The 246,435-nt window shown below is 42.8% G+C and overlaps 3 protein-coding genes across 3 annotated transcripts; all 3 read left to right on the top strand.

The window, feature by feature from the left end:
• Positions 1-22,989: 22,989 nt before the first annotated feature.
• LOC129148585 (protein mono-ADP-ribosyltransferase PARP14-like) lies at positions 22,990-108,332 on the top strand. Its single transcript, XM_054713919.1, has 17 exons — positions 22,990-23,232; positions 29,050-29,183; positions 35,041-35,074; positions 38,672-38,908; positions 41,444-41,680; positions 52,926-55,177; positions 57,324-57,560; positions 58,287-58,508; positions 70,184-70,262; positions 84,520-84,669; positions 85,007-85,069; positions 85,398-85,565; positions 89,451-89,654; positions 97,315-97,914; positions 99,188-99,321; positions 106,891-107,065; positions 108,043-108,332. Exons 1-17 carry the CDS (start codon positions 23,046-23,048, stop codon positions 108,330-108,332), a joined length of 5,403 nt encoding a protein of 1,800 aa, XP_054569894.1. The 5' UTR covers positions 22,990-23,045.
• A 12,078-nt stretch (positions 108,333-120,410) lies between these two features.
• On the top strand, positions 120,411-183,690 carry LOC114229658 (protein mono-ADP-ribosyltransferase PARP14-like). Its single transcript, XM_054713917.1, has 17 exons — positions 120,411-120,605; positions 127,403-127,536; positions 128,269-128,302; positions 131,935-132,171; positions 134,552-134,788; positions 149,413-151,664; positions 153,841-154,077; positions 154,790-155,011; positions 160,438-160,516; positions 163,187-163,336; positions 163,679-163,741; positions 164,066-164,233; positions 168,058-168,261; positions 172,081-172,680; positions 173,946-174,079; positions 179,676-179,850; positions 180,726-183,690. The coding sequence occupies exons 1-17, from the start codon at positions 120,419-120,421 to the stop codon at positions 181,013-181,015; spliced, it is 5,403 nt and encodes a 1,800-aa protein (XP_054569892.1). The 5' UTR covers positions 120,411-120,418; the 3' UTR covers positions 181,016-183,690.
• Positions 183,691-189,020: 5,330 nt separating this feature from the next.
• LOC114229872 (protein mono-ADP-ribosyltransferase PARP14-like) lies at positions 189,021-230,838 on the top strand. Its single transcript, XM_054709676.1, has 12 exons — positions 189,021-189,132; positions 197,324-197,473; positions 197,819-197,881; positions 198,210-198,377; positions 202,107-202,310; positions 205,632-205,781; positions 206,704-206,766; positions 207,091-207,258; positions 211,730-211,933; positions 224,378-224,511; positions 229,653-229,827; positions 230,549-230,838. Exons 1-12 carry the CDS (start codon positions 189,021-189,023, stop codon positions 230,836-230,838), a joined length of 1,881 nt encoding a protein of 626 aa, XP_054565651.1.
• Positions 230,839-246,435: the final 15,597 nt, after the last annotated feature.

The following is a 246,435-nucleotide window of genomic DNA, read 5'->3' as shown; positions in this document are numbered from 1 at the left end:
CCTACAGATAGCTCAACCTTAAGCTAGAAAGTAAGAAGAAAGCCAAGAACCAACCTGCTTTGCCCTCAAAAGGCTCAGGAACTGACAACATGCGTGCTTCTGGGGCTAACAGTGAAGCAGGGAGGAAGGGCAGGTGCTAAAAGGATAGGAAGAAAACCATTTAAGAACATTTAAACCCCTAGGTACTCTCCCCACCCTCCTTGCTCAGGACAACCCCTCCTACCCCAGTGGAAATCTGGAGGCTATTTTCTGTAGAAGGTAAAATAGAGGGTCTCTAAGCAGGATACCAGGCACAGGTGAGATTTTGGGTGCTGTAGCAAAAAGAGGAGAGTCAGTGGCCAAATGTATACTAAAATCTAAATCCTGAGATGATCCTTCCCAAAGCCCCCTTTCCCATTTCACTCCCCAAACAGTAGCAGCCAGGCTTTTACTCTACAAACAAGAGATTAGAAATTGCGACTAGGGACCTGTCCAGATCAAGAGGAAACTTTACTTAAAGATACTGACAATACAGACCACTGAGGTTCCCCAATACAGGCCACTGAAGCACCTACAGTGAAAAAGTAAATAAGCCCCAATCACTAGCTCAGAGCTTCCAAATGCTGTTTAGACTTCTGAGAACAGACAACCAAAGTTTATCAGACATTCAAAGAAAGCCTCTAACTCAGAACAAAGTTAAAGAAAAACTACTATTGGAAAGAAATTTCTTTAAGAAAGGAACATTTAAGAAGAAAACAAGGGGAATTGAAGTTAAAAAGTATAATAGCAGAAATGGAGAAAAGAAGGTAAAATTGAGGAAATTTCAGAAAGTACAGTAAAAACTAAAATGAAAGGTAGAAAACAAAGATAAAATTAGAAGACCAGTTCAAAGGGCCCAATGCTTAATTGATAGTAATTCCAGAAACAAAGAGATCAGGAAGCAGAGAACTTATCAATGAAATAATTCAAGAAAACTTCTCCAAACTAAAGGACATGAGTTTCCAGATGAATGCCTTAGTGCTCAGTACGAGAGGAGAAGAAGAAGAAGAAGAAGAAGAAGAAGAAGAAGAAGAAGAAGAAGAAGAAGAAGAAGAAGAAGAAGAAGGAGTTGGAGGAGGAGGAGGAGGAGGAGGAGGAGGAGGAGGAGGAGGAGGAGGAGGAGGAGAAGAAAGAGCAATCCCAGGGTATACCATGGGGAAATTTCAGAAACATGGAGAACAAAATTTTAGAGGGAAGAAAATAAAAAAAAGGATGAAGAATCAGAATGATTTCAGATTTCTCAACATCAACACTGGAAGCTAAAAAAAAAATGGAGCAAATGTTTTCAAATTTCCAATAGAAAGGAATTTCTAACTTTCAATATTGGCAAGAGCCTTCTGATCATTGTAGACTGCAATTCAGGAGAAAATACAAGTCTGTCCAAATGAAAGAAATTCTTCCATATTTACATGTGTTTGGATATGTTTAGAATAGCTCTGGAAAGATACATAAGAAGCAATAATACAAAAATTATAAGTGCACATATCCTTGACCTAGCAATCCCACTGCTAGGAATTTGTCATACAGATAAAAGTGAGGAATGATCTATGTGCAAGGCTATTTGTTGCAGCATCATAGTATTTTTTGCATTATTTTCCCTGTGAACAAGGCAACTAGCTAGCTAGATGCAGTGGAAGGAGACTCTTTGCTGCATACTTTCATGCCTTTGAATTTCACAAGTGTTATTACCTGTTTAAAAACAAACACTATCCCTTAATCTTTTAAAGCTTCTGTATAATAATTTTGAAAACTAATCAATACAGTAAGAAAGACCTTGGAAGATGATATTTGCAATGCATATAACCAGTAAAGAACTAGTATCCAGAAAATATAAATGAACTTCCATGAATCAACAGAAAATGCAAGAATCCCCATAAAAAATATGGACAAGACCATGAAAAGGCAATTCACAGAAAAGGAAACTGGCATGTTTAATAAACAGAGTTTTTAAAATACTCAGCATCATTAAAACATTAATGATGTATTATTTTGTTGTATCGCAAATCAGCGAGCTGGACAAGATGCCTAATGAGCCAATTAGTTAGGAGTCATCTTTATTGTGCGCAGGTTCAGAGCAGATTACCTCTGTCAAATTCTGAACAAACACAGGAGGGAGTATTTCCTTTTTATATCTTTCTAGTTCTTTGTGTAAGACAGCTTGTAACCTTGAGTACATATCGTATCTAATCAAACACCTGTCATATCTATATAGACAACTTGTAACTTTGAGTACATATTATATCTATATAGACACCTGTAACCTGGATGAACAAACACTTGGCAGAATATGTGAATTAATGTCAGTATCAGTGTATCAGCCCCTTTAGATGGCTAGCTTGCAAGGTCAGACAGTTAAGTTTATCTTTTCTATTATTCAAGCTAAAAAACAGTTATATTTTATAGAATAAGAGACTATTTAAAAATAACAGAGTAGTTCAAACAGCAGTTTTAAACAGCAGTTTTCCCAAGGAGGGACCACCATGCTTCATCTTCACATCTATCAGCTTGAGAAAATGTGATGTCTGACAATATTAAGTACTGAAGATGTAGAAGTTTAAATTAGAGCAATTATTTTGAGGAGTAAGTCAGGGTCTGCAAGTGTACTATTGAAAAGGCATAATTAAAAACCCATCAAATAAAAAGAGGAAAGATGTAAGAAATTATAAACTTAAAAACTGTAAATAAATGAGTTCCCAAATAAAATTAAAAAAAAAAGCGAGTCTCAAGCTGTATTCGACCTGTAATTTTGCCCTTGGGATAACGTCTGTTTCCCCTCTGTGGAAGGGCAGAGGCTGTTCAGGGGATTTGACCCTCCCCAAACTCTGCCAGAGCCATCCCCAAGAGTGGGCTCTGTCTGCATGGAAGATGGCTCAGGTACTTCCTTGACTGAGAAGGTGGGGATGAGAGAATTACTTTGGTTTATTCCCCACCCTCTGTGGTGTGAACACATGCATGCCACCCCCCAACAATGCTCCATAGGCTCTTCCCTTGAGGCAATACAGTCTCTTCATCCTGACCTTCACCAGATAAAGCCTGTAAAATACAGAGCCCTCCTCCTCTCATGCTACTTCATTCTCCCCTCTCCCCCCCTAGCTTTTTTAACATCTACTCCTTCCAACTTTGAGCCTTTGCTCTTTTCCCATAGTATGGCCCTTTCCTTGGCAATTAGCAAGGCCCATGTTTGCCTTTGCAAAATCTTCACAACCTATGACATTAGTTGGAAGTCATAGCCATTCCTCCCCTAGCCATTTTAGACTAGTGGGAGGAAGGCGTTGGAAGCTGAATGCCTAGGAATCAAGGAAAGGAAGAGGACATGAAGATATTTTTGCCCTGAAGGAGGCAGTTTACTTCCCCTCCCTCCTCTTATCTTCCTTCCTTTATTACTAGTTATTATTGTTAGTCTTTTACTGTGCCTAATTTATAAATTAAACTTTATCATAGGTATGTACGTATGTATAGGGGAAAACATAGTATATATAGGGTTTGGGACTATCTGTCTTTTTAGACATTCACTGGGGGTCTTGGAATGTATCCGCCTACAGATGTGAGTGTGTGTCTGTCGGGGGAGGCCTACAATATTTGCCTTCCCACAATTTACCACCTATATGACTCAAGGTTCTTTTCCTTTATCTTGTCACTTCTCTAAAAATTAATTGTTCCTTTGCTAAGAAGCTATATATATATATACACTTATATATATATACACACTTACATTCTGAGCAAAACTTTGAGTTACTTATCTCTGGGTACTCCCATATGTGACATACATTATGTATAGGTTAATAAACTTCTGCTTGTTTTTCTTTTGTTAATCTGTCTTTTGTCAGTCCAATTTGTAGGGCCCCTGGTGAAAGCCTAAAATGGGTAGAGAAGGAGATTTTTCCTCTTTTACAGGAATATGTCAAACAGAAATAAGATTTTAGAAGTGTTAGCTAACATTACAGCAGTAAGCATATTGCAATATATAAATGTATCAAATGAACCCATTATACACCTTAACTTATACATTACATGTGAATTATAACTCAATTTTTAAAAAGTTTTTTTAATTAAATATAAGAAGGTAAAATCAACATGTTTAAGGTGAAATGAACCTGTTTCTGAGTACGATGGATTAGCTAGTAACTGATCCATGCTCACACCTCAAGCAACCAGGAAATAGAAGCAAAATAGAGAAATCATCTCTGTAAGGCAGAGGAGAGCTGCTGAATCAGCAAGAACTGCAGAGGCTTAGCCTCCACAGAGGAAGAAACTTGGGGAGGGAGATCTGGCTTCTGTAGCCACTTTACCGGGGACATTTGCTGATTTTGGGCATGGGCCAGAGGCTTATCATTCCAGACCTTGGAAGACCACTGCTGGGAGACCGATGATGGAGATATTGGAGGGGATTCGGGAGGTCTATGAGGTTCTGGGGCTGCAAGAGGCTGGAGTTTCAAAATAGAAACAGAAAGCCTCTGAAAGAAGAACAGATTCTTCAGAAATCTTGTGAAACACAGATTAGAATTACTGGATTTACCAGCAGCATTTCTGCTGCAGAAATCTTGTGAAACACAGATTAGAATTACTGGATTTACCAGCAGCATTTCTGCTGAAAATTCTGAAGAGACAGGAGTAAAATCGAGGTAGCCTGAGTCTTACCAGGGCTGCACTCAGCCTCAACTCAGCATGGTTCATTATTGGATTCAGGTGACCAGCCTCAATGAAAAAGAAGATGCTTTATAAAATTAAAATGTGATGTAATTTCAAATATAAATTAATGTAATTTTTACTTTATATGGGAATGGAAATGAACAAAAACATCAAATAGTATTCCTGATTCAAAAGGGGTCCTGAGAAGAATTTGTTCTAGCAGTCATTAAAATGTACTGGTAACCAATTTGAGACCCTTGGCATACAAGACTATCAATAATGGGAATATTAAAAAAAACCTACACTTTTCATCATATTCTCCAAAAGATTTCAGGTGAATTAAATATTAAATACTTAAAAATCAAAAGAAATGCACTCCCATATATGTGAATAGACTATCACAAGGGGAAATCACTTTTCCACTCTTGATGGAATAGAAATAAAAAAGATGGACAGATTCATTACTTAGATAGTTTTACCTCTGATGCAATGAATACCAATAAAGCTGAGATTTAAAAATTTAGAAGGATGGAGAAAGTGTTTGCATATAAACACAAAAATTCAATAACTTAAAAGTATAAATAATTAAAAGAGTTCATACAAGAAGAAACATGATTTTAAATCATGACTTTTTGAACTTTTGTTCAAACTTGTCAGTAAAATAACTGCAAATTAAACCTACTTGGAAGTTTCATTCTGTACCAAAAAAAGAATTAGAAAAAGTTTAAAAAAGTGATAAAATCACCAGGCTGCAAGGGTCCAGAAAGCACACATGCTCATACATTCATGATAGCAATGTAAAGGGAGCCAGCCTTTCTGCAGGGAAAAATTGTACTTTATTGAAAAAATCATAGCTATGCCTAATCCCTGACCAAGTAATAAAACTTATCCTGAGGAAATAATGTTTAATAAAAAAGCATACATATACAATATTTATTTTATGCCAGTAAAACACTGGAAGAAGGCTAAGATCCCAACATTACAGAAATATAGAAGCTAAGTGTGGTATACCAATATGTTTAGTGCACTCTAATGATACACTAAACATCATTAAAGTAAAGATGATAGAGGAAATAGAAAAAATTTAGTTAAATCACATTTCAGGAAAGGAAGAATACCAAATTGTGTGTACACACCCATAATAACTATAAAAGGACCATGAATATGTATGGGCAGAGATATAGAGAATGTTTCTAGTTGGACTAAGAACAACAAGACTTGTAGTGAGTTATTTTGTAAAGGTGTTAAAATTATGTTTTTAGAGAATTTAATATTCTATAATGAGAGCAGGATTTTCTTTGCAGGGCATAAGACTGGATCTATTCTATCCTATATAATGAAGAAGTAATATGCAAATTGACCATCACACCCTCACAAGATGGCTGCCTATGAGCAGGTCAGCAGGGGGGTTAGTAAGGGATGACCAAACAACTGAACAAGCAGGCTGCGTTGGGCGACTAGGCTGGGTGGGGATTGGGCCTAAACTGGCAGTTGGACATCCCCCGAGGGGTCCTGGATTGGAGAGGGTGCAGGCTGGGCTGAGGAGACCCACCGCCTATGCATGAATTTCCTGCACCGGGTCTCTAGTATAATAATAAAAGGCTAATATGCAAATTGTCCCTCAGGAGTTCGACCAGGAGACTGGGAGTTTGATGACTCACTATGACATCCACTGACCACTATGGGGCAGTGCGGAACATGGCGGGCAACCAGCAGTGGTGGCAGGGCACTGAGGGAGCAAGGGAAGGAGGAGGCGGGGAGGCCGGGAGGTGGGGAAACTGATCAGCCCTGATCGCCAGCCAGGCCTAGGGACCCTACATGTGCATGAATTTTGTGCACCAGGTCTCTAGTAAAAATATAGTTTTTGCTGCCTTCTTAACTGGACAGATGGAAAGATAATGTCATTTCCATTTAGTTATATGAACCTTATTGAATGCTCATTTTCATAAAAAGAGAAAAAGTTAGAGGTAAACAATGGTCAGAGTGAGTCACTCCACTACAGGAGAATGTTCTGTAGGGGAGGAAAAACAATTTTCCTTCTACCCTTCTAAGTTCTTGGCTGAGACCCCCTATAATAAAAGACAGATTAACAAAAGAAAAACAGAATTGTATTAACATGTATGCCTGGGATGGACTCAGGGAGAATGAATAACCCCTGGAGGTGGCTTAGAATTCAGACTTAAATACCATCTTAATAGCTGAAGGGACAGAAGTGGGGGGATGCAGGTCTCTTAGGGGAGAGTAAATTATTTTGGGGAAAGAAGAATGGGCCTTAGAAGAATAAGATGAGACACATGAAAGTTTGCAATTTGTCTGGGTGTTGTGTTGACTTCTAGTCTCCTCTCCTGTGAAGAGTCAATCTTCCCTGGTTCATGAAACTCCTGGGGAGGGGATTTGTGATAACTGAGTTCCTTTTGGGGGCTCTGCCTTTAGATAGATAGGGGTAATTCAGAGAAAGACTCTTCCTACATTTGCTGCTCTATAAGTCCCTTCAGCTTAAAATAATCAATATGCCAAAGCAGCATATTTGGGAGTAGCATGTCTTGAACTCCTATAGTCACATTGGGGGGTGGCATATTCTATTACCCTTTAGTTCAACTGAGAGTGTTAGCAAGCATAAAGAAATTATTAGGTCACTAGAGGCCCGGTGCACGAAATTTGTGCATGGGGGGGGGTGTCCCTCAGCCCAGCCTGCACCCTCTCCAATCTTGGACCCCTCGAGGGATGTCCGACTGCCCATTTAGGCCCGATCCTACAGGATCGGGCCTAAATGGGCAGTTGGACATTCCTCTCACAATCCAGGACTGCTGGATCCCAACTGCTCGCCTGCCTGCCTTCCTGATTGCCCCTAACCACTTCTGCCTGTCAGCCTGATCACCCCCTAACCACTCCCCTGCCAGCCTGATTGATGCCTAACTGCCCTCCCCTGCCAGGCCTGATCACTCCTAACTGCCCTCCCCTGCAGGCCTGGTCACCCCTAACTGCCCTCCCCTGCCAGCCTGGTCACCCCTAACTGCCCTCTCCTGCAGGCCTGGTCACCCCTAACTGCCCTCCCCTGCTGGCCTGATCACCCACAACTGCCCTCCTCTGCCAGCCTGGTCCCTCCCAACTGCCCTCCCCTGCTGGCCATCTTGTGACAGCCATCTTGTGTCCACATGAGGGCAGCCATCTTTGACCACATGGGGGCAGCCATCTTGTGTGTTGGAGTGATGGTCAATTTGCATATTACTCTTTTATTAGATAGGATAGTCACCTGCCAGAAAGTAATTTGAGAAGTGGGACTATAGTGGGTAGAATTGTGTCCACCAAAAACATGTTGAAGTGGCAATCCCCATACCTGTGTATGCAACTTTTGGAAACAGGGTCTTTGCAGATGTAATTAAGCTAAAATGAACTCATACTGAGTTTTATTAAAACACAGTCATGCTCATTTGTTTATAGATTTTCTAAGGCTGCATAATGGTGAAAATAATTAAAAAATTAATTTGTTCAGGTGTTAAAAAGGGAAGAGATCTTCCCTCCACTCTTCATTTTCATTTTAGAAAACTTGCAATGAATGGTTCATTCATTTTCTGTCGCTTTGAGGTGCATGTAAATGTTTCTGAAAGCTATGAAAAGCTTCTTGTCAGTTTTACAACCCAGGAACGTTTTTTTTTCAAGGACTATCTCTTCGAAGTGCCATCCTCAGGGGAGATGGCACCCCATCTCCCAGTTTCCGTGGGAGGGCAGGGGCCTAACTTCCACTGGCACCTGGCTCCAAGTTGTAACTAGTACCTGTCCCAGAGACAGGAGACACTTCTTTTGAATAAAGCAATTAGCTAACACAGATGGACACCCCAATTACCAGGTGAATTTAGGATAAACAATGTGTGACAAATGGTGTTGTCAAGTCCTCTTACTTGAGGACTAGTTATCATTTGCCTTGAGAACATGTGTGTAATGGATTGTATCTGCCTGGCTATATACAAAGTTGAGATTTCTTTCTGTCTTTGCAATCCCTTTAGTGGCTTGCCTGTGATGAGTATCACACTCAGGCTTAATGCTTAATCAATAATAAAACTATTATTTTCTCTTCTTTATGAAGAGGTTTTTCTGGGCTGGCAGAAGATTTGTTTTTTAACTGTATTTCTCCAGCAGTTGTTTCTGGTCTATGAAGGCAGAAATTGAGTAATTGTAACAGAGACCATATAAATGGTCTAAAATATTTATTATCTGGCTCTTTATAGAAAAAGGCTGCTGCTGACTCCTGGTCTAGGTGTGTGCACAAGACACCTGGAAAAGCTAAGTTATTCGGTATAACAAAGTCGGAGGAATTTGGGGTAGGGTTCTGGGAACATGGGGAAGGTAAAGAGGAGGAGGTGGATCTTAGGGCAAGGGGGTGCAAACCCAGATGTCTAGAGGGGCTGGAAGTTAAAGTAAATGCGTGCTGTGGGCCAGATGGAAATTTTAGTGAATAGAAGCCAGGAGTCAGCTGGTCCTGGCTCCACTTGATCGCTGATATGTGAGGAAGTAAACCAGCCAAATATTGGCAAACCATCTGATTTTTCCCCCAAGAGAAGCTGGAAATCTCACACTGTTAAAATGTGAGCATCTAATTCAAATTTGAAAAGCAGGTCTCAAGACAGGCTTCAGTTGGTGATCACCAAGTTTAACTTCTGATCTAGAGAGCGGGGAGGAACTCTCCATGTTAAAATGGGATGAGCAGGATGTTTAGAGAGTGCCCTGGAGGAAAGGGTTCCGGTAGGAAATGGCTGATAAATTCCTAGAAATATTTATGTGTGACCTGAGAGTTGATTCCAACACTGAGATGTAATTAGTGAACCTTCAGTGAATATGTTAGTGATGATTTGAAGGGAAAAAAAAAAGGGGGTGTGTGTCTCTAGCATCAAAGCAGGGTGGAAACGGGAGCCAAGAAGCCGATTTCAATGTGGACTTTCCTGGAAAAATATAGTCCCCTTAAAAGATATATTGGAGAGGGCTCTGGACCTTCCTACAGTGCACGGGATGGGAATGTGATTTAAATTATATTAAATCTTCTGCCATCCCCTGCTGCTTGACTTGTCCCAGTCTGGGCACCAGATGCATGTGAGTAAAATAGTCCTTGAGATGACTCCAGTCTCAGCCACATCGGACCACAAACACTTGAGGGAGATTGCCTAGGTGAGCCCAGTCAAACCCCCAAATCTTGAAAGATAATACGGTAATGAGTGATTGTTGTTGTCTTATGCCACTAAATTTTGGGGAGGGTGGTTAAGAAGTAAAAGATAAGCTGGAATAATGTATTCAGCTCCTACTGTGTCAAGAATTTTTTTTAAAAAGTTAGGTACATTGCCTGATATAAAAAGAGAGTATAGTGAAATTTCTTTATGTCCATGCCTTTATTTCATTGACAGATTTTGGGATTTAGGGGAGAAGTTGATATGTAGGGTGGATATTTTATTTCTTTTAATTTGGACATATGACTGATTTATGGAAACAGGAAAAAAAAATTACCTCTTCCACAGATCAAAGGCTTCTAGAATGTAAGGGCTTGAGATATCCACCTTATTGTATGTAGAATAACTCACAAGTTTGTGCTTTGTGACTGGCGATAGATATAATATCCAAATACCCTGAATTTGAGACTGCAGGAGGAAGGACACGGCTCATTTCTTCAGAAGGTGCTCTGGCCCGGCTGTGATCACACATGGATTGAGCAGATGGCACCAGTTCTCAATCACTGATGCTGTAAAATGTCATCCCCAGTTACCTCAGGGGCTGGCTTCCCCAGGGATCAGATGCTGACCTGAAATGTGATGTGCAGGATGTTTAGGGAGCGTCCTTGAGCAGCTGAGTCAACAAGTCCTTCCTTAACAGGGACTCTGTGTGGTGCATCACTGCAGCCAACAGAAGTTGCCAAGTATTTCAAAAGAGATGAGAACTGGCTGAGTATGGATCGTCCATTTTGCTTCGAAGTATGACTTTGGAGAACAAATCTCAGGATTCCAACCAGGGCAATGAGTTTCAAGTGGAACTCACTGAGCTGTGAGAAAAGGAGACTCAGGAAGCTATCGCTTCCCTGGAGTTTTAGGGATGATTTTAGGAACCCCTGGGTTCTGAAATTTCTGGCTATGTGGCCAAATTCTGGGCAAAGTTTTTGTCAACTCAAATCTATGAATCTATTTTAGTTTCTGGTGTTTGGATTTGACCACATCTTTCACTGCTCACTGGACTTGAGAAAAAAAATTTTTTTGAAGTAAAATTAGTAAGGACACAAGATTTAATAAAAACATATGTGGATGTTGTATTGTTAAAAGCCACTTTTCTTGTACCCTATGATAACATCCCCAAAGCAGAAAAGAAAAAGGATTTCTCCCTAAGTGTCTCTATTTATGGAAGAAGAAAGTAACAGTGTCACATGGGCATCCCTAAACAATCCCACTGGAAGGGAATGAGATGACTAAAACTGGCTTAGCCCAACCATTACTCAAATGTGGTCCTCAGAGGGTATCTGTTTAACTAAGTACTTTGCTGCTCAGTATCTAAACAAAGTTAAGTTCTATCAAGGAAGGAGAGACTGCTTTTGAGTAAGTAACCAACCTACTCAAAGTGTCGGTCACATTTAGCAAGGATTAACCAACTCAAAGTGGTCATAGCAAAATTAATACAAGACAAAATGGACTTTAAGACAATGAGAATGAATAAAGGAGAAAAAGTGTTACTCATTAATGACAAAAAGGAACAATTTACTTGGATGATATAAAAATTATGAATCAATACAGTTTTAAATTAAGCAAAAGCACAAGAAGATAAATTAAGTAAAAAGTGGTGAAATTATAGTAGTCCCCTCTTACCCAGTTTTACTTTCCATGGTAAATTTCCATTATCAGTGGTCAACCACAGTTAGAAAATATTAAATTTCCCCAACCATCAAAATCATCTGCTCTTGACATCCAACCATCAACATCGTCATGTGTGGGATCCCTTGTCACGTCCCGCGTGTTTCAGGGTTCCTGTTCAGGTCCAGTTTCTGCGAGAAGGCCACAATCAAAATGAAAAGAAGCTAGAAAAGAATCAATTTGGGTCAATGGAGGGCCAGGCGGGAGCCCACCTCTAGTGGGAGGACTACTCACTGCTCTGGCCTTTGCCATCCCTTTTATTGGGGTTCTGAGATACACCCATATCCTTCAGGCAGGAAATTCCAATAATAGACAATCAGCAAAAATTTACATATGTTTAACAGGTGAGAGTTGATTTAACTACCAATGTCTCAACTAACCAATGAGTGACTAGCTCTGACCATTCAGAGTGATTAAGGTTGACCAAAGCATTCTGGTTTCCCTTTTCACATTTAAGTTCCAATGTCTCAATGTTCGGTTTCCTGCAGTCATGGCTCAATGACCCAGGATCACCAGAAGCAGATGATCCTCCTTCTGATGTATTGTCAGAAGGTCAACGGTAGTAGTCTAATACTACATCATTCACCTCACTTCATCTCATCACATAGGCATTTTATCATCTCACATCATCACAAGAAGAATAGTGAATATATAGTACAATAATATATTTGGAAAGAGACCACAATCACATAACTTTTGTTATACTATCCTATATAATAAAAGGGTAATGTGAAAATCGACCGAACAGCGGTATGACCGGTTGCTATGATGCGCACTGACCACCAGGGGGAAGATGCTCAACATAGGAGCTGCCCTCTGGTGGTCAGTGTGCTCCCACAGGGGGAGCACAGTTCAGCCATAGCTGGGCTGAGGGCTGGTGAGCACAGCCGCGGTGGTGGGAGCTTCTCCTGCCTCTGTGGCAGCACTAAGGATGTCTGACTGAGGGCTTAGGCACGCTCCCCACGGGAAGTGGTTCTAAGCCCTCAGTCAGACATCCTTAGCTGTCAGTCAGACAGCTCCTGAGGGCTCCTGGACAGCGAATGTCATACACTGGCCCTCTAGTAGTATTATAATTATTCTATTTTATTATTAACTAGTGTTAATCTCTTAGTGTGACTAACTTACAAAGTAAGCTTTATCATAGGTATGTACATATAGGGAAAACATAGTATATATAGGATCCTTTACAATCTGCAGTTTTAGGCATCCACTGCGGGGAGGCAGGGTCTTGGAATGTATCCTGTGAAAATAATGGGGGACTATTGTACAAAGATAAATTAACAAATCACACACCATATATAAGACTCCACACCCTCACTACCACAGCTTTGTTATTTGGACCACATAAATGGTTAACTTGGCCTGAGGGTAGAACTGGACTCAAATGTAGGAGACAGAAATATTCCCTGCCCTGAGGAAGAGGAAACTATAGGTAGGAGAGATGAGGCAAGGGCAAGGCCAGTGAGGGACACTGCTGTGAACTCTCAACAGCTCTAACAGCTGGACAATGGGTTTATTTGCCTGAAGAAGAGATCTGGGCAGAGCATCACTACGTAATACAGCATCCTGCTGAGCTCTGGAGCAAGATCGCCTGTGTTTATATCTCAGCCTGATCAGTCGCTAGCTGTGTAGCCTTGGGGAAAGATTTTTAACCTTTTTGTGCTTCCGTTTCTTCATAGTAAAATGGAGTTAATATTAATTTTCTTATAAATTTGTTGTGAGCATTAATTATTATACTTTATCATTTTTGTACTACATTTGTCCATGTTTTATGATTTTCAAAGACATTTATTTCTTCTAGGACAGATTTTTCAAAAGTCATGAATACATTAATGAATGTCTTGGTAACTAATTGGCTGTAGGAATGAAGGGAAGCAATCAATTTTAAAACCTACTGGACTACAAGAATATTAGTACAACAATTATACTAAGGTGGTGTGGGGCTGGAGAGAGGCGGGTAGTGTACTCTACCAGACTGCTCTATCTGCTAATACTACCTCTGTTGGGAGAAAGGTAGAGTTTTGTGCTGGAGCTGGCTCATATCACCACTTTAGGATGCGGTTATTACTATAAGCAGACCCATAATGACTCCAATTCACAAAGGAAAACTGTTATTAAGTTTGCTACTGGTAGGGTGGTCACTATAGCAGGCTTGACAATTGATTTCTTCCTCTGAGGGGTGCCATTCATAAAACATTTACATAATGGCTTAGCGGGGCGGGGGGGGGGGAGGGGATGACTTAGTAATGTTACATTTTCTGTACCTTTCCCAGGAGCAGTTAGTGATAGTAGATGTATTTGGGCTTTTGCTTCCCTCTCCTTTGGTGTCCATGCTAACAAGGAACCCTTCTTTAATTCTACACACAAAGAAGCAGCAGTTGGATTCTGTGTCATACAAAAGGGAAGCTGGATGGTGACACCCATGTAATTATATTTCACCCAGATACTTCCTTGTCCCACCTGTGGTACCCCTGGGTGACCAAGGTGCTTGGTATTATTGGTGACTATAGGCAGAGGATCAGTCCAAATGAGGGGTCTCACCCATGGAGGGTCAGGAACATAAGTACAATATACTTCCCCATTTGTCCCTGGTAGTATTACAGCACAACTGATGGCTGCTAGCATGGCAGGGAAAAAATTCTCAGGTGTTCTTGGGATTTTTTGTCTCCTCACAAATTTGCTCAGCTTTCTGGACTGTCTTCTTCACCATCCCCCAGGCCATCTCTGGACTGTTTCTCGTCTGTCTCATTCTCCTTCCATTCCTTATCTTCAGTGTGTTGCGTGGAGCTACTACTTTTTGGGGCTGGAGTAGTTGTCTGTCTGCAACCACAGGTACAGGGTGAGGCTCCAGCTGCAAAGTCCTCACTAATCTGGTCAGTTTCTCCCTCAGATCCATTTTGAAGTTTAATATTTCTTGCAGGAATCCACATGGGCTTGGAGGAGTTTTCTGGAAATACATAAGCATATCCTCGACAAAATGTTAAAGGGTTGAGACCCTTCCATAAACCAGACTCGGGATCTTTCCATTTAATCAAACCATTTTCCTTTGGTTTATTTTGACACCAGTGTACTTCCATAGGTGTCTTGCCATCAGCATTACAAGTGAAAAAATTTAAAGTAATTAAGGCTTGGTGTAGTCTACCTACAGGAGATTTCTCCAGCATCACTATACCCCCTTTTTGTTTTTCAAGTTGGGATTTTAGCCGCTGATGTTGGTGTTCTATAATTGCCTGTCCTTGGGAATTGTATGGTATTCCCGTAATGCGTTGAATTTTCCATTTTGTACAAAATTGCTGGAAATGACAGCTTGTGTATGCAGGTCCATTATCAGTTTTAATAGTTTTTGGAATTCCCATGACAGCAAAAGCAGCTAGGCAATGATTAATGACCTATTTTGTTGTTTCTCCTGTAGATGCAGTGGCCCATAGGACCTTTGAAAAGGTATCTACAGAGACATGCAATGCCCCCAAGGCGTCCAAACGGAGTATAGTATATTACATCCATTTGCCAGATATGGTCCCTTATCAATCTTTGAGGGTTAATTCCTGTATTAGGTCCTTGAGGCAGATGTAACATGCAAGTGGGACATTCCTTGATAATCTGTTTTGCCTGCTATCTAGTGATTGAGAATTTAATTGTTTAGACAACATTTTGGCAGGCTGATGCAAAAGTTGATGAGAGTCTGTGGCCTGTTTTAATAAAGCAACCAATTGATCGGCATATGCATTTTTTTTTTTGTTAAAGGACCAGGCAGGGGGGTATGAGCCCTGATATGAGTAATATAAAAGGGATATTATCTTTGCTGTACAATTTGCTATACCTGTTTAAGTAATATAAATAGACTTTGTTCACTGAGCCATTTTAATTGAGCAGTCTCAATTCTATTTACCAGGCCAGCAGCATGGGCAGAATCAGAAATAATATTAAAAGGCTCTTAGAAATCCTGCAATGCAGCCTTGATAACTTCTAATTCATTTCTTTGCACAGAAGTGTAACTGATCTGAATTCATTGCATGATAAGCAGCTTTACCATTAGATGAACCATCAGTAATGCTCCAGGAATAGGATCCTGCCTAGTACTTTTTGTATAATAACAGGGGTGTAATATAAAAATTGTAGTAACTTGTTTTTTAGTAGCTGACAACTGAGTTCCCCTGAATATCCACTTAGTCCAATCTGCCAATTTAAATCAGTCTGAAATAACATTGAATTCGTGCATGGGTGGGGTCTGGCCAGGGCGAGGGGACATGGGTGGTTGGCTGGCCTGCCTGCTGGTCGAACTCCTGGTCGAGGGGACAATTTGCATATTAGCCTTTTATTATATAGGATATACACTGAGTGGCCAGGTTATTATGCGTTCAGAGATCATAATAATCTGGCCACTCAGTTCATGCCCGTTTCCTCCAGGTTGTCTAGTTTGTTGGAATAGAGTTGTTCATAGTATTTTTTTTTTTACAATCCTTTATGTTTCTGTGGGGTCTATTGTTATTTTACCTCTTTCATTTATGATTTTGTTTATTTGGGTCCTCTCTCTTTGCTTATTGGTGAGCCTGGCTAGAGGTTCATCAATCTTGTTTATCCTTTCAAAGAACCAGCTCTTGGTTTTATTGATCTTTTGTATCATTTTTTTGGGTCTCTATGTCATTTATTTCTGCTCTGATCTTTATTATCTCCTTCCTTCTGCTCACTGTGGGCTTTTCTTGTTGCTCTTTTTCTAATTCTTTAAGTTGTAGAGCTAGATAATTTATTACCATTTTTTTCTTATTTTTTGAGGTAGGCCTATAGAACTATAAACTTCTCTCTCAGGACTGATTTCACTGTGTCCTATAGATTTTGGATTGTTATGTTTTCATTGTCATTCATTTCCAGGATGTTTTTAATTTCTTCTTTGATCTCTTTGGTAACACAATCATTGTTTAATAGCATGCTATTCAGCTTCCAAGTGTTTGAATTTTTTTGATTGTTTTTATTGTAGTTTATTTCTAACATTATGCCATTGTGGTCTGAGAAGATGCTTGATATGATTTCAATCTTCTTGAATTTGGAGAGACTTTGTTTGTGACCCAATATGTGGTCTATCTTTGAAAATGTCCCATGTGCACTTGAGAAGAACGTATATTCCATGGCTTTGGGGTCAAATGTTCTGAAAATGTAAATTAAATCCATCTGATCTAGTAAGTCATTTAGGATTGCTATTTCTTTGCTGATTTTTTGCTTAGAGGATTTATCCAGGGATGTCAGTGGGGTATTAAAGTCCCCTAATATGATTGTATTGTTGTTGATCTCTCTCTTGATATCTTCCAGGAGTTTTTTTTATGTATTTGGGTGCTCCTGCATTGGGTGCATATATGTTTACCAGGGTTATATCTTCTTGTTGAATTGCTCCCTTTAGTATTATGAAGTGGCCTTCCATATCTCTTGTTATGGCCTTCACTTTGAGGTCTATTTTGTCAGATATAAGTATTGTTATCCCAGCTTTTTTTTTTTTTTTCATTTCCATTTGCATGGAAGATATTTTTCCATCCTTTCACATTCAGTCTGTGTGAGTTTCTTGTTATGAGGTGGGTCTCTTGTAGACAGCATATATACGGGTCATGTTTTCTTATCCATTCAGCCACTTGATGTCTTTTCTTTTTTTAAAAATATATTTTATTGACTTTTTACAGAGAGGAAGGGAGAGGGAAAGAGAGTTAGAAACATCGATGAGAGAGAAACATCGATCAGCTGCCTCTTGCACTCCTCCTACTGGGGATGTGCCCGCAACCAAGGTACATGCCCTTGACCAGAATTGAACCTGGGACCTTTCAGCCTGCAGGCTGACACTCTGTCCACTGAGTCAAACCGGTTAGGGCTCCAATGCTTCTCATTGGAGCATTTAGTTCGTTTATGTTTAAAGTTATTATTGATAGGTATTTGTTTGTATCCATTTTTATTTTTTGTGCCTGTGTTCTTTCTTCTCTTTTTATTTCTTCTTTTTTTTTTTTTTTTTTACACCAGCCCCTTTAGAATTTCTTGCATTGCTGGCTTGGTGGTGATAAACCCCCTTAGCCTTTTTTTTTTTTTTTTTCTGTGAAGCTCCTTATTTCCACTTCAATTTTGAATGATAGCCTTGCTGAATAGAATATTCTTGGATTCAGTCCCTTGCTTTGCATAACTTTGTAAACTTTCTTCAATTCCTTTCTGGCCTGATGTGTTTCTATTGAGAAATGATTTGATAATCTAATGGGAGATCCCTTGTATGTAACTTTCTGTCTCTCTCTTGCAGCCTGTAAGATTCTCTCTTTGTCCTGAATGTTCGCCATCATAATTATGATGTGTCTTGGTGTAGGTCTTTTCGGGTTCATTTTGTTTGGGATTCTCTGTGCTTGTGTGACTTTTTCTTCCCCAAATCAGGGAAGTTTTCTGACATTATTTCTTCAAATAGGTTTTCTAACCCTTGTTCCTCTTCCTTTCATTCTGACACCCCTATTATTTGTATGTTCCTTCATTTTTTGTTGTCCCAAAGCTCCCTTAGGCTCTCCTCCTGTCTTTTAGTATTTTTCCCCAATTGCAGTTCAGTTTGAGTGTGTTTTGCTTCCCTGTCTTCTAATTTGCTAATTTGCTCCTCCAGTGGAGAAAATATTCTTGCAGCATTTGAAAAATATTATCCAATTCAGCAAAGCAGGAGCCTATGTCACTGAGAAATAAGAGAAGTTCTGACATATATCTTCGTTTTCTCATTTTCATTTCACTTATTAATGTGAATAAAAGTATCGACCAAGTTTTATGTCAGAACTACACTCATTAATTGCAGCCATAGACTATTTGAAATTTACAATAAAGAGTATTGTATATTTTATTATTATTTGTAAATTATGTGCTATACAATGTTTATATTAAAAAAATTTTATAATGAACAAAGACATATATGCAAACTGTTTTGTTTTATTTCCCCAGAGAGCTGGTTGTTCAATATTTTACAGTACATCACAGGTAATCAAGCATGGCATAGTGTAAAAAAATACTGTTTTTCTTTTTAAGTATATCCTAGATTGTACTCTTTCTGAGAGTTAATGCTTGTCTTGAGATAAATGCATGTGTGTCTAATTCAATGGTTACCTACTATATGACCAGGAAGAACCTTTACTCTTCATCTCACGCAAACTTGGAAAGATCTGGTCTATTCTGGACTCTTCTGTAGAGGCCTTCCTTCACTTCCCACCCAATGGGAGTATTAGTAAACTTAAATGACTTCTTCTTGGGAACACGTACATGAGGAATTACTGTCCTGGCAGAGTGAAAGGTATTGGAGACCGTGGAGGTTTGAAGAAGATGAATTTCCTTTACGAAACATGAGCACAGGAAGCAAAGCCAGGAATGGGTGTGTCCATCATAGCTCTCAGCCACACAGAAGTGACTATTTCCCCACAAGGCGTCCCACCCCAAACCACAAGTAAAATCAGAATCCTCTTCTCCCCAGTTTGGGGTCTGGAACTGGGCAAACAGCTTATCGTTTCCCTCACATCATTGTTTTCAGGAAATAAAATCTCTGAGGACTGAACTTGGAGTGGTAACAGAGAGGATGGCTTGCTTCACTTCTTGTAAAGTCACATCCTATTCAGAGGATCTAGGCCAGGACTTTCAGGGACAAGGATTAGAGGTGCTCACAACTCGCTGGTTCAGAACAGATGGGAAAACCACCCTTTCCCAGTGTCCATTGCAATGGGTGAAATGGGGAGAGTTTGTAAAGAACTCTATTGAGAAGTTGAAAGGAGCCTAATGCTAGAAGTGTGCATAGAAGGTTGTAGAGAACCTGAAAAAGGAAATTTAGATGAAGCAGAGAAAGAGAAGTTCAGCTAAAAAATGCAGCTATGTTTTTTATATTAAGATCAACCTCTGATGTGGCTCAGGGGTTGAGTGTTGACCTTTGAACCAAGAGGTCATGGTTTGATTCCTGGATAGGGCACAGGCCTGGGTTTCAGGCTCAATACTCAGTGCGAGGCATGCAGAAGGCAGCTGATCAATTATTCTCTCTCATCACTGATGTTTCTATCTCCCTCTCCCTCTTCCTTCCTCTAGGACAGTGGTTCTCAATCTTTCTAATGCTGCAACCCTTTAATACAGTTCCTCATGTTGTAGTGACCCCAAACCATAAAATTATTTTCGTTGCTACTTCATAACTGTAATTTTGCTACTGTTATGAATCGTAATGTAAATATCTGTGTTTTCCGATGGTCTTAGGCTCTATAGCAGTGGTTCTCAACCTGTGAGTCGAACCAGGGTCGCCTAACACCATCGGAAAACACAGATATTTACATTACGATTCATAACAGTAGCAAAATTATAGTTATGAAGTAGCAACGAAAATAATTTTATGGGGTCGCCTAACACCATCGGAAAACACAGATATTTACATTACGATTCATAACAGTAGCAAAATTATAGTTATGAAGTAGCAACGAAAATAATTTTATGGTTTGGGGTCACCACAACATGAGGAACTGTATTAAAGGGTCGCAGCATTAGAAAGGTTGAGAACCACTGCTCTAGGAAATAAAAAATATATTATTTTTTTAAAAAAAGATCAGCTGTGGCTATGAGGTGAAAGGAGAACCTAGGTCAGCCATGTGAACACGGCCACTCCTATGTTGGAGCGCCACCGTCCCCAGGCCTGGAGAGGACCCTTGCTTCCCTGGAAGGAAATGATTTTCAGGAGGTAGACATCCGTTGGAGACAGAGAATTGAGAGAGGATAAGCACTGTGGGAAGGGGCGGGTGAATAGGTCCAAAACAACTTAGGAGAGAAGATAAAGTACTTCAGGGGCTGATGACAGTCAACAACTTCCTTCTTGTAGAACTTCCTTTCCTTGGCTTTCAAGACCTGCCCTCCTGGTCCTCTGTTAGCTTTTGCCCAATCCACCCAGGGACGATGAGTGGAACTTGAGTGGCGAGGCACACTGCTGATAATGAAGTAATTCCTTGAAAGAAAAACAGAAATGGCTGGCTAAAACTTCTACTGTGCAGGGTGGGACAAAATTAGTAGCTTTACAGTTGCTTATATGGAAAAATAATACAATAATTAACAAATAATAATACAAGAATAACCTATGTGTTTCACATATAACTATAAACCTACTTTTGCCTCACCCATAAATAAAGGGTTTCATTTCACTCTAATTTATTTCTTGAAAATGATGATGTGAGGAAAAAGAGAAACTCTTTGCCCAGTTCCGAACCCCCAAACTCTGGAAAAAAAAGGACGTTGATTTTACTTGTGGATTGCGGTTGGATGCCTTGTGGGGAAATAGTCACAGCTGTGTGGCTGAGAGCTATGACTTGCCCTTCTGTGCCCTCCCCATTCCCTTCCCCCCGCCCCGCCTCCCCCCCTCGACTGTGGACCAAGCTGGTTTGAACTGGATGATGAGCACCACCTGCAGGTAGAAAACTGGAGAAAAAACCTGAATACAGTTCAGCATTCTTATGGATCAGAACAAAAGCCCAGTGAACTCTCTTAGGCCCATCTCTGAAATTTAGTTTCTTTTTCATTAGGGGACAATATGTCAGGTCCAGTCCTGAAGGGGGAAGCAGCCCTAATTTGGGCAGAATCTGAGAGACCTCACTACCTCCTTCACAGAGGAAATAGAATTCACGAGGGAAGGACGTCCATACCTCCATCAACAGTCATTCAGAATTCCCACTTCTCTACTCCATCTCCACCTGTTCCTGGTGCGTGGGAAAAGTGTCCCCTCCTCAGGTTACTACTGCCTCCAGGATTCCACCCCACCTTCTCCCACAACCTGATCTTCATCCTTCCCTTCACTTCTTTCTACCAATATTTAAACATGCCTAAGACTCTTCTATTTTAAAAGCATTTTAAAAGCCAGAACAAAGACTTAACAACTGCCTGATCTTATAACCCCTTAACAAACTGCTGCCTAATTCTTTTTTCCTTCAGTCACACTTCTGGAAGAGCTGACTTTGCTTGTCTCCACTTCTTTCCCTTCCTTTCCTCCATCCAGGGTCATCTCCGTCTCCTGCCCCGACTAGGAGACAGTGCTTGCAAGGTCCTCAGCAGTCCAAGAGACACTTCTCCGACCTGATGCACTGGTAGTGTTTGAATGATAATCGCTCCCTCTCACTGGAAACACTTTTATTATGGGCCAAGGATACACACATTCCTAGCCTCCCTTCGACCTTTCTGGCCTCCCCTGGGTGTTCCTACCTGGTAGATGTCAGTATGATCTAGCCCAGCGATTTTCAACCATTTTCATCTCATGGCACACATAGTCCAATCACTAAAATTCTGTGGCACACCAAAAAAACATATTTTTTGGCAATCTGACAAAAAAATAGGTATAATTTTGATGCATTCACACCAGATGGCTATTGTTGTGTTGGCTGTTGTCATATTTTTACTTGACAATCTAAGAGAAGAGAGGTCAATGTCCCTGACTAAATACTCAGGTATTGCATGTTTTAAAAATTCTGTGGCATACCAGTGATAATCAGCCAGTAGCTCACGCCATCTGTCATCCCACATCCTTCATCCAGTCCCGCAGCTGTGCCTTCAGTATGGATTTGGAATCCTACCTTTTCTCAGAAGGTCCTCCTCTGCCAGCACCCTGGTCTCAGCCACTCCCATCTCTCACCTGGGACAATACAGTAGCTGCTTGGGGGTCTCCCTGCCTCTTCTCTAGCTGCTACACAACAGCCAGTGATTCTGTGCACGTACAACACAATGGCATGCCCTCTTCTCAAACTTCCAAGGTTATCCCCCATCATCCTTAGGCCTCAGGTTACATCTCACCTCCCCATAAGCCCTCCCCAGCCCCTCCTAATTTGTTCCATTCCGTGAACACCTATGTATTCCTTCAAAGAGCACTCATTCCGCTGTGTCCTAACTCCTCTGTCCCACAGCTCCCTGAGCTCAGAGAGGGCAGGAACTGTGTCCATCTGTTGAATCTATCCCCAGTGCATGGCACCTTGTAAATATTAGGTAAAAAACCTGTGGGTGTACTGTCCTCCCCTTTTGCCCCCAATTTGTAGACATACAATATTAGTAGATCGGGGAACAAAGTGCAAAGGAAGGAAAACGAGGTAAAATTCAGACAGTTAATTGAATGGTGAAAGAAGTTCCCAAATGGACCCCAAATATTCTAAAGATCCCCAGTTTGAAGAGCCATTTTATTTCCTTGTCAAATGTCCTTCCTGTTGAGGCAAAAATAAAACTGCAGGAAATCTGGTGACACAAAGCTGCTGATTTCACCTGTGGCTTATGTGTGTGGCAAATGAGCCCTGAGTTTAGGGACCCGTGTACACCCAAATACCTGGATGGCCTTGCCCTGGGCCCCAGAGGAAAGTGAAATTTTTGAGGGGGGGGGGGCCTCATCAAATCTGGGGTTGCTGTTTACTGCCAAAGGCAGTAACCTTAGAGCAGGGAGGAGTCCCCTTCCCTTCCCCCCCGAAAGGAAAGCGAAAGAGGCAAAGTTAACTGCTGTGAGCTGGGGTAGCACTAGCAGTCTCGCCCTAAACAGGGCTGAGGATGGCTGCACCCGGCTACTTCCCGCTGCTGGTCGAGGGGTCCTGGGGTCCCGATCCCCCGAAGAGCTTGACCACCAAGTTGCAGTTGTACTTCCAGAGCCCGAAGAGATCGGGAGGCGGGGAGTGTGAGGTCCGACAGGAACCCGGCAGCCCGGCCCGCTTCCTGGTGCTCTTCCACCCGCTTGACGGTGAGCGGGACCCGGGCCGGGGTGAGGGGAGACCATGGGGCTCTCCCTGCGGGGACAGGAGGACTGGGGCGCGCAGCGGACCGGCTCCAGCAGCAGCAGTTGGGGGTGGGCGGGTTGCCCTGCGCTTCCTGGAACTCAGCGGTGCGGCCTCTGGGAGGTGGCAGGTGGGGCAGAACCGCGCCAGGTAGAAGGAAAGGCGCTGAGAGCCCGGGCACTCGCCTCCTTTGACAAGGCTACTCGGTGCGTTAATGGGTTAACACACAGTGTGCTACTGGCAGCGTTGCATCTCTTGCGCTTTGGGTCTTCTGCCTATTAAGGCAGCAGTTCTAGAACTCCCCAGGTTGATGGGAACACGATTTTAAGGGAAGAGAAAGTTTCCAAAGATAGAAAGTCCAAATAAACGTTAGGGAGATACATTTGGTTGAAAATAGGTACGTTGATTTCTTTTTTTTTTTTCTTCCCCATTTTAAACGTCCTTTAATTCTTAAATATTCTGAAGACTATAGGATACATTTCGCAGACCTGAAGAATCTTTTCATTCAGTTCTCTCACGTTTCTGAGAAGAGGTACAGGCCTGGGCACTTCCCTAAGGTCACTCCGTTCCTCATCAGCAGAACTGGGCCTGGAACCCAGGCTCTTGATTTCTAACATCAAGTGCTATGGCTCCCTTTCTGTCTCCCTCAGCCCTGGGCGATTTCATTTCAAATGTGAGCTCCTCTCCGACGCTGAAATCTAGTCCTGTCTTCAGAAATTAGTCAAGGGCTAATTTTATTTTTATTTATTTATTTTTTTAAATTTCTTTATTGATTAAGGTGTCACATATTTGTCCTCATCCCCCCATTCCCATCCCACACCCCTCCCCACGGATGCCCCAACCCCCTGTTGAACTTAACCATTGGATAGGCTCATATGCATGCACACAAGTCCTTTGGTTGAACTCTCCCCGCTCCCCCCCAACCTCCCCTATCCGCCCTCTGAGGCCCGCTAGTCCGATCGATGCCTCCTTGTTTCTGGTTCTGTTCTTGTTCATCAGTTCTTATAAGTATATCTCTAGGGACACATGATCTCGCTCATCTAGGGGAAATGATGAACAACATAGACTGAGGTACGTTGATTTCTGTTGGGAGAGACCATGGAAATCAGACCTTTGAAGAGATTCCTGCAGCTATTCTGAGTGAGGACAAGTGAGTCCTTAAACAATGAAAGTCAGTGGGGATGGGAGGGACATATTTGTGTGCTGTTCTGGATTTGGTGACTGATCCTGTGGGAATGGGCAGTGCGCCATTGTGCTCCATTTGAGAGGGAGGGAGAGGGAGAGCCCCTCTTCTTCCTGTTAATTTTTAGGGGGAGGAAAGGAGCTAAGCAATGGGAGGAGTCATGAGATTTCCCCATGGGTCAGGGAGCTTCCCAGTGGTTCTGGGGTCACCTGGGGAGGGGCAGAGGCCTGCTGAAAATCACATTGCCCGGGTGAAATAGAGGGGGTTATTGGAGGGAGATGGCAGCTTGCTCCTGATCACTACCTGTCTTTGTTGGAAGTTTGCTGGTACCTGTCCCTCCGTTTCAGACTGGTCCTCAGACTGGGTTGAAGGAGGTTGAGAGATTTGAGCTTTTGAGGGGGAAGTTCCATCCTCACAGGGAGTTGAGCAGCTGAGTTCTCTCCTCCCGCTTGCTTTTGCTGTTGCAGAAAGGGGAGGCCCTGGCTGGTGGCTTCAGTGGTTAGAGCATAGGCCAGTGCACCAAAGGGTTGCAGGTTCAATCCCCTGTGGATGTGTCTCTCTCACATTGAACTTCCTTCCTTCCTTCCTCCCTCCCTCCCCTCTCTCTCTCTCTCTCTCTCTCCCTCTCTCATTCCTTACCACTCTCTCTAAAAATCAATGGGAAAAATATTTCCTGGTGAGGATTAACAACAACAACAACAAAAGAAAAAAGGAAGGGTGAGGACAAATACCAAACATCTGTTTGCTTAAGACAACTACCAGCCGAAACTGGTTTGGCTCAGTGGATAGAGCGTCGGCCTGCGGACTCAAGGGTCCCAGGTTCGATTCTGGTCAAGGGCATGTGCCTTGGTTGCGGGCACATCCCCAGTAGGGGGTGTGCAAGAGGCAGCTGATTGATGTTTCTCTCTCATCGATGTTTCTAACTCTCTATCCCTCTCTCTTCCTCTCTGTAAAAAATCAATTATATATATATATATATATATATATATATATATATATATGACAACTACCAAAGACCTGGGAGGCAGGTGACCAGACACTCCCAGAGCTCACACCTTTTCCATTGGAATCTCACAGGAGAGGATGTGGACAACCCCTAGTCCCGCTTTCCTTCCCTGGATTTGAGAAGCATTTGGGCCAGAGGAGAGGCAAGGAGGCTTACAAGGCCATGAGAGCAACTGGAAAGCTTTAAGCAAGGATCCTGAAAGGAAAGAGGAGACCCAGCGAGGAAAGGGGTGCACAGATTGTGTGAAAGAAGTGAGGCGGGCAGGGGGCAGGAGACAGACCTGCTTGGCTCAGAGCTTTATGGAAACAAGGTACACAGTTTTCCAAGGATTAATTTCACCAAGGAATGCACAGAAGGGCAGCTGTAGGATGTCAATCATTTCCTCAAGAGATGTTACCACTTTGATTCCAACTGTTAGCATCACCATAGTTCTGGCCCTTAGCATCTCATTAACCCTCAGCAGGTTAAACAGACACAGCCCCGCTCTGTCCTAGAGACTCAGGAGCCCTGAGTGTGGGTGGATGAGAGGGCATCAGCACTTTGAACCGGCACCCTCGGTGACTCTGATGCACTAAAGTTTGAGAATGCTGGTTGTTGATGACCCTGGATGAACAAAATGGGAGCCCATTATAGGAAATACACACAGCATAAAAATACAACCAGTACAAAATATAATTCTGTGATGATAACATCATTCTGTCCTAGCTCTCAAAGTAGAACCAATTTCAGTCTCTTGTCAGGCTTCTTCCTTCACCTGTTCAGCCCACGACCCCTTACCTCCATCCCCAGGCCGCCCCAATGACCCCTTTGTGTTATCCCCAGCACAGACATCTCATAATCTGTGCAGCTGATGAACTTTTATGGTCAAAGTTCTTGGGAAGTGGAAAGTCCCAGTCAGTTTCAGTTTCCTATCAGAAGGCACTTTCTCAGCAGCAAGTTGCCAGGAAATTGCTAACAATGAATGACCTGCTCTGGCAGTCCTAGGGCAGGAGAGCTTGTCTTTACAGGGAGACCCATCCCCTCCACACCAGGAAGTGGCCTCAGCAGGTGCAGGCTCGTCCTGTAACACGACTTTAGTCATATAATTCACATAATCAGGCTGAGCCCACCAGCAGTTCTCTGTGGAAATTACGGTAGAGCACACCCGAACTATTGAGAAGCTGCATCTTACTTTTATATTCATTGAATTTCTGAAAAGATGAGTGTAAATTGACTTGGAAGATTTTTGGATGTGTACATTTATTTATCACCCTCTCTGGTCTAATTTGGCTCCTGATTATTGTCAGTCTCTTTGGGGTGAGGAAACCCATTAATAAAAGCAAATGTGGATGGTTTGAGATTGGTGCAGAAAGGACATGGGTCAGGGTGGCCGGACATCAGAGATTCAGCCTTATTCCTCCCAGATTCACCTTTTCCTTGTTGGGGAGCACTTACTGATCTTGCTGCCATCTGCCCTCTTGAAGTAGTGGTGCCCATGCATAGTGCACACAAACAGGAAGGCGCATTTATTTATTTTTAAATTATTTTTAATTGATTTCAGAGAGGAAGGGAGGGAGAGAGAGAGAGAAATATTAATAATGAGGGAGAATCATTGTTTGGCTGCCTCTTGCATGCCTCCTATGTGGGATAGAGTCTGAAACCCAGTCATGTGCCCTGACCGGGAATCGAACTGTGACCTCTTGGTTCATAGGTCGAAGCTCAACCACTGAGCGCACCAGCTGAGCCAGGGTGGCATTTTTATTTTATTATTTAATTTAATTTAATTAGTTTAGTTTATTCTCACCCAAGGATATTTTTTCCATTGATTGGAAGGTATAAGGGAAAAAGGGAGAGAGAAAAAGAAACACTGATGTGAGAGAGACACATCAATTGGTTTCCTCCTGCACTCGCCCTGATTGGGGCTAGGGGATGGAACCTGCAACCCAAGTACTTGCCCTTGACCGGAATCAAACCCCTGGCCCTTCCAAGGGAGGGTCGATATTCTTACCATTGAGCAACACCGGCCAGGGCCAGGCTGGCACATTTAAACGCATGGCCCTAGCCAGTCCCGGGTTCGACTGATTCCCGTGAAGGGCACATGCCTGGGTTGTGGGCTCCATACCCAGTAGGGAGTGTGCAGCCGGCAGCCGATCAATGATTCTCTCTCATCATTGATGTTTCTATCTCTCTCTCCCTCTCCCTTCTTCTCTGATATCAATAAAAAAATAAACAAATAAATGCCCGGATAGCACTCTATCAAAGTCTAGGGAATAATAAAAGGAAGATATCAAAGAGGTCCATGGACAACCTGACTTATAAAACTTAGCTTCCTCTCTGGCACCGGGTTCTTATCCAGCCCTTACTCAAGCTTAGGGCAGCCCCTTAGGAGTCTCGGTGAAGACCTCTTTCCTCCCATAAAGAGTGAAATTTGAGTCTTATATTATTTCTGGGGGACTGTTTCATTCTATTGGCATCCTACCCTTCCATGGGTGGTTGAGGTGGGAAAGCTATTTAAGCCCCTCTTTTTGAAAGATTCCTACCTGTATCCTTGGCCTCATCAGGCCAACCGTATCAGAATGCAACATGGTAACCCAACATGCATGGCAGGGCTGCACTGTGAACAGTAGGGAACTCTCAAAGGTTCCCCTTCACCCTGACATTTTTGTACCATCTGACTATGTCGACCACATCTCCTCTTCTAAACTCACTCCCTTTTCTCCACAGTCGGAGATACACTAACTTTGCCTTTCTTTCTCTGCCTGCCTCTTCTTATAACTTACATTTGCATAACTCTTGTGTGTGTTACAAAATTCATTCACAGACCACTGGTTTGAGTGACAAAACAGATTTAAGAGAAGTTCAGATAGTTTCTCAATGTCACTCATCTAGAGTTGGAATTCTAATCCCGGTTTTTTGAATGCTCATGTTCACTGTTCAGTTTTTTTTCCACTACAGCCCAGCTGCCTGATGTGCTATTTTTAAAAAAATCTCTCCATCCATTTTTTCCTTTTCCTATTAAATGTGAGGCTTTTATCTTCACAAGTTAAAGAATTGATTGAAAAACTTTTAAACTATGCTCCTAGCCATTCTGCTCTTGGTTACCTGAGTCACCTTCCTAAAACATGGCTTTTATTATGCCAGTCCCAGCAACCAACCTTCACTGCTCACCATGACAAATGCTTTAATTATTTCATTTACTGTACAATAAATATTGCTCCTTTTCTGAGTGCCCACTGAGCATCAGGTACTATACTAAATTCTTTATGTTTCTTCAATTTAATCCACGTAACACCCATATAATACAATCTTTATTAATTGCTTATTATACAAGAAGACTGAGGCTTTGGGAATACTTAGCTTTTAAAAAAAGTTTAAATATAGAATTCAAATCCATGACTGCTTGCTAAACTTTTCCTTTTTTTTTTTTTTTTTTTTTTAACCACATAAGGTCTCTCTTGGAGAAATGACTCAGTAATTGATTGATAATGACAAATGCTTTGGAAATATGGAATAATTTGTGAATAAAGATTGCTTGATGGTTCTCCTCTTTCTTTCTTTCTTTCTTTCTTTCTTTCTTTCTTTCTTTCTTTCTTTCTTTCTTTTTTTATATTTCAGTTCGGCAGAGTGTTCTGGAGAGAGAGAACCACGAGTTAGCATGGCCAGGAAAAGGAACATTGAAGTTAACTGTCAAGTTGCCTCCAGCCCCAAATGAAGTCCATGATGCCTCTAAGGAGAAAATTCCAGCAAATGTAAGTAAAGGAGCGAGTAGCCAGGAGGTAGGCTGTTCTCCCAGGGTGTGTGGGATGGGAAGCACAATGAGGAACACCTAGTGGAACAAAAAATACAAATCAAACTGCTGTGAGAAATGCAACTTACAGATGTGGTGGGATAGGTATGGGATAATGAAGGAGGAGACACTTTTTCTTTGATGTTAGACACTTTTGGAAAAGTCAAGATTTGGGGGTTATAATAAGGGAGGTTTGAGATGTAAAATTTTGGGTTGCTCTTAACCTGGAATGTACTGTATTTGTTTTACTTTTACATTGTTTTGAGGAAATAACGATCCATACTGAAAGTACTAAGTATTTCCTAAAATGGTATAGTAATAGTATTTAGCTTGTTGGTTTGTAAGATTGTTGTGAGGGTTGGATGAGACAACCTGTGTAAAGCAAATAGTACAGTGTTCATAGGAAAGACTCAATAAATGTTAAATGGGGAGAAGATGTAGATCTTGCCCCATGCCTCAGACACTTGGTATTCAGTGGAGTTTCTGTTATTTGTGACTAATTTTTGTCAGTGATTTTTGTTTTGAGTATCTGTGCCAGTACACATGGGGGTCACTCAAAAGCATTATCACTGGAGTTTTCACTATTGTGTCTGTTGATCCTATATCTCTAGGTTGGTCTCAGGCACATTTTCTTTTTTTTTTTTTTTTTAATATTTTTTATTTAGGTATTATATGTGTACATATCTTACATTACCCCCCCCACCCCACACCCACACATGCCCTCCCCCCCCAGAGTTTTGCGTCCATTGTTTATGCTTATATGCATGCATACAAGTCCTTCGTTTGATTTCATAACTCCCCCACCTCTCCCTAACTTTCCCCCTGTAATTTGAAAGTCTGTTTGATGCTTTACTGTCTCTGTATCTATCTTTTTGTTCATCACTTTATACTGATCTTTACTATCCCTAAATGAGTGGGATCATGTGGTATTTTTCTTTCATTGACTGGCTTATTTCACTTAGCATAATGTTCTCCAATTCCATCCAGGTTGCTGCAAATGATGAGAATTCCTTCTTTTTTATGGCAGCATAGTATTCCATTGTGTAGATGTACCACAGTTTTCTGATCCACTCATCTGCTGACGGGCACCTAGGCTGTTTCCAAATCTTAGCTATGGTGAATTGTGCTGCTATGAACATAGGGGTGCATATATCCTTTCTGATTGGTGTTTCTAGTTTCTTTGGATATATTCCCAGGAGTGGGATTACTGGGTCAAATGGGAGTTCCATTTTCAGTTTTTTGAGGAAGCTCCATACTGTTCTCCACAGTGGCTGCACCAGTCTGCATTCCCACCAGCAGTGCACGAGGGTTCCTTTTTCTCCGCATCCTCGCCAACACTTGTTGTTTGTTGATTTGTTGATGATAGCCATTCTGACAGGTGTGAGATGGTACCGCATTGTTGTTTTGATTTGCATCTCTCGGATAATTAGTGACGTTGAGCATGTTTTCATGTGTCTCTTGGCCTTCCTTCTGTCTTCTTTTGAAAAGCATCTATTTAGGTCTGTTGCCCATTTCTTTATTGGATCATTTATCTTCCTTTTATTAAGTTGTATAAGCTGCATGTAGATGTTGGAGATCAAACCTTTATCAGTGATGCCATTTGCAAATATGTTCTCCCATGCAGTAGGCCTTCTTGTTGTTTTGTTAATGGTTTCTTTTGCTGTGAAAAAGCTTTTTATTTTGATGTAGTCCCATTTGTTAATTTTCTCTTTAGCTTCCATTGCCCTAGGGGCAGTGTCAGTGAAGAATTTCTTTTGGCATATGTCTGAGATTTTGCTACCTGTGGATTGCTCTAGTATTTTTATGGTTTCCCGTCTTATGTTTAAGTCCTGTATCCATTTTGAGTTGATTTTTGTGTATGGCGTAAGTTGGTGATCAAGCTTCATTTTTTTGCATGTATCTGTCCAATTTTCCCAACACCATTTATTGAAGAGACTGTCTTGACTCCATTGTATGTTCATGCCTCCTTTGTCAAATATTAATTGAGCATAGTGGTTTGGGTCAATATCTGGATTCTCTATTCTGTTCCACTGATCTATATGTCTGTTCTTGTGCCAGTACCAGGCTGTTTTGAGAACAGTGGCTTTGTAATACAGCTTGAAATCTGGTATTGAGATCCCTCCTACTTTATTCTTCTTTCGCAGGATTGCTGTGGCTATTCGGGGTCTTTTTTTATTCCAGATGAATTTTTGGAGAGTTCTTTCAAGGTCGGTGAAATATGCCATTGGTATTTTAATGTGGAGTGCATTGAATCTATAGATTGCTTTGGGTAGTATGGACATTTTAATGATGTTGATTCTACCAATCCATGAACATGGTATGTTCTTCCATCTGTTTACGTCTTCCTCTATCTCTTTTTTCAGTGACCTGTAGTTTTCCGTGTATAGGTCTTTTACCTCCTTAGTTAAGTTTATTCCTAGGTATCTTAATTTTTTTGGTGCGATGGTAAATGGAATTGCCTTTTTAGTCTCTCTGTCTGTAAGTTCACTATTGGAGTATAGAAAGGCCATAGATTTCTTGGCGTTAATTTTGTATCCTGCTACATTGCCAAATTCATTTATTAAGTCTATTAGTTTTTTGACGGAGTCTTTCGGATTTTTTATGTACAATATCATGTCGTCTGCAAATAAAGACAGCTTTACTTGTTCTTTTCCAATTTGGATGCCTTTTATTTCTTCTTCTTGTCTAATTGCAATGGCTAATACTTCCAGTACTATGTCAAACAGGAGTGGTGAGAGTGGGCATCCCTGTCTTGTTCCTGTTCTTAGGGGAAATGTTTTTAGTTTTTGTCCATTGAGTATGATGTTTGCTGTGGGTTTATCATATATAGCTTTTATTATGTTGAGGTATGAGCCTTCTATTCCCACCTTGTTGAGAGTTTTTATCAAGAAAGGGTGTTGGATTTTGTCAAATGCTTTTTCTGCATCAATTGATATGACTATGTGATTTTTATCTCTCAATTTGTTTATGTGATGTATCACGTTTATTGATTTGCGGATATTATACCATCCTTGCATTCCTGGGATAAATCCTACTTGGTCATGGTGTATGATCTTTCTGATGTACTGCTGGAGCCGATTTGCTAGAATTTTGTTGAGGATTTTGGCATCTATGTTCATGAGGGATATTGGCCTGTAATTCTCTTTCATTGTGTTGTCTTTATCTGGTTTTGGTATTAGGGTGATGCTGGCTTCATAGAAGGAGCTTGGAAGTGTTCCTTCCTCTTGAATTTTTTGAAATAGTCTGAGGAGGATAGGTTTTAGTTCTTCCTTGAATGTTTGGTAAAACTCTCCTGTGAAGCCATCAGGCCCCGGGCTTTTGTTTGCCGGAAGCTTCTTGATGACTGCTTCAATTTCGTCCATAGTTATTGGCCTATTGAGCTCTTTAGATTCTTCTTGATTGATTTTAGGAAGGTTATATTTTTCTAGGAATATGTCCATTTCCTCCAGGTTGTCCAGTTTGTTGGAATAGAGTTGTTCGTAGTATTTTGTAACAATCCTTTGTATCTCAGCGGGGTCTGTTGTTATTTCACCTCTTTCATTTCTGATTTTGTTTATTTGGGTCCTCTCTCTTTGCTTCTTGGTGAGCCTGGCTAGAGGTCCATCAATCTTGTTTATCCTTTCAAAGAACCAGCTCTTGGTTTTGTTGATCTTTCGTATTGTTTCTTTGGTCTCTATGTCATTTATCTCCGCTCTGATCTTTGTTATTTCCTTCCTTCTGGTTACAGTGGGCTTTTCTTGCTGCTCTTTTTCTAGCTCTTTGAGTTGTAGGGTTAAGTAATTTATTACCATTGATTCTTGTTTTTTGCAATAGGCTTGTAGAGCTATGAACTTCCCTCTCAAGACTGCTTTCGCTGTATCCCAAAGATTTTGGATTGTTGTGTTTTCATTGTCATTTGTTGCCATGATGTTTTTTATTTCTTCCTTGATCTCTCTGGTGACCCAGTCATGGTTTAATAGCATGCTGTTTAGTCTCCAAGTGTTTGATTTCTTTGGATTGTATTTATTGTAGTTGATTTCCAGTTTAATGCCACTGTGATCTGAGAAGACGCTTGATATAATTTCTATCTTCTTGAATTTGAAGAGACTTTGCCTGTGACCCAGCATATGGTCTATCTTTGAAAATGACCCATGTGCACTTGAGAAGAATGTATATTCTGTGGCTTTGGGGTGAAATGTTCTAAAGATGTCAATTAATTCCATCTGGTCTAGTGATTCATTTAGGATTGCTGTTTCTTTGCTGATTTTTTGTTTAGAGGATTTGTCCAGTGGTGATAGTGGGGTATTAAAGTCTCCTACTATGATTGTGTTGCTATTAATCTCTCCCTTGAAATCTTCCAGGAGTTTTTTTATGTATTTGGGTGCTCCTATATTGGGAGCATATATGTTTACCAGAATTATTTCTTCTTGTTGGATTTCTCCCTTTAGTATTATGAAGTGGCCTTCTTTATCTCTTGTTATGGCATTTACTTTGAGGTCTATTTTGTCAGATATAAGTATTGCTACCCCAGCTTTTTTTTCATTTCCATTTGCCTGAAAGATATTTTTCCATCCCTTCACTTTCAATCTGTGTGAGTCTCTTGTTCTGAGGTGGGTCTCTTGTAGACAGCATATATATGGGTCGTGTTTTTTTATCCATTCAGCTACTCGATATCTTTTGATTGGAGCATTTAGTCCATTTACATTTAAAGATATTACTGAAAGGTATTTGTTTGTGGTCATATCTATTTTTGTGTCTATATTCCTTCTTACCTGTTTATTTCTTCTTTTTACAGTATTCCCTTTAGCAATTCTTGCATTGCTGGTTTGGTGGTAATAAACTCCTTAAGCCTTTTTTTATCTGCAAAGCTCCTGATTTCCCCTTCAATTTTGATTGATAGTCTTGCTGGATATAGTATTCTTGGATTCAGTCCTTTGCTTTGCAACACTTTGTATACCTCCGTCCATTCACTTCTAGCTTGTTGTGTTTCTGTTGAGTAATCATTTGACAATCTGATGGGTGTTCCTTTGTAGGTAACTCTCTGTCTCTCTCTTGCCGCCTTTAAGATTCTCTCTTTATCATTTATATTTGCCATTGAAATTATGACATGTCTTGGTGTGTGTCTTTTGGGGTTGATCCTGCTTGGGACTCTCTGTACTTGCGTAACTTTTATCTTTCCCATATCCGGGAAGTTTTCTGTCATTATTTCTTCAAATAGATTTTCTAATCCCTGCTGCTCTTCTTGTCCTTCTGGCAGCCCTATTATACGCATGTTACTTCGTTTCATGTTGTCCCGAAGCTCCCTTAGGCTTTCCTCCTGCTTTTTAATTTTTTTCTCCAATTGCTGTTGAGATTGAGCTTGTTTCTGTACCTGATCTTCTAACTCACTAATTCGGTCCTCTGCTTCTTGTAGTCTACTGTTGAAACTTTCCATGGTGTTTTTGATTGTAGCTATATCACTTTTCATTTCTTCCTGATTCTTGCATAAGTTGTTGATTTTCTCATCCATCCGATGTATAAATTCCACGACCATTACTCTAAACTCCTTTTCGGTCATGTTGCAAGCTTCAGTTTCACTGATTTCCTTTCTTGGCGACTCCACATTTTCTTTCCTCTGTGAGTTATTTCGTTTCCCCATTCTGGCTATCACCAGAAAGCTCAAGCTTCCGTTTGCGTGGACCTGGGCCGTGTGCTGTGGGGACTTCACTCCACCCGAGTTTCACTGAAGTGCTCTGACACTAGGACGTGTGGCTGCCTTTGGTTGGTGGGAACCAGACTTGCCCAGGGTCAATTTGCATTATTGGAAATTTATTAATGCTACTTTATTGTTTGAATTTCAGGATTCCAAGACAAAAGAACATGCCAAAGAACCAGGTAAGGTCTCAATTGAGATAACTGGCAGTTTTGCTTTGATTAAAGATGGCACTTGTAGACATCATCCTTATCTTCTTTACTTCACCAGGCAGGTTTTCCTCAGCTTGGCGATGGCTTGGGATGCATCCTCTTTATACAGTACTCGCAGCCACTTGAGCTCTAAGGCTCAGGTCAGGAGGATGGAAACAGGTCTCTCTGTGGGGACTGGGAGACAACTTGCAATTGAGGGGAGGGCCAAGAGATGCCTGGGGGAAGGTGATGAACTGACCTTTAGAACCCCTTGTGCCCAAGCAGCTATTGAGAAGAAAGTACATGATGTATCAGTGGGTGCTGTGTGTGGCTAAGTCAGTTTCTGAGCACTGGGTGTGGAAAGTGCTGTCCTCAGGAGCCACTACAGGAAGGTGCGGGTCTTCCGTGGATAAAAGCTTCTGATGGTGCAGGATGGGGGTGCACGATGGGGTGCAACCCTCCAGACCAGCAGCAGCTCTTTTCCTCCCATCTCCTGTAAGATAGAACCCGACACCTAGTGGCTGTTGTGGAGTCTGTTGCTTAACTAGTGTCTGGGTGTTGCTTAACTTAACACTTACTAAAGAAGCCACTACTTTTTCTGGGCTAATCATGGTGTTATAAAGGGGAGAAAATAGTGAAATGTGTTCAAATGGCTGAGCAAGAGAGAGAAACTGATACATATCCAGATCTTAGGGAAAAGAAAATTCCCTAAGAATGTGTAAATATTTTCTTTTAAAGTAGAAATTGTCTTGAGAACATGTTTAGATTTTTGCAAATTTCTCCTTTAGAAGATGGCACTAGGATGAGAGCTTGGGGCCATTGTCAGGGCTCTAGAATTTCATTGGAATGGTGAGCAAAATGAAGATGGAGGGTGGTTACTTAGTAGGTCCCATATCTAAGGAATGAGGAGAGCAGAGGACACAGCACTTTGAAGGCACTAGGCATGCCTGAAACCCATAGCTTCAAGTTAAAGATTGACAGGCAGTGACAGAGCAGGGAAAGGCACACACCAGCATCAGGGGATATGAGCACTAAGCCAGTGTTCTGTTTCATGCCAAGCTGAGCTGGGTTGGGCCTCAAAGGTGGAAACCAGCAAGTGGAAGAACTAGGAGAAGAGAGACGAACAAGGGCAGAGAAATGCTGGTCACATGTGTTCAGCAAATTCTGTTTATTCCAAGTCTGTATTTCAAGCCTGGACCCTCTTCTAAATCCCAGAGCTGTGTCTGACCTTTCTGTTGGAAAATAGGTTAGCACCGACGTGTCTGAAGCCATGTGTGTCATCTGCCTCCAAACCAGTGCCCTCTTCTGTCTGTTTTGTTTCTCTTCAAGTACATAACCAGTTTGCCCATCACCTACTAGAAATTTGTCTTTTCTTTAAGCTTTCACAAATGTTGGTCTCATTCATTCCTCCCTTTCCACAGACTGCCATTATTACTTTACAAATCCAGCATGGCAGGAATACCCTGCTTGGTCTCTCTGTACCTGATGTCTCTCTTCTCCTTAAATCTGACCAGTCCTGTGTATTGCTGGATATCTGGTCATCTTTTTCACAGAAACCTTCCCTGGCTCACCTTACCACCAACTGCAAGATAAAGTCCAGACTACATTCTGGATGAAGCTGACTTTTCTGGCCTTATTTCTTACATCTCTGTGCATGAGAGCTCCTTGAGCTTTATTGGTCAGATCACCATTTCCTAAATAGTTTGGCACAACATGATACTCTGCCTGTATTCTGTTGCTCACAGTACTCTCTACCCCACTTTTCTCTGCCTAAATTCAATAGACCCTTCAAGATCTACTCAGATTCCTCCTCTTCTTTAAAGCCTTTCTAAGCCAGCCAATCCCTTTATCTCTTTTTCCTGGAATCCTGACTTAATTGTTGGTGCTCTTTATAAAGCAATGTCTCTCTTGTGATGAAGCTTCTAATAGTGGGGTGATAAAACTATATTGCTTAACAAGGCTCTCATCATACACTCTGCCCAATACTCTCATTTTTTATTTTTATTTAAAAAATATTTTATTGATTTTTTACAGAGAGGAAGGGAGTGGGATAGAGAGTTAGAAACATCAATGGAGAGAAACATCGATCAGCTGCCTCCTGCACACCTCCTACTGGGGATGTGCCCGCAACCAAGGTACATGCCCTAGACCAGAATTGAACCTGGGACCCTTCAGTCCGCAGGCCATCGCTCTATCCACTGAGCCAAACCGGCTAGGTCAATACTCTCATTTTTTAATTAAGAGATGTGCCCAAGGTCACATGGCTAAAGAGTGGTGGAGTCAGGGGTTGAACTCATAGAGCCTTACCCCCAGCCAGTACTCATTCTGGTTTGTCATACCTGTTTCATTGCATGCTAGTTCATGTTGCTATTGAATCCTCAAGCTATTTCTTATTTGGCACGAGTGTTTGTGTGTGTGTGTGTGTGTTTCTTGGGGTGATCTAACTGCTGTAACAACTCCCCAGATTATGGTGCAGTGTAGTTGGCAGCTAAGGTGGTGGGTGGAGTCTAGACTGCTTTATGCAATCATTTGGGAATACAGGCCTCCTTGATACATGGCCTCCCATGTCATTGCAAGAGAGAATGGAGATCCATATGAAGGAGACACATATTGGTCATGCTTGGAAGTGGAATTCACCCCTTCTTCCCATATTCCATTAGCCACACCAACCCTACTATAGGAATTTAACTGTAGGAAGTCTGGGCAATATTTCCCAGAAAGAAAAGAAAATGGATTTGATAAACACATGACATTTTACTCTGCCATAATGAACATTTACAAATATCAGTTTCTCTTCTCATTTTTCTTGAATACCTCCATTAGAAAAATAAGTTCCTTATCTAATGCTTTTTGTATGTACCCCTCTCCACATATCCAGTACCTTCAACATAACAAGGGCTCCAACTGAATAGTTGTGCAGAGAATGTCTAAAGATCCTATTATACCCATCATGCTTCACTGCACTGGATTAAGCATAAAGTGAGACTGACTTTATGTGTATGTATAACTCACTTATCGTCAGCATCGGGGAGGAACAAGCTGGCTGGAGTGATTGCTATTCACTGAGTTTGATGTACACATGTAGCCCTCTAAGCCATTTTAATTTCTCTGTGTATCTCCTAGTCATTCAGCGCAAGCATCTTTTTTCTCTTCAGTGATGGGAAGTACTGCTTTTCAGAGCATAAAGTGTTAGATCGTGCTCATGTTCAGCATCATCAGATATTCTTGCTTTCCTCCAGTGGTCCAAGCACTAAATCTCCAATTCAAAAAAACACTTATTGAGCCTCAAGTATATACCCTGTGCTAGCAATACCAGGATGCATAAACATGTTCCTTGCCTTTGAGAAACTGAGTTCAATAATTATATTATGGTGCTGTGATATAAGTATTTGTCAGCAGGAAAAGGTGTAATGAAATTGAACATCATCATCATAATTCATTTAAGTTAAAAGCCTTCTAAGATCTGTTTTTATTTGAGTTAGCTAAGAGTTTGGGAAGGAAAGAAGGCAGTGTCTTATGATAATCTACTTGGCTAAATCATGATACATAAATATAACATCTTGACCTCTTTTGTATCCCTAAAATTAGATGCATCAGAAGATACACAAATCTCTCTTAACAGAAGATCAGAAAAAATGAAAGATATCCCAGAGCAATGTGAAAATATTCCCTCTTTGGTTGCATTTGAAAATCTCAAAGCAAATGTGACTGACATGATGCTAACCTTGTTGGTGGAGAACATAAGTGGCCTGTCCAGTGATGATTTTCAAGTGGAAGTAATACGAGATTTTGATGTTGGCATAGTTACCTTTCGAAAATACATAGGTAAGATGAAGTGACCCTTCTTTTCAGTCTTCTTTGCACAGCACGTTTGGGATTTGGGACATCCAACTAATGGAATGTCTCAGAAAGTTTGACTATTTCTAGTAGCTGGTTATAGAGGCTTTTAAGTTAATATAGATCCTTTTTTATTTGAAAGAGAAGCAATTTGTTGTGAATCCAAATTATGGCATGTTTAATAAATTAAACTTATTGTATGAGTTTTGTGTGTGTGTTTGTGTGTGTGTGTGTGTGTGTGTGTGTGTGTGTGTGTGTGTGAGTGAGAGAGAGAGAGAGAGAGAGAGAGAGAGAGAGAGGACACAAACAAATGAAAATCTAAATGAAGTCCAAGGATCTTAAAGTGATTCTGAACCCAGGAGTCAGTGTTTTCACATGTTACCTCATTGAGAGAAGTAAATATTGATCTGTGTTAACAAACTGGACTTGAAGTAATAATTATAATACTAGCAAATATGAAAATGCTGTTACTGTAAGTCAGGGAATATGCTAAGCTCTTTACATTAATTCATTGATTTGTTCCTTTCAACAACTTTTTGAGATGATTATTATTATTTCTCATTTTACACCTGTGAAGACAGAGGTGCAGTGATGTTAATAAATGAAGAACTGGATTTGAACCCTGGCAGCATACCTCTATCCAGCCTGTACTGTTATCCCCTTTACCATATATCTTCTCAGTGTTTTCATGGTCATCCACATATGCAGGGAGAGTAGTGCATGTGATGCAGAAAATGAGTGCTCTTTGAGATCTGAGGGAGGAGTCTGTGAGATGGAAGAGCCACCTCCAGACAAATGGGGACATTTTCCAGTTCCAAACCCTCACTGTTCCATAGCTGTGGCAGTGGAATGGTTCATAAAGCACACAGGTCATGCCCTGGCCAGGTGGTTCCATTGGTTGGAATGTTAATCCCGTGCACCAAAAGGTTCTGGGTTCGATGTTGACGTTTTTCTCTCTCATTGATGTTTCTCTCACTCTCTCCCTTCCTTTCTCTCTCAAATCAACAAAAACATATCTCAGTTGAGGATAAAAAAAGAAAGAGCAAGGCCATGAAGTAAAAATTCCAGCTTCAACGTTTAAGTAATTATCTGAGGTTGGCCAAGTTACTATCCTCTGTGTGCTTTGCTTTCTTCACCTATAAGGTGGGAATAATAATATCTACCTTATTCAATTTCTGTGAGAATTAAAGAAATAATGTTTGAAAAGCTCTTAACATAGTTCCTGATAAGAACATGATAAGGACTCAATAAGGGAGCTATTCTGATTTCAAATTTATGATTATTTGTCATAAAGGTAGAACTAAATGGACTTGCTTTTGTTTATTGAGGAAAAATTTTGCATGCCTACTATGTGCACATATCTAGGTGCAGTAGTAGTAATTCGAGATTTTGATGTTGCCGAGATGAATAATTCCTGGTCCCTGCTTCTGAGGAACTCCTATGGGGCAGGGTAGAATCCAGTACATAAATGAACAGTGAAGATCAAGAGGAGAAGCTGCCTCCCTTGGCTGTGAACAGCAGGCTGTGGGGAATGGGAGGAAAGGGGACCCAAACAAGGCAGCGTAGCTTTGCCCTGCCTACGTCCTTCTATGAAGCTTAGACTCCAGCAGTACCAGGCTGTCAGGTCCCAAATATACTATGTTCCGTGCCATTGCTGTTCTCTCTGCCTGAAATGCTTCCTCCCTTATCTATCTGGCAAACTCTTCTTCATCCTTCAAAACTCAGATTGGTGACTACTTACTCTGGGAATCCTTGTCTGAGTGCCAATGTTAGTCTTCCGGCCTCATGTGATGATACCACAATAGACCACTTGCTTGCTTTCAAGACTTCCTCCCTCCTGGAAGGTGAATGTTCAAAAACTTGTTATATTCTTCATTCTCTCTCCCTAGCTCCTAGCACAGTGCCTGATACAATGTGGGCCCAGCATCAATATTTATTTATTTGAAAAAGATAATTGGGTCCAGTCCTGAAGGAGGAATAGGATCAAGATAAAAAAAATTGGAGGAGGGCATTTCAAGCACAGGATACCATATAAACAAAGGCAAAGGAGAATGGTTTTACAAAACAATGACTAGTTTTTGTGGCAGTATGAAAATAAAATGAATGGCCTCAAATAACCAGAGGGGATATTTAGAAATTAGTTTGGAGTCAAATAGCAAAAGACATATTCTATCTAGCTCAGGAGTGTGAACTCATGCCTGCAGGTAATGGGGAGCCATTGAAAGACTTGAGAAAAAGGTGAAGTGAGGAGATTTGAATAGTAGAGAGTACTCAGGTGGTTATATCAAGGAGGGTTGGAGCAGGCTGTGAGCGGAGGTAGGGACACAACTCTGTGGTAAGACATTCACAGATGCATCATTGTTCAGAGACTGGGAATTTTAGGCAAGTAAATTCACATTTAGGAATTAAAATATTGCACCTAAAAATTGAGTGCTTAGCCCCCTTCTTTATATCTATTAATTCAGACATTTTTTGGTATAATATAAAGATATAATTTTCTGATTGATTAATTTTGATTTGCAGATGCCATGAAATTTGTTGAAGATTGTGCCATGCACCATTCAGTGACACGACTTCAGCTCTCTCCAAGACTTCTGGAACCGACAAAAAGAATCAGGGTTGAAAACCTGCCTCCTGGTGTTGACTCCTATAATTTGAAATGTTTATTTGAAAATCCTCAAAATGGAGGGGGAAGAGTTGTCAGTATTGAATGTTTTCCTGAAGAGAGTTCAGCTCTGATAGAATTTTTTGACAGAAAAGGTAATATCTATTAACCTGATTTTGTATACCTTACCTGGCATAATTTCAATATATCAGATCTTATTATTATAGTTATCAGTTGAATTCTGATTATTTTATTTTTATTCATATATTTCCTTGGTAATCCAATTAGGAATCCTGTTCATCTGGGATATGACACTTTATCTGTCCAGTGATTCAAACATTAAAGAAGTAATGTCACATTGTTGAAAGATATAAAGTTCCTCTTAAAAGTCTCTACCTCTGATAACTGAAAAATAATATAATTCTTAGAATCCTGGAAATACTGTGTTAAAAGAAGAGGTTATCTGCTTTTTAGCTGTACACGTGGCAGAAATTCTCAAGTTAATTTCAACAAGTTTAGGTAAAGAAATACTCAGAAACGCATATGCTCCTAGAAAGTATCACTACTTCCCCTTTCCTCTGTCAGGATCATCATTCAGAAGTTAATAGGGGCGATTTCACATGATCGGTGGGTGCAGCATTTCATATAATACTGGTTTGGTGGTGATGAACTCCTTTAGCTTTTTCTTCTCTGTGAAGCTCTTTATTGACCTTCAATTCTGAATGATAGCTTTGCTGGGTAGAGTAATCTTGGTTGTAGGTTCTTGCTATTCATCACTTTGAATATTTCTCACCACTCCCATCTGGTCTGCATAGTTTCTGTTGAAAAATCAGCTGATAATCGTATGGGTGCTCCCTTGTAGGTAATTAACTGTTTTTCTCTTGCTGCTTTTAAGATTCTCTCTTTGTCTTTTGCCCTTGGCATTTTAATTATGATGTGTTTTGGTGTGGTCCTGTTTGGATTCCTTTCGTTTGGGGTTCTGTGCGCTTCCTGGACTTGTAAGTCTATTTCTTTCACCAAGTGGGGGAAGTTTTCTGTCATTATTTCTTTAAATGGGTTTTCAGTATCTTGTTCTCTCTCTTCTTCTGGCACCCCCATAATTCGGATGTTGGTACGCTTGAAGTTGTCCCAGAGGCTTCTTACACTATCTTCAACTTTTTGGATTCTTTTTTCTTTTTGTTTTTCCGGTTGAGTGTTCTTTTTGCTTCTTTGTATTTCAAATCTTTGACTTGGTTCTTGCGTTCCTCTAGTCTGTTGTTGGGTCTCTGTATAATATTTTTTATTTCAGTCAGTGTATGCTTACTTTCTAGTTGGTCCTTTTTCATATCCTCGAGGGTCTCATTAAATATATCAGCCCTTTCTAGGAAATTCTTGAAAAACCTCATAACCATGGTTTTGAACTCTATATCCAGTTGTTTGTTTTCCTCCATTTCTTTCATTTGTGATCTGTTTCCTTATCTCCTCATTTTGGCTGCTTCCCTGAGTTGGTAGGGTGGCTTTGTGTGCTTGGTGTTCTATATGGTCCAATGGGTCGGCCTCCCAGTTTCCTGAAGTGGACACTCTTGGTGTACCCCTTTGTGGACTGTATGTACAGCCTTGTTGTAGTTAAGTCTTGATTGTTGTTGGTATCACTGGGAGGAATTGACCTCCAGGCCAATTTGCTGTGAGGACCCGCTGTGTCTATAATGGAAGAATTTCTGTGCTGGAGACACACTTATGGGGCAGAACTTGTTTCAGTGGGGCTTTGGTGCTCACTGAGTCTGCCCCCTGAGTGTGTCCCTTATGAGAGTAGTTGAGATCTGTTGTCGTCTCACACAGACCACTAGATATACTAGTTCTGGATCTCCAATGGGGGGTGCAGGTCAGCTACTGTCTAGGCCACCCGGCAGGAGCTACAGCAAGAACTACAGTTTTCTCCTCTTTGCTTGGGGTTTGGAGATTTTGGAGCTGTCTGACCGGAGCTGCAGTTTGTTTGGTTAAGCTGCGACAGGGCAGGCCATTTATATGCAAAAGCTGCTGTGTGGAGCTTGGGTGGGTTTGTAAATTTTGTGGGGTGGAGTCACAGGGTGTCACTAGGCTATGGCGTGGCAAACAGGAAAGGCTGCCAGTCAGCCTTCTCTGCGTTTCTGTGTTTCCAAGTCCCCGCATCCTGTGCCCCAGAGCAGTAAACAATGATTGCTGGGCACATTTCTGCAAGAAAGTCACCCTCACTTTCTGACCCGATGGCCAACAGTCCAGCTTCTTTCCATAGGAGTTTGGGTCCCCAGCGTCTCCCCAGAAACTGGATTTCAGAGTAATCAGGAGCTTTTCTCCTTTCGGGTTGGAAAAAAGGAGCACATCCAATCGCCCGCCACCAGGACTATTTGTGCACCTCCATACCTCAGCTTTTCAGCGCTTGTGCACATCTCAATGCTCTTTTCTCTTTCCTTCTAGTTGTAGAACTTCCACTCAGCCAGCTTTCCCATGGTTCTGGGTGATAGACGTTTTGTCTTTTAGTTGTAGTTTTGAAATTGTTGTGCGAGGCAGCAGTTTAGGTGTTTACCTATGCTGCCATCTTGGTTTCTCCTCCATGGTGTATGATCTTGCTGGATCCAATTTACTAGAATTTTGTTGAGGATTTTGGCATCTATGTTCATGAGGGATATTGGCCTGTAATTGTCTTTTTTGTAGTGTCTTTGCTAGTTTTGGGATTAGGGTAATGCTGGCTTCTTAGAAAGAGCTTGGAAGTGTTCCTTCCTCTTGATTTTTTTGGAATAGTGTGAGGAGGATAGGTTTTAGCTCTTCTTTGAATGTTTGATAAAACTGCCCTGTGAAGCCATCCATTCCAGGGCTTTAGTTTGCTGGAGGTTTTTTGATTACTATTTCAATTTCATCAGTAGTTATCGGCCTATTCAGGTTTTTTTATTCTTTCTGATTGAGTTTTGGAAACTTGCAATTTTCTAGAAATATGTCTATTTCATCGAGGTTGTCCAGTTTGTTGGAGTAGAGTTGTTTGTAGTATTTTTTTTTTTAACAATCCTTTATATGTCTTTTGGGTTGTTACTTCACCTCTTTCATTTCTGATTTTGTTTATTTGTGTCTTCTCTCTTTGTTTCTTGGTGAGCCTGGCCAGAGGTTCACCAATCTTGTTTATCCTTTCCAAGAACCAGCTCTTGGTTTCATTAATCTATTTTATTTTTTAGTCTTTGTTTATTTGTGCTCCGATCTTTATTATTTCCTTCCTTCTGTTTACTCTGGGCCTTTATTGTTGCTCTCTTTCTATCATTGCTTTCTTTCTAATTCTTTAAGTGACAGGGTCAGATAATTTATTACCATTCTTTCTTGTTTTTTGAAGTAGGCCTGTAGAGCTATGAACATCCCTCTCAGGACTGCTTTCACTGGGTCACATAGATTTTGGATTGTTGTTTTTTTCATTGTCATTTGTTTCTCGGATGCTTTTTATTTCTTCTTTGATCTCTTTGGTGATCCAGTCATTGTTTAATAGCATGCTATTTAGCCTCCAAATGTTTGATTTTTTGCATTGTTTTTATTGTAATTGATTTCTAATTTTATGCCATTATGATCTGAGAAGATGCTTGATATGATTTCTATTTTCTTGAATTTGAAGAGCCTTTTCCTGTGTCCTAATATGTGGTCTATCTTTGAAAATGTCCCATGTGCACTTGAGAAGAATGTATATTCTGTAGCATTGGGGTGAAATGTTCTGAAGATGTCAATTAAGTCCATCTGATCTAGTGAGTCATTTAGGATTTCTGTTTCTTTGCTGATTTTTTGTTTAGAGGATTTATCCAGTGATGTCAATGGGATATTAAAGTCCCCTACTGTGATTGTATTGTTGTTGATCTCTCCCTTGATATTTTCCAGAAGTTTTTTTTATGTATTCGTGTGCTCCTGTATTGGATGCATATATGTTTACCAGAGTTATGTATGTCCTCTTGTTGAATTGCTCCCATTAGTATTATGAAGTGGCTCTCCTTATCTCTTGTTATGGCCTTCACCTTGAGGTCTATTTTGTCAGATATAAGTATTGCTACACCAGCTTTTTTCTCTTCATTTGCCTGAACAAATTTTTTTCCATCCATTCACTATCAGTCTGTGTGAGTCCTTGGTTCTGAGGTGGGTCTCTTGTAAACAGAAAATATATGGGTCATGTTTTCTTATTCATTCAGCTACCCTATGTCTTTTGATTGGAGCATTTAATCCATATACATTTAAGTTTGTTATTGATAGGTAATTGTTAGTTGCCATTTTTATTTTTTATGCCTGTATACCTTCTTCCCTTTCTACTTCTTCTTTTTATAGCAGTCCCTTTAGCATTCCTTGCATTGCTGGCTTGGTGGTAATAAAGTCCCTTAGCCCTTTTTAGTCTGTGAAGCTCCTGATTTCACCTTCAATTTTTATTGATAGCCTTGTTGGATATAGTATTCTTGAATTCAGTCCCTTGCTTTGCATCACTTTGTATATTTCATTCCATTCCTTTCTGGACTGATGTGTTTCTGTTGACAAATAAGTTGATATTCTAATGGGAGATCCCTTGTAGGTAACTTTCTGTCTCTCTCTGGCAGCCTTTAGGATTCTTACTTTGTTGTTGATGTTTGCCCATTTAATTATGATGTGTCTTGGTGTCAGTCTTTTGGGTTCATTTTGTTTGGAACTTTATGTGCTTCTTGGACTTGTGTGGCTTTTTTTCTTCCCAACATCAGGGTGTTTTCTGTCATTATTTCTTCAAACAGCTCTTCTATTCCTTCCTATTCTGGTACCCCTATTATGCGGATGTTGTTTCGTTTCTTGTCGTCTGAAAGCTCCCTTAGGCTCTCCTCCTGCTTTTTAAGTTTTCTTTCCAGTTGCTGCTGTGTCTGTGTGATTTTTTTTTTCTACCTCATCTTCTAACTTGCTGATGAGGTCCTCAACTTCTTCTAGTCTACTGTTGAAGCCTTCCATTGTGTTCTTTATTGCAGCTATGTCATTCTTCATTTCCTCTTGATTCCTTTTCATGTTGGTGACATTCTCATTCAGCTCCTTATAATTTTCATTGAATTGTGTGTATTTGTCATCCAGATGTTTTAAGCATCCTTATAACCATTACTCTGAATTCTTTCTCTGACAAGTTACTTGTCTCCACTTCATTTAATTCCTTCTCTGGTGATTCCTCTTTTTCTTTCCTTTGGAGATTGTTTTGTTGTCTCCCCATTTGTTGCTGTAACGTTTTAATTGTTTCTATGTCTTAGATCTAACAGCTTTGCTATGCAGGTTCTTTTGGGAGTGGTGCTTATGTAGTTGATGATTTTGGGCACCCAGTGATGCAGACTCTCAGATCCCCTGGGCTTGGTAATCTAGTGGAGCCCCCTACTTGAGCTATTTGGGTTCTTCTGATGTACTTGGGTCTTGAATGTTAGTTTCTGATTTGTGGATGAAGTCTCGTCATGGATTATCTGGCAATGTGACTCACTCCCAGCTTCATTGTGCAAGCTGTTGTGGATGTGATTGTGGTTCCAGCTCTTGTGAAAAGGGTTGCCTGAGGTCTCACTGGTATATGTTCACTGTGAATTCCTGGAGTCCACAGACTGGGAGGAAGAGGTCTCAGGGCCTGAGGCTCAGGTACTGTGACTTTGGCCGGTGTTGTGTGACTCTTACTGGGGTAGCATCACTCTGCAACTCACTACGAGGGTCCCAGAACCCATGATGGTGGGGGGCAGCTGTCCTGTACTCTGTGGTAGAGGCAGTGGGACTCTGGCCAAGGTGATTTCCCTCTGCCAGTAACGAGGGAGTCCAGGAGCCAGCAGCTGGGGATGTGGGAATCTCATAGTCTGTGGCTGGAACAGTGTGGTGAGTCCTCAGTAACTCACCAAAGTGTCCAGAAGCAGGCAACCAAGAGGAGGAAGTCATGGATCCTGCTGAGGGAACTATGTGCCCTTGATTTGAGAGGCATGTTCCCAATGGCAGCTCACAGAGGGGCCCTGCATGCTGGAGCAGCATGACTGCAGTGTCTAGAGGTCGGCAGCCAGGGAGAGGGAGGTGCCAGTTTCTGATGCAGGGGCCCTGTGCCCTTAGTTGGATATGCGCGCACCCAGCGGAGGTTCCCAGAGGCACTCTGGAACTGCCTACTTGAGTGGCAGTCTGGGGGACCCGCACATTGGAGCAGGGTGACCATGGTGTCTATAGGCTGGCAGTAAGGGAGCGGGAAGTCTGGGTTTTTGCTGAGGGAACCATGCACCTTTGGAGGTGGATGTCGTAGGGTCTACAGGTCTGTGGGCGGGGCAGCAAGACTTTGGCTGGTGTGGCCGCAGGGTCCCAGGCAGTGTCCAAGGCCAGTCTGGGTGTAGGTGATGTTGAGTTCCTAGAGGAGGCCGCTCTCCCCTTCAAGATGGCATGAGCTCCGTGCCTGAGTCCGGCAGCATGGGGAATGCCTGCAGCAATGCCAGGGGCTCCCTGTCCAAGAGAGCCTGGTCTGCTAGCTCCTGATCCTCCGGCAGTATCTGACTGTTCCTCACTCACTCACACACACAACACACATGTCCACAACCCCTCATTCACTCACAACCTCTTCCTCACCTTGGATCTGCAAGCTCCCTTCTTCCCAAGTCTGTTGCAGTTTATTTCATACCTGAGTTACACCTGTGAACAGTAGGATCCTCTCAAAGGTTCCATTTAATTTGACATCTTTGAACCATCTGACTATGTTGGTCACGCCTACTCCCTAACCTCGCTCATTCCCTGTTTTCCAGGTCTGAGATACCCTGACTTTCCCTTTCTCACTCTGGACATTTTCAGAGCTCTCAGAGTGCTACAAAGTGGATTTATAGACATTGCTTTACAGGCATGGCTATTATTATAATCCTTATTTTACAAATGAAGAAACTGAGGTACAGAAAGGTCAAATCACGTGACCAAGGCTACACACCTAGTACGTGGCAGAGGAAGGATTTGAACCTTGGCAGTCTGAGCCTATATTCAATGCTTTTAAGTTCTCCACTTTTCCTCAGTTTCCTGTTCACCTATAACATGAATTTTTCTTGTGGGATATTTGACCATTTATGGTGGGTTACCAATAATGAGGCAAACTGTAGATAAAGATGGATTAAGAACAGATTGTTTTATATGTAGATTATTTGAGATGAATGTTAGGCACTTCACTCTGAAATTATTTGGTTCAATTTCTCAAAATTTGATTCACAAAATCGTAAGGAAGAGAACACTTATTAAATAACTATTACACTTGAGATTTTTTTGCTCTTTTCTGCCATGGTATCTCACTGAATTCCCATAATAACCTGCATGGTTAGATATAATTACTTTTTCTTTACAGAAGAGGAAATGGGATGGAAAATTTAAGATATCTTTGATGTTCTTGGGTCAAATAGACCCAAGTTCAGATCTGGCTTTGATGCTTACTAGCTTTGTGATCTATTTTCTCATGAGTAAAACAGAGTTCCTGCTATTACTTATCTCACAGGAACATTATGAGGATTAAATGAAATTATATCTGCAAAGTACTTGGCACATGGTGGGTGCTCAGTCAGTGTTTGTGGTCACTGGTACTGCCCAGGCTTGTAGCGTGTACGGGGCCACATGGGGAAGTTGAGGCTATATGTCTGGATCTCTGAAGGCCATGTTCTTTTTATTATGTCTGGCTCAAGGCCTAGGATCCAATCATCACAATTGAAGGTTGTTTGTTTTTTTTGAATTTTTTAGAAAAGATTTATTTTTCAGATTATTACAGATGTTCCTCTTTTTTCCCCCCATAGCTCCCCTCCACCCAGTTCCCACCCTACTTCAGCCCCACCCCCACCCCACTGACATCGTCCATAGGTTTAAGCTCTTTGTCCAATCTCTTCCCGTACCCCACACATCCCCTTCCCCCCTAGAATTGTCAGTCTGCTTTCTTTCCATGCCCCTGATTCTATTGCATTCACCAGTTGTTTCTGTTCATCAGGTTTTTTATTCATTTGATTTTTAGATTCCCTTGTTGATAGATATGTATTTGTTGTCACTTTGTTGTTCATAATTTTTTATCTTTACCTTTTTCTTCTTCTTCCTCTTCTTAGAGAATACCCTTCAGCATTTCATATAATACTGGTTTGGTGGTGATGAACTCCTTTAGGTTTTTCTTGTCTGTGAAGCTCTTTATCTGACCTTCAAATCTAAATGATAGCTTTGCTGGGTAGAGTAATCTTGGTTGTAGGTTCTTGCTATTCATCACTTTGTATATTTCTTGCCATTTCCTTCTGGCATGCATAGTTTCTGTTGGGAAATCAGCTGACAATCATATGCGTACTCCCTTGTAGGTAACTAACTGTTTTTCTCTTGCTGCTTTTAAGATTCTCTCTTTGTCTTTTGCCTTTGGCATTTTAATTATGATGTGTTTTGGTGTGGTCCTCTTTGGATTCCTCTTGTTTGGGTTTCTCAGAACTTCCCGGACTTGTAAGTCTATTTCTTTCATCAGGTAGGGGAAGTTTTTTGTCATTATTTCTTCAAATAGATTTTTAATACCTTGCTCTCTCTCTTTTTCTGTCACCCCCATAAGTCAGATGTTGGTAAGTTTGAAGTTGTCCCAGAGGCTCCTTACACTATCTTCATATTTTTGGATTCTTTTTTTCTTTTTTCTTTTCCAGTTGGATGCTTTTTGCTTCTTCGTATTTCAAATATTTGACTTGATTCTTGGGATCCTCTAGTCTGCTGTTGGATCTCTGTAATTATTCTTTATTTCAGTCAGTGTATGCTTAATTTCTGATTGGTCCTTTTCCATATCCTTGAAGGTCTCACTAAATTTCTCGGAGGTTTCTAGAAGATTCTTGAGTAACCTTATAACCATGATTTTGAACTCTATCCAGTATTTTGCTTTCTTCCATTTGTGACTTGTTTCTTTGTCTCCACATTTTGGCTGCTTCCCTGTGTTTGTTTCTATGTACTGGGTAGTTGCTAAGTATCCTTGAGTTGCTAGAGTGGATTGTGTGGTAGGTGTCCTATAGGGCCCAGTGGCTCAGCCTCCCCAGTCACCTGAGGTGGACACTCTTGTGGGCTGTGTGTACAGTCTTCTTATAGTTAACCCTTGATTGCTTTGGTATCAATGGGAGGAATTGACCTTCAGGCCAATTGGCTGTGATGACCAGCTGTATCTACACTGGAAGATCTGTTGTGCAGGAGACACCCTTATGGGGCAGGACTTGCTTCACTGGGACTTTGGTGCTCACTGAGTCTGCCCCTTGAGTGTGTCTCTTATTGATGTGAAGAGTTGTTATCTAGTATGGTCTCACACTGACCACTGGGTACACTGGCTCTTGGATCTCCAAGAAGGTGCAAGGTCAGCCACTCTCTGGGACCACCCAGCAGGAGCTACAGAGACATCTGTAGATTCCTCCTCTTTGTATGGGATTTGGAATTTCCCAGGAGAGGCCCAGCTGTGAAGCAAGGCCGGATGCTGCTGCTGGGCCTTGGGCCTCCTTTTGGAAGCTCTGGGGCTCTGACCCAGCTGCAGTTTGACAGGTTTTAGGCAGAGAAAGTACAGGCCATTCATGTGCAGGAGCCAATGCGCACCGCTTGGGTGGACTTGTAAATTGGGTGGGGCAGGGTCTCCGGGAATTACCAGGATGAAGCAAACAGCAATGGCTACCAGTCAACCCTGTACCAGAGAGGTCCCTGGGTCTCCACGTCCCACACCCCCGTGCAGGAACAGTGATTGCTACCTCTGAGAGAAAGAGCACCTCTGAGAGAAAGCCGCACTTGCATTCCTGTCCGGATGCCAGACAGTCCAGTTTCTTCCCGTATGTGTCTGGGTCCCCGAGAGTCTTACCTGGAACTGGAGTTCAGAGCAAGCGGGAGCTTGTATCTCCTTCCTGATTAAAAGAGCAGCACATCCAGGTGCCAGTACTTTCTGCACCTCCGCACTTCTTACCAGTCTCAATGCGCTTTCTTTACCTCTCTAGTTGTGGAACTTTCAGTCAGCCAGCTTTCCCGCGGATCTGGGTGGTAGTTATTCTACCTTTTAGTTGTAATTTTCATGTGGTTGTGAGAGGCAGCAAGTATAAGTGTTTACCTATGCCGCCAACTTGGTTCTTCCCCCAATTGAAGTTATTTTTAACATCTTACCACAAGGATGCTATTTTAATCCAAGTTGTTACTGAAATTCATTCTAATTCCCTTTCTTCTTAAACTCCTTGTACCTGTCTAATAACTACCACAAAATGAGTTTTGGGAAAAAGAGACATGCCCATATACCATCCTAGCGACTGTCCCAGTAAATGTGGCAAGAGACTGATTGTAGCAGGGATGGGGGAGGTGCAGGACTTGCCGAATCAGTCTCTGGACTGGGCTCTGATGACTTTGAAAATGACCTTGGTTTGGAACCCCTGGTAGAAGGGCAAGAGACTGGGCTTTGGGGCCAGACAGACACTAGTTTGAATCTTAGCTCAGGTATTTACAGGCTACATGACCCTATTTGAGTTATCTAATTTTTACTAGCCTGAGCTGTTTTTTGTTTTGTTTGTTTGTTTGTTTATTTTTAAGATTTTTATTTTATTTTTATATATTTTTATTGATTTCAGAGAGGAAGGGAGAGAGAGAGAGAGAGAGAGAGAGAGAGAGAGAGAGAGAGAGAGAGAGAGAGAAATCAAGGATGAGAAAGAATCATTGATGGACTGCCTCCTGCACATCCCACACTAAGGATCGAGCCCACAATCCAGGCATGTGCCCTTGACCAGAATCAAACCCGGGACCCTTCAGTCCACAGGCCGATGCTCTATCCACTGAGCAAAACTGGCTAGGGCTAGCCTTAGTTTTATCATTTGCAAATAGTGATGACAATAATAGTGTCTCTATCGCAAAGGGTTGTCATGAGGATAAAAGTAATTAAATATATGTGAAGCACTTAGAATAGTGTCTGACACTTAGTAAGCTATGAAAATTATTATTATGCTCCTCCCGTTAGAAGTAATAATGGAATCTGAGTCATCTATGAAGCCTAACATTGTGAGAGGCACAAGAAACAGCACATAGCATGATTCTTAGACAAGGTTGGCTTTAAGCACCAGAATATTCTTCACATTGGGGCAAACAGTACCCCCATGTTGGTGACCAAAGTCATATCTATTTGTTGACCTAGTGGTGATATATCAGAAAAACAGAAAATAGAATTTACATAACAGAGTTTCACCAGACAGTGATCTTGGCCAGAGAGTAATTACTCCATTACATAAGGGATACCTGTGCAGCGTTAATACATATGAATTTATGTTTGAGCACTTTGAGAGTTGAGATGCCCTTTTAATACCATGTTGTAACATCAAAGTTCTACAAACACTAGGATTCCTCCCCAACCCCCCACAATTGGAAAGTTTTGTTTGTTTGTTTTCATTTGAAACATATTACCTTGGGATAACATTATTTTATTTCTTTCCTTTTAAGTGTTAGACACCATCATGACCAAGAAGCTTGACCTCAATAATATGCCGCTCTCCGTGTTCCCATACTATACCTCTTTGGGCACAGCTTTGTATGGAAAGGAGAAGCCTCCGATCAAGCTTCCAGCACCATTTAAAGAATCTTTGGATCTTTCTTTATGGAAGTTCTTACACAAAAGGAGTCATCTGATTGAGGAGATAAATGAAGAAGTGAGACGTTCTCACTGTGAGCTAACATGGTCCCCACTCAATGGTGAAGTTACCATCAGACCTGCAGCCACCTTAGTCAATCAAGGAAGAAAAAGAATCAAGAACTGGAAGAAAGACGCTTCCACAGCCTTCTTCGGCATCAGGTCTAGATTTAAAGTCACCCCATTTAAAGTGGATGCAGTAGTGTGGGACATCATGAAAAATGACTTAGGAGATGAAAGAGTTTTGATTGAGTTTGATACAGATATGGGGATTGTAACCTTAGTGGGGAAATCAGAGGATGTAGAAAACACTGAGCCACAAATCAAGGAATTAATAGAAAACGCCACTCAAAAAATTAAAAGAGAAGAGCAAAGTCTGAAGGAGAAAGTGGCCATTTCTCCAAGAAAGTATTCTCTCTTGTGCCACAGCGGTGTACAGGAGCGTCTCCGCAGGGAGTACCCAGAGATGGAGATTTTTTATGACGAAGCCACCCAACACATGTGCTTTAAAGGACTCGCTATAGATGTGTATAAAGCAAAGTGTGAAGTCCAAGAAAAGATGTACACCATGGTTCAGAAAAGCATTCAGCTTCCCCCTGAGGTTTCCCAGTTTTTGCAACAGGTCGACTGTTCAGAACTCTCCAAGTCTCTTTTGATAGCACAGAAAATTCTTGCAGTTTATGAGCTAGAGGGCACAACTGTTTTCTTAACCGGCTGTTCTTCTGAAGTCCTAGTAGAAGCTGAAAAGCAAATGGTCAGTGCCCTAAGTTATAAGCGCATAGACATTGAGGACAGGGAAGTTGTTAACAGCAGGAGATGGAAAGCCATCACTAACAATTTGCCTAAGAAACATAATTCCTCCTCAAAGACTGTAACGATCAATGAGTTAACTTCAGGAACCACAGCTGAGGTCATTATTGCAGGCTGCGTGAGAGAAGTAAATGAAATCTACAACATCCTTTTAGACTTTGTGGAAAAAAACATGAAAATAGAGAGATTCCTTGAAGTAAAGCCTCCCTTAGTTATTAATTATTTAAAGGCAGAGAAGAAGCTATTCTTGCAAAAGATAAAGGTGAACAAGCTAAATGTTCAGGTAGATTTCAATTCTAGGAACAAACCAAAAGGCATTTTACTAACTGGCTCAAAGGCCGAAGTCCTGGAGGGAATGAACATCCTCAAGCAAGCCAGGGATTCAGTTTGTGTTAAAAGCATCAGTATTGATAAGCCAGGAGCCAGCCAGTCCTTCCAGGAGAAATCATGGTATTACAAACGTGAGGTACGGTCATTTGGTTGTTTTGTGGAACTACTGCAGAATGAAGAACAGAACGAGGGAGGTGGCAGTGATGGGCAGAAATGCTCCTGTTGGACAGAATTGGCCCCTGGAGTCTCCCTGATTGTACAGCAAGGCGACTTGACACGGTTTCCTGTTGAAGTGGTGGTGAATGCCGCAAATGAGAACCTCCGTCTCAGTGGGGGCCTGGCTGCTGCTCTTTCAAAGGCAGCTGGCCCTGAGCTCCAAGCAGACTGTGACCGGATAGTGAAGAAAAAGGGTAAGATCCCAACTGGCCATGCCACCATCTCGAAACCAGGGAAGCTCCCATACCACCAGGTGATCCACGCAGTAGGACCCAAGTGGGACAGCAATGATGTTTCAGGGTGTGTGTTACAGTTAAAGTATGCTGTGAAAGAAAGTCTCCATTTGGCTGATAAATTCCAGTTCCAATCCATAGCCATCCCTGCCATTGGTTCTGGAGACGGTGGCTTTCCCTTATCCCAGTGTGTGGAGACCATTGTTTTGGCCATCAAGGAAACCTTCCAGTATAACTCGGCTGGATGCACCTTGAAAGAGGTTTACCTTGTGGATTTAGCTGAGAAGACTGTTGAGGCCTTTGCTGAAACTGTGAAAACTGTGTTTAAAAACAACAAGCTTGATACTGCTTCCCTGCCCAGTGTACCAGCAGGAGTCCAGCCGGGCCCGAGAAACGATGATGGAAACAGACAAATGCTGCTGTGCCCAGGCGGTCTGAGGATCCTGTTGGTGAAAGGAGATGTGCAGAATGCTATGGTGAGTGTCCCTTTTTACAGAACACCCACTAGGTGCTGCAACTTCAGGGAGTCTGTTGCCAAAGGAAGATTAGGACCAAGGGAGAATTAGGGGGAGAACCCCATGCTCTCCATGCTGACCTGGAATCAAGTTTCCTTAGAAAATTGGGCCACTTCACCACAGCATTTACTGATAGAGAGTGGCCAGTTATGTGTGGGACCTGGAAGTGTATTCAGATCACCAGGTTCCCAGTAAATGTGAAAATCCACAATAATAGCTTACAATTACAAGGCTCTCTGTATTTATTCATGGCCTTCGTTCCTGTCATATTTTGGCAAATCTGAGGTTAATTTCCTATCAAATTTACTGATAGCAGATATAGAAAGTTAGAGTGTAGAGTGGGGACAGAAGAAAGGAATCTTGTCAATGGAGCTGAACCAGGTTGAGCCTGGAGGCCTGAGTCTGAGGGCCAATCAGCACCCAGCACCAGTAAGAAACTGTGGGAAGGAAAGTCCAAACTGCACCTGGAAGTGGTGTGAGTATTCTGTGGGGACAGTTATTGTAGGTCTGCCAGGGTGGGATGTGTTTTTTAAAAACGTTTTTAACAACCTTTTCAACACAGGCTCTAAGTAATGGGAATAGCCCTTGAAGCCCCTGCTGTGCCTGATGTTCCTTCCTTACTTTGAGGATTGTGGGCAGGCCTGGGGAGAGATTCCTAGGGAAGGCCATTTGCCTATCTTCTTCAGAGAAATACCTACTCAGATCCTTTGTCCTCTTTCAAATTGGGTTATCTTTTTTAAAAATATATTTTTATTGATTTCAGACAGTTTGGGAGAGGGAGAGAGAGAGAGAAACATCAATGATGAAAAAGAATCCTTTATCGGCTGCCTCTGCACACTCTCTACTGGGGAGGGAGCCTGCAACCTGGGCATGTGCCCTGGACTGGAATCGAAACTGGGACTCTTGAGTTTACAGGCTTACATTCTGTCCACTGAGCCAAATCAGCTAGGGAAATTGGGTTCTCTTTTTATTACTGAATTTTAAGAGTTCTTTATGTATTTGGATACAGGTCCTTTACCACATTATGATTTGCAAATATTTTTTTTCCCATTCTGTGGGTCATCTTCCTTATATAATAAGCTTAAATGCTAATTACAAGAATAATTGCTAACAATGATTACTTAGTATGTGCCAGTCAGGATGCTACGTGCTTGGCTTGCATTTTCTCATTCAATGCCATGAGGTAGATTCCAGGGTTAGTATTCTTCTCAAAGAGATGAAGGAATGAGACATAGACGGGCTAAGTAATTGGCCCCACTCTCACAGCTAACAAACTGTAGAGGCATGATGGGATTTTGTTCAGGCACTATTTCAAAAATATTATAAAATGATTTTATTTCTCACTAAAAAAACAAATACATAAATAAGAAACTCTTTTGAACGCAAGTCAGTGATTGTAATGAGTTCCATTCCTTTTCCATCTTGAACACTAAGTAGTAAGATATTTCTTCCATTCCTTTTTCTCCCATAGAGGTTTGGCTTCCAATGCCACAGTACCTGCCGTGTGTTGCTCGTCCGTGACCCATGCAGGACAGCTTTGAAAAGGACTTAGTCACATGCCTTCTCCTCTCTTCTCTTGGTGTCCTACTCTAGCTGATTAATCTGCTCACATGTCCTGCTGGAAACGCTTCCATAGCTTCTCACTGTCTGTCGGGAAGTCCAGGTGGCCTGGCACTTGAGGTCCTCTGCAGTCTACCCCCACGGTAACATTGCCACCATGGCTTGCACCATTTTGCTGCAGAACCACTCTATCAGCTCAACAGCTCACACCCTCCATGCATGCGTTCCCCCTTCTGAATGATTTCCCCGTCTCTCCCTGCCTGCTCCAACTATTCCCAAAGGGCCCCCATCACGCAGCGGGTCCTCACTGGCCACCGATGGCACTTCCTCTGGCTCCTTCAGTGACCCCACTTTTTGACAGCTCTCTTTTGTCCTGGAGTGTAATTTAAATAAGTATCTAATAACACATTGTCTTGGGTGGTATTTGTCTCTGAAAACAGTCATCTTTAGTTGTCCCCATTGTGCCAAGTCCAATGGCTCAAATACAGTAATCCTTGATGAATGCTTTTTGTTAGAATTTGAAACAAATTGTTGGTTTTGTCTTTAGGCTGATGTTGTCATCAACTCCATTCCTCGGGATCTGAACCTTAATAGTGGGCCCCTTTCTCAGGCCCTCTTGGCAAAAGCTGGGCCAAATCTCCAGAAGGAATTGAACACATCTGGACAAGGGATAGCTGTTGATGTGGGCACAGTTCTTCAAACCACTGGTTGTAATCTGCAATGCTACCAAGTGCTTCACGTGGTGGCTCCGAGCTGGAAAAATGGCGACACATCTTCACAGAAGGTGGGTCTGGTTTCAAATTCTCTGGGAAATTGGGGACCCCTTTGTTCTCTTTTCAGTAATTGCACCCTGTCTGTTTCTCTTCTGCAATAATATCACATTCTTGGCAGGTTCCATCACTATGGCCCTTTCTTTTAGTGTAGCTGACTGGTCCTAAAGAGTAGTTAGTGAAGCCAGGGAAGAGTTATTGAAGGTAGCACATCCTTTTTTTTTTTTTTCCTTTTTAATTTATTTCAGAGAGGAAGGGAGAGGGAGAGATAGAAACATCAATGAGAGAGAATCATTGATTGGCTGTCTCCTGCATGACCTCCTACTGGGGATTGAGCCTGCAACCCAGGCATGTGCCTTGACCAGGAATGAACCATGACCTCCTGGTTCATAGGATGATGCTCAACCACTGAGCCACACTGGCCAGGTGAAGATAGCACATCTTTAGTGAGGAAGGCAAGGTGAGGGCATGAAGAATGGAAGAGCATGAAGGATTAGAACAGTAGTTGCTTTGCTTCTTTCCTTCATTGCTGAGTGCATGTGAATCTTTTTGAAGGGTTTCTTACATTCTCTTTTCCTTTTCCTGTATTTTTCTTTCCCCTTCTGATTGCCCTTAGTCTGCCTTTTGTTGAAAGCAAAAAGGAGTAGACAGAGATCACAGTCAAAGTTGCTAAATTCTTTTTTTGGTCCTAACTCCCATTTCTAGGCAAAAATGTATAGGATGTGCTTTGTACTTTTCAGATCATGCAAGACATAATCAGAAAATGTTTGGAAATCACTGAGAACTTGTCCTTAAACTCAATTGCGTTTCCAGCCATAGGAACAGGCAATTTGGGGTTTCCTAAGACTGTTTTTGCTGAGTTGATCATTTCGGAAGTGTTCAAATTTAGTAGCAACAATCAACCAACAGCTTTACAGGAGGTTTGCTTTCTGCTGCACCCGAGCGATCACGGGAATATTCAGGTACAGCTTCACTCTTTTCTGGTTATTTTGTCAACTGAGCCCTAATGGTATCCAATGTCTTCTTGGTCGAACAGGTTGTTTCTTTCATGTATTTCCCATGCAGGAAAGTAAAAGAGCACTGTAGACTAGTTGTAGCATGGCAATTTTCAAGCAAAGTTATGGATATAGAAAAAAATTTAGCTTCTTATTTAGGAAAATCTCAAACATGTACAAACATAAATAAAATCCTACCTAATAAAAGAGTGATATGCAAATTAACCATCACTCCGCTATATACATAAGCCATGTCCACCAGCCATGCCCACCAGCCAATCAGAGAGAGTATGCAAATAAATCCAACCAAGATGGCTACAGCCACAGAGAGCAGGAGGGAGGCTTGGGTTTCCCAGGCAACAGATGAAGCCAAGCTTTCCACCTGCCCTTCCCGGCCTAAGCCTCCACTCAAGGCTACAAAGTTTCAATTATAGAAGGTAAACAAATCCAAACAGAAATGGCAGCAGCCACGGAGCTGGAAATTGCAGGAGGCTAGGGTTGCCCCCCGCTTTCCACACACCCTGGCCGGCTCAGGCCTCCACTTAAGGCTACAAAGTTTCAATTTTAGAAGATATACACAAACCCCAACAGAAATGGCTGCCAGCTATGGAGCGAGCAGTAGGCTTGGCTCCACTCCAGGCTACAAAGTTTCAATTGTAGAAGGTAAATAAATTCCAGATACCAGGGCCTCTGCTTGGGTTGCCAGGGGGCATGGCTGACCTGAAAACCACCACAAGCCCCTCGCTCAGGCCGCCCCACGCCCCAAGGGAACCCACACCCTGATCCGGGACACCCTTCAGGGCAAACCAGCTGGCCCCCACCCTAGCACCAGGTCTCTATCCTATCTAATAAAAGAGTAATATGCAGATTGACCATCACTCCAACATATAATATAGATGCCACCATGTGGTCAAAGATCCTGCCCCCATGTGGACACAAGATGGCCACCACAAGATGACCAGCAGGGGAGGGAAGTTGGGAGGCACCAGGCCTGCAAGGGAGAGCAGTTGGAGGCGATCAAGCTTGTAGGGGAGGTCAGTTAGTTGTGACCAGGCCCGCCGAGGAGGAAAGTAGGGGGCAAACAGGCAGGCAGGGGAGCAGTTAGACATCAATCAGGCTGGCATTGAAGTGGTTAGGGGGTGTTAAGGCTGGCAGGCAGAAGCGGTTAGGGGCAATCAGGAAGGCAGGCAGGCAAGCAGTTGGGAGCCAGCAGTCCTGGATTGTGAGAGGGATCCCAGATTGGAGAGGGTGTAGGCTGGGCTGAGGGACACACACACCCCTGCCCCCGTGCACGAATTTTGTGCACCGGGCCTCTAGTAGTATGATAAACTCTCTTATAACCATCATTCATCTTCACAATTATCAATCTATGGCTAATATGTTTCATCTCTATCTCCATTTATTGCCCTTCTTCCCATATTATTTTTAAAATTATTTATTTATTTTTAATCATCACTCAAGAATATTTTTATTAATTTTTGTTTTTAGAGAGAGAGGAAGGGAGGAAGAGAGAGAGGAAGAGAGAGAGACATAGAAGAAAGAGAGAAAGAGAGAGAGCTATTGATGTGAGAAACATCGCACACACACCTACTGGGAATTGAACCTGAAGCCTAGGTATGTGCCCAACCCAAACCTTCTGGTGTATGGACGACACTCCAACCAACTAAGCCACTTTGCCAGGACCCCATATTATTTTGAAGCAAATCCAGATGTACATTTTACCCATAAACAAGTCAGTATTTATTTGAGACATTGGAATTTAAAAAGTAGCAACACCATGGCCCTGGCTTGTGTGGCTCAGTTGGTTCAGCATTGTCCCTTGCACCGAGAGGTTGCAGGTTCGATTCCCAGTCAGTGCACATGCCTGGGTTGCAGGGTCGATCTCTGTTAGGGGGCTTGTAGGAGACAGTCAATCAATGTTTCTGTCTCATCGCTGTTTCACTTATCTCTCTCAAGTCAATTTTATCTAATAAAGGGGAATATGCTAATTGACCCTAATGCCGTCACAAAGATGGTGGCACCCACAGCCAATAAGAAGGGAATATGCTAATTGACTTCCCCACCCTCAAAGATGGCGATGCCCACAGCCAATAAGGAGGGAATATGCTAATTGACTGCCATGCACTCAAAGATAGCTGCACCTACAGCCACAAGATGGTGTCACCCAGTCCCCTCATCCCCGCTGGGGTGGCTGCCTCTGGAGTTCCCAGTACCCTCAGTCCCCCAGCCACCCAGGGCCAGCCTGAGGTGCAGGCAAGCCTCGGATCGTGGTGGCCCAGCCAACCCAGGGCCACCCAAGGCACAGGTAACCAGGGCCAGGCCAAGGCTTGCGCTGCCGGCAGTGGTAGTAGCAGAGGTGTGATGGGGTGTTGCCTTCCCCTGATTGCCTGGTCGCCTCCTGCCCCTGAGAGCTCCTGAACTGTGAGAGGGGGCAGGCCGGGCTGAGGGAGCCCCCCCTCCAGTGCATGAATTTTCATGCACCGGGCCTCTAGTAAAAACATAATTTTTTAAACAAAGAAGGGTTTCCCTTCACTTAAAAAAAGGTAACAACACTATTTCACACATAAAATAAATTGAAAATCATTCCTTTATTTCATCAATTATCAAGTCAATGTTCAAATTTCCAACTGTCACATAAATGTTTTGTTTTTACAGCTTGTTTATATCAGAATCCAAATAAGGCCTATATCTTGCAATGGAGTTGACATGGCCCTTAACCTTCTTTTAATCTATAGTATTTCCTTCCATATGAACACAGAAATTTTTATCCTATCTAATAAAAGAGTAATATGCAAATTGACCATTACTCCAATACACAAGATGGCTGCCCCCATGTGGTCAAAGATGGCCGCCACAAGATGGCCTGCAGGGGAGGGCAGTTGTGGGCAGTTAGGGGTGACCAGGCCGGCAGAGGAGGGAAGTTGGGGGAGAACAGGCCAGCAAGGGAGGGCAGTTGGGGGGGACCAGGCCTACAGGGAAGGGCAGTTGGGGTGGGGGGCCAGGTCTGCAGGGGAGGGCAGTTAGGAGTGACCAGGCCAGCAGGGGAGGGCAGTTAGGGATGACCAGGCTAGCAAGGGAGGGCATTGGGGGCAACCAGGCATGCAGGGGAGGACAGTTAGGGGTGACCAGGCCATCAGGGGAGGGCAGTTAGGGGCAATTGGGCCAGCCGGGGAGCAGTTAGGTGTTGATCAGGCTGGCAGGGGAATGGTTAGGGGTGATCAGGCTGGCAGGCAGGAGTAATTAGGCAGGGGCAGGCGAGCGGTTGGGAGCCAGCAGTCCTGGATTGTGAGAGGGATGTCCAACTGCCCGTTTAGGCCTGATCCCAGGATCGGGCCTAAATGGGCAGTCAGACATCCATCAAGGAGTCCCAGATTGGAGCGGGTACAGGCTGGGCTGAGGGACAATACCCCCCCGCCCTGGTGCATGAATTTCATGCACCAGGCCTCTAGTCTATAACAATAAAAGCATAATATTCTAATTAAACCGGACAGCCGAACAACCTTCCGGATGTCATTCTGGACATCCTTTTGGATGAAGCCGTGGTGGCAGGGGCCAAGGCAGAGGCAGTTAGGGGCAATCAGTCAGGCAGGCGATCAGTGTGGGGTATCTAGCAGGCAGGCAGAGTGGTTAGGGGCAATCAGGCAGGCAGGCAAGCAGTTAGGGGTGATCAGGCAGGCACATGAATGGTTAGGGGTGATCAGGAAGGTAGGCAGGTGAGCTGTTAGGATCAGTCTTCCTGGATTGCAAGAGGGATGTCTGACTGCTAGTTTAGGCCTGATCCTGCTGGCAGTCGAACATCCCCTGAGGGGTCCCGGATTGTGAGAGGGTGCAGGCCAGCCTAGGAGCCCCGTACCCATGCACTAATTTTGTGCAATGGGCCTATAGTACAGTTGTAGTCCTATAAACAGGAGATTGTCAGGATGAAATACAACTGAAGGATATGGTAAGAATAAACTCAGCACATCCCCCCTGGAATAGGAGATTTGGTACCAGAAGTCATAGAGAGTCCATCGACCAGCTCACATTTGCTGAACATCAGCTATAGGTGAGCCACTGGACTCTACATTATAGGAGAACAAGAGGCATTTAATAAGAGGCCATTATCCCTGCCTCCAAGTCCTTAGAATCCAGTAGAGTAAATGACATTAAATGTTTGAAAAGTTCCATGGTAGTGCAATAAATAAATGAACAGATCAAGGCTAGCAACCCAGGAGATGTCCATGAATAGCTGGATCATTTGAATTTTTAGGTCATTCTTAATTTTTTCATGGATCTAAATACTACCTTTAAGTTCTTCCAAAGCAAACAATTCTAATCTAAATTCTATTCAAACAACAAAACCACCTGAGCAAAATAATATGGCCCATTTAGTTGGTCTGAATAACTATAAAAATTTCTAGTCAATAAATGCTTTTTGAACAACCCCCCTATGACCTGCATTATACAAGGTGATGGACATCATGGGATGGGTATGTAGCACATACTTCCCCTCCTGTCCATCATAATTACTCTGGGAGCTAAGATTTATACACATAAAATGAACTAAATTAGAGAGAAAGGGCTGAGCGTTTTTCAGTGGGTGAATAGGGGAGCGAGTCCTATGACATGGACCTGAGCCTTCAAATTTCATTATTGCTGTGCATCCCCAGACCCTGTTTCCTTTCTTAAAGGCTCCAGTTCCTATGCAGGGATTCAGTGGAAGGATTAGTCTCTACAGACACCTTTACTGCCACTGGAAATAGTATTGATTCTCTAACATGCTGTGACACTTTGTTGCTTAAGACTTTTAAAGACAGTTAAACTTTGGTCATATTTGCACACAAAAACGACAACAAACTTATTGAGATGATCAGAGGTAACAGAGTTTGCAAAACAGCAACTCATGGTCTGAAAGTGGCCTCTAGATGTGCTTTATTTGGTCTAGTTTTAAACATTTTTTAATCAGTTGCTATTATTTTAAAGTCAAACATTTCACACAATACTCCAGATGTCCACTGTGACCTAAAATTTCAAACATTCTGACACATTGGGTATGGGTTTCTTTCTGAACAGTTTGCTGTGGCTGAATGGAAGGTGCTGTATAGTCCTCCAGAGTCACATCACTCCACCTTCACACTTGTAGCTTACCTGCCTGGGCCCTGGAGGTCTGTGAGTCTGACACCCTCAGTCTATAGTCTATTCCAGTTATTATCCCTTTATTGTATCAGCCTTTTAGCCAAGATGTTACTTGGTACTTTTTGTTTTTTACCAACAAAATTCTCTCTTGCTAGTTTACAAAATAGTGATGATTTTGGAGTGTCAATACCAGGCAAAGAAATGGAATTCACAGGTTCACTAAACCTAAAATACAGCCTCTTGCTCCAAAATGCACTACTCCACTAGTCATTCCTCTTCTGGTATCCTACCTAATAAAAGAGTAATATGCTAATTGACCATACCTCCACTACACCCACAGCCAATCAGCGGTGCTATGCAAATTAACCCAGTATAGATGGTGTGTAAATTTGCATACACAGGCAGGGGTTGGGGGCAGCACCCAATGCTGCCAGCCAGATCCAAGCCAAGATGGAGGACCTGGCAAGCAGCATGGGTTAGCACCCTATGTCACCGCCTGGATCCAAGCCGCGATCATGCCGCCTGTCAGGTCCAAGCCACAATGGGGAACTGGGCAAGCAGCGTGTGGCAGTGCCCTACACTGCTGGTTGGATCTAAGCCGAGATCACAGACCCGGGCAGGTAGCGTGGGGCAGTGCTTGATGCTGCCGGCTGGATCTAAGCCAAGATGGAGGACCGGGCAAGCAGCGTGAAGCTGCGCCCTAGGCCACAGGGTGGATCCCAGCCTCGATCGTGCACCCAGGTCGGCGGCGTGGGGACCTGGGCAGCCCTTCCAAGGCCCGCCTGTGGGGTGGAGCAGAGTGAGAAAGCTGGTGGCTTAGAGGGCATTGCTCCCTCTGGAACCCCAGCTTTGGCATCCCAGCTGTGGAAACTGACAACCGGTAGGAGGAAGTCCCACCCCCACAGAATCAACCAGAATCAGCCGTTGGTCACACAGCTCAAAGGCCTGACAGTTAAGACTCTCATTCACCTGTATCTCAGACCGAGGCAGTAGAGAGGTGGGACTATGTCCAAAGAAAAACTTGATACAACGTAGCTCTGCAGTGGAAAGATGCCGACATTATCGACAGAAAATGTCTGAAGAGCAACATGCATCTGATCTTGAAAGAAGGAGATGACTGCGACAGAATGTATCTGAAGAGCAGCTATTGGAAAAATGTTGCTCTGAAGCTGAAAAACACCGGCTTCATCGACAGAAAATGTCTAAAGACCAACGTGCCTTTGAAGTTGAAAGAAGGCAGTGGCGAAGACAGAATATGTCTAGAGAACAGTCATCAACAAGTACTAGCAATACTGGTAGGAACTGCCTTCTCAGCAAAAAGGGAGTACATGAGGATGCAATTCTTGAACATAGTTGTGGTGGAATGACTGTTAGATGTGAATTTTGCCTATTACTACATTTCTCTGATGAAAAACCATCCGATGGGAAATTTACTCGATGTTGTAGCAAAGGGAAAGTCTGTCCAAATGATATACATTTTCCAGATTACCCGGTATATTTAAAAAAATTAATGACAAACAAAGATTCTGACAATAAAAATTTCATGGAAAATATTTGATCCATAAATAGTTCTTTTGCTTTTGCTTCCATGGGTGCAAATATTGCATCACCATCAGGGTATAGGCCATACTGTTTTAGAATACACAGACAAATTTATCACCGTACTGGAACTTTACATCCTTCAGATGGTGTTTCTTGGAAATTTGCTCAACTCTATATTTTGAATACAGCCAAAGCTACAAGTAAAAGATTAGCAATGCCAGAAAACCAGGGCTGCTCAGAAAGACTCATGATCAACATCAACAACCTCAAGCATGAAATAAATGAATTAACAAAATCATATAAGATGCTACATGAGGTAGAAAAGGAAGCCCAATCTGAAGCAGCAGCAAAAGGTATAGCTCCCATGGAAGTAACTATGGCAATTAAATACGATCGTAACAGTGACCCAGGTACATATAATTTTCCCCATGTAACTGAGGTTGCTGTCATATTCAGAAATGAAGATGGAGAACCTCCTTTTGAAAGGGACTTGCTCATTCATTGTAAACCAGATCCCAATAATCCAAGTGCCACTAAAATGAAACAAATCAGTATCCTGTTTCCTACATTAGCTGCAATGACATATCCTATTCTTTTTCCAAGTGGTGAAAAAGGCTGGGGAACAGATATTGCATTAAGACTCAGAGACAACAGTGCACTCAACAATAATACTAGACAAAATGTAAGGACACAAATGCAGTATTATGGATTTTATTTCTCTGTGAGAGACTCGTTCAATCCTATTTTAAATGCAGGAAAGTTAACTCAACAGTTTATTGTGGATTCATATTCAAAAATGGAGGCCAATCAGATAAATTTCATTAAAGCAAACCAATCTAAGTTGAGAGTTGAAAAATATAGTGGTTTGATGGGTTATCTCAAATCTATATCTGAAAATGACAATGTGCTGATTGGTAAAATGATAATACTTCCATCATCTTTTGGAAGCAGCGATATCAGGATGCTATGGCAATTGTGACGAAGTATGGCAAGCCCGACTTATTTATAACTATGACATGCAAACCCAAATGAGCAGATATTACAAACAATTTACAACGCTGGCAAAAAGTTGAAAACAGACCTGACTTGGTAGCCAGAGTTTTTAATATTAAGCTGAACGCTCTTTTAAATAATGTATATAAATTCCATTTATTTGGCAAAGTAATAGCTAAGATTCATGTCATTGAATTTCAGAAACGAGGACTGCCTTACGCTCACATATTGTTGATATTAGATAGTGAGTCCAAATTACGTTCAGAAGATGACATTGACCTTATAGTTAAGGCAGAAATTCCAGATGAGGACCAGTGTCCTTGACTTTTTCAAATTGTAAAATCAAATATGGTACATGGACCATGTGGAATACAAAATCCAAATAGTCCCTGTATGGAAAATGGAAAATGTTCAAAGGGATACCAGAAAGAATTTCAAAATGTGACCATTGGAAATATTGATGGATATCCCATATACAAATGAAGATCTGGTAGTACCATTTCTATTGGAAATAAAATTGTCGATAATACTTGGATTGTCCCTTATAACCTGTATTTGTGTCTCAAATATAACTGTCATATAAATGTTGAAATCTTTTCATCAATTAGAAGTGTCAAATATCTATTTAAATACATCTATAAAGGGCATGATTGTGCAAATATTCAAATTTCTGAAAAAAATATTATCAATCATGACGAAGTACAGGACTTCATTGACTCCAGGTATGTGAGCGCTCCTGAGGCTGTTTGGAGACTTTTTGGAATGGAAATGCATGTCCAATCTCATGCAATCATAAGATTAGCTATTCATTTGCCAAATGACCAAAATTTGTATTTTCATGCCAATGATTTTGCTGAAGTTTTAGATAGGGCTAAAAGACATAACTCAACTTTAATGGCTTGGTTCTTATTGAATAGAGAAGACTCTGATGCACATAGTTATTATTATTGGGAGATTCCACGGCATTATATGTTTAATAATTCTTTGTGGGAATAAAGTATTAGGTAGACTGTTCACTGTGATCTTTAGAGAACCAGAATGATATTACCTTAGACTTTTGCTTCTGCATGTAAAAGGTGCGATAAGTTTTGAGGATCTGCGAACTGTAGGAGGTGTAACTTATGATACATTTCATGAAGCTGCTAAACACCGAGGATTATTACTTGACGACACTATCTGGAAAGATACGATTGACGATGCAATCATCCTTAATATGCCCAAACAACTACGACAACTTTTTGCATACATATGTGTGTTTGGATGTCCTTCTGCTGCAGACAAATTATGGGATGAGAATAAATCTCATTTTATTGAAGATTTCTGTTGGAAATTGCACCAAAGAGAAGGTGCCTATGTGAACTGTGAAATGCATGCCCTTAACGAAATTCAGGAGGTATTCACATTGCATGGAATGAAACGTTCACATTTCAAACTTCCGGACTATCCTTTATTAATGAATGCAAATACATGTGATGAATCGTACAAGCGACAACATGCAGAGGTTTTGATAAATTCTCTGAATGAACAGTTGGCAGCCTTTCAGACTATAACTTCAGCCATCAAAGATCAAACTGTACACCCCAAATGCTTTTTCTTGGATGGTCCAGGTGGTAGTGGAAAAACGTATCTGTATAAAGTTTTAATACATTATATTAGAGGTCGTGGTGGTACTGTTTTACCCACAGCATCTACAGGAATTGCTGCAAATTTACTTCTTGGTGGAAGAACCTTTTATTTCCAATATAAATTACCAATTCCATTAAATGAAACTTCAATTTCTAGACTCGATATAAAGAGCGAAGTTGTTAAAACCATTAAAAAGGCCCGACTTCTTATTATTGATGAATGCACCATGATATCCAGTCATGCTGTAAACACCATAGACAGATTACTAAGAGAAATTGTGAATTTGAATGTTGCATTTGGTGGAAAAGTTCTTCTTGGAGGGGATTTTCGACAATGTCTCAGTATTGTGCCACATGTTATGCGATCGGCCATAGTACAAACGAGTTTAAAGTACTGTGATGTTTGGGGATGATTCAGAAAGTTGTCTCTTAAAACAAATATGAGATCAGAGGATTCTGCTTATAGCGAATGGTTAGTAAAACTAGGAGACGGCAAACTTGATAGCAGTTTTCATTTAGGAATGGATATTATTGAAATTCCCCATGAAATGATTTGTAATGTATCTATTATTGAAGCCACCTTTGGAAATAGTATATCTATAGATAATATTAAAAATATATCTAAACGTGCGATGCTTTGTCCAAAAAATGAGCATGTTCAAAAATTAAATGAAGAAATTTTGGATATACTTGATGGAGACTTTCACACCTATTTGAGTGATGATTCCATTGACTCAATAGATGATGCTGAAAAGGAATATTTTCCCATTGAATTTCTTAATAGTATTACTCATTCAGGAATGCCATGTCATAAATTAAAATTGAAAGTGGGTGCAATCATCATGCTATTGAGAAATCTTAATAGTAAATGGGGTCTTTGAAATGGTACCAGATTTATTATCAAAAGATTACAAGCTAACGTTATCGAGGCTGAAGTATTAACAGGATCTGCAGAGGGAGAGGTTGTTCTGTTCCAAGAATTGATTTGTCCCCATCTGACACTGGTCTCCCATTTAAATTAATTTGACGACAGTTTCCCGTGATGCCAGCATTTGCAATGTCTATAAATAAATCACAAGGACAAACTCTGGACAGAGTAGGAATATTCCTACCTGAACCCGTTTTCGCACATGGTTAGTTATATGTTGCTTTCTCTCGAGTTCGAAGAGCATGTGACAAGTTCGAAGAGCATGTGACATTAAAGTTAAAGTTGTGAAGCACTCTGAAAGTGTTTTCACTCTTAATGTGGTATACAGGGAGATAGTAGAATAAGTTTAATCACTTTATCAGTCATTATTTGCATCAATGTTGTTTTTATATCATGAGTTTGTTATTGTTATATCATTTAGTTATTGATAATTTATTAAATAAAATTATGTATTATTTTCATATACATTGTACTCATTTCCTTTTATCTCTCACACTTTTATTATAGAGAAAGGGCAAATAGCAATATTAAAATATTTCCTCTAATTCCCTTTAAATGTGCACCAATTTCGTGCACTGGGCCACTAGTAATCTATAATAATAAAAGCATAATATGCTAATTAGACTGGATGTCCTGCCGGACATCCTTCCATATGTCCTTCCAGATGACCTTTCGGATGAAGTCGGGGATGCGAGGGAAGCCCGGGTCCTGGGTGCCAGAGGGAAGCTGTTGCTGGCAGCTGGGGGAAGGAAGGCCTACTCTTGCATGAATTTCATGCATCAGGTTTCTAGTTAAGAAATTAAAAACTGAAGTATCTGGGTTCTTGTGATTGTCTTTCTCTTAACACTGTATTTTTAACAACTGGCAACTTACTTGCTCTTATTGAATATGAAAGAAATACTAATTCATTGTAGAAACTTTGAACAGTGCAAATGCATAAATTATTTTAGTTATATTTTATTCTAGTCTTCTGTACATATGTACTTGGCAAAGTGGTGTCATAATAATATAATTAAAGTTAATCTTCTTTCATTTAATAATGTAAAATGAGTACTTCCCTATTCCAGTAACTACTCTTTGAAAATGTAATTCCTACTGGCTGCTAAATATTTTAACACAGGGATAAACTGAAATGTATTTAACCATTTCTCTACTGGTTTTAAACTCTTTTATTTTCTTCTTGATTTTAATAAATAGCACTGTAATGAATATTTTTGTATTTATATCTTTGTTCCCATCTTTGATAATTTTCATGGGATACATTTGTAGAAATAATATATGTATTTTCATAACTTTAAAAATATATAATGATAATAACAATACTTTGAGAATTGTTCTCTCATCAATATTTGTGCATGCATGATCAAAAGCTGTGATGAATCAAATTGTTCATCTGCTAAGGATTGTAGTAATCAAAACTGGTGTGTGTTTTTTTCCAGGCATTTTCAGATGAATTTCAGAGAAGAGCTAATGGAAATTCCATCACTAACAAAATTCCCAAGGCTCAGAATACACAAGGTTCAGTAAAGATATCTTTTCATTTTTCCTATAATTCTTTTATTCTTTTTTTGTTTTTCTTTTTTGGGGTTCAGAAAAAAATTTAATTAAGAAATTATTTCTAGTTGCTAAATGACTACTTAATGATAAGTAAAAGATGGCAGTGATGATTTTTATGAAAAAAAATCTATTTGTGAGAAAGGAGACATTAAATCATATTCCATATACCCGGGCATTCAAGACACTGGCCATGATTGACAATCTTGAGCAGAAGATTAAGCAATCCAAGGTAGATGATCTGTACAGAGGGCTTTAAGTAGTGATGAGGCTACTATTTTCTAAGGATGGTGTGACCTGTGTTTTTGGAAATAGACACATTTAAAGACACAATACCAACCAAATGCTTCTTCTCTGTCAAATTTGCTGTTACATGTTTGGCTTTATCCTATTTGGAGTTTTCTGAGGCTTCTTGAATCTCAATATGTATGTTTTCCATCAAATTTGGGAATTTTTCAGTCATTTATTCAAATAGTTTTCCTGCACTTGTCTCTCTTTCATCTCCTGTGGGGCTTCAATAACATGAATGTTAAACCTTTTGATAGTGTCCTGCCAGCCCTTGAGAATGTGTTCTTTTTTTTTCCTTTTAATCTTTTTTTCTCTGTTTTTTTGATGGGATAATTTTTATTGATCTACCTCCAAGTTCACAGACTCATTTCTCTGTTTACTCTTGAGCCTATCCAATGAATCTTTAAAATTTCAGATATTGTATTTTTAAGTGCTAGAATGTTCATTCGATTCTTTTTTTAAAAATTTCTTTATTAATTAAGGTATCACATATTTGTCTTCATCCTCCCATTCCCATCCCACACCCCTCCCCACACATGCCCCCACCCCCCTGTTGTCTTTAACCGCTGGTTAGGCTCATATGCTTGCACACAAGTCCTTTGGTTGATCTCTCCCCTTTACCCCCACCCTCCTCTACCCTCCCTCTGAGGCCCGACAGTCTGATCCATGCCTCCTTGTTTCTGGGTCTGTTCTTGTTCATCAGTCTATGTTGTTCATTATTTCCCCTAGATGAGTGAGATCATGTGCTATTAGAAATACACTTATAAGAACCGAAAATTAGACAAGCAATAATGGTTATGGTGACAGGCAAATGAATCAGTCTGTAGTGAGTTTCTTTCTGGGCCAACAGTTCTTTTGAGACCCAATTTCAATATCCAACAGTTCCTTATGTGTACATGTCAGCACTGACATTACAGTTCTGGATGGTGGACAAATGGTGGTAATGCAGGTCCGACTCTCTCTTGTTTGGTCCTGGGCAACCTGCAGTGATGCACAGCTGCTAACTGCTAGTATGGGAAGGCCACGTCAGCGTCTTCCATCTCTGGACTGCTTCTCTTCTGTCTTCATGGCTGGAGTAGTCCTGTTGATTCATTTGCCTGTCACCATAACCATTATTGGGATGGGAATAGTCTCGGAGTTGTTTTCTGAAAATATACAAACACTAGAGGCCCGGTGCACGAAATTCGTGCACGGAGGGGGCTTGTCCCTCAGCCCAGCCTGTACCCTCTCCAATCTTGGACCCCTCAAAGGATGTCTGACTCCCTGGGATCAGGCCTAAACGGGCAGTCGGACATCCCTCTCATAATCCAGGACTGCTGGCTCCCAACTGCTTGCCTGCCTGCCTTCCTGATTGCCCCTAACTGCTTCTGCCTGCCAGCCTGATCACCCCCTAATCACTCCCATGCCAGCCTGTTTGCCCCCAACTTCCCTCCTCTGCTGGCCTGGTCACCCCTAACTGCCCTCTCCTGCAGGGTTGATCACCTCCAACTGCCCTTTCTTGCAGGCCTGATCCCTCTCAACTGCCCTCCCTTGCAAGCCTGGTCCCTCTCAACTGCCCTCCCTTGCAGGCAGGGTGCCTCCCAACTGCCCTCTCCTGCTGGCCATCTTGTGGAGGCCATCTTGTGTCCACATGGGGGCAGGATCTTTGACCACATGGGGGCAGTTATATTGTGTGTTGCAGTGATGATCAATCTGCATAGTTCTCTTTTATTAGATAGGATAGAGGCGTGGTACAGGGGTGGGGGCCAGCTGGTTTGCCCTGAAGGGTGTCCCTGATCAGGGTGGGGTTCCCTTGGGGCGTGGGGCGGCCTGAGCGAGGGGCCTGTGGTGGTTTGCAGGTGGGCCACGCCCCCTGGGATGCAAGCGGAGACCCTGGTATCTGGAATTTATTTTCCTTCTACAACTGAAACTTTGTAGCCTGGAGCAGAGCCAAGCCTGGGGCTCCCTCTGAGGCCCGAATCCATTTGTGTTGGGGTTATAATTGAAACTTTGTTGCCTTAAGCGGGTGGGCCCGGCCAGGGTGTGCGGAAAGCTTTGCTGGCGGCAACCCTGGCCTGCTCTCTCAAGCTCCATTCTGCTGCTATTTGTTTGAATTTGTTTACCTTCTATAATTGAAACTTTGTAGCTTGAGTGGAGGCTTAGGCCTGCAATGGCTGGCAGAAAGCTTGGCTTCCTCTGTTACCTAGGGAACCTTGCTCTCTGTGGCTGTAGCCATCTTGGTTTGGGTTAATTTGCATACTCGCTCTGATTGGATGGTGGGCGTGGCTTGTGGGTGTGGCTTCTGGGTGTGTCGTAGGTATGGTCAATTTGCATATTTGTCTATTATTAGATTAGATATTCTCGACCAAAAGTTAATAAAGGAATATTTTCTATAAATTTTACTTAGGATCCTATATCATTTTTTGCCCAAATGATTTTCCTCTGGCTTGTTTTGACACCTTGTGTGTTTTTCATGGGTGTCTTGCTTTTAGCCTTACAATTAATTTTCTAAAGTATTAATTTTCTAGATGCAATTTACTTACAGGATATTTTTCCTTACATGATATTCTTCTACTATCCCCTCCTTTTTTGATTTAAATGTTAGGAGGCTTTTGAAAATTTTATAATGTAGTCTTGATGGCTTTTAAATTTTAATTTTTTGCACTATAATATTACTGTTTTAGGTTCATTACATGGTGCACAATTTTATCATGAGATGAACTACCAATAAAAATTTTAGTTAACACTTTAGGAACACCTTTTTGTCCAGTACAACTAATTTTTCTATAATATTCGCTTGTTTCAACTAGCCAATTTAAATTTGCCTGAAAACTTGACTACTATTTTACTGTCAAATTTATTACTCTAACAACAATCTTATTTTACCCTGTAAATATTAGTGGAAGGGATTATTTGCCTTCTTGAGTAGGTCCTGAGCATTCCTGGTGGTAGGCTGGATTTAGATATCGTAAACCCACTTCCCCACACCATGGGTACAAGACAACTCAAACAATTCTTGTTGGAGTGAGAGGGCAGCTGCTGTCGGCCAAGTCTCTGTCGGTCACCTGGGTCCTGATCTGAGCTGGGCATGGGAAGCACGAAGCAGCCACGGGGGCAGGAGACCTCCCTCAGAAGGGGCTAGGGTTCAGGCCCCTGCAATGTTGGGGGGGGGTGAGGGTCTGTGACCCACCTCGGTTGATCCCCAAATTCTCTCCTGATGGCCCCTCTGCGACTGTGCCTGTCTTAGGTTGTTCCTTCCTTGAGGAATCTTACCCGTCTCTGGCTAACCAGCCATCCTCCAGGGCCAAGCAGGGTGACATGAGGTTCAGTTTTGTCTCCTTGGTAGCCTATGCCCCCGTGGCCTCCATGCCCAGCACCTGCCTTGGGATCCCCTCGCCTGCTGGCGGGGCCCCAGCACTGATCACATATCTTGTAGAACCCGGGTTTCTTCTCCAGGGAGGGCTCAGTTCGCCCCACTGGGTGAGAGACAGATCCATGGCACCAGTCATCACGAGACTTCAACCTCGACATGAACAGAGAGCTCATGCAACAGCTGTGAGCAATTGAATTGTGAGAAGAGGGTCTCTCTTGGCCTAAAGGGTAAGAGGGACCAATATAGAATGCTCAGGTGCCTTCCCAGGAGGCCCTCTACACAATGAAAAGGATTAAATCCTTACATGTCCTTTTTAAATTGCTGCCAGACATTCAAAGAATTAGTTTGTAAGTTTGCTTGGGATAATTGTATATTATGCTGTTGTAATTCTAAAGTATCAAGAGATGTGTTAAGTTTGTCTCCAAGCACCAAACAGATGATTTTTTTTTTTATCCTCAAGGGTGCGAGGAACTATTATAAGTACTGGGGGTGATCCAAATCTGGGAAAAATTTTAATGACAGTGTAGAATAATATCATGTAAGGATATTCTTTGTTTTAGTCCATGGCAATTCCCTTTCAAACTGGGTGTTCATTTCTTTTTATATAGACAAGGTCTTAGTTACATTTTCTGCACCTCTACCGGGGGCAAGTAGTTATAGTAGTGACACCCTTTCTTTGGTGTCCACACAAGCCAGAAACCTCTCTTTAATTGTACACACAAAGGGGCATTATTTTGATTTCGTGTCATACAAAAGGGAAGCTGGGTGTAGACCCCTGTGTATTTATACTTTCTTGCCCCACCCATGGACCTCCTGGATGACCAAGGTGTTTGGTATTATTGGTAACTACATTAGTCAGGGGATCAGCCCATGTAAGGGGTCTTACCCATGAAGGGTCAGGAGCATAAGACCAAAATACTTACCCTCTTGTTCCAGGTAAAATTACCGTACATCTGTTGATTGCTAGCGTGGCTAGAAAGGCGTTCTCAGGCATTCTTGCGTTTCTGGTTACCTCACAATTTCTTCCCTGAGATTTGACGTTCTGATTGATGCTTCTCTGTTTCTGGATCTATTTTCCCCCCATCAGTTTATGTTGTTCATTATGTTCCACAAATGAGTGAGATCATGTGATATTCATCTTTCTCTGCCTGGCTTATTTCACTAAGCATAATGTTCTCCATCTCCATCCATATTGTTGCAAATGGTAAGAGCTCCTTCTTTTTTACCGCAGCGTAGTATTCCATTGTGTAGATGTACCACAGTTTTTTAATCCACTCATCTGCTGATGGGCACTTAGGCTGTTTCAAAATCTTAGCTATGGTGAATTGTGCTGCTATGAACATAGGGGTGCATATATCCTTTCTGATTGATGTTTCCAGCTTCTTGGGATATATTCCTAGAAGTGGGATCACTGGGTCAAATGGGAATTCTATTTTTAGTTTTTTAAGGAAACTCCATACTGTTCTCCACAGTGGCTGCACCAGTCTGCATTCCCACCAGCAGTGCACGAGGATTCCTTTTTCTCCACATCCTCGCCAGCACTTGTCATTTGTTGATTTGTTGATAATGGCCATTCTGACAGGTGTGAGATGGTACCGCATTGTTGTTTTGATTTGCATCTCTCTAATGATTAGTGATTTAGAGCAGGTTTTCATATGTCTCTTGGCCTTCCTTCTGTCTTCTTTTGAAAAGTGTCTATTTAGATCAGTTGCCCATTTTTTGATTAGGTTGTTTATCTTCTTTTTGTTAAGCTGCTTGAGTTCCCTGTAAATACTGGAGATTAAACCCTTATCGTTGACATCATTGGCAAATATGTTCTCCCATGTAGTGGGCTTTCTTGTTGTTTTATCGATGGTTTCCATTGCTGTGCAAAAGCTTTTTATTTTGATGTAGTCCCAGTTGTTTATTTTCTCTTTATCTTCCATTGCCCTAGGAGCAGTATCAGCGAAGAAGTTCTTTTGGCATATGTCAGAGATTTTTCTGCCTGTAGATTCCTCTAGTATTTTTATGGTTTCCTGTCTTATGTTTAAGTCCTTGATCCATTTTGAGGTTTTTTTTTGTGTATGGTGTAAGTTGGTGGTCTAGTTTCATTTTTTTGCATGTATCTGTCCAATTTTCCCAACACCATTTATTGAAGAGACTGTCTTGACTCCATTGTATGTTCATGCCTCCTGTGTCAAATATTAATTGAGCATAGTGATTTGGACCAATTTCTGGGTTCTCTATTCTATTCCATTGATCTATATGTCTGTTCTTGTGCCAATACCAGGCAGTTTTGAGAACAGTGGCTTTGTAATATAGCTTGAAATCTGGTATTGAGATCCCTCCTACTTTGTTCTTCTTTCTCAGGATTGCTGTAGCTATTCGGGGTCTTTTTTTATTCCAGATGAATTTTTGGAAAGTTCGTTCTAGGTCTGTGAAGTATGCCATTGGTATTTTAATGGGAAGTGCATTGAAATTATAGATTGCTTTGGGTAGTATGGACATTTTGATGATGTTGATTCTACCAATCCATGAACATGGTATGTTCTTCCATCTGTTTATGTCTTCCTCTATCTCTTTTTTCAGTATTGTGTAGTTTTCCGCGTATAGGTCTTTTACCTCCTTAGTTAAGTTTATTCCTAGGTATCTTAATTTTTTTGGTGTGATGGTAAATGGGATTGCTTTTTTAGTCTCTCTTTCTGTAAGTTCATTATTGGTGTATAGAAATGCCATAGATTTCTTAGAATTTATTTTGTATCCTGCTACTCTGCTGAATTCATTTATTAAGTCTAATAATTTTTTGATGGATTCTTTAGGGTTTTCTATGTACAGTATCATGTCATCTGCAAATAAGGACATTTTTACTTCTTCTTTTCCAATTTGGATGCCTTTTATTTCTTCTTCTTGTCTGATTGCAATGGCTAGTATTTCCAACACTATGTTGAACAGGAGTGGTGAGAGTGGGCATCCCTGTCTTGTTCCTGTTCGTAGGGGAAATGGTTTTAGTTTTTGCCCATTGAGTATGATGTTGGCTGTGGGTTTGTCATATATGGCTTTTATTATGTTGAGGTATGATCCTTCTATTCCCAGCTTGCTGAGAGTTTTTATCAAGAAAGGGTATCGGATTTTGTCAAATGTTTTTTTTGCATCAATTGATATGACTATATGGTTTTTATCTCTTAATTTGTTTATGTGATGTATCACGTTTATTGATTTGCGAATATTGTACCATCCTTGCATCCCAGGGATAAATCCTACTTGGTCGTGGTGTATGATCTTTCTGATGTACTGCTAGATTCGATTTGCTAGAATTTTGGTGAGGATTTTGGTATCTATGTTCATGAGGGATATTGGCCTGTAATTCTCTTTCATTGTGTTATCTTTATCTGGTTTTGGTATCAGGGTGATGCTGGCTTCATAGAAGGAGCTTGGAAGTGTTCCTTTTTCTTGAATTTTCTGGAATAGTCTGAGGAGGATAGGTTTTAGCTCTTCCTTGAATGTTTGGTAAAACTCCCCTGTGAAGCCGTCTGGCCCCTGGCTTTTGTTTGCTGGAAGCTTTTTGATGACTGCTTCAATTTCTTCCATAGTTATCAACCTATTGAGATTTTTAGTCTCTTCCTGAGTAAGTTTTGGAAGGTTGTGTTTTTCTAGGAATGTGTCCATTTCCTCCAGGTTGTCTAGTTTGTTGGAATAGAGTTGTTCATAGTATTTTTTGACAATCCTTTGTATTTCTGTGGGGTCTGTTGTTATTTCACCTCTTTCATTTCTGATTTTATTTATTTGGGTCCTCTCTCTTTGCTTCTTGGTGAGCCTGGCTAGAGGTTCATCAATCTTGTTTATCCTTTCAAAGAACCAGCTCTTGGTTTTGTTGATCTTGTGTATTATTTTTTTGGTCTCTATGTCATTCATTTCTGCTCTGATCTTTATTTCCTTTCTTCTCCTCACTGTGGGCTTTTCTTGTTGCTCCTTTCTAATTCTTTGAGTTGTTGAGTTAGATGATCTATTACCATTTTTTCTTGTTTTTTGAGATAGGCCTGTAGAGCTATACACTTCCCTCTCAGGACTGCTTTCATTGTGTCCCATAGGATTTGCAATGTTGTGTTTTTATTGTCATTAGTGTCCAGGATGTTTTTAATTTCTTCTTTGATCTCATTGATAACCCAATCATTGTTTAGTAGCATGCTATTCAGTTTCCAAGTGTTTGAATTCTTTGGAATGTTTTTATTGTAGTTTATTTCTAATAGTATGCCATTGTGGTCTGAGAAAATGCTTGATATGATTTCAATCTTTTTGAAATTGGGGAGACTTTGCTTCTTACCCAATATGTGATCTATTTTTGAGAATGTCCCATGTGCACTTGAGAAGAACGCATATTCCATGGCTTTGGGGTGAAATACTCTGAAGATGTCAATTAGGTCCATCTGATCTAGTGTGTCATTTAAAATTGCTGTTTCTTTGCTGATTTTTTTTGTCCAGAGGATTTATCCATTGATGTCAGTGGTGTATTAAAGTCCCCTACTATGATTGTATTGATGTCGATCTCTTTCTTGATATCTTCCAGGAGATTTTTTATGTATTTGGGTGCTTCTGCATTGGGTGCATATATGTTTACCAGAGTTATATCTTCTTGTTGAATTGCTCCCTTTAGTATTATGTAGTGGCCTTCCTTATCTCTTATTATGGCCTTTACTTTGATGTCTATTTTATCTGATATAAGTATCGCAACCCCAGCTTTTTTCTCATTTCCATTTGCCTGAAAAATGTTTTTCCATCCCTTCACTCTCAGTCTGTGTGAATCCTTTGCTCTAAGGTGGGTCTCTTGTAGACAGCAAATATATGGGTCATGTTTTCTTATCCATTCAGCTACCCTATGTCTTTTGATTGGTGCATTTAATCCATTTACGTTTAATGTTATTATTGATAAGTACCTGTTTGTTGTCATATTTTTTCTTAGTGTTTGTTTTTCTTCTTGCCTTTCTCTTTCTTCTTTTTACAGCAGTCCCTTTAGCATTTCTTGCATTGCTGGCTTGGTAGTGATGAACTCTCATAGCCCTTTTTTATCTGTGAAGCTTCTGATTCCACCTTCAATTTTGAATGGTAGCCTTGCTGGGTATAGTATTCTTGGATTCAGTCCCTTGTTTTGCATCACTTTGTATATTTCATTCCATTCCCTTCTGGCCTGGTGTGTTTCTGTTGAGAAATCAGTTGATATTCTAATAGGAGATCCCTTGTATGTTACTTTCTGTCTCTCTCTTGCAGCCTTTAAGATTCTTGCTTTGTCATTGGTGTTCGTCAATTTAATTATGATGTGTCTTGGTGTCGATCTTTTGGGGTTAAATTTGTTTGGGACTCTGTGTACTTCTTGGACTTGGATAGTTTTTTTCTTGCCAATATCAGGGAAGTTTTCTGTCATTATTTCTTCAAACAGGTTTTCTATTCCTTGCTTCTCTTCCTCTCCTTCTTTTATCCCTATTATTCGAATGTTGTTTCGTTTTGTGTAGTCACATAGCTCCCTTAGGCTCTCCTCTTGCTTTTTAAGTCTTCTTTCCAGTTGCTGCTGTGTTTGTGTGTTTTTTCCTACCTTGTCTTCTAATTCGCTGATGCGGTCCTCAGCCTCTTCTACTCTACTCTTTAGGCCTTCTGTTGTGTTGTTTATTGCAGCTATGTTGTTCTTCATCTCCTCTTGGTTTCTTTTCATGTTGGTGACATTTTCATTCAGCTCCTTATAGTTCTCATTGAGTTGTGTGTATTTGTCATCCATCCACTTAAACATCCTTATAACGAATACTCTGAATTCTTTCTCTGTTAGGCTGCTAGCCTCAAGTTCATTTAACTCCCTTTCTGGTGATTCTTATTTTTCTTGCCTTTGGGGATTTCCTTTTTGTCTCCCCATGTTTTCCTGTAATGTTTTAATTGTAGATCCAGTTGCTTTGCTGCCCAGGTTCTTTTGGGGATGGTGCTACTGGATTAATCTCAGTTTTCCTGGGTTTGTTAATCTAGTGTAGCTCCTACTCGAGCTATTTGGGTTCTCTTGATGTAGGCCTGCGAGCTTGAGAGGCACAACTGCGGCGTCTAGATGTCAGCAGCTGTGGGTGGGAGTGTCTCAATTTTTGCTGTCTTGCACCCTTAATTGTAATCACACATGCCCAGCAGGGACTCACAGTGGCCCCCAGGTACCATCTGTTGGGGTGTTGGGGCTCAGGGGATCTGGTCTTTGAAAGGCGTGGCTGTGGTGCCCTGAGATCTGCAGTCGTGGGGTGAGCAGACCCAGCTTTTTCTGTTGCACCTGTGGTGGATAGGTTCTTACTCCCAGTGGTGTTTTACAGGAGCACCCTCGGTACTTTTGCCAGTGAGGCACACTGAAGGGCTCTGAAGGGCCCTGGCAGTGTAGCCGGGTAATTGGGGTGCCTGTGGGCTGGTATCCACGGTAAGTGAATTCAAAGCTTCTACTGCTGGAGGGGCTTGTGCCCCCTGCTTGTTCAAGATCACACCCAAGGAAAGCTCACAGTGGCTCCCACTAGCGCCCTGTGGTTGGTTGGGCTCAGTGTGTTAGTATCTGTGGAGGCGCGCTCTCTGGTCCCAGAGCTCTGATGCACTCCAAGGGGTCCTGGCACTACGGTTGAGTAGCTGGGGTTAATGTGGGCAACCCTCCAGGAAGAGGGAATTCAGAATTTCCACTAAGGGGCCACACGCCCCCGTCTGTGCAGAATCACACCCTTGGGTGCAAACCCTGAGCAAAGTGACCTGGGGCTGAGAATGTGCAAGTGCGTGCGCAGCTGTGGTTAATGTCGGCAACCCTCCAGGAAGAAGGAAGAAGGAATTTCCACTGAGGGGCCGCGGGCACCCATCTGCACAGAATCTCACCCTCGGGTGCAAACCCAGAGTGGAGTGTCCTGGGAATGAGAGCGCACTAGTGCGTACACAGCTGGGGCAGCTGGGGTTAATGTGGGCAACCCTCCGGGTTGGGGGAGTTTGGAATTTCCACTGAGCGCACCCCCATCTGCTCCAAATCACAACCTCGGGTGCAAACCTGAAGTAAAGTGACCTGGGGCTGAGAACGCAAGTGCGTGCGCAGCTGGGGTTAATGTCGGCAACCCTCCAGGATGAAGGAAGAAGGAATTTCCACTGCGGGGCCGGGGGCCCATCTTCACAGAATCTCACCCTTGGGTGCAAACCCGGAGTGAAGTGTCCTGGGGATGAGACCACACTAGTGTGTGTTCGTGTGCGTGCGGGCAGGAATCAGGGGTTCTGCTGTTGGGGAGGGGGAGTTGCACTTACAGCTGTGGAAAGCTGTGTCTTTGGAGGTGGAGGTCCCAGGTTCCGCAAGTCTGCAGCTGGGGTAGCAGGATATTGGCTGGAGTGGGTGCTGGGTCGCGGGGCAGTCCCAAGGCCTGTCTTGTTGGTGGTGTTGATGAGTTTCTACGTAAGGCCATTCTCCAAGATGGCGTGGGCTCCCTCTGTGCTAGGGTCCCACCATCCCGGAAGTGCCCGCAGCGGTAGTAGTCTCTCTTTGTCAAGGAGAGGCTTTCTTCATTTGATTCTTAATGTATAATTTATATTTCTCTGCAGAGACTCCTATTTTTCCACTCATTTCAAATCATTTCCATTCATGCAAATATATTTACTTTGACCTCAGGGAGCAAACTTATAGTAGATCCTTTAAAGTTTTTAATAAGTCCAATATCTGGATCATCTTGACATAAGCATCTATACCCTTGAGAACTGCTCACATTTTCTTGGTTCTTTGTATGACAAGCAGTTTTGGATAATAGGCTGGTTATTTTCATTTTTATGTTGTGACACTTGGGTCTTGTTAAAAATCTCCTGGAAAATGGTAATTGTTTTAGCAGGCAATCAGGCAGTTAAGTTCATCCTAACAGTTCTGTGTCACCTTCTATGGGCAGCATTCCCATGTCACTTCAGTTCTCAGGGCCTTTGCTGTGCTGCTGGGGACGGCTCCCCCATGTGCAGCTCCGGGGTGGGCTTAGGATTTATTCCCATTTATCACAGGACAGTGGTCCACCTTCTCCAGCTATCCCCTCAGCAGAACTCCCCTCACACTCTTGGCTCGCAGGAGCCCATTTTCTAGGCCTCTCCCCAGAGACAGTGTTCTCTTGGCTTTTAAGTTGCCTATTCTGTTGCCACATAACTTTGAGTGATCAGGGTTGTCCTTGGGCAAAGTGGGGAGAGAGAAGAGAGAGAGAAATAACAGGGATTTCCCACACCCAGCCATGTACACTTTTCAGACCACAAGGGCCCTTTTCCCTGGATGTTCTGGACAGAAATACAGAACGTCTCTAAGAGCTTTAACTCCCTGTGGTGCCACTATGGAGTTCTGCAACTGGGGTCACCTTGTGGGTAGGGCCTGGATTTAAAAAAATAAATATGGAAAATAAGGAAGATCCCTGCCATACTCTTCAGCTCACAGGGCCCCCTTTTCTCAATCCTCTGGCCCCACGCAGGGATCCTCTGAGAGTTTTCCTACCTGTGCTCCTTGTGCAGTTCCAAAGCTGGGAGAGACAAGAGGAAAATTTCAAAATTCCCCTCTTTACAGGTTGCCTCTTCAGGTTTTGTCTCCCCTCCCCAGTCTGCCTGCTGTTCTTACTTTTCAGTCCTCAGTCAGTAGATATTGTATTTGCCCCTTGTTTTAATTGTACTCAGTTGGAGAGATAGGCTCTAGTGGGCTGACTTCACCTTGGCCAGCACCAGAAGCCCACGTTTGATATGTTTTATTTACATATATTTTTATAATTTATATATATTATTTATTTTTATTTTTATTTATATATCCTATCTAATAAAAGAGTAATATGCAAATTAACCATCATCCACTACATCCATAAGCCACACCCATGAGCCAATCAGGAGCAAATATGCAAATAAACTCAACCAAGATGGCTACGGCCACAGAGAGCAGGAAGGTGGCTTGGGTTTCCCCAGCAATGGAGGAAGCCAAGCTTTCCGCCTGCCCTTGGTGGCCTAGGCCTCCACTGAAGGCTCCAAAGTTTTAATGATAGAAGATACATAAATCCAAACAGAAATGTCGGCAGCCATGAGCTGGAAAGAGCAGGAGGCTAGGGTTGCCCCCAGCAATGGAGGAAGCCAAGCTTTCCATACACCCTGGCCAGCCCAGGCCTCTGCTGAAGGCTACAAAATTTCAATTATAGAAGATACATAAATCCCAACAGAAATGGCTGCTGCCACAGAGCAAGCAGAAGGCTTGACTCTGCTCCAGGCTACAGTTTCAATTGTAGAAGATAAATAAACCCCAGATACCAGGGCCTCTGCTTGGGTCGCCATGGGGCATGGCTGGCCTGCAAACCACCACAGGCCCCTCACTCAGGCCACTCCACGCCCCAAGAAAACCCCCACCCTGATTCGGGACATCCTTCAGGGCAAACCAGCCGGTCCCCACCCATGCACCAGGCCTCTATCCTATCTAATAAAAGAGTAATATGCACTCCAACACACAATATGGCTGCCAACACACAATATGGCTGCCCCCATGTGGTCAAAGAACCTGCCCCCATGTGGACACAAGATGGCCACCACAAGATGGCCAGCAGGGGAGGGCAGTTGGAAGGGACCAGGCCTGCAAGGGAGGGCAGTTGGGGGAGATCAAGCCTGCAGGGGAAGGTAGTTAGGGGTGACAAAGACTGCAGAGGAGGAAAGTTGGGGGTGACCAGGCCTGCAGGGAAGGGCAGTTGGGAGGGACACAGGCCTGTAGGGGAGAGCAGTTGAGGGGGGACCAGGCTTGCAGGTGAGGGAAGATAGGGGCAATCGGGCCAGCCAGGGAGGACTTAGGCATTAATCCCCACTGGGTTTGGGCCTAAACGGGTGGTTGGACATCCCTCAAGGGGTCCCAGATTGGAGAGTGTGCAGGATGGGCTGAGGGACACCCCCTCACCCCGTGCACGAATTTCGTGACCAGACCTCTAGTATTTATATAAGCAACTGTCCAACCATCCTATCGGTAGCTATGATTGCGAAATGACCACCAGGGGGCAGGCGCTCAATGCAGGAACTGCTGAGCTGCAGTGACTTGGCAGCAGTGGTTCTCAGGTGACACACCCTGCCCAGAGCCAGAGACAGGGAGCCTGATTCTGGGGTGTGTCACCGGAGAACCACCCTCTCACAATATGGGACCCCTCAGGGGATTGTGGGAGAGCTGATTTTGGCCCAATCCCCACAGGCCAGGCAGAGGGACCCACCTACCAAAGGGACCCCTGCTCACTCTGCAAATGCCCTTCAAGTCACAGTGCTGCCCCAGGTGCGGCTGTACTGGGAGGGACCTGGGGAGGTTGGGCCCAGGGTATATCCGGCCCATCTCACCCAGTCTCGCCCCGCCGGCCTCATTCTAATTAGTTTTCTTTCAACGTGCACGAATCTGTGCACCAGGGCACTAGTGTTTTATAATGCTTTTTCAGAAACAGACCGTCCTTGGGGCTAAAGATCAGAACCATGTCAGAGGCCAGAGATACAGGGTTTGGTATGCAGAGGGAGGAAGTATGGGAGGGACACATGTGAGGAGCATGAGACTTAAGTCATTCTTGCTATTGTTAACTTCATTATTAACTCCATTTTTTTTTTTCTTTTCAGGTTTGTATGGGACTGTTACCAGCCCTGCTTCTGGAGTGCATGAAATGAAAATTGGCCCCATCACCTTCCAGGTGGCCACTGGAGATATTACTAAGGAAGAGGCAGATGTGATTGTAAATTCAACAACAAAGACATTTGATCGCAAAGCAGGTACTTGTAGGATTTTTGCTACAGTAATAGTCACAGTAGATCCCATGAAGGAGGGTTTCTATAATCAAACCATTCTACAGTTGCTATAGCCAAACTGGTTTCTACAAGTTTGGCTTAATAATATGAATTAATAAGTTTAAAATTATTTTGACATGGTTTCTTATAATTGGTAACTGTTATTTCATGAATTTTTCTTCTTTGTGATCAGAAATGCCCAGGTTGTAAGATTCCTTTAATGATGGGGAAAGCATTTAGATAATGAGGCAATCATTCTGATCCAAGTGTACTGTACTGATTTTTTACTCATGTTTGTAAATATGTTGATGTTCTCATGTAGGAGTCTCCAAAGCAATTTTGGAAAAGGCTGGACAAAATGTGGAAATAGAATGTTCTCGCCTAGGTAAGGCACAATGCTGCTTTTCAGTCCTAAAGTATAAGTGGAAGGCTGAATGCGGGAGGCTGTGGAGAGGGAGACAACATAGTAATCTTAAAATCATACATTTTACTAAAGAATTCCACTCATAGAGAATTAGAAATGAAGAGGAGTGAAAAGTGAGATCATGGCTAAAAAGAGAAGGTAAGCAAGAAAGATTCATCAGAGATAGTATTTCAGGAGTCTCTGATTGGCGCAAAATGCTTTATTTGCCAATGCAGACATTTTGCTTTGTAAACAATCAGAGAGTAAGTTCAGCATCTGATTTTTCAACTTTTTGTTTTGTGTTTCTTAGCTCAACAGCACAACAATGGTTATATAATTACTGATGGTGGAGCACTGAAGTGCAAGAATATTATTCATGTCATTGGTGGAGCTGATGTCAAGAGATCAGTTACCTGTGTTTTGCAAGAGTGTGAAAAATTGAATCACTCGACCATTTGCCTTCCAGCCATTGGGACAGGTTGGTGGCCTCTCAAGGCTAAATTCTTAGGTGTCCCTTTTCCCTTTGATCTCCTGCTGACCTGAATGTAGTTGATGCTGAGTCTGAGGAAGGGCATCTTCCTCACCCCAAGGCAGTCACTGAGGGAAGGAGCAAGACATCTGCTCTCTAATGTGGAGGAGAAGAGAGAGGAAGGGAAAGGAGCAGAGAGAAAGAATGGCCATCCCTCCTTCTCTTTTCACCTGTTCCTTTCTCTTTTTTCATCTCTTCTATATCCCCCATTATTTAGTACTTAACCTTCTCCTCCATCCCCTCTCCATGGAGAACATCAGTGCATCGACTTCCACCTCCCTGTAACTGACTCCCAGGTGAGCATTGCCAAGCCTCTTCTCTCACCTCTTGAGCAGTGGCTGTGCAGGTTGGCCTTAGGGCATCTCTGCACAGAAACCTTTCAGTCACCTTAACCCATTGGGTTCTAATGGGTCAGAAACACAACTCACCACCTTTCTCTTCTCAGCCTACATGCATCTTTCAAGTTTCCTGTTGTCCTCTAACTATATAATGATTGAGTGATTGATTCTCCATATACAAAGATGGGCTTTGGTTTTATCATTACTAAGGTTATGCTTTTTGAGCTATTTTACCATGAATCTGAGTTCTACTAGTATGCATTGTGTTCTATGCATTGATTTGGAATTTTTGCTTGGTCTCCCTTAAGAGAGCTGGTCAGGGTAGGCAAATTCCCTCACGCTTGAAGTGCAATGAAGCTGACTGGATCCAGAGAGGGACCACTCAGCACTGGATTGATCATTCCATTGCTCAGGAATCTAAGTTTGAATGTCTGCACTGGCCTGGTAGGCCCTCCAACGAAAGTTTACCCTCAGTAAACTTGTCACCCATCCTTGTCACTTTCTGGACCTTCTTCTAATCCCGTGTCCCACATTTTGATTTGTGTAATTCCTCTTCAAGTTTCCAAATGGAATGCTATATCTACTTTATTACTTTTCTATTGCTAAAGATATAATCTTTTGCCTATTTATGATTTAATTCCCCTGTAGTCACACACCCCTAACACATCAGCCAACATGTTATTTATTATCTATCTATCTTGGGCAGCGCCAGCACAGCCAAGGGTTCCACGAGCCTTAGGGAGGGCCGGTGAAGGATGAAGAAAAAGACAGACAAGAGAATAAGCTGGGTCTAGGTGGATCTTCTATGCCTTGCTGAGGCCACAGAACAGATCCAGATTGCAAAGCTGATGCTTTATTTATATTCAGGGGTAAACAGGGTAATTTACAATGTTCTTGTAAGTTTCACTTGTTTTGGCAGCACTTGCTGCCACTCCCACAGCCCAGGAAAGATCTAGGGAGCAGTCACAAGATCAAGCTTAATTATGCTTAGATGACTGTGCCCTCTAAGCTGGGACTTATTTTCAACTTTGTCAGCAGGTCAGTCCAAGGCTTAACCCTATAACCACTCCCTATACTATCTATCATCTATCTATCTATCTATCTATCTATCTATCTATCTATCATCTGCCATGTCTTGTGGACCCACATTAATGATTGTCTAGTCTTTGTCTCCATTTGCTATTTCCTCTTTGTTCTGGTCTTGTGTTTGTATCTTAACTTTATTTGGGCCAAAAAAGCAGGCAGCCCAGGGTTAGCATAGACCTGCCCAAGGGCATATCTAAATACAGTCAAAAAAGAAACAAGGGAATGAGGCTGATTTAGATTTGTATAAATATGTATACAAGTTTGAGTATTTCTGCATTACTGCAAACCTTTTGTTTCCTCTATCGATCTAATGGCATTGCTGTTCTGCACAAATAACTGCACATTAGGAGGTTCTTCTTGCTTATCTTCTTTACCTATCTCTATCACCACCTGAGCTGGTCTTTAGACTAATAGATGGGGACACTTTCTTCCTTAGTGGTGTTTATGAGTTGATTTTGACTGAAGGGGATCAAGACAGCTTCTGGCTGTAAAGGAAGCCCTCTACCTAGTACCTTCAGATATCTGCCCTCAGGGAGAGAATGGGTGGGCAGTGATTCCTGCAAGCACCTCAAGTTCAATGAAAACTCCAAACCCAATTCACTGTCTTCTCCCCAAAACCTTACCTTCTTGCTATATCGCTGATTACATCACTTTCTACTTAGAATCCTTGACTCTAACCTCTTTATCACTCCCATGTTTATTAGTTTATTAATTAGTTTGATTAAATGTTTTCTGAGTGACTGCCGTGTGCCAGGCACCGTGCTGAGGCCTGGAGGATAGAAAGATTCCTAAGAAAAGGATCCAGTCCACAAGAAGCACCTAGCTCATTGTGAGACAGACATGTAAACAAACATCCGCAGTACTGGGTGCCCGTGATATACACATGAAGGTGTGCGGGTGGCAAAAGAAGGTACATGTATACTTCAACAAAAGGTCAGGTATATATGCAGTTAGTCCCTAGGTCTTCCTGACTTTATTTCCTAAGTATCTCCTTGCTCTGACCCCTTTTTACTCAATTCTTGTCTTTGCCTAACCTTTTATAATAGCCTCCTATTAGACCTGGGCTCTCTGCCCCAGTGCCTCCTATCCCCCCGACCACTGGCATGGTAGGCCTTCAGACTTATTTTTCTCAAAAACAAATCTATTTCCCTGAACACACCAGGTGAGGTTGCACATATCACACCCCTATTACACAGTTGTAGGCTTTCCCTCGGTTTCCCTATTTCACATATTGAACACCATTTGTCATTACATATTATATGCCATGTGTCCTAAGTGCCTAGATGAGCTTCTAGCTTTTGATGGGACACATTAAATATTTGTTGAAAGTGAGTGACTGTATCTAAACACTCCTATTTAAATTCTTCCAAATATCATGAGATAACCATAGCTTTGCAAAGGAGCATTTCCCCCTTTCCCTGCTTATCTAATTAAAAACAAAAACAAAAACAAACCTTCTTGTTTAGTTTTATGCGGGGTTTGTCTACATTCCCACAATTGTCCACAGAGCCAAGTCTATTTTATTTCTGCGATAATGGTGGTCACCATCAATGGGATAAACCTAGTGGGCCCTTAGTTTCTCACACCAGGTTTGTCAGGGGACTTTTTCATTGTTAACTGCCCTTCCCACACCCACTGTGATAGCTGCTGTTCATATGGGACTGCTTCCATGGTTTTTCATGAGAATTTTCAAGGAACTTGCCATGATCTTACCAAGGCAGTAAGCTGGAGGAAAAAAAGTATGGAGCATGCTTAATTAGGAGACAACCCGCTCAGGTGGTAACTTTGAACCCTGCTAGTCAGCTAAAATCTCACCAAGTGTGGTAAGAAAGACTTCCTGGAGGTTTAAGGATAACTTGCATGTAAAAGAGTATAGATGATAACAAATAGCTTAGAGCTCTAGGTGTCTTACAAAATTATCTTAGCATAAATCAAGTCCCCAAAGAAAAAGGACTTTGGGCAAAATCAAGTGATGATTAAGCAAAAAAAAAAAAAAAAAAAAAAAAATGTTGTGTTTAAAGAGCATGATAATTCAATATGTATTAGTATCTTTTACTTTGGATATTTTGAGAACAGTATTGAGCCAAGAAAGATGAACTGTGCTTTGTAACACAGAGAAACACAATGAGATGGAATCCGCTAAATAGAGCAGATATGAACATCAGACATCAAAAGTTAGATTTCCTTTTCTCATTGTTGGGCTGTTGGCTTCTTGACATCCTGGAACAAGAACTCTCCACTGCATCTAGGGCTTCAAAAGTGTTTGCTGATGTATTGTTAGAAAAGTCCATGGAGATGAAAAATTGGGGGTGTGTGGATTCATTCTCTGAAAATTGGAATCCCTAATTTATTCCTCAGCCCTTTCCAACTGGATCCTTATTTTTCTAGTCATTTTTATTTGCCTTTCCAGGACGTGCTGAACAAGACCCAGATAAGGTTGTTGAAGCCATAATGGATGCCATTGAAGACTTTATCCAGAAAGGACTTGTCCGGTCTCTGAAAAAAGTTAAAGTTGTCATCTTTCAGCCTCAAATAATGTATGTTTTTTGTGCCAACATGAAAAAAAGAGAAGGCTCCCAGGCTCCCTCACAGTCTATAATGTCCAAAATTGCATGTGAGTTGTTGATTTTTATGAAATGCATGTTCTTAATATTGAGGTCACATGAGAAATAGCTAAAATTCTACATTATTTTTTGTGGTAGTTTATTAGCTTCCCCTGGTTTTATTGAGATATAATTGATATACGTCACAGGTTAAGGTATGACTTTACATATGTTACTGCAATATGTTTAGTTAGTATCCATCATCTCATACATATCTTAAAATGCGAAAGCAAAATGATTTTTTTTCCCTTGTGATGAGAACTCTTAGAATTAAGAGCTTTCATGTATATTATACAGGTATGTTAACTATAGTCATCATGCTGTACATTATATCCTTGTAATTATTTATCTTGCAACTGGAAGTTCGTACATTTGACCGCTTTTTTCAATTTCCTCTCATCCAATCCACCTCTGGTAACCACAAATCTGATCTCTCTTTCTATGACTGTGAGTAGTTGTTTTTTTAGCTTCCACGTGTAAGTGAGATTTTTTAAAAATATATTTTTATTGATTTCAAAGAGGAAGGTAGAGGGAGAGGGATAGAGAGAGAGAGAAACATCCATGATGAGAGAGAATCATGGATTGGCTGCCTCCTGCACGCCCCCTACTGGGGATCGAACCCACAACCCAGGCATGTGCCCTTGACTGGAATCCACCTGGGACCCTCTGGTCTGCAGGCTGACGCTCCATTCACTGAGCCTAACTGGCTAAGGGCTGTAAGTGAAATCTTACAGTATTTGCCTTGTTCTGCCCACCTTGCATTGGTAATCTTTAATGAACGATCAGAAAGAAAATTTAAGAAAACAATCCCATTTACAATTGCATCAAAAAGAATAATTACCTAGGAATAAATTTAACCAAGAAGGTAAAACTGATAAGACACTGATGAAAGAAATTGAAGAAGACAAAATAAATGGAAAGATAATATGTGCTCATGTATTGTAAGAATTAATATTGTTAAACTATCCATACTTCCTAAAGCAATCTACAGATTCAGTGCAATCCCTATCAAAATTCCAATGGAATTTTCTCAGAAATACAACAAACAATTGCAAAGTTTGTATGGAACCACAAAACACCCCAAATAGCAAAAGCAATTTTGAGAAAGAATAAAAAAGGTAGATGCATCATGATTCCTGATTTGAAATTATATTACAGAGCTACAGTAATCAAAACAATAGGGTATTGGTATTAAAAACAGACACATAGATCAATGGAAAAGAATAGAGAGCCCAGAAATAAACCCATGCATATATGGTCAATTAATTGATAACAAAGGAGCCAAGAATATGCAATAGGGAAAGGGTAGTCTCTTTAATAAATAGTGTTGGGCACCTACTTCAGTAGCACATATCTATATAAATAAAAGTCTAAGTGACCATTATGACTGGTCCACTGAATGACTGTTTGACTAGTTGCTATGACGCACACTAACCACCAGGGGCAGATGCTCAACACAGGAGCTGCCCCCTGGTGGTCAGTGCACTCCCAAGGCCAACCTCCCCCATGGGGGCCAGTCCCAATTGGCCCTGATCAGGACTGGGTGAGAAGGCCCCGATAGGCCCTGATCGCTGGCAAGGCCAGGGGACTCTACCCGTGCATGAATTCGTGCACCGGGCCCCTAGTGCTAAAATAAATGGTGTTGGGAAAACTGGACAGCCATGCAAAAGAATGAAACTGGCCACTATCTTACACCACGCATAAAAATCCACTCAGAATAGATTAAAGATTTGAATGTAAAACCTGAAACCATAAAACATCTAAAAGAAAACATAGGGGGTAAGCTTCTTAACATCAGTCTTGACAAGTGGGAATATATCAAACACAAAAGCTTCTAGAGCAAAGAAAACCATCAATATTTTTCTACAGAATGGGAGAAAATATTTGCAAGTCATATACCTGATTAGGGGTTAATATAAAAATATATATAAAGAACTCCTACAACTCAATAGAAAACACCCAAACAATCCAATTTTAAAATGCACAGAGGTTCTGAATAGACATATTTTTTCCAAAGAAGATATAGAAATGGCCAATAGGTACATGAAAAGGTGCTTAGCATCACTAATCATCAGGGAAACGCAAATGAAAATAATGAAATATCACCTCACACCTGTTAAAATGCTATTATCGAAAAGACAAGAAATAAATGTTGAAAAAATGTGGAGAAAGGGGAATCCTTGTGCACTGGGAATGTAAACTGGTACAGCCACTATGGGAAATAGTAGGAGGTTCCTTAAAAAATTAAAAATATAGGAGAAACCAAGATGGCGCCATAGGTTGAACACCTAACCCGCAGCCGGGCACAACAATTTCAAAAATACAACTGGAGGTCAGAACGGTCATCGTCCAGAACCACAGGAAAGCTGGCGGACTGAAATGCCCACAGCTGGGGAGAAGGAGAAGGCCACGGGGACAGTCGGGGGAGCCGCAAAAGCCTGAGGTATGGAGAAACGGACGGAGACACGAGCACGCGCGCCTGCGGGGAGGATGGAGCCGGAGAGGAAGGGGTGGCTGACGGCCTGGCCGGCGTTCACTGGCAGGAAGGAGATGAAGGCTCCGGATTGCGCTGAGCGCCGGCTCCGACTGCACTGAACCCCGTTCCGGGCGAAACCCTGGGAAGCCAGGCGCAGGCTGGGGGAATGAATCTGGGCTGTGGGGCGCAGGCACAGAGGAGCGGCGGAAGGCAGAGCTCCAGAGGCGCGCGCAGGAAGGGGCGCAAAGGACGGACTGTTGCCTGCGCCACTGAACTGCCCTAGCGGGAAGGAGACAAGGGCTCCGGACCGTGCTGAACCCCAGTTCCGACTGCACTGAACCCCAGTTCCGGGCGAAACCCTGGGAAGCCAGGCACATGCTGGGGGAATGAATTTGGCCTGTGGGGCAGAGGCACAGAGGAGCGGCGGCTCCAGAGGCGCACACGGGAGGGCGCGCAGAGGAGGGACTGTTGCCTGCGCCACTGAATGGCCCTGCTGGGAAGGAGACAAAGGCGCCAGACTGCGCTGAGACCCAGTTCCAACTACATTGAAACCCAGTTCCAGGCAGCGGGCGAAACTCCGGGGCGCGTTTCTCTCGGAGGTGTTTGCGGGGAGTGCAGAGGGACACAGACACAGGAGCCTCATGTCTCCTGCACAGCAACTCTTCCTATATAGACAAAGAGGGTCCTCATGGACAATTGGCCTGGAGGACAATTCCTCCTAGTGACACCAACAACAATCAAGACTTAACTGTAGATACTCACTCAGTTTCGCAACTGCGCCGCCCCCGCAGGCCGCCCGGCCCGGGGCACTGGGGACACCGCGGCGGCAGCGGCGCCCGGAGCCCGGCGGCCGCCCAGCGCCCATCCCCGCCGCGAGGCCCCCGCGCGCCTGGTTCCGCGGGCCGCGCGCCCCGCACACCGGACGGAGGCCCGGGCGCCCTCTCCGTGCACCTCCCGGCGCCACTAGACCTCAGTAGAGTTGACTGAATTCAAGGGATTAAGAAGAACAAATTGGGGAACTCGAAAAAGATGACGGCGGAGGTGAAGGCTGATGTGTTGCCCTCACATGGCAGTTTCGGAAATACAACTGGAACATGGACTAGTGAGGGTGGCGACTGCTGCTCGCGTCTCCCCAGACCGGGCGGCTGCTCCTCTCAGTCAGCACCGCAGCCGGGGCCATGGGCTCGTGGGCGCCGCAGCAGCTGCTGTGGCAGCGGCCGCGGACTCGGCGCAGCGGCTCTCTGTGAAGGAAGAGACCATCTTTCTGCAGGAGGGGCGCATCCGCGCCACCGACCTGGCCGAGCTGCGCAGTGAGATCCTCGAGGCCCCGGAGGCCGCCAACACCGATTTGGAGGATTCTTAGGAGTTCTCATCTTACATTCAAGCCCTTTAAGCCATTTTGACAGAGGAGAATCAAGAAGGCGGCTAAGTTAAACAAAGGAACTGCGAACTCCACCGCGCACAGCAATTTCAGGGGCACGAATGGAGGACAGAGCCTCTGCCATCCAGAACTACAGGAGAGATGGCTGAATGGTAGATTTATAGCTAAGAGGGAAGAGGAAACCAGCGAAATCGGAGGGGATGAGGTGTGGAGGCGCGTGGGTCTGGTTGGTGGCGGGGGAAAGGGGCTTTTGTTCCAAACCTAGGGGAGATTAGCTCTCCATCACACTGAAATCCAGCTTCTGGGGACCCGTGGGAGACCCAGATGCCTGCAGGGAGAGGCGGGACTCTTGCGGAGGTGCCAAGCGCCCCTGGGTCTGGGGGAGGCCGCGCTCCCCTGGGTCCGAGTGAGGCCAGGGGTCCATAGATCCAAGTGAGGCCTCGTGCATCTAGGCCCGGGTGAGCCCAAGTGGCCCTGGGTCTGGGAGAGGCCAAACATCCCTGGGTCCAGGTGAGACCATGTGTCCCTGGATCGGGTGAGGCCTCGTGAACCTAGGCCCGGGTGAGCCCAAGTGGCCCTGGGTCTGGGAGAGGCCAAGCGTCCCTGGGTCCGGGTGAGACCATGTGTCCCTGGATCCGGGTGAGGCCTCGTGCACCTAGGCCCGGGTGAGCCCAAGTGGCCCTGGGTCTGGGAGAGGCCAATCGTCCCTGGGTCCGGGTGAGACCATGTGTCCCTGGATCCAGATGAGGCCTCGTGCACCTAGGCCCGGGTGAGCCCAAGTGGCCCTGGGTCTGGGAGAGGCCAAGCGTCCCTGGGTCCAGGTGAGACCATGTGTCCCTGGATCCGGGTGAGGCCTCGAGCACCTAGGCCCGGGTGAGGCCACGTGCCCCTGGGTCTGGAAAAGACCAAGCGCCCCTGGGTCCAAGTGAGACCATGTGTCCCTGGATCCGGGTGAGGCCTCGTGCACCTAGGCCTGGGTGAGCCCAAGTGGCCCTGGGTCTGGGAGAGGCCAAGCGTCCCTGGGTCCGGGTGAGACCATGCGTCCCTGGATCCGGATGAGGCCTCGTGCACCTAGGCCCGGGTGAGCCCAAGTGGCCCTGGGTCTGGGAGAGGCCAAGCGTCCCTGGGTCCGGGTGAGACCATGTGTCCCTGGATCCGGGTGAGGCCTCGTGCACCTAGGCCCGGGTGAGCCCAAGTGGCCCTGGGTCTGGGAGAGGCCAAGCGTCCCTGGGTCCGGGTGAGACCATGCGTCCCTGGATCCGGATGAGGCCTCGTGCACCTAGGCCCGGGTGAGCCCAAGTGGCCCTGGGTCTGGGAGAGGCCAAGTGTCCCTGGGTCCGGGTGAGACCATGTGTCCCTGGATCCGGGTGAGGCCTCGTGCACCTAGGCCCGGGTGAGCCCAAGTGGCCCTGGGTCTAGGAGAGGCCAAGCGTCCCTGTGTCCGGGTGAGACCATGTGTCCCTGGATCCGGGTGAGGCCTCGTGCACCTAGGCCCGGGTGAGCCCAAGTGGCCCTGGGTCTGGGAGAGGCCAAGCGTCCCTGGGTCCGGGTGAGACCATGTGTCCCTGGATCCAGATGAGGCCTCGTGCACCTAGGCCCGGGTGAGCCCAAGTGGCCCTGGGTCTGGGAGAGGCCAAGCGTCCCTGGGTCCGGGTGCGACCATGTGTCCCTGGATCCGGATGAGGCCTCGTGCACCTAGGTCCGGGTGAGCCAAAGTGGCCCTGGGTCTGGGAGAGGCCAAGCGTCCCTGGGTCCGGGTGCGACCATGTGTCCCTGGATCCGGGTGAGGCCTCGTGCACCTAGGCCCGGGTGAGCCCAAGTGGCCCTGGGTCTGGGAGAGGCCAAGCGTCCCTGGGTCCAGGTGCGACCATGTGTCCCTGGATCCGGGTGAGGCCTCGTGCACCTAGGCCCGGGTGAGCCCAAGTGGCCCTGGGTCTGGGAGAGGCCAAGTGTCCCTGGGTCCGGGTGAGACCATGCGTCCCTGGATCCGGGTGAGGCCTCGTGCACCTAGGCCCGGGTGAGCCCAAGTGGCCCTGGGTCTAGGAGAGGCCAAGCGTCCCTGTGTCCGGGTGAGACCATGTGTCCCTGGATCCGGGTGAGGCCTCGTGCACCTAGGCCCGGGTGAGCCCAAGTGGCCCTGGGTCTGGGAGAGGCCAAGCGTCCCTGGGTCCGGGTGCGACCATGTGTCCCTGGATCCGGGTGAGGCCTCGTGCACCTAGGCCCGGGTGAGCCCAAGTGGCCCTGGGTCTGGGAGAGGCCAAGCGTCCCTGGGTCCGGGTGAGACCATGTGTCCCTGGATCCGGGTGAGGCCTCGTGCACCTAGGTCCGGGTGAGCCCAAGTGGCCCTGGGTCTGGGAGAGGCCAAGTGTCCCTGGGTCCGGGTGAAGCCAGAGCCTGGGTCCGGGTGAGGCCGTGTGCCCCTGGATCCATCCGGGTGAGGCTGGGTCCCAGGCCCGGGTGAGACCACGCGCCCCTTGGGTATGGGTGAGGCCACGTGCCCCTTAGTCCGGGTGACGCCGTGCCCCTGGGTTCGGCCGAGACCAAACCAGAGGGAGTCGGACCTCCGTTACCGCCATTTGTCCACCATCCAGAGCTGGGGGGTCAGTGCTGACATGTACACATAAGGAACTACTGGACATTGAAATTGAGTCTCAAAAGAACTGTTGGTCCAGGGGGAAGCTCGCTACAGACTGATTCATTTGCCTGTCAGCATAACTATTATTGCTCGTCTCACATTCAGTGCTTATTAGTATATATCTAGTGACATATGATCTCGCTCATCTAGGGGAAATGATGAACAACATAGACTGAGGAACAAGAACAGAACCAGAAGCAAGGAGGCATCGATCGGACTATCAGGCCTCAGAGGGAGGATAGGGGAGGGTAGGGGGAGGGTGGGGGGGAGGGGGAGAGTTCAACCAAAGGACCTGTATGCATGCATATAAGCCTATCCAACGGTTAAGTTCAACAGGGGATTGGGGCATGCGTGGGGAGAGGGGTGGGATGGGAATGGGGGGATGAGGACAAATATGTGACACCTTAATCAATAAAGAAATTAAAAAAAAAAAAAAATTAAAAATATAACTAACACATGATCCAGTAGTTATAATTCTGGGTATTTATCTGAAGGAAATGAAATCATTATCTCTAAAAGATATCTGCTCTCCCATGTCCATTGAAACATTATTGAGATAGCCAAGACATAGAAACAACATACTGTCCATTGGCAAAATAAATGGGTAAAGAAGATGTGGTATATACAGGGTGGGGCAAAAGTAGGTTTATAGTTGTGAGTATGTGAAAGTGAAGTTTATTCTTGCATTATTACTTATAAATTATGGTATTATTTTTCATATGAGCAACTGTAAATCTCCTTTGGCCTAATCCTGCATTAATGATGGAATATTATTCAGTCATAGAAAAGGAAATCCTGCCATTTGTACCAACATGGATGGTCCTTGAGGACATTATGCTAAATGAAATGTCAGACAGAGAAAGACAAATAATATATAATAAATCTAATATGTGGACTCTAACAGAGAACAGATTGGTGGTTGCCAGAAGTGGGGTGGTGGGAGGTGGGCAAATGGGTGAAGGTGCTCAAAAGGTACACACTTCCAATTATAAGATTAATAAGTCCTAGAAATTCTATATGCAGCACAGTGACTATAAAATAAGAAAGAAGGGGAGAAGGGAGGGAGAGAGGAAAGGAGAAAGAAAGGGAGAAATAGCTAAGAGCTAGATATTTTTTTCTTTTTAAATCCAAAACAATTGTTGCATTCCCTTGTGTTCCTTTTTTTTTTTTTTTTTTTAGCATTTTTGGGCATCTCAAAGAAGCCTCCCCCCAAACAAAAGCCTTCGGTTTTGGAGAAGAAAACAGAATCAGCAATTTTTCAGGTGTGTGGTGAAAATGAAACATGTGTACAAAACGCTGTCTCCTGCCTACAGAATCTGATGGAAAAGGAACAGAGTCTTTACAGCAGTGCAGAGGAATGTATCAAAGACTTTGATGAAAAGGAATATCAGGAATTGAATAAGCTGCAGAAGGACTTGAATATTTTCGTGGAATTGGACCATCAGAAACCTTTGATTAAGGTTTCAGGAATTATCAGAGATGTGGAACAGGCTAGAAATGCTGTAGAGAAAATGATCAAGACAGTTAGATCAGCCAAAGAGCAGGAATCCAGAGCAGATTATATCACTGACTTTGTAGAATGGCAATATGACGACAACAACACTTTTCGTAGTTTTGAAAAAATAACCAATATGAAATTGGAGGAGGCAAGGAAAACACAGGGAAAAACAGTTGATGTCCAAATTAATAATCAGAACTATACGGTGGACATGAAAACATGCATTGCTACAGGTGCAAACGGACACACTTTACAAATTCAGCGCATCGCGAAACCTCAAGGTGAGTCAAACTTTCATGCTTGTTATCCTCTATTTTACACTTACTTTGGGCTTAACACTATCTTGTATATCTATCAAAATTGTAGTCAAGTCGATAAAACTCAAGTGACTCTTTTGTATTAAGATAGAAAACTCATGGAGTTTACATTAAGGTGGGGAAAATACAGGCTGGGTGAGCCCAACATCCTGAGGATGGCCATCTTAGTGGTACCATAGCCAAACCTCGCCTGTTTGTAGTTCACAAGCTCCCTAGAGCCAGTTCTTCTGGGAGGTAATGGCTGCTCCACTAAAGAAAAGTGGCCCAAGGTTTTATTTAGAACAAAAGGGAGAAGACAGCCTGTCAGAAAGTGGGCACTTTCTGCCTCTGTGATTGGTACCCAGAGAGGCCCAGGAGCCTGCGGGATCTCCCAGAAGTCACTTCCTCCTCTGCCCTGAGAATAAAGTTCCTAGACACACACATAGGAAGCAGCCTCAGATTCTGTGACTGGATCTGCTTCCGAGAAGGGAATGCTTGTCTCCTATGGAGGTGAGACAGACTTCAAACCACAGAAGTCCCCCACTGAACACTAGTAAAAATGGCTTCCCTTTCAGTACCTTCTCTTCATCTTTTCGAAGATCAGTTCAAGTTAATTCCTCAAACCCCAAGCAACCGTTGGGCAATGAGAACTCAAGAATAAAATATGGTTAGTAGAAGAGGAGATAGAGCTGCCACCACAAACTGCCACATAGAAAAACCCACTACTCACTCAACTCTTAAGGATGTTGTGAAGAATAATGAAGGAACAGATGTGGGTGGCCTTGTGGTGGGAGCTCTAGCAAAAAATCCATGCATTTGTACATAAGACAATAGTGATTATTTAAAACATCATAGGGCAATAATTGATTGTTAAATTATTGACTTATGACGGATTAGAAACTGAGCAGAATATGCAGTTCAGTCAGGGCATGATCAAAACTTGTCCCTCAGAGATTTTGAATTGATCGGTGTGTGTGAGTGTGTGTGTGTGTATTTGTGTGTGTGTGTGTTTGTGTGTCTGTGTGTGCGCATGCGCGCGTCTTATTTAATAAGCATTAAGTTGGTTCTGTGGTGATCTGTGATCTACGCTTTGGAAAACATTCTCCTAGAAATATAAGAAATGTATTGAATACATTGAATCAGGAGATTGTAAAACAAGAACACACATGCTATTCAGTTTTTTGAAGCATACCAGGAAGGGGGACTGTGTAAATGAGCCTTCCCAGGTGCAGAGTGCCCTCAAATGTCTACTTTGCAGTTGAGATCCCTGGACACTGGAGTGATATGAAGCAGCAGCATGTCTGTCTGGTTGAGCTACAGCCTGGTCAACCAGAATACAGCAAAGTGGCAGATGCCTTCAATCAGACCTGCTCACAATTCAAGATAGAGAAGGTAAGCATTCTGATGACATGGAGTTTCTTAATGGTGGAAATAAGGCGTATCGTGTTCCTGGATAAATACATTTATATTTACTTCCTAACATAATTTTAACCCAGAATTAGAATATTTCATGGTAATTAGATTTTAAATTCTAGATTTTACTCATCTCCCCATAATTCCTGAGACTTTAAGGCTGAGATTTTTGAGTCAGTTATTACAAGACAGTAGATTGCAATATGATATTAGAATTCTAAAGACATATATTTCCTTTGTGAAGCAAACTAATAAAAATTCAAAGATATGAGAAGAAACCAGCAAAGGCTCCTCAGGGTTGGGATATGTGCCTTTGCCCCACTGTTCACAGGCCAACAGTGCTTGCTTCCTTAGTAAACCCACTAGTCCTTTCACTGTTCATCTCATTTATTTTGGCATCTCCTACTCTTAAAAATTAATATTGCTATTTGAAATTTGTTTTCTTTCTTTCCTGACTTCTTTGGCAATAATATTTTGATGTTTTCTTCTTTATTAATTAACTAGAGGCCCGGTGCATGAAATTCGTGCACTGGGGAGGGTGTCCCTCAGCCCAGCTTGCACCCTCTCTAATATGGAACTCCTCGGGGGATGTCCAACTGCAGGATTAGGCCCGATTCCTGTGGAATCGGGCCTAATCCTGCAGTTGGACATCCCTCTCACAATCCGGGACCACTGGCTCCTAACTGCTCATCTACCTTCCTGATTGCCCCCTAACTGCTTCCTTGCTGGCCTGATTGCCCCCAAATACCCTCCGCTGCTGGCCTGATCACCCTCAAGGCTTTTATTAGTATAGATATGACCCTGCACAGAAAATTTTACTAACCCTGCTTTATAATAAGGGCTTGACAATTGAATCATTAGGACCAGACACCAAGATTTCCTTTCTTTGAATAGTGGAGGGAATACTTACCTTGTCTTTAAGTTGCCCGGAAATTAAAATGAGATAATGACTTAGAAAAGTATAAAAGCACCATATAAAGACAACTGTCTTTTTAATGAAGTGGCAAAATGAAAAACACTTTTTATTCTCCCCTTCCTTCCTTTATAGCTTTTATTTAAACTTTGAAATTTATAAAAATTTCACTCCAATTTTCATTTCTTTACATTCAACATTATTTTGTATTGGTTTCAGGTTTTATATTAGTTACAGAATAATGGTTAGACAATCATATACTTTACAAAGTGTTCCCCGATATTTCTAGTACACACCTGGCATCATACCATCATTACAACACTACTGACTATATTCCCTATTTAAGTGACAATGGGTTCAGTCTTTCTTTTGTGTTTCTTGTCCTTCCTTTTCTTTCTCACTTCTTCCCTCATTTTCTTTATATAGTATCTCAATTGGCCATCAAAGCTCAGTGAAGGCACTGGGACACGCTTCATCCATTTTACAGACCAGGAAACTGAGGCCAATTCCAGTTGGCTGTGGAACTTGACTCAGCACACAGGAAACCCTCAGAGCCATGCTCTTTGCGCTTCCTAAGGGACAGCGGCCCAGCAAACAGAACAAACCTTCCAGTCAGGCTTCCCAGCCTCTTTCTCAAGCACCTCTTCATTGCGGATGCTCCACATTCTTTCCTCTCCTCCCATTCTTTACTGCCCCCCCCTTCTCCGAAGCAGGTGGAAGGCTTCCCACTCACTGCCTAGGCATGCTCTGCCATGGTGTAGCGAGCTTGCTTTTGGGTCAAGGCAGGAGCAGTAGTCACTGCCTCTGAAGTGTGAAGGCTGCCTGAGCGAGGCCCATTAGCACTGGGAGCTTCTCTGAATCATGTCAGTCAGTCCAGTACCCTGCAGTGCAGCACCCCTTCACTGAGGTGGCTCCACCCCTCAACCCCTGCCTCAGGGGTGAGGGTCCTTGCCCCTCTGCCAGGAGTCCTTCCATGCCCCTTGATCCCTGGCTGGGCCCACCCACGTCTTGGGGGCACTGCAGAACCTCTGTCTCTCTGCAGATGAGGCAGATCCCTGCCCTAGGTCTCCACAAAGCTATGAATCTGTGGCCAGAGGCCTGGTCTGGGTCTCAGCAACCACATGCCTGCAATGTTCCCAGGGACCCTGGGAGTGGCTGGGCGAGTCCCGCCTCACCTCCCCAGGGTGGCGATCGCCCGGGGACCCCCGGGAGCGCCTGGCTCGGCCCGGCCACACCCCCCCCAGGGTGGCGATCACCCCCGGGACCCTTGGGAGTGCCTGGCTGGGTCCGGCCACGCCCCCTCAGGGTGGCGATCGCCCCGGGGACCCCCAGGAAGCGCCTGGCTCGGCCCAGCCATGCCCCCCCAGGGTGGCACCTGGCTCGGCCCGGCCATGCCCCCCCCAGGGTGGCAATCGCCCCCGGGACCCCCGGAACTAAGAGGATTGGGCGCCGCCATCTTGGTCTTCTCAACGGCTGGATAGGCCACCCGGAGTCCCGCCCCCAGCCTCTCGCAGGCCCAATCATGGGCATAGTGGAGGTGCGGTCAATTTGCATGTTTCTCTATTATAAGGTAGGATTTTCCTTTCATTACCACTGGTATCTGTTTCTCCTCCAAATCCCTCATCATAGCTTTTCCCACAGGGTTTATACTTTGGACTTCTGTCTCTGCACTTCACCAGGGAATGTTTTTACCTTCATGGATGCAGCTATTATGTCAATGTTAGTAGCTCTCAAATCAACATATCACCCACTGGGACCTTTGACTCTAGGTCAAGATCATATTCCCAGTAAAATAAAAATATCTCCACTTGATTATCTATCTGCTAAATCAATTTCCTAAAACCTTACTCATCATCTCTAAGTAATTATCTTCCCCTTCCTTCTCTTTTCTGACCTTGGTTCCACCATTCCCTGAATAAAGCTAGAGATTTTTTTTTTTATTGTCTAAACTTTTACATATGTCTCCTTTTCCCCCGATTGATCCCAAAGTTAGAGATTTTTGAGTTCCTTCTGTTCATCCATAATAATGAGTGTGCCAATAAGGTGTACATTTTCTCTCTTTACAAATTTTCTTTTACTTTCTATTTGCACTGCCACAACTGCTCTTCAGAACTGGGGACACGCCCCAAACACCCATGTGAGGGGATGCTCTGATGAACTCCAGCTGCTTCTCCCAAGAGATTCGGTCCAATGAGAGTGAACCTGGGACAAGTGCATTTATATGTTAAGTGACTGGAGAGCACCAACGTCTTAGCATCGCTCCAGACGTCAGAGGCCTAGTTCTCAGTCTGGCCTCCCTGAGCTGTGCAGCCAGACTACATTGCTATTCACTGCCCTGGCCTGGAATCCTGGGTTCCTCCATTATGTTGTCACCCTTCTGCTGCCAACTCAAGGGTGCCAGTGCCTTTAGGCCCCAGTTGTGGTACTCTCCCCCATTCTGTTTACTCATGTAGTTAAGCACATAATAATTCAAACAGGTTTGAAATGTCCTAAGAGATATATACCAGAGAGAAACCAAGATAGTGGCAAAGGAGAACGCTGGCACTTGCATCCTCCCACAACCACATCAAAATTACAATTAAGATACAGAACAACCATCATTCAGAACCACCTGAAATCTGGCTGAATGGAAGTCCTACAACTAGAGAATTAACGAAGAAAGCACATTGCCCTAGCTGGCTTAGCTCAGTGGATACAGCGTCAGCCTGTGGACTGAAGGGTCCCAGGTTCAATTCCGACCAAGGCCACATGCCTGGGTTGTGGGCTCAATCCCCAAAAGCGGGCGTGCAAGAGGCAGCCCATCAAGGATTCTCATCATTGATGTTTCTGTCTCTCTCTCCTTCTCCCTTCTTCCCTGAAATCAATAAGTATATTTTTTTAAAAAGAAGAAGAAAAAAGCACATTGAGACGGGTAGGAGGAGTGAGGTGCAGAATGGGCTGGGCTGACACCCACGTGTGGCATGTTTTTAAACCGGAGTCCAATACCACGCCCCAAGCCCAGGGTTGCAGTGCTGAGAAGAGGACTCCCCATGACTTCCTTCCTGCTGTAAAAACCAGTGGGGATTGTGTCTGAGTGACATGGAGGCTGCTGGAATCCCAGGCAGTTCTTCTTAAAGGGCCCATGCACAGACTTAGGCTCATTCCCTCTGAGCTCCAGCACTTGGGCAGCAGCGTGAAAGGATCCAGGGACATATGGGGACATAAATTGTCTGGCAGCAGGGCAAGCCATCTTCTCCCTCCTCCTTTTGGTTATTGTTGGCATCTCTAACCCTTTTCCTTTTCAACTTCCGGTAACTGTGTAATTAAGATAATAGCATATACTTGAGTTTTGTTTTTTATTCATCCATTTGGACCATCTTTACCTTTTTAAAAATATGTTTTTAATGATTTCAGAGAGAAAAAGGGAGAGGAAGGGAGGGATAGAAACATCAATGATGAGAGAGAATCCTTGATTGGCTGCCTCCTGCACATTCCCTATTGGGGATAGAGCCTGCAGCCCAGGCATGTGCCCTTACCAGATCAAACCTCACCCTCCTGGTTCATGGTTGGACGCTCAATAACTGAGCCACACTGGCGGGGTCAATCTTTATCTTTTAGTTGGAGTACTTAGTCTGTTCAATGAATTTACTGATATGTTTGGGTTTAAATATGCCATATTCATCTTTTTTTCTATGTATCATTCTACTCTGCTCCTTTTCTCTCTTTTCCTATGTTATTTTGTATTAAGTATTTTTATCATTCCATTTTTATTCCCTATTAGAATGTTCATTATACATTCTATTACAATCCTTTCATTGGTTACTTAGAGATTATTGAACTCTAGTGTGAATTAGTATAGTTCTCATTTCCCAAACAATGCAATGAACTTTGAACACTTTAAACACATTTATCCCCTCCTGCCTCTTGTACTACTTTTACCTGTATTTTAATTCTATGTATATTTGAAACCCTATAAAGCTTTTTATTTTTTAATACAGTCATTGTATATTTACCCTTTTATCCCACTGCCCTGCCATTCTTCTTGCATTTTCATGCCGACACCTTGGGATCATTGTCCTTCTGGTTTTACTTTTCTTTCGGGTGTAGATCTGGTTGTGATGTTTCTGGTAGTCTTAAGTTTTTGTCTGAAAATGTATTCATCTCACTTTCGTTCTCTGAAGGATATTTTTGCTGGGTGTAGAATTCTGGGTGACAGTTATTTTCTTTAAGCACTTTGAAGGCATTATTCTGTTGTCTTCTGACTTTCTTTTTTACTCTGCACTGCTCTTCTATCTTGGAACTTGGCCCATCAAATCCTTGTTGCCTTCAAAAAGCTCTCCCCCTTACCCTCACCCTCAAGCCCTTCTAATAATTGTTGGCAAGAGGATTTGTCTGATACAGTTTACTACAGCCAGAAGCCTGCTGCTAACATAAACCTACTAAGTAAAGTTTTAAGATTTACTTGCAGTGTTTCTTTTTTAACCTTATAATTTATCTCATTAGGAATATAGAATCAGATTTCTGTTTTGAAAACGACTTAAAGTAATTCTTTTCTTTGTGTGGTTATTAAATTTTAGAAGGGTGGGTGCTAGCTTTAGCAGCACATATACTAAAAAAAAAGGTGAGGAACAAGAATGAAAAGACTAAGAAGCAAGAATTATTTCAAAACTCTTTAAGATGAAATTTTTAATGCATTTGGAAGATGAGTAAAATAAATAAAATCTTCGGTAAATAGAAAAGAAATGGAAGTAGGCAGTTTAAAGATTAGAAACTTAATTGTAGATAAAAAGAAAAATAAATTTTAAAATCACAAATCAGATAAACAAAATGCATGATAATGCAGAGATTTTGAGGTAGAGGTCAAACTATATCTTAATTAAAAATAGGAATCCCAAAACTGAAAAAACAAACAAACCAGATGATGGCAGATGAGAGTATTAGAACTGAGAGTCCTTTAGAATGGAATGTGCAGGCTCTATCACCAATAGGGAAGAAGATTCTGACAACTTTATGGAACTACCACTGCCTATTGATTAGGGAAGTTTTGAAGCTGATCTGCAATCCAGGTTCCAAGGAGTTTTCACCACAGCCCTGGAACCACTGCCCAAAGAGGATGGTCATAGCATGGCTACTGTGAAATGCAGATTGGTGTAGCCACTATGGAGAATGGTGTGGAGGTTCCTCAAAAAGTTAAAAATGAATTGCCTTATGACCCAGTGATTCCACTTCTGACTCTATCTCTAAAGAAAGTAGAAACACTAGTTCAAAAGCATATATATGCACCCCTATATTCATTGCAGCAGTATTTACAATAGCCAAAATTTGGAAGCAGCCCAAGTGCTCATCAGTAGATGAGTGGATAAGAAAGTGGCAGTACCTTTACACAGTGGAATACTACTTTGGGCTGTAAAAAAGAAGAAAAATCTTACCTTTTATGCCAGCATGAATGGAACTAGAGAGGATTATGCTAAGTGAAATAAGTCAGAGAAGACAAATGCCATATGATTTCACTTACATGTGGAATCTAATGAATAAAATAAATAAACAAAATAGAAACAGACTCATAGATACAGAGGACAGTCTGATAGCTCTTAGAGGGGAAGGTGTTGGGAGACTTGGTGACAAAGGTGAAGGGATTATGAAATACAAATTGCTAGTTGCAGAATAGCCACAGAGGTGTAGATTACAGTGTAGGGAATATAGTTCATAATATCGAGGTAAATAGGTATAGGACTAGGAGGGTACTTGACGCAGTGGGGGGACCACTCTGTAAAGTACATAACTTTTTAAACTACTTTGTTGTTCACCTGAAACTAATAGAGAATGGTATTGAATGTAAAATAAAATTGAAAAATAAATTAGAAAAGAAAAAGCATGGCCACTTTGGTCTACAGCCAGATTCCCTGCTACCAGGATTCATGCCCCACACTTCCAATTGGATGAGAGATTCATTTTCATTAATTTCCTTCTTGCCTAGGCACTCTAGTGTTTCTCTGTGGTTAGACCTTGGCTAGGTAAACCAATATCTTAAAAGGACTGAAGAGGAGAGAGGCAAAGGGACAAAGTGGGGTAGACGGCAATAGGGGCAGTGATTACAGTGAAAGTAAGAAGCAGGAGTTGAGGTGCCTTGGTCACCCAAGATCCTAAATATTGCTTGCTGTATGTGGTGCATAAAAGATGTTAAAAATTAAAGCAACTTTTCCCCAAGGCCCGATTTGTGAAGCACTGGATGTAAAAAGATTTCTGAATGCAGAGAGCTGCCATCTGGCATTGAATTTGCTGTTTATAGTAATTTTTACTGATAAAAAATAGGATCATGCCCAGGCCAGGTGGTTCAGTTGGTTGGAACGGAACACCAAAAGGTTTTGGGTTTGTTTCCTGGTTAGGGCACATACCTAAGTTGTGGGTTTGAATCTTGTTTTGGCACGTATGGGAGGCAATAGATGGATGTTTCTCATATCAATTCATTCTCTCTCTCTCTCTCTCTCTCTCTCTCTCTCTCTCTCTCTCTCTCTCCTCTCCCACTTTTCCCCTTCCTCTCTCTAAACATATCCTCAGGTGAGGATTAAAATAAAAAATAGTGATCATATTTCATTTGCTGTATCTTGACACAGGCACTTGGCACAAACAGAATATTTTTCCTTATTGATTTGCAGATTGAGAGAATCCAAAATCCAAGTCTCTGGCAGCACTACCAGACAAAGAAAAAAACCATGGATGACAAGAATGGCCAAATACAAAATGAGAAGCTGCTCTTCCATGGGACAGATGCTGACTCCTTGCCACATGTCAATCAACATGGCTTTAACCGCAGTTATGCAGGAAAGAACGGTAAGGAATAAGTCACGTGGCTGCTCCAAAGGAGGTGTCAGCCAAGAGAAGCCAAGCTGGCTCAGGGATCCCGCGGATTGCACTGTGTTCCCTCATGGCTCATGGCCAGGGTGCAGCCAGCGCTTCAGGTTAGACTCACTGAGTTTCATCCCAAAGGGGCTGACTGGCCCTTTGAGGTGGAAGAGTGATTTATTAAAATTAAAACACACACAATTTTTTAAGAGGCTTCAGAGAGAGCTGAATATTATATTAACACTAGAGGCCCAGTGCAAGAAATTCGTGCACGCAGGGAGGGGGTTCCCCTCAGCCCAGTCTGCACCCTCTCCAATCTGGGACGCCTCAGAGGATGTCTGATTGCCAGTTTAGGTCCAATCCCAGAGATAGGGCCTAAACTGACAGTCGGACATCCCTCTCACAATCCCGGACTGCTGGCTCCTAACTGTTCACCTGCCTGCCTGCCTGATCACCCCTAACTGCCTCTGCCTGCTGGCCTGATCGCCCCTAACTGCCTCTGCCTGCTGGCCTGATTGCCCCTTACTGCTTCCCCTACAAGCCTGGTTGCCCCCAACTGACTCCTACCCCCGCCGGCCTGGTCACCCTTACTGTTCTGCCTGCCAGCCTAGTTGCCCCCAACTGCCCCCCTCTTCCAGCCTGATTGCCCTCAACTGCCCCCCCCTTGCCGGCCTGGTCACCCCCAACTCTCCCCCCCCACCAGCCTGGTCGCCCCCAGATGCCCCCCTTGCCGGCCTAGTTGCCCCACGCAGCCTGCTGTTCAGTGGTTTGGTCGTCCCTCAATGACCCCTCTGCCGGCCTTGTCACTCCACGCAGCCTGCATTTTGGTTGTCACTGTTAACTGTGACAGCGTCCCAGACAATTTGCATATTCCTCTATTATTAGTATAGATTACTTGACATATTGAGTCAATACATCAAATTATAGACAAATTGAAATTCTTAAAAATGTTTTTCTTTTCACAGCTGTGGCATACGGAAAGGGAACCTACTTTGCTGTCCAGGCCCATTATTCTGCCCATGATACTTACTCCAGACCAGATGCAAATGGGAAAAAGCATGTGTATTATGTGCGTGTGCTTACTGGATTGTACGCACTTGGAAATCAATCATTACTTGTGCCTCCTCCAAAGAATCCTCAAAATCCTCTTGACCTGTATGATACTGTCACAGATAATGTGAGCACTCCAAATTTATTTGTGGTATTTTATGACTACCAGGCTTACCCAGAATACCTGATTACTTTTAAAAAATAACATTTTGGTATCCTTCAAGAAGACATTATGTACACAAGCTATTTTCAATCTTTTTCAACTCATGGCACACATAAATTAATTACTAAATTCTGTGACACGCCAAAAGATATATTTTTTGTCAATCTGACAGAAAAATACCAACGGTTTGGTTTTGATTCATTCACAGCTATTGTGTGGGCTCTTGTCATTAAAAATATCTATTTTTATTGATTTCAGAGAGGAAGGCAGAGGGAGAGAGAGAAACATCAATGATGAGAGCGAATCATTGATCTGCTGCCTCCTGCACACCCCAAGTAGGGATTGAACCTGCAACATGGGCATGTGCCCTGACCAGGAATTGAACCGTGACCTCCTGGTTCATAGGTTGATGCTCAACCACTGAGCCATGCCAGCCGGGTGGCTGTTGTCATTTTTTTACTTGACAATCTACCAGAAAAGAGGTCAGTGTCCCTGACTAGTCAGCTATTGCAGGTTCTAAAAATTTTTGCGGCACACCAGTTGAATTGCTAATCTATACTATGTACACATTTTGTACAAATTGCTGATCTATACTATGTACACACATTTTAGATTTTTTTTTCTCTTAACCACTTATTCTAAGATCAAAGGATCCTTGTCACTGAAATCAGGCTTTCTTCAGCTTCGCTTTCATAACTGCAGTGAGCTTTTCTTGAAATCAACAAATATGAGAATTTAAATTAATTTAGTTACAACTGTGTGCCCACAATTATAGTCATCAAAGTAGAAGAAGAGAACAGGTTTATATTTCTAGGAAGGGAAGGAAAGCCTTAATCTTAAAGGCCGAGGGCACAGCTATGCAACTTCAGCTGCCACTGAAGGGATGCCATATTACTGTGGGGAGCACAATGTACTGAGTGAACTGCAGTCTTTTCTGGGGGCAGAGATGGTGTCTTATTAATTTTATTTTATCCCTGGACTGAGAACTGCATCTGAAGTCCAATGGATTTTCCAGAAATGTTTCATAAACCAATTAAGAATGAAAATGTCCCTCCAGCCCAGTGGTTCTCAACCTTCCTAATGCCGAGACCCTTTAATACAGTTCCTCATGTTATGGTGACCCCCAACCATAAAATTATTTTTGTTGCTACTTCTTAACTGTAATTTTGCTACTGTTATGAAACGTAATGTAAATATTTGTGTTTTCCGATGATCTTAGGCAACCCCTGTGAAAGGGTCGTTCGATCCCCAAAGGGGTCATGACCCACAGGTTGAGAACCGCTGCTCCAGCTGGTTTGGCTCAATGATAGAGCGTCAGCCTGTGGATCAAAGGGACAAATTGCGCACCAATAAAAAGGTGCACATTCAAGTCAAGGTTTGATTCAAGTCAAGGGCATGTACCTTGGTTGCAGGCTCCTCCCTGGCCCAGGCCCTGGTTAGGTGAGGATTAATAAAAAAAAAACCAAAAGGACTGAAAATGTCTAGTCAGACTCCTATCCAAGTAGGAACCACTTCTTCTACATCCTTGACTTATTGTCATGTTGCCTCAAATCGAACAGATTCCGTGATAGGGAACTTCGTTTTCATGAGCCAGCCCATGACAGAGGGACTGCAGTTGGGGCTCTGGGCCTGCAGTGCAGCTGGGCCCTGCCCAGCCCAGGGCTGGGGTCTGCCTTGTTGTGTAGATGAATCGTGGCCCCTGGAGTTGTGCAGCACAGCAGGCCTGGCCCCAGTTGGTCCTTTCAATGTTGAGTCCAAATCTGCCTTCTTATCTCTCCTCATTGGTGCACATTTTGTCCCAGTGGAAACAGTAGGATAAGGCCTGCTACATTTTTAGTGTGAAACCCTCTGTTACGTTAAGATGAAATCAATTTTGAGATTATTAAATGGCATATTTTCTTTGGCAGCCTAGCTTTTGATGATTTAACTTTTCCCTAGGTAAATTTCAGGCTCAAACACTGCTTATTGAGCACTTAGCTTGTACCAGATAGTATAATAGATGCTTTCATATACAGTATTAATTTTATTCCCCAAATAATCATGTGAGGTAAGAATTATATGCCCATTTTAAAGCTGAGGAAACTGATGCTCAGAGTGCAAGCAGCTTCCTTGCCTGAGGTCGGTCACCTAGGTAACGGCCCTCAGAGCCAGCAGAATCAGGTCCCTGTGTCATCAAGACCTCTGTTCTTCTCATGACAGAACATGGCCTCTAGATGAACGTTACTAATCTAGGAACATCTCAGCTAATCTGCGAACCGCTTTTATATTTCCTTCTGGCTCTGGTTTCTATCCTAGTTTTCATTTGAAGCTCTGTAGGCTGAGGTCAGCTGAGGCTAGGCAAAGCCTGTGCAGATGGTGCACTCCGACACCAGGGGTCGCTCTTCCCTGGCCACGGGGAACAGCACCTGCACTTCAAGTAGAGGTAGGTGGTTGAGAGGGCCACAGTGATTGCTTCATTAACATAGACATCTGGACATTTCTCTTGCTGTTGTTCTTTGTTTTGTAACGGATTGGGCACCTGCATCTCAACTAGGACTTGACCATGAATGTAAGAAATAAAAAAGGAGAGGCCCGCTCTCTATTGCTGTTCCTCCAGTGGTTTGGTTAACTGAGGGCAAGGCTGACTGTCAGGGTGCATTGAATCAAGGTATAATGATCCAGTCGGTAAATGTTAAGTTATCCCCAATCAAGAGAAATATGTCATGTATCTGCTTTTTGAATAAAAGACTTGGAAAATGTCATTTGGTGGTGAACATTTTTATCCTCAAGGGCAGATACAGGAGAGCTTGATGATGAACACAGGCCACGGCTGAGAAAGTGTTGGTGAGGATGTAGAGAAATTGGAACCGTCAGATGTTGCTGTTGGGAAGATAAAATGAAGCAGATGGTGTGGGAAAAAGTTTGGCAGTTCCACCAAACGTTAAACACAGAGTTACTAATATGACCCAGGTATTCCACTCCTATATATGTACCCAAGAGAACTGAAAACATATGTATGTACAAAAACTTCTACACAAATGTGCATAGCAATATTACTTATCATAGCCCAAAAGTGGAACCAACCCAAATGTCCATCAACTGATTAATGGATAAACAAAATAGATCTCCATACAGTGGAATATATTCAGCCATAAAAAGGAATGAAGTACTAATAACATTCCACAGCATGGATGAACCCTGAAAACATTATGCTAGGTGAAAGAAGCCAGTTCTCAAAGCTCATATGCTGCATGAGTGCACTTATGTGAAATGTTCAGAACAGGTAATCTATACAGAAAGAAAATAAGTAAGTGGTTGTCAGGGGTTGGGGTGGGGGGAAGGTGAAGGGGAGTAACCACCAGTGGGTGAAAGCAATTTAGTAAAAATTGTTTGCGTTGGAGTACTCACGTAGGAAGGAAGCAGTAAGGGAGCAACAGAAGGAAAACAGGCCGGAGAGAGGGAAAAGGGAGGGAGTAAACTCTCTGTAAGAGACTAAGCAGACCTTCCAAGTTGTTAATAAGACATCAGACAGCCAATGCCAGTGTTGTAAAGGTGATTTTCCCTACTGGGTAGCAGCACCAGGTACCATACTTTTGGAAATGTTTCAGAGACAGTTACAAAAGCAACATCCACTCTTGCTTAAAAGCACATCATTCTGCCTCTGTAATGCCCCTGCCCCTAGATGCACTGCAACGGTATGTGTCTGGGTTCCAGCACGGTTGAACAGATATGAACCGTGAATAAAGGTTCCAGAAGTGCTCAAATACCCATGCCTTGACACTTGCTCTTAACATGAAAAAAAAAAAGGACTTTGAAAGCTGTCTTCCTCCACAATGCATTCTCTTCTTTACCAGTAGGAGGAGCTGTGATCCCTCCTCCATCTTTCCATGACCTGAGAAGGAAAGAAGTGTGTATGTGAAGCCTACAGCTGGAAAAGCTACCTTCCAATAGCAGAGCACCAAGGAAGAAATCCTTCTTATGTGTACCAGTACTAGGGGAAGGTGAGGAAAGGGAGAGGCACGTGGCCTAGGACTTGAGACAAGTCACAGCGTCCGCATTACCTGTTCTGGGCTCAGTGTAACCACATGTCTTCGAGCTTTCTGGAACTGAGGGAAACGTTTTACATCAGGATTGACAACATTGACTTGACTAAATGCACTAGATTCTTCATAAGGGATTCTAGTTGGATAAAGGAGAGGAGTGTCTTCAGGGGGAAAGAGATGCCATCTTTTCCTAATTTAAACAAAGAAGACATAAATTAGTACTCTGGACTTGAGACAAAACATGTAAGAAGGCCACAGTAAATATTGGTTTTTACTCATTTTCATTAAATCCATAAAGCAATAGAGGAGCAATGTCAGTAAGTGTTGGCATCTCTGCTGAACCTGGTGGAGGGAGGGTGGGAATGAAGGAATAATCTCATGATGCCCTGAGGCAGCCCTTTCCTGGGACAGGATCTAGTTTGAAAGGTCATTCTTTCTTATCCCAAATCGAAGTCCTCAGAAATTGTTCCAATTCCTCATTCTAGAGCTACTCACAACAATCCCCACCCTTTCAGATATCTGTATTCTTAACTTGTCCAGAGTAACCACCTGTAGTTTTATCCTCCAAGTAGTTTCCAGACTTCTGCCTGTTTGGGTTGTAAATTTTTTAAGTTAAACATTTGTTATGTTAATCCATTAAGGAAGACAAATGCATAAATGATGCCACATAACTGACATAGTATAGTATAATGGAGGAGTTTTCAAGAAGAGAAAACTGTAAGAAGTTTCAGTCACTTTAAAAAATTTTTGAAAAACGGAGGTGATAAATTTTAACTTATACACCAGACACACCCATACTTTGAGCCAATGCAGAGAGGACATGGGAGGTAAAGGAAGAGCAAGTGTCAAAAAGGAAGAAACACAGGTGGGGAAGCAAAGAGAAAGGTAGAAAAACACACCGAGTTCTGAGAAAAGCCCGAAGCCCTATCATGACCCAATGCAGTTCCACTGGGGCCATCATGTCCTTTCAGAACTGGAAGCAGCCCTAGCTGGTTTGGCTCAGTGGATAGAGCATCAGCCTAGACTGAAGGGTCCCAGGTTTGATTCTGGTCAAGGGCACATGCCTGGATTTCAGGCTCGATCCCCACTAGGGGACCTGCAGGAGGCAGCCAATTAATGATTCTCTCTCATCATTGATATTTCTATCTTTCCCTCTCCCTTCCTCTCTGAATTCAATAAAGGTATATTAAAACAACAACAACAAAGAACTGGGAAGCAGTTGACTGCCATTTTCAAACTAGGGAGTGTACACTCAGGTCTCATTTTGCCTTAGAGATGATAAAGCCACTCCATTACACTGCACCTATGACTAGTTTAGAAAAACATTGGGTATTTAGTATGATTAGGATGTTGGAAGGATCATCAGTCTAATTTTACTTGCAAAGTAGTGGTATGGTGGCAGAATGCACAGGAGAATGATCAGCCAGCTCTCTGAGGAAGGAAAGTTCACCTTTATTTCGCAGATCTGCTAGTCCAGGGGAATTCTGGATCCAAAGCCTGAACTGAACTCATGGGGAGGCTCTGACCTATATATCTCTCCTGTGGTGGACCCCTGAGGATCCCCGCAGCTGGCTGGGCCCTGGGGTTAGGCTCTGCAGCTCCGCCCAGGTCAGTCCGAGTGGGGAAGTAAAACTACAGTTTTAACCAGATACTGAACTAGGTTGCAAGCCCCGCCCCCTCCATTTTCCTTTTCATTCCCCCCTCTTGTTCCAAAAGCTATTCTTAGCCTTGGGGATTACAAAAGACTCAGAAATTGGGGATAAAGTCGACGACCACTCTAGCTTCTTTGTGCTGAAGGAGGGGAGGGAGCGCTACAAAAAAGAGGGTTCAGTATCTGGTTAATGCTTGTCATGAGATAAATGCACGTGTGTCTGATTCAGTGGTTACCTATTAGATCACCAGGAAGGATCTTTACTCTTCATCTCACACAAATTTGGAAAGATCTAGTTGATTCTGGACTCTTCTGTAGAAGCCTCCCTCCACTTCCCAGCCAATGGTAGTATTAGTGAACCTAAATGACTTCTGTGGGAACATGTACATGAGGAATTACTGTACTGGCAGTGAAATGTCTGAGGACTGAACTTGGAGTGGTAACAGACAGAGCGGCTTGCTTCACTTCTTCTAAGTCACATCCTATTCAGGGGACCTAGGCCAGGAGTTTCAGGGACAAGGACAAGAGGTGCTCACAACTCGCTGGTTCAGAACAGATGGGAAAACCACCCTTTCCCAGTGTACATTGCAATGGGTGAAATGGGGAGGGTTTGTAAAGAAGTCTATTGAGAAGTTGAAAGGAGCCTGATGCTAGAAGTTTGCATAGAAGGTTGTAGAGAACCTGCAAAAGGAAATTTAGATAAGCAGAGAAAGGGTAGGTCAGCTAAAAAATGCAGCTATAAATTTGATATTAAGATCAGCTGTGGCTCCCAGTTGGCGTGGCTCAGGGGTTGAGGGTTGACCTATGAACCAGGAGGTCACAGTTTGATTCCCAGTCAGGGCACATGTCCCCGTTGTGGGCTCAGTCTCAGTGTGAGGTCTGCAGGAGGCAGCTGATCAATGATTCTCTCCTCATTGATGATTCTATCTCTCTCTCCATATCATTTCCTCGCTGAAAGTAATAAAATTTATTTTTAAAAAAAGATCAGCTGTGGCTATGAGGTGAAAGGAGAACCTAGGTCAGCCGTGTGAACACGGCCACTCCTATGTTGGAGCGCCACCGTCCCCAGGCCTGGAGAGGACCCTTGCTTCCCTGGAAGGAAATGAGTTTCAGGAGGTAGACACCCGTTGGAGACAGAGAATTGAGAGAGGATAAGCACTGTGGGACGGGGAGGGTGAATAGGTCCAAAACAACTTAGGAGAGAAGACAAAGTACTTCAGGGGCTGATGACAGTCAACAACTTCCTTCTTGTAGAACTTCCTTTCCTTGGCTTTCAAGACCTGCCCTCCTGGTCCTCTGTTAGCTTTTCCCCAATCCACCCAGGGACGATGAGTGGAACTGAGTGTTGAGGCACACTGCTGATAATGAAGTAATTCCTTGAGAGAAAAACAGAAATAGCTGGCTAAAACTTCTACTATACAGGGTGGGGCAAAGGTAGTAACTTTACTTTTGTTTATATGGAAAAACAATACAGTAATTAAAAAATTATAATACAAGAATAAACTTTGTGAGTCTTGTCCAGATTGGCTCAGTAGATGGAGCATGAACCTGTGGACCGAAGGGTACCAGGTTCAATGCCGGTCAAGGGCACGCACCTCAGTTACAGCCTCCTCTCCAGCCGGCAACCAATTGATGTGTTCCTCTCACATAGGTATTTCTATTTGTCTTCTCTCTCTGAAAATCAATGGAAAAATATCCTCGGGTCAGGATTAAAATAATAAATAAATAAAAATTTAAAAAGCATAAACTTTGTATTTCATGTACTTACAACTATAAACCCACTTTTGCCTCACCCATAGAGTTTCAGTTTCATTCTGTGTTTTTTTTTTAATAAATCTTTATTGTTTAGATTATTACAGGTGTTCCTCCCCCCCCCCCATAGCTCCCTTCCACCTGATTCCCCACCCCACCTCATGCCCTTACCTCCCACCACTGTCTTCATCCATAGGTGTAAGATTTTTGTGCAATCTCTTCCCACACCCCTCAGACCCTCTGCCCCCTGAGAATTATCAGTACACTCCCTTTCTATGTCCCTGATTCTATTATATTCACCAGTCCATTCTGTTCTTCAGATTTTTTATACACTTGATTTTTAGATTGACTTGTTGGTAGGTATGTATTTGAAGTCTTTTTGTTGTTCATAATTTTTATCTTTACCTTTTTCTTCTTCTTCCTCTTAAAGAATACCCTTCAGCATTTCATGTAATCCTGGTTTGGTGGTGATGATCTCTAGCTTTTTCTTGTCTGTGAAGCTCTTCATCTGACCTTCAATTCTGAATTATAGCTTTGCTGGGTAGAGTAATCTTGGTTGTAGGTTCTTGATATTCATCACTTTGAACATTTCTTGCCACTCCCTTCTGGCCTGCATAGTTTCTGTTGAGAAATCAGCTGACAGTCATATGGGTACTCTCTTGTAGGTAACTAACTGTTTTTCTCTTACTGCTTTTAATATTCTCTGTTTGTCTTTTGCCCTTGGCATTTTAATTATGATGTGTCTTGGTGTTGTCCTCTTTGGATTCCTCTTGTTTGGGGTTCTGTGCACTTCCTGAAATTGTAACTCTATTTCTTTCACCAGGTAGGGGAAGTTTTCTGTCATTATTTCTTCTAATAGGTTTTCAATATGTTGCTCTCTCTCTTCTTCTGGCACCCCAAAAACTCAGATGTTGGAACACTTAAAGTTGTCCCAGAGGCTCCTTACACTATCTTCATATTTTTGGATTATTTTTTCTTTTTGTTTTTCTGGTTGGGTGTTTTTTGTTTCCTCATATTTCAGATCTTTAGTTTGATTCTTGGGGTACATTGATCTATAGTTGAGTTTCTGTATATTCTTTATTTCAGACAGTGTATGCTTAATTTCTGAGTGGTCCTTTTCCATTTTTTTTGGCATTCTCATTAAGGTCCTTGAAGGTCTCATCAAATTTCTCAGTGGTTTTTAGAAGATTCTTGAGTAACCTTATAAATGTGGTTTTGAACTCTATGTCATCCAGTAGTTTGCTTTCCTCCATTTCTTTCATTCGTGACATGTTTCTGTGTCTCCGCATTTTGGCTGCTTCCCTGTGTTGATGGAGTGGCTTTGTGTGGTAGGTAACCTATAGGGGCCAGTAGCTCAGCCTCCCCAATCACCTGAGGTGGACGCTCTTGGTACACCCATTTGTGGGTTGAGTGCCAAGTCTTGGTGTAGTTAAGCCTTGATTGCTGTTGGTACACTGGGAGGAATTGACCTCCAGGCCAATTGGCTGTGGGGACCCGCTGTGTTAATAATGGAAAAACTGCTGCACTGTAGAACGCTTATGGTGCAGGACTTGTTTCATTGGGTCTTTGGTGCTCATTGAGTCTGCCTCTTGAATGTATCACTTATGGATGTGAGGAGTTGAAACCTGCTGTCTCACACTGACCACTAGGTACACTGGCTTTTGGATCTCCAATGGGGTGCAGGTCAGCTACTGTCTGAGGCCACCCTGCAGGACCTACAGTGAGAACTACAGTTTTCTGCTCTTTGCTTGGGGTTTGGAGGTTTTGGAGCTGTCTGAACTGTGTTGCAAGTTTGCTAGGTTAAGCTGCGATAGGGAAGGCCATTCATATGCAAAAGCCGCTGCTTGGAGCTTGGGTGGGTTTCTAGGTTGTGTGGGGCAGGGTCTCAGGGCATCACCAGGCTAGGGAGTGGCAAACAGCAATGGCTGCCAGCCAGCCATTCCCGTGCTTCTGACCGCGTCCCCGCATCCCACGCCTCAGTGCAGCAAGCAATTATTCCTGTGTGCAGCTCTGCAAGCAGGCCACCCTCACTTTCCGACCTGATGGCAGACAGTCCAGCTTCTCCCCATAGGAATTTGGGTCCCACGCATCTCCCAAGAAACTGGATTTCAGAGAAATCGGGAGCTTGTCTCCTTTCGGGTTGAAGAAAGCAATGCCCACTGCCAGCCCGGATCACGCACGCCTCCATTACCTCAGCTTTTCAGCGCTTGTGCACTGAATGCTCTTTTCTCTTTCCTTCTAGTTGTAGAAATTCCACTCAGCCAGCTTTCCCGTGGTTCTGGGTGATAGACGTTTTGTCTTTTAGTTGTAGTTTTGAAATTGTTGTGCAAGGCAGCAGTTTAGGTGTTTACCTATGCCGCCATCTTGGATCCTTTCTCACTTTTTATTTCTTGAAAATGATGATGTCGGGAAAAAGAAAAACTATTTGCCCAATTCTGGCACCCCAAATTCTAGTGAGAAGAGGACGTTGATTTTACTTGTGATTTGGGGTGAGACGCCTTGTGGGGAATCAGTCACTGCTGTGTGGCTGAGAGCTATGACTTGCCCTTCTGGGCCCTCCCCATTTCCTGGACTCTGGACCAAGCTGGTTTGAACTGGATGATGAGCACCACCTGCAGGTAGAAAACTGGAGAAAAAAACCTGAATACAGTTCAGCATTCTTATGGATCAGAACAAAAGCCCAGTGAACTCTCTTTGGCCCATCTCTGAAATTTAGTTTCTTTTTTATTAGGGGACAATATGTCAGGTCCAGTCCTGCAGGGGGAAGCAGCCCTAATTTTGGCAGAATCTGAGAGACCTCACTACCTCCTTCACAGAGGAAACAGAATCCACCAGGGAAGGACGTCCATACCTCCATCACAGTCATTCAGAATTCCCACTTCTCTACTCCATCTCCACCTGTTCCAAGTGGGTGGGAAAAGTGTCCCCTCCTCAGGTTACTACTGCCTCCAGGATTCCACCCCACCTTCTCCCACAACCTGATCTTCATCCTTCCCTTCACTTCTTTCTACCAATATTTAAACATGCCTAAGATTCTCCCATCTTAAAAAATATTTTGAAAGCCAGAATAAAAGGACATAAAAACAACTGCCTGATCTTATAACCCCATGACCTGCTGCCTATCTCCTTTTCCCCTTCAGTCACACTTCTGAGGGGGAAGAACTGACTTTGCTTGTCTCCACTTCCTTCCCTTCCTTTCCTCCGTCCAGGGCCATCTCCGTCTCCTGCCCAGAATAGGAGACAGTGCTTGCAAGGTCCTCAGCAGTCCAAGAGACACTTCTCTGACCTGATGCACTGGCAGTGTTTGAATGATAATCGCTCCCTCTCACTGGAAACACTCTTTTATTATGGGCCAAGGATACACACATTCCTAGCCTCCCTTCGACCTTTCTGGCCTCCCCTGGTTCCTACCTGGTAGATGTCAGTATGATCTAGCCCAGCGATTTTCAACCCATGGCACACATAATCCAATCACTAAAATACTGTGGCACACCAAAAAATTATATTTTTCCAATCTAACAAAAGAAATAGGTATAAGTTTCATTCCCACCAGACGGCTATTGTTGTGCTGGCAGTTGTCATATTTTTACTTGACAATCTAAGAGAAGAGAGGTCAATATCCATGACTAAATTCTCAGGTATTGCATATTTTCAAAATTCTGTGGCACACCTGTTGATAATCATCCAGTAGCTCATGCTATCTGTCATCCCACATCCTTCATCCAGCCCCCCACCTGTGCCTTCAGTATGGATTTGGAATCCTACCTTTTCTCAGAAGGTCCTCCTTGCCAGCACCCTGGTCTCAGCCACTCCCATCTCTCACCTGGGACAATACAGTAGCTGCTTGGGGGTCTCCCTGCCTCTTCTCTAGCTGCCACACAACAGCCAGTGATTCTGTGCACATACAACACAATGGCATGCCCTCTTCTCAAACCTCCAAGGTTATCCTCCATCATCCTTAGGCCTCAGGTTACATCTCACCTCTCCATAAGCCCTCGCCAGCCCCTCCTAATTTGTTCCATTCCGTGAACACCTATGTATTCCTTTAAAGAGCACTCATTCCGCTGTGTCCTAACTCCTCTGTTCCACAGCTCCCTGAGCTCAGAGAGGGCAGGAACTGTGTCCATCTGTTGAATCCATCCCAAGTGCATGGCACCTTGTAAATATTAGGTAAAAAACCTGTGGGTGTACTGTCCTCTCCTTTTGCCCCCCATTTGTAGACATACAATATTAGAAGATCGGGGAACAAAGTGCAAAGGAAGGAAAACGAGGTAAAATTCAGACAGTTAATTGATTGGTGAAAGAAGTTCCCAAATGGACCCCAAATATTCTAAAGATCCCCAGTTTGATGAGCCATTTTATTTCCTTGTCAAATGTCCTTCCTGTTGAGGCAAAAATAAAACTGCAGGAAATCTGGTGATACAAAGCTGCTGATTTCACCTGTGGCTTATGTGTGTGGCAAATGAGCCCTGAGTTTAGGGACCCGTGTACACCCAAATGCCTGGATGGCCTTTGCCCTGGGCCCCAGAAGAAAGTGAGGGTTTTGAGGGGGTGACTCATCAAATCTGGAGTTGCTGTTTACAGCCAAAGGCAGTAACCTTAGAGGAGGGAGGAGTTTTCCCCTGAAACGAAAGCGAAAGAGGCAAAGTTAACTGCTGTGAGCTGGGGTAGCACTAGGAGTCTGGCCCTAAACAGGGCTGAGGATGGCTGCGCCCGGCTACTTCCCGCTGCTGGTCGAGGGGTCCTGGGGTCCCGATCCCCCGAAGAGCTTGACCACCAAGTTGCAGTTGTACTTCCAGAGCCCGAAGAGATCGGGAGGCGGGGAGTGTGAGGTCCGACAGGAACCCGGCAGCCCGGCCCGCTTCCTGGTGCTCTTCCACCCGCTTGACGGTGAGCGGGACCAGGGCCGGGGTGAGGGGAGACCATGGGGCTCTCCCTGCGGGGACAGGAGGACTGGGGCGCGCAGCGGACCTGCTCCAGCAGCAGCAGTTGTGGGTGGGCGGGTTGCCCTGAGCTTCCTGGAACTCAGCGGTGCGGCCTCTGGGAGGTGGCAGGTGGGGCAGAACCGCGCCAGGTAGAAGGAAAGGCGCTGAGAGCCCGGGCACTCGCCTCCTTTGACAAGGCTACTCGGTGCGTTAATGGGTTAACACACAGTGTGCTACTGGCAGCGTTGCATCTCTTGTGCTTTTGGACTTCTGCCTATTAAGGCAGCAGTTCTAGAACTCCCCAGGTTCATGGGAACACGATTTTAAGGGAAGAGAAAGTTTCCCAGGATAGAAAGTCCAAATAAACGTTAGGGAGATACATTTGGTTGAAAATAGGTTCGTTGATTTCTGTTGGGAGAGACCATGGAAATCAGACCTTTGAAGAGATTCCTGGAGTTATTCTGAGTGAGGACAAGTGAGTCCTTAAACAATGAAAGTCAGTGGGGATGGAAGGGACATATTTGTGTGCTGTTCTGGATTTGGTGACTGATCCTGTGGGAATGGGCAGTGCGCCATTGTGCTCCATTTGAGAGGGAGGGAGAGGGAGAGCCCCTCTTCTTCCTGTTAATTTTTAGGGGGGGGGGGAGAAAAGGGCTAAAAATCAATGGAAAAAATATCTTCTTGAGAGGATTAACAATAAAAACAACAACAACAACAAAAAGAAAGAAAGAAAAAGGAAGGCGAGAACAAATACCAAACATCTGTTTGTTTAAGACACCCACCAGGTCTTTAAGGGGAGGCAGGTGACCAGACACTCCCAGAGCTCACACCTTTTCCATTGGAATCTCACAGGGGAGGATGTGGACAACCCCTAGTCCCGCTTTCCTTCCCTGGATTTGAGAAGCATTTGGGCCAGAGGAGAGGCAAGGAGGTTTACAAGGCCATGAGAGCAACTGGAAAGCTTTAAGCAAGGATCCTGAAAGGAAAGAGGAGACCCAGCGCGGAAAGGGGTGCACAGATTGTGTGAAAGAAGTGAGGCGGGCAGGGGGCAGGAGACAGGAGACCTGCTTGGCTCAGAGCTTTATGGAAACAAGGTACACAGTTTTCCAAGGATTAATTTCACCAAGGAATGCACAGAAGGGCAGCTGTATGATGTCAGTCATTTCCTCAAGAGATGTTACCCCTTTGATTCCAACTGTTAGCATCACCATGGTTCTGGCCCTTAGCATCTCATTAACCCTCAGCAGGTTAAACAGACACAGCCCAGCTCTGTCCTAGAGACTCAGGAGCCCAGAGTGTGGGTGGGTGAGAGGGCATCAGCACTTTGAACCAGCACCCTCGGTGATTAAAGCACTGAAGTTTGAGAATGCTGGTTGTTGATTACCCTGAATGAATAAAATGGGAACCCGTTATAGGAAATACACACAGCATAAAAATACAACCAGTGCAAAATATAATTCTGTGATGATAACATCATTCTGTCCTAGCCCTCAAAGTAGAACCAATTTCAGTCTCCTGTCAGGCTTCTTCCTTCACCTGTTCAGCCCACGACCCCCTACCTCCATCCCCAGGCCGCCCCAATGACCCCTTTGTGTTATCCCCAGCACAGACATCTCATAATCTGTGCAGCTGATGACCTTTTATGGTCAAAGTTCTTGGGGAGTGGAAAGTCACAGTCAGTTTCGGTTTCCTATCAGAAGACAGCCTCTCAGCAGCAAGTTGCCAGGAAATTGCTAACAATGAATGACCTGCCCTGGCAGTCCTAGGGCAGGAGAGCTTGTCTTTACAGGGAGACCCATCCCCTCCACACCAGGAAGTGGCCTCAGCAGGTGCAGGCTCGTCCTGTAACAGGACTTTAGTCATATAATTCACATAATCAGGCTGAGCCCACCAGCAGTTCTCTGTGGAAACTACGGTAGAGCACACCCGAACTATTGAGAAGCTGCATCTTAATTTTATATAGTTAATTGAATTTCTGAAAAGTTGTGTGTAAATTGACTTGGAAAATTTTTGGATGTGTACATTTATTTATCACCCTCTCTGGTCTAATTTGGCTCCTGATTATTGTCAGTCTCTTTGGGGTGAGGAAACCCATTAATAAAAGCAAATGTGGATGGTTTGAGATTGGTGCAGAAAGGACATGGGTCAGGGTGGCTGGACATCAGAGATTCAGCCTTATTCCTCCCAGATTCACCTTTTCCTTGTTGGGGAGCACTTACTGATCTTGCTGCCATCTGCCCTCTTGAAGTAGTGGTGCCCATGCATAGTGCACACAAACAGGAAGGCACATTTATTTATTTTTAAATTATTTTTAATTGATTTCAGAGAGGAAGGGAGGGAGAGAGAGAGAAAAATATTAATAATGAGGGAGAATCATTATTTGGCTGCCTCTTGCATGCCTCCTATGTGGGATAGAGTCTGAAACCTGGTCATGTGCCCTGACCGAGAATCGAACTGTGACCTCTTGGTTCATAGGTTGAAGCTCAACCACTGAGCGCACCAAATTTTATAATTTAATTTGTTTAGTTAAGTTTATTCTCACCCAAGGATATTTTTTCCATTGATTGGAAGGGATAGGGGAAAAAGGGAGAGAAAAAAAGAAACACTGATGTGAGAGAGACACATCAATTGGTTTCCTCCTGCACTCGCCCTGATTGGGGACAGGGGATGGAACCTGCAACCCAAGAACGTGCCCTTGACCGGGAATCAAACCCCTGGCCCTTCCAAGGGAGGGTCAATATTCTTACCATTGAGCAACACCAGCCAGGGCCAGGCTGGCACATTTAAATGCATGGCCCTAGCCAGTCCCGGGTTCGACTGATTCCCGTGAAGGGCACATGCCTGGGTTGTGGGCTCCATCCCCAGTAGGGAGTGTGCAGCAGGCAGCCGATCAATGATTCTCTCTCATCATTGATGTTTCTATCTCTCTCTCCCTCTCCCTTCCTCTCTGATATCAATAAAAAAATAAACAAATAAATGCCCGGATAGGACTCTATCAAAGTCTAGGGAATAATAAAAGGAAGATATCAAAGAGGTCCATGGACAACCTGACTTATAAAACTTAACTTCCTCTCTGGCACCGGGTTCTTATCCAGCCCTTACTCAAGCTTAGGGCAGCCCCTTAGGAGTCTCGGTGAAGACCTCTTTCCTCCCATAAAGAGTGAAATTTGAGTCTTAAATTGTTTCTGGGGGACTGTTTCATCCAGTTGGCATCCTACCCTTCCATGGGTGGTTGAGGTGGGAAAGCTATTTAAGCCCCTCTTTTTGAAAGATTCCTACCTGTATCCTTGGCCTCATCAGGCCAACCGTATCAGAATGCAACATGGTAACCCTACATTCATGGCAGGGCTGCACTGTGAACAGTAGGGAACTCTCAAAGGTTCCCCTTCACCCTGACATTTTTGTACCATCTGACTATGTCGACCACATCTCCTCATCTAAACTCACTCCCTTTTCTCCACAGAGATACTTAACTTTGCCTTTCTCTGCCTGCCTCTTCTTATAACTTACATTTGCATAACTCTTGTGTGTGTTACAAAATTCATTCACAGACCACTGGTTTGAGTGAGAAAACTGATTTAAGAGAAGTTCAGATAGTTTCTCTTTTATGTATGTATGTATGTATGTATGTATGTATGTATGTATTTATTTATTTGTTTGTTTAATTTAATAAATCTTTATTGTTCAGATAATTACAATAGTTTCTCCTCCCCCCCCCCCCCCCATAGCTCCCCTCCACCCGGTTCCCACCCCACCCTCTGCCCTTACCTCCCCCGCACTGTCCTCATCCATAGGTGTACAATTTTTGTCCAGTCTCTTCCTGCACCCCCCATACCCCTTTCCCCCTGAGAATTATCAGTCCACTTCCTTTCTATGCCCCTGATTCTATTATATTCACCAGTTTATTCTGTTCCTCAGATTTTTAATTCACTTGATTTTTGGGTTCACTTGTTGATAGATATGTATTTGTTGTTCATAATTTTTATCTTTACTTTTTTCTTCTTCCTCTTCTTAAAGAATACCTTTCAGCATTTCATATAGTACTGGTTTGGTGGTGATGAACTCCTTTAGCTTTTTCTTATCTGTGAAGCTCTTTATCTGACCTTCAATTCTGAATTATAGCTTTGCTGGGTAGAGTAATCTTGGTTGTAGGTTCTTGCTATTCATCACTTTGAATATTTCTTGCCACTCCCGTCTGGCCTGCATAGTTTCTGCTGAGAAATCAGCTGATAATTGTATGGGTGCTCCCTTGTAGGTAATTAACTGTTTTTCTCTTACTGCTTTTAATATTCTCTGTTTGTCTTTTGCCCTTAGCATTTTAATTATGATGTGTCTTGGTGTGGTCCTCTTTGGATTCCTTTTGTTTGGGGTTCTGTGCGCTTCCTGGACTTGTAAGTCTACTTCTTTCACCAGGTGATGGAAGTTTTCAGTCATTATTTCTTCAAATAGGTTTTCAGTATCTTGCTCTCTCTCTTCTTCTGGCACCCCCATAATTCTGATGTTGGTGCGCTTGAAGTTGTCCCAGAGGCTTCTTACACTATCTTCAATTTTTTGGATTCTTTTTTCTTTTCTGGTTGAGTGTTTTTTGCTTCTTTGTATTTCAAATCTTTGACTTGGTTCTTGCATTCTTCTAGTCTGCTGTGGGGGTCTCTTGTATAATATTTTTTATTTCAGTCAGTGTATGTTTAATTTCTAGTTGGTCCTTTTTCATATCCTCGAGGGTCTGGCTAAATTTATCGGCCTTTTATAGGAAATGCTTGAAAAACTTTATAACCGTGGTTTTGAACTCTATATCCAGTCGTTTGATTTCCTCCATTTCTTTCATTTGTGATCTGTTTTTTTGTCTCTGCATTTTTGCTACTTCCCTGAGTTGGTAGGGTAGCTTTGTGTGCTAGGTGTCCTATATGGCCCAGTAGGTCGGCCTCCCATTCACCTAAGGTGGACACTCTTGGTGCACCCCTTTGTGGTCTGTGTGTACAGCCTTGTTGTAGTTAAGTCTTTTTTTTTTTTTTTTTTTTTAATATATTTTATTGATTTTTTACAGAGAGAGAGAGAGAGGATAGAGAGTTAGACACGATGAGAGAGAAACATCGATCAGCTGCCTCTTGCACACCCCTACTGGGGATGTGCCCGCAACCAAGGTGCCCTGACCGGAATCGAACCCGGGACCTTTGAGTCCGCAGGCCGACGCTCTTTCCACCGAGCCAAACCGGTTTTGGCTGTAGTTAAGTCTTGATTGTTGTTGGTATCACTGGGAGGAATTGACCTCCAGTCCAATTGGCTATGTGTATCAGCTGTGTCTACACCGGGAGACCTGTGCTGGACATAGCCTTATAGGACCAGACTTGCAAAATTGCAAAAGCCTCTGTGCTCAGCTTGGATGGGGTGGAGTCTCAGAGCTGAGCAGACAGTCTTGGCTTCCTGTCAGCCCTGCCCTTATGTGCGCGCCTCCAGACCTCTGCCTTCCGAGCTCCCCTGAGTTTCTGCCTGACAGTCCAGATTCCCCCAGGCTCACCTGGAACTGGGGTTCAGTGCAGTCAGGAGCTTCTGACTCCCTTCCACTAGGGAGAGTTAGCAGCAACCTCAGCAGTCAGTCTTGCATGCATTCTTGCGCGTGCGCCTCCAGACTCCTGCCCGCCGCGGCTTCCTCTCTGAGTCTTCATGTGCCTTTCTCTCTACCTGATAGTCCAGACTCCCCCCGTATGAGCCTGGGTCTACGGTGTTTCGCCCGGAACTGGGGTTCAGTACAGTCAGAACTGGGGTTCAGTGCATTCGGGGGCTTCCTTCCCTCTCCCACCAGAGAACGCCAGCCAGGCACTCAGCAGCCTTTCCTCTCCACGTGCACATCTCCATACCTCAGTCTTTTTCAGCTCTGATTCTCCATGTGCTTTCCTCTTTCCTTCTAGTTGTAGAATTTCCACTCAGCCAGCTTTCCTATGGTTCTGGGTGATGTCCGTTCTGTCTTTTTGTTGTAGTTTTAAAACTGTTGTGCAAGGCAGCAGTTTAGGTGTTTACCTATGCTGCCATCTTGGTTTCTCCCCCAGATAGTTTCTCAATGTCACTCATCTAGAGTTGGAATTCTAATCCTGGTTTTTTGAATGCTTATGTTCACTGTTCAGTTTTTTTTCACTACAGCCCAGCTGCCTGCTGTGCTATTTTTTTTAAATCTCTCCATACATTTTTTTCCTTTTCCTTTTCCTATCAGATGTGAGGCTTTTATCTTCACAAGTTAAAGAATTGATTGAAAAACTTTTTAACTAGGCTCCTGGCCATTCTGCTCCTGGTTACCCGAGTCACCTTCCTAAAACGTGGCTTTTATTATGCCAGTCCCAGCACCCAACCTTCACTGCTCACCATGACAAATGCTTTAATTATTTCATTTACTGACAATAAATATTGCTCCTTTTCTGAGTGCCCACTGAGCATCAGGTACTATACTAAATTCTCTATGTTTCTTCTATTTAATCCACATAACACCCATATAATACAATCTTTATTAATTGCTTATTATACAAGAAGACTGAGGCTTTGGGAATACTTAGCTTAAAAAAAAAGTTTAAATATAGAATTCAAATCCATGTCTGCTTGCTAAACTTTTCCTTTTTTTTTTTTTTTTTAATTACATAAGGTCTCTCTTGGAGAAATGACTCAGTAATTGATTGATAATGACAAATGCTTTGAAAATATGGAATAATTTTGTGAATAAAGATTGCTTGATGGTTCTCCTTCTCTTTCTTTTTTTTTTTTTTTTTGATATTTCAGTTCGGCAGAATGTTCTGGAGAGAGAGAACCACGAGTTAGCATGGCCCGGAAAAGGAACATTTAAGTTAACGGTCAAGTTGCCTCCAGCCCCAAATGAAGTCCATGATGCCGCTAAGGAGAAAATTCCAGCAAATGTAAGTAAAGGAGCGAGTAGCCAGGAAGTAGGCTGTTCTCCCAAGGTGTGTGGGATGGGAAGCACAATGAGGCACACCTAGTGGAACAAAAAATATGAATCAAACTGCTGTGAGAAATGCAACTTACAGATGTGGTGGGATAGGTATGGGATAATGAAGGAGAAGCCACTCTTTCTTCGATGTTAGACACCTGGAAAAGTCAAGATTTGGGGGTTATAATAAGGGAGGTTTGAGATGTAAAATTTTGGGGTTGCTCTTAACCTGGGATGTGCTGTATTTGTTTTACTTTTACATTGTTTTGAGGAGATAGCAATCCATACTGCAAGTACTAAGTATTTCCTAAAATGGTATAGTAATAGTATTTACCTTGTTGGTTTGTTGGATTGTTGTGAGGGTTGGATGAGACTACCTGTGTAAAGCAAATGGTACAGTGTTCATAGGAAAGACTCAATAAATGTTAAATGGGGAGAAGATGTAGATCTTACCCCATGCCTCAGACACTTGGTATTCAGTGGGGTTTCTGTTATTTGTGACTAATTTTTGCCAGTGATTTTTGTTTTGAGTATCTGTGCCAGTACACATGGGGGTCATTCAAAAGCATTATCGCTGGAGTTTTCACTATTGTGTCTATTGATCCTATATCTCTAGGTTGGTCTCAGGCACATTTTCTTAATGTAAAGAAATTTGCAGTATTGGAAATTTATTGATGCTACTTTATTGTTTGAATTTCAGGAATCCAAGACCAAAGAACATGCCAAAGAACCCGGTAAGGTCTCAATTGAGATGACTGGCCTTCACGAGGCAGTTTTGCTTTGATTAAAGATGGCACTTGTAGACATCTTCCTTATCTTCTTTACTTCAACAGGCAGGTTTTTCTTAGCTTGGCGATGCCTTGGGCTGCATCCTCTTTATACTCTCAGACAGCTGTTCAGAGGGTCAACATTGGGGGAGTCACTTAAGCTCTAAGGGCTCATGTCAGAAGGATGGAAACGGCTCTCTCTGTGGGGATTAGTAGACACCTTGCAGTTGAGGGGAGGTCTAAGAGGTGCCTGGAGGAAGATGATGAACTCACCTTTAGAGCCCACTTGTGCCCAAGCTGCCATCGAGAAGCAAGTACATGACGTATCAGTGAGTGATGTATGTGGCTAAGTCAGTTTCTGAGCACTGGGTGTGGAAAGTGCTGTCCTCAGGAGCCACTACAGGAAGGTGTGGATCCTCCGTGGATAAAAGCTTCTGATGGTGCAGGATGGGGGTGCACGATGGGATGCAACCCTCCAGACCAGCAGCAGCTCTTCTCATCCCATCTGCTGTAAGATAGAGCCCGACACCTAGTGGCTGTTGTGGAGTCTGTTGCTTAACTAGTGTCTGGGTGTTAGCCTGTAGCACCTGACATTCACTAAAGAAGCCACTACTTTTCTGGGCTAAGCAAGGTGTTATAAAGGGGAGGAAATGATGAAATATGTTGAATGGCTGAGCAAGAGAGAGAAAGTGATACATATCCAGATCTTAAATTCCAAAAAACGTGTAAATATTTTCTTTTAAAGTAGAAATTGTCTGGAGAACATGTTTAGATTTTTGCAACTTTCTCCTTTAGAAAATGGCACTAGGATGAGAGCTTGGGGCCATTGTCAGGACTCTTGGGGCCATTGTCAGGAGTCTAGAATTTCATTGGAATGGTGAGCAAAATGAGGATCGGGGGTGGTTACCTAGTAAGTCCCATATCTAAGGAATGAGGAGAGCAGAGGACACAGCACCATGAAGGCACTAGGCATGCCTGAAACCCATAGCTTCAAGTTAAAGATTGACAGGCAGTGACAGAGCAGGGAAAGGCACACACCAGCATCAGGGGATATGAGCACTAAGCCAGTGTCCTGTTTCAGGCCAAGCTGATCTGGGTTGGGCCTCAAAGGTGGAAATCAGCAAGTTGAAGAACTAGGAGAAGAGAGATGAAAAAGAGCAGAGAAATACTGGTCACTTGTGTTCAGCAAATTCTGTTTATTCCAAGTCTGTATTTCAAGCCTGGACCCTCTTCTAAATCTCAGAGCTGTGTCTGACCTTTCTGTTGGAAAATATGTTAGCGTCAACGTGTCTGAAGCCACGTGTGTCATCTGCCTCCACACTAGTGCCCTCTTCTGTCTGTTTTATTTCTCTTCATGGCATAACCAGTTTGCCCATCAACTACTAGAAATTTGTCTTTTCTTTAAGCTTTCACATATGTTGGTCTCATTCATTCCTCACTCACCCCAGGCCCCTAATATTACTTTACAAATCCAGCATGGCAGGAATACCCTGCTTGGTCTCTCTGTACCTGATGTCCTTCTCCTTTAATCTGACCAGTCTTGTGTATTGCTGGATATCTGGTGATCTTTTTCACAGAAACCTTCCCTGGCTCACCTTACCACCAACTGCAAGATAAAGTCCAGACCACATTCTGGATGAAGCTGACTTTTCTGGCCTCATTTTTTACATCTCTGTACATGAGAGCTCCTTGAGCTTTATTGGTCAGATCACCATTTCCTAAATAGTTTGGAACAACATGATACTCGGCCTGTATTCTGTTGCTCATAGTACTTACTCTCTACCCCACTTTTCTCTGCCTAAATTCAATAGACCCTTCAAGATCTACTCAGATTCCTCCTCTTCTCTAAAGCCTTTCTAAGCCAGCCAATCCCTTTATCTCTCTTTCCTGGAATCCTGACTTAATTGTTGGTGCTCTTTGTAAAGCAATGCCTCTCTTGTGATGAAGCTTCTAATAGTGGGGTGATAAAATTATATTGCTTAACAGGTCTCTCATCATACGCTCTGCCCAATACTCGCATTTTTTATTTTTAAAAAATATGTTATTGATTTTTTACAGAGAGGAAGGGAGAGGGATAGAGAGTTAGAAACATCAATGGAGAGAAACATCGATCAGCTGCTTCCTGCACACCCCCTACTGGGGAATGTGCCTGCAACCAAGGTACATCCCCTTGACCAGAATCGAACCTGGGACCCTTCAGTCCGCAGGCCACTGCTCTATCCACTGAGCCAAACCGGCTAGGTCAATACTCTCATTTTTTAATCAAGAGATGTGCCCAAGGTCACATGGCTAAAGAGTGGTGGAGTCAGGGGTTGAACTCATAGAGCCTTACCCCCAGCCAGTACTCATTCTGGTTTGTCATACCTGTCTCATTGCATGCTAGTTTATGTTGCTATTGAATCCTCAAGCTATTTCTTATTTGGCATGAGTGTTTGTGTGTGTGTGTGTTTCTTGGGGTGATCTAACTGCTGTAACAACTCCCCAGATTATAGTGCAGTGTAGTTGGCAGTGAGGGTGGTGGGTGGAGTGTAGACTCCTTTATGCAGTCATTTGGGAATCCAGGCCTCCTTGATACATGGCCTCCCATGTCACTGCAAGAGAGAATGGAGATCCATATGAAGGAGACACGTATTGGTCATGCTTGGAACCACTTCTTCCCATAGTCCATTAGCCACAAGAACTCTACTATAGGAATTTAACTGTAGGAAGTCTGGGCAATATTTCCCAGAAGGAAAACAAAATGGATTTGATAAGCACATGACATTTTACTCTGCCATAATAAACATTTACAAATATCAGTTTCTCTTCTCATTTTTCTTGAATACCTCCATTAGAAAAATAAGTTCCTTATCTAATGCTTTTTGTATGTACCCCTCTCCACATATCCAGTACCTTCAACATAACAAGGGCTCCAACTGAATAGTTGTGCAGAGAATGTCTAAAGATCCTATTATACCCATCATGCTTCACTGCACTGGATTAAGCATAAAGTGAGACTGACTTTATGTGTATGTATAACTCACTTATGGTCAACAACAGGGAGGAATAAGCTGGCTGGAGTGATTGCTATTCACTGAGTTTGATGTACACATGTAGCCCTCTAAGCCATTTTAATTTCTCTGTGTATCTCCTAGTCATTCAGCGCAAGCATCTTTTTTCTCTTCAGTGATGGGAAGTACTGCTTTTCAGAGCATAAAGTGTTAGATCGTGCTCATGTTCGGCATCATCAGATATTCTTGCTTTCCTCCAGTGGTCCAAACACTAAATCTCCAATTCAACGAACATTCATTGAGCCTCAAGTATATACCCTGTGCTAGCAATACCAGGATGCATAAACATGTTCCTTGCTTTTGAGAAACTGAGTTCAATAATTATACTATGGTGCTGTGATAGAAGTATGTGTCAGCAGAAAAAGGTGTAATGAAATTGAACATCATCATCATAATTCCTTTATGCTAAAAACCTTTTAAGATCTGTTTTTATTTGAGTTAGCTAAGAGGTTGGGAAGGAAAGAAGACAGTGTCTTATGATAATTTACTTTGTTAAAATCACGGTAGAGAAATATAACATCTTGACCTCTGTTTTATTCCTAAAATCAGATGCATCAGAAGATACAGAAATGTCTGTCAACAGAAGATCAGAAAAAATGGAAGATATCTCAGAGCAATGTGAAAATATTCCCTCTTTGGTTGCGTTTGAAAATCTCAAAGCAAATGTGACTGACATGATGCTAACCTTGTTGGTGGAGAACATAAGTGGCCTGTCCAGTGATGATTTTCAAGTGGAAGTAATACGCGATTTCGATGTTGGCGTAGTTACCTTTCGAAAATACATAGGTAAGATGAAGCGACCCTTCTTTTCAGTCTTCTTTGCACAGCACGTTTGGGATTTGGGACACCCAGCTAATGGAATGTCTCTGAAAGTTTGACTTTTCCTAGTAGCTGGTAAGAGAGGACTTTTAAGTTAATATAGATCCTTTTTTATTTGAAAGAGAAGCAATTTTGTTGTGAATCCAAATTATGGCATGTTTAATAAATTAAACTTATTGTCTGAGTTTTGTTTGTATGTGTGTGTGTGTGTGTGTGTGTGTGTGTGTGTGTATGTGAGAGAGAGAGAGGACACAAACAAATGAAAATCTAAATGAAGTCCAAGGATCTTAAAGTGAGTGTTTCCATGTGTTACCTCATTGAGAGAAGTAAATATTGATCTGTGTTACCAAACTGGACTTGAAGTAATAATTATAATACTAGCAAATACTCAAATGCTGTTACTGTAAGTCAGGGAATATGCTAAGCTCTTTACATTAATTAATTGATTTGTTCCTTTCAACAATCTTTTGAGATGATTATTATTATTTCTCATTTTCACCTGAGGAGACAGAGGTGCAGAGATGCTAATAAATGAAGAACTGGATTTGAACCCTGGCAGCATACCTCTATCCAGCTTGTACTGTTATCCCCTTTACCATATATCTTCTCAGTGTTTTCATGGTCATCCACATATGCAGGGAGAGTAGTGCATGTGATGCAGAAAATGAGTGCTCTTTGAGATCTGAGGGAGGAGTCTGTGAGTTGGAAGAGCCATCTCCAGACAAATGGGGACATTTTCCAGTTCCAAGTCCTCACTGTTCCATAGCTGTGGCAGTGGAATGGTTCATAAAGTGCACAGGTCATGCCCTGGCCATATGGTTCCGTTGGTTAGAATGTTATCCCATGCACCAAAAGGTTCTGGGTTCGATGTTGCTGTTTTTCTCTCACATTGATGTTACTCTCACTCTCTCCCTTCCTTTCTCTCTCAAATCAACAAAAACATATCTTAGGTGAGGATAAAAAAAGAAAGAGCAAGGCCATGAAGTAAAAATTTCAGCTTTAACATTTAAGTAATTATCTGAGGTTGGCCAAGTTACTATCCTCTGTGTGCTTTGCTTTCTTCACCTATAAGAAGGGGATAATAATACCTACCTTATTCAATTTCTGTGAGAATTAAAGAAATAATGTTTGAAAAGCTCTTAACATAGTTCCTGGTAAGGACATGATAAGGACTCAATAAGGGAGTTATTCTGATTTCAAATTTATGATTAGTTCTCATAAAGGTAGAACTAAATGGACTTGCTTTTGTTTATTGAGCAAAAATTTTGAATGCCTACTATGTGCACATGTCTAGGTGCAGTAGTAGTAATTCGAGATTTTGATGTTGCCGAGATGAATAATTCCTGGTCCCTGCTTCTGAGGAACTCCTATGGGGCAGGGTAGAATCCAGTACATAAATGAACAGTGAAGATCAAGAGGAGAAGCTGCCTCCCTTGGCTGTGAACAGCAGGCTGTGGGGAATGGGAGGAAAGGGGACCCAAACAAGGCAGCGTGGCTTTGCCCTGCCTATGTCCTTCTATGAAGCTTAGACTCCAGCAGTACCAGGCTGTCAGGTCCCAAATATACTATGTTCCATGCCATTGCTGTTCTCTCTGCCTGAAATGCTTCCTCCCTTATCTATCTGGTAAACTCTTCTTCATCCTTCAAAACTCAGATTGGTGACTACTTACTCTGGGAATCCTTGTCTGAGTGCCAATGTTAGTCTTCCGGCCTCATGTGATACCACAATAGACCACTTGCTTGCTTTCAAGACTTCCTCCCTCCTGGAAGGTGAATGTTCAAGAACTTGTTGTATTCTTCATTCTCTCTCCCCAGCTCTTAGCACAGTGCCTGACACAATGTGGGCCCAGCATCAATATTTATTTATTTGAAAGAGATAATTGGGTTGAAAGTATGATAATTGGGTTGCAGGATGAAAATAAAATGAATGGCACGGAATAACCAGAGGGGATATTTAGAAATTAGTTTGGAGTCAAATAGCAAAAGACATATTTCACCTAGCTCAGGAGTGTGAACTCATGCCTGCAGGTAATGGGGAGCCATTGAAAGACTTGAGAAAGGGGTGAAGTGAGGAGATTTGAATAGTAGAGAGTACTCAGGTGGTTATATCAAGGAGGGTTGGAGCGGGCTGTGAGCGGAGGTAGGGACACAACTCTGTGGTAAGACATTCATAGATGCATCATTGTTCAGAGACTGGGAATTTTAGGCAAGTAAATTCACATTTAGGAATTAAAATCTTGCACCTAAAAATTGAGTGCTTAGCTCCCCTCTTTACCTCTATTAATTCAGACAGTTTTTGGTATAATATAAAGATATAATTTTCTGATTGGTTAATTTTGGTTTGCAGATGCCATGAAATTTGTTGAAGATTGTGCCATGCACCATTCAGTGACACGACTTCAGCTCTCTCCAAGACTTCTGGAACCGACAAAAACAATCAGGGTTGAAAACCTGCCGCCTGGTGTTGACTCCTATAATTTGAAATGTTTATTTGAAAATCCTCAAAATGGAGGGGGAAGAGTTGTCAGTATTGAATGTTTTCCTGAAGAGAGTTCAGCTCTGGTAGAATTTTTTGACAGAAAAGGTAATGTCTGTTAGCCTGATTTTGTGCACCTTACCTGACATAATTTAAATATGTTAGCAGATCTTATTATTATAGTTATCAGTTGAATTTTGATGTATTTTATTTTTATTCGTATATTTCCTTGGTAATCTAATTAGGAATTCTGTTCATCTGGGATATGACACTTAATGTGTCCAGTGATTCAAACATTAAAAAAGTAATGTCACATTGTTGAAAGATATAAAGTTCCTCTTATAAGTCTCTACCTCTGATAACTGAAAAATATAATTCTTAGAATCCTGGAAATACTGTGTTAAAAAAAGAGGTTATCTGCTTTTTATCTGTATTCTTGGCAGAAATTTTCAAGTTAATTTCAACAAGTTTAGGTAAAGAAATATTCAGAAACGCATAAGCTCCTAGAAAGTATCACTACTTCTCCTTTCCCCTGTCAGGGTCATCATTCAGAAGTTAATAGGGGCGATTTCACATGATCGGTGGGTGCAGTGACCTTGTGGAAACTTTGTCCACCTGAACCTCAGAGAAGCACTCCTGAGGGATTGGTAGACATAAATTGCCACTTCTCTGAGATACTTGCAAAGTCGGCTTGGAGATTCCATTCATGTTCAGAGGTCAAAGCTGAGGAATCAGGGACCCTGACTTTTTAGAGAAAGAAGAAACATCGTGTTTGGGATTAAATGGAGGAGCATGAGATAGGATCATGTGATATGCCACCCACTTAAGATAAATTGCTTCATGGGGTGCATGGAAGAACCTCCCTTCAGCTTTTATAAGTTGGAGAAAGTGGGGTGAAGGTATGGTTTAGCTTAAAATAGAATGAAAGACCTAGTGTTCCTTGGGCAAAGGTAGAGAGCTACATAAAGCTGTCTACCCTAGAACTCAGCTCCCAACCGATAGTGGGAGTTGACAACTTTGGGGCTTTTGAACATCTTGAGGGAATGGGGCAGTTGGGTGTGTCCTCAGAATGCCTAGTTACCTGGGTACCACTAACAGTAGGAAGTATTTAATTGAGGCTTATTTTATTTTATTTTTAAAAATTTTTATTGTTTAAAGTATTACATATAGTATTACATATGTCTCCTTTTTCCCCCATTGACTTCCCCCCACCCACCCCACCCCCCAGCACATGCCCTCACCCCGCTAGTGTCTGTGTTTATTAGTTATGCTTATATGCATGCATACAAAGTCCTTTGGTTGATCTTTTACCCCCTCACCCCCGCCTACCCTCATAGGCTGGACAGTCTGTTCGATGTTTCTATGTCCCTGGTTCTATTTTTGTTCATCAGTTTATGTTGTTAATTATATTCCACACATGAGTGAGATCATGTGATATTTACTTTCTCCAACTGGCTTATTTTGCTTAGCATAATGCTCTCCAGTTCCATCCATGCTGTTGCAAATGGTAAGAGTTCCTTCTTTTTTATAGCAGCGTAGTATTCCATTATGTAGATGTACCACAGTTTTCTAATCCACTCATCTGTTGATGGGCGCTTAGGCTGTTTCTAAATCTTAGCTATTGTAAATTGTGCTGCTATGAACATAGGGGTGCATATATCCTTTCTGATTCATGTTTCTGTTTTCTTGGGATATATTCCTAAAAGTGGGATTACCGGGTCAAATGGAAGTTCCATTTTTAATTTTTTGAGGAAACGCCATACTGTTTTCCACAGTGGCTGCACCAGTCTGCATTCCCACCAGCAGTGCAAGAGGGTTCCTTTTTCTCCGCATCCTCACCAGCACTTGTCATTTGTTGATTTGTTAATGATAGCTGTTCTGACAGGTGTGAGATGGTACCTCGTAGTTGTTTTGATTTTCATCTCTCAGATGATTAGTGACTTTGAGCATGTTTTCATATGTCTCTGGGCCTTCTGTATGTCTTCTTTGGAAAAGTATCTATTTAGGTCCTTTGCCCATTTTTTGATTGGATTGTTTATTTTTCTGTTGTTAAGTTTTATGAGTTCCCTATAAATTTTAAACCCTTATTGGAAATAATATTGGCAAATATGTTCTCCCATGCATTGGTCTTTCCTGTTGTTTTGTTGATGGTTTCTTTTGCTCTGCAGAAGCTTTTTATTTTTATGTGGTCCCATTAGTTTATTTTCTCTTTAGTTTCCATTGCCCTAGGAGTTGTATTGATAAAGATATTGCTATGACATGTGTCTGCTATTTTCCTGCCTATGGCTTCTTCTAAGATTTTCATGGTTTCCCATCTTACATTTAAGTCCTTTATTCATTTTGAGTTTATTTTTGTGTATGGTGTAATTTGGTGACCTAGTTTCATTTTTTTGTATGTATCTGTCCAATTTTCACAACACCATTTATTGAAGAGACTGTCTTGACTCAATTGTATGCTCTTGCCTCCTTTGTCAAATATTAATTGAGCATAATGGCTTGGGTCTATTTCTGGGTTCTCTGTTCTTATCCATTGGTCTATATGTCTGTTCTTGTGCCAGTACCAGGCAGTTTTGAGAACAGTGGCTTTGTAAGATAGCTTGATATCTGGTGTTCTGATCCCTCCAACATTGTTCTTTCTCAAGATTGCTGCAGCTATTTGGTTTTTTTTTAATTTTTATTCCAGATGAATTTTTGAGAGTTTGTTCTAGGTCTTTGAAGTATGAGGTTGGTATTTTAATGGGGATTGCATTGAATCTATAGATTGCTTTGGGTAGTATGGACATTTTAATGATGTTGATTCTACCAATCCATGAACATGGTATATTCTTCCATTTGTTTATGTCTTCCTCTATCTCTTTTTTCAACAGTCTAGCAGTTTTTTGATAGAGTCTTTAGGGATTTTGATGTACAATATTATGTTATCTGTGAATAATGACAACTTTACTTCTTTTCCAATTTGGATGCCTTTTATTTCTTCTTCTTGTCTGCTCGCTATGGATAGCACTTCCAGTACTACGTCAAACAGGAGTGGTGAGAGTGGGCATCCCTGTCTTGTTCCTGTTCTTAGGTGAAATGGTTTTAGTTTTTGCCCATTGAGTATGATGTTGGCTGTAGGTTTGTCATATAAGGCTTATGTTGAGGTATGATCCCTCTATTCCCACTTTGCTGAGGGCTTTTATTAAGAAAGGGTGTTGGATTTTGTCAAATGCTTTTTCTGCATCAATTGATATGACTCTGTGATTTTTGTCTCTCAATTTGTTTATGTGATGTATCACGTTTATTGATTTGCGGATATTGTACCAGCCTTGCATCCCTGGAATAAATCCCATGTAGTCATGGTGTATGATCTTGCTGGATCCGATTTACTAGAATTTTGTTGAGGATTTTGGCATCTATGTTCATGAGGGATATTAGCCTGTAATTGTTTTTTTTGTAGTGTCTTTACTGGTTTTGGGATTAGGGTAATGCTAGCTTCGTAGAAAGAGCTTGGAAGTGTTCCTTCCACTTGAATTTTTTAGAATAGTCTGAGGAGGATAGGTTTTATCTCTTGTTTGAATGTTTGATAAAACTGCCCTGTGAAGCCATCCGTTCCAGGGCTTTTGTTTGCTGAAGGTTTTTTGATTACTATTTCAATTTCATTAGAAGTTATCGGCCTATTCAGGTTTTTTTAATTCTTTCTGACTGAGTTTTGGAAGCTTGTATTTTTCTAGGAATATGTCCATTTCATCGAGGTTGTCCAGTTTGTTGGAGTAGAGTTGTTCCTAGTATTTTTTTTACAATCCTTTATATGTCTGTTGGGTTGTTACTTCACCTCTTTCATTTCTGATTTTGTTTATTTGTGTCTTCTCTCTTTATTTCTTGGCGAGCCTGGCTAGAGGTTCATCAATCTTGTTTATCCTTTCTAAGAACCTGCTCTTGGTTTCATTAATCTTTTTTTTAATAAATCTTTATTGTTCAGATTATTACAATTGTTTCTCCTTTTTTCCCCCCATATCTTCCCACCACCCGGTTCCCACCCCCTCTCTGCCCTTACCTCCCCCCCGTTGTCCTTATCCATAGGTGTATGATTTTTGTCCAGTCTCTTCCCGTACCCCCCACACAGACTCCCCTTTCCCCCTGAGAATTATCAATCCACTCCCATTCTATGCCTCTGATTCTATTATGTTCACCAGTTTATTCTGTTCCTCAGATTTTTAATTCACTTGATTTTTAGATTCACTTGTTGATAGATATGTATTTGTTGTTCATAATTTTTATCTTTACTCTTTTCTTCTTTTTCCTCTTTTTAAAGAATACCTTTCAGCATTTCATATAATACTGGTTTGGTGGTGATGAACTCCTTTAGCTTTTTCTTATCTGTGAAGCTCTTTATCTGCCCTTCCAATTCTGAATGATAACTTTGCTGGGTAGAGTAATCTTGGTTGTAGGTTCTTGCTATTCATCACTTTGAATATTTCTTGCCATTCCCGTCTGGCCTGCATGGTTTCTGTTGAGAAATCAGCTGACAGTCGTATGGGTGCTCCCTTGTAGGTAACTAACTGTTTTTCTCTTGCTGCTTGTAAGATTCTCTGTTTGTCTTTTGCCCTTGGCATTTTAATTATGATGTGTCTTGGTGTGGTCTTCTTTGGATTCCTCTTGTTTGGGGTTCTGTGTGCTTCCTGGACTTGTAAGTCTATTTCTTTCTCCAGGTGGGGGAAGTTTTCTGTCATTATTTCTTCAAATATATTTTCAGTATCTTGCTCTCTCTCTTCTTCTGGCACCCCAAAAATTCGGATATTGGTACTCTTAAAGCCATCCCAGAGGCTCCTTATGCTATCCTCACACTTTTGGATTCTTCTTTCTTTCTGCCTCTCTGGTTGGGTGTTTTTTTCTTCCTCATATTCCAGATCTTTGGTTTGACTCTTTGGGTAAGGTGGTCTACAGTTGAGTGTCTGTATATTCTTTATTTAAGACAGTGTATGCATAATTTCTGACTGGTCCTTTTCCATTTTTTTGGTATTCTCATTAAGGTCCTTGAAGGTCTTTTCAAGTTTCTCAGCGGTTTTTAGAAGATTCTTGAGTAACCTTATAAATGTGGTTCTGAACACTGTGTCATCCATTAGTTTGCTTTCCTCCATCTCTCCTACTCGTGACATACTTTGGTGTCTCCGCATTTTGGCTGCCTCCCTGTGTTGATGGAGTGGCTTTGTGTGGTCAGTGACCTATAGGGGCCGGTAGCTCAGCTTCCCCAATCACTCTAGGTGGTCGCTCATGGTACACCCCTTTGTGGGCTGAGTGGAAAGTCTTGGTGTAGTTAAAAGCCTTGATTGCTGTTGGTACACTGGGAGGAATTGACCTCCAGGCCAATTGGCTGTGAGGACCTGCTGTGTCTATAATGGAAGAATTGCTGTGCTGGAGACACAGTAGGGCTTTGGTGCTCACTGAGTCTGCCTCTTGAATGTGTCCCTTATGAGAGTGGTTGAAATCTGGTGTCGTCCACACCGACCACTAGATACCCTAGTGTCTGGATCTCCAATGGGGTGCAGGTCTGAGGCCTCCCAGCAGGAGCTACAGCAAGAGCTACAGTTTTCTCCTCTTTGCTTGGGTGGTTTTGGAGCAGTCTGACTGGAGCTGCAGTTAATTTGTTTGAGCTGCCACAGAACAGGCCATTTATATGTAAAAGCTGCTGTGTGGAGCCTGGGCGGGTTTGTAGAATGTGCGGGGCGGGGCCTCAGGGCGGGGCGGGGTCTCAGGGTGTCACTAGGCTGGGGCGTGGCCAACGGCCATGGCTGCCTTGAGCCATCTCTGCCTTTCTGCGTTTCCAAGTCTCCGTGTCCCGCGCTCCAGCACAGCAAACCCTGATTGCTGGACGCACCTCTGCAGAAAAGTCACTCTCACTCTCCGACCGATGGCTGAGAGTCCATCTTCTCCCCGTAGGCGTCTGGGTCCCCCGCGTGTCCCCAGAAACTGGAGTTCAGAGTGATTGGGAGTTTGTCTCCCTTCGGTTTGAAGAAAAGCCGCACGCCCAGTCGCCCGCCGCCAGCCCGTTTCGCGTGCGCCTGCGTACCTCAGTTCTCCAGCGTTTGCGCTCCCTTCTCTTCTTAGTTGTAAATCTACCACTCAGCCAGCTTTCCCATGGTTCTGGGTGGTAGATGTTTTGTTTTTTAGTTGTATTTTTGAAATTGTTGTGCGAGGCGGCAGTTTAGTTGTTTAACTTTGCCGCCATCTTGGTTCCTCCTTAGTTCTTCTCCTTTTTTATTTTTTGTCTTTATTTGTCCTTTGATCTTTATTATTTCCTTCCTTCTCTTTACTCTGGGCCTTTCTTATTGCTCTCTTTCTATCATTGCTCTCTTTCTAATTATTTAAGTGATAGGGTTAATTTATTACCATTTTTTCTTATTTTTTGAGGTAGGCCTGTAGAGCTATGAACATCCCTCTCAGGACTTTCACTGTGTCACATAGATTTTGGATTGTTGTTTTTATCATTGTCATTTGTTTCTGGGATGCTTTTTATTTCTTCTTTGATCTTTTTGGTGACTCAGTCATTGTTCAATAGCATGCTATTTAGCCTTCAAGTGTCTGATTTTTTTCATTGTTTTTATTGTAATTTATTTCTAATTTTATGCCATTGTGATCTGAGAAGATGCTTGATATAATTTCTATTTTCTTGAATTTGAAGAAACTTTTCCTGTGTCCTAATATGTGGTCTATCTTTGAAAATGCCCCATGTGCACTTGAGAAAAAATGTATATTCTAGCATTGGGATGAAATGTTCTGAAGATGTCAATTAAGTCCATCTGATCTAGTGAGTCATTTAGGATTTCTATTTCTTTGCTGATTTTTTGTCTAGAGGATTTATCCAGTGGTGTCAATGGGGTATTAAAGTCCCCTACTATGATTGTATTGTTGTTGATCTCTCCCTTGATATTTTCCAGAAGTTTTTTTATGTATTTGTGTGCTCCTGTATTGGGTGCATATATGTTTACCAGAGTTATGTATGTCCTCTTGTTGAGTTGCTCCCTTTAGTATTATGAAGTGGCCCTCCTTATCTCTTGTTATGGCCTTCACTTTGAGGTCTATTTTGGTCAGATGTAAGTATTGCTACCCCAGCATTTTTCTCCTTTCCATTTGCCTGAAAAATTTTTTTTCAATCCCTTCACTATCAGTCTGTGTGAGTCCTTGGTTCTGAGGTGGGTCTCTTGTAAACAGAAAATATATGGGTCATGTATTCTTATCCATTCAGCTACCTTATGTCTTTTGATTGGAGCATTTAATCCTTTTACATTTAAGGTTGTTATTGATAGGTAATTGTTAGTCGCCATTTTTATTTTTTATGCCTGTGTACCTTCTTCCCTTTCTATTTCTTCTTTTTATAGCAGTCCCTTTAGCATTTCTTGCATTGCTGGCTTGGTGGTAATAAAGTCCCTTAGCCCTTTTTAGTCTGTGAAGCTCCTGATTTCACCTTCAATTTTTATTGATAGCCTTGTTGATATAGTTTTCTTGGATTCAGTCCCTTGCTTTGCATCGCTTTGTATATTTCATTCCATTCCCTTCTGGCCTGATGTGTTTCTGTTGAGAAATAAGTTGATATTCTAATGGGAGATCCCTTGTAGGTAACTTTCTGTCTCTCTCTGGCAGCCTTTAGAATTCTTACTTTGTTGTTGATGTTTGCCAATTTAATTATGATGTGTCTTGGTGTCGGTCTTTTTGGGTTCATCTTGTTTGGAACTCTATGTGCTTCTTGGACTTGTGTGGCTTTTTTCTTCCCAACATCAGGGTGTTTTCTGTCATTTTTTCTTCAAACAGGTTTTCTATTCCTTCCTCCACTTCCTTTTATTCTGGCACCCCTATTATGCGGATTTTGTTTCATTTCATGTCGTCTGAAAGCTCCCTTAGGCTCTCCTCCTGCATTTTAAGTTTTCTTTCCAGTTGCTGCTGTGTTTGGGTGTGTTTTTTTCTACCTCATCTTCTAACTTGCTGATGCAGTCCTCAACTTCTTCTAGTCTACTGTTGAAGCCTTCCATTGTGTTCTTTATTGCAGCTATGTCATTCTTCAGTTCCTCTTGATTCCTTTTCATGTTGGTAACATTCTCATTCAGCTCCTTATAATTCTCATTGATTTGTGTGTGTTTGTCATCCAGACATTTAAGCATCCTTATAACCATTACTCTGAATTCTTTCTCTGACAAGTTACTTGTCTCCACTTCATTTAACTCCTTCTCTGGTGATTCCTCTTTTTCTTTCCTTTGGAGATTGTTTTGTTGTCTCCCCATTTGTTGCTGTAACGTTTTAATTGTTTCTATGTCTTAGATCTAACTGCTTTGCTACACAGGTTCTTTTGGGGGTGGTGCTATGTAGTTGATGATTTTGGGGACCCAGTGATGCAGACTCTCAGATCCCCTGGGCTTGGTGATCTAGTGGAGCCCCCTACTTGAGCTATTTGGGTTCTTCTGATGTACTTGGGTCTTGAATGTTAGTTTCTGATTCGTGGATGAAGTCTCGTCATAGATTGTCTGGCAATGTGACTCACCCCCAGCTTCAATGTGCAAGCTGTTGTGGATGTGATCTGGTTCTGGCTCTTGTGAAAAGGGTTGCCTGAGGTCTCACTGGTATGTGTTCACTGTGAGTTCTCAGAGTCCACAGCCTGGGAGGAAGGGGTCTCAGGGCTTGAGCCTCAGGTACTGTGACCTTGGCCAGTGTTGTGTGACTCTTACTGGGGTAGCATCACTCTGCAACTCACTACAAGGGTCCCAGAACCCATGACGGTGGGGGGCAGCTGTCCCATACTCTGTGGTAGAGGCAGTGGGACTCTGGCCAAGGTGAAGTCCCTCTGCGAGTAATGAGGGGGTCCAGGAGCCAGCAGCTGGTGATTTCCCTCTGTGAGTAATGAGGGGGTCCAGGAGCCATCAGTCTGTGGCTGGAACGGTGTGGCAAGTCCTCAGTAACTCACCAACGTGTCCAGAAGCAGGTAGCCAGGAGGAGGAAGTCATGGATCCTGCTGAGGGAACCATGTGCCCTTGGTTGGAGAGGCATGTGCCCAGTCGCAGCTCACAGAGGGGCCCTGCATGCTGGAGCAGCATGACCGCGGTATCCAGAGGTTGGCAGCCAGGGAGAGGGAGGTGCCAGTTTCTGTTGCAGGGGCCCTGTGCCCTTAGTTGGATATGCGCGCACCCAGCGGAGGTTCACAGAGGCACCCTGGGGCCGCCTGCTTGGGTGGCAGTCTGGGGGACCCGCACACTGGAGCAGGGTGACCACAGTGTCTATGGACCGGCAGTCAGGGAGGGGGACGTCTGAGTTTTTGCTGAGGGAACCATGCACCCTTGGAGGTGGATGTCCTAGGGTCTACAGGTCTGTGGGCCGGGCAGCAAGACTTTGGCTGGTGTGGCTGCAGGGTCCCAGGCAGTGTCCAAGGCCAGTCTGGATGTTGGTGATGTTGAGTTCCTAGAGGAGACCACTCTCCCCTTCAAGATGGCATGAGTTCCGTGCCTGAGTCCGGCAGCATGGGGAATGCCTGCAGCAATGCCAGGGGCTCCCTGTCCAAGAGAGCCTGGTCTGCTAGCTCCTGATCCTCCGGCAGTATCTGACTGTTCCTCACTCACTCACACACACAACACACATGTCCACAACCCCTCATTCACTCACAACCACTCCCTCACCTCGGTCCTGCAAGCCGCCTTCTTCCCAAGTCTTTTGAGGTTTATTTTATATCCGAGTTACACCTGTGAACAGTAGGATCCTCTCAAAGGTTCCATTTAATTTGACATCTTTGAACCATCTGACTATGTTGGTCACGCCTCCTCCCTAACCTCGTTCATTCCCTGTTTTCCAGGGTCTAAGATACCCTGACTTTCCCTTTCTCACTCTGAACATTTGCAGAGCTCTCAGAGTGCTACAAAGTGGATTTATAGACATTGCTTTACAGGCATTTCTATTATGGTAATCCTTATTTTACAAATGAAGAAACTGAGGTACAGAAAGGTCAAATCACTTGACCAAGGTTACACACCTAGTAAGTGGCAGAGGCAGGATTTGAACCTTGGCAGTCTGGGCCCATAATCAATGCTTTTAAGTTCTCCACTTTTCCCCAGTTTCCTGTTCACCTATAACATGAATTTTTCTTGTGGGATATTTCACCTCTTATGGTGGGTTACCAATAATGAGGCAAACTATAGATAAAGATGGATTAAGAACAGATTGTTTTATATGTAGATTATTTGAGATGAATGTTAGGCACTTCACTCTGAAATTATTTGGTTCAATTTCTCAAAATCTGATTCACAAAATCGTAAGGAAGGGAACACTTATTAAACACCTATTGCACGTGAGATTTTTTGCTCTTTTCTGCCATAGTATCTCACTGAATTCCCATAATAACCTGCATTGTTAGATATAGTTATTCTTTCTTTACAGAAGAGGAAATGGGATGGAAAATTTAAGATATCTTTGATGGTTCTTGGATCAAATAGACCCAAGTTCACATCTGGCTTTGGTGCTTACTAGTTTTGTGATCTTGGACAAGTTACTTAACCCACAAAATCCTCTGTTTTCTCATGTGTAAAACAGAGTTCCTGCTATTACTTATCTCGCAGGAACATTATGAGGATTAAATGAAATTATATCTGCAAAGTGCTTGGTACATGGTGGGTGCTCAGTCAGTATTAGTGGTCACTGGTACTGCCCAGGCTTGTAGCGTGTACGGGGCCACATGGGGAAGTTGAGGCTATGTGTCTGGATCTCTGAAGGCCATGTTCTTTTTATTATGTCTGGCTCAAGGCCTAGGATCCAATCATAACAATTGAAGTTATTTCTTTTTTGAAATTAAAAAAAAAATCTTTATTGTTCAGATTGTTACAGATGTTCCTCTTTTTTCCCCCCATAGCTCCCCTCCACCCGGTTCCCACCCTATTCCAGGCCTCCTCCCACCCCCACTGACCTCATCCATAGATGTAAGCTCTTTGTACAATCTCTTCCCGCATCCCAAACATCCCCTTCCCCCCGAGAATTGTCAGTCTGCTCCCTTTCCATGCCCCTGAATCTATTACATTCACCAGTCTGTTCTCTTCATCAAGTTTTTTAATCATTTGATTTTTAGGTTCACTTGTTGATAGATATGTATTTGTTGTCACTTTGTTGTTCATAATTTTTTTATCTTTACCTTTTTCTTCTTCTTCCTCTTCTTAGAGAATACCCTTCAGCATTTCATATAATACTGGTTTGGTGGTGATGAACTCCTTTAGCTTTTTCTTGTCTGTGAAGCTCTTTACCTGACCTTCAATTCTAAATGATTGCTTTGCTGGGTAGAGTAATCTTGGTTGTAGATTCTTGCTATTCATCACCTTGTATATTACTTGCCATTCCCGTCTGGCCTGCATAGTTTCTGTTGAGAAATCAGCTGACAGTCGTATGGGTACTCCCTTGTAGGCAACCAACTTTTTTTCTCTTGCTGCTTTTAATATTCTCTGTTTGTCTTTTGCCCTTGGCATTTTAATTATGATGTGTCTTCGTGTGGTCCTCTTTGGATTCCTCTTGTTTGGGGTTCTCAGTGCTTCCTGGACTTGTAAGTCTACTTCTTTCACCAGGTAGGGGAAGTTTTCTGTCATTATTTCTTCAAATAGGTTTTCAATATCTTGCTCTCTCTCTTTTTCTGGCACCCCTATAATTCGGATGTTGGTACGTTTGAAGTGTCCCAGAGGCTCCTTACACTATCTTCATATTTTTGGATTCTTTTTTCTTTTTTCTTTTCTGCTTGGGTGTTTTTTGCTTCCTCGTATTTCAAATCTTTGACTTGATTCTTGGGATCCTCTAGTCTGCTGTTGAATCTCTGTATATTATTCTTTATTTCAGTCAGTGTATGCTTAATTTCTGATTGGTCCTTTTCCATATCCTTGAAGGTCTCACTAAATTTCTCGGAGATTTCTAGAAGATTCTTGAGTAACCTTATAACCATGATTTTGAACTCTATATCCAGTCATTTTCTTTCCTCCATTTCTTTCATTTGTGACTTGTTTCTTTGTCTCCACATTTTGGCTGCTTCCCTGTGTTTGTTTCTATGAACTGGGTAGCTGCTAAGTCTCCTTGAGTTGATAGAGTGTCTTGTGTGTTAGGTGTCCTATAGGGCCCAGTGGCTCAGCCTCTGGGTCACCTGAGGTGGACGCTCTTGGTGCACTCCTTTGTAGGCTGTGTGTATAGTCTTCTTATATATATAGTTAACCCTTGATTGCTATTGGTATCAATGGGAGGAATTTGACCTCCAGGCCAATTGGCTGTGATGACCAGCTGTGTCTACACTGGAAGATCTGTTGTGCAGGAGACACCCTTATGGGAAAGGACTTGCTTCACTGGGACTTTGGTGCTCACTGAGTCTGCCCCTTGAGTGTGTCTCTTATGGATGTGAAGAGTTGTAATCTAGTATGGTCTCACACTGACCATTGGGTACACTGGCTCTTGGATCTCCAAGGAGATGCAAGGTCAGCCACTGTCTGGGGCCACCCAGCAGGAGCTACAGAGACATCTGCAGTTTCCTCCTCTTTGTAAGGTATTTGGAAGTGCCCAGACGAGGCCCAGCTGTGAAGCAAGGCCGGATGCTGCTGCTGGGCCTTGGACCTTCTTTTGGAAGCTGTGGGGCTCTGACCCAGCTGCAGTTTGACAGGTTTTAGGCAGAGAAAGTACAGGCCATTCATATGCAAAAGCCAATGCGCACAGCTTGGGTGGGTTTGTAAATTGGGTGGGGCAGGGTCTCTGGGAATTACCAGGGTGGAGCAAACATCAATGGCTGCCAGTAAGCCCTGCACAGGAGAGGTCCCTGGGTCTCCGCGTCCCGTGTCCCCGTACAGGAATAATGATTGCTGCGAGCACCTCTGAGAGAAAGCCGCCCTTGCGTTGCTGTCCCGATGCCAGACAGTCCAGTTTCTCCCTGTACGTGTTTGGGTTTCCCAGAGTCTTGCCCGTAACTGGAGTTCAGAGCAAGCGGGAGCTTGTATCTTCCTTCTGATTGAAAAAGCAGCACATCCGGGTGCCAGCACATTTTGCACTCCGCATCTCTTACCAGTCTCAATGCGCTTTCTTCACCTCTCTAGTTGTGGAACTTCCAGTCAGCCAGCTTTCCCAAGGTTCTGGGGGGTAGTTGTTCTGCCTTTTAGTTGTAATTTTGATGTGGTTGTGAGAGGCAGCAAGTATAGGTGTTTACCTATGCCGCCATCTTGGTTCTTCCCCCCAACTGAAGTTATTTTTAACATCTTTCCACAAGGATGCTATTTTAATCCAAGTTACTGGAATTCATTCTAATTCCCTTTCTTCTTAAACTCCTTGTACCTGTCTAATAACTACCACAAAATGAGTTTGGGAAGAAGAGTATCCTCCCACCCTCCCACAGACATGCCCATATACTATCCTAGCGACTGTCCCAGTAAATGTGGCAAGAGACTGTAGCAGGGATGGGGGAGGTGCAGGACTTGCCGAATCAGTCTCTGGACTGGGCTCTGATGACTTTGAAGATGACCTTGATTTGGAACCCCTGGTAGAAGGGCAAGAGAGTGTCCTTTGGGGCCAGACAGACACTGGTTTGAATCTTAGCTCAGATATTTACACTCTACATGACCCTGTTTGAGTTATCTAATTTTCACTAGCCTGAGGTTTTTTTTTTAAAGATTTTTATTTTATTTTTATATATTTTTATTGATTTCAAAGAGGAAGGGAGAGATAGAGAGATAGAAACATCAGTGATGAGAAAGAATCATTGATTGGCTGCCTCCTGCACACCCCACACTGAGAATCGAGCCCAAAACCCAGGCATGTGCCATTGACCAGAATCGAACCCAGGACCCTTCAATCCACAGGCCGATGCTCTATCCACTGAGCCAAACCGGCTAGGGCTAGCCTGAGTTTTATCATTTGCAAATAGTGATGATAATAATAATGTCTCTATCTCAAAGGGTTGTAATGAGGATAAAATTAATTAAATATATGTAAAGCACTTAGAATAGTGTCTGACACTTAGTAAGCTATGAAAATTATTATTATGCTCCTCCCCTTGGAAGTAATAATGGAATCTGAGTCATCTATGAAGCCTAACATTGTGAGAGGCACAAGAAACAGCACATAGCATGATTCTTAGACAAGGTTGGCTTTAAGCACCAGAATATTCTTCACACTGGGGCAAACAGTACCCCCATGCTGGTGACCAAAGTCATATATATTTCTTCACCTGGTGGTGATATATCAGTGTTATCAGAAAAACAGAAAATAGAATTTACATAACAAAGTTTCACCAGACAGTGATCTTGGCCAGAAAGTAATTACTCCATTACACAAGGGATACCTGTGCAGTGTTAATACATATGAATTTATATTTGAGCAGTTTGATAGTAGAGCTGCCCTTTTTTTAAAAAAAAATATACTTTGCTGATTTTTTACAGAGATGAAGGGAGAGGGATAGAGAGTTAGAAACATCGATGAGAGAGAGACATCGATCAGCTGCCTCCTGCACACTCCCCACTGGGTATGTGCCCGCAACCAAGGTACATGCCCTTGACTGGAATCGAACCTGGGACCCTTCAGTCCTTAGGCTGACGCTCTATCCACTGAGCCAAACTAGTTAGGGCAGAGCTGCCCTTTTAATACCATGTTGTAACATCAAAGTTCTACAAACACTAGGATTCCCCCCCAACCCCCCACAATTGGAAAGTTTTGTTTGTTTGTTTTCATTTGAAACATATTACCATGGGATAACATTATTTTATTTCTTTCCTTTTAAGTGTTAGACACCATCATGACCAAGAAGCTTGACCTCAATAATATGCCGCTCTCCGTGTTCCCATACTATACCTCTTTGGGCACAGCTTTGTATGGAACGGAGAAGCCTCTGATCAAGCTTCCAGCACCATTTAAAGAACCTTTGGATCTTTCTTTATGGAAGTTCTTACACAAAAGGAGTCATCTGATTGAGGCGATAAATGAAGAAGTGAGACGTTCTCACTGTGAGCTAACATGGTCCCCACTCAATGGTGAAGTTACCATCAGACCTGCAGCCACCTTAGTCAATCAAGGAAGAAAAAGAATCAAGAACTGGAAGAAAGACGCTTCCACAGCCTTCTTCAGCATCAGGTCTAGATTTAAAGTCACCCCATTTAAAGTGGATGCAGTAGTGTGGGACATCATGAAAAATGACTTAGGAGATGAAAGAGTTTTGATTGAGTTTGATACAGATATGGGGATTGTAACCTTAGTGGGGAAATCAGAGGATGTAGAAAACATTGAGCCACAAATCAAGGAATTAATAGAAAACGCCACTCAAAAAATTAAAAGAGAAGAGCAAAGTCTGAAGGAGAAAGTGGCCATTTCTCCAAGAAAGTATTCTCTCTTGTGCCACAGCGGTGTACAGGAGCGTCTCCGCAGGGAGTACCCAGAGATGGAGATTTTTTATGACGAAGCCACCCAACACATGTGCTTTAAAGGACTCGCTATAGATGTGTATAAAGCAAAGTGTGAAGTCCAGGAAAAGATGTACACCATGGTTCAGAAAAGCATTCAGCTTCCCCCTGAGGTTTCCCAGTTTTTGCAACAGGTCGACTGTTCAGAACTCTCCAAGTCTCTTTTGATAGCACAGAAAATTCTTGCAGTTTATGAGCTAGAGGGCACAACTGTTTTCTTAACCGGCTGTTCTTCTGAAGTCCTAGTAGAAGCTGAAAAGCAAATGGTCAGTGCCCTAAGTTATAAGCGCATAGACATTGAGGACAGGGAATTTCTTAACAGCAGGAGATGGAAAGCCATCACTAACAATTTGCCTAAGAAACATAATTCCTCCTCAAAGACTGTAACGATCAATGAGTTAACTTCAGGAACCACAGCTGAGGTCATTATTGCAGGCTGCGTGAGAGAAGTAAATGAAATCTACAACTTCCTTTCTGACTTTGTGGGAAAAAACATGAAAATAGAGAGATTCCTTGAAGTAAAGCCTCCCTTAGTTATTGATTATTTAAAGGCAGAGAAGAAGCTATTTTTGCAAAAGATAAAGGTGAACAAGCTAAATGTTCAGGTAGATTTCAATTCTAGGAACAAACCAAAAGGCATTTTACTAACTGGCTCAAAGGCCGAAGTCCTAGAGGGAATGAACATCCTCAAGCAAGCCAGGGATTCAGTTTGTGTTCAAAGCATCAGTATTGATAAGCCAGGAGCCAGCCAGTCCTTCCAGGAGAAATCATGGTATTACAAACGTGAGGTACGGTCATTTGGTTGTTTTGTGGAACTACTGCAGAATGAAGAACAGAAGGAGGGAGGTGGCAGTGATGGGCAGAAATGCTCCTGTCGGACAGAATTGGCCCCTGGAGTCTCCCTGATTGTACAGCAAGGCGACTTGACACGGTTTCCTGTTGAAGTGGTGGTGAATGCCGCAAATGAGAACCTCCGTCTCAGTGGGGGCCTGGCTGCTGCTCTTTCAAAGGCAGCTGGCCCTGAGCTCCAAGCAGACTGTGACCGGATAGTGAAGAAAAAGGGTAAGATCCCAACTGGCCATGCCACCATCTCGAAACCAGGGAAGCTCCCATACCACCAGGTGATCCACGCAGTAGGACCCAAGTGGGACAGCAATGATGTTTCAGGGTGTTTGTTACTGTTAAAGAAAGCCGTGAAAAGAAGTCTCTGTTTGGCTGATGAATTCCAGTTCCATTCCATAGCCATCCCTGCCATTAGTTCTGGAGACGGTGGCTTTCCCTTATCCCAGTGTGTGGAGACCATTGTTTTGGCCATCAAGGAAACCTTCCAGTATAACTCGGCTGGATGCACCTTGAAAGAGGTTTACCTTGTGGATTTAGCTGAGAAGACTGTTGAGGCCTTTGCTGAAACTGTGAAAACTGTGTTTAAAAACAACAAGCCTGATACTGCTTCCCTGCCCAGTGTACCAGCAGGAGTCCAGCCGGGCCCGAGAAACGATGATGGGAACAGACAAATGCTGCTGTGCCCAGGCGGTCTGAGGATCCTGTTGGTGAAAGGAGATGTGCAGAATGCTATGGTGAGTGTCCCTTTTTACAGAACACCCACTAGGTGCTGCAACTTCAGGGAGTCTGTTGCCAAAGGAAGATTAGGATCAAGGGAGAATTAGGGGGAGAACCCCATGCTCTCCATGCTGACCTGGAAACAAGTTTCCTTAGAAAATTGGGCCACTTCACCACAGCATTTACTGATAGAGAGTGGCCAGTTGTGTGTGGGACCTGGAAGTGTATTCAGATCACCAGGTTCCCAGTAAATGTGAAAATCCACAATAATAGCTTACAATTACACGGCTCTCTGTATTTATTCATGGCCTTCGTTCCTGTCATATTTTGGCAAATCTGAGGTTAATTTCCTATCAAATTTACTGATAGCAGATATAGAAAGTTAGAGTGTAGAGTGGGGACAGAAGACAGGAATCTTGTCAATGGAGCTGAACCAGGTTGAGCCTGGAGGCCTGAGTTTGAGGGCCAATCAGCACCCAGCACCAGTAAGAAACTGTGGGAAGGAAAGTCCAAACTGCACCTGGAAGTGGTGTGAGTATTATGTGGGGACAGTTATTGTAGGTCTGCCGGGGGCCGGGGCGGGGGGGGGGGGCGGCAATTTGTTTTTTAAAAACGTTTTTAACAACCTTTTCAATACAGGCTCTAAGTAATGGGAATAGCCCTTGAAGCCCCTGCTGTGCCTGATGTTCCTTCCTTACTTTGAGGATTGTGGGCAGGCCTGGGGAGAGATTCCTAGGGAAGGCCATTTGCCTATCTTCTTCGGAGAAATACCTACTCAGATCCTTTGTCCTCTTTTAATTTGGGTTATCTTTTTAAAAAATATATTTTTATTGATTTCAGACAGTTTGGGAGAGGGAGAGAGAGATAGAAATATCAATGATGAAAAAGAATCCTTTATCGGCTGCCTCTGCACACTCTCTACTGGGGATGGAGCCTGCAACCTGGGCATGTGCCCTGGACTGGAATCGAAACTGGGACTCTTGAGTTTACAGGCTTACATTCTGTCCACTGAGCCAAATCAGCTAGGGAAATTGGGTTCTCTTTTTATTACTGAATTTTAAGAGTTCTTTATGTATTTTGGATACAGGTCCCTTACCAGATTATGATTTGCAAATATTTTTTTCCATTCTGTGGGTCATCTTCTTTATATAATAAGCTTAAATGATAATTACAAGAATAATTGCTAACAATGATTACTTAGTATGTGACAGGCAGGATGCTAAGTGCTTGGCTTAATTTTCTCATTCAATGCCATGAGGTAGATTCCAGTATTATTCTTCTTTTCAAAGAGATGAAGGAATGAGACTTATAGGGGCTAAGTAATTGGCCCAACTCTCACAGCTAACAAATGGTAGAGGCATGATGGGATTTTGTTCAGGCACTATTTCAAAAATATTATAAAATGATTTTGTTTCTCATTTAAAAAAAAACCCACAACAACACATACATACACAAGAAACTCTTTGACTGCGAGTCAGTAATGGGATGAGTTCCATTCCTTTTCCATCTTGAACACTAAGTAGTAAGATATTTCTTCCATTCCTTTTTCTCCCATAGAGGTTTGGCTTCCAATGCCACAGTACCTGCCGTGTGTTGCTCGTCCGTGACCCATGCAGGACAGCTTTGAAAAGGACTTAGTCACATGCCTTCTCCTCTCTTCTCTTGGTGTCCTACTCTAGCTGATTAATCTGCTCACATGTCCTGCTGGAAACGCTTCCATAGCTTCTCACTGTCTGTCGGGAAGTCCAGGTGGCCTGGCACTTGAGGTCCTCTGCAGTCTACCCCCACGGTAACATTGCCAGCCTGGCTTGCACCATTTTGCTGCAGAACCACTCTATCAGCTCAACAGCTCACACCCTCCATGCATGCGTTCCCCCTTCTGAATGATTTCCCCGTCTCTCCCTGCCTGCTCCAACTATTCCCAAAGGGCCCTCATCACGCAGGGGGTCCTCACTGGCCACCGATGGCACTTCCTCTGGCTCCTTCAGTGACCCCACTTTTTGACAGCTCTCTTTTGTCCTGAAGTGTAATTTAAATAAGTATCTAATAACACATTGTCTTGGGTGGTATTTGTCTCTGAAAACAGTCATCTTTAGTTGTCCCCATTGTGCCAAGTCCAATGGCTCAAATACAGTAATCCTTGATGAATGCTTTTTGTTAGAATTTGAAACAAATTGTTGGTTTTGTCTTTAGGCTGATGTTGTCATCAACTCCATTCCTCGGGATCTGAACCTTAATAGTGGGCCCCTTTCTCAGGCCCTCTTGGCAAAAGCTGGGCCAAATCTCCAGAAGGAATTGAACGCAGCTGGACAAGGGATAGCTGTTGATGTGGGCACAGTTCTTCAAACCACTGGTTGTAATCTGCAATGCTACCAAGTGCTTCATGTGGTGGCTCCGAGCTGGAACAATGGCGATACATCTTCACAGAAGGTGGGATCTGGTTTTAAATTCTCTGGGAAATTGGGGACCCCTTTGTTCTCTTTTCAGTAATTGCACCCTGTCTGTTTCTCTTCTGCAATAATATCACATTCTTGGCAGGTTCCATCACTATGGCCCTTTCTTTTAGTGTAGTTGACTGGTCCTGAAGAGTAGTTATTGAAGCCAGGGAAGAGTTATTGAAGATAGCACATCCTTTTTTCCCCTTTAATTTATTTCAGAGAGGAAGGGAGAGGGAGAGAGAGATAGAAACATCAATGAGAGAGAATCATTGATCAGCTGCCTCCTGCATGACCTCCTACTGGGGATTGAGCTTGCAATCTAGGCACTTACCTTGACCAGGAATGAACCATGACCTCCTGGTTCATAGGATGATGCTCAACCACTGAGCCACACTGGCCAGGTGAAGATAGCACATCTTTAGTGAGGAAGGCAAGGTGAGGGCATGAAGAATGGAAGAGCATGAAGGATTAGAACAGTAGTTGCTTTGCTTCTTTCCTTCATTGCTGAGTGCATGTGAATCTTTTTGAAGGGTTTCTTACATTCTCTTTTCCTTTTCCTGTATTTTTCTTTCCCCTTCTGACTGCCTTTTGTTGAAAGCAAAAAGGAGTAGACAGAGATCACAGTCAAAGTTGCTAAATTCTTTTTTTGGTCCTAACTCCCATTTCTAGGCAAAATGTATAAGAATGTGCTTTGTACTTTTCAGATCATGCAAGACATAATCAGAAAATGTTTGGAAATCACTGAGAACTTGTCCTTAAACTCAATTGCGTTTCCAGCCATAGGAACAGGCAATTTGGGGTTTCCTAAGACTGTTTTTGCTGAGTTGATCATTTCGGAAGTGTTCAAATTTAGTAGCAACAATCAACCAACAGCTTTACAGGAGGTTTGCTTTCTGCTGCACCCGAGCGATCACGGGAATATTCAGGTACCGCTTCACTCTTTTCTTGTTATTTCGTCAACTGAGCCCTAATGGTATCCAATGTCTTCTTGGTCGAACAGGTTGTTTCTTTCATGTATTTCCCATGCAGGAAAGTAAAAGAGCACTGTAGACTAGGTGTAGCATGGCAATCTTCAAGGAAAGTTATGGATATAGAAAAAAATTTAGCTCCTTATTTAGGAAAATCTCAAACATGTACAAACATAAACAAAATAGTATAATAAATTACCTTATAACCATCACTCATCTTCACAATTATCAACCTATGGCTAATATGTTTTATCTCTATCTCCATTTATTGCCCTTCTTCCCATATTATTTTAAAAATTATTTATTTATTCTTAATCATCACCTGAGAATATTTTTATTAATTTTTGTTTTTAGAGAGACAGGAAGGGAGAAAGAGAGAGGAAGAGAGAGAGAGAGAGAGAGAGAGATAGATAGAGAGAGAGAGAGATAGATAGAGAGATATTGTTGTGAGAAACATCGCACACACACCTACTGGGAATTGAACCTGAAGCCTAGATATGTGCCCAACCCACAACCTTCTGGTGTATGGGAGGACACTCCAACCAAGTAAGCCACTTTGCCAGGACCCCATATTATTTTGAAGCAAATCCAGATGTACATTTTACCCATAAACAAGTCAGTATTTATTTGAGACATTGGAATTTAAAAAGTAACAACACCATGGCCCTGGCTTGTGTGGCTCAGTTGGTTCAGCATTGTCCCTTGCACCGAGAGGTTGCAAGTTTGATTCCCAGTCAGGGCACATGCCTGGTTTTCAGGCTCAATCGCTGTTAGGGGGCATGTAGGAGACAGTCAATGTTTCTGTCTCATCGCTGTTTCACTTATCTCTCTCAAGTCAATCCTATCTAGTAAAGGGGGAATATGCTTATTGACCCTAATGCTGTTGCAAAGATGGCAGCACTCACAGCCAAAAGGAGGGAATATGCTAATTGACTGTCCTGCCCTCAAAGATGGTGGCACCCACAGCTAATGAGGGAATATGCTAATTGACTGTCCCACCCTCAAAGATGGCAATGCCCACAGCCAATAAGGAGGGAATATGCTAATTGACTGCCATGCACTCAAAGATGGCGGCATCCACAGCCACAAGATGGCAGCGCCCAGTCACCTCATCCCCACTGGGGCGGTAGACATGTGGCAAGGCTGGGCCTGCCCTATGTGCCTGCCTCTGGAGTCCCCCAGTCCCCCCAGCCCCCCAGCCCCCCAGGGCTGGCCTGAGGCACAGGCAAGCCTCAGATGGTGCCTGCCCAGCTAGACTAGGGCTGCCCAAGGCACAGGTAACCAGGGCCAGGCCAAGGCTTGTGCTGCTGGCAGTGGTAGCAGCAGAGGTGTGATGGGGTGTTGCCTTCCCCTGATTGCCTGGTCGCCTCCTGCCCCTGAGAGCTCCCGAACTGTGAGAGGGGCAGGCCGGGCTGAGGGACGCCCCTCCTCCTGTGCATGAATTTTCATGTACCGGGTCTCTAGTAAAAACGTAATTTTTTTAAACGAAGAAGGGTTTCCCTTCACTTAAAAAAAGGTAACAACACCACAATACTGTTTCACACATAAAATAAATTGAAAATCATTCCTTTATTTCATCAATTATCAAGTCAGTGTTTAAGTTTCCAACTGTCACATAAATGTTTTGTTTTTACAGCTTGTTTGTTTGAATCAGAATCCAAATAAGGCCTATATCTTGCAATGGAGTTGACATGTCCCTTAACCTTCTTTTAATGTATAGTATTTCCTTCCATATGAACAGAGAAATGTTTATCCTATCTAATAAAAGAGTAATATGCAAATTGACCATCACTCCAATACACAAGATGGCTGCTCCCATGTGGTCAAAGATGGCTGCCCCAATGTGGACACAAGATGGCTGCCACAAGATGGCCTGCAGGGGAAGGCAGTTGTGGGCAGTTAGGGGTGACCAGGCCAGGAGAGGAGGGTAGTTGGGGGAGTCCAGGCTAGTAAGGGAGGGCAGTTGGGGGAGATCCAGGCTGGCAGGGCAGGGCAGTTGTGGGCGATCAGGCAAGCAGGAAGGGCAGTTAGGGGTGACCAGGCTGGCAGGGGAGGCAGTTGGGGGAAACCATGTCAGCAGGGGAGGGTAGTTGGGGGGACCAGGCCTGCAGGGGAGAGCAGTTGGGGGAGGGGGGAACCAGGCCTAGAGGGGAGGGGAATCGGGGGGGTGGGAACCAGGCTTGCAGTGGAGGGCAGTTGGGGGGGACCAGGCCTGCAGGGGAGGGCAGTTAGGAGTGACCAGGCCAGCAGGGGAGGGCAGTAAGGGTTGACCAGGCCAGCAGGGGAGGGCAGTTGGGGTTGACCAAGCCAGCAGGGGAGGGCAGTTGGGGGGGGCAGGCCTGCAGGGGAGGGCAGTTAGGGGCAATCGGGCCAGCCGGGGAGCAGTTAGGTGTTGATCAGGCTGGCAGCGTAGTGGTTAGGGTGATCAGGCTGGCAGGCAGAAGCAGTTAGGAGCAATCAGGCAGAGGCAGGCGAGCGGTTGGGATCCAGCAGTCCTGGATTGTGAGAGGGATGTCCGACAGGCATCCTAAACGGGCAGTCGGACATTCCTCAAGGGGTCCCAGATTGGAGAGGGTACAGGCTGGGCTGAGGGACAACTCCCACCCCCCGGTGCATGAATTTTGTGCACTGGGCCTCTAGTTTATAATAATAAAAGCAAAATATGCTAATTAGACCGGACAGCTGAACAACCTTCCTGACGTCATTCTGGACATCCTTCCGGATGAAGCTGTGGTGGCGGGGGCCAAGGCAGAGGTGGTTAGGGGCAATCAGGCAGGCAGGCGATCTGTGCAGGGTATTTAGCAGGCAGGCAGAGTGGTTAGGGGTGATCAGGCAGGTAGGCGAGTAGTTAGGATCAGCAGGCCCAGATTGCAAGAGGGATGTCTGACTGCCGGTTTAGGCCTGATCCTGCTGGCAGTTGGACATCCCCCGAGGGGTCCCGGATTGTGAGAGGGTGCAGGCCAACCTAGGAGCCCCCCACCGTGCACTAATTTTGTGCAGTGGGCCTCTAGTACATAATAAAAAAGCACAATTGTAGTCCTATAAACAGGAGATTGTCAGGATGAAATACAACTGAAGGATATGGTAAGAATGAACTCAGCACATCCCCCCTGGAATAGGAGATTTGGTACCAGAAGTCAGAGAGTCCATTGACCAGCTCACATTTGCTGAACATCAGCTAGAGGTGAGCCACTGGACTCTACATTATGGGAGAACAAGAGGATTTTAATAGGCCATTATCCCTGCCTCCAAGTCCTTAGAGTCCAGTAGAGTAAATGACATTAAATGTTTGAAAAGTTCCATGGTAGTGCAATAATTAAGTGAACAGATCAAGGCTAGCAACCCAGGAGATGTCCATGAATCGTTGGACCATTTGAATTTTTTGGTCATTCTTAATTTTTTCCTGGATCTAAATACTACCTTTAAGTTCTTCCAAAGCAAACAATTCTAATCTAAATTCTATTCAAACAACAAAACCACCTGAGCAAAATGGTATAGTCCATTTAGTTGGTCTGAATAACTATAGAAATTTCTAGTCAATAAATGCTTTTTGAACAACCCCCCTATGACCTGCATTATACAAGGTGATGGGCATCATGGGATGGGTATGTATCACATACTTCCCTTCCTGTCCATCATAATTACTCTGGGATTTAAAATTTATACACATAAAATGAACTAAATTAGAGAGAAAGTGCTGAGCATTTTTCAGTGGGTGAAGAGGGGAGCGAGTCCTATGACATGGACCTGAGCCTTCAAATTTCATTATTGCTGTGCATCCCCAGACCCTGTTTCCTTTCTTAAAGGCTCCAGTTCCTATGCAGGGATTCAGTGGAAGGATTAGTCTCTACAGACACCTTTACTGCCACTGGAAATAGTATTGATTCTCTAACATGCTGTGACACTTTGTTGCTTAAGACATTTAAAGACAGTTAAACTTTGGTCATATTTGCACACAAAAACGACAACAAACTTATTGAGATGATCAGAGGTAACAGAGTTTGCAAAACAGCAACTCATGGTCTGAAAGTGGCCTCTAGATGTGCTTTATTTGGTCTAGTTTTAAACATTTTTTAATCAGTTGCTATTATTTTAAAGTCAAACATTTCACACAATACTCCAGATGTCCACTGTGACCTAAAATTTCAAACATTCTGACACATTGGGTATGGGTTTCTTTCTGAACAGTTTGCTGTGGCTGAATGGAGGTGCTGTATAGTCCTCCAGAGTCACATCACTCCACCTTCACACTTGTAGCTTACCTGCCTGGGCCCTGGAGGTCTGGGAGTCTGACACCCTCAGTCTATAGTCTATTCCAGTTATTATCCCTTTATTGTATCAGCCTTTTAGCCAAGATGTTACTTGGTACTTTTTGTTTTTACCAACAAAATTCTGTTGCTTGTTTACAAAATAGTGATGATTTTGGAGTGTCAATACCAGGCAAAGAAATGGAATTCACAGGTTCACTAAACCTAAAATACAGCCTCATGCTCCAAAATGTACTACTCCACTAGTCATTCCTCTTCTGGTATAATCTATAATAATAAAAGCATAATATGCTAATTAGACCGGATGTCCTGCCGGACATCCTTCCATACGTTTTTCCAGACGACCTTTTGGATGAAGCTGGGGATGCGAGGGAAGCCCGGGTCCTGGGTGCCAGAGGGAAGCTGGTGCTGGCAGCTGGGGGAAGGAAGGCCTACTCTTGCATGAATTTTGTGCATCAGGCCTCTAGTTAAGAAGTTAAAAACTGAAGTATCTGGGTTCTTGTGATTGTCTTTCTCTTAACACTGTATTTTTAACAACTGGCAAGTTATTTGCTCTTATTGATTATGAAAGAAATACATATTCATTGTAGAAACTTTGAACAATGCAAAATGCATAAATTATTTTAGTTATATTTTATTCTAGTCTTCTATACATATGTACTTGTCAAAGTGGTCTCATAATAATATAGTTAAAGTTAATCTTCTTTCATTTAATAATGTAAAATGAGTACTTCCCTATTCCAGTAACTACTTTTGAAAATGTAATTCCTACTGTCTGCTAAATATTTTGACACATGGATATACTAAAATGTATTTAACCATTTCTCTACTGAATTTTAAACTGTTTTATTTTCTTTTTGATTTTAATAAATAGCACTGTAATGAATATTTTTGTATTTATATCTTTGTTCCCATCTTTGATAATTTTCATGGGATACATTTGTAGAAATAATATATGTATTTTCATAACTTTAAAAATATATAATGATAATAACAATACTTTGAGAATTGTTCTCTCATCAATATTTGTGCATGCATGATCAAAAGCTATGATGAATCAAATTGTTCATCTACTAAGGAATGTAGTAATCAAAACTGGTGTGTGTTTTTTTCCAGGCATTTTCAGATGAATTTCAGAGAAGAGCTAATGGAAATTCCATCAGTGACAAAATTCCCAAGGCTCAGAATACACAAGGTTCAGTAAAGATATCTTTTCATTTTTCCTATATTTCTTTTATTCTTTTTTTTTTCTTTATTGGGGTTCAGAAAAAAGATTAAATTAAGAAATTATTTCTAGTTGCTAAATGACTACTTAATGATAAGTGAAAGATGGCAGTGATGATTTTTATGAAAAAAATCTATTTGTGAGAAAGGAGACATTAAATCATATTCCAGGCATGCAAGACACTGGCCATAATTGTGCAATCTTGAGCGGAAGATTAAGCAATCTAAGTTAGATGATCTGTACAGAGGGCTTTAAGTAGTGATGAGGCTACTATTTTCTAAGGATGGTGTGACCTGTGTTTTTGGAAATAGACACATTTAAAGAGACAATACCAACCAAATGCTTCTTCTCTGTCAAATTTGCTGTTACATGTTTGGCTTTATCCTATTTGGAGTTTTCTGAGGCTTCTTGAATCTCAATATGTATGTCTTCCATCAAATTTGGGAATTTTTCAGTCATTTATTCAAATAGTTTTCCTGCACGTGTCTCTCTCTCATCTCCTGTGGGGCTTCAATAACATGAATGTTAAACCTTTTGATAGTATCCTGCCAGTCCCTGAGGATCTGTTCTTTTTATCCTTTTAATCTGTTTTTCTCTGTTCTTCTGATTGGATAATTTTTATTGATCTACCTCCAAGTTCACAGACTCATTTCTCTGAATACTATTGAGTCTCTTCAATGAATCTTTAAAATTTCAGATATTGTATTTTTAAGAGTTAAAATGTCCATTTGATTCTTAATTTATAATTTATATTTCTCTGTAGAGACTCCTATTTTTCCACTCATTCAAAATCATTTCTTTTCATTCAAATATATTTATTTGACCTCAGGGAGCATACTTATAGTAGATACTTTAAAGTCTTTGATAAGTCCAACATCCAGATCATCTTGACAAAAGCATCTATATTGAGTTTCTTTACCCTTGAGAACTGCTCACATTTTTTTTGGTTCTTTGTGTGACAAGCAGTTTTGGATAATAGGCTGGTTATTTTCATTTTTATGTTGTGACACTTGGGTCTTGTTAAAAATCTCCTGGAAAATGGTAATTGTTTTAGCAGGCAATCAGGCAGTTAAGTTCATCCTAACAGTTCTGTGTCACCTTCTATGGGCAGCGTTCCCATGTCACTTCAGTTCTCAGGGCCTTTGCTGTGCTGCTGGGGACGGCTCGCCCATGTGCAGCTCCGGGGTGGGCTTAGGATTTATTCCCATTTGTCACAGGACAGTGGTCCACCTTCTCCAGCTATCCCCTCAGCAGAACTCCCCTCACATTCTTGGCTTGCAGGAGCCCGTTCTCTAGGCCTCTCCCCAGAGAGACAGTGTTCTCTTGGAGTTTAAGTTGCCTGATCTGTTACCACATAACTTTGTGTGATCAGGGTTGTCCTTGGGCAAAGTGGGGAGAGAGAAGAGAGAGAGAAATAACAGGGATTTCCCACACCCAGCCATGTACACTTTTCAGACCACAAGGGCCCTTTTCCCTGGATGTTCTGGACAGAAATACAGAGCGTCTCTAAGAGCTTTAACTCCCTGTGGTGCCACCATGGAGTTCTGCAACTAGGGTCACCTTGTGGGCAGGGCCTGGATTTAAAAAAATAAATATGGAAAATAAGGAAGATCCCTGCCATACACTTCAGCTCACAGGGCCCCCTTTTCTCAATCCTCTGGCCCCACGCAGGGATCCTCTGAGCGTTTTGCTACCTGTGCTCCTTGTGCAGTTCCAAAGCTGGGAGAGAAAAGAGGAAAATTTCAAAACTGCCCTCTTTACAGGTTGCCTCTTCAGGTTTTGATTCCCCTCCCCTATCTGCCTGCTGTTCTTACTTTTCAGTCCTCAGTCAGTAGATATTGTATTTGCCCCTTGTTTTAATTGTACTCAGTTGGAGAGATAGGCTCTAGTGGGCTGACTTCACCTTGGCCAGCACCGAAAGCCCACGTTTAATATGTTTTACATACATATATTTTATTTATATATATTATTTATATTTATTTACTTTTATTTATATATAAGCGACTGTCGGACCATCTGATGGGTAGCTATGATGTGCGAAATGACCACCAGGGGGCAGGCACTCAATGTAGGAGCTGCCGAGCTGCAGTGACTTGGCAGCAGTGGTTCTCAGGTGACACACCCGCCCAGAGCCGGAGACGAGGGAGCCTGATTCCGGGGTCTGTCACCCCAGAACCACCCTCTCACAATCTGGGACCCATTGGGGGATGTGGGAGAGCTGGTTTTGGCCCAATCCCCACAGGCCAGGCGGAGGGACCCACCTACCGAAGGGACCCCGCTCACTCTGCAGATGCCCTTCAAGTCACAGCGCTGCCCCAGATGCAGCTGTCCTGGGAGGGACCTGGGGAGGTTAGCCCCAGGATACGTCCAGCGCATCTCACCCAGTCCCGCCCTGCCGGCCTCATTCTAATTAGTTTCTTTTCAATGTGCACCAATCGGTGCACTGGGGCACTGGTATTTTATAATGCTTTTTCAGAAACAGACCGTCCTTAGGGCTAGGGTCAGGACCATGTTAGAGGTCAAAGATTTGGTATGGAGAGGGAGAGAAGTATGGGAGGGACACATGTGAGGAGCATGAGACTTAAGTCATTCTTGCTATTGTTAACTTCATTATTAACTCCATTTTTTTTTTCTTTTCAGGTTTGTATGGGACTGTTACCAGCCCTGCTTCAGGAGTGCATGAAATGAAAATTGGCCCCATCACCTTCCAGGTGGCCACTGGAGATATTGCTAAAGAAGAGGCAGATGTGATTGTAAATTCAACAACAAAGACATTTGATCACAAAGCAGGTACTTTACTTGTAGGATTTTTGCTACAGTAATGGTCACAGTAGATCCCATGAAGGAGGGTTTCTATAACCAAACCATTCTACAGTTGCTAGAGCCAAACTGGTTTCTACAACTTTGGCTTAATAATATGAATTAATAAGTTTAAAATTATTTCGACATGGTTTCTTATAATTGGTAACTGTCATTTCCTGAATTTTTCTTCTTTGTGATCAGAAATGCCCAGGTTGTAAAATTCCTTTAATGATGGGGAAAGCATTTAGATAATGAGGCAATCATTCTGATCCAAGTGTACTGTACTGATTTTTTATTCATGTTTGTAAATATGTTGATGTTCTCATGTAGGGGTCTCCAAAGCAATTTTGGAAAAGGCTGGACAAAATGTGGAAATAGAATGTTCTCGCCTAGGTAAGGCACAATGCTGCTTTTCAGTCCTAAAGTATAAGTGGAAGGCTGAATGTGGGAGGCTGTGGAGAGGGAGACAACATAGTAATCTTAAAATCATACATTTTACTAAAGAATTCCACTCATAGAGTATTAGAAATGAAGAGGAGTGAAAAGTGAGATCATGGCTAAAAAGAGAAGGTAAGCAAGAAAGATTCATCAGAGGCAGTATTTCAGGAGTCTCTGATTGGCGCAAAATGCTTTATTTGCCAAAGCACACATTTTGCTTTGTAAACAAACAGTGAGTTCAGAATCTGATTGTGCATCTTTTTGTTTTGTGTTTCTTAGCTCAACAGCACAACAATGGTTATATAATTACTGATGGTGGAGCACTGAAGTGCAAGAATATTATTCATGTCATTGGTGGAGCTGATGTCAAGAGATCAGTTACCTGTGTTTTGCAAGAGTGTGAAAAATTGAATCACTCGACCATTTGCCTCCCAGCCATTGGGACAGGTTGGTATCCTCTCAAGGCTAAATTCTTCGGTGTCCCTTTTCTCTTAATTTTCCTGCTGACCTGAATGTAGTTGATGCTGAGTCTGAGGAAGGGCAGCTTCCTCACCCCAAGGCAGTCACTGAGGGAATGAGCAAGACATCTGCTCTCTAATGTGGAGGGGAAGAAAGGGGAAGGGAAAGGAGAAGAGAGAAAGAATGGGCATTCCTCCTTCTCTTTTCACCTGTTCCTTTCTCTTTTTTCATCTCTTCTATATCCCCCATTATTTAGTACTTAACCTTGCCCTCCAACCCCTCTCCAAGGAGAACTTCAGTGCATTGACTTCCACCTCCCTGTAACTGACTCCCAGGTGAGCATTGCCAAGCCTCTTCTCTCACCTCTTAAGCAGTGGCTGTGCAGGTTGGCCTTAGGGCATCTCTCCACAGAAACTTTTCAATCACCTTAACCCAGTGGGTTGTAATGGGTCAGACACTCAACTCACCACCTTTCTCTTCTCAGCCACCTTGCCTCTTTCAAGTTTCCTGTTTTCCTCTGACTATATAATGATTGAATGATTGATTCTCCATATACAAAGATGGGCTTTGGGTTTATCATTACTAAGGTTATGCATTTTGAGCTATTTTCCCAGGAATCTGAGTTCTACTAGTATGCATTGAGTTCTATGCACTGATTAGGAACTTTTCTTGGTCTCCCTTAAGAGAGCTGGTCAGGGGAGGCAAATTCCCTCTGGCTTGAAGTGGAATGTAATTGACTGGTTCCAGAGAGGGAACACTCAGCACTGGATTGATCATTCCATTGCACAGGAATATAAGTTTGAATGTCTGCACTGGCCTGGTAGGCCCTCCAACGAAAGTTTAGCCTCAGTAAATTCACCCATCCTTGTCACTTTCTGGACCTTCTTCTAATCCTGTGTCCCACATTTTGATTTGTATAATTCCTCTTAAGGTTTCCAAATGGAATGCTATGTCTACTTTATTACTTTCGTATTTATAAAGGTATAATTTATTGCCTATTTATGTTTTCATTCCCCTGTAGTGTCATCCAACCTTAGCACATCAGCCAACATGTTATTCATTATCTATCTATCTATCTATCTATCTATCTATCTATCTATCTATCTATCATCTATCTATCTATCAATCATCTATCTGTCTGTCTATCTATGTATCTATGTATCTATCTATCTATCTATCTATCTATCTATCTATCTCCTGTCATGTCTTGTGGAACCCATTAATGATTGTTTAGTCTTTGTCTCCATTTGCTATTTTCTCTTTATTCTGGTCTTGTGTTTGTATCTTTACTTTATTTGGGCCAAAAAAGCAGGCAGCCCAGGGTTAGCATAGACCTGCCCAAGGGCATATCTAAGTAGAGTCAAAAAAGAAACAAGGGAATGAGGCTGATTTAGATTTGTATAAATATGTATACATGTTTGAGTATTTCTGCATTACTGCAAACCTTTTGTTTCCTCTATCGACCTGATGGCATTGCTGTTCTGCACAAATAACTGCACATTAGCAGGATCTCCTTGCTTATCTTCTTTACCTATCTCTATCACCACCTGAGCTGGTCCTTAGACTAATAGATGGGGACACTTTCTCCCTTAGTGGTGTTTGTGAGTTGAGTTTGACTGGGAGGGATCAAGACAGCTTCTGGCCCAAAAGGAAGCCCTCTACCTAGTACCTTCAGATATCTGCCCTCAGGGAGAGAATGGGTGGTCAGTGATTCCTGCAAGCACCTCAAGTTCAATGAAAACTCCAAACCCAATTCACTGTCTTCTCCCCCAAAACCTTACCTGTTATATTGCTGATTACATCACCTTCTATCTAGAATGCTTAACTCTACCCTCTTTATCACTCCCATGTTTATTAGTTTATTAATTAGTTTGAGTAAATGTTTTCGGAGTGACTGCCATGTGCCAGGCACCGTGCTGAGGCCTGGAGGATAGAAAGATGCCCAAGAAAAGGATCCAGTCCACAAGAAGCACCTAGCTCATTGTGAGACAGACATGTAAACAAACAACCGCAGTACTGGGTGCCCGTGATATACACTTGAAGGTGTGTGAGTGGGAAAAGAAGGTACATGTATACTTCAACAAAAGGTCAGGTATACAGGCAGTTGGTCCCTAGGTCTTCTTGACTTTACTTCCTAAATATCTCCTTGCTCTGACCCCTTTTTCTTCAATTCTTGTCTTTGCCTAACCTTTTATTATAGCCTCTTATATAAACCTGGGCTCTCTGCCCTAGTGCCTCCTATCCCCCCACCACTGGCATGGTAGGCCTTGCAGACTTATTTTTCCCAAAAACAGATCTATTTCCCTGAACACAACAGGTGAAGGTGCACATCTCACACCCCTATTACACAGTTGTAGGCTTTCCTTCAGTTTTCCGTACTTCACCTACGGAACACCATTCAACTTTACATATTATATGCCATGTGTCCTAAACGCCTAGATGAGCATCTACCTTTTGATGGGACACATTAAATATTTGTTGAAAGTGAGTGACTGTATCTAAACACTCCTATTTAAATTCTAACTATCATGAGATAACCATAGCTTTGAAAAGGAGAATTTCCCTTTTTCCTTGCTCATCTCATTAAAAACAAAACCAAAAAAACCTTCTTGTTTAGTTTTATGTGGGGTTTGTCTACATTCCCACAATTGTCCATGGAGCCAAGTCTAACTTATTTCTGCGATAATGGTGGTCACCATCAATGGGATAAACCTAGTGGGCCCTTAGTCTCTCACACCAGGTTTGTCAGTGGACTTTTACATTGTTAACTGCCCTTCCCCCACCCACTGTGATGGCTGCTGTTCATATGGGACTGCTTCCATGGTTTTTTTATGCGAACTTACAAGGAACTTGCCAAGATCTTACCAAGGCAGTAAGCTGGAGGGAAAAAAGGTATGGAGCATGCTTAATTAGGAGATGACCCGCTCAGGTGGCAACCTTGAACCCTGCTAGTCAGCTAAAATCTCACCAAGTGTGGGAAGAAAGACTTCCTGGAGGTTTAAGGATAACTTGCATGTAAAAGAGTATAGATGATAACAAATAGCTTAGAGCTCTAGGTATCTTACTAAATTATCTTAGCATAAATCAAGTCCCCAAAGAAAAAGGACTGGGTAAAGTCAAGTGATGATTAAGCAAAATAAATAAATAATAAATAAATAAATAAATAAATAAATAAATGTTGTGTTTAAAGAGCATGATAATTCAATATGTATTAGTATCTTTTTAAAAATATATATTTTATTGATTTTTTACACAGAGGAAGGGAGAGGGATAGAGAGTTAGAAACATCGATGAGAGAGAAACATCGATCAGCTGCCTCTTGCACACCCCCCACTGGGGATGTGCCCGCAACCAAGGTACATGCCCTTGACTGGAATTGAACCTGGGACCCTTCAGTCCGCAGGCTGACGCTCTATCCACTGAGCCAAACCGGTCAGGGCTATGTTAGTATCTTTTACTTTGGATATTTTGAGAACACTAGTGAGCCAAGAAAGATGAACTCTGCTTTGTAACACAGAGAAACACAATGAGATGGAATCCGCTAAATAGAGCAGATATGAACGTCAGACATCAAAAGTTAGATTTCCTTTTCTCATTCTTGGGCTGTTGGCTTCTTGACATCCTGGAACAAGAACTCTCCACTGCATCTAGGGCTTCAAAAGTGATTGCTGATGGATTGTTAGAAAAGTCCATGGAGGTGAAAAATTTGGGGTGTGTGGATACATTCTCTGGGAATTGGAATCCCTAATTTATTCCTCAGCTTTTTCCAACTGGATCCTTATTTTTCTAGTCATTTTTATTTGCCTTTCCAGGAAGTGCTCAACAAAACCCAGATAAGGTTGCTGAAGCCATAATGGATGCCATTGAAGACTTTATCCAGAAAGGACTTGTCCGGTCTCTGAAAAAAGTTAAAGTTGTTATCTTTCAACCTCAAATAATGGATGTTTTTTGTGCCAACATGAAAAAAAGAGAAGGCTCCCAGGTTCCCTCACAGTCTATAATGTCCAAAATTGCATGTGAGTTGTTGATTTTTATGAAATGCATGTTCCTAATATTGAGGTCACATGAGAAATAGCTAAAATTCTACATTATTTTTTGTGGTAGTTTAATAGCTTCCCCTGCTTTTATTGAGATATAATTGATATATGTCACAGGTTAAGATGTACAGCGTAATGGTTTTTCTTTACATATATTACTGCAATATGTTTGGTTATTATCCATCATCTCCTACATCTCTTAAAATGAGAAAGCAAAATGATTTTTTTCTTTGTGATGATAACTCTTAGAATTAAGAGCTTTCATGTACATTATACAGGTATGTTAACTATAGTCATCATGCTGTACATTATATCTTTGGTAATTATTTATCTTGTAACTGGAAGTTTATACATTTGACCTCTTTTTTCAATTTCCCTTCCCCCAATCCACCTTGGGTAACCACAAATCTGATCTCTCTTTCTATGACTGTGAGTAGTTGTTGGTTTTTTTTTTGTTGTTTTTTTTAAAAGCATTGATCAGTTGCCTCCCTCACTAGGGTATGTGCTCTGACCAAGATTCAAACCTGTCACCTTTTGTTTTTAATATATTTTATTGATCTTTTACAGAGAGGAAGAGAGAGGGACAGATAGTTAGAAACATCGATCAGCTGCCTCTTGCACACCCCCCACTGAGGATGTGCCCGCAACCAAGGTACATGCCCCCGACCTGAATCGAACCTGGGACCCCTGAGTCCGCAGGCCGACGCTCCATCCACTGAGCCAAACCGGTTTCGGCAGTTGTTGTTTTTTTAGCTTCCATTTGTAAGTGAGATTTTAAAAATATATATTTTTATTGATTTCAAAGAGGAAGGGAGAGGGAGAGGGAGAGAGAGAAACATTTATGATGAGAGAGTATCATGGATTGCCTGCCTCCTCCACACCCCCTACTGGGGATCGAACCCACAACCTGAGCATGTGCCCTTGACTGGAATCCACCGGGGAGGGACCTTCAGGTCTGCAGGCTGACACTCCATTCACTGAGCCAAACCGGCTAGGGCTGTAAGTGAAATCTTACAGTATTTGTCCTCTTCTGTCCACCTTGCATCGGCTAATCTTTAATGAACTATCGGAAAGAAAAATTAAGAAAACAATCCCATTTACAATTGCATCAAAAAGAATAAAATATCTAGGAATAAACTTAACCAAGAAGGTAAAAATGATAAGAAACTGATGAAAGATATTGAAGAAGACAAAATAAATGGAAAGATAATATGTGCTCATGTATTGTAAGAATTAATATTGTTAAACTATCCATACTTCCTAAAGCAATCTACAGATTCAGTACAATCCCTATCAAAATTCCAATGGAATTTTCTCAGAAATACAAGAAACAATTGTAAAGTTTGTATGGAACCACAAAACACCCCAAATAGCAAAAGCAATTTTGAGAAAGAATAAAAAAGGTAGAGGCATCATGATTCCTGATTTGAAAGTATATTACAGAGCTACAGTAATCAAAACAGTAGGGTATTGGTATAAAAACAGACACATACATCAATGGAAAAGAATAGAGAGCCCAGAAATAGACCCATGCATATATGGTGAATTAATTGATAACAAAGGAGCCAAGAATATACAATGGGGAAAGGGTAGTCTCTTTAATAAATAGTGTTGGGCACCTACTTCAGTAGCACATATCTATATAAATAAAAGTCTAAATGACCATTATGACTGGTCCACTGAATGACTGGTCGACCAGTTGCTATGATGTGCACTGACCACCAGGGGCAGATGCTCAACACAGGAGCTACACCCTGGTGGTCAGTGCGCTCCCAAGGCCAAGCTTCCGCGGTCCCTCCCTCCAGCCAGCCTCCCCCATGGAGACTGGCCCCAATTGGCCCTGATCGGGACTGAGTGAGAAGGCCCTAATTGGCCCTGATCGCTGGCCAGGCCAAGGGACCCTACCTGTGCATGAATTCATGCACCGGGCCTCTAGTGCTAAAATAAATGGTGTTGGGAAAACTAGACAGCCATGCAAAGGAATGAAACTGGCCACTATCTTACACCACGCACAAAAATCCACTCAAAATAGATTTAAGACTTGAATGTAAGATCTGAAACCATAAACCTTCTAAAAGAAAACATAGGGGTAAGCTTCTTAACATCAGTCTTGACAATAATTTTTTGGATTTGACACCAAAAACACACACACCAAAAGCAAAAATAAACAAGTGTGAATATATCAAACAAAAAAGCTTCTGTAGAGCAAAGAAGACCATCAATATTTTTCTACAGAATGGGAGAAAATATTTGCAAGCCATATACCTGATTAGGGGTTAATGTAAAAAATATGTAAAGAACTCCTACAACTCAATAGAAAAACAAAACCAAAAATCCAATTTTAAAATGCATAGAGGATATTAATAGAAATATTTTTTCCAAAGAAGATATACAGTTGTCCAACAGGTACATGAAAAGGTGCTTAGCATCACTAATCATCAGGGAATCACAAATGAAAATAATGAGATATTACCTCACGCATGTTAAAATGCTATTATGGAAAAGACAAGAAATAAGTGTTGAAAAAATGTGGAGAAAAGGGAATCCTTGTGCACTGGGCATGTAAACTGGTACAGCCACTATGGGAAATAGTAGGAGGTTCCTTAAAAAATTAAAAATATAACTAACACATGATCTAGTAGTTATACTTCTGGGTATTTATCTGAAGGAAATGAAATCATTATCTCTAAAAGATATCTGCTCTCCCATGTCCATTGAAGCATTATTGAGATAGCCAAGACATGGAAACAACATACTGTCCATTGGCAAAATAAATGGGTAAAGAAGATGTGGTATATACAGGGTGGGGCAAAAGTAGGTTTATAGTTGTGAGTATGTGAAAGTGAAGTTTATTCTTGCATTATTACTTATAAATTATGGTATTATTTTCCATATGACCAACTATAAACCTCTTTTGGCCTAATCCTGCATTGGTGATGGAATACTATCTACACTAATAAAAGAGAAAAATGCTAATTGACCATACCTTCGCTACGCCCACAGCCAATCAGAGCGAGTATGCAAATTAACCCAACAAAGATGGCGGTTAATTTGCATATGCTGAGGGAGGGAGGAGTGAAGACTGAAGACAGCATAGAAGGAAGTGGGAGGGAAAGTGGAAAGCAAGGCGGCTGCTGGAGGGGCGGCGCGTGTGGCCGCAGAGGCGGGCGGTGGCGGCGGGTGCAGCGGGTCACGGCACACAGTGGCGGCAACGGCGTGCGCAGCCGCGGAGGTGGCAGCGGCCGCGGGCGTGGTGGGGCGGGTGGGCAGGGTGGGGCACGCCCTGCCCACCACAGTGGGAGAGGTGGGGGAGCTGGAGAGGTGGCGGTGGCAGGAGGGAAGCCCGCTGGAAGTCTTGCAGGAATCTTCCTGCAACGGGCCCCTAGTTCAGTCATAAAAAAGGAAATCCTGTCATTTGCACCAACATGTATGGTCCTTGAGGGCATTACGCTAAATGAAATGTCAGACAGAGAAAGACAAATAATGTATAATAAATCTAATATGTGGACTCTAAAAACATCTGAATTCACATACAGAGGACAGATTGGTGGTTGCCAGAAGTGGGGTGGTGGGAGGTGGGCAAATGGGTGAAGGTGCTCAAAAGGTACACACTTCCAATTATAAGATAAATAACTCCTAGAAATTCGATATATAGCACAGCGACTATAAAAGAAGAAAGAAGGAAAGAAGGGGAGGGATCGAGGAAAGGAGAAAGAAAGGGAGAAATAGCTAATAGCTAAATATTTTTTTTCTTTTTAAATCCAAAACAATTGTTGCATTCCCTTGTTCCTTTTTTAGCATTTTTAGGCTTCTCAAAGCAACCTCCCTCTAAACGAAAGCCTTTGGTTTTGGAGAAGAAAACAGAATCAGCAATTTTTCAGGTGTGTGGTGAGAATGAAACATGTGTACAAAACGCCGTCTCCTGCCTACAGAATCTGATGGAAAAGGAACAGAGTCTTTACAGCAGTGCAGAGGAATTTATCAAAGACTTTGATGAAAAGGAATATCAGGAATTGAATAAGCTGCAGAAGGACTTAAATATTATCGTGGACTTGGATCATCAGAAACCTTTGATTAAGGTTTTAGGAATTATCAGAGATGTAGAACAGGCTAGAAATACAATTGAGGAAATGATCAAGACAGTTAGATCAGCCAAAGAGCAGGAATCCAGAGCAGATTATATCACTGACTTTGTAGAGTGGCAATATGACGACAATAACACCTTTCGAAGTTTTGACAAATTAACCAATATGAAATTGGAGGAGGCAAGAAAAAAACAGGGAAAAACAGTTGATGTCCAAATTAATAATCAGAACTACATGGTGGATGTGAAAACCTGCATTGCTACAGGTGCAAACGGACACACTTTACAAATTCAGCGCATCGCGAAACCTCAAGGTGAGTCCAACTTTCATGCTGTTTTCCACTATTTTACACTTACTTTGGGCTTAACACTATCTTGTATATCTATCAAAATTGTAGTCAAGTCGATAAAATTCAAGTGACTTTTGTATTAAGACAGAAAACTTATGGAGTTTACATTAAGGTGGGGAAAATACAGGCTGGGTGAGCCCAACATCCTGAGGATGACATCTTAGTGGTACCATAGCCAAACCTCGCCTGTTTGTAGTTCACAAGCTCCCTAGAGCCAGTTCTTCTGGGAGGTAATGGCTGCTCCAGGCAGGAGAGGCACAGCCATGGGCTTTAAAGAAAAGTGGCCCAAGGTTTTATTTAGAAGAAAAGGGAGAAGACAGCCTGTCAGAAAGTGGGCACTTTCTGCCTCTGTGATTGGTACCCAGAGAGGCCCCGAAGCCTGCAGGATCTCCCAGAAGTCACTTCCTCCTCTGCCCTGAGAATAAAGTTCCTAGACACACACATAGGAAGCAGCCTCAGATTCTGTGACTGAATCTGCTTCCGAGAAGGGAATGCTTGTCTCCTATGGAGGTGAGACAGACTTCAAACCACAGAAGTCCCCCACTGAACACTAGTAAAAGTGGCTTCCCTTTCAGTACCTTCTCTCCATCTTTTGGGAGATCAGTGTGAATGAATTCCTCACACCCTAACCAACCCTGGGGCATTGAGAACTCAAGAATAAAATTTTGTTTAGCAGAAGAGGAGATGGAGCTTCCACATAGCAAAACTCACCACCCACTGAACTCTTAATGATGTTGTGGAGAATAACAACCGATGTGGATGGCCTTGTGGTGGGAGTTCTAGCAAAAATCCATGCATTTGTAAACAACACAATAGTGATTATTTAAAATTCATAGGGAAATAATTGATTATTAAATTATTGAATTATGACAAATTAAAGACTGAGCAGAATATTCAGTCCCGTCAGGGCATGATCAAAACTTGTGAAGATGAAGGAACACAGGTTCAGTCCCTCAGAGATTTTGAATTGATCAGAGTGTGTGTGTGTGTGTGTGTGTGTGTGTGTGTGTGTGTGTTTTAATAAGCATTACAGTTGGTTCTGTGGTGATCTGTGATCTGCTTTGAAAAAAATTCTCCTGGAAATATAATTAATGTATTAAATACATTGAATCAGGAGATTGTAAAACAACAGCACACATGCTATTCGGTTCTTTGAAGCATACCAGGGAGGGGGACTGTGTAGATGAGCCTTCCCGGGTGCAGAGTGCCCTCAAATGTCTACTTTGCAGTTGAGATCCCTGGACACTGGAGTGATATGAAGCAGCAGCGTGTCTGTCTGGTTGAGCTACAGCCTGGTCAACCAGAATACAGCAAAGTGGCAGATGCCTTCAATCAGACCTGCTCACAATTCAAGATAGAGAAGGTAAGCATTCTGATGACATGCAGTTTCTCAATGGTGGAAATAAGGCGTATCGTGTTCCTGGATAAATACATTTATATTTACTTCCTAACATAATTTTAACCCAGAATTAGAATATTTCATGGTAATTAGATTTTAAATTCTAGATTTTACTCATCTCCCCATAATTCCTGAGACTTTAAGACTGAGATTTTTGAATCAGTTATTACAAGACAGTAGATTGCAATATGATATTAGATTTCTAAAGACATATATTTCCTTTGTGAAGCAAACTAATAAAAATTCAAAGATATGAGAAGAGACTGGCGAAGGGTCCTCAGGGTTGGGTTATGTGCCTTTGCCCCAGTGTTCACAGGCCAACAGTGCTTGCTTCCTTAGTAAACACACTAGTCCTTTCACTGTTCATCTCATTTACTAGTATTTTGGCATCTCCTATACTTAAAAATTAACATTGCTATTTTAAATTTGTGTTTTTCTTGACTTCTATGGCAATAATATTTTGATGTTTTCCTCTTTATTAATTAATTCTTCTTTCATTATCACTGATATTTGTTTCTCCTCCAAATCCTTCATCCTAGCTTTACCCATAGGATTTATACTTTGGTCTTCTGTCTCTGCACTTCACCAGGGAATGCTTTTACCTTCATGGATGCAGCTATTATGTCAATGTAAATAGCTCTCAAATCAACATATCACCAACTGGGATCTTTGACTCTAGGTCTAGAACATATTCCCAGTGGACTAAAAATATCTCCACTTGATTATCTATCTGCTAAATCAATTTCCTAAAACTTAACTCATGATCTCTAAGTAATTATCTTCCCCTTCCTTCTCTTTTCTGACCTTGGTTCCACCACTCCCTGAATAAAGCTAGAGATTTTTTTTTTTATTGTCTAAAGTTTTACATATGTCTTCTTTTCCCCCGATTGATCCCAAAGTTAGAGATTTTTGAGTTCCTTCTGTTCATCCATAATAATGAGTGTGCCAATAAGGTGTACATTTTCTTTCTTTGCAAACTTTCTTTTACTTTCTATTTGCACTGCCACAACTGCTCTTCAGAACTGGGGGCACGCCCCAAACACCCATGTGAGGGGATGCTCTGATGAACTCCAGCTGCTTCTCCCAAGAGATTCGGTCCAATGAGAGTGAACCTGGGACAAGTGCATTTATATGTTAAGTGCCTGGAGAGCACCAACGTCTTAGCATCGCTCCAGACGTCAGAGGCCTAGTTCTCAGTCTGGCCTCCCTGAGCTGTGCAGCCAGACTACATTGCTATTCACTGCCCTGGCCTGGAATCCTGGGTTCCTCCATTATGTTGTCACCCTTCTGCTGCCAACTCAAGGGTGCCAGTGCCTTTAGGCCCCAGTTGTGGTGCTCTCCCCCATTCTGTTTACTCATGTAGTTAAGCACATAGTAATTCAAACAGGTTTGAAATGTCCTAAGAGATATATACCAGAGAGAAACCAAGATAGTGGCAAAGGAGAACGCTGGCACTTGCATCCTCCCACAACCACATCAAAATTACAATTAAGATACAGAACAACCATCATTCAGATCCACCTGAAATCTGGCTGAATGGAAGTCCTACAGCTAGAGAATTAACGAAGAAAGCACATTGCTCTAGCTGGCTTAGCTCAGTGGATACAGCGTCAGCCTGTGGACTGAAGGGTCCCAGGTTCGATTTCGACCAAGGCCACATGCCTGGGTTGTGGGCTCAATCCCCAGTAGGGGGCGTGCAGGAGGCAGCTGATCAAGGATTCTCATCATTGATGTTTCTGTGTCTCTCTCCTCCCTTCCTCCCCAAAATCAATAAATATATATTTTTAAAAGAAGAAGAAAAAAGCACATTGAGACGGGTAGGAGGAGTGAGGTGCAGAATGGGCTGGGCTGACACCCACGTGTGGCATGTTTTTAAACCGGAGTCCAATACCACGCCCCAAGCCCAGGGTTGCAGTGCTGAGAAGAGGACTCCCCATGACTTCCTTCCAGCTGTAAAAACCAGTGGGGATTGTGTCTGAGTGACATGGAGGCTGCTGGAATCCCAGGTAGTTCTTCTTAAAGGGCCCATGCACAGACTTAGGCTCATTCCCTCTGAGCTCCAGCACTTGGGCAGCAGCGTGAAAGGATCCAGGGACAAATGGGGACATAAATTGTCTGGCAGCAGGGCAAGCCATCTTCTCCCTCCTCCTTTTGGTTATTGTTGGCATCTCTAACCCTTTTCCTTTTCAACTTCCGGTAACTGTGTAATTAAGATAATAGCATATACTTGAGTTTTGTTTTTTATTCATCCATTTGGACCATCTTTGCCTTTTTAAAAATATGTTTTTAATGATTTCAGAGAGAAAAAGGGAGAGGAAGGGAGGGATAGAAACATCAATGATGAGAGAGAATCCTTGATTGGCTGCCTCCTGCACATTCCCTATTGGGGATAGAGCCTGCAGCCCAGGCATGTGCCCTTACCAGATCAAACCTCATCCTCCTGGTTCATGGTTGGATGCTCAATGACTGAGCCACACTGGCGGGGTCAATCTTTATCTTTCAGTTGGAGTACTTAGTCTGTTCAATGAATTTACTGATATGTTTGGGTTTAAATATGCCATATTCATCTTTTTTTCTATGTATCATTCTACTCTGCTCCTTTTCTCTCTTTTCCTATGTTATTTTGTATTACGTATTTTTATCATTCCATTTTTATTCCCTATTAGAATGTTCATTATACATCCTATTACAATCCTTTCATTGGTTACTTAGAGATTATTAAACTCTAGTGCGAATTAGTATAGTTCTCATTTCTCAAACAATGCAATGAACTTTGAACACTTTAAACACATTTATCCCCTCCTGCCTCTTGTACTACTTTTACCTGTATTTTAATTCTATGTATATTTGAAACCCGATAAAACTTTTTATTTTTTAATACAGTCATTGTATATTTACCCTTTTATCCCACTGCCCTGCCATTCTTCTTGCATTTTCATGCCGACACCTTGGGATCATTGTCCTTCTGGTTTTATTTTTCTTTCGGGTGTAGATCTAGTTGTGATGTTTCTGGTAGTCTAAGTTTTTGTCTGAAAATGTATTCACCTCACTTTCATTCTCTGAAGGATATTTTTGCTGGGTGTAGAATTCTGGGTGACAGTTATTTTCTTTAAGCACTTTGAAGGCATTATTCTGTTGTCTTCTGACTTTCTTTTTCACTCTGCACTGCCCTTCTATCTTGAAACTTGGCCCATCAAATCCTTGTTGCCTTCAAAAAGCTCTCCCCCTTACCCTCACCCTCAAGCCCTTCTAATAATTGTTGGCAATAGGATTGGTCTGATACAAATAGTTTACTACAGCCAGAAGCCTGCTGCTAACATAAACCTACTAAGTAAAGTTTTAAGATTTACTTGCAGTGTTTTTTTTTAACCTTATAATTTATCTCATTAGGAATATAGAATCAGATTTCTGTTGTGAGAACTACTTGAAGTAATTCTTTTCTTTGTGTGGTTATTAAATTTTAGAAGGGTGGGTGCTAGCTTTAGCAGCACATATACTAAAAAAAGGTGAGGAACAAGAATGAAAAGACTAAGAAGAAATAATTATTTCAAAACTTTAAGATGAAATTTTTAATGCATTTGGAAGATGATTAAAATAAATAAAATCTAAGGTAAATAGAAAAGAAATGGAAGAAGGCAGTTTAAAGATTAGAAACTTAATTGTAGATAAAAAGAAAAATAAATTTTAAAATCACAAATCAGATAAACAAAATGCATGATAATGCAGAGATTTTGAGCTAGAGGTCAAACTATATCTTAATTAAAAATAGGAATCCCAAAACTGAAAAAACAAACAAACCAGATGATGGCAGATGAGAGTATTAGAACTGAGAGTCCTTTAGAATGGAATGTGCAGGCTCTATCACCAATAGGGAAGAAGATTCTGACAACTTTATGGAACTACCACTGCCTATTGATTAGGGAAGTTTTGAAGCTGATCTGCAATCCAGGTTCCAAGGAGTTTTCACCACAGCCCTGGAACCACTGCCCAAAGAGGATGGTCAATGCATGGCCACTGTGAAATGCAGATTGGTGTAGCCACTATGGAGAATGGTGTGGAGGTTCCTCAAAAAGTTAAAAATGAATTGCCTTATGGCCCAGTGATTCCACTTCTGGGACTATCTCTAAAGAAAGTAGGAAGACTAGTTCGAAAGCATATATATCCACCCCTATATTAATTGCAGCAGTATTTACAATAGCCAAAATTTGGAAGCAGCCCAGGTGCTCATCAGTAGACAAGTGGTTAAGAAAGTGGCAGTACATTTACACAGTGGAATGCTACTTTGGGCTGTAAAAAAGAAGAAAAGTCTTACCTTTTATGCCAGCACGAATGGAACTAGAGAGGATTATGCTAAGTGAAATAAGTCAGAGAAAGGTAAATGCCATATGATTTCACTTACATGTGGAATCTAATGAATAAAATAAATAAACAAAATAGAAACAGACTCATAGATACAGAGGACAGTCTGATAGCTCTTAGAGGGGAAGGTGTTGGGGGACTTGGTGACAAAGGTGAAGGGATTAAGAAGTACAAATTGCTAGTTGCAGAATAGCCACAGAGGTGTAGATTACAGTGTAGGGAATATAGTTCATAATATCGAGGTAAATAGGTGGGTACTTGAGGCAGCGGGGGGACCTCTCTGTGAAGTACATAATTTTTTTAACTACTTTGTTGTACACCTGAAACTAATTGAGAATGGTATTGAATGTAACATGAAATTAAAAAATAAATTAGAAAAGAAAAAGCATGATCACTTTGGTCTACAGCCAGATTCCCTGGTGGGTGCCACCAGGATTCATGCCCCACTCTTCCAGTTGGATGAGAGATTCATTTTCATCAATTTCCTTCTTGCCTAGACACTCTAGTGTTTCTCTGTGGTTAGACTTTGGCTAGGTAAACCAATATCTTAAAAGGACTGAAGAGGAGAGAGGCAAAGGGACAAAGTGGGGTAGATGGCAACAGGGGCAGTGATTACAGTAAAAGTAAGAAGCAGGAGTTGAGCTGCCTTGGCCGTCCAAGATCCTAAATATTGCTTGCTGCATGTGGTGCATAAAAGATGTTAAAAATTAAAGCAACTTTTCCCCAAGGCCCGATTTGTGAAGCACTGGATGTAAAAAGATTTCTGAATGCAGAGAGCTGCCATCTGGCATTGAATTTGCTGTTTACAGTAATTTTTACTGATAAAAAATAGTGGTCATGCCCTGGCCAGGTAGCTCAGTTGGTTGGAGTGCCATCTGGAACACCAAAAGGTTTTGGGATTGATTCCTGGTTAGGGCACATACCTAGATTGTGGGTTTGAGTCTTGTTTGGGCACATATGGGAGGCAATAGATAGATGTTTCTCTCTCATATCAATTCATTTTCTCTCTCTCTCTCTCTCTCTCTCTCTCTCTCTCTCTCTCTCTCTCTCTCTCCCCCCCTCTCTCCCACTTTCCCCCTTCCTCTCTCTAAACATATCCTCAGGTGAGGATTAAAATAAAAATTAGTGATCATGTTTCATTTGCTGTATCTTGCCACAGGCCCTTGGCACTGACAGAATATTTTTCCTTATTGATTTGCAGATTGAGAGAATCCAAAATCCAAGTCTCTGGCAGCACTACCAGACAAAGAAAAAAACCATGGATGACAAGAATGGCCAAATACAAAATGAGAAGCTGCTCTTCCATGGGACAGATGCTGACTCCTTGCCACATGTCAATCAACATGGCTTTAACCGCAGTTATGCAGGAAAGAATGGTAAGGAAGTACATCATGTGGCTGCTCCAAAGGAGGCATCAGCCATGAGAAGCCAAGCTGGCTCAGGGATCCCGCGGATTGCACTGTGTCCCTCATGGCTCATGGCCAGGGTGCAGCCAGCGGTTCAGGTCAGACTCACTAAGTTTCATCCCAAAGGGACTGACTGGCCCTTTGAGGTGGAGGAATGATTAAAATTAAAAACACACTCACAAAGAGTCTTTAGAGAGAACTGAACATTATATTAACACAAGAGGCCCAGTGCACGAAATTCGTGCACGGGAGGAAGGGGTCCCTTCAGTCCAGTCTGCACCCTCTCCAATCCAGGACCCCTCGGGGGATGTCTGACGCCAGTTTAAGCCCAATCCCAGGGATAGGGCTTAAACTGACAGTCGGCCAGCCCTCTCACAATCCAGGACTGCTGGCTCCTAACTGCTCACATGCCTGCCTGCCTGATCGCCCCCAACTGCCCCCCCACCAGCCTGATCATCCCTAACTGCCTCTGCCTGCCGGCCTGATAGCCCCTTACTGCCTCCCTTACTGTCCTGGTCGTCCCCAACTGCCACCCTGCCAGCCTGGTCGCCCCCAACTCCCCCCCTCCCCCCGCCACCAGCCTGGTCGCCCCCAAATGCCCCCCTTGCCGGCCTAGTTGCCGCACGTAGCCTGATGTTCAGTTGTTTGGTCGTCCCTCACTGACCCCCCTGCCGGCCTTGTCACTCCACGCAGCCTGCAGTTTGGTTGTCATTGTTAACTGTGACAGCATCCCAGGTAATTTGCATATTCCTCTATTACTAGTATAGATTGCTTGACATATTGAGTCAATACATCAAATTATAGACAAATTGAAATTCTTAAAAATGTTGTTTTTCTTTTCACAGCTGTGGCATACGGAAGGGGAACCTACTTTGCTGTCCAGGCCCATTATTCTGCCCATAATACTTACTCCAGACCAGACGCAAATGGGAAAAAGCATATGTATTATGTGCGCGTGCTTACTGGATTGTACGCACTTGGAAACAATTCATTACTTGTGCCTCCTCCAAAGAATCCTCAAAATCCCCTTGACCTGTATGATACTGTCACAGATAATGTGAGCACTCCAAGTTTATTTGTGGTATTTTATGACTACCAGGCTTACCCAGAATACCTCATTACTTTTAAAAAATAACATTTTGGTATCCTTCACAGAAGACATTATTTATCTACAAAAGTGATTTTCAACATTTTTCAACTCAAGGCACACATGAACTAATAACTAAAATTCTGTGACACACCAAAAAATATATTTTTTGCCGATCTGACAGAAAAATACCAACGGTTTGGTTTTGATTCATTCACAGCTATTGTGCTGGCTCTAGTCATTAAAAATATGTATTTTTATTGATTTCAGAGAGGAAGGCAGAGGGAGAGAGAGAGAAACATCAATGATGAGAGAATCATTGATCGGCTGCCTCCTGCACACCCCAAGTAGGGATTGAACCTGCAACATGGGCATGTGCCCTGACCAGGAATTGAACCGTGACCTCCTGGTTCATTGGTTGATGCTCAAGCATTGAGCCACTCTAGCCGGGTGGCTGTTGTCATTTTTTTACTTGACAATCTACTGGAAAAGAGGTCAGTGTCCCTGACTAGTCAGGTATTGCATGTTCTAAAAACTTTTGCGGCACACCAGTTGAAAATTGCTGATCTATACTATGTATACACGTTTTAGATTTTTTTTTTCTCTTAACCACTTATTCTAAGATCAAAGGATCCTTGTCACTGAAATTGGGCTTTCTTCAGCTTCGCTTTCATAACTGCAGTGAGCTTTTCTTGAAATCAACAAATTTGAGAATTTAAATTAATTTAGTTACAACTGTGTGCCCACAACTATGGTCATCAAAGTAGAAGAAGAGAACAGGTTTATATTTCTAGGAAGAAAAGGAAAGCCTTAATCTTAAAAGCCGAGGGCACAGCTATGCAATTTCAGCTGCCACTGAAGGGATGCCATATTACTGTGGGGAGCACAATGTACTGAGTGAACTGCAGTCTTTTCTGGGGGCAGAGATGGTGTCTTGTTAATTTTATTTTATCCCTGGACTGAGGACTGCATCTGAAGTCCAATGGATTTTTCCAGAAATGTTTCATAAACCAAGTAAGAATGAAAAGGTCCCTCCAGCCCAGTGGTTCTCAACCTTCTTAATGCCGCGACCCTTTAATACAGTTCCTCATGTTGTGGTGACCCCCAACCATAAAATTATTTTGTTGCTACTTCTTAACTGTAATTTTGCTACTGTTATGAATCGTAATGTAAATATCTGTGTTTTCCGATGATCTTAGGCGACTCCTGTGAAAGGGTCGTTTGACACCCAAAGGGGTGGTGACCCACAGGTTGAGAACTGTTGCTCCAGCCAGTTTGGCTCAGTGGATAGAGTGTCAGCCTGTGGACCAAAGGGACAAAATGTGCACCAATAAAAAGGTGCACATTCAAGTCAAGGTTTGATTCAAGTCAAGGACATGTACCTTGGTTGCAGGCTCCTCCCTGGCCCAGGCCCTGGTTGGGTGAGGATTAACAAAAAAATAAAAAGTCTGAAAAGGTCTAGTCAGACTCCTATCCAAGTAGGAACCATTTCTTCTACATCCTTGACTTATTGTCATGTTGCCTCAAATCGAACAGATTCCGTGATAGGGAACTTTGTTTTCATGAGCCAGCCCGTGACAGAGGGACTGCAGTTGGGGCTCTGGGCCTGCAGTGCAGCTGGGCCCTGCCCAGCCCAGGGCTGGGGTCTGCCTTGTTGTGTAGATGAATCGTGGCCCCTGGAGTTGTGCAGCACAGCAGGCCTGGCCCCAGTTGGTCCTTTCAATGTTGAATCCAATTCTGCCTTCTTATAACTCCTCATTGGTGCACATTTTGTCCCAGTGGAAACAGTAGGATAAGGCCTGCTACATTTTTAGTGTGAAACCCTCTGTTACGTTAAGATGAAATGAATTCTAAGATTATTGAATGGCACACTTGCTTTGGCAGCCTAGCTTTTGATGATTTAACTTTTCCCTAGGTAAATTTCAGGCTCAAACACTGCTTATTGAGCACTTAGCTTGTACCAGATAGTATAATAGATGCTTTCATATACAGTACTAATTTTATTCCCCAAACAATCATGTGAGGTAAGAATTATATCCCCATTTTAAAGCTGAGGAAACTGATGCTCAGAGTGCAAGCAGCTTCCTTGCCTGAGGTCGGTCACCTAGGTAACGGCCCTCAGAGCCAGCAGAATCAGGTCCCTGTGTCATCAAGCCCTCTGTTCTCATGACAGAACATGGCCTCTAGATGAATGTTACTAATCCAGGAACATCTCAGCTAATCTGCGAACCGCTTATATATTTCCTTCTGGCTCTGGTTTCTATCCTAGTTTTCATTTGAAGCTCTGTAGTCCGAGGTCAGAGCTGATGCCCAAGCAAAGCCTGTACAGAAGGTGCACTCTGACACCAGGGGTCGCTCTTCCCTTGCCATGGGGAACAGCACCTGAGCTTCAAGTAGAAGTAGGTGATTGAGAGGGCCATACATAGTAGCTGCTTCATTAACAGAGACATCTTGACATTTTTCTTGCTGTTGTTCTTTGTTTTGTAAGGGGATTGGGCACCTGCATCTCAACTAGGACTTGACCATGAATGTAAGAAAGAAAAAAGGAGAGGCCCGCTCTCTATTGCTGTTCCTCCAGTGGTTTGGTTAACTGAGGGCAAGGCTGACTGTCAGGGTGCATTGAATCAAGGTATAATGATCCAGTCAGTAAATGTTAAGTTATCCCCAATCAAGAGAAATATGTCACGTATCTGCTTTTTGAATAAAAGACTTGGAAAATGTCATTTGGTGGTGAACATTTTTATCCTCAAGGGCAGATACAGGAGAGCTTGGTGATGAACACAGGCCACTGCTGAGAAAGTGTTGGTGAGGATGTAGAGAAATTGGAACCGTCAGATGTTGCTGTTGGGAAGATAAAATGAAGCAGATGGTGTGGAAAAAAGTTCAGCAGTTCCCCCAAAAGTTAAACACAGAGTTACTAATATGACCCAGGAATTCCACTCCTATATATGTACCCAAGAGAACTGAAAACATATGTAAGTACAAAAACTTCTACACAAATGTGCATAGCAATATTACTTATCATAGCTCAAAAGTGGAACCAACCCAAATGTCCATCAACTGATTAATGGATAAACAAAATAGATCTCCATACAGTGGAATATATTCAGCCATAAAAAGGAATGAAGTACTAATAACATTCTACAGCATGGATGAACCCTAAAACATTATGCTAGGTGAAAGAAGCCAGTTCTCAGAGCTCACATGCTGCATGAGTGCACTTATGTGAAGTGTCCAGAACAGGTAATCTATACAGAAAGAGAATAGGTAAGTGGTTGCCAGGGGCTGGGGGGGAAGGTGAAGGGGAGTAACCACCAATGGGTGGAAGCAACTTAGTCACATTGTTTGCGTTGGAGTACTCACGTAGGAAGGAGGCAGGAAGGGAGCGGGGAAAAGGGACAACGGAGGGAAACAGGCTGGAGAGAGGGATAAGGGAGGGAGTAAACTCTCTGTAAGAGACTAAGCAGACCTTCCAAGTTGTTAATAAGACATCAGACAGCTAATGCCAGTGTTGTAAAGGTGATTTTCCCCACTGGGTAGCAGCACCAGGTACCATACTTTGGAAATGTTTCAGAAACAGTTACAAAAGCAACATCCACTCTTGCTTAAAAGCACATCATTCTGCCACTGTAATGCCCCTGCCCCTAGATGCATTGCAACGGTATGTGTCTAGGTTCCAGCACGGTTGAACAGATATGAACCGTGAATAAAGGTTCCAGAAGTGCTCAAATACCCATGCCTTGACACTTGCTCCCTTTTTTAAATTTCTTTATTGATTAAGATGTTAAGAAAAAAGAAAAAAAGAAAAGACTTAGTGAGCTGTTATCCTCCACAATGCATTCTCTTCTTTACCAGTAGGAGGAGCTGTGATCCCTCCTCCATCTTTCCATGCCCTGAGAAGGAAAGAAGTGTGTATGTGAAGCCTACAGTAGCTGCAAAAGCTACCTTCCAATAGCAGAGCACCAAGGAAGAAATCCTTCTTATGTGTACCAGTACTAGGGGAAGGTGAGGAAAGGGAGAGGCACGTGGCCTAGGACTTGAGACAAGTCACAGCGTCCGCATTACCTGTTCTGGGCTCAGTGTAACCACATGTCTTCGAGCTTTCTGGAACTGAGGGAAAGTTAACCTATATTCCCCAGATCTGCTAGTCCAGGGGAATTCTGGATCCAAAGCCTGAACTGAACTAGTGGGGAGGCTCTGACTTATATATCTCCTCCTGTGGGGGGCCCCTGACGGTCCCCACAGCTGGCTGGGCCCTGGAGGTAGGCTCTGCAGCTCAGCCCAGGTCAGAGTGGGGAAGTAAGACTGCAGTTTTAACCAGATACTGAACTAGGTTGCAAGCCCCGCCCCTCCATTTTCCTTTTCATTCCCAGCTCTTGTTCCACAAGCTATTCTTAGCCTTGGGGATTACAAAAGACTCAGAAATTGGGGATAAAGTTGACGACCGCTCTAACTACTTTGTGCTGAAGGGGGGGGAGGCGCTATAAAAAAGGGGGTTCAGCATCTGTTTAATGCTTGTCATGAGATAAATGCACGTGTGTCTGATTTAGTGGTTACCTATTAGATCACCAGGAAGGATCTTTACTCTTCATCTCACACAAATTTGGAAAGATCCAGTTTATTCTGGACTCTTCTGTAGAAGCTTCCCTTCACTTCCCAGCCAATGGTAGTATTAGTGAACCTAAATGACTTCTGTGGGAACATGTACATGAGGAATTACTGTACTGGCAGTGAAATGTCTGAGGACTGAACTTGGAGTGGTAACAGATAGGGCAGCTTGCTTCACTTCTTCTAAAGTCACATCCTATTCAGGGGACCTAGGCCAGGACTTTCAGGGACAAGAACAAGAGGTGCTCACAACTCGCTGGTTCAGAACAGATGGGAAAACCACCCCTTCCCAGTGTACATTGCAATGGGTGAAATGGGGAGGGTTTGTAAAGAAGTCTATTGAGAAGTTGAAAGGAGCCTGATGCTAGAAGTTTGCATAGAAGATTGTAGAGAACCTGCAAAAGGAAATTTAGATGAAGCAGGGAAAGGGAAGTTCAGTTCAAAAATACAGCTGTAAATTTGATATTAAGATCAGCTGTGCCTCCCAGTTGGCATGGCTTAGGGGTTGAGGGTTGACCTATGAACCAAGAGGTCAGAGTTTGATTCCCAGTCAGGGCACATGTCCACATTGTGGGCTCAATCCCCATTGTGAGGTCTGTAGGAGGCAGCTGATCAATGATTCTCTCTCCTCACTGATGATTCTATCTCTCTCTCCATATCCTTTCCTCTCTGAAAGTAATAAAATATAATTTTTTAAAAAGATCAGCTGTGGCTATGAGGTGAAAGGAGAACCTAGGTCAGCCGTGTGAACATGGCCACTCCTATGTTGGAGCGCCACCGTCCCCAGGCCTGGAGAGGACCCTTGCTTCCCTGGAAGGAAATGAGTTTCAGGAGGTAGACACCCGTTGGAGACAGAGAATTGAGAGAGGATAAGCACTGTGGGTCGGGGAGGGTGAATAGGTTCAAAACAACTTAGGAGAGAAGACAAAGTACTTCAGGGGCTGATGACAGTCAACAACTTCCTTCTTGTAGAACTTCCTTTCCTTGGCTTTCAAGACCTGCCCTCCTGGTCCTCTGTTAGCTTTTCCCCAATCCACCCAGGGACGATGAGTGGACCTGAGTGGCGAGGCACACTGCTGATAATGAAGTAATTCCTTGAGAGAAAAACAGAAATGGATGGTTAAAACTTCTACTGGGCAAAAAGAAAAACTACTTGCCCAGTTCTGGCACCCCAAATTCTAGTGAGAAGAGGATGTTGATTTTACTTGTGATTTGGGGTGATACGCCTTGTGGGGAATCAGTCACTGCTGTGTGCCTGACAGCTATGACTTGCCCTTCTGGGGCCTCCCCATTTCCTGGACTGTGGACCAAGCTGGTTTGAACTGGATGATGAGCACCACCTGCCGGTAGAAAACTGGAGGAAAAAAACCTAAATAAAGTTCAGCATTCTTATGGATCAGAACAAAAGCCCAGTGAACTCTCTTTGGCCCATCTCTGAAATTTAGTTTCTTTTTGATTAGGGGACAATATGTCAGGTCCAGTCTTGTAAGGGAAAGCAGCCCTAATTTTGGCAGAATCTGAGAGACCTCACTACCTCCTTCGCAGAGGAAATAGAATCCACCAGGGAAGGACTTCCATACCTCCATCAACAGTCATTCAGAATCCCCACTTCTCTACTCCATCTCCACCTGTTCCTGGTGCGTGGGAAAAGTGTCCCCTCCTCAGGTTACTACTGCCTCTAGGATTCCACCCCACCTTCTCCCACAACCTGATCTTCAACCTTCCCTTCACTTCTTTCTACCAATATTTAAACATGTCTAAGATTCTTCCATCTTAAAAATATTTTGAAAGCCAGAAAAAAAGACATAACAACTATCTGATCTTATAACCCCATAAACTGCTGCCTAATTCCTTTTCCCCTTCAGTCACACTTCTGGAAGAGCTGACTTTGCTTGTCTCCACTTCCTTCCCTTCCTTTCCTCCGTCCAGGACCATCTCCGTCTCCTGCCCCGACTAGGAGACAGTGCTTGCAAGGTCCTCAGCAGTCCAAGAGACACTTCTCCGACCTGATGCACTGGTAGTGTTTGAATGATAATCACTCCCTCTCACTGGAAAGACTCTTGTATTATGAGCAAAGGATACACACATTCCTAGCCTCCCTTCCACCTTTCTGGCCTCCCCTAGGTGTTCCTACCTGGTAGATGTCAGTATGATCTAGCCCAGCGATTTTCAACCATTTTCATCTCATGGCACACATAGTCCAATCACTAAAATTCTGTGGCACACCAAAAAAATATTTTTTGGCAATCTAACAAGAAAAAATAGGTATAATTTTGATTCATTCACATCAGATGGCTATTGTTGTGTTGGCTGTTGTCATATTTTTACTTGACAATCTAAGAGAAGAGAGGTCAATGTCCCTGACTAAATACTCAGGTATTGCATGTTTTAAAAATTCTGTGGCACACCAGTTGATATTGACAAGGTGCCATGCACTTGGGATGGATTCAACTGATCCAGCCAGTAGCTCACGCCATCTGTCATCCCACATCCTTTATCAAGTCCCACAGCTGTGCCTTCAGTATGGATTTGGAATCCTACCTTTTCTCAGAAGGTCCTCCTCTGCCAGCACCCTGGTCTCAGCCACTCCCATCTCTCACCTGGGACAATACAGTAGCTGCTTGGGGGTCTCCCTGCCTCTTCTCTAGCTGCCACACAACAGCCAGTGGTTCTGTGCACATACAACACAATGGCATGCCCTCTTCTCAAACCTCCAAGGTTATCCCCCATCATCCTTAGGCCTCAGGTTACATCTCACCTCCCCATAAGCCCTCCCCAGCCCCTCCTAATTTGTTCCATTCCGTGAACACCTATGTATTCCTTCAAAGAGCACTCATTCCGCTGTGTCCTAACTCCTCTGTCCATCTGTTGAATCCATCCCAAATGCATGGCACCTTGTAAATATTACCTAAAAAACGTGTGAATGTACTGTCCTCCCCTCCTGCCCCCCCATTTCTAGACATAGAATATTAGCATATCAGGGAACAAAGTGCAAAGGGAGGAAAACGAGGTACAATTCTCATAGTTTATTAATTGTTGAAAGAAGTTCCCAAATGGACCCCAAATATTCTAAAGATCCCCAGTTTGATGAGCCAGTTTATTTCCTTGTCAAACGTACTGTTGAGGAAAAAATAAAACTGCAGGAAATCTTTTGACACAAAACTGCTGATTTCACCTGTGGCTTATGTGTGTGGCAAATGAGCCCTGAGTTTAGGGACCCGTGTACACCCAAATACCTGGATGGCCTTTGCCCTGGGCCCCAGAGGAAAGTGAAGGTTTTGAGGGGGTGACTCATCAAATCTGGGGTTGCTGTTTACAGCCAAAGACAGTAACCTTAGAGCAGGGAGGGATTCCCTCCCCTCCCCCTAAACGAAAGCGAAAGAGGCAAAGTTAACTGCCTCGAGCTGGGGTAGCACTCCAGTCTCACCTCTGAACAGGGCTGAAGATGGCTGCGCCTGTCAAGCAGGGCCCGAAGAGATCCGGAGGCGGGGAGTGTGAGGTCCCACAGGAACACCTCAGCCCGGCCCGCTTCCTGGTGCTCTTCCACCTGCTTGACGGTGAGCGGGACCCGGGCCGGGGTGAGGGGAGACCATGGGGCTCTCCCTGCGGGGACAGGAGGACTGGGGCGCGCAGCGGACCGGCTCCAGCTGCAGCAGTTGGGGGTGGGCGGGTGGCAGAAGGGACCAGAAATGCAGGGGTCGCTGCGGTTCCTCAGCCCTGCGCTTCTAGGAACTCAGCGGTGCGGCCTCTGGGAGGTGGCAGGTGGGGCAGAACCGCACCAGGTAGAAGGAAAGGCGCTGAGAGCCCGGGCACTCGCCTCCTTTGACAAGGCTACTCGGTGCGTTAATGGGTTAACACACAGTGTGCTACTGGCAGCGTTGCATCTCTTGCGCTTTGGGTCTTCTGCCTATTAAGGCAGCAGTTCTAGAACTCCCCAGGTTCATGGGAACACGATTTTAAGGGAAGAGGAAGTTTCACGAGATAAAAGCCCAAATATAGGTTAGGGAGATACATTTGGTTGAAAATAGGTACGTTGATTTCTGTAGGGAGAGACCATGGAAATCAGAGCTTTGAAGAGATTCCTGCAGCTATTCTGAGTGAGGACAAGTGAGTCCTTAAACAATGAAAGTCAGTGGGGATGGAAGGGACATATTTGTGTGCTGTTCTGGATTTGGTGACTGATCCTGTGGGAATGGGCAGTGCTCCATTGTGCTCCATTTGAGAGGGAGGGAGAGGGAGAGCCCCTCTTCTTCCTGTTAATTTTTAGGGGAGGAAAGGGGCTAAGCAATGGGAGGAGTCATGAGATTTCCCCATGGGTCAGGGAGCTGCCCAGTGGTTCTGGGGTCACCTGAGGAGGGGCAGAGGCCTGCTGAAAATCACATTGCCTGGGTGAAATAGAGGGGGTTATTGGAGGGAGATGGCAGCTTGCTCCTGATCACCTGTCTTTGTTGGAAGTTTGCTGGTACCTGTCCTTCCGTTTCAGACTGGTCCTCAGACTGGGTTGAAGGAGGTTGAGAGATTTGAGCTTTTGAGGGGGAAGTTCCATCCTCACAGGGAGTTGAGCAGCTGAGTTCTCTCGTCCCGCTTGCTTTTGCTGTTGCAGAAAAGGGGAGGCCCTGGTTGGTGGGTTCATTGGTTAGAACACTGGCCATTGCACCAAAGGGTTGCAAATTCAATCCCCTGTGGATGTGTCTCTCTCACATCGAAGTTTCTTTCTGTCTTTCTCTCCCTCTCTCCCTCCTTTCCACTCTCTCTAAAAATAAATGAAGAAATATCTTCTGGTGAGGATTAGCAACAATAACAACAACAACAAACAACAACAACAAAAAAAAGAAAGGGGAAGTACAAATACCAAACATCTGCTTGCTTAAGATACTCACTATGTTCTTTAAGGGGAGGCAGGTGACCAGACACTCCCAGAGCTCACACCTTTTCCATTGGAATCTCACAGGGGAGGATGTGGACAACCCCTAGTCCCGCTTTCCTTCCCTGGATTTGAGAAGCATTTGGACCAGAGGAGAGGCAAGGAGGCTTACAAGGCCATGAGAGCAACTGGAAAGCTTTAAGCAAGGATCCTGAAAGGAAAGAGGAGACCCAGCGAAGAAAGGGGTGCACAGATTGTGTGAAAGAAGTGAGGCGGGCAGGGGGCAGGAGACAGGAGACCTGCTTGGCTCAGAGCTTTATGGAAACAAGGTACACAGTTTTCCAAGGATCAGTTTCACCAAGGAATGCACAGAAGGGAATGTCAATGCAAGGAAATGTCAGTCATTTCCTCAAGAGATGTTACCACTTTGATTCCAACTGTTAGCATCACCATGGTTCTGGCCCTTAGCAAGGCTTCTTTCTTCTTTAGCACCTCATTAACCCTCAGCAGGTTAAACAGACACAGCCCAGCTCTGTCCTAGAGACTCAGGAGCCCTGAGCGTGGGTGGGTGAGAGGGCATCAGCACTTTGAACCAGCACCCTCGGTGATTAAAGCACTGAAGTTTGAGAATGCTGGTTGTTGATGACCCTGGATGAACAAAATGGGAGCCCGTTATAGGAAATACACACAGCATAAAAATACAACCAGTGCAAAATATAATTCTGTGATGATAACATCATTCTGTCCTAGCCCTCAAAGTAGAACCAATTTCAGTCTCCTGTCAGGCTTCTTCCTTCACCTGTTCAGCCCACGACCCCCTACCTCCATCCCCAGGCCGCCCCAATGGCCCCTTTGTGTTACCCCCAGCACAGACATCTCATAATCTGTGCAGCTGATGACCTTTTATGGTCAAAGTTCTTGGAGAGTGGAAAATCCCAGTCAGTTTTGGTTTCCTATCCGAAGACTTTCTCAGCAGCAAGTTGCCAGGAAATTATTAACAATGAATGACCTGCCCTGGCAGTCCTAGGGCAGGAGAGCTTGTCTTTACAGGGAGACCCATCCCCTCCACACCAGGAAGTGGCCTCAGCAGGTGCAGGCTGGTCGTGTAACACGACTTTAGTCATATAATTCACATAATCAGGCTGAGCCCACCGTCATTTTTCTGTGGAAATTATGGTAGAGCACACCTGAACTATTGAGAAGCTGCTGCTTACTTTTATATAGTTAATTGAGTTTCTGAAAAGATGAGTGTAAATTGACTGGAAGATTTTTGGATGTGTACATTTATCATCCTCTCTGGTCATAATTTGGCTCCTGATTATTGTCAGTCTCTTTGGGGTGAGGAAAACCATTAATAAAAGCAAATGTGGATGGTTTGAGATGAGTGCAGAAAGGACATAGGTCAGGGTGGCTGGACATCAGAGATTCAGCCTTATTCCTCCCAGATTCACCTTTTCCTTGTTGGGGAGCACTTACTGATCTTGCTGCCATCTGCCCTCTTGAAGTAGTGGTGCCCATGCATATTGCACACACAACAGGAAGGCACATTTATTTATTTTTAAAATATTTTTAATTGATTTCAGAGAGGAAGGGAGAGGGAGATAGACATATTAATGAATTGGGAGAATCAAAATCCAGGCATGTGCCCTGACCTCTTGGTTCATAGGTCAATGCTCAACCACTGAGCAACACCAGCAGAGCCAGGCTAGCACTTTTATTTTATTTTATTTATTTTTGTTAATCCTTATTCAAGGAAATTTTTTTCATTGATTGGGAGGGATGGAGGAGAAAGGGAGAGAGAGAGAGACAGAGAAAGGAACATAAATGTGAAAGAGACACATTGATTGGTTGCCTCCTGCACTCAACCTTGAATGGGAGGAACAAACCCACAACCTATGCCCTTGACTGGGAATCGAACCCATGACCCTTTGGTGTGAGGGCTGACACTCTAACCATTGACCAATACTGGCCAGGGCCAGGCTGACACATTTAAATGTGGATATCCAGATATGGATATGACTCTACCAAAGTGTGGGGGATAATAAAAGGAGGGTTTCAATCACAGAGGTCCATGACTCTGGACAACCTGGCTTACACAACTTAGCTTCCTCTCTGGAACCGGGTTATTCTCCAGTCCTTACTCAAGCTTAGGGCAGCCCCTTAGGAGTCTCAGTGAAGGTATCTTCCCTCCTGTAAAGAGTGAAATTGGAGTCCGGCATTTCTTCTTATATTGTTTCTGGGGGACTGTTTCATCCAGTTGGCATCCTACCCTTCCATGGATGGTTGAGGTGGGAAAGCTATTTAAGCCCCTCTTTTGGAAAGATTTCTACCTGTATCCTTGGCCTCATCAGGCCAACCATATCAGAATGCAACATGGTAACCCAACATGCATGGCAGGGCTGCACTGTGAACAGTAGGGAACTCTCAAAGGTTCCCCTTCACCCTGACATTTTTGTACCATCTGACTATGTCGACCACATCTCCTCTTCTAAACTCACTCCCTTTTCTCCACAGTCTGAGATACACTAACTTTGCCTTTCTTTCTCTGCCTGCCTCTTCTTATAACGTACATTTGCATACCTCTTGTGTGTGTTACAAAATTCATTCACAGACCACTGGTTTGAGTGAGAAAACAGATGTAAGAGAAGTTCAGATAGTTTCTCAATGTCACTCATCTAGAGTTGTAATTCTAATCCAGATTTTTGAATGCTCATATTCATTGTTCAGTTTTGTGTTGGTTTTTTTTTTTCACTACAGCCCAGTTGCCTGATGTGCTATTTTTTAAAAATCTCTCCATCCATTTTTTCCTTTTCCTATCAGTTGTGAGGCTTTTTCCTTCACAAGTTAAAGTTTTGATTGAAAAACTTTTAAACTATGCTCCTGGCCATTCTGCTCCTAGTTTACCCGAGTCACCTTCCTAAAACATGGCTTTCATCATGCCATGTCCCAGCACCCAATTTCTACTGCTCACCATGACGTAAACGACTTTATTTCCTTTACTGTGCAATAAATATCGCTCCTTTTCTTAGTGCCCACTGAGCATCAGGTACTATACTAAATTCTTTATGTTTCTTCAATTTAATCCATGTAACACCCACATAATACAATCTTTATTAATTGCTTATTATACAATAAGACTGAGGCTTTAGAAATACTTAAGGTTAAAAAAATAAGTTTAAATATAGAATTCAAATTCATGTCTGCTTGCTAAACTTTTCTTTTCTTTTCTTTTCTTTTCTTTTTTTTTTTTTTTTTTTACCACATAAGGCCTCTCTTGAGGAAATGACTGAATAATTGATGAGGACAAAGCCTTTGGAAATACAGAATAATTTTGTGAATAAATATTGCTTGACAGTTCTCTTTCTCCTCCTTCTCCTCCTCCTTCTTCTTTTTTGATATTTCACTTCTGCAGAACGTTCTGGAGAGAGAGAACCACGAGTAAGAGAGAGAGAGAGAAATAACAGGGATTTCCCACCGACCGCCACGTACACTTTTCAGACCATAAGGGCCCCTTTCCCGGGATCTTCTGGACAGAAATACAGAACGTCTCTAAGAGCTTTAACTCCCTGTGGTGCCACCATGGAGTTCTGCAACTGGGGTCACCTTGTGGGTAGGGCCTGGATTTAAAAAAATAAATATGGAAAATAAGGAAGATCCCTGCCATACTCTTCAGCTCACAGGGCCCCCTTTTCTCAATCCTCTGGCCCCACGCAGGGATCCTCTGAGCGTTTTGCTACCTGTGCTCCTTGTGCAGTTCCAAAGCTGGGAGAGAAAAGAGGAAAATTTCAAAACTGCCCTCTTTACAGGTTGCCTCTTCAGGTTTTGTCTCCCCTCCCCAGTCTGCCTGCTGTTCTTACTTTTCAGTCCTCAGTCAGTAGATACTGTATTTGCCCCTTGTTTTAATTGTACTCAGTTGGAGAGATAGGCTCTAGTGGGCTGACTTCACCTTGGCCAGCACCAGAAGCCCACGTTTGATATGTTTTGTTTAGATATTTTTATTTCTTTATATATATTATTATTTTTTTAATATAATAAATCTTTATTGTTCAGATTACTACAATTGTTCCTCTTTTTTCTCCCCATAACCCCCGACACCCGGTTCCCACCCCACCCTCTGCCCTTACCTCCCCCCCCCACTGTCCTCATCCATAAGTGTACGATTTTTGTCCAGTCTCTTCCCGCACCCCCCACACCCCTTTCCCCCCGAGAATTGTCAGTCCAATCCCTTTCTATGCCCCTGATTCTATGATATTCACCAGTTTATTCTGTTCCTCAGATTTTTAATTCACTTGGTTTTTAGATTCACTTGTTGATAGATATGTATTTGTTGTTCATAATTTTTATCTTTACCTTTTTCTTCTTCTTCCTCTTCTTAAAGAATACCCTTCAGCATTTCATATAATCCTGGTTTGGTGGTGATGAACTCCTTTAACTTTTTCTTATCTGTGAAGCTCTTTATCTGACCTTCAATTCTGAATGATAGCTTTGCTGGGTAGAGTAATCTTGGTTGTAGGTTCTTGCTATTCATCACTTTGAATATTTCTTGCCACTCCAGTCTGGCCTGCATAGTTTCTGTTGAGAAATCAGCTGACAATCGTATAGGTGCTCCCTTGTAGGTAACTAACTGTTTTTCTCTTGCTGCTTTTAATGTTCTCTCTTTGTCTTTTGCTCTTGGCATTTTAATTATGACGTGTCTTGGTGTGGTCCTCTTTGGATTCCTTTTGTTTGGAGTTCTATGCACTTCCTGGACTTGTAAGTCTATTTCTTTCACCAGGTGGGGGAAGTTTTCTGTCATTATTTCTTCAAATAGGTTTTCAGTGTCTTGCTCTCTCTCTTCTTCTGGCACCCAATTATTCTGATGTTGGTATGCTTGAAGTTGTCCCAGAGGCTTCTTACACTATCTTCAACTTTTTGGATTCTTTTTTCTTTTTGTTTTCCGGTTGAGTGTTTTTTGCTTCTTTGTATTTCAAATCTTTGACTTGATTCTTGCATTCCTCTAGTCTGCTTTTGGGTCTCTGTATAATATTTTTTATTTCAGTCAGTGTATGTTTAATTTCTAGTTGGTCCTTTTTCATATCCTAGAGGGTCTCGCTAAATTTATCAGCCTTTTCTAGAAAATTCTTGAAAAACCTTATAACCGTGGTTTTGAACTCTATATCCAGTCATTTGATTTCCTCCATTTCTTTCATTTGTGATCTGTTTCTTTGTCTCCACATTTCCGCTGCTTCCCTGAGTTGGTAGGGCAGCTTTGTGTGCTAGGTGTCCTATAGGGCCCAGTGGCTCAGCCTCCCCAGTTACCGGAGGTGGACACTCTTGGTGCACCCCTTTGTGGACTGTGTGTACAGCCTTGTTGTAATTAAGTCTTGATTATTGTTGGTATCACTGGGAGGAATTGACCTCCAGGCCAATTGGCTGTAAGGATCAGCAGTGACTACTCTGGGAGAACTTCTGTGCTGGAGACAGCCTTATGAGACAAGACTTGCAAAACTGCAAAAGCCTCTGTGCTCAGCTTGGATGGGGCGGAGTCTCAGGGCTGAGCAGACAGTCTTGGTTTCCCGTCAGCCCTGCCCTATGAGGCTCCTGGGTCTCATTGTCCCTCGGTAATCGCTGCAAGCACCTGTAAGAGTAAGCCGCGCTCGAGTTTTGCCAGCTGCCAGACAGTCCAGTTTCTCTTCCAATGAATCTGGATTCCCAGATTATCGCCCGGAACTGGAGTTCATCGCAGTGGGGAGCTTCCGTTTCCCACCCGCTAGAGAAAGCCAGAAGTACACTCAGCAGTCAGTCCTCTCTTCGTGCACTCAAACACGTGCTTCCAGACCTCTGCCTCTCACAGCTCCCCTGAGTTTCCGCCTGGCAGTCCAGATTCCCCCCCATATAAGCCTGGGTCCCCAGAGTCTCGCCCAGAGCTAGGGTTCAGTGCAGTCAAAACTGGGGTTCAGCATAATCGGGAGCTTTTGTCTCCTTCCCGCTAGAGAAAGCCAGCCAGGCACTCAGCCGCCTGCGCGCATGTCTCCATACCTCAGCCCTCTGATTCTCTGTGTGCTTTCCTCTTTCCTTCTAGTTGTAGTGTTTCCACTCAGCCAGCTTTCCTGTGGTTCTGGATGATGTTCATTTTGTCTTTTAGTTGTAGTTTTGAACTTGTTGTGCGAGGCAGCAGTTTAGGTGTTTACCTATGCCGCCATCTTGGTTTCTCTCTATATTTATTTATTTTTATTTATATATATTTATAAATAAGCGACTGTCCGACCATCCAAACGGTAGCTATGATGTGCAAAATGACCACCAGGGGGCAGGCGCTCAATGAAGGAGCTACTGAGCTGCAGTGACTTGGCAGTGTTGGTTCTCAGGTGACATACCCCACCTGGAGCCAGAGAAGAGGGAGCCCTGATTCCAGGGTGTGTCACCCAAGAACCACCTTCTCACAATCTGGGACCTCTCTTGGGATGTAGGAGAGCTAATTTTGGCCCAATCCCCGCAGACCAGGCGGAGGGACCCACCTACCAAAGGGACCCCGCTCACTCTGCAAATGCCCTTCAAGTCACAGCGCTGCCCCAGGTGTGGCTGGCCTCGGAGGGACCTGGGGAGGTTGGCTCCAGGGTATGTACAACCCATCTTGCCCAGTCCCGCCTAGCTAGGCTCCTTCTAATTAATTTCCTTTCAATGTGAAAAAATCTGTGCACCAGGTAACTGGTATTTTATAATGCTTTTTCAGAAACATACCATCCTTGAGGCTAAGGGTGAGGACCATATTAGAGGCCAGAGATACAGGGTTTGGTATGGAGAGGGAGAAAAGTACGGGAGGGACACATGTGAGGAGCATGAGACTTAAGTCATTCTTGCTATTGTTAACTTGATTATTAACTCCATTTTTTTTTTCTTTTCAGGTTTGTATGGGACTGTTACCAGCCCTGCTTCAGGAGTGCAGGAAATGAAAATTGGCCCCATCACCTTTCAGTTGGCCACTGGAGATATTGCTAAAGAAGAGGCAGATGTGATTGTAAATTCAACAACAAAGACATTTGATCACAAAGCAGGTACTTTACTTTTAGGTTTTTTGCTACAGTAATGGTCGCAGTAGATCCCATGAAAGAGGGTTTCTTTCTATAACCAAACTATTTTACAGTTACTATAGCCAAACCGGTTTCTACAACTTTGGCTTAATAATATGAATTAATAAGTTTAAAATTATTTTGACATGGTTTCTTATAATTGTTAACAGATATTTCATGAATTTTTCTTCCTCTGATCAGAAATGCCCAGGTTGTAAGATTCCTTTAATGATGGGGAAAGCATTTAGATAATGAGGCAATCATTTTGATCCAAGTGTATTGTACTGATTTTTTACTCAGGTTTGTAAATATGTTGTTGTTTTCATTTAGGGGTCTCCAAAGCAATTTTGGAAAAGGCTGGACAAAATGTGGAAATAGAATGTTCTCGCCTAGGTAAGGCACAATGCTGCTTTTCAGTCCTAAAGTATAAGTGGAAGGCTGAATGTGGGAGGCTGTGGAGAGGGAGACAACATATTAATCTTAAAATCATACATTTTACTAAAGAATTCCACTCATAGAGAATTAGAAATGAAGAGGAGTGAAAAGTGAGATCATGGCTAAACAGAGAAGGTAAGCAAGAAAGATTCATTAGAGGTAGTATTTTAAGAATCTCTTATTAGCACAAAATGCTTTATTTGCCATAGCAGACATTTTGCTTTGTAAACAATAAGAGAGTAAGTTTAGCATCTGATTTTGCATCTTTTTGTTTTGTGTTTCTTAGCTCAACAGCACATCAATGGTTATATAATTACTGATGGTGGAGCACTGAAGTGCAAGAATATTATTCATGTCGATGGTGGAGCTGATGTCAAGAGATCAGTTACCTGTGTTTTGCAAGAGTGTGAAAAATTGAATCACTCGACCATTTGCCTCCCAGCCATTGGGACAGGTTGGTAGCCTCTCAAGGCTAAATTCTTAGGTGTCCCTTTTCCCTTTGATCTCCTGCTGACCTGAATGTAGTTGATGCTGAGTCTGAGGAAGGGCATCTTCCTCACCCCAAGGCAGTCACTGAGGGAATGAGCAAGACATCTGCTCTCTAATATGGAGGGGAAGAGAGGAGAAGAGAAAGGAGCAAAGAGAAAGAATGGCCATCCCTCCTTCTCTTTTCACCTGTTCCTTTCTCTTTTTTCCATCTCCTATATACCCCCATTACTTAGTACTTAACCTTCCCCTCCATCCCTCTTCAAGGAGAACATCAGTGCATCGACTTCTAACTGACTCCCAGGTGAGCATTGCCAAGCCTCTTCTCTCACCTCTTGAGCAGTGGCTGTGCAGGTTGACCTTGGGGCATCTCTGCACAGAAACCTTTCAGTCACCTTAACCCAGTGGGTTCTAATGGGTCAGACACTCAACTCACCACCTTGCTCTTCTCAGCCTACTTGCCTCTTTCTAGTTTCCTGTTTTCCTCTGACTATATAATGATTGAGTGATTGATTCTCCATATACAAAGGTGTTCTTTGGGTTTATCATTACTAAGGTTGTGCTCTTTGAGCTCTTTTCCCTGGAATCTGAGATCTACTAGCATGCATTGAGTTATATGCATTGATTAGGAATTTTTGCTTGGTCTCCCTTAAGAGAGCTAGTCAGGGGAGGCAAATTCCCTCAAGCTTGATGTGGGATGAAGCTGACTGGTTCCAGAAAGGGACCACTCAACACTGGATTGATCATTCCATTGCACAGGAATCTAAGTTTGAATGTCTGCACTGGCCTGTTAGTCCCTCCAATGAAAGTTTAGTCTCAGTAAATTCACCCATCCTTATCACTTTCTGGACCTTCTTCTAATCCCGTGTCCCACATTTTGATTTGTGTAATTCCTCTTAAAGTTTCCAAATGGAATGCTATGTCTACTCTATTACTTTCCTATTTCTAAAAGTATAATCTATTGCCTTTTTATGTTTTCATCCCCCTGTAGTGTCATCCAACCCTAGCACACTAGCCAACATGTTATTTATTATCTATCTATCTATCTATCTATCTATCTATCTATCTATCTATCTATCTACTATCTATCTATCTATCTATCTATCTATCATCTATCTATCTATCTATCTATCTATCTATCTATCTATCTATCATCTATCTACTATCTATCTATCTATCTATCTATCTATCTATCTATCTATCTATCATCTATCTACTATCTATCTATCTATCTATCTATCTATCTATCTATCTATCTATCATCTATCTATCTAACCTATCTATCTATCTATCTATCATCTGTTATGTCTTGTGGAACCCACTAATGATTCTCTAGTCTTTGTCTCCATTTGCAATTTCCTCTTTGTTCTGGTCTTGTGTTTGTATCTTTACTTTATTTGGGCCAAAAAGCAGGCAGCCCAGCGTTAGCATAGACCTGCCCAAGGGAGTGCCCAGGTAGAGTAAAAAAAGAAACAAGGAAATGAGGCTGGTTTAGTTTTCTATACATATGTATGCATGTTTGAGTATTTCTGCGTTACTGCAAACCTTTTGTTTCCTCTATCGACCTGATGGCATTCCTGTTCTGCACAAATAACTGCACATTAGCAGGTTCTCCTTGCTTATCTTCTTTACCTATCTCTATCACCACCTGTGCTGGTTCTTAGACTAATGGATGGCGATGCTTTCTCCCTTAGTGGTGTTTATGAGTTGATTTTGACTGAAGGGGATCAAGACAGCTTCTGGCTGTAAAGGAAGCCCTCTACCTAGTACCTTCAGATATCTGCCCTCAGGGAGAGAATGGGTGGTCAGTGATTCCTGCAAGCACCTCAAGTTCAATGAAAACTCCAAACCCAATTCACTGCCTTCTCCCCCAAAACCTCCCCTTCCTGTTATACCGCTGATTACATCACTTTCTACCTAGAATCCTTGACTCTACCCTCTTTATCACTCCCTTGTTTATTAGACTCTTAATTAGTTTGATTAAGTATTTTCTGAGTGACTGCCATGTGCCAGGCACCGTGCTGAGGCCTGGAGGATAGAAAGATGCCCATGAAAAGGATCCAGTCCACAAGAAACACCTAGCTCATTGTGAGACAGACAGGTAAACAAACATCCGCAATACTGGGTGCCCGTGATATACAAATGAAGGTGTGTGGGTGAGAAAAGAAGGTACATGTATACTTGAACAAAAGGCCAAGTATACAGGCAGTTGGCCTCTTGCTCCTGCTGGCTTTATTTCCTAAATATCTCATTCCTCTGACCTCTTTTTCTTCAATTCTTGTCTATGCCTAACTTTTTATTATAGCCTCCTATCTAGACCTGGGCTCTCTGCCCCAGTGCCTCCTATCCCCCCACCACTGGCATGGTAGGCCTTGCAGACTTATTTTTCTCAAAAACAAATCTATTTCCCTGAACACACCAGGTGAGGGTGCACATCTCACACCAATATTACACAGTTCTAGGCTTTCCCTCAGTTTTCCATACTTCAACTATTGAACACCATTCGTCTTTACATATTATATGCCATGTGTCCTAAGTACCTAGATGAGCTTCTAGCTTTTGATGGGACACATTAAATATTTGTTGAAAGTGAGTTACTATATCTAAACACTCCTATTTAAATTCTTCTATCTATCATGAGATAACCATAGCTTTGCAAAGGAGAATTTCCCTCTTTCCCCGCTCATCTCATTAAACACAAAAACAAAAAACCACACCAAACCTTCTTGGTTAGTTTTATGTGGGGTTTGTCTACATTCCCACAATTGTCCATGGAGCCAAGTCTATCTTATTTCTGCGATAATGGAGGGCACCATCAATGGGATAAACCTAGTGGGCTCTTAGTCTCTCATACCAGGTTTGTCAGGGGACTTTTACATTTTTACCTGCCCTCCCCCACACACTGTGATAGCTGCTGTTCATATGGGACTGCTTCCATAGTTTTTCATGAGAATTTTCAAGGAACTTGCCATGATCTTACCAAGGCAGTAAGCTGGAGGAAAAAAGGTATGGAGCATGCTTAATTAGGAGACGACCCGCTCAGGTGGTAACCTTGAACCCTGCTAGTCAGCTAAGATCTCACCAAGTGTGGGAAGAAAGACTTCCTGGAGGATCAAGGATAACTTGCATGTAAAAGAGTATAGATGATAACAAATAGCTTAGAGCTCTAGGTGTCTTACAAAATTATCTTAGCATAAATCAAGTCCCCAAAGAAAAAGGACTTTGGGTAGAGTCAAGTGATGATAAAGCAAAACAAACAAACAAACAAACAAACAAACAACAAAAAAACACAGTTATTGTCTTTAAAGAGTATCATAACTCAATATGTATTAGTATCCTTTACTTTGGGTATTTTGAGAACACTAGTGAGCCAAAAGGATGAACTGTGCTTTGTAACACAGAGAAACACAATGAGCTGGAATCCGCTAAGTAGAGCAGATATGAACGTCAGACATCAAAAGTTAGATTTCCTTTTTTTTATTGTTGGGCTGTTGGCTTCTTGACATCCTGGAACAAGAACTCTCCACTGCATCTAGGGCTTCAAAAGTGTTTGCTGATGGATTGTTAGAAAAGTCCATGGAGGTGAAAAATTTGTGCTGTGTGGATTCATTCTCTGAGAATTGGAATCCCTAATTTATTCCTCAGCCCTTTCCAACTGGATCCTTATTTTTCTAGTCATTTTTATTTGTCTTTCCAGGAAGTGCTCAACAAGACCCAGATAAGGTTGCTGAAGCCATAATGGATGCCATTGAAGACTTTACCCAGAAAGGTCTAGACCAGTCTGTGAAGAAAGTTAAAGTTGTTGTCTTTCAGCCTCAAATAATGGATGTTTTTTGTGCCAAAGTGAAAAAAAGAGAAGGCTCCCAGGCTCCCTCACAGTCTATAATATCCAAAATTGCATGTGAGTTGTTGATTTTTATGAAATGCATGTTCCTAATATTGAGGTCACATGAGAAATAGCTAAAATTCTACATTATTTTTGTGGTTGTTTATTAGCTTCCCCTGGTTTTATTGAGATATAATTGATATACATCACAGGTTAAGGTGTACTGCATAATAGTTTGACTTTACATATATTACTGCAATATGTTTAGTTAGTATCCATCATTCTCATACATCTCTTAAAATGAGAAAGCAAAATGATTTTTTTTCCTTGTGATGAGAACTTTTAGAATTAAGAGCTTTTGTGTATATTATACAGTTATGTTAACTATAGTCATTATGCTATACATTATATCCTTGGTAATTATTTATCTAGCAACTGTAAGTTTGTACATTTGACCTCTTTTTTTCAATTTTCCCTTCCCCCATCTCTGGTAACCACAAATCTGTTCTCTGTGTTAGTGTGAGTTGTTGTTGTTTTTTTAGCTTCCACATGTAAGTGAGATTTTTCAAACTTATATTTTTATTGATTTAAGAGAGGAAGGGAGAAGGAGAGAGAGAGAGAGGAGAGAGAAAGAAACATCCTTAATGAGAGAGAATCATGGATCCTCTGCCTCTTGCACTCCCCCTACTGGGGATCGAGCCCACAACCCTGGCATGTGCCCTTGACTGGAATCCTCTGGGGACCCTTGGTCTGCAGGCTGATGCTCCATTCACTGAGCCTAACCGGCTAGGGCTGTAAGTGAAATCTTACAGTATTTGTCTTTTTCTGTCCACCTTGTGTCGGTAATCTTTAATGAACTATCAGAAAGAAAAATTAAGAAAACAATCCCATTTACAATTGCATAAAAAAGAATAAAGTATCTAGGAATAAATTTAACCAAGAAGGTAAAACTGATAAGACACTGATGAAAGAAATTAAAGAAGACAAAATAAATGGAAAGATATTATGTGCTCATGTATTGTAAGAATTAATATGTTAATCTATCCATACTTCCTAAAGCAATCTACAGATTCAGTGCAATCCCTATCAAAATTCCAATGGAATTTTCTCAGAAATACAACAAACAATTGTAAAGTTTTTATGGAACCACAAAACACCCCAAATAGCAAAAGCAATTTTGAGAAAGAATAAAAAAGGTAGAGGCATCATGATTCCTGATTTGAAAGTGTATTACAGAGCTATAGTAATCAAAACAGTAATGTATTAGTATGAAAACAGACACATAGATCAATGGAATAGAATAGAGTGCCCAGAAATAAACCCATGTATCTATGGTCAATTAATTGATAACAAAGGAGCCAAGAATATATAATGGGGAAAGGGTAGTCTCTTTAATAAATAGTGTTGGGCACTTACTTCAGTAACACATATCTATATAAATAAAAGTCTGAGTGACCATTATGACTGGTCCACTGAATGACTGGTCGACCAGTTGCTATGACGCGTGCTGACCATCAGGGGCAGATGCTCAACACAGGAGCTGCACCCTGGTGGTCAGTGCGCTCCCAAGGCCAACCTCTCGTGGTCCCTCCCTCTGGCTTGCCTCCCCCATGGGGGCCGGCCGCCATGGGCCCTGATGGGACTGGTGAGAAGGTCCTGATCGGCCCTGATCGCTGGCCAGGTTAAGGGACCCTATCCGTGCAGAAATTAATGCACCGGGCCTCTAGTGCTAAAATAAATGGTGTTAGGAAAACTGGACAGCCATGCAAAAGAATGAAACTGGCCACTATCTAACACCACACTCAAAAACCCACTTAAAATAGATTAAAGACTTGAATGTAAGACCTGAAACCATAAAACATCTAAAAGAAAACATAAGAAGTAACATTCTTAACATCAGTCTTGACAAGTGGGAATATATCAAACAAAAAAGCTTCTGTAGAGCAAAGAAAACCATCAATATTTTTCTACAGAATGGGAGAAAATATTTGCAAGTCATATACCTGATTCGGGGTTAATATAAAAATATATGTAAAGAACTCTTACAACTAAATAGGAAAAAAACCAAAAAATCCAATTTTAAAATGCCCAGAGGATATGAATAGACATATTTTTTCCAAAGAAGATATAGAAATGGCCAATAGGTACATGAAAAGGTGCTTAGCATCACTAATCATCAGGGAAACGCAAATGAAAATAATAATGAGATATCACCTCACACATGTTAAAATGCTATTATGGAAAAGACACTCTTGGCTCTCAGGAGCCCATTCTCTAGGCCTCTCCCCAGAGAGACAGTGTTCTGTTGGAGTTTAAGTTGCCTGTTCTGTTGCCGCATAAGTTTGTGTGATCAGGGTTGTCCTTGGGCAAAATGAAGAGAAAGAAAAAAGAGAGAAAAAAATAACAGGGATTTCCCACACACAGCCATATACACTTTTCTGACCACAAGGTCCCTTTTTTCTGGATCTTCTGGACAGAAATACAGAACGTCTCTAAGAGCTTTAACTCCCTGTGGTGCCACCATGGAGTTCTGCAACTGGCGTCAACTTGTGGGTAGGGCTGGATTTAAAAAAATAAATATGGAAGATCCCTGCCATACCCTTCAGGTCACAGATATTGTATTTGCCCCTTGTTTTAATTGTAATTAGTTAGAGAGATAGGCTCTTGTGAGCTGACATCACCTTGGCCAGCACCAGAAGCCCATATTTGATATGTTTTCTCTATGTATGTAAAAGGCTAAGTGACCATCTGACTGTCCAACTGGTAGCTATGACATGCAATGACCACCAGGGGGCAGGTGCTCATGCAGGAGCTGCCGAGGTGTGTTGACTTGGCAGCGGTGGTTCTCAGGTGACACATCCCAGAACCAGAGACAAGGGAGCCTCATTCCGAGGTGTGTCACCCAAGAACTGTCCTCTCACAATCTGGGACTCCTAGGTAGATGTGGGAGAGCTGGTTTAGGCCCAATCCCCACAGGCCAGGACAAGGGACTCCACTTACTGAAGGGGCCCCTCTCACTCTGCAGATGCCCTTCAAGTCACAGCGCTGCCCCAGGTGGAGCCAGCCTGGGAGGGACTTCGGGAGGTTGGCTCCAGTGTATGTCCAGCCCAGCCCATCTCGCCTAGTCTTGCCCCCGACCCCCATCACCTTCTAATTAATTTCCTTTCAATGTGCACAAATCTATGCACCAGGGCTCTAGTGTTTTATAATGCTTTTTCAGAAACAGACCGTCCTTGGGGCTAAGGGTGAGAACCATGTTAAAGGCCAGAGATACAGGGCTTGGGATGGAGAGGGAGAGAAGTATGGGAGGGACACATGTGAGGAGCATGAGACTTAAGTCATTCTTGCTATTGTTAACTTGATTATTAACTCCATTTTTTTTTCTTTTCTTTTCAGGTTTGTTTGGGACTGATACCAGCCCTGCTTCAGGAGTGCACGAAATTAAAATTGGCCCCATCACCTTCCAGGTGGCCACTGGAGACATTGCTAAAGAAGAGGCAGATGTGATTATAAATTCAACAACAAAGACATTTGATCACAAAGCAGGTACTTTACTTGTAGGATTTTTGCTACAGTAATGGTCACAGTAGATCCCATTAAGGAGGGTTTCTATAACCAAACTATTCTACAGTTGCTGTAGCCAAACTGATTTCTACAACTTTGGCTTTGTAGTGTCCCATATAATAAAGCAGTAATATGCAAATTAACCCTCACGCCCTCACAAGATGGCTGCATATGACCAGGCTGGCTGGCGGGTTAGTGAGGGGCGACCAAACGACAGAACAGCAGGCTGTATGGGGCGATGAGGCTGGCAGGGGGGCTGTTTGGCGCGAGCAGGCCAGATGGCGGCGGCAGTTGGGGATGCAGTTGGGGGCGCTGAGGGGGGGGGGCAGTTGGGGGCAATGAGGCTGGTGGGGGAGGAAGTAAAGGGTGACCAGATTTGCCGGGTGGGGGGCAGTTAGGAGTGACCAGATCGGCAGAGAGGCGGCAATTGCTGGAGACCTGGCTGAAGGGGAGGGGCAGTTAGGGGTGATCAGACTGGCACACGGAGGCAGTTAAGGACTATCAGGCCAGCAGGGGGAGCAGTTAGGGGCATCCAGGGAGGCAGGCAGGTGAGCGATTAGGAGCCAGCAGTCCAGGATTGTGAGAAGGATGTCTGACTGCCGGTTTAGGCAAGGGGTCCAGGATTGGAGAGGGTGAACGTTGGGCTGGGAGACCCCCTTCCATGCACAAATTTTGTGCACCATGCCTCTAGTGAATTAATAATTTTAAAATTATTCTGACATGGTTTCTTATAATGGGTAACAGTTATTTCATGAATTTTTCTTCCTTTGATCAGAAATGCCCAGGTTGTAAGAATCCTTTAATGATAGAGAGAGCATTTAGATAATGAGGCAATCATTCTGATCCAAGTGTACTGTACTGATTTTTTACTCATGTTTGTAAATATGTTGATGTTCTCATGTAGGGGTCTCCAAAGCAATTTTGGAAAAGGCTGGACAAAATGTGGAAATAGAATGTTCTCGCCTAGGTAAGGCACAATGCTGCTTTTCAGTCCTAAAGTATAAGTGGAAGGCTGAATGTGGGAGGCTGTGGAGAGGGAGACAACATATTAATCTTAAAATCATACATTTTACTAAAGAATTCCACTCATAGAGAATTAGAAATGAAGAGGAGTGAAAAGTGAGATCATGGCTAAAAAGAGAAGGTAAGCAAGAAAGATTCATCAGAGGTAGTATTTCAGGAGTCTCTTACTGGCACAAAATGCTTTATTTGCCAAAGCAGACATTTTGCTTTGTAAACAAACAGTAAGTTCAGCATCTGATTTTGCATCTTTTTGTTTTGTGTTTCTTAGCTCAACAGCACATCAATGGTTATATAATTACTGATGGTGGAGCACTGAAGTGCAAGAATATTATTCATATCCATGGTGGAGCTGATGTCAAGAGATCAGTTACCTGTGTTTTGCAAGAGTGTGAAAAATTGAATCACTCGACCATTTGCCTCCCAGCCATTGGGACAGGTTGGTATCCTCTCAAGGCTAAATTCTTCGGTGTCCCTTTTCTCTTAATTTTCCTGCTGATCAGAATGTAGTTGATGCTGAGTCTGAGGAAGGGCATCTTCCTCACCCCAAGGCAGTCACTGAGGGAAGGAGGAAGACATCTGCTCTCTAATATGGAGGGGAAGAGAGAGGAAAGGAAAGGAGCAAAGAGAAAGAATGGCCATCCCTCCTTCTCTTTCCACCTGTTCCTTTCTCTTTTTTCCATCTTTTCTATATCCCCCATTATTTAGTACTTAATCTTCCCCTTCATCCCCTCTCCAAGGAGAACTTCAGTGCATTGACTTCCACCTCCCTGTAACTGACTCCCAGATGAGCATTGCCAAGCCTCTTCTCTCACCTCTTGAGCAGTGGCTGTGCAGGTTGGCCTTGGGGCATCTCTGCACAGAAACCTTTCAATCACCTTAACCCAGTAGGTTCTAATGGGTCAGAAACACAACTCACCACCTTGCACTTCTCAGCCTCCTTACCTCTTTCAAATTTCTGTTTTCCTCTGACTATATAATTATTGTGTGATTGATTCTTTATATATAAAGACTAGAGGCCCAGTGCATGAAATTTGTGCATGGGGCGGGGGGGGGGGGGCGGCGGTGTGTCCCTCAGCCCAGCCTACACTCTCCCCAATCTGGGACCCCTTGAGGGATGTCTGACTACCCGTTTAGACACAGGTAGTCGGACATACCTCTCACAATCCAGGACTGCTAGCTCCCAACTGCTCACCTGCCTGCCTTCCTGATTGCCCCTAACCTCTTCTGCCTGCCAGCCTGATCACCCCCTTAACCACTCCCATGCCAGCCTGATTGATGTCTAACTGCTCCCCTGCCAGCCTGTTTACCCCCAACTTCCCTCCTCTGCCGGCCTGGTCACCCCTAACTGCCCTCCTGTACAGGGTTAATTGCCTCCAACTGCCCTCCCTTGGAGGCCTGGAGCCTCTCAACTGTCCTCCCTTGCAGGCCTGGTCCCTCCCAACTGCCCTCCCCTGCTGGCCATCTTGTGGTGGCAATCTTTAGTCCACATGGGGGCAGGACCTTTTACCACATGGCGGCAGCCATCTTTTGTGTTGGAGTGATGGTCAATCTGCATATTATTCTTTTATTAGATAGGATTAGATAGGATAGAGGCCTGGTGCATGGGAGGGGGCCAGCTGGTTTGCCCTGAAGGGTATCCCAGATCAGGGTGGGGGTTCCCTTGGGGCGTGGGGCGGCCTGAGTGAGTGGTCTGTGGTGGTTTGCAGGCCAGCCACGCCGCCTGTCGACCCAAGTGGAGGCCCTGGTATCTGGAATTTATTTACCTTCTACAATTGAAACTTTGTAGTCTAGAGCGGAGCCAAGCCTCCTGCTTGGTCCGTGGCCGGCAGCCATTTCTGTTAGAATTTATGTATCTTCTACAATTGAAACTTTATAGCCTGGAGTGAAGGCCTGGGCCCGCCAGGGTGTGTTGAAAACTTGCTTTCCTCCATTGCCAGGGAAGCCCAAGCCTCCCTCCTGTTCCCTGTGGAGGTAGCCATCTTGGTTGGGGTTAATTTGCATATTCGCTCTGATTGGCTGGTGGGCGTGGCTGGTGAACAAGGCTGGTGGGTGTAGCGGAGTGATGGTTAATTTGCATATTACTCTTTTATTAGATAGGATGTGCTTTGGGTTTATCATTACTAAGGTTGTGCTCTTTGAGCTCTTTTCCCTGGAATCTGAGATCTACTAGTATGCATTGAGTTCTATGCATTGATTAGAAAGTTGTGCTTGGTCTCCCTTAAGAGAGCTGGCCAAGGGAGGCAAATTCCCTCTGGCTTGAAGTGGAATGAAGCTGACTGGTTCCAGAGAGGGACCACTCGGCACTGGATTGATATTTCCATTGCCCAGGAATTTAAGTTTGAATGTCTGTGCTGGCCTGGTAGGCCCTCCAAAAATTTAGCCTCAGTAAACTTACCCATCCTTGTCACTTTCACATCAGCCAACATGTAATGTATCATCTATCTATCTACCTATCTATCTCTCTATCTATCTACCTATCTATTTATCTCTACCTGCCTATATATCATCTGTCAAGTCTTGTGGACAGCCATTAATGATTGTCTAGTCTTTTTCTCCATTTGCTATTTTCTCTTTGTTCTAGTCTTATGTTAATATCTTAACTTTATTTGGGCCACAAAGCAGGCAGCCCAGGGTTAGTATAAACCTGCCCAAGGGAGTACCCAGATAGAGTAAAAAAAGAAACAAGGAAATGAGGCTGGTTTAGTTTTGTATACATATGTATGCATGTTTGAGTATTTCTTCATTACTGCAAAACTTTTGTTTCTTCTATCGACCTGATGCCCTGATGGCATTGCTGTTCTGCACAAATAACTGCACATTAGCAGGATCTCCTTGCTTATCTTCTTTACCTATCTCTATCACCACCTGAGCTGGTCCTTAGACTAATAGATGGGGATGCTTTCTCCCTTAGTGGTGTTTATGAGTTGAGTTTGACTGGGAGGGATCAAGACAGCTTCTGGCCCAAAAGGAAGCCCTCTACCTGGTACCTTCAGATATCTGGCCTCAGGGAGAGAATGGGTGGGCAGTGATTCCTGCAAGCACCTCAAGTTCAATGAAAACTCCAAATCCAGTTCACTGTCTTCCCCCCCCAAAACCTTACCTGTTATATTGCTGATTACATCACCTTCTATCTAGAATGCTTAACTCTTCCCTCTTTATCACTCCCATGTTTATTAGTTTATTAATTAGTTTGATTAAATGTTTTCTGAGTGACTGCCATGTGCCAGGCACCGTGCTGAGGCCTGGAGGATAGAAAGATGCCCAAGAAAAGGAACCAGTCCACAAGAAGCACCTAGCTCATTGTGAGACAGACATGTAAAGAAACAACCGCAGTACTGGGTGCCCGTGATATACACATGAAGGTGTGTGAGTGGGAAAAGAAGGTACAGGTATACTTCAACAAAAGGTCAAGTATACAGGCCTTTGGTCCCTAGGTCTTCCTGACTTTATTTCCTAAATATCTCCTTGCTCTGACCCCTTTTTACTCAACTCTTATCTTTAACTAAGCTTTTATTATAGCCTCCTATCTAGACCTGGGCTCTCTGCCCCAGTGCCTCCTATCCCCCCACCACTGGCATGGTAGGCCTTGCAGACTTATTTTTCTCAAAAACAAATCTATTTCCCTGAACACACCAGGTGAGGGTGCACATCTCACACCCCTATTACACAGTTCTAGGCTTTCCCTCAGTTTTCCATACTTCACCTATTGAACACCATTCATCTTTACATATTATATGCCATGTGTCCTAAGTGCCTAGATGAGCTTCTAGCTTTTGATGGGACACATTAAATATTTGTTGAAAGTGAGTGACTATATCTAAACACTCCTATTTAAATTCTTCTATCTATCATGAGATAACCATAGCTTTGCAAAGGAGAATTTCCCTCTTTCCCTGCTCATCTCATTAAACACAAAAACAAAAAACCTGACCAAACCTTCTTGGTTAGTTTTATGTGGGGTTTGTCTACATTCCCACAATTGTCCACGGAGCCAAGTCTATCTTATTTCTGCGATAATGGTGGGCACCATTAAAGGGGGCCCTTAGTGGGGGGGCCCTTAGTCTCTCACACCAGGTTTGTCAGAACTTTTTCATTGTTAACTGCTCTCCCCCCACCCACTGTGATAGCTGTTGTTCATGTGGGACTGCTTCCATGGTTTTTCATGAGAATTTTCAAGGAACTTGCCATGATCTTACCAAGGCAGTAAGCTGGAGGAAAAAAGGTATGGAGCATGCTTAATTAGGAGACGACCCGCTCAGGTGGTAACCTTGAATCCTGTTAGTCAGCTAAGATCTCACCAAGTGTGGGAAGAAAGACTTCCTGGAGGTTCAAGGATAACTTGCATGTAAAAGAGTACAGATGATAACAAATAGCTTAGAGCTCTAGGTGTCTTACAAAATTATCTGAGCATAAATCAAGTCCCCAAAGAAAAAGGACTTTAGGTAGAGTCAAGTGATGATAAAGCAAAAAAACCAACCAAACAAACAAACAAAAAAAAAACACAGTTATTGTCTTTAAAGAGTATCATAACTCAATATGTATTAGTATCCTTTACTTTGGGTATTTTGAGAACACTAGAGAGCCAAAAGGATGAACTGTGCTTTGTAACACAGAGAAACACAATGAGCTGGAATCCGCTAAGTAGAGCAGATATGAACGTCAGACATCAAAAGTTAGATTTCCTTTTTTTTATTGTTGGGCTGTTGGCTTCTTGACATCCTGGAACAAGAACTCTCCACTGCATCTATGGCTTCAAAAGTGTTTGCTGATGGATTGTTAGAAAAGTCCATGGAGATGAAAATTTTGGTGTGTGAATTCTTTCTCTGAGAATTGGAATCCCTAATTTATTCCTCAGCCCTTTCCAACTGGATCCTTATTTTTCTAGTCATTTTTATTTGCCTTTCCAGGAAGTGCTCAACAAGACCCAGATAAGGTTGCTGAAGCCATAATGGATGCCATTGAAGACTTTATCCAGAAAGGACTTGTCCGGTTTGTGAAGAAAGTTAAAGTTGTTATCTTTCAGCCTCAAATAATGGATGTTTTTTGTGCCAACATGAAAAAAAGAGAAGGCTCCCAGGCTCCCTCACAGTCTATAATGTCTAAAATTGCATGTGAGTTGTTGATTTTTAAGAAATGCATGTTCCTAATATTGAGGTCACATGAGAAATAGCTAAAATTCTACATTATTTTTTTTGTGGTAGTTTACTAGCTTCCCCTGGTTTTATTGAGATATAATTGATATACATCACAGGTTAAGGTGTACTGCATAATGGTTTGACTTTACATATGTTACTGCAATATGTTTAGTTAGTATCCATCATCTCATACACCTCTTAAAATGAGGAAGCAAAATGATTTTTTTCCCTTGTGATGAGAACCTTAGAATTAACAGCTTTCATATATATCATACAGGTGTGTTAACTATAGTTATCATGCTGTACATTATACTCTTGGTACTTATTTATCTTGCTCATGTATTGTAAGAATTATTATTGTTTAACTATCCATACTTCCTAAAGCAATCTACAGATTCAGGGCTAAATTTAAATGGAATTTTCTCAGAAATACAACAAACAATTGTAAAGAATGTATGGAATCACAAAAGAACCCAAAATAGCAAAAAATTATCCTCTTTAAAGAATAACCAAGTGAGAAGCATCACGATTCCTGATTTGAAAGTATATTTCAAAGCTGTAATAATCAAAACAGTAGGGTATTGGTATAAAAACAGACACATAGATCAATGGAAGAGAATAGAGAACCCAGAAATAAATCCAGGCATATATGGTCAATTAATTTACAACAAAGGAGCCAAAATATACAATGAGGAAAAGATAGTCTGTTTAATAAATAGTGTTGGGCACTCACTTCAGTAGCACATATGCTAAAATAAATGGTGTTGTGAAAACTGGACAGCCATGCAAAAAAATGAAACTTGCCACTATCTACACCATGCACAAAAATCCACTCAAAATAGATTAAAGACTTGAATGGAATATCTGAAACCATAAACCATCTAACATCAGTATTGACAATAATTTTTTTTTAATTTGACACCAAAAACACACACACCAAAAGCAAAAATAAACACGTGGGAATATATCAAACAAAAAAGCTTCTGTAGAGCAAAGGAAACCATTAACCTACTGAATGGAAGAAGCTATTTGCAAGTCATATACCTGATTAGGTGTTAATATAAATAAAATATAAAGAACTCATGCAACTCAATGAAAAAACCCAAACAATCCCATTTAAAAATTCACAGAGGATATGAATAGACATATTTTTCAAAGAAGATATACAATTGTCCAACAGGTACATGAAAAGGGGCTTAGCATCACTAATCATCAGGGAAATGCAAAACAAAATAATAATGAGATATCACCTCACACTGGTTAGAATGCTATTATGGAAAAGACAAGAAATAAGTGTTTACAAAAATGTGCAGAAAAGGGAACCCTTGTGCACTGGGAATGTAAACTGGTACAGCCACTATGGGAAATAGCAGGAGGTTCCTAAAAATATTAAAAATATAACTAACACATGATCCAGTAGTTACACTTCTGGGTATTTATATGAAGGAAATGAAATCATTATCTCTAAAAGATATCTGCTCCCCCATGTTCATTGAAACATTATTGAGATAGCCAAGACATGGAAACAACATACTGTCCATTGGCAAAATAAATGGATAAAGAAGATGTGGTATATACAGGGTGGGGCAAAAGTAGGTTTATAGTCGTGAGTATGTGAAAGTAAAGTTTATTCTTGCATTATTACTTATAAATTATGGTATTATTTTCCATAGGAGCAACTGTAAACCTTCCTTGGCCTAATCCTGCATTAATGATGGAATACTATTCAGTCATAAAAAAGGACATCCTACCATTTGCACCAACATGGATGATCCTTGAGGGCATTATGCTAAATGAAATGTCAGACAGAGAAAGACAAATAATGTATAATAAATCTAATATGTGGACTCTAAAAAAACCTGAATTCCTATACAGAGAATAGATTGGTGGTTGCCAGAAGTGGGGTGGTGGGAGGTGGGCAAATGAGTGAAGGTGCACAAAAGGAACACACTTCCAATTATAATATTAATAAGTCCTAGAAATTTGATATATAGCACAGCGACTATAAAAGAAGAAAGAAGGGAAGAAGGCGGGGAAGGAGGAAAGGAGAAAGAAAGGGAGAAATAGCTAATAACTAAATTTTTTTTTCTTTTTAAATCCAAAACAATTGTTGCATTCCCTTGTGTTCCTCTTTTTTAGCATTTTTTGGCTTCTCAAGGCAACCTCCCTCCCAAACGAAAGCCTTTGGTTTTGGAGAAGAAAACGGAATCAGCAATTTTTCAGGTGCGTGGTGAAAATGAAACATGTGTACAAAACTCCGTTTCCTGCCTACAGAATCTGATGGAAAAGGAACAAAGCCTTTACAGCAGTGCAGAGGAATGTATGAAAGACTTTGATGAAAAGGAATATCAGGAATTGAATAAGCTGCAGAAGTACTTGAATATTATTTTGGTCTTGGATCATCAGAAACCTTTGATTAAGGTTTCAGGAATTAGCAGAGATGTGGAACAGGCTAGAAATGCAGTTGAGGAAATGATCAAGACAGTTAGATCAGCCAAAGAGCAGGAATCCAGAGCAGATTGTATCACTGGCTTTGTAGAATGACAATATGACAACAATAACACTTTTCATAGTTTTGACAAATTAACCAATATGAAATTGAAGGAGGCAAGAAAAAAAACAGGGAAAAACAGTTGATGTCTAAATTAATAATGAGCACTACACGGTAGACATGAAACATGCATTGCTACAGGTGCAAATGGACACAGTTTACAACAAATTCAGTGCATCACGAAACCTCAAGGTGAGTCACACTTTCACACTTGTTATCCATTATTTTACACTTACTTTGAGCTAACACTATTTTGTACGTCTATCAAAATTGTAGTCAAGTAGATAAAATTCAAGTAACTCTTATGTATTAAGATAGAAAACTTACGGAGTTGAGTTGAAGATGGCTGCCGATGGGAAGGCAGACTGCATGATAGTGCGAGAGTGAGAGAACGAAAGGAGAGTGTGTGGTCACACAGGAAGTGTCTATTTGTGAGTCGAGGGAAAGCCATATTCCAAGGGACTGTAGGGGATTGCCAGACGGGGTTCCCCTGACAGGCAGCCTCCACTGCTGCTGAAATCCCTCCCGGAGCAACCGGCTCTGATGTAGAGACTGCACCATCTTGATGTGGATGCTATCGGAAGCCTAAAAATCCCGGGAATCTACAACACCACAGAGTGAACAGCTGCGAACCCAGGAACACCGGTCCCCAGGCAGCGCGAACACGCGGATTCGGAGGAGCTCTGCACCTCCTCACGGAAAGGTCAGATTTTGCCTAGGATAAGGTGAGGTCTGTGATCCAGGCAGGAGAGAGAAAAGCACACAATGGGAGTTAGAGGATCCAGGGAAACTGTGCCCAAAAAGTTCCATGGCTGTTGGGGCTAGCATGATCTGCAAATGTGGAAGGGGATCCTCAGGGCTGCTAACAGAAGGGAACTCTGAAAAGCAACCCATAGCAGAACTGGGCGCAAAAGGGCAGCCTATAAATTTTAACAGTGTGCCGGCTGTTTAGACTCAAGGGAAAAAAGACTGCACAGACTTGCGTGCAGCTCCAGAATTCACGCACTTACTCTGGCTCTTTTTTCTTTTATGTTTCCTCTTTAAATACTTGCCCAATACATAGGATCACCCATTTGGGGACACACTAAGAGACTGCAGGGAAAGTTATTTTTGTGGAACCTGGGGATCAGAGCAGGGAATAACTATCAGAGAACCAGCTCTGGGACAGCAGCCCATTCCCCCAAACCGGTATTAAGTGCCACAGGGAAAACAAAACCTAAACAGTAGCTAGAGAGGACCTGTAGACCTGGAGGTCAATCCAGAAACACTGCCACCCAGGGGTTGAATCAAAAATTGACTCTTGTGTAAACACAAATAAAGGAGTATAAGAAACAGAGAAGTACTACTGCCTGCTTGAAAATCAGGACTGTGGCCTACTAAACTGAGGAGCAGTGGAACGCAAGGATCTTCAACACTGTCCTAACTAGGAAACAGATGTGCCAAACAGAACAGTAGAGGAAGTGAATGACCTTCACTACTGCACATTTTTTTTCCATCTTTTACTTAAGAAACTAATTTTTTTTCTTTTTTCCTCACATGATTTTACCTTTTTAATTATTACATTTTTATTTTTAATCAGTATTATTACTACTACTATTTTACTTTTTTTTTAAGTGTCATTTTATTTTCTCTTTATTTTACTTTGGGATTAGTGTTCTACATTCTATTTTCATCTTTCCTTTAGCCTCATTTTACTCTATCTCAACTTTACCTTTATGTCAACACTCTCTTCCTCACTTTTCCTCTTTTGTTGTCCTGTTTCTCTTACCCTATTCTTGCTTTAGATTTTCCCTATTCCTTCTTTTTACCCCCTGTTAAATTTCACCCTACTTACATATCTAATTTCCAATCTCCTGCTCTAAGTCCATACACACCTCTCTCTTCTCTTTCTTCACTATCCAAATTTTTTGCCTCTCTATCCTTTTGTTGTTGTTTGCTTTATTGTTGATTAGATTGTTTTTTTAAGCTTGTTTGTGAGATTGTTTCGCTTTTTCTTTTTTTTTTTGTTTGCTCTCTTTTTGTTTGTTTTTTGCTTCTGTTTTCCCTCGCCTCACTTGATATTAGTTGTTGTTTGTAATTTGCATTTATCTCTAGGTATTTGTTGCTTGCATTTGTTGGGATTAGTGGCCGTACTATTGGAGTTTTCTCCCTATATAAATACTTTTTTCCACTCTTCTTTTTTATTCTCTTTCTTTTCTCTCTTACTTTTATTTTTTCCTTTTCTCAATTTCATTTTTGCACTCTTTTTTTTTCTTTTTTTCTTTCTTCTTCCTTTCTTATCCCCTAATTATCTTTTCCCGGGTGGTCACCTTTATATGGGGTTATTAGTATTGTGAATACATTTGTGTTCAGTGCCTTGTGCATTGTGCCTTGTTGTGTTGTATTTTGTGCCTTTAAATCAATGAAGGAGAGAGAGAACTACATAACCTGACACCTGGAGAAGAGATATGTTGGGGAGACTAAGAAACAGCCCACATATGAAAGAAAAGGAGGCATCACTAGAAAAGGAAGTAAACAAAATGGAGGCAGCAACCTGTCAGAGAAAGAATTCAGAGAAATGGTCATAAGGTGGATGAAAAGAATGGAAGGCAAATTCAACAATATGTGTAAGAACCAAGAGGAAATGAAGAAGATCCAAGAAGAAATGAAAAATGACATCATTACTATAAAGAACTCAATAGGAAGATCAATAGTAGACTAGAAGAAGCAGAGGACCGCATCAGTGAGCTAGAAGACAAGGTAGGAAAAAATACCCAAGCAGAGCAGCTTCTAGAAAAAAAAATTAAAAAGCAGGAGGAGAGCCTAAGGGAACTTTGGGACAACACAAAACAAAACAACATCCGCATAATACGGGTGGCAGAAGGAGAGGAAACTGAGCAAGGAATAGAAAACCGGTTTGAAGAAATAATGACAGAAAACTTCCCTGATATAGTGAAGAAAAAACTCATACAAATCCAAGAAGCTCACAGAGTCTCAAACAAAATGACCCCCAAAAGACCGACATCAAGGCACATTATAATTGAATTGGCAAACACCAACGACAAAGTAAGAATCTTAAAAGCAGCCAGAGAGAGAGAGACAGAAAGTTACCTACAAAGCATCCGCCATTAGACTAGCAACTGATTTCTCAACAGAAACACATCAGGCCAGAAGGGAATGGAATGAAATATACAAAGTCATGCAAAGGAAGGGTCTGAATCCAAAAATACTGTACCCAGCAAGGCTATCAATCAAAATTGAAGGTGAAATTAGGAGCTTCACAGACAAAAAAGACTAAGGGAATTTATTACCAACAAACCAGCAATGCAAGAAATGCTAAAGGGTCTGCTATAAAAAGAAGAAATAGGAAGCAAAGAAGGAACACAAGGGTAAGGAATAAAAATGGTGACAAATACCTATCAATAATAACTTTAATTGTAAATGGATTAAATGCCCCAATCAAAAGATATAGGGTAAGTGAGTGGATAAGAAAACATGACCGACATATCTGCTGTCTACAGGAAACCTACCTCAGAAAAAAAGACAGAGACTGATGGTGAAGGGATGGAAAAAGGTTTTTCAGGCAAATGGAAACGGAAAAAATCTGGGGTAGCAATACTTATATCTGACAAATTAGATCTCAAAGTGAAGGACATAAAAAGAGATAAGGAAAGCCACTTCATAATACTAAAGGGAGCAATCCAACAAGAAGAAATAACTCTGGGGAACATATACACACCCAATACAGGAGCACCCAAATACATAAAAAAAACTTCTGCAGGATCTCAAGGGAGAGACAGCAATACAATCATAGTAGGGGACTTTAATACCTGACTATCACCATTGGACAAATCCTCTAAACAAAAAATCAGCAAAGAAACATCAATTCTAAATGACTCACTAGATCAGATGGAATTAATTGACATCTTCAGAACATTTCACCTCAAAGCCACAGAATATACATTCTTCTCCAGTGCACATGGGTCATTTTCAAAGATAGACCATATGTTGGGTCACAGGCAAAGTCTCTTCAAATTCAAGAAGATAGAAATCATATCAAGCATCCTCTTAGATCATAGTGGCATAAAACTGGAAATCAACTACTATAAAAACCATCCAAAAAAAATCAAACACATGGAGACTAAATAGCATGCTATTAAACAAGGACTGGGTCACCAGAAAGATCAATGAAGAAATAAAAAACATCATGGCAACAAATGACAATGAATACACAACAATCCAAAATCTATGGGACACAGCGGAAGCAGTCTTGAGAGGGAAGTTCATAGCTCTACAAGCCTACTGCAAAAAAACAAGAAACAATGGTAATAAATTACTTAACCCTACAACTCAAAGAGTAAGAAAGAGAGCAACAAGAAAAGCCCAGTGTAAGCAGAAGGAAGGAAATAATAAAGATCACAGCAGAGATAAATGACATAGGGACCAAAAAAAACAATACAAAAGATCAATAAAACCAAGAGCTGGTTCTTTGAAAGGATAAATAAGATTCATGAACCTCTAGCCAGGCTCACCAAGAAGCAGAGAGAGAGGACCCAAATAAAAATCAGAAATGAAAGAGAGAAATAACAACAGACCCCATAGAAATACAAAGGATTGTTAAAAAAAAATACTATGAACAACCCTATTCCAACAAACTGGACAACCTGGAGGAAATGGACACATTCCTAGAAAAATACAACCTTCCAAAACTCAATCAGGAAGAATCTAGACATCTCAATAGGCCAATAACTATGGAAGAACTTGAAGCAGTCATCAAAAAGCTTCCGGCATGTGGATTCCTGCAACAGAGAGGAATTGACAGGAGTGCTCCAGCCATGAAGACAGAAGAGAAACAGTCCAGAGATGGAAGACGCTGACCATACCTTGCCATACTAGCAGTCAGCAGATGTGCGTCACTGCGGATTGCCCAGGACCAAACCAGAGAGGGCCGGACCTGCATTACCACCATTTGTCCACCATCCAGAACTGAAATATCATTGCTGTTATGTACACATAAACAACTGTTAGACATAGAAATCAGGACTCAAAAGAACTGTTGGCCCAGAAAGAAACTCACTGTAGACTGATTCATTTGCCTCTCAGCATAACCATTATTGCTTGTCTCATTTTCGGTTCCTATAAGTGTATTCCTAGTATCACATGAGCTCACTCATCTAGGGGAAATGATGGACAACATAGACTGAAGAACAAGAACAGCATTGATCAGACTGTCAGACCTCAGAGGGAAGGTAGGGGATGGTGGGGACAAGGGAGATAGATCAACCAAAGGACTTGTGTGCTTGCATATGAGCCTAACCAGTGATCATGGACAACAGGGGGATGGGGGCATGCGTGTGGGGGGATTTGGTATGGGAATGGGGGGGGGTTGATGACAAATATGTGATACCTTAATCAATAAAGTAATTAAAAAAAAAAGCTTCTGGCAAACAAAAGCCCAGGGCCAGATGGCTTCACAGGGGAGTTTTACCAAACATTCAAGGAAGAACTAAAACCTATCCTCCTCAGACCATTCCAAAAAATTCAAGAGGAAGGAACACTTCCAAGCTCTTTCTATAAAGCCAGCATCACCCTAATACCAAAACCAGATAAAGACAACACAATGAAAAAGAATTACAGGCCAATATCCACCATGAACATAGATGCCAAAATCCTCAACAAAATTCTCCAAATCGGATCTAGCAGTACATCAGAAAGATCATACACCGTGACCAAGCAGGATTTATCCTAGGGATGCAAGGATGGTACAATATCCGCAAGTCAATAAACGTGATACATCACATAAACAAATTAAGAGATATAAACCAATTGATGCAGAAAAAGCATTTGATAAAATCCAACACCCTTTCTTGATAAAAACTCTCAACAAGGTGGGAATAGAAGGATCTTACCTCAACACATAAAAGCCATATATGACAAACCCACAGCCAACATCATACTCAATGGGCAAAAACTAAAACCATTTCCCCTAAGAACAGGAACAAGACAGGGATGCCCACTCTCACCACTCCTGTTTGACATAGTACTGGAAGTATTAACCATTGCGATTAGACAAAAACAAATAAAAGGCATCCAAATTGGAAAAAAGAAGTAAAACTGTCCTTATTTGCAGATGACATGATCTTGTACAAAAAAAAAAAAAAAACCCTAAAGACTCTATAAAAAAACTATTACTCTTAATAAATGAATTCGGCAATGTAGCAGGATACAAAATCAATGCCAAGAAATCTATGGCACTTCTTTACACCAATAGTGAACTTACAGCCGAAACCGGTTTGGCTCAGTGGATAGAGCATCGGCCTGCGGACTCAAGGATCCCAGCTTCGATTCCGGTCAAGGGCATGTACCTTGGTTGCGGGCACATCCCCAGTAGGGGGTGTGCAAGAGGCAGCTGATCGATGTTTCTCTCTCATCGATGTTTCTAACTCTCTATCCCTCTCTCTTCCTCTCTGTAAAAAATCAATAAAATATACTTTAAAAAATTGTTAAAAAAAAATAGTGAACTTACAGAAAGAGAGACTAAAAAAGCAATCCCATTTACCATCGCACCAAAAAAATTAAGATACCTAGGAATAAACTTAACTAAGGAGGTAAGAGACCTATATGCAGAAAACTACAGGACACTGAATAAAGAGATAGATGAAGACATAAACAGATAGAAGAACATACCATGTTTATGGATTGGTATAATCAACATCATCAAAATGTCCATAATACCCAAAGCAATCTATAGACTCAATGCACTCCCCATTAAAATACCAACGACATATTTCATAGACCTAGAAATAAATCTCCAAAAATTCATCTGGAATAAAAAAATACCCCAAACAGCTGCAGCAATCCTGAGAAAGAAGAACAAAGTAGGTGGGATCTCAATACCAGATTTCAAACTGTATTACAAAGCCACTGTTCTCAAAACAGCCTGGTACTGGCACAAGAACAGACATATAGACCAATGGAATAGAATTGAGAATCCAGATATTGACTCAAACCACTATGCTCAATTAATATTTGACAAAGGAGGAATGAACATACAATGGAGTCAAGACAGTTTCTTCAATAAATGGTGTTGGGAAAATTGGACAGATACATGCAAAAAGAAATGAAACTAGACCACCAACTTAAACCATACACAAAAATAAACTCAAAATGGATAAAGACTTAAACATAAGACGGGAAACCATAAAATTACTAGAGGAATCCACAGGCAGCAAAATTTCAGACATATGCTGAAGCAGTTTCTTCACTGATACCGCTCCTAGGGCAATGGAAACTAAAGAGAAAATAAACAAATGGGACTACATGAAAATAAAAAGCTTCTGCACAGCAAAAGAAACCATCAACAAAACAACAAGAAAGCCCACTGTATGGGAGAACATATTGCCAATATTATCACCAATAAAGGTTTAATCTCCAACATTTATAGGAAACTCATACAACTTAATAAAAGGAAGATAAATGATCCAATGAAAAAATGGGCAACGGACCTAAATAGAAACTTTTCTAAAGAAGACAGAAAGAAGGCCAAGAGACGTATGAAAACATGCTCAAAGGCACTAATTATCCGAGAGATGCAAATCAAAACTACAATGTGGCACCATTTCACACCTGTCAGAATGGCAATCATCAACAAACAACAAGTGCTGGTGAGGATGCGGAGAAAAAGGAAGCCTCGTGCACTGCTGGTGGGAATGTAGACTGGTGCAGCCACTGTGGAGAACTGTATGGAGTTTCCTCAAAAAACTAAAAATGGAATTCCCATTTGATCCAGTAATCCCACTTATAGGCATATATCCCAAGAAACTAGAAACACCAATCAGAAAGGATATATGCACACCTATTTTCATAGCACAATTCACCATAGCTAAGATTTGGAAACAGCCTAAATGCCCATCAGCAGATGAGTGGATTAGAAAACTATGGTACATCTACACAATGGAATACTAAGCTGCTATAAAAAAGAAGGAATTCTTACCATTTGCAGCAGCATGGATGGAACTGGAGAGCATTATACTAAGTGAAAGATGCCAGGCAATGAAAGAAAAATACTACATGATCTCACTATTTATGGAAAATGAAGAACATTATAACCTGATGAACAAAAAGATACAGAGGCAGTAAAGCATCTAACAGACTGTCAAATTACAGCGGGAAGGCTCTGGGAGTGTTGGAAGGGGGCTGGCGGGGGTTGGAAGAGATCAACCAAAGGACTTGTATGCATGCATATAAGCACAACAAATGGACACAAGACACTGGGCCGGGGCGGAATGAGGGCACGCGACATGGGGTAGGAGAGGCTGGGGGAAGGTCAATGGGGAAAAAAAGGAGATATATGTACTACTATGTGTAATACTTTAAACAATAAATAAAATAAAATAAAATAAAATAAAATAAAATAAAATAAACTTAGGGAGTTTACATTAAGGTTGGGAAAATACAGCTTGGGTAAACCCAACATCCTGAGGATGACCATCTTAGTGGTAACTTAGTCAAACCTCGCCTTTTTGTAGTTCACAAGCTCCCTAGAGCCAGTTCTTCTGGGAGGTAATCGATGCTCCAGTCAGGAGAGGGAAGCCATGGGCTTTAAAGAAAAGTGGCCCAAGGTTTTATTTAGAAGAAAAGGGAGAAGACAGCCTGTCAGAAAGTGGGCACTTTCTGCCTCTGTGATTGGTACCCAGAGAGGCCCAGGAGCCTGCGGGATCTCCCAGAAGTCACTTCCTCCTCTGCCCTGAGAATAAAGTTCCTAGACACACACATAGGAAGCAGCCTCAGATTCTGTGACTGGATCTGCTTCCGAGAAGGGAATGCTTGTCTCCTATGGAGGTGAGACAGACTTCAAACCACAGAAGTCCCCCACTGAACACTAGTAAAAATGGCTTCCCTTTCAGTACCTTCTCTCCATCTTTTGGGAAATCAGTGTGAATGAATTCCTCACACCCTGACCAACCGTGGGGCAATGAGAACTCAAGAATAAAACTTTGTTTAACAGAAGAGGAGACAGAGCTGCCACCACAAATTGCCACATAACAAAACTCATCACCCACTAAACTCCTAAGGATGTTATGAAGAATAACAAGAGAGCCCTAGCCAGTTTGGCCCAAAGGATAGGGCGTTGGCCTGCGGACTGAAGGGTCCCGGGTTCGGTTCTGGCCAAGGGCATATGCCTGAGTTGCAGGTTCGATCCCCAGTAAGGGGCGTGCAGGAGGCAGCCAATCAATGATTCTCTCTTATCATTGATGTTTCTATCTCTCCCTCTTCCTTCCTCTCTGAAATCAATAAAGAAATATAGATAGATAGATAGATGATAGATAGATAGATAGATAGATAGATAGATAGATAGATAGATAGATAAAAAAAAAAAAAAAAGAATAACAAGAGAACCGATGTGGATGGCATTGTGGTGGGAGCTCTAGCAAAAATCCATGCATTTGTAAACGAGACAAATAGTGACTATTTAAAACATCATAGGGAAATAATTGATTGTTAAATTATTGAATTATTACAGATTAGACACTGAGCAGAATATGCAGTCCAATCACACTACACCAGCAGTTCTCAAATCTGGGCATGATCAAAACTTGTGAAGATGTAGGGACACAGGTTCCACCCCTGAGGGATTTTGATTTGATAGATGTGTGTATGTGTGTGTGTGTGTGTTTTAATAAGCATTACAGTTGGTTCTGTGGTGGTCTGTGGTCCACGCTTTGGAAATCATTCTCCTAGAAATATAAGAAATGTATTTAATACGTTGAATCAGGAGGTTGTAAAACAAGAACACACATGTTATTATGTTTTTTGAAGCATACCAGGAAGGGGGACTGTGTAAATGAGCCTTCCCGGGTACAGAGTGTCCTCAAATGTCTACTTTGCAGTTGAGATCCCTGGACACTGGAGTGATATGAAGCAGCAGCGTGTCTGTGTGGTTGAGCTACAGCCTGGTCAACCACAATACAGAAAAGTCGCAGATGCCTTCAATCTGACCTGCTCACAATTCAAGATAGAGAAGGTAAGCATTCTGATGACATGGAGTTTCTCAATGGTGGAAATAAGGGGTATCGTGTTCCTGGAATAATACAGTTATATTTACTTTACTTCCTAACATATTTTAACCCAGAATTAGAATATTTCATGGTAATTAGATTTTATATTCTAGATTTTACTTATCTCCCCATAATTCCTGAGACATTAAGACTGAGATTATTGAGTCAGTTATTACAAGACTAGAGGCCTGGTGCACAAAATTTGTGCACTGGGGGGGAGTCCCCCTCAGCCCAGCCTGCACCCTCTCCAATCGGACGTCCCTCTCACAATGTGGGACCACTGGCTCCTAACCGCTCTCCTGACTGCCTGCCTGATTGCCCCTAACTGCCTCTGCCTGCCTACCTGATTGCCCCTAACACCTCTGCCTGCCTGCCTGATCGCCCCTAACTACCTCTGCCTGCCTTCCTGATCATCCCTAACTGCCCTCCCTTGCCGGCTTGATCTTATCCCCAACAACCCTCCCCTGCAGACCTGGCCACCCCCAACTGCCCTCCCCTTCCGGCCTGATCACGCCCCCAACTGCCCTCCCCTGCCAGCCTGATCTTACCCCCAACTGCCTTCTCCTGTTGGCCTAATCGCCCTTACCTGCCTCTGCCTCGGCCCCCACCACCATGGCTTTTGGAAGGAAGTCGGACATCTGGAAGATGGACAATCGACTGGGTCTAATCTTTTATAAGTGTAAATAGATTATATAGGACTAGAGGCCCAGTGCACGAAATTAGTGCATGGGGGCAGGAGGGTGTCCCTCAGCCCAGCCTGCACCCTCTCCAATCTGGGTAGGATCGGGCCTAAACGGGTAGTCGGACATCCCTCTCACAATCCAGGACTGCTATCTCCCAACTGCTCGCCTGCCTGCCTTCCTGATTGCCCCTAACCTCTTCTGCCTGCCAGCATGATCACTCCCTAACCACTCCTATGCCAGCCTGATTGATGTCTAACTGCTCCCCTGCCAGCCTGTTTGCCCCCAACTTCCCTCCTCTGCCAGCCTGGTCACCCCTAACTGCCCTCCCCTGCAGGGTTGATCGCCCACAACTGCCCTCCCTTGCAGGCCTGGTCCCTCCCAACTGCCCTCCCTGCTGGCCTGATCGCCCACAACTGCCCTCCCTTGCAGGCCTGGTCCCTCCCAACTGCCCTCCCCTGCTGGCCATCTTGTAGTGGCCATCTTGTGTCCGCATAGGGGCAGGATTTTTGACCACATGGCGGCAGCCATCTTGTGTGTTGGAGTGATGGTCAATCTGCATATTATTCTTTTATTAGATAGGATAGAGGCCTGGTACATGGGTGGAGGCCAGCTGGTTTGCCTTGAAGGGTGTCCCAAATCAGGGTGGGGGTTCCCTTGGGGCGTGGGGCGGCCTGAGTGAAGGGCCTGTGGTGGTTTGCAGGCCAGCTACGCCCCCTGTTTACCCAAGTGGAGGCCCTGGTATCTGGAATTTATTTACCTTCTACAATTGAAACTTTGTAGTCTAGAGCAGAGCCAAGCCTCCTGCTTGGTCCGTGGCTGGCAGCCATTTCTGTTGGAATTTATGTATCTTCTATAATTGAAACTTTGTAGCCTGGAGTGGAGGCCTGGGCCAGCCAGGTTGTGCGGAAAGCTTTGCTTCCTCCATTGCCAGGGGCAACCCTAGCCTCCCCCTCTTTCCAGCTCCGTGGCTGCCGCCATTTCTGTTTGGATTTGTTTACCTTCTATAATTGAAACTTTGTAGCCTTGAGTGGAGGCTTAGGCCGGCAAGGGCAGGCAGAAAGCTTGTCTTCCTCCATTGCCTGGGAAACCCAAGCCTCCCTCTTGCTCTCTGTGGCTGTAGCCATCTTGGTTGGGTTTATTTGCATACTCGCTCTGATTGGATGGTGGGCGTGGCTTGTGGGTGTAGCAGAGTGATGGTTAATTTGCATATTACTATTTTATCAGGTAAGATAGGATTGCTTAAATGGGGAGGGGAAGAGAAAACATTTTTCAGCAGGAAGAGATACTTTTGGCAGATAAAAATACATAATCCCTATATCTGGACTGATAGCCAGCCATATGCACTATACTGCCAAACCAGTCATTAAAAATTGAACCTCTTTCTTACACCTTACACCAATCAGCTGTTGCCCTTAAAACCCCTCCTCAGCCCCCACCTTAGGTTCTGCCTTCACACTTCACCCAAATTATATTCTGATTGGTCGGTTTGTATGCCAGTCAGTGTCTCTGGGCCTATCTCCGGGCCTCTCTCCCAGCCTTTCTCTGGCCTGATCTGAAGTTGCGGAGCAGCCCTTTACTCTCTCTCTCTCTCCAGCTGTAGTGGCTGTGGATCAGGCCCTTCCTTTCTCTCCAGGCCTTTCTCCAGGCCTGATCCATAGCCGAGGAGGCAGCGACAATGTTGTTAGGCCTCCGCCTGGACCCGGGCCAGAGGCTAAGGACCTCGTCGCACCCACCTTGTCCCGCCCTGCCAAGCCCCCGCCACCCCACCCATTCCCCGCCTCCCTGACTGTCTGGTGACCCGTGTGTCTGTCTGGTCATTTAGGATGTGTTGGGCCCTGGCCTTTTATAATGTAGATGATAGATTACAATATGATATTAGTATACTAAACACATGTATTTTCTTTGTGAAGCAAGCTAATAAAAATTCAAAGATGTAGCTTCAAAGTTGGAGTTGATAAGAAGCAAACCACCACAGAGAGACCAGTGAAGGCTCCTCAGGGTTGGGTTATGTGCCTTTGCCCCACTTTTCACTGGCCAACAGTGCTTCATTCCTAAGTAAACCCACTAGTCCTTTCACTGTTCATCTCGTTTATTTTGGCATCTCCTACTCTTAAATATTAATATTGCTATTTGAAATTTGTTTTCTTTCTTTCCTGCATTCTATGGCAATAATAGGTTGATGTTTTCTTCTTTATTAATTAATTTTCCTTTAATTATCACTGGTATCTGTTTCTCCTCCAAATCCCTCATCCTAGCTTTACCCACAGGGTTTATACTTTGGTCTTCTGTCTCTGCACTTCACCAGGGAATGTTTTTACCTTCATGGATGCAGCTATTATGTCAATGTAAATAGCTCTCAAATCAACATATCACCAACCTGAAACTTTGACTCTAGGTCTAGAACATATTCCCAGTGGACTAAAAGTATCTCCACTTGATTATCTATCTGCTAAATCAATTTCCTAAAAACTTAACTCATGATCTCTAAGTAATTACCTTCCCCTTCCTTCTGTTTTCTGACCTTGGTTCCACGATTCCCTGAGTAAAGCTAGAGATTTTTTTTATTGTCTAAAGTTTTACATATGTCTCCTTTTTTCCCGATTGACCTTCCAAAGCTAGAGATGTTTGAGTTCCTTCTCTTCATCTTTAATAATGATTGTGCCAATAAGGTCTACAATTCCTTTCTTTGCAAACTTTCTTTTACTTTCTATTTGCACTGCCACAACTGCTCTTCAGAACTGGGGACACGCCCCAAACACCCATGTGAGGGGATGCTCTGATGAACTCCAGCTGCTTCTCCCAAGAGATTCGGTCCAATGAGAGTGAACCTGGGACAAGTGCATTTATATGTTAAGTGACTGGAGAGCACCAACGTCTTAGCATCGCTCCAGACGTCAGAGGCCTAGTTCTCAGTCTGGCCTCCCTGAGCTGTGCAGCCAGACTACATTGCTATTCACTTCCCTGGCCTGGAATCCTGGGTTCCTCCATTATGTTGTCACCCTTCTGCTGCCAACTCAAGGGTGCCAGTGCCTTTTGGCCCCAGTTGTGGTACTCTCCCCCATTCTGTTTACTCATGTAGTTAAGCACATAATAATTCAAACAGGTTTGAAATGTCCTAAGAGATATATACCAGAGAGAAACCAAGATAGTGGCAAAGGAGAACGCTGGCACTTGCATCCCCCCACAACCACATCAAAATTACAACTAAAATACAGAACAACCATCATTCAAAACCACCTGAAATCTGGCTGAATGGAAGTCCTACAACTACAGAATTAAAGAAGAAAGCACATTGAGACTGGTAGGAGGGGTGAGGTGCAGAACTGGCTGGTCTGACACCCACGTGTGGCATGCTTTTAATTGGGAGGGAGGGATATCTTGGTTGAGGAGGATTCCCAGGAGGAGCAAGATGACCCAGCCCAGTACCATGTTCCAAGCATGGCCACTTTGGTCTACAGCCAGATTCCCTGCCACCAGGATTCATGCCTCACTCTTCCAATTGGATGAGAGATTCATTTTCATTAATTTCCTTCTTGCCTAGACACTCTAGTGCTTCTCCTGTGGTTAGACCTTGGCTAGGTAAACCAATATCTTAAAAGGACTGAAGAGGAGAGGCAAAGGGACAAAGTGGGGTACACTGCAACAGGAGCAGTAATTTCAGTGAAAGTAAGAAGCAGGAGTTGAGCTGCCTTGGTCGTCCAAGATCCTAAATATTGCTTGCTGCATGTGGTACATAAAAGATGTTAAAAATTAAAACAACTTTTCCCCCAAGGCCTGATTTGTGAAGCACTGGATGTAAAAAGATTTCTGAATGCAGAGAGCTGCCATCTGGCCTTGAATTTGCTGTTTACAGTAATTATTACTTTTAAAAAATAGGATCATGCCCTAGTCAGGTGTCTGAGTTGGTTGGAGTGCCATCTGGAACACCAAATGGTTTTGGGTTTGAATCCTGGTCAGGGAACATACCTAGGTTGTGGGTTTGAGTCTTGTTTGGGCACATATGGGAGGCAATAGATGGATGTTTCTCACATCATTGCCTCTCTCTATCTCTGTCTCTATCTCCATCTCTATCTCTTTCCCCTTCCTCTCTCTAAACATATCCTTGGGTGAGGATTACTCGTAAAAGAAAAAGTAGTGTCCTGGCTGGTTTGGCTCAGTGGATGGAGTGTGGGCCTACCCAGGTTCCATTCTGGTAAAGGGCACATGCTTGGGTTGCGGGCTCAGTCCCCAGAAGGGGGTGTGCAGGAGGAGGCAGACCAATGATTCCCTCTCATCATTGATGTTTCTCTCTCACTCTTCCTTTCCCTTCCTCTCTGAAATCAATAAAAATATTTTTTAAATAAAAATAAGGATCATGTTTCATTTGCTATATCTTGCCACAGGCACTTGGCACAAACAGAATATTTTTCCTTATTGATTTGCAGATTGAGAGAATCCAGAATCCAAGTCTCTGGAAGCAGTACCAGACAAAGAAAAAAACTATGGATGACAAGAATGGCCATATACAAAATGAGAAGCTGCTCTTCCATGGGACAAATGCTGACTCCTTGCCACATATCAATCAACATGGCTTTAACCGCAGTTATGCAGGAAAGAATGGTAAGGAAGTACGTCACGTGGCTGCTCCAAAGGAGGTGTCAGCCATGAGAAGCCAAGCTGGCTCAGGGATCCCGTGGATTGCACTGTGTTCCCTCATGGCTCATGGCCAGGGTACAGCCAGCGTTTCAGGTCAGACTCACTAAGTTTCATCCCAAAGGGACTGACTGGCCCTTTGAGGTGGAGGAATGATTAAAATTAAAAACATACTCACAAAATTTTTTTAAAGAGTCTTTTGAGAGAACTGAACATTATATTAACACTAGAGGCCCAGTGCACGAAATTCGTGCATGGGGGGTGGGGGTCCCCTCAGCCCACTCTGCATGCTCTCCAATCTGGGACCCCTTGGGGGATGTCCTACTGCCAGTTTAGGCCCGATCCCAGGGAAAGGGCCTAAACTGACAGTCGGACATCCCTCTCACAATCTGGGACTGCTGGCTTCTAACTGCTCACCTGCCTGCATGCCTGATCGCCCTCAACTGCCCCCCTTCCCGGTCTAGTTGCCGCACACAGCCTGCTGTTCAGTGGTTTGGTCGTCCCTCACTAACCCCCCTGCCGGCCTTGTCACTCCACACAGCCTGCATTTTGGTTGTCACTGTTAATGTGACAGCATCCCAGACAATTTGCATATTCCTCTATTATTAGTATAGATTATTTGATTGAGTAAATACATCAAATTATAGACAAATTGAAATTCTTAAAAATGTTGTTTTTCTTTTCACAGCTGCGGTATATGGAAAGGGAACCTACTTTGCTGTCCAGGCCCTTTATTCTGCCGATGATACTTACTCCAGACCAGACGCAAATGGGAAAAAGCATGTGTATTATGTGCGTGTGCTTACTGGATTGTACGCACTTGGAAATCGATCATTACTTGTGCCTCCTCCAAAAAATCCTCAAAATCCTCTTGACCTGTATGATACTGTCACAGATAATGTGAGCACTCCAAGTTTATTTGTGGTATTTTATGACTACCAGGCTTACCCAGAATACCTCATTACTTTTAAAACATAACATGTTGGCATCCTTCACTGAAAACATTTATCTACACAAGTGATTTTCAACCTTTTTCATCTCATGGCACACATAAACTAATTACTAAAGTTCTATGACACACCAAAAATATATATTTTGCCGATCTGACAAAAAAAAAAACACACCCGTATAATTTTTATTCATTCACACCAGTAGCTATAGTGTTGGCTATTGTTATTAAAAAATATATTTTTTATTGATTTCAAAGAGGGAGGCAGAGGGGGAGTGTCAGAGAGAGAGAGAGAGAGAGAGAGAGAGAGAGAGAGAGAGAGAGAGAGAGGCATCAATGATGAGAGACAATCATTGATCAGCCTACCTCCTACACACCACACACTGGGGATTGAACCTGCAACCTGGGCATGTACTTTCTCCAGGAATCGAACCACCGTGCCCTCCTGGTTCATAGGTTGATGCTCAGTGATTGAGCCACACCAGCTGGGTGGCTGTTGTCATTTTATAACTTGACAATCTAAGGGAAATGAGGTCAGTGTCCCTGTATTGCATGTTCTAAAAAGTATTGCGGCACACCAGTTGAAAATTGCTGATCTATACTATGTATAACACGATTTAGATTTTTTCGTCTTAACCGCTTATTCAAAGATCAAAGGGTCCTTGTCACTGAAATTAGATTTTCTTCAGCTTTGCTTCCATAACTGCAGCGACCTTTTCTTGAAATCAATAAATTTTAGAATTTAAATTAATTTAGTTACAACTGTGTGTTTATGGACATCAAAGCTGTAGAAGAAGAGAACAGGTTTATATTTCTAGGAAGGGAAGGAAAGCCTTAATCTTAAAAGCCGAGGGCACAGCTATGCAATTTCAGCTGCCACTGAAGGGGACAGCTGTTACCATGTCAGGATGCCATATTACTGTGGGGAGCACAACTTCCTGAATGAGTGGACTGCATTCTTTCCTGGGGCAGAGATGGTGTCTTATTCAATTTATTTTATCCCTGGACTGAGGTGTGAAGTCCAATGGATTTTCCAGAAATGTTTCCTAAACAAATTAAGAGTAAAAATGTCGATCTAGTCAGTTTGGCTCAGTGGATAGAGCATCAGCCTGCAGACCAAAAGGCCCTGGGTTTGATTCAAGTCAAGGGCATGTACCTTGGTTACAGGCTCCTCCCGGGCCCAGGCCCTGGTTGGGTGAGGATTAACAAAAAAACAAACAAATAAACAAAAGGACTGAAAATGTCTAGTCAGACTCCTATCCAAGTAGGAACCACTTCTTCTACATCCTTGACTTATTGTCATGTTGCCTCAAATGGAACAGATTCCATGATAGGGAACTTCGTTTTCATGAGCCAGCCCGTGACAGGGGGACTCCAGCTGGGGCTCTGGGCCTGCAGTGCAGCTGGGCCCTGCACAGCCCAGGGCTGGGGTCTGCCTTGTTGTGTAGATGAATCATGGCCCCTGGAGTTGTGCAGCACAGCAGGCCTGGCCCCAGTTGGTCCTTTCAATATTGAATCCAAATCTGCCTTCTTATAACTCCTCATTGGTGCACATTTTGTCCCAGTGGAAACAGTAGGATAATGCCTGCTACATTTTTAGTGTGAAACCCTCTGTTACGTTAAGATGAAATGAATTCTAAGATTATTGAATGGCACACTTGCTTTGGCAGCCTAGCTTTTGATGATTTAAATCAAATACACACACCAAAGGAATGAAAAGAATGCTAATTTGCTAACTCAGGATCTGTTGGACGTTAAAGGAAAGTTTCTTTTTTAACTTTTCCCTAGGTAAATTTCAGGCTCAAACACTGCTTATTGAGCACTTAGCTTATACCAGATAGTATAATAGATGCTTTCAAATACAGTACTAATTTTATTCCCCAAATAATCATGTGAGGTAAGAATTATATGCCCATTTTAAAGCTGAGGAAACTGATGCTCAGAGTGCAAGCAGCTTCCTTGCCTGAGGTCAGTCATCTAGGTAACGGCCCTCAGAGCCAGCAGAATCAGGTCCCTGTGTCATCAAGACCTCTGTTCTTCTCATGACAGGTCATGGCCTCTAGATGAATGTTACTAATCCAGGAACATCTCAGCTAATCTGCGAACCGCTTTTATATTTCCTTCACTTTTTCCTTCTGGCTCTGGTTTCTATCCTAGTTTTCATTTGAAGCTCTGTAGGCTGAGGTCAGCTGAGGCCAGCAAAGCCTGTGCAGATGGTGCACTCCGACACCAGGGGTCGCTCTTCCCTGACCAAGGGGAACAGCACCTGAGCTTCAAGTAGAGGTAGGTGGTTGAGAGGGCCACAGTGGCTGCTTCATTAACCCGGACAACTTGACATTTCACTTGCTGTTGTTCTTTGTTTTGTAAGGGGATTGGGCACTGGCATCTCAACTAGGGCTTGACCATGAATGTAAGAAATAAAAAAGAAGAGGCCTGCTCTCTATTGCTGTTTCTCCAGTGGTTTGGTTAACTTAGGCCAAGGCTGACCGTCAGGGTGCATTGAATCAAGGTATAATGATCCAGTCAGTAAATGTTAAGTTATCCCCAATCAAGAGAAATATGTCACGTATCTGCTTTTTGAATAAAAGACTTGGAAAATGTCATTTGGTGGTGAACATTTTTATCCTCAAGGGCAGATACAGGAGAGCTTGGTGATGAACACAGGCCACGGCTGAGAAAGACCACAGTTAAATATGACAGCATCAGAGGATCCTCAGAGTAGTAATACTATTCGGCTGAGCCCTGGCAGGGTGGGTCAATGGGTTCGAGTGTCATCCCGAGTACCAAAAGGTTCCCGTTTTGATTCCCAGTCAGGGCACATATTGAGATTGTGGGTTCGATCCTTGGTCAGGGCGCATACAGGATGCAACAGATTGATGTCTTACTTTTATATTGATGTTTCTCTCTCTCTTCCCTCCTCTCTCTCTAAAATAAATAAATAAATAAATAAATAAATATTAAAAATCAATAAAAAGCATATCCTCGGGTGAAGATTGAAACAAAAATAGTCTCCCGGGTGGGGCCACCCGCCCCCGGGTCCGGGCAAGGCCGCGCGCCCCTGGGTCCGGGTGAGGCTGGGTCCCGGGTCCGGGTGAGGCCACCCCCCCTGGGTCCGTGTGAGGCTACGCGCCCCTGGGTCCGGGTGAAGCTGGATCCCGGGTCTGGGTGAGGCTGTGCGCCCCTGGATCCGGGTGAGGCTGGGTCCCGGGTCCGGGTGAGACCGAAACCCTGGGTCTGGGAGAGGCCACGTGCCCCTGGGTCTGGGTGAGGCCACGCGCCCCTGGGTCCGGGTGAGGCCATGCGTCCCTGAGTCCGGGTGAAGCCATGCCCCTGGGTCTGGGCAAGAACAAACCAGAGGGAGTCGGACCTGCATTACCACCATTTGTCCACCATCCAGAGCTGAAAAGTCAGTGCCGACATGTACACATAAGGAACTGGTGGACATTGAAATTGGGTCTCAAAAGAACTGTTGGTCCACAAAGAAACTCACTACAGACTGATTCATTTGCCTGTCAGCATAACTATTATTGCTCGTCTCACATTCGGTTCTTATATTTCTAGTGACACATGATCTCGCTCATCTAGGGGAAATGATGAACAACATAGACTAATGAACAAGAACAGACCCAGAAACAAGGAGGCATCGATCGGACTGTTGGGCCTCAGAGGGAGGGCAGGGGAGGGTGGGAGTAGGGGGGAGAGATCAACCAAAGGACTTGTGTGCATGCATATGAGCCTAACCAATGGTTAAGGACAACAGGGGGGTGGGGGCCTGTGTGGGGAGGGGTGTGGGATGGGAATGGGGGGATGAGGACAAATATGTGACACCTTAATCAATAAAGAAACTTTTAAAAACAAAATAAAATAAATAATAAACATGGAGGGACTGAAAATTTTATAAAACACTCACTAATTCTTACCATTCTTACTAACCAACATATTGTATGCATCAACAAATCAGATTAACATTATTTATGCAACAATAATTTTAATAATTAGTTTAAAACCAAGGTGCTAAAAAGCATGTGTTAATGTGTTTTTCATCCTAGGAAGAGTGTGTTGATTGAGGTAAAAACCAAAGTAATCTCTTTTGAAAGATGGGCAGTGTGGAAAACCCATAATCACCTGATTAAAGCAAATGTATGTGGGAGTTTTCAAGTTTAATAACTCAATTTGACAAGATATATCAATATTTTGAGTATACAATATATAATGTAATTTTTCTTGTCACCAAAAGTAAATAAATGAATGAATATATTTTTTAATTGATTTGGAGAGACTAGTAAAATCGAAAATCCATTGCTCTCTGTATTATTACTGTAATGGTTCTGTTATTCAACAAATATTTTTTAAGCTCTGCTCTATTCCAGTCAGGGTACTTAAATCATGTTGATCATCTTATGATGCAAAAAGCAGAGTTTTCTCTCACATTATGGAGTTTGTAATCTCATGAGCCTGGGAGACTGACCTTAAATAATCACACAAATAAAGAGTATAACTATGAAAAGGAGAGGCACCTGGTGCAAAAAATAAAAATTCCACACACATTTGGGAGACTTTTTCTCCTCTGAAACTGAGTCAAAACTTCCCTGATGGAGGAAAGGAATACAAGGATGTCATAGGAAAAAGAGAAGCAGTGTGGTGGGGTGCTGAGTGAGGAACTGCATGGTGCGTGCAAAAGGGGTCTCGATCCGGATCTGTAGGCAGAGGCCAAAACTGAAGGGCCAAGTTTGAAGGTCCCAGCTAAGGCCCTGTTCAAGATGTTTGACTTTATCCTGAGAGTAATTGGAAGCTGTTTAAAGATCTTAAGTAGAAAGGCTAACATGATTACATTTGTGATTTGAAAAGGTCACTCTTCTCCCAGTGTGGAGAATGGATTTTGTAGCCTTCAAGAGGACAGTTTGGAGGAGATGAGACTTGGAGAGTCATGAATGGATTTGAGATTTGAACAAATTTTATGTAATAGAAACAAAGTTTTTTTGTTTTGTTTTTTTTTAAAAAAGAAACAAAAAGAGTCTCTCTTTAAAAACAAAAATCGGCTAAAAATTACAGGAAGGGCACAGCGCAGGTTTAGTTCAGTAAACCTGAAGGGCAAACTGACCCCAGCAAGGGGCCCCCGCTGCAAGAAGCCCACCTTGAGCCTGAGATAGGTCACAGTGGCCAACTCCTGGTCAGAGGTTTTTGGTATTTAAGTCACCTGGGGTGTCTGCTGAGACTGTAAATCCTGGCCCATCCCAAAGGAGTCAGATTCTGTAGCTGTAGAGGGCGCCCAGAAATCTGCATTTTCAGCAAGCACCTCAAATGCTTCTGAAACCCCGGGTTCCCACAGCCACTTAGGACTTCCATGGGCCCAGGCACTTTAGCCTTTGTGGGCCTCTTACTCTATTAAGGATTAAAACTTGTACGTTGCAACTGCATTGACATAAACATGAATGTAATCGAGGATGGATTATATTCTTTTTTATTTTTAAAGAAACTAAACATTTTTGTGGGCTCCTAAAAGCTCAGAGACCCTAGCACTGTGCCTACTGTATAGGTCAGCCCTACTGTGACTTTAGGCACAGGATGAGCTTGTATTCCTTAAGGAAGACAAATGCATAAATGATGCCACATAATTAATATAGTATAGTATAATAGAGGAATTTTCAAAAAGAAAAAAACTAAGAAGTTTCAGTCACTTTAAGAATTTTTGGAAAAGATGGCGACCGGTAGGAAGGTAGGGAGAGAGAGAGTGTGAGTGAGGAACCCATAGAGAAGAGTGTAGACGTGTGTGTGTGTGTGTGTGTGTGTGAGCTAGGGTCAGTTAGACTCTGCAGGCCTTCCAAGGGGCTGCCTAACCGGGCATTCCTAGACAGCAGAGCCCCGCGCACAAAGCAGACACATCTCCGCGGCTGTTGCGGACGCGGAGACCACGCCATCTTGAGAAACAGAGCTGCCTGAGACTCGGATCCTGGCTTCTGACACAAACCAGGACCCTGCAGCCACTGGGGACAGAGAACTGCTATCACAGCTTCAGACCAACAAACAACAAGAATCCAGACGTCCCGGCAGAATTCCGTGAGTCAAAGAGCCTACCCCCTCCCCGCAGGCGCGCAGACAGCGCCATTTTAACTGATAGATCCGCCTCTCGCCCAGGCCGCAGAGCTTTGCGCAGGGACTCGCTCCCCCTCAGGGAATTTGGCTCACGCGTGAGCGCACAGGAGAGAATCAGCTCCCTGTTGGGGAAATCTGTCAGTGCGCACAGAGGGCTCCCCTTCGGAGAATTTGGGGGAATTTGGCTTGCGGGTCACAGCTCTCCCTTCAGGGAATCTTAGTGCTTGCACAGAGGGGCTTTCCCTTTGGGGAATTTGGCACACAGGACAGACTCCGCCCCCCTTCCGGGACTCCGGTAGAGTGCACAGAGCCAGCTCACCTTCAGGAAATCAAGAGTGTGCGCCCTAGCCGGTTTGGCTCAGTAGAGAGAGCACACACAGGTCGCAGCTCCACTTCAGGGAATTTGGCACGCCGGACACAGCTGCCTGGGATCCCTGACTCACAGCACATTCACACTAAGAGCCAGCGACCCCAATTGTTGGTGCATGCACACATAGGGACCCTGAGTCTCAACGAGAAACCGCACAAGGCAACAGAGACTCTGACACTCGAGTCTTGGTGCAGACACAGGGAAACTCTGACTCCTGGCACATGCTAAGGATCTCATTTTCGGCACATACCAACAGTGTGGTGCAGACAGGGCCCCTGAATCTAAGTGTGCACACGAGACCACACGGAACACTGGGGACACTGACTCTGGGCAAGTCTGGTTCCCACCAACCAAAGGCAGCCACACGTCCTAGTGTCAGAGCACTTCAGTAAAACTCGGGTGGAGTGAAGTCCCCACAGCACACGGCCCAAGTCCACGCAAACGGAAGCTTGAGCTTTCTGGTGATAGCCAGAATGGGGAAACGAAATAACTCACAGAGGAAAGAAAATGTGGAGTCACCAAGAAAGGAAATCAGTGAAACTGAAGCTTGCAACATGACCGAAAAGGAGTTTAGAGTAATGGTCGTGGAATTTATACATCGGATGGATGAGAAAATAAACAACTTATGCAAGAATCAGGAAGAAATGAAAAGTGATATAGCTACAATCAAAAACACCATGGAAAGTTTCAACAGTAGACTACAAGAAGCAGAGGACCGAATTAGTGAGTTAGAAGATCAGGTACAGAAACAAGCTCAATCTCAACAGCAATTGGAGAAAAAAATTAAAAAGCAGGAGGAAAGCCTAAGGGAGCTTCGGGACAACATGAAACGAAGTAACATGCGTATAATAGGGCTGCCAGAAGGACAAGAAGAGCAGCAGGGATTAGAAAATCTATTTGAAGAAATAATGACAGAAAACTTCCCGGATATGGGAAAGATAAAAGTTACGCAAGTACAGAGAGTCCCAAGCAGGATCAACCCCAAAAGACCCACACCAAGACATGTCATAATTTCAATGGCAAATATAAATGATAAAGAGAGAATCTTAAAGGTGGCAAGAGAGAGACAGAGAGTTACCTACAAAGGAACACCCATCAGATTGTCAAATGATTACTCAACAGAAACACAACAAGCTAGAAGTGAATGGACGGAGGTATACAAAGTGTTGCAAAGCAAAGGACTGAATCCAAGAATACTATATCCAGCAAGACTATCAATCAAAATTGAAGGGGAAATCAGGAGCTTTGCAGATAAAAAAAGGCTTAAGGAGTTTATCACCACCAAACCAGCAATGCAAGAATTGCTAAAGGGAATACTGTAAAAAGAAGAAATAAACAGGTAAGAAGGAATATAGACACAAAAATAGATATGACCACAAACAAATACCTTTCAGTAATATCTTTAAATGTAAATGGACTAAATGCTCCAATCAAAAGATATCGAGTAGCTGAATGGATAAAAAAACATGACCCATATATATGCTGTCTACAAGAGACCCACCTCAGAACAAGAGACTCACACAGATTGAAAGTGAAGGGATGGAAAAATATCTTTCAGGCAAATGGAAATGAAAAAAAAGCTGGGGTAGCAATACTTATATCTGACAAAATAGACCTCAAAGTAAATGCCATAACAAGAGATAAAGAAGGCCACTTCATAATACTAAAGGGAGAAATCCAACAAGAAGAAATAATTCTGGTAAACATATACGCTCCCAATATAGGAGCACCCAAATACATAAAAAAACTTCTGGAAGATTTCAAGGGAGAGATTAATAGCAATACAATCATAGTAGGAGACTTTAATACCCCACTATCACCACTGGATAAATCCTCTAAACAAAAAATCAGCAAAGAAACAGCAATCCTAAATGAATCACTAGACCAGATGGAATTAATTGACATCTTTAGAACATTTCAACCCCAAAGCCACAGAATATACATTCTTCTCAAGTGCACATGGGTCATTTTCAAAGATAGACCATATGCTGGGTCACAGGCAAAGTCTCTTCAAATTCAAGAAGATAGAAATTATATCAAGCGTCTTCTCAGATCACAGTGGCATAAAACTGGAAATCAACTACAATAAATACAATCCAAAGAAATCAAACACTTGGAGACTAAACAGCATGCTATTAAACCATGACTGGGTCACCAGAGAGATCAAGGAAGAAATAAAAAACATCATGGCAACAAATGACAATGAAAACACAACAATCCAAAATCTATGGGACACAGTGAAAGCAGTCTTGAGAGGGAAGTTCATAGCTCTACAAGCCTATTGCAAAAAATAAGAATCAATGGTAATAAATTACTTAACCCTACAACTCAAAGAGCTAGAAAAAGAGCAGCAAGAAAAGCCCAGTGTAACCAGAAGGAAGGAAATAACAAAGATCAGAGCGGAGATAAATGACATAGAGACCAAAGAAACAATACAAAAGATCAACAAAACCAAGAGCTGGTTCTTTGAAAGGATAAACAAGATTGATGGACCTCTAGCCAGGCTCACCAAGAAGCAAAGAGAGAGGACCCAAATAAACAAAATCAGAAATGAAAGAGGTGAAATAACAACAGACCCCGCTGAGATACAAAGGATTGTTACAAAATACTACGAACAACTCTATTCCAACAAACTGGACAACCTGGAGGAAATGGACATATTCCTAGAAAAATATAACCTTCCAAAAATCAATCAAGAAGAATCTAAAGAGCTCAATAGGCCAATAACTATGGACGAAATTGAAGCAGTCATCAAGAAGCTTCCAGCAAACAAAAGCCCGGGGCCTGATGGCTTCACAGGAGAGTTTTACCAAACATTCAAGGAAGAACTAAAACCTATCCTCCTCAGACTATTCCAAAAAATTCAAGAGGAAGGAACACTTCCAAGCTCCTTCTATGAAGCCAGCATCACCCTAATACCAAAACCAGATAAAGACAACACAATGAAAGAGAATTACAGACCAATATCCCTCATGAACATAGATGCCAAAATCCTCAACAAAATTCTAGCAAATCGGCTCCAGCAGTACATCAGAAAGATCATACACCATGACCAAGTAGGATTTATCCCAGGAATGCAAGGATGGTATAATATCCGCAAATCAATAAACGTGATACATCACATAAAAAAAATTGAGAGATAAAAATCACATAGTCATATCAATTGATGCAGAAAAAGCATTTGACAAAATCCAACACCCTTTCTTGATAAAAACTCTCTACAAGGTGGGAATAGAAGGCTCATACCTCAACATAATAAAAGCTATATATGATAAACCCACAGCAAACATCATACTCAATGGACAAAAACTAAAAACATTTCACCTAAGAACAGGAACAAGACAGGGATGCCCACTCTCACCACTCCTGTTTGACATAGTACTGGAAGTATTAGCCATTGCAATTAGACAAGAAGAAGAAATAAAAGGCATCCAAATTGGAAAAGAACAAGTAAAGCTGTCTTTATTTGCAGACGACATGATATTGTACATAAAAAATCCGAAAGACTCCGTCAAAAAACTAATAGACTTAATAAATGAATTCGGCAATGTAGCAGGATACAAAATTAACGCCAAGAAATCTATGGCCTTTCTATACACCAATAGTGAACTTACAGACAGAGAGACTAAAAAGGCAATTCCATTTACCATCACACCAAAAAAATTAAGATACCTAGGAATAAACTTAACTAAGGAGGTAAAAGACCTATACACGGAAAACTACAGGACACTGAAAAAAGAGATAGAGGAAGACGTAAACAGATGGAAGAACATACCATGTTCATGGATTGGTAGAATCAACATCATTAAAATGTCCATACTACCCAAAGCAATCTATAGATTCAATGCACTCCCCATTAAAATACCAATGGCATATTTCACCGACCTTGAAAGAACTCTCCAAAAATTCATCTGGAATAAAAAAAGACCCCGAATAGCCACAGCAATCCTGAGAAAGAAGAATAAAGTAGGAGGGATCTCAATACCATATTTCAAGCTGTATTACAAAGCCACTGTTCTCAAAACAGCCTGGTACTGGCACAAGAACAGACATATAGATCAATGGAACAGAATAGAGAATCCAGATATTGACCCAAACCACTATGCTCAATTAATATTTGACAAAGGAGGCATGAACATACAATGGAGTCAAGACAGTCTCTTCAATAAATGGTGTTGGGAAAATTGGACAGATACATGCAAAAAAATGAAGCTTGATCACCAACTTACGCATTACACAAAAATAAACTCAAAATGGATACAGGACTTAAACATAAGACGGGAAACCATAAAAATACTAGAGCAATCCACAGGTAGCAAAATCTCAGACATATGCCAAAAGAAATTCTTCACTGACACTGCCCCTAGGGCAATGGAAGCTAAAGAGAAAATTAACAAATGGGACTACATCAAAATAAAAACCTTTTTCACAGCAAAAGAAACCATTAACAAAACCACAAGAAGGCCTACTGCATGGGAGAACATATTTGCAAATGGCATCACTGATAAAGGTTTGATCTCCAACATCTACATGCAGCTTATACAACTTAATAAAAGGAAGATAAATGATCCAATAAAGAAATGGGCAACAGACCTAAATAGAAGCTTTTCAAAAGAAGACAGAAGGAAGGCCAAGAGACACATGAAAACATGCTCAACGTCACTAATTATCCGAGAGATGCAAATCAAAACAACAATGCGGTACCATCTCACACCTGTCAGAATGGCTATCATCAACAAATCAACAAACGACAAGTGTTGGCGAGGATGCGGAGAAAAAGGAACCCTTGTGCACTGCTGGTGGGAATGCAGACTGGTGCAGCCACTGTGGAGAACAGTATGGAGCTTCCTCAAAAAACTGAAAATGGAACTCCCATTTGACCCAGTAATCCCACTCCTGGGAATATATCCGAAGAAACTAGAAACACCAATCAGAAAGGATATATGCACCCCTATGTTCATAGCAGCACAATTCACCATAGCTAAGATTTGGAAACAGCCTAGGTGCCCATCAGCAGATGACTGGATCGGAAAACTGTGGTACATCTACACAATGGAATACTATGCTGCCATAAAAAAGAAGGAATTCTCATCATTTGCAGCAACCTGGATGGAGTTGGAGAACATTATGTTAAGTGAAATAAGTCAGTCAATGAAAGAAAAATATCACATGATCTCACTCATTTATGGGTAATAAAGAACATTATAAACTTGAACAAAAAGATAGATACAGAGACAGTAAAGCATCAAACAGACTGTCAAATTATAGGGGGAAAGTTAGGGAGAGGGGGGGAGATAAGAGATCAATCAAAGGACTTGTATGCATGCATATAAGCATAACCAATGGATGCAAAACTTTGGGGGGTGAGGGCATATATGGGAGTGGGGTGGGGGGTGGCAATGGTAAAATATGTACACATATAATACCTTAATAAAAAAATTGGAAAATAAATAAATAAATAAATAAGCCTTAAAAAAAATAAATAAAGAAATTTAAAAAAAAAAAAGAATTTTTGAAAAACGGAGGTGATAAATTTTAACTTACACACCAGACACACCCATACTTCCAGCCAATGGAGAGAGGACATGGGAGGTAAAGGAGGAGCAAGTGTCAAAAAGGAAGAGACACACAAACACACAGGTGGGGAAGCAAAGAGAAGGGGAGAAAAACACACCGAGTTCTGAGAAAACCCCGAAGCCCTATCATGACCCAATGCAGTTCCACTGGGGCCGTCATGTCCTTTCAGAACTGGAAGCAGCCCTAGCTGGTTTGGCTCAGTGGATAGAGCATCAGCCTGCAGACTGAAGGGTCCCAGGTTTGATTCTGGTCAAGGGCACATGCCTGGATTTCGGGCTCGATCCCCACTAGGGGACCTGCAGGAGGCAGCCAATCAATGATTCTCTCTCATCATTGATATTTCTATCTTTCCCTCTCCCTTCCTCTCTGAATTCTATAAAGATATATTAAAAAACAACAACAAAGAACTGGGAAGCAGTTGGCTGCCATTTTCAAACTAGGGAGTGTACACTCAGGTCTCATTTTGCCTTAGAGATGATAAAGCTGCTCCATTCCACTGTACCTATGACTAGTTTAGAAAAATGTTGGGTATTTAGTATGATTAGAATGTTGAAAGCACTCTTAAGAGATCATCAGTCTAATTTCACTTGCAAAGTAGTGGTATTGTGGCAGAATGCACGGGAGAATGATCAGCCAGAGCTCTGAAGGAGGAAAGTTAACCTTTATTCCCCAGATCTGCTAGTCCAGGGGAATTCTGGATCCAAAGCCTGAACTGAACTAGTGGGGAGGCTCTGACTTATATATCTCCTCCTGTGGGGGACCCCTGAGGATCCCCACAGCTGGCTGGGTGCTGGGGTTAGGCTCTGCAGCTCTGCCCAGGTCAGAGTGGGGAAGTAAGACTGCAGTTTTAACCAGATACTGAACTAGGTTGCAAGCCCCGCCCCTCCATTTTCCTTTTCATTCCCCCCTCTTGTTCCACAAGCTATTCTTAGCCTTGGGGATTACAAAAGACTCAGATATTGGGGATAAAGTTGACGACCACTCTAACTACTTTGTGCTGAAGGGGGGGGAGGTGCTACAAAAAAGGGGGTTCAGCATCTGTTTAATGCTTGTCTTGAGATAAATGCACGTGTGTCTGATTCAATGGTTACCTATTAGATCACCAGGAAGGATCTTCATTTCACACAAATTTGGAAAGATCCAGTTTATTCTGGACTCTTCTGTAGAAGCCTCCCTCCACTTCCCAGCCAATGGTAGTATTAGTGAACCTAAATGACTTCTGTGGGAACATGTACATGAGGAATTACTGTACTGGCAGTGAAATGTCTGAGGACTGAACTTGGAGTGGTAACAGATAGGGCAGCTTGCTTCACTTCTTCTAAGTCACATCCTATTCAGGGGACCCAGGCCAGGACTTTCAGGGACAAGAACAAGAGGTGCTCACAACTCGCTGGTTCAGAACAGATGGGAAAACCACCCTTTCCCAGTGTACATTGCAATGGGTGAAATGGGGAGGGTTTGTAAAGAAGTCTATTGAGAAGTTGAAAGGAGCCTGATGCTAGAAGTTTGCATAGAAGATTGTAGAGAACCTGCAAAAGGAAATTTAGATGAAGCAGAGAAAGGGAAGGTCAGCTCAAAAATGCAGCTGTAAATTTGATATTAAGATCAGCTGTGGCTCCCAGTTGGCGTGACTCAGGGGTTGAGGGTTGACCTATGAACCAGGAGGTCAGAGTTTGATTCCCAGTCAGGGCACATGTCCACATTGTGGGCTCAATCCCCAATGTGAGGTCTGTAGGAGGCAGCTGATCAATGATTCTCTCTCATCACTGATGTTTCTATCTCCCTCTCCCTCTTTTCCTGTCTGAAACTAATAAAATATAATTTTTTAAAAAGATCAGCTGTGGCTATGAGGTGAAAGGAGAACCTAGGTCAGCCGTGTGAACATGGCCACTCCTATGTTGGAGCGCCACCGTCCCCAGGCCTGGAGAGGACCCTTGCTTCCCTGGAAGGAAATGAGTTTCAGGAGGTAGACACCCGTTGGAGACAGAGAATTGAGAGAGGATAAGCACTGTGGGACGGGGGAGGGTGAATAGGTCCAAAACAACTTAGGAGAGAAGACAAAGTACTTCAGGGGCTGATGACAGTCAACAACTTCCTTCTTGTAGAACGTCCTTTCCTTGGCTTTCAAGACCTGCCCTCCTGGTCCTCTGTTAGCTTTTCCCCAATCCACCCAGGGACGATGAGTGGACCTGAGTGGCGAGGCACACTGCTGACAATGAAGTAATTCCTTGAGAGAAAAACAGAAATGGATGGCTAAAACTTCTACTATACAGGGTGGGGCAAAGGTAGTAACTTTACATTTGTTTATGTGGAAAAATAATAGAGTAATTAATAAATAATAATACAAGAATAAACTTTGTGAGTCTTGTCCAGATTGGCTCAGTAGATGGAGCATGGACCTGTTCAATGCCGGTCCAGGGCATGTCCCTCAGTTGCAGGCTCCTCTCCAGCCGGCAATCAATCCATGTGTTCCTCTCACATAGATATTTCTGTCTACTCCTTTCTCTAAAAATCAATGGAAAAATATCCTCAGGTGAGGATTAAAGCAATCAATCAATCAATCAATCAATAAAAATTTAAAAAGCATAAACTCTGTGTTTCATGTACTTACAACTGTAAACCCACTTTTGCCTCATCCATAAATAGAGTGTCAGTTTCACTCTGGTTTTATTTCTTGAAAATGATGATGTGGGGAAAAAACAACAACTATTTGCCCAGTTCTGCCTCCCCAAATTCTAGTGAGAAGAGGACGTTGATTTTACTTGTGATTTGGGGTGAGATGCCTTGTGGGGAATCAGTCACTGCTGTGTGGCTGAGAGCTATGACTTGCCCTTCTGGGCCCTCCCCATTTCCTGGACTGTGCACCAAGCTGGTTTGAACTGGATGATGAGCACCACCTGCAGGTAGAAAACTGGAGGAAAAAACCTGAATACAGTTCAGCATTCTTATGGATCAGAACAAAAGCCCAGTGAACTCTCTTTGGCCCATCTCTGAAATTTAGTTTCTTTTTTATTAGGGGACAATATGTCAGGTCCAGTCCTGAAGGGGGAAGCAGCCCTAATTTTGGCAGAATCTGAGAGACCTCACTACCTCCTTCGCAGAGGAAATAGAATCCACCAGGGAAGGACGTCCATACCTCCATCACAGTCATTCAGAATTCCCACTTCTCTACTCCATCTCCACCTGTTCCTGGTGCGTGGGAAAAGTGTCCCCTCCTCAGGTTACTACTGCCTCCAGGATTCCACCCCACCTTCTCCCACAACCTGATCTTCATCCTTCCCTTCACTTCTTTCCACCAATATTTAAACATGCCTAAGACTCTTCCATCTTAAAAATATTTTGAAAGCCAGAAAAAAAGAACATAACAACTGCCTGATCTTATAACCCCGTAAACTGCTGCCTAACTCCTTTTCCCCTTCAGTCACACTTCTGGAAGAGCTGACTTTGCTTGTCTCCACTTCCTTCCCTTCCTTTCCTCCGTCCAGGGTCATCTCTGTCTCCTGCCCCGACTAGGAGACAGTGCTTGCAAGGTCCTCAGCAGTCCAAGAGACACTTCTCCGACCTGATGCACTGGTAGTGTTTGAAT

Source organism: Eptesicus fuscus, chromosome 3, assembly GCF_027574615.1.
Source record: "Eptesicus fuscus isolate TK198812 chromosome 3, DD_ASM_mEF_20220401, whole genome shotgun sequence".
NCBI lineage: Eukaryota > Metazoa > Chordata > Mammalia > Chiroptera > Vespertilionidae > Eptesicus > Eptesicus fuscus.
Note: the sequence above shows the minus strand (reverse complement) of the source record. Positions and strands in the feature narration are given on the sequence as shown.

Bases quoted from the DNA above. Each gene is read 5' to 3' on its own strand.
- LOC114229658 (XM_054713917.1), top strand. From the start codon at position 120,419: ATGGCTGCGCCCGGCTACTTCCCGCTGCTGGTCGAGGGGTCCTGGGGT. The intron at 127,537-128,268 runs GTAAGTAAAGGA...TTTGAATTTCAG, and splicing joins AGGAGAAAATTCCAGCAAAT to GAATCCAAGACCAAAGAACA. The intron at 128,303-131,934 runs GTAAGGTCTCAA...TCCTAAAATCAG, and splicing joins AGAACATGCCAAAGAACCCG to ATGCATCAGAAGATACAGAA.
- LOC129148585 (XM_054713919.1), top strand. From the start codon at position 23,046: ATGGCTGCACCCGGCTACTTCCCGCTGCTGGTCGAGGGGTCCTGGGGT. The intron at 29,184-35,040 runs GTAAGTAAAGGA...TTTGAATTTCAG, and splicing joins AGGAGAAAATTCCAGCAAAT to GATTCCAAGACAAAAGAACA. The intron at 97,915-99,187 runs GTGAGTCAAACT...TCTACTTTGCAG, and splicing joins GCGCATCGCGAAACCTCAAG to TTGAGATCCCTGGACACTGG.
- LOC114229872 (XM_054709676.1), top strand. From the start codon at position 189,021: ATGGCTGCGCCTGTCAAGCAGGGCCCGAAGAGATCCGGAGGCGGGGAG. The intron at 198,378-202,106 runs GTTGGTAGCCTC...TTGTCTTTCCAG, and splicing joins CCTCCCAGCCATTGGGACAG to GAAGTGCTCAACAAGACCCA. The intron at 206,767-207,090 runs GTAAGGCACAAT...TGTGTTTCTTAG, and splicing joins AATAGAATGTTCTCGCCTAG to CTCAACAGCACATCAATGGT.